At 43.9% G+C, this 288,358-nt stretch overlaps 3 protein-coding genes across 3 annotated transcripts in view; 2 read left to right on the top strand and 1 right to left on the bottom strand.

Annotated features, from left to right (window-relative positions):
• The window catches only part of GTSE1 (G2 and S-phase expressed 1), a 15,345-nt gene extending 15,173 nt beyond the window's left edge, over nucleotides 1-172 (top strand). Inside the window, exon 12 of the mRNA XM_054989015.1 lies at nucleotides 1-172. This exon is cut by the window's left edge and continues 351 nt beyond it. The gene's annotated coding sequence lies outside the window, so the exon portion shown is untranslated.
• Nucleotides 173-7,705: 7,533 nt separating this feature from the next.
• On the top strand, nucleotides 7,706-26,117 carry TRMU (tRNA mitochondrial 2-thiouridylase). Its single transcript, XM_054988569.1, has 11 exons — nucleotides 7,706-7,909; nucleotides 10,918-11,083; nucleotides 13,243-13,349; nucleotides 15,032-15,154; nucleotides 17,634-17,806; nucleotides 18,894-18,947; nucleotides 19,356-19,422; nucleotides 21,724-21,824; nucleotides 23,181-23,325; nucleotides 23,502-23,584; nucleotides 25,840-26,117. Exons 1-11 carry the CDS (start codon nucleotides 7,822-7,824, stop codon nucleotides 25,990-25,992), a joined length of 1,260 nt encoding a protein of 419 aa, XP_054844544.1. The 5' UTR covers nucleotides 7,706-7,821; the 3' UTR covers nucleotides 25,993-26,117.
• Nucleotides 26,118-57,385: 31,268 nt separating this feature from the next.
• Nucleotides 57,386-279,928, bottom strand: CELSR1 (cadherin EGF LAG seven-pass G-type receptor 1). Its single transcript, XM_054988282.1, has 35 exons — nucleotides 275,951-279,928; nucleotides 183,372-184,010; nucleotides 166,914-167,136; nucleotides 162,882-162,997; nucleotides 155,145-155,233; nucleotides 124,727-124,884; nucleotides 122,197-122,360; nucleotides 120,669-120,794; nucleotides 116,077-116,243; nucleotides 112,875-113,060; nucleotides 111,838-111,951; nucleotides 110,865-111,039; nucleotides 108,945-109,086; nucleotides 107,937-108,057; nucleotides 103,289-103,472; nucleotides 101,711-101,812; nucleotides 100,850-100,944; nucleotides 99,170-99,379; nucleotides 96,790-96,973; nucleotides 95,856-95,999; nucleotides 94,149-94,350; nucleotides 93,165-93,332; nucleotides 87,756-87,882; nucleotides 84,097-84,297; nucleotides 79,069-79,243; nucleotides 73,772-73,884; nucleotides 72,594-72,673; nucleotides 70,436-70,562; nucleotides 68,257-68,382; nucleotides 67,334-67,470; nucleotides 66,875-66,978; nucleotides 64,928-65,089; nucleotides 64,202-64,444; nucleotides 62,962-63,226; nucleotides 57,386-61,418 (listed from the first exon to the last, which is right to left on the bottom strand). The coding sequence occupies exons 1-35, from the start codon at nucleotides 279,492-279,494 to the stop codon at nucleotides 61,394-61,396; spliced, it is 9,138 nt and encodes a 3,045-aa protein (XP_054844257.1). The 5' UTR covers nucleotides 279,495-279,928; the 3' UTR covers nucleotides 57,386-61,393.
• Between the last annotated feature and the right edge of the window lie 8,430 nt (nucleotides 279,929-288,358).

Raw genomic sequence — 288,358 nt, 5'->3', positions numbered from 1 at the left:
TTACAACGTAGTAATATATCATGGGGATAAAATAAAGAAATGATTTTTGTAACAATGTTGCATTTTTATACTAAAATCAACATGTTGCTGCAGTAATCTCAGTGCTGGCCTTGAGTTTGTACTTGAGCTCTTTTGCTAGGCTTTCACATGTCTATTAAAGATTTTAAAACTATTTTGGTGCCTATATAAGCACTTTGAATAACTGTTAGTAAACCTCTTCTAGAGCCTTCCAATACAAGGATAGTACAATTTACCCCACATTATGACTGACACAATGCAGGCAAACCTCTCATAATGCAAAGAGGTTTTTTAAAGAAGTATTACAATAGAATGTTAACCACTCATACTAGTTTATAATGTCAGAAAAGTTAAGGATTTATACAGGGAAGTCTATAGAAACACTATATCAAAAGTAGGAAAGAGGCTGAGAAATGCAAGTTTTTGGGAAAAAATCCAAGGATGAACTGTTTTAGAATTGATTTATGTTTCAGTGGACACTTAAGTGATTTATTGAGGGGCAAGTGCCTCCTATAAGTTCAAATAAATATATAAGGGGTGAGCCCTGAGCTAGAGGTTCTGGAGTGGTAGCGTATTTCTGCAGGAGCCAGAAACCTAACTTGCATTACAATAGGAGCTGTGATGGTGATACAGAACGCAGGTTATATGAACATCTTCAGCTTCTGTCGACAGAAACGTATTAGCACATTATTGTATGGCTGCAGGGAACAAAAGAAAGCACCTTTGGTGCAACAAAGCAAATCCGACCCTGTTTACTCAGACAATGGTTAAAATGGCAAAAACAGCCTTGGGCAGCCCATTCCTAAGGTGGGGGAGGGCCAGGAGAGGGCCCAAAAGTGTACAGAGAGCAAACTAAGGCTTGTGTGGGTGTAAATGGCTCTTACGTCGTTATAAACTCCTCTCCGCCAGTGCCTGCTTGAGGTGCTCTGCCGCAGATGGGTTGCCGCCTGTGGGCATGCTTGGAAGCAAGGCGGAGGTGCACGTTCGGCACAAGTTCCTGCACTGGTGCAGGAGGGGGTGGGCTGGGGGGGGGCTGCGAGTTAGTCCACTTCCAAAGCCACTCCAGGCCTGGTAACGCCCCCTGCAGCGGTGGAAAGTTACGCCACAAAAAGAGGTGTAGCCCATAGGCACCCATTGAACGGGAAAACTTGGGCCCCAGTCCCGCCCCATGGCCAGAAGGAGCATAGGATGGGAACTGCCACAGGGGCAGATCAGCGTGCGCTTCTGGGGTGGGTGAGCCTGCCCATGCACCCTACAAAACCTCCACCTGTGTCAGTCAAGACCTTGGGTAGGTGAGCATGTGGCCAGAGGCTCTGCCTGCCAGCCTCCTGCCACGGGAACTTTGTGCGCGAGGCAGGAGAGTGGGTGCTCACAGTGGCGGGCCATGAGTGCACAGGGGGGACTTTGTACTTGCTCGAGGGAAGAATGGCAAAGTTCATAATGTCTGGCGAATGTACAATAACCACCCAAGACCCTTGCAGGTTATCTGACTCTGGAGTCCCAGCTTGGGAAGGAGCGAGGAAGCATTGACAGGTAAGGAGCTGGGGCAGCAGCTAACCCGGCTTGTCAATTCGTGTCGGCTGCCCCCCTCTCCTGACCTCTCCTGACCGCCAGCCTCTGCAGGTGATGCTTGGTGGGGAAGGGGGTGGTGGAGGCAGCCCCTGCCTGCCACAGAGGCCGTTGCCCAGAAAACTACTCTTGACACAGCCAGTTTGGGGGGGGGGCACTGGCTACCCATCTGGGTGCTCTCCCTCAACTGGGGACCGTCTTGGCGGAGGAGGAAGTGTGGTCACGGGTCAGGCGGACTGGGTGTTCTTAACTCCGTTGACTTTTTCCCTCACAGATTAAGATCATCCCAAGGCAGAGCGCTTCCTTGCCAGAGGGTCGTGCATCATCTGGTTACTAGCTGCACCTGTGGGGCTGCCGCTGCTGCTTTCAACTACAGGCATCTTCCCAGATGTTGCAGATTGGGCTTGGCCTCCGCCATGGACCTGGCTGGGTCACTTGCAACACGTGTCTCTTTCCCTTGCAGGCATGTCGCAACTCGGCCAGGAGACCACGGAGCATGTCTGTTTCAGCCAGGAGACCACGGAGCATGTCTGTTTTCTTTCTTGTCTGACATTGACTGTAGCTGCACCCCCTTCCCCAACTCCCTGTTGGAATGTCCTCTCACACATCCCCACAAATCTTTCCCAGCTCAGGGCAGGGATGGATGGGGTGGGCTCTGCTGCCAGGAGGAGCAGGTGTCAAGTGGCACCCCGCCCAGCTTCCCTGCCCCCTCCCTCCCCTCAAATGTAACTTCAGGCAGTGGGGTGGGAATTGCAGATGAGCACTGCATGCGAGGGAAGGAGGAAGTCGCTGCCAGAAGGTGGGGGATGTGGAGTGACATGTTGGGATTTCCGGGCATCCCCCTCCAGGAAGATGGACCCACCTTCCTTTCCGCTGTTTGCAGAAGCAGGGGTGGACTTGGGAAATCTGGCGCGGGGAGTGGCTCCATGTCTGTGGGCGCTTTCCACTCCCCTCGCCTTCCAATCGACCTTCTGGCTTCTCGTTTGGTTTTCAGTGGGCATTCCTGTCACTCATTGAAGAACCTGCCTCCCCCACACCTGCCTCTCTGGAACCTGGGCTCTGATTAGGGTTGTTAGTCTCCAGGTGGTGGCTGGAGAGCTCCTGGCATTATAACTGATCTCCAGGCAACAGAGATCAGTTCCTCTGAAGGAAATGGCTGCTATCAAAGGTAAACTTGCATTTTGCCCCACTGAGGCGCCTCCCCTCCTCAAACCCTGCCCCCTGCAGGCTCCATCCCCCAAATCTTCAGGAATTTCCCAACCTGGACCTGGCAACCTGCTGACCTTCGCTAGACCGCCCCTCGATGAATTGCCCATGCTGCTCGGATTGGCTACCGCCAAATCCATGATACTGCACAATCCTCGTGGCCTAGTCCCCTCCTCTACCTGACCACTGTCTTGGCATGCCGCCCAGTGGCTGGCACGAACCTGTACACCGCATCATGTCTGTGGGCCTCCCTCCTGCCCTCTTCTGTTGCCCTATGGGGCGTTGTGCCTAGGGCTGACAACAGGGCATTTCTGATGGCTCAGTGTCCACGTGCTGGTAGAGCACGTGGATATGTTGCATGCACTGGGTGGTTTGATGCACTGGTCATCCCTGGACCTTGGGTTTGGTTGGGGGGGGGGGCAGCGCGGTCTCTGTGCATGATGAATGCCCAGGAACTGAGGGGGAGGCATGGGGCTTGCTACTGTGACTGCCATTTGGGCATCCAGCCACCCTGTTCTTGCCGTGCCCCCCTGCCTCCTGCACAAGTGTGGCCAGCAATGGCAAAGCCTTCCAGCCCCCATGCCCTGGCCACTCATCCCCCTTCTCCCCATCCCTCCAATGCAGCGGGCGTCACTAGCCTACGGCCACCAAGGACCTTTGGCGTGCCAGATTGGGCTACAGCCACTGGCTTGTGAGCCAGGTCATGCCCACCACCCTTCCTGTCAATTGCCAGCCTCGCCTGGGACAGGAGCCAGGGCTGTCTGCCAGCAACGGTGCTGTGCACCTGTTGCTCCAAAGGTTGTCCCAGATCACGAGCCACCCACTGGCTGCGCATCTCCTCGCCCCTTCTGCAGCTGTTAGCCAGCAGTGGCCCGTGTTAGCTGCAGGCGGCGTAGCCCGCAAATATACTCTGCCCACTATGCTTTTTGACACTCACCTTGAAACTCTGTGCCGCTACCACCTCTACACTTTGCTAGCACAGGAGCTGGCCCAGCGGTGCCGCTGCTCCGCCTCCGCGGCCACACCGGCATCGCGGCCAACCATAGGATTGCACTGGTAGACTTCTTTATAAATCCCATAAATGTTAATAATTCATTTTTGAGTGTTCTCTTTGCTCAGCAGGGTGTCTTGCCCTAATAAAATGCAGCACTGTTGATATGGGTTTATAGTTCTAGTAAAGCTGTTCAATGACATTTATATCTATTAAATAGGAAACTCAATTTTATTCCTAAAATAACAAGAGAAATTCAACTCCAAATGGGAGGAACTAAAATACTTATATTGCTTCTCTGGCTTTAACAGGAAGCAGAAGTTTCGTGGGCAAGTTCCCAAAAGAACCTCAAGAATCTTGAAGTGGAAGGTTTTGTGTGGGATTTCCAAATAGTTTCCCCCTTCTCTTGATTCCTTATGCACCCCTGCTCTGTCACTAATAGCCATTTGTAAAAAGGTTGGTATCTAACATAAAAACAGCAAAAATGAGATGTTCACATAAGGCTAAGTGTTTATAAATTTGTAGGAGGCTTCAAGCTTTATGGTGCAAAGTATTATTTTTCCTACACTAACCAAAATTAAAAGACCCAGGACTCCAGGAGTGCAGAATTTTAAGCAGCTGTGTGCTGGTTACAGGAAAAAATGGGAAAAATTAACCCGTTGAAGTTCCTGAGAGCTTTAGAGTTCTGGAGGTGGGCAGGGTGAGAATTTGGAATCCATCCCACAATTTGTTGTGAACTTGTAGACTATTGTGTACAATTTCTCACTAATGAAACAGCCTTGGCTTGTCCTGTTTATTATCACTACACTTAACATTTATGACATTCTCAGTATTCAAAATACTTCTGATCTATTATAGCTGTCTTTACAACAGCCTTGTAAGGTAGGCCTGGGATAACTGCCCACATTGCCAGTGAAGCACTATAGCTGAGAAAGAGGATAGCTAAGGCTGAATAATGTCTGAGAGGGGATTCTGAACAAAGGATCTTTGGGATGACAGCTTGGCTGTACCAGCTCTCACTACGATTACAACTAAAAACAATGCAAAGTGCGAACAATTCTGAAAGTACCAAAGACTTACTATTTGTGGCCAACTCTAAAGACAATTCAGTTTTAAACAGGCCAGAGGGTAATTGTATGCCCACATCAGCCAAGATGTCAAGCAAGCTCTTCTGGAATGAGAAGCAATGGCCATTGCCCAGGTGTGGTTTTGGAGGTTACACATCCTTGGAACTGTTCCAAACAGCAGTCAAGGCTGGAGATTAATACGGAAGGAGAAGCTCCATCTCACTGCCACATATTGTCTGGTGGGAAATTCTGGAGATGTCCAGAAGCAGAGTTGCCATCCTCAAGGTGGCACCTGGATGTTGGGATTTTAGCAAGTGTCCTATTGATGTTTGTTTAATCATAGTTAGTTAGCATAGGCTCACTTAAGCCTCCAGTGAAAGTTCCCGCCAGAGAAGGGGGAAATATGCTTAACGAAGAGATCTGGGATTCACCATTGGGCAACCAGTTTATTTGGGGGGGGGGGTGGCAATTGACTGGCAACATAAACTAAGCAACACATACTATGGTTTTATTGCTCTTCATTCAGGCTGCAGTTTAGTCTTCTAGTTAAGCATCAAGGGGTATATAGCTATTTCCAATCAATGTACCCTTTCCCCTGTTCTGCAGGAAAAGTATTTTCTAGAGCTAAAACCATAGGAGTCTGCCTACTTATTTCTACAGCACTCAGGGCCTCTGAGAGGAATTTTATGAGGTGGTGCAAAAAAATTTCAGGGCCCCTTATCTACTCCATTAGCCATTTTTTTAAAAAATCCATAATGGTTTAAACATATGGTCAAAACAGGTTTAAAAAATAAGGCTTTGTATTTACTTTAAAATGAGCTTTCCTTGCCTTTTTTTGTGAAAAATTTCTAATGACAGCATCAAAATTAATAGTTCTGGCAATGTTTGATTCAATAAGCCTGGCCAAATCCACAGGACATTCTTGAGACATTGTAGACCTTAAATCAATCAACTTGAGTTTGCTAAATGATCTCTCTGCAGAAGCTACTGTTGCTGGAATTGTTAAAAGAATTCGTAAGCTGACAAACATTTGGAAACAGGTCACCAAACCCCGTGGTGCTGAGTGGTAAGCGGCAGTATTGCAGCCCAAGCTCTGCTCACGACCTGAGTTCGATCCTGGCGGAAGCTGGGGTCAGGTAGCCGGCTCAAGGTTGACTCAGCCTTCCATCCTTCCGAGGTCTGTAAAATGAGTCCCCAGTTTCCTGGGGGTAAAGTGTAGATGACTGGGGAAGGCGATGGCAAACCACCCCGTAACAAGAGTCTGCCAAAAAAAGATCGTGATGCAATGACCCCGCATGGGTCAGTAATGACTCAGTGCTTGCACAGGGGACTACCTTTACCTTTACCAACAAGTCTATTCTACAATACAGCAAGTCGACAATACATCAAGTCTATTCTGTTAATATATTCAACAGATCTAGTGGTTTTAACTGTAATTCCAAAATTTGCCTTATGTACTGAAGTTAAATGCTGCATTTCTGTAAAAAAAAATCATCAAGGCCATCAGGATATTGTCTTGCTAAAAACAACCCTTTTTCTTTTAAGTCACTTTCAGACATGGTGAGGTATTTCCACAAGAAATCGAACTTTTCAGCCAACTGCTTCCTGCTATAACCCTGTCTATAACACAGACTTTCTGAAGTAGGCTTCTGGTGAATCATCTGTGTCATTCATTTCCAGCAAGTCTTTTGGGAATGCTTTAGGCAATGAGATGTGACCATTGGTAACATGAGGTTTTCAAGAGTTTTTTCTTGTTCTAATTCTATAGGTAAATTGAATGGGAATTTTTAAAGGGCGCCCTTAATCCAACTTGGAGGTGTTGTCCCCTTTTTTCATGTTCCTCTCATTCTTTCTTTTCATTTGTTAGCTCCTGATTTGTGAGAATACATTTTCAATGGATGATTTATAAATTCTTCTTTTATATTTAAAGAGGGAAAAATTAATTCCTAATCAGCTCTGATCATTGCCATGTTGCTTTAAAAAATCCTGAGCCCAAACTTAAAAAGTTTTAAAATGAATAAATCAGTGAAAATGCAGCCTAGCCCTAATGTCACTATAGAAATTAAGGGAATTAGAACATACCTTCAATTTAGCTATCCAAAGTCGCTCTTTATAGAGGGATTTATAATGTGCTAATACACCAACCCTCCCACTGCAACAGTGGCCACCAGCCTAAACATTCTGTCTGCCGTGATTTTCTAACTGGCACATGCTGCCCCTAGTGGAAGATGTTGAGAACGCAATGTAGCAACAATGTAAAGGATAAAGCGAGGCTTTGTAGGCCAACAAAGTAAGATAGAAATTCTAGTCTTCATATGCAGACTGCAGGAAACTCCTGGGCCCCCTTTGGCCTCCCCATGGGCCCTGGTGCGATGCACCTGCTGAACCCCCCACCCCCAACCACCAATAGGGCCTGACTACTAATATTAAACCCTGCAACGCTGGCGATCTCGGGGGTCGCTCTAAGTCGACCAGGACTTGAGGGCAGGATTTCATTGTCTATAAATCTGTAGCTGTGTTAGTCTGTAGTCACAAAACAGTCGAGTCCAGTAGCACCTTTAAGACTAATCAGCACAAGCTTTCGAGAACCACAGCTCTCTTCGTCAGATGCATCGAGCTACGGTTCTTGAAAGCTGCTACAATAAAGTTGCTTAGTCTTAAAGGTGCTGCTGGATCCTTTATTTGTTGTCTATAAAAGCAGGCCTGTCAGAGTGTTCAAGAGACAACACTCCAACTTCGGAGTCCTGCCTGAGAGTTGCGTAACGCTGCCTGGAGCTACTCCCTCCCCTCAGCGCAGGGCAATCAACGGGCTGAGGCGGGAGACCCTCCGCAGAGCCCTGCCCGGCGTCCCTCCGGCAGCGAGGAGGCGCCGTCGCCGCTTGCCCTCTGTGAGGTCAGCTCCGCCCCGGCGCGGCCTTGCCGGGCCCTCTCCCTCCGCCGCAGAAGGAAGCGGAGCCGGCCGTGGCGAGCATGCTGGGCGCCGCGGGGCGGCATGTGGTGTGCGCTCTCTCCGGAGGGCTCGACAGCGCGGTGGCGGCGCTGCTGCTGCGGCGCAGAGGTGAGGGGGCGGGAAGCGGTGCCGTCGACGGGCCCCCCTCCGCGGCCCGAAGCGGGCGACGCGGCCTTTCCCGGCCCCTTCACGCCCGAGGCGCGTTCCTTCCCTTCGGGGCATGCTGAGTGACGCGCTCCCGTGCCCTCCGCGCGCTCTCAGAAAGGCAGGCCGCGGCCGCCCCAGGAGGTTGGTCCGGCGGGCCTCCCCGAGCCTGGGCGTCGCTGCTGAGGCCGGAGCCTGTGGGGCCTCCGTCTCGTTTCACCTTTGACGTTGTGGTTGCCAGGGCCAGGCTGGAGAATTCCTGGAGATTTTGGGGGTGGAGCCTGGAAAGGGTGGGGTTTGGGGAGGGGAAGAGCCTCAGTGGGGTATAATGCTGTAGAGCGCAACCTCCAAAGCAACCATTTTCTCCAGGGGAACTGATCTTTGTTCCCTGGAGATCAGTTGTAATTCCGGGAGATTTCCAGCTACCCCCTGGAGGCTGGCAACCCTATTGAACACTCTTAAAATTTTACCCCGGCGTTTCCTCAACTCGAGCCCGCTTTTTCTTCAGGGGCACTGGAGTAGATAACATATTTTGTAACACGTGTATCTAGGGTTGCCAGCCTCCAGGTAGTAGAAGCAAAAAATCGTAACCACTTAACGAAGCAACACCACTTCAATCAATTTCATACCTTATCTCATGACCCTCCTTTTTGGGTTGAGCCTCCAGGTAGTGGCTGGAGATCTCCCGGAATTACAACTGGCCTCCAGTCCACAGAGTTCGGTTCACTTGGAGAAAATGGCTACTTTTGGGGGGTGGACTCTATGGAACTACGCCATGCCAAGGTCCTTTCGCTACCCAAACCCCACTTTCTCCAGATTTCACGCCCCAGATCTCCAGGAATTTCCCAACTTGGAGCAGGCAACCCTATGTATATCTCTATTTGGGAGTGTATAAAAGGGCTTTCTCTTGAAGTAAGAATGCTGAAAATTGCAGTGTAAAAATAACGAGGGGGATCTATCCTGGCGTGGCTTGTCCCGGGGAACCTTGGGGGTTGTAGTTTTATGAGATACATATATGAAAAGGGTTTACTAAAAATCACCTCAGTGTAAAATAATAATGAATGACTACCTCCCTTTAGTGTTTCATTAATTGCTCTATGGAGTGTAAAGGAGGCTTTAGAAAAGAGCAAGACTCCATTAGCACCTACAAGACCAAAATTCGTGGAAGAGTAGGAGCTTTCATGAGGCACAGCTCACTTCTAACTGGTTTCTGAAGAAGTGAGCTGTGAGTCACGAAAGCTTCCACGAGTTTTGTTGTCTTACAGGTGCTAGTGGACTCTTGCTGTTTTCTATTACTACAGACAGACTAACGCGGCCAATCCTATTGAGCTATCTCTAAAGGACACTTTGTTTCAGTAGAGGTGAAGACTGCATTGAGCAGATGTAGCATTGTGGTTGTTGGTGGAGAGTGCCCTCAAGTCATAGCTGACTCGCCCCAGGTAGGGTTTTCATGGCAAGAGGCTAACAGAGGTGGTTTGCCATTGCCTGCCCCTGCAACCCTGTTCTTCGTTGGAGGTCTCCCATCCAATTACTCATCATGACTGACCCTGGTTAGCCTCTGAGATCTGACAGGATCAGGCTCTTCTGCTCTACCTAGGTCAAGGCAGTGTAGTGTAGTGGTTAGGGCACTAGAATAGTGTCTAGGACAGCAGGATTAAGAGCCCACTGGTTATGGAATTACTGCATGACACTGGGCTAGTCATTGTCTCTTGGTCTAACCTACCACACAGGGTTGTTGTGAGGATAAAATGGGGAAGGGAAGCCACCCTGAGCTGGAAGGGAAGGATGGGAGAAAATGTAGTCAATAGGTACTCATTAGATACATGAGTTCACAAGTTCATTAATATAGACGGGGACAGAAGAGACCGTTTTTAAAATCTTAAAATTAGAATCTTACCTGACTTATTTCTGGCAGTGAGTCAATAGAATTTTAAATTTTAATAACAGGCAGAGCAGTAGTGCCTGTTCTGAGAAAAATAAACTGGACATTTCAGCAAAGCTGCCAGACTTAGGGTAACTTCTGCTTTTTTTTCCACAGAATGTATTTTGATGTAGGGTAGTGATAAATATGAGCTTTGTTTATTCAGTGTTTTCTGAAGCACTTCCCACAGTTCACACACAGTTTCTGTGTGTCCAAATTACATGTGGTGAGGTGTGCAAGGCATGGGGCGCATGTATCTGGCCACACACTTTTCAGTGGCTTTACACAATATCATTTACCCGGCTGCCCACAGAAGCAGGTAATGGCAAACCTCCTCTGTTAGTCTCTTGCCATGAAAACCCCATAAGTCAACTATGGCTTGAGGGCAAGGTTTCATTTTCGGGGGATAGGGGAGAGACGTACCCCCCGTCTCATGAAACTTTGCTACTTTGGTGCTGTGTGCAAAGACTCCCATTTTATTGGGGACTGACTGTGTTTATGGGATATATGTGGGAACTGGAATCTGTGTATGATCTCACATTACAATTCTAATAGTATATCGTGGGTTGTGTAGGCTAATTTCTGCTCTCTCTCATCCCACCTCATTGATAATGGAAGGAGGGGAAGAACCCAAACGACAGGCATTTGCAATGTATTGTAATACCAAAGTTGTGTGTAAACAAGTCAGTTTGGAGGGTTTTGGGGGGGCATCATTCAAATGTTGTTTGTGTGGATATGCAATACATTAGTATCTGTATACATCTGAAGTGTTTACTTGGAAATGAGATAAAACAAGTAAGGCTAAATATGAGTATACCGTTTTCCACCCACTACCTTATTTCAGTATGGTTTGTTTTTTCTGGGACTAGGGAGCGATGCTAGTTGTATTATGCATGTGAGGTGTTCCAAAACAGTCAGACCAGGCTCAAGTTTGCAGATTTTTGCACTATTTTTGTAGCGAAATGTTGATCGCTTATCTCATTTGTAAGGACGTTTTTGGTGAGTCTTCACACAGAGTAATTCCTGTTTATTTCACCCGCACCCTTTGCAGGCTACCAAGTGACTGGGGTGTTCATGAAGAACTGGGATGTTATGGATGAAAAGGGAGTTTGTTCAGGTGACAAGGACTGCGAAGATGCCTACAGAGTTTGTCGGATACTAGACATTCCATTTCATCAGGTTTCCTATGTAAAAGAATATTGGAATGAAGTGTTCAGGTACGAGAGTCTTCCCCTACAGTTTGTTAAAATAAAGGATTGCACGACTTTGAACAGGAAAGATGGAATCCCAAAAGCCATCTTGGTGTGCACAAATGCTTCTGTAGGTGCTCTGGGGCTTCCCTCCCTCTTCCAGTTGTAGATCCTAATTCTGTTAGGGGCAGGGCTTTTTTTCAGCTGGAACGCGGTGGAACGGAGTTCTGGCACCTCTTAAAATGGTCACATGGCTGGTGGCCCCACCCCCTGATCTCCAGACAGAGGGGAGTTTAGATTGCCCTCCACGCTGCCAAGCGGCACGGAGGGCAATCTAAACTCCCCTCTGTTTGGATATCAGGGGGCAGGGCCACCGGCCATGTGACCATTTTCGCCGAGGCCGATTTAAACGTTTAAAAACTCCCCCCTTGTTCCAGCTGACCCAAAGTGACATCATTGTGCAGTCCTGAGTTCCACCACTGAATTCCACCACCTCTTTTCCCAGAAAAAAAGCCCTGGTTAGGGGTTGCCCCCCCCCCGTGTTATGGGAGCAGGTGTTGGGCCATTGAAAGGATGTGTGTAGGGGCGAGAGGGTCTCATGGAAGCTCCTTGGCTATAGCAGGCTGGAAGAGTAGTTGCATCACTATTGCAGTAGGAGGCTATAGCAAGCAAAGACGCCTGCCCTAATTTAGCTACATACTCTTACTTGTATAAATAATGTACTTGTAGAAGCCTGACTCTACACAGGAGTGCGTGGCCAGAAATTTAATATAACTTGTGGTGACTAAACTATTAAGCACGAAGGACCCAACAAGTCATTTAGCCCAAATCCCTGCAGCACCGAAATTTTCAATGTTGTGAAAAGAAAACAAATGTGAAAATGTAGTATATGCAGTACTAACTGATCTACTTTAAACTTTATTTATCACTTTAAAAATAACTGTATCGTGTATAACTTAGAAACTCGGTCATCAAATGATCCCTTGATATTTTGTTAGCCATTTGAACAGTATGTATTCCTGTACTGTTAGAGAGGGAATGGCAAGCTGGTTTGCCCTAAGATTTTTGAAAGTGTACCTTTTTGCTAGTGGGCAAATAGGAGCAAACTAAAGCAGAAGTTCAAAATGGAGAACCTGAACACTGTGGCAAACAAAAAGGAATGTTATATTATTGGGCCCGTACAATAGTATATAGACTACAACATATATACCAGTTGGTGAGAGCCAGTTTGGTGTAGTGGTTAAGAGTGCGGGACTCTAATCTGGAGAGCCGGGTTTGATTCCCCACTCCTCCCCTTGAAGCCAGGAGGGTGACCTTGGCTCAGTCACATCTCTCAGAGCTCTCTCAGCCCCACCCACCTCACAGGGTGTTTTGTTGTGGGGATAATAATAACAACACACTTTGTAACCCGCTCTGAGTGGGCATTAAGTTGTCCTGAAGGGCGGTATATAAATCGAATGTTGTTGTTGTTGTTGTTGTTGTTATTATTATTATTATTATTCTGTAGAAACAAAAAGACATTTCTGTTTATAAGCCAGAAATGTCTGAAACAAATGTGTTGTAATTAATATAGTTTTGTAGACCATTTAAAAAGTAAAAGTATTAATGAGAGGGTTTCCCCCCCCCCCCATCACTTTCCCAGTCTCTGTTTTTGCGATATTGGTAAAAAGTCATCGTGTGGTCCCTGATTTTAAGCCATCGGAGTCTCTCTCCACCCCCCACCCCCAGTTACTCTCTAGCAAGTAGAGAAAGCATGTTGGGGAGTACGATCTCGCAGCCTTGTGAAATTTCCTTAGAGGTAAACTCTGGATAGATTTTTTCCTTTACACCAATGAATGAAAATGTGTGGAATTAGGCAGGAATGCATTCACTGCAGATTAGTTGTCCGCAGCAGGCTGGGGCTTTTTTTGGCAAGTGGCTTTCCCCTGTACCGAGAAGCTTGCCTCGCACCTTATTTTGCTATTACTGTTTCTTGCTTACAGAAACAACATCAGTGAAATCCAGTCAGAGAAAATAGCTTGCTCAGCCGCAGTAATTTTGCTCTGATCACAGTGCAATGAATGAAGTATTTACTTTTGTGCAAAATACTTAGGATTTAAGAGAGCCTCCACAGCAAGGTTTAGGCCAAATCCAAACACCCGGCATAATGATCAAATACTCGTAATTTTTCTAACATTTTTTTACAGTTACCTTTTAAAAGAATATGAATTGGGGAGGACCCCTAATCCTGATATCTTATGTAACAAGTACATCAAATTCAACTATTTTCTGCATTATGCTGTGGATAAACTTGGTGAGTTATTTTCAAGCATGGCTTCCCTACAATTTAACAAAGTCTGGTATAGAAATGAGAACATTTTTGAAATTTAAGATTGGGAACAAACAAGTATGAAAGTAATACATTTTGATTTCCTCATTCAGTGTCTGAACTGTTGCAGAGACATCACAAACAGAGCATGGCGTGTTTGTAACAAAAACAAGCCAGGATAATCTTTGGTTTACATGCTTCCTTCCCCTCAAATGTGATGCTAAAGTTGTAGATCATCTGATTACTGCAAAATAGTAAAAAGTCCAGTAGCACTTTTAAGACTAACCAACTTTATTGTAGCTTAAGTTTTCGAGAACCACAGCTCTCTTAATCAGTGCATCTGACGAAGAGTGCTGTGGTTCTCAAAAGCTTATGCTACACTAAAGTTGGTTAGTCTTAAAGATGCTACTGGACTTTTTACCATTTTGCAACTTCAGTCTAACACAACTAACTCCTCTTGATCTAATAACTGCAGTTTGTTGTGACACGTGAATCTTGCAGTTGACCAAACTGCGGTTGCTTTCCAGCCTACTAACAGGGGTTTTAGCCAGAATGTAGCTTTAGAGTCTTGGCTTGCAGGAAAGAGACAAACTACAGTTTGTAAAAGCACGCGATATGGACTGCATGACAAATGATGGTAAGCTCAAAACTAGAAAGTCGTCACTCTTGATACATCACAAGAGAAGAGGTGGGAAAAGAGAGCACTTCTGAGGCTAAAACAAGTCACATTTTGTTTGAATGCAGTCCTTGTGTTTTGAGAAAAATAGGTTAAGGTTTTTAAGGTCAACCTCTTGTCTTTTGGAAGGTCGGTTATCAAAGGAAGAAACACACTGGGTCTCTATTAAAATAATACTTCCCAACTATATCTATCTAGATGTTCAGCCTTTGACTACCGTTTCTAAGCACTGAGCACAGCCGTTCAGAACCCCTAGTAGCCCTCTGGAGGGTTGAGGTCACCTAGTTTGTTTGAGACTTTCCCAGTCTCCGGGTTCGTTCTGGGAGACCTTGCACACAAGTGGTGAGAAATTCAAGACACAGGCTTAAATATAAGTGTTGTTTATTAATACAGGAGAGGGTATGCAAGGTAGGAACCACTCTATAAAACACAAGCAAAAGGCAATAAAGTAACAACAGCTTACCTAATTCTTAGCTAAAACTATCTGACTAGACATGTGAAAGCTTGCTAGCTTGTTTTTCTCTGAAGTAGCTTCAAGTTGCTCATACAAAGTCCAAAACCATGCCAGGCAGTTCTGGTCGTTGTAGGCCTGACATGGAGCAAAGTCTCTCACATGCTGATGGAATAAAGGCAGCAATAAAATGGTCAAATCCAGTGTCCAAGTGAGATCGTGTGGTGCATGTTGCTGAGTGCAGTGAGGAGCCATCTTTTCTAAATTGCCAGCCGATCAGCACTGCCAGGCCTGAGAAAGCAAGGGAGGGCGAGTGGAGCTGAGACTCCCTTCCACCCAAGGACATCTTGGTCTGCAACAACAGGCTGCAGGTGCAATTAATTAAGGGGCCTGCTCATTCCATTCCCAGGGTGGCAAGCCAGAGCTGGGCCTATGAGAACTTACGAGCCTGAACCAAAGTGCTCAGGCTAGGCTTTACCTAGAGAATATCTTTCTGAGATCTTTTGTAATGTGAATTTTTAAAAAATTTTAATGCACCAGGAGCTGATGCAATTGCAACTGGACATTATGCAAGAACTTCCCTGGAAGACGATGAAGTATTCCAGCAAAAGTACATACAGAGGCCACAAGGACTTTTCAGAAATCGATTTGAAGTAAGAAATAGTAAGTGGTCACTTGCTTTTATCTGGGTCTCATATTTAATTGTGCATATTCAGCGATCGGTGGGCTTGTGGAATGAGACTCCACACTGAGAGGCAGTGAACCAGTGAATGCTGTGGGGCCAAGAGATACAACTTCAGGGGAAGGCCGCAGTCACTGTGCCCTGTGGTTGGCCCTCCATAGCAGTGGGTTGGCCACTGAGTGAGATGCTGGACTAGGTGGCCCAATGGTCTGATCCAGCAGAGCTCTTCTTATGTAGCAGCCAGAGTGATAGTCCAGGATGTGGGAGACCGAGGTTCGATTCCCCGCTTTACCATAGAAGCTTGCTGGGTGATCTGGGGCCAGTCCGGTATCCTCAGCCTAACCTACCTCACAGAGTTGTTGTGAGGAAAAAAATGGAGGAGGGGAGAATGATGTAAACTGCTTTGGGTCCCCATTGGTGAGAACGGTGGGGTATAAATGAAGTAAAATAAAATTTAGAATATAGCGGTATTTAGGGTTGCCAGGTGACTGATTTTCACCCAGACAGTCTGGTATTTTCTTGGACTTTCTGGGGAAAATACTGGACATATAAATGTCTGGTAATTTTTGTGCATGGGTAGACCAGGGGGGTGGAGCGGCTGGCCAAGAGACGCAATTGATGTGCTCAGTGGCACCGGGCTGGCTGCTGCTGCATTTGAGTGCGCACAGGTTGGTGGCAGCACTAGCAGGCCCTCGCTAAAGAGAGCAGGACTCCGGATGGTGCACAGTCTCTTCCTCCTCTCCCCTGCTTCCAGGCAGCACAACCAGCTAATCAGCTGCCGCCGCTGGAGAAAGTGCAGGCCCAGGGCCCTTGAGGAGAGCGGGGGCTCACCTTCCACCTCCCTACCTCCTCTCCCCTCTCCCCTGTGCTTCCATCACAGCAAGCCAATCTGCTGTGGAGGGACATGCAGCAAAGGAGGAAAGGCGCTGCCGGCTGAATTTCTGCTGAAGAGTCGAGAGCCACTGCTACCCCCTCCCCCGGATAAGTAGGTGGCAACCCTGAGACAAAAAACCAAAAAAGGGACCAGAATGGTTTCTCCTGGGCAGGGGCGCTCTCTCCTCTTTCCCTGAAGAGGCCCCTGCCCGGTGGCATCGATAGCTGTGGGTGGTGCGATGACATCAGTTCTGGACGTGACGTCGTCATGCCAGGGCCAGGAGGGAGCAGGTGAAGATCTTTCCTCTGGTGACTACCAGCCCCCCCTCCTGTCCAGTAATTTTGCTGAAAACATCTGACAGCTCTAGCGGTATTCAAAGGGAAAGTTGTAGCAGAGCCTCCTTTCCCTTTGAACCTGTTCATCTGCTGAAATCATGGGAAAGCTGTTGGCTCGTGTGGCATGTTGTAGATTTTAATGAGGATGCTTGCCACTTGAAGTGAAGCTGGGTTATTGCTGTATGGATTTTTTGGATTTCTTTTTATGATTCTTTTAACCATATTGCTTTTAGTTACTTCTGTTGTTTTCGTTACAGCCCACGGCCAAAGCAAATCAGCTAAAATGGGCTTGATTATATTATGCATACAGAAAATATTATGTTATAAAGGAGAATCCCAAAAGGATTTTTAATTCTGAAACAATGTTTACGTGTTCTACCATAGGATGAATGAGGTGGCCGCTCAAATGGATTGCAGGCATACTGTTTGGTTGCACAGGACAAAGTCCAGCGAAAGGGCACTGCTGTTATAGCAGCTTTTCCACTGCTGGCTATGTACACATGGATTTAAGTTTGTCACTGAAAATCAGAGCCAACTGCATACATTTCTGTGCTCCCGTCTTGGAGAGCTTGCAAGCACATATACCAGTGAGGGAGGCAGAGCTTTATGTATATGGAGCAGTGGGGCGGATTTACATGTCTGCAAAAAAACGGTGGTTGATGGAATAACAATTTAGTAGCCTTAGTTCTCCTGAGAATTAGAAGACAGAAACAAGTATCCTATTTACTCAAAAGGAAGGTAACCTTGAATGTTAAGACAACTGTCCTAAAAAAAATTATATACCAAAACATGATTTTACTAGACATACCTGTAACTTTTGTACCATTGTAAGATACCCGTCTACTTTTTGTATGGCATACCTGGACCGTAGTTTGTTTGTTGCAAAGACTGTGTGTTATTTCTTTCATTGAACTGGAAAACATGAACCCGTGTAGCTGCCTTTCACTGAGTGAGAGCAGAGGTCTGTCAAGGTCAGTCTGCTCTACTCTCGCTGGCAGCAGCGCTCCAGGGCCTCAGGCCGAAGTCGTTCACATCCTGGTAGTTTGAGCTGGAGATTCTGTGAATTGAACCTGGGCTCTGCTGCATGCCGAACTCATGCTCTGCTGCTGAGCCACGGCTCTTGACTCTTTTCAGGTTTTTCAAAAACGTAGGCGGAAGTCTAATAAACTAAATAAGAAAATCTGTTAAGCCAGGTACTACCCTAACATAGTTTTGCTTCTCTTTTCTTCCCCCTTCTCTTCTTCTATGCAGATATAAAACTTCTTCAGGGAGTTGATCGTTTTAAAGACCAGACATTCTTTCTCAGTCAGATTTCACAAGAAGCTTTGCGGAGAACCATTTTTCCTCTAGGAGAGTTAACCAAGGACTTTGTAAGGAAGATCGCAGCGGAACATCACCTTCATCATGTGCTGCAGAGAAAAGAGGCATGGTAACTCTTACAGCCTGGTCCTTCAGGTGCCCACAGGGTGTCGTTGTTATTGGATGGGTCTTGCATAATACCACTAGGTGCACTGGTTTTTCCCATGTGATACTGGAATTCACATTTCTTATCGTGAACTGTTGATTGCTCCTATTTTAACTAAACTACCCCCTACTGTATCAAAAGACAATGTAGTTCCTTATTTGCTGGCATAGAGAGACCCAAGGATCATGTTGGCTTTGGCCAAATCTCTCTCCACCATATTTTCTTTAAAGAAATAAAGACTCTTTATCCAGTGCTCAAGATCATTGGATCGAAGGAGCTTGAAAGACAGGAAATACCAAACAAAACAAAAGCGTGACACCACACGAGTAGGGTGCAATACCAAACTAGGAAACAATAAATAAATATAGACATTTAAATATTAAATACAAAATGTTATTTTAACTCAGTCAGGGTAGTAAGTTGGCAGTTAAATTGATATGTTTACAAAATATCACATCCAAAGGTGCTGCACCATAAGGATTCAATCACCAGGTAAGTATGAAATTCTAGTAATAAATATCAGTTTCAAAGTCCATGTAATGAAAAGTTTATACTGTTGCAGGTGGAGTCAATGTAGAAGGGGGTGCCCGGTGTTGACTGTGTTGACTGTATTCTGGATGGTGCTTACTATTGATTATTTGTTTGCTACACGACTTCTTAACCACGTGGTGAGGTGGAGGCGCTTTGCCCCTGAGGAGGTCCTTTGTGACAAAACAGCGGAACAAGCCGGTGCTGCGTGTCGGGCGTCGTGGCTCTGCCCTGTGCATCCCCTTCTACATCGACTCCACCTGCAACAGTATAAACTTTTCATTACACGGACTTTGAAACTGATATTTATTGCTAGAATTTCATACTTAGCTGGTGATTGAATCCTTATGGTGTAGCACCTTTGGATGTGATATTTTGTAAATATACCGATTTAACTGCCAACTTACTACCCTGAGTTAAAATAACATTTTGTATTTAATATTTAAATTTCTGTATAAACTTTCAAAATAGCTATAGTTTTTATGCTGTTCAAAGTCTGTATTTTTGTTTTATTTTAGAGTATGGGAATCTGTTTTATTGGAGAAAGGAATTTTGAAAAGTTCATTCTGGAGGTAAGTGGTTACCAGGGCTTTTTTTCAGCAGGAAAGCGGTGGAATGGAGTTCCGGCACCTCTTAAAAATGGTCACTTGGCCGGTGGCCCCGCCCCCTGATCTCCAGACAGAGGGGAGTTTAGATTGCCCTCCATGCCATGTGGGGCATCAGGGGGCGGGGCTCACTGGCCATGTGACCATTTTCGCCGTGGTCTATTTAAACTTTAAAAAACTCCCCCCTTTTTCCAGCTGACCCAAAGTGACGTCATTGTCCGGTCCTGAGTTCCACCACCTCTTTTCCCAGAAAAAAAGCCCTGGTGGTTACTAACGTGCGGCATTTATTGATCTGTCTGGGGAAGGTATGGTTTGTCTTGATTTATCCAGCTGTGGCCTGCCCATTGAATCTTCACGTGTTTCTCTATCTTGTAGTACTTAGAGCCGCGTCCAGGCAACTTTGTTTCCATTGAAGATAACAAGGTGATGGGAACCCACAAGGGTAAGCAGGAGTTTAATTACGTTGCTACCTCTAAGTGTCACTCTTAACTTGGAGAAACAAGCAGCCCTTATTTGAAGAAATCATGCTGCATGTAAAAGATTTGTAAATACGTTTTCCAGCTTCCTGCCCCAGTATTGTATGAACTGGAAGCAGGCATGGCGTGTGCTCCCTTTGTCTGCCTTTCCTGTGCTGTTCCAGCATCCAGTGGACTAGAGCCTCAGCCCCAAGGCTCGTAGAGTTGCCATCCTTGTCGAATGCATCTGGCTGTAGAAGCCTCGCATTAGATAACGAGCTATTATGCCGTTTCATTCTGTTAACCAACCCCTTAAGGTAAACGGTAAAGCAGTATAAATATCAACATGCTTAAGGAAGGAATCTGTTAATGCTGGAAATCAGACCAGACATGTAAAGGGGGGATATTGGGTTTCCAGGAGAGGTGCGGCCTTGGCCTTTGCCCAGGTGGTGTGAAGAGGAGCACCAAGCTCTGCCTTGCATGTCTCTTGGATGCGGAGGAAGCCCTGGGCCCGATCCTGCATACGTAATGCAGAGGAGTTGAGGAAGCTGTGATACTCCTTTTGGGGGGAAGCATTCGGCCTTGACACCTACAACCAAGAGTCAGATCTTTCCTTCCATCAGTACATAGATAAAAGCAGTTCCTGTTCTTCATGTTTTTTGTGATCTTTGGAATATATTGCCGTCAAAGACATAGGAAGGGGCCTGTTTAACGGCAAAAGCCATCCTATGATCACGTTGCTTTTTGGGTGTCTACTGAGTGCTCACAGATTTCAAATGAGTGAGTTTAACATGAAAACAAGGCCTTATCATAAAGTCTCTCTACACAAGACATCTTACAGGGGGATGCTCAAGGGAAACGTCTTGCCCTTGTTCTCCCATTGTGGATACACAAGCACTGCTAGGGAGACAGAATATAAGACCACACAGGAAGCAAGTCCCTTGAGCGTCCCCCTGTAAGATGTCTTGTGTAGAGAGACCCGAAAACTAGGCCTTATTATGAAAACAAGGCCTTACATTGGTTTTAGCAGGGTTGGATCCAGCAATTCCTTTCCAATGCTGGCAGAAGAATTCTTGCTCCGCTGGAGCATGACACTTCACTTAATAGAAGGAAGTTGTTGGATCCAGCCCGTAATACTGATTTTTTTTTTACTGTAGTCCTAATCCATACGAGAGATTGTAAAGCATAATGGCATGGTCCTCGGAATTCACATTTGCCCCGTCTCGGACTCAGCACTTGCTCCCCCCCCCCGCCCCCCGCCCCCCCCAGCATGGGGATCTTGGCCAGCCCTTCAGTGCACTCCTATGCAGAGTTTCTTCAGTCTGTTGAAATTGAGGGGGAGGGGTTAGACTGGAGTAACCCTGCTAGGATTGCACTGTTAGAAGGCTGTGATGCGGATTACTGAGATTATGCGCATGAAGCATTGTGCGCTCTTCAGATGTGATGCATAAAATAAATGACAACGGAAGAAAGTTCTCCTGCGAAACGTTTGGATTTGCTTCAGAATTGGGGTATAAGTTAGGATGTTTAAGATTCACGTATCAGCTTTTTTTACTTTTCAAAGCAAAAAAGTTGGCTTTGACTGTTGTTTTTAGTATATGAGTTTGATCCCTTAGTACAGTTTTGCAGCACAAAAAAAAAAACTCTACTGCAAAATATGCAGTCTGTTATCTGCATCCTTATATCAACGGATAATATATATATATAAAATTACATCAGAATATTGGTAGAATTCTCTTTATAGTGCTCATTAGTGGCTAAGTAATTGAAGCTGCTTTTATAATAATGGAGAATGTTTTGTAGTCTTTGTGAAATCCTCAGAAATCAGCAAAATCTTCAGACTGTCACAGCAGTGTTGCAGAATACGCGCAAGAAGTTTCCGATGTCTCCTGTAATTCTTGGCTGTTGCTTGCTTTTTTTTCAACTGCTCTTATCGATCAAGTACTCATTCAAAGGACTGTGGAAAACCTGCGCACTGTAGGAACTTGCAACACGTTTGGGTCTTTGCAGCCTGCGTGGCTACTAATTGTTGGCATGCACAGAGTTGACAAATGCACTTTTTTTGAAAAAGGGATTTGATCCCCCGTATGTAATAGATACGAGTCAAAGGCTGACTTTTCGAGATGCTTCCTAAATTTTCATGAACGTTTCACTAAAAAGGAGGTGGGGGATTTCAGTTAGTTGTGTGGCTTTCTTTGTGCGATTCCAAAGGGAGGATGCGATTTCTGACGTAACAAGATCTTAAGCAGCATTCTAAATTATCTTTTATTGTTACTTTTCTCTCTTAGGTTGGTTTTTGTACACATTTGGCCAAAGAGCCCGGATAGGAGGCCTCCAGGAGGCATGGTTTGTGGTAGACAAAAACGAAGCCTCTGGGGATGTCTTCGTGGTAAGTGTGCTTGTGCTTGCACTGTTTATGATTCCTGGCAAAAATGTGGTCATTACGGGTCTAAGATTCTTGGCTTTTGTGTACAGAAGAGAAACCAAAGCTACTTAAGTGGGTTGGTGTAAAGAAGTTTTATGCTATCCTGTTTCAACTGGTTTTTGATTAACTGAAAATTGAAGAAAGGATGTTGGCATCAATTACCTAACAGATGGGAAATGCTGAAACTTTCCTTACTCCGAGGCAGTTGAGTTTCATATTGGAAATAGTTGAGATTAGGCTTACATAAACATTTTATTTATTTATTCTGTACAACAACTGTGATCCGGTGCAGAGGTAGTTAGTGCTATACGTCGTTTATTGCCTTAACCCTAGTTTAAAATCCCTAGTTTAAAACCGTTTATTGCCTTAACCCTAGTTTAAAATCGTATAGTGAAACGATGGTTTAGCTCCCCCATACATTCCCTTGTATGGGGAGACTCCAATGGCATCTCTCTGTCCCCTTACAAAAAGAGGGTCTGGAAAGGCCAAGAAACTGCCTTAAAGATGGTATGTTAGGTACATAGTATTATTAAGGCAAACTGATTTAAAAACCACTTGAAACTGTTGCCTCGCATCCTGGTTTGGGGCCAACTGTTAACCATAGATTAGGCATCAGAAGCAGCGATGACTGAATGCTAAGACACACAAACCAGGGTTAAGCATTTTGTCTTCCTGGGGCCAATGACTTCCTTTTCGTTGCTGATTTGCTCCAAGGGGACCACATATATGACCATTCATGCATCTGAACTCTAAAAGGGCAGGAGCCAAAAGATAATTGGTATGAGATCCATGATTGGGCATGGCCTCATGGAATAATCCCAGGCAATTATCTCAAGCTTGTTCATGTTTGTAAAATAGGGATAAAAATCAGATGCCTTGAAAGACACTGAGGACAGATGAGATGAAAGGGGTGAAGCACTTTGTGCAGTCAGTTAAGAATGCTGCATAATTGTGACTTTCATGTGTCCAGGCAGGAGTGCGCCCCGAGAAAAATAGAGTCCCCTCACTCCCCAGAGGAGTGCGCCCCGACCTGATAGAATGGAATAGGTGACCACAACGGGGGAAGTCCTGCTCATTGAACTCCATGGGAGTTTCTCCTTGCCTTAGCAGGCTAAAACATTCTTTTTCACCCAGGCTTTTCAAATATTTTTAAAGAAATCCGTGATCATCTTTCATTTTCGTTTTTACTATTTGCTTGTATGTAAAGGCCTTCACTTGTTTATCTGGCGCTTTACAGTCTTTCTTGTGACCCAGTGCTAGCTTTTGTCCTGCAGTGATACGGCATGCTGAGTTATAAACGTGAAATCGTTGCCCCTTAAGGCCCCCTCTACAGATCATCCGGCACTCTACAGAGATCTCCTGCGCACAAACAGGGTGCACTGGATTGCCGAAGAGCCACCCGCGGAGCTGATTCTGAACAAGATGATGGACTGCAATTTCCGCTTCCAACACCAGATGGAACTAGGTGATAAGGCTTGGTTATTTTCACGTATTGAGAGGTTGTGTCAGGGCAAAGTATTTTTAGTGTACTGCAAAAAAAATTAGAACAAATAATAAAGCATAAAAATGTCGTCAAAGAGTGGTATCTAATTTTGATGGAATATTACAGTTGTTCAACTTCTCTTTTGCTTAATATTTTAGTGCCCTGTACCTTAACTTTAAATCAGGATGGGACTGTGTGGGTGACAACAGCCAAGCCAATAAGGGCCCTTACACCAGGGCAGGTATGTATGGAAATGGCTGTGCCGTGCTTTCCCCCTGTCTTGCTTATAGTCCTCTTGTGCGCTTACGAACGTGGAAGCCAGCTCCGCTCTGAGCCTGCTGGGCCTTTCCCCCTGGCTTTGGATTTCAGCCTGAAGTGTTCAACAGCTTGGGTGCAAACAGTCTGGAGCAGAGAGAACCTTGTCAGAACACATTCGAATCTCCCAGATTAGTTCTATCTGAACATTTATGATCATAATTTTGATTTGCTAATTAAATTGTGCAGAATGAATAGGAAAACCCTGGCATGCACCGTTGCTGTTGTTACTTTCAAAACTTTGAACTTCAGACTGAATTTCACTTTTAGCTCCTAGGAAGCTTCCTTTGGTTGGTAGACAGCTGCTGTCTCTGTCCACGAAGGTTCTCTAAGCATAGGGGTTGTGTTGGGCCACAAGCAAAGGAGAGAGTGTGGAATAGCGAAAGCAACAGTATGATTGGTCTTTCTGACGTGTGGATCTTTGCTGAGTTGAGTGGGGGCTTACTCTCAGGCAGATCTGCAGGATGATGTGGGGAGAATGCGTGATTTGCACTCATTCAACTTCTGATACTCTCCAGGTTTTAAAAACAAGGTTCTTGGCCAACAAAGTCATGAAAGATCCGTGTGTGAGCCTTTGAGCAACTGCTGTCCACATGGGCTGATGTTTGGTTTTTTGTGCACTGCTTTGAGAACTCCCTTGTAAGGGCGGTTAAAGATTTTAAGCCAAGTAAAGACTCTACAACTGCAGCCTTTCCTTGTCTTCTGATTCCCCCTCCCACTCCGGAAGCAAAAAGACGAATTCTGTTGTAGAAAATAACAGAACTTCATAATTAAGAGGGAAATGCTTGCTAAACTATCGTTTTGTTTCATACTGGAGACAGCGCTTACTCGTTTACACCAGTATGGTGTAGTGGGTGTTGTGGTTAGAGTGTCGTGCATCGTGTGTTTTACTAGGACCTGGTGGGCCCGGGTTCTAATCCCTACTCTGCCATGGAAGCTCGCTGGGTGACCTTGGGCCACTCGCAACCTAATCGACCTCACAGGGTTGTTGTAAGGATAAAATGGAAGAGAGGAGAACTATTGTGAGCTGCTTTGGGTCCCCTGTGGGGAGCAAGGCAGGGCACAAATAAAGCAAATAATTAAGTAAAAATGAACGTAAGCTGCTTTGGGTCCCTATTGGGGAGAGAAGTGGGGTATAAATTAAATAAAAATTTAAAAATCCACGCAAGTCCAACTGAAATGGAGAGATTTATGTGTAAATGGTCAGATTCATGATTGCAGTCACGGGACACAAATTTCCCTTTGAAAGCATCGACTTTTTAGAAGAGTCTCTGCAGCTGCAGTTGTAAAAACATTCTCCTGGGAGTAAGCCCCGTTGAATGCAATCACAGGCCCTCCTCCGCAGTTGAGCCTTTTGCTCGCATTTAGCTTGAGTGATGCTTGAGCCTCCATCCCCTAGAAAACGCAAGATGCCTTTGGATCTTGGCACATTTTTAATGAGTGATTTGCAGGGCAAAGTGGGATTGATGCGGTAGGGAGGACTGCTGGGGTGATAAATCAAGAAACCATAGTGTGCCTCTCGTCTGTTGCATGCACATGATTGGGCTTGCCAAACCGGGCAGGTTCCTTGGAGACATGCCCAGCATCCGCATACCCTGGGGTGGGGCAGCTGCTGAGGCCCAGGTTTTCTGGTGGGGACGGCTGCTGCCTCCCCTGCTGCCCACCAGCTTGGTTTGAGTCTTCCCCCCACCTGTACTTTCATCTGCACACACTGCCCAGTACTGCTGTGGGTGTGCAGAGCATGCTCAGCAGTGATACCCTCAGCAGCAGGGCTCCTACCTGCACATGCTGCTTGGCACTGTCAGGGGAGGTTGTGCAAGCACTGGGACTGCTGGCAAATGAATGAGTGTATGGGGGAAAGATTTGTGGGCACTCAGGAAGGTGCAAGCAGAGGAAAGGGGGGCACACAGAAGAAGGGAGGGGGGCCCAAGGCACTCTGGCCATGGCTCACCAAAACAAACTGGCCCTGCCTGGAGAGGCACCCTAGCTGTTTTCCAAATAAAATAAATGAAGTACCAAGTCTAGACTTCAGTCTTTTTTTTTTTGTAGGCCCGTTTTGGAATTATCTAATCCCCCTTTCCCCAGAAACTTTGAACCAACTTCACCTCCAGGTGTGAATGCAACATTCCTTGTGCTTGCAGTCTTTGTGAGTTAAAAGGCTTATTGCCCTTTGTCTTCCAGTTTGCTGTTTTCTACAAAGGCGACGAATGCCTTGGGAGTGGGAAGATTTTGCGATTGGGACCATCACTGTATACGTTGCAGCAAGGCAAGGAAAGGGAAAAGACTACCAGGAGCGCGTCTGCCAATGGGGCCAAAGTAGAGCCAGTCACATGACGACTAGCCTCGCATTCTCTTTGAACGGTGTGGTGTTTTCTCAGGGGTGTGTATGTCTGGACAGTGGTTTTGTGGTCAACTGTGATTAACGAAAGAAAATAAACTATTCTTGACTATTTATATCAGGGAGTAACACAGAAAATATCTTTTCCTATCTTTGAATTGGGTGAATGTGGTACGCCTCCTCAGCTGTGATCCCATAGCGTTTTAAAATGGGATTTATGAGTATAAAATCTAAAAGGAAAAATAGATTTCTTCTAAAAATACTACCTGATCCAGAGCCATGCAAGGCGCTTTCTCCAGCTCCATGGGATTTTTTTATCTTAACCTGCCCACTCCTCTGAAAAACAGCTGACTGACTATATTGTATTGCAAACTCTTCTTGAAACACTATTCTGTCCCAGAAGCCGTTTGTATGCTCTCCTCCCCACATTGGGTATTTGTGTTGGTGTGTGTGCGTGTTCTTTTATGAGCTGTCCAAATCTTGCCCTCTTTGGAACTTGCCACGAGTGTGTGAAACTGTTTGGATGTGTTCAGTGGGCCTTCTTCCTCCATTTGTCCTTCTGACCAGGAGCCTCTTTCCTTTCCCGACCCCTTGCCTGCCACTAGTTTTTCTTTACACTCGGGGGAATTTTACAACTAGTATATGATACGAAAAGGAAGAGAGGATCAGTGGCCCACAAATGGAGGTGGGAGGATGAAATAAAGTAGGGTGGGTGTCGTTCTCATCAAGGCTGGTGTGTTTTCCTCTGTTTTCCTCTCCTCCCCTTCATTCATTGATTTCATGATGTAACCCCATAGGCAATAGAATGGCCAATGTTCCCTTATTTCTCCACTCCTGTTAGTAAGTTTCCTTATTTATCGCTCCCTTTTTAAAGTTGCGCAGTAGGGGAAGAGAAATGCTATCACAGAATTGTTTGCATTGATGCTTCCTGTGACTGTCCTGTAAAATGTAAGGGACTTTAATGTAAAGCCAAACTCTGAGTAAGACCCACGTGCCTGTACAGCCCCTATTCATATGTCCTCTCTGTATAAAATGGGGGAAAGGAAACTCCGAGCAATGCAGGAACATCAAGTCAGAACAAGCTGTCCCAATATGGAGACCACCTAAGTTGATTTTACAGAAGGGCGGGGTTCATCGCAAGGGGTTTCAACAGAAACAAAAACTATTTGATCAGCTTTACCGTAAGAGGCACCTGTTGTGAGCATACTACACAAGATTTTTCAATAAAGACTCCCCCCCCCCTTCCTAGTTCAAGAGAGATTAGCAAACCTCTACCAATGACAATGTTCCTGAATTGTTAAGGGCTTCAGTTAATATGTAATCAGGTTTACATAGTATTTTCCCCTAAGGAATTGTACCTGGCATGAGAGCAGGAATATGTTTCACTTTGAGAGCAGGTTCTGTCCCCTTGCTCCTTAGCAAACCGGGACGGAGGTGAGACACCGTATTTATTTGAATGTAGTACTTGGCTGAACTTTGTAGTTGAAAACCAGTAGAAGGGATCCTGGAAGAGGGAACTCTGCTGATGCCTCCCAAGTGATCTCGTGGCAGTGAGAGGTTCAGTGGAAACCTGTCCTGCCACATAAGTAATTTGCCCAAGGCTTTCGAATGGAAAGCCAGTTCAAATGTTGCAAAAATGGCACAAGTAACACGGGAATTTCTTTTCCTGTCTGTACTTCAATGACCAGTCCTGTTTTTGTACTGAAAGCAGAAAAAATGCTGCTCACTTATTCTTGAGCTCTTTAACATCTGAGATGACAGACTACACATCCTCATAGAAGAGAATTTTGGACCCGTCTGATATGCTTCCAGGTGGGCCGGAGCACCCAGCCTACATTGAATTTACCCTGCCATGTCATAATTTCAGCACTATTCAGGTAGGTTAATGGCCTGGTGGACATAAGAGGCAAATAACAACAACAACAACATTTGATTTATATATCGCCCTTCAGTACAAATTAACGCCCACTCAGAGCAGTTTACAAAGTGTGTTGTTATTAGCCTCACAACAATCACCCTTTGAGGTGGGGCTGAGAGAGAGCTCTGGAAGAGCCGTGACTGACAAGGCCACCCAGCTGGCTTCAAGTGGAGGAGTGGGGAATCAAACCCGGCTCTCCAGATTCGAGTCCTGCCGCTCTTAACCATTACACCACTGCACCAAACTAGCTGCTGGAGTGTCACGTGGCCAAAAATGATGGCCTCAAAGAGCTTCCCCACTGATGAATTCTTCGTCCAGAGGTCAGACGCTGTCGCATTCAGGATATTTTAGGCAGACGAGGTCGGGGTTACAAAACCCTTGGCTCTGAAGCCTCCTACACTGGTAGCCATCGGTTGGCGTCCAGGGGAGACTGTTTCATTCTACTTGCTTCTCTGATACTATCTTTTATTGTCAAGCTGTGCAGAAGCCAGCCTCTCCTGCCTTTATTAACTTCTAGAATTGACTGAGCTCTCTCGGTTGATGAATTAATGCTTAAAAGCTTCCTGTACAGTTTCAGGGTATTATCTTGCTTACAGAAGAATGCTTGTGAAGATACTTCTGACATGAAGGTTCAATGGGAGGGACAGCTGTGCTTATATTAAGGCAAAGCACAGTGTGTTTTGGGAAGCCCAAGGCATTATCTGGTTTGCAAATGTTAGTGTAAGGCTTAACAAGGGGGGCACATCAGTGTGTTTGGCATTACTGTATGGTAGTCAAAATTATAGCCAGGGCTTTTTTTCAGTGGGAAAGTGGGGGAATGGAGTTCCGTCACCTCTTGAGAATGGTCACATGGCCGGTGGCCCCGCCCCCTGATCTCCAGACAGAGGGGAGTTTAGATTGCCCTCCGCGCTGCTGTGCGGAGGGCAATCTAAACTCCCCTCTGGAGATCAGGAGGCGGGGCCACCGGCCATGTGACCATTTTCGCCTAGGGTGATTTAAACTTTAAAAAACTCCCCCCTTGTTCCAGCTGACCAAAAGTGACATCATTGTGCGGTCCTGAGTTCTACCACTGAGTTCCACCACCTCTTTTCCCAGGAAAAAAGCCCTGATTATAGCTATCCATGGTCATGGATTATAACTATACTAAGGGAATGTTTTAATTAGATTGAAATATGAGAAAAAGATCTAATTTCAGTGAGGTTGGTCACTGGCCTGAGCTTGTGGGTTAGAATGTGAATTGAAATCATGGTGTAGGAATGACATTGGTTCTCAACAATCAATTCACGACTGCCCATCAAGTAGGCAAAATTATCACTGAATCCTACCCATCCCCCAAATATGAAGATGTTAAAACAGCATTTTGGCCAAAGCAACTTTATATAGGCATATTTATATGCAGACAACAGCAAAACGGGTTCTCAAAAATGTCAAGTTTTTATTTGAGCCCAATTGGCATTTTGTGGGGAACCCATTTCTCCCTTTGCTGCTCTTTCAGTCTCCCCTTTCCGGAAAGTCCCCTCACTTCCTTAAGCAGATTCAGATCTGAGTTGCAGTTTCTTCATTCCCATGCATGTTCTGGTTCAGTGATACTCAGTGATTTAGGAGTCAAACGTGGGCCTTTGATATGCCACTTGTGGCTTCTCTGAGCACCAAATTATACGTGCCCACCAGCCTAAAGGGAGAAGTGCTGAAACATTGCCATGATGCTAAGTTGGCTGGACATTTTGCATACTTGAAAACCTTACACTTAGTGCAACGACAATTTTGGTGGCCCAAAATGAGGCGTGACGTGTTGCAATGTGTGTCCAATTGCCAAGTGTGCCTGATGGGGAAGAAAGGGAGGGGTACCTCCCGGGTTACCGCAGCCACTAGAAACCCCATCTAGACCATGGGCAACAATTTCTATGGACTTTATTTCTGACCTTCTCCCATCCAAGGGAAAAACTGTGATTCTGGTGGTAGTGGATTTATTTTCAAAACAGGCCCATATCATACCATGTTCCAAAATACTGACGGCCAAAAAGCTGACCGCTTTGTTTATGCAACATGTGGTCAGGCTGCACTCATTTCTGGAGAAGGTGATTTCCGACCGGGAGTCCAGTTTGTGGCCAAGTTCTGGAGGGAATTGTTACAGGTGGCGAGGATAGAGCAAGGTATAAGCTCCGTCCATCACTCTGAGACCGATGGACAAACTGAAAGTTAATCAGGTGTTGGAACAATTTTTAAGATGCTACATTAATTACCAGCAGAATGATTGGGCTGACTTTCTGGTTTTCGCAGAATATTGTTACAATAGCATATACAGCTCCACAGGAGCCTTCCCCTTCATGATGGCTCCAGGGTTTGAGGGAAAAGCCATGCCGGTCATTGGTACCCAAATGTTCCACACCATCTGTGGTCCGAATGTCCCTCAGCCAATCATAAGAAGAGACAGATTCAGAGTCCTCATTTTCTTGCAAGTTGCGTTACAAATGCTACATTAGCTCCTGAGAATAATATTGCATGGCAGTAATAAAGACACATAAAGGTATATAAAATATTCTTATTAAATTTACTTCCCACACAAGAAAAGAGCAAAGTGGGGGAGCTGGCCGAGTGGTGGACTAAATTGACTGACCAGTGGGAAGTGATCAGAAAAACTCTGGCCAAAGCCAAAGAGGACTATAACAAGCAAGCAAATCAGAAACGCTCTGCCCTCCGCAGTCTACAAGCAGGATACTATGTTTACATCTCCACCAAAAACTTGCAGGGGGAGCAACCAAGCATGAAATTGGGGTGGAAATATTTGGGGCCTTTTGAGGTGATATGATCAGTCAATGATGTAACTGTAGAGGGGAAATTGCCCCCAAATTGAAAAATGTTCACCCTGTATTCCATTTCAGCCTCCTGAAGAAAGCCCCACCACCCGATGTGTGGCACCTGGACAGGGGGGGTCCCTTCCCCCATCATTGTGGATGGCCAACCACATTATGAAGTAGAAGATACCTTGGACTCTAAACTGAAACGTGGAGAATTGTTTTATTTGATTCAATGGATCCACTTTAAGAAAAACAATGTAGAAGCTTCTGATGTTAATGCCCCAAAACTGGTGCGTGTCAGGTCCAGTGTATATCTAAACTGTACTGACTCCATTTTCTAATGCTTTTAGTGTTTGAGTGTTTTCTTCCCAGGTGCACCAGTTCCCAGGCAGCATTCCCACCGGAGGAGACTGTTTAGTCTAACACCGTTCCACCAAGCATTGGCCTTGAAGGAGAGCAGCTTCCCAGGACTGAGAGATGTTGTTTTGAGAACTGTGGGGGGAGGCTGATCCGAATGGGTATTGTTACTCTGTACCTTATGCTTGCTCTTCATTGGTAACAATGATCATGTACCATCCTGATTCTCCTATTCAGGACAGTGGACTATAATGGACCTTTTCTGCAGTAAAGTTTCCTTTTCCAAACAATGGACTTGTGTTTGCTTCTAAAGGGAACCCTGTAGTGAGTGCCTTATTTAGCCACAGTCTGACATTTTGTTACCAATCATGTCTGAGTCGGGCCCAGCGGAATCCAAGGTTGTCCCGGACAGGGATCCTTTGTTTGATCCGTATGCGTCTCCCGACAATCAACCTGTGCAACCTGTGCAAGCCCAAGACTCCCAAGAGCTGGGAGCAGCCGGGAACGGAACCGGAGCCTCCACTTCCACCCCGCCTCTCATCGAACTCAGTACTCGGGATGAGACCGAAGCCGACCTCGGGGCAAGGCCGAAAGCGACCGCTCTCCCCTTGATTTCGGTACCCACCCCGTCGGAGTGGGGAGCCAGACCCCGAGAAACCAGAGAGCGTCGGGCAGGTGGACTCCATCCACGAGTTTCGATGGAAGGGCGCCGAAGCCTAGAAACCGTCCCGGAGCTAGACAGCAGCCAACCATGGCGATATTGGAACAGGACGTTCGAGCAGACGGAGGGGGACACGTCTCGCCGCGGCGCCCTGAGTTGGGATTACTCCGAACTTGCTCCGTGGAAAGAGCCAACGGAGGTCCCTGAACAAAGTTGGGAGCAGATACAAGGTCGTACCTATGCGGTAGATACCAGCATCTCGGCCGTGACGGGTATGGCCAAGGGAATTCTAGCCGCGAGATCGCGAGTCGTCCAAGGGGACCCTCCTCCTTGGGGCCCCTTTTCCCCGGTGAGTGCAACGAATGAAGGTTCCATAAGCGAGCAACCGGGGCCAAGTCGAATGCAACAGTTAGAAGCTAAACTGATGGATATGGAAGAAAGTTTGGCTCATGCCATCCATTTAATTTCGGCAATGGGAGCAGGGGAAAGACTGTCTCCTGAAGAGATGGCGATACAGATAGCTACCCTCCAAAGTGTCATCTCCTATCCGGTGGAGGATGTCCAGCAGCGGTCGTCACCTACCGGCGAGGGGGGCACCTACCCTGGCGAATCGGGAGAACAACCCAAGGAACTTCCCGCACAGCAGGAAATTCCACCGAGAAGGGATGACCCGGTTGAGCCACCCGGAGAGACCCCCACCGAACCTCCTAACCAGGGAGGGGATGCGCCGCCAGACGAGACTCCCGTTGAGAGGCCTACGGAAGGGGAAGAAAAGCCAAATGATACACCGGTGATACCCCCTCTTACTTCTCCTATAACGGTCCGGCCGGACCAAGCGGGAGCACACGCGGCTCCATCCGAGGAGGGAGCCCCTCGTCAACCGCGAGACACTGTCCCCGTCGGGCAACCTACGGGAGACGGTCTAACAGCGCCACGAGGCCAGCCGTTGCTTCCCAGATTAACAACGCCCGGAGGGGCAAGCCCGCGCGGCCTTCCACCTGTTCAACCCTCGCCGCTGCGGCCCCTCTCACCTCGACCGCAGTTCATACCGTTGCAGCAGCCCCAGGACCAGCCCGTCTTACCACCCCCGAACCAACCGGGACGGCCTGCACCACTACGACACCTCCAACCCCCTCCTCAGCGGCCGATCTCCATTCAACCACACCAGCCTCCTCCACCTCGACAGCTACCGCCAACGCCTCCCGTGTTACCAGCCAGACCAAGACTGCCGCCTCCTGCTCGCCCGCCACTGCAGCCTCCGGCCCAACCAAGACCAACCCCGGCAGCTCAACCACGGCAACCTCCGCCAGCACCGCCGGTCCAACCTCCGCCCGCACAGCCAGCCCAACCCCAGCCGGCACCGCCGGTTCAACCGCCGCCAGTACAGCCGGCACCGTTGCCCCGACCGAGACTCCAGTTACCTCCTCCCGTGCCTCAGGCGCAACTAAGACTGCCGATGGACTTCTACCCAGCGCCTGCTCCGAGACAAGAACTCCCGATGGGCTGGGTGAAGCTGGAAGCCACCTTCGATGGGGATCCCTCCAAACTGGGATTTTTCTTAGTACAAGTGGTACAGTTTTTCAACCGATGGGGGCACCTTTTCGGCAGTGAGGCCAGCCAAATCGAACATCTTGGATCTCGTTTACAGGGCAAGGCAGCAGATTGGTATGTAGGACTATACAATGTCGGGGCCCCAGAACTCGATACTCTCCAGGGGTTAGTGGATGCTATCCGAGCACAATATGAAGACCCCTTAGAAGAAACCAGGGCCCGAACAGAATTGCAAGCCATCAAACAAGGCAGCATGTCAGCAAGAGACTATGTCACAAAATTCCGGCAATTAGCAGCCAAGTGCCCTAGGTGTGAGGAGTCCACCAAGATTATTCTGTTCAAACAAGGCCTTAACCCGAGACTTTTGGACAGAGCTCTCATGCAAGACAATCCCCCCACGCTGTTAGGGTGGATCCAACTTGTTTGCGAAGTGGAGAATCGCATTTTGGAAGTCCGTTTGGTTGAACAACAACAACAAACGGGACAAAGAAGACCATTGACCTTACAGAGGGGAACACGGGGAGCTAGCTACGCCACCCGTGGAGCGAGAGATGCTAGATGGCAACAAGGGCTGTGTTTGCAATGCGGACAGGCTGGTCACTTTGCAGCACAATGCCCTTACCGGCCTGTGCAAAGACCTCCGCTCCAATTACGGCGTCCAACCCTTGCTCCGTTTCCTACGCTCCAACGCCCGACTCCAGCACCACGAGCAAATAGAGGCCGCGGCGCTTCCCAAAGGCCAGCCTCAGAGAGAGGGCTGGAAGCGGAAGAAGTTATGGAATACGATCCCGCTTCCCCAACCGCAGAAGCCAATCCAGAAAGTCCCCAGTCGGGAAACGAAATGGATCTGTCGTGAAAGGACCCAAACGACAGATCCGCCCTAAGCCCGTCCCTGCACGGAACCGGCCGCCTGGGTCCATCTTATTCATGCCAGTGACTCTAATCAACCCAGAGAGGAAGATGCACATTCGGGTGCAAGCTCTTATTGACTCGGGCTGCTCAAGAGACATCATCGCCCCTGCTCTAGTCAATGGACTAGTCCTACCAACTCGGGATCTACAAAATCCAGTAATCTTTGAGCAAATGGATGGTACCAACATGAATCCTGTAACAACTGAAACCATCCCAGTGATCACAGGCATGGGACAACATTGGGAGAAGAGGTCCTTTGTCATCAGCTCTACTGCCAAGTACCCGTTAATTCTAGGCAGTAAATGGCTATGTGATCACAATCCCTACATAGACTGGGCACAAGGATGTATTACCTTCAGTCATACCAACTGTAAAAATCACCGTTGGAATCAAAACTGGGGCGAAGATCCAACTCATAAAGAAAGGGCCCTTCTCACCCAAGAAGAAGTCAACCAAATACCCGAACCGTACTGGCCTTTTCTAAATGCTTTCTCTGAAGAGGAAGCAGATACTTTACCCCCGCACCGACGAACGGACTGTGCGGTAGAAATTTTACCCGGAGCCTCACTGCCCAAAGGACGACTCTATCCCATGAGTCTCCATGAACGCGAAGTGCTCCGGAAATTCATTGACACCAACCTCCAACGAGGGTTCATCCGCCCAGCCGCTAGCCCCCACGCCGCTCCAGTCCTCTTCGTGAAAAAGAAGGATGGGGGACTTCGACTGTGCACAGATTTCCGAGGCTTGAATGCAGTGTCCACCAACAACGCCTATCCTATACCGCTCATCCGAGACCTTCTCAACGTCGTGGCCCAAGGTAAGATCTTTACGAAATTAGATCTAAAAGATGCTTACTTCCACGTTCGTATCAAGGCAGGGGATGAGTGGAAAACCGCTTTCAATACGCCCCTCGGACAATATGAATACTTAGTTATGCCTTTTGGTTTGACGGGAGCCCCGTCTGTATTCATGTCCATGATAAACGAAGTTCTACACGAATTTCTGTACAAAGGGGTGGTGGTGTACCTTGATGATGTGTTAATTTACTCAGACACCGAGGAAGAACATATTCAAACGGTACGAAGTCTTAGCCACCCTGATGAAGAATAAGCTGCCCATCAAACTGTCCAAATGTGAATTCCATAAAACCGAACTCACTTACCTCGGGTATTGTATCTCCCAAGAAGGTCTGAAAATGGATCCAGCCAAAATACAGGCGATCCAAGACTGGCAGACACCCACCACCCGTAAAGAACTACAATCCTTCCTGGGTTTTGCCAACTTCTATAGAGACTTCATAGCAAATTTCGCCCAAATTACGCTCCCCTTAACAGACTTGCTGAAAACCAAAGATAAAGGGGACCAAGCTAAAAAACCCTCTGCCAAACTGCAATGGACCCCCGATTGCCAAACGGCCTTCGAATGTCTAAAAAAGCAATTTGTAACGGAACCCATCCTCTCCCACCCCAACGAACAATCCCCTTTCATAGTACAGGTCGACGCCAGCGATACGGCGATAGGGGGGGTTTTACTACAGAAGGGGGAGGATGGTAGGTTGCGGCCTTGTGCTTTCTTGTCTAGGAAATTTTCGGAGGCAGAAAGGAATTGGAATGTGTGGGAGAAGGAGGCCTTTGCAGTAAAAGCAGCCCTTACTAACTGGAGACATTGGCTGGAGGGGGCGCGATACCCTTTCGAGGTCTGGACGGATCATAAAAATCTGGAAGCCCTCCGAAGCCCACGCAGACTGAATGCCAAGCAATTGCGATGGGCGGAATTCTTTTCCAAATTCAACTTCACTCTAAATTATCTCCTGGGCAAAACTAACTTTTTGGCGGACGCCCTATCGCACATGCCCCAACATAAGAGCAAACGGGAGGAGACTGTCGACACTGTCTTCTCACCTACGCAACTTGGGGGTGTGGTGACTACTCGCAGTCGTGCCAAGCAGCCCCTCCCGGCCAACCAAGAGTGGAAATCGAAACTTAAAACTGAAGTGGAGAAGGAGGGGGATAGAGCTCCGAGAAACAAACTGACCCAATCCCCACACGGGGATTGGCTAGCTGGGAGCAAGTTTTATGTCCCGGACAGCCTCAGGCTGGAGGTCTTGCAGCGCTGTCATGATGCTCCCACTGCTGGACATTATGGGTATCTGAAAACTTTGCACCTAATCCAAAGACAATTCTGGTGGCCGGGCATGCGCAAAGACATTTCCCAATACGTTAGTTCCTGTCCTGTTTGCCTCAGCGCCAAAACCAGGAAAGGGAAGCCTCCGGGTCTCCTGCAACCATTGGAAACGCCAAACAGACCCTGGGAAGTAATATCCATGGACTTTATCACTGATCTACCTATCTCAAAAGGACATAATTGTATTTTAGTTGTGGTAGATCTGTTCTCCAAACAAGCTCATTTTATCCCCTGTACTGCTATACCCTCCGCTCGAAAACTAGCAGATTTGTTTCTAAAACACATCGTAAAATTACATTCTTTTCCGTCCAAGGTGATTTCGGATCGCGGCGGACAGTTCGTTGCCAACTTCTGGCGGGAGCTTTTGAAAATGTTGAATATTGAACAAGGCATCAGTTCAAGCCACCACCCACAAACCGATGGGCAATCCGAAAAAACAAACCAAATATTAGAACAGTTTCTTCGTTGCTACATCAATTTTCAACAAGATAATTGGGTGGACCTTCTCCCTCTGGCCGAGTTCTCATATAACAACAGTGTACACGCTTCAACGGGGGAGGCCCCCTTCAAAATTGTCTACGGAACTCACTTCAATCCCTTCCCGTTAGACGCACCCCCTCTCCATTCCTCTAAATTGCCAGATGTGTCTTCGTGGTGGGGGGAGGCGGCGCAGCAATGGACTCTTATTAAGAAACACCTTGAAAAAGCCAAACTGGATTACAAAAAATACGCAGACCGCCATCGTGTGGCCGAATGGGAATTACAACCCGGAGATCGTGTGTATATTTCCACAAAAAATCTGAAACTAGCTCAGACAAGCCGCAAACTCGCTCTGAAGTTCTTAGGACCTTTTCCTGTGCGCAAGATAATAAATAAAGTGACTGTTGCTGTAACTTTGCCCAAGAACCTGCGCCATGTGCATGATACGTTCCATGTCAGTCTTCTAAAGAGAGCTCCCACCGACAACAAATGGCATGCCAAAGCTCCACCCATTCCAACTTTAATTGACGACCAAATACACTATGAGGTACAACAAATCTTGGACTCTAAACTCAAACGTAATCAGCTTTTTTACCTCATTCGATGGAAGGACTTTGATTCTGGTTACGATGAATGGGTGAACTCTGCACATGTTCATGCTCCTAGATTAACCAAAGCTTTTCATACTCGCTACCCATATAAACCAGGGGGGGATCTGTTTTAAGGGGGGCAGAATGTCAGGTCCAGTGTATATCTAAACTGTACTGACTCCATTTTCTAATGCTTTTAGTGTTTGAGTGTTTTCTTCCCAGGTGCACCAGTTCCCAGGCAGCATTCCCACCGGAGGAGACTGTTTAGTCTAACACCGTTCCACCAAGCATTGGCCTTGAAGGAGAGCAGCTTCCCAGGACTGAGAGGAGATGTTTTGAGAACTGTGGGGGGAGGCTGATCCGAATGGGTATTGTTACTCTGTACCTTATGCTTGCTCTTCATTGGTAACAATGATCATGTACCATCCTGATTCTCCTATTCAGGACAGTGGACTATAATGGACCTTTTCTGCAGTAAAGTTTCCTTTTCCAAACAATGGACTTGTGTTTGCTTCTAAAGGGAACCCTGTAGTGAGTGCCTTATTTAGCCACAGTCTGACAGTGCGCAGATTTCATAGAACCGATCCAGACAAGCCGGGGCCAGCTCGGTAGGGGCATCTTTGGGAGGGGGAGTACGTCAGATACACCCCAGTATATCTGCCATGTTTGTCTTTTTATAGATCTGTCATGTTTGCCTCTGAGAATATGCAAAGGGAACATGTTTGCTTGCTTGGCTGCTAGCTCCTTATCTTGCAGGTGTCTGGTTGCTTTTTTCCGGCGGCTTGAGAACGTGGCCTTGAAGTTCCAGGTGGGGCCGTATCACCCTCCCTAAAGGACTAGGATTAGCTCATCCTTTCCCTTCCCCCCTCCTCTCTGAGATCCTGGACCTTTTGCGCCAAAACTCTTAATGGACTTTCTCTCCCAGGGGCAGGAACATTTCCTCTTTCCCTCCTCCTGGCAGCCCCCATATCTTTACCTTTTCCTGCTACCTTCTTTCCACCCGCCAACAAACCTAATTTTTAACTGCTCCACACTTGAAGCTATATTTACTGTTTATTTACTTCATTTATACTGTGCCTTTCTCCACAATGGGGACCCAAACCTACATCTCCATTTTATCCTCACGACAGCCCTGCGAGGTAGGTTAGGCTAAGAATGTATAACTGGCCTAAGATCACCCATTCAAATCTGGGTCTCCAGATCCTAGACTGAAACTCTTAACTACTACTACACCGTGGCTTTTGTAAGGGAGGCTTTTAGCAGATAGGCCTGGGTGAGTCATGCAACTCATGGTATCAAGTTGCCTGGTGGTTGCTGCTTGGCCTGGCTCCAGTGAGTCCTCCCTCAAAGGCCAAAACAGCCCTGGGAAGAGCCCTGGCCCCTCCCCTTGCCCTTTACTGACAGAAACCAAGGCTTGCAATACTGTGATGGTTGCTTAGCAACCTCCACAATGGCCGCTGAAAGGGCATTCGGTTTTTAAAGCTACTGGCATGGCTTCTATTGTGCCAGTCTCTTGATTTAAGTATGCACAGAATTAAATATACTGATGTACAAAAACTTGTTTTATGTAACATCCAAAAATATATGTAAAAGACTCATGATTTTCCCACCAGTTAGATGGATCGTATACTCCTTTTTTATTTGGATTTTTTACAAAAAGGCCCTGAAAACGATTCTGTAAGCATGCAGCAAAAAAACCTTAATATGCCTTGAAGACTTTGATAGTGTGCAGAACATATGTAGAACAATGCTGAGGAATGCGATTTACACAGGCAGTGCACGCAAACAAAAATGCAAGGCTTATCTGATTGATGGCATGGTGCATTTTTATCTTGCCCTTCCTCCAACAAGTTCTGGGTAATGTACGGGGTTTCTCCAACATCCTCAAAACATTTCTATGAGGTAGGGTTGGCTGAGAGAGCGCAACTGGCTCAAAGATACCCAGCATGTTTCAAGGCAGAGTACAGATTTAAGCCAATGTCAGCAAGATCCTAGCCTGTCATTCTTTTGACAAGCACCCCACAATGGTTAATGCTGAATATTCTGTCTCATGGCCAAACCAATCGTCAATGTGTCTTGACGGTAGAAAACGTTGGTATAAATTAAATTACTTATGAATAAAAGTAAAAGATTCCTTAAAGCATTAATTAAACGTACCCATGCCAAATTCACGCTGTTCCCACCAATATTTTGCAGAGTTTTGTGGAGTTAATGTAACCCCCCAGGTAGTATCTGTTACTGCTCCCTGGCTGAAGTTCATCCTTGGGAATGAAGTTGCTGTGACCTTGATTAATGAATCTGGAGTTGAGCATTCAGGTTTTCTGTGTTGCCTCTTATTATCCACCATCGGGTCATTTCATAGAAAAAAAACTGCAGGAACTCCTTAGCATAACTCATTAGCATGTGCCACACCCCTTACTATCACCGGAAGTGTGTCATTGGCATAACTGATTTGCATATGCCACACCCCCTGACATCACTGCGGGGAGGTTTTATCTCCCTCCAGAGTGCCCTTTTTCTCCCTCCAGAGGAATACAGATATGTATTCCTAGGGCACTTCTGGAAGATGACAATCAAAAGATGCCAATAACAATCGAAAGATGACAATCAAAAAATAACCTCAGAGGAAAGAAGTCACTACACAGTGTAGTACACACTAAAGAACAACTCTTTCCTTGCAGTGGCAAAGATCAAACTGAGGCAGAGGTCCCATCAGTGGGCTTAGACTGCAGTAACTCTGCTTAAAATTGCACTGTAAGTCTCTTAACGCTACGATCCTCTCTAAGTGGCCACCTTGTGCACTTGCTAGGCCAGCACAGAGCTTTCTAACACAGTTCAGACTTCAACTGCATCTCCTGGGCCAGGGCTGGGGCCGCGCAGCCTTCCAAGGCCGTGGCTGCCAGCTCTGAGCTGGGACAAGTGGTGGGTGTGAGGAAAAGGCTGTGCCGCTGCCTCAACCGGTCTGCAGGCTGGGAGAACGGGCCGCACAGGCCACCCCCCCCCCAGCACGGCCACCCTTCCGCATGCCCCCCCCCCGCCACGTGGCTGCCACCGTAGGAGGTAGTGATGGGGTGGTGGTAGTGCTGTAGCTGAGGAAATTGGTAAATTTAACACATAGCCAATAGTTATGAACAATGGTCTCTCTAATCACTTTCAGCTTGCTTCAAACAGCTTGTCTCTTGCTTAAATTTAACACTGTCTGTTATTCTTAGCTAAATGAATTTATGTAGACCAAGGAAGTTGTTTTAGGACCGAGGAAATTGATTATTAACTAATAAGTGTTATAATATTGTTCTGATTAACTAACATTTAGAAAGATTAAATAAAATCCTTCTTCAAAGTAAAATATAGCTGTGAGGTTGACTCAGCTAGATACTGTTGAAACAGGAAGCTTGTAGCTTGAAAAAGAGGAAGTTACAGCATTGTGTATCTCAGAATAGACTGCTTGAAAGATAAGACTGATGATTTAGGAGAATTTGTCTGAATTTATGCCACACTCAGAAAAGGTCATGTCTGGGGCAATGATCTTGATGATGGAGCTAGATAATGATAAACAAATTATAACCGTTAGCTAGTGAATGACCACCTTCTGTGACGTAACTGTAAGCTGTGCTATATCAGAGAGGTTGCTTCCTTATACTGGAGCTCAGTTCTTTGTGGTGATAGCCACACTGAGCTCTGCCGGCAATAAACATCATTCCTTCCTGAAGATTCTGTTTGGTCTCAATTCTTGGGAACACGAAACCCTGCTACATTTTGGGGGCTCGTTCTTCCGGGATTGAGGGGACCATTGGGGTGCCCCCTTGACCCCCAGTCCGTGGCCGCTGGTTCCAGACTGGTAGTGGACCTGTGGGCGCCCCCTGAGTTTTTCAGGAGCAGGCCCTGCCTTCCTCGGGTGTCAGCGGTGCGCCACTGGGGCGTCAACGACCCGGTGACGGAATCAGGAACGAGTGATCCAGGAAAGTCCCGGGACAAGTAAGTATGGAGTAACTGGGGTTACCGTTTCCTTTTGAAACGAAGAGGGGCTTGATCACCCCCTAGCACGGCCCAAGTAGGGGAGTCGGTGGGACTCTTCCGAACCCGCTGTTGCTGTAGGTACTGGGTTGGAAACTTGTCGTGTGAATGACACGAGTGGAACGCCCTAGGGCGATCGGTGTATTGAATCTCTGAGACGCAGTTCCTGGCTGGGCGACTTCGTCAGGTCGTCAAAGACGAGAAGCGTTTGCGTAGGGACCCCTGAGAAACAGACCCCCTACTGTTTCTTGCTGTTATTTGTTCTCCCTAGTCTGTCTTGTCTTGTCTGGGCTCTGTGTTGATAATGGGAGGTTCATGCTCATCCCCAGAAAATACCCCCCTGGCATTGATGTTGAAACATTTCCAGGAGGTGTATAGAGGATGGGTCCAGTCAGGGGAGAATCCAACCCCTGAGCTGTTGGAAATTTTCTGTACCTTAGAGTGGCCTACATTTGATTTAGGCAGGCCAAAGGAAGGGACTTTTGATGAAACAACTGCCCTAGATGTTTATCACTTTACTCTTAAGTATCATGATGATCAGATTATATATGCACAGTCATGGTTTGATACTTGTTTGAATCCCCCTCCCTGGGTTAAGAACTGGCCGGGGTACCGGGCTAGGAAGAAGGAGGTGCAGCTTATGGCCCTAGGGAAAGGAAGGAGGATGAATCCACAGTCAAGAAGGCGACCACCAAAGGGAGGCATTTATCCTGTGGTGCCAGTAAAGCGAGATACTGCCTGCCCCTCTAGAAGCTAGACTCCAGCCAAAGGCTAAACCTGTTAAACAAACCCAAGAAGAAGAGGTGCCCCCACCACCATATGCTCCCTCACTGCCTAGAGGAGGAGAGAGAGTGGAAGGGCCTGTAGAAGAGCAAGTAGGGGGAGCTGGGGTAGACCAAGAAACCCCTCCAATGCTATCCCTGCCAAAACCAGATCTCAGACACGGAAAGAAGATGCAGAGGCAGAAGATGAGTATAAAGATATCCCAGAGCTAGAAAAAGAAGGGGGAGAGAGCAATGTCTATCCCTTGAAGGAAACTAAAGCCTGTCCCTTAAGAGAGACTATGGACCCTCACTCTGGGACCTTGCACTTAATATATATACCATTTACAACTACTGATCTGTACAATTGGAAGACTCAAACACCTCCATTCTCAGATCAGCCAGAACCGGTGACTACTTTGTTTCAGTCCATAATTAATAGCCATAAACCAACTTGGCAGGACTGTAACCAGCTCCTGATCACGTTCTTCAATACAGAGGAACGCAAACGTATTATACAAGGAGCTAGGAAATACCTAGCAAAGCTAGTGAAAGAAGGGGAGGATGCAGAAACAAAAGGTGAAAGAGGCATTTCCTATGGCAAATCCGAACCGGGATGCCAATGAAGAGGGAGGCATGGCTAAACTAACCAGGTACCAGCAAGCCCTGATGCAAGGGATAAAGGCTGCAGGAAAAAGAAAAATACAAGAGTGTCAACAAGGACCAAATGAGCCTCCTGGTGCTTTTCTAGAAAGGGTCTACCAGACCTACCGTCAATACACTCCCTATGTCCCAGAAGCAGAAGAAAATAGAAGAATGGTTTTGAACACTTTTGTCACCCAAGCAGCAGGGGACATTAGAAGGAAAATACAGAAGCAAGAAGGGTTCCTGGGAATGAATATAGAGCAGCTGCTTGAAATTGCCCATAAAGTTTTTTCTAATTGTGAACAGGAAGCACAAAGAGAGACTGATAGGAAAATGAAAAAGAAGGCAGAATTGCTGGCTGTAGCACCGGCCCAGCAGCCCCAACAGGGACAGTACCCCCCTGGAAGGGGACGTATGGGGGGTACCCTGAGAGAGAGAAGAGGAGGCAAGCAGCCCCTAGATTTTGAAACATGTGCGTGGTGTTTTAAAAGAGGGCACTGGAAAGATGAGTGCAAAGAGAGGCTACAGAGTATCAGGGGATGTGGAAGAGGACGAGATGATAGAAGAAGGAAGAGATGGGACCCCCAGAGCCGAGGGGAAGTCCGAGATGGAATGTATAAAAGATGAGGACCAGCCATGGAAGCAGCATTAAGAGAGAACAAATATGGGTGGCAAATAGACTCTGAATGGGACGAAGAATGGGAGGCATAGGCCAGACTGAGCACCTTCAATCTTGGCCCCCAGGAGCCCATGGTTAAAATTTGCATGGGGAGCCAAAATATTTCTTTCTTAGTGGACACTGGAGCTGAACATTCAGTAGTAACTCAGCCAGTAGTCCCAGTGACAGATAAAACAATCATTGTAAGGGGATTTGTTATGAGGCTACCCAGAAGTTGCTAAAGGTGCTATACAAAGCTGGCTACAAAGTGTCACAGAAGAAAGCACAGCTCTGTCAGCCCCAAGTAAAATATTTGGGATTTGATACATCAGAAGGAATCAGGCCCCTGGGCCATGAATGCAAGGAAGCAGTCTGCTCCATTCCAGAGCCCTCCTCCAGAAGGCGAGTGCGAGAATTTCTGGGGTCTGCAGGGTATTGCCAAATTTGGATTCCCAACTTTGCAGAAACAGCAAAGCCCCTTTATGAAGCTACAAAGGGGGGAGAACGGGATCCTTTTTCTGTGGGGAAAAGAGCAGAAGCAAGCATTCCAGACTCTTAAAGGACAGTTGCTGGAAGCCCCTGCCCTGGGTCTGCCAGACCTTATGAAGCCTTTTTGCTCTTCTGTGTATAAGAGGAATGGCACAGCAGCTGGAGTATTAACCCAGCATCTGGGAAATTGGGAGAGGCCAGTAGCATACCTGTCTAAGCAGTTGGATGCTGTAGCAAAAGGCTGGCCAGCTTGTCTCCGTGCAGTAGCAGCCACAGCAGAGCTAGTCAAAGATTCGCAGAAGCTGACTTTGGGACCGAAGGTCTGTGTTAAAGTCCCACATTCTGTGCTCGCCCTGATGGACTACAGGGAAGAGATTTGTTCACAAATGTATGCATGACCACGTATCAGAGATTGCTGAAAACCCACAAGTGGAGCTAACTGTAATTAGTGCTCTCAACTCAGCATCCTTACTACCAGTAGATGAGGAGAGCCCAACCCTTGATTGTCTCCGAACCACTGATGAAGTTTACTCTAGCCGAAAGGACCTGACTGATGTCCCATGCCAAACCCAGATATTGATTATTTTACTGATGGTAGCAGTTTTGTTGAAAATGGGGTCAGAAAGGCAGGCTATGCAGTGGTAACCTGGACTAAGAATATAGAAGCTAAACCCCTGCCCCCTAATACCTCTGCTCAGAAAACTGAACTTATTGCGTTAACCAGAGCCCTTCAGCTAGCTGAGGGATTGAAAGTTAATATTTGGACTGACTCTAAATGTGCATTTCCGACCCTGCATGCCCATGGAGCTTTGTATAAAGAAAAGGGCCTCATTACTGCTTCAGGGAGAGGAATTAAAAATGGACCTGAAATTTTGCAACTGCTCCAAGCCGTAAATGCCCCACTGAAAGTAGCTGTTATGCACTGCCGTGCCCACTAGAAGCCACTGAGCCCAGTGGTAAAAGGGAACCGTCGGGCAGATGAAGCAGCTAAGGCGGCTGCCAGGGAAGAGTATTTACAGTCGTTGAGTCTTCAGTGCCCTCTCTTCCAAGCCCAGATGTCTGATTAGACTCCAAAGTATTCCCATGAGGAGGAGGACTAAGCTAGTCCTCAGAATACCCAGAGATGTGATGGCTGGCTTCAGTTTCCAGATAGAAGACTCTTTAGGCCAGAATCAATTGCTCATGCAGTAGTAAAAGCTGCCCATGAAGCCACTCATTATGGAAAGTCAGCACTAGCAGAGTTACTAAACAAGGACTTGTACATTGCTAAACTACATGGACTGTGTGCAGCTGTTTCCAGAAGTTGTGTCGTGTGTGCCAGAAACAACCCCCGACAAGGACCAGGTCCACCTCCTGAGTTCCAACCCCCGGGGTCTCTGCCATTTCAGTCACTAGTTGTAGATTTTACTGAATTGCCACGGTACCAAGTATTCCGATACTTGTTAGTGTTTGTTGACTCATATTCTGGGTGAGTAAAAGCATTTCCTTGTAAAACTGAAAAGGCCAAAGAGGTAGTTCGGTGTCTCTTAAAGGAAATTGTAGGACGGTGGGGTCTGCCAGCAGTTATTTGAAAATGTCCCCATTTGAGTTAATGTTTGGTAGGCCACCTCCTATTTTACAAGGTGTTACAGAAAACCCTTGTCAGTTGGGAGATCTGTGACTCAGGGAACAAGTTGTGTCCCTGGGCAAGACTTTGCAGAAAATTCAAAAGTATGTAGGAGAACAATAGCCTTTGCCAGTGTTTAATCCAGTCCATAAGTTTCAGCCAAAAGATGAGATTTGGGTAAAGAACTGGCAAGTAATTCTAATGGGACCTAAATAGAAGGGCCCATACACTGTCCTGTTAGCAACTCCCACTGCTGTAAAGGTAAAAGGCATTGCAGCTTGAGTTCATTGGACTAATATTAAACCTGCTGCCACGCCTTGAGTTTCAGAGATCTGTCCAGACGATGCCCTCCGTCTCTGACTGAAGAAGCTACCCTCTGGATCTCAGCCTACCGGAAAAGGCTGAGATTCACAGGCAACAGTTCCAGGGCCTGATACCTGAGCACTCCAGAAGGCTGTTCAGGTTCTGAAGAAGCTCTGGTCTAGCCACTCCTGGGCTGGCTAGTCTACCCACAGCTGAAGCTTTGATCATCGGTGGACTACAGTAACAGTTAATGTTTTTTTCGTGTTTTCTCCTATACTTTTACTGGTTGTGCAGTTTTCCTGTGTTTTGTTTTCCTTTTCTATTGCTTCTATAAGTTTAGGACAGGTATCCAAGAAATAGTTTGTCCTGACTGTGGCTGTCAGCATTATAATAATACACCTTGTCCTCGTTGTTTCCTGTCTACTGCTCCTGCTCTCCCACTCCAGGAGATGCCACCACAAGAGAGGCATCCTAACATTATATCCAGACTTAATTTCTGATCAATGTCATCATAAGTATCTTGCTGGTGTGTGTTATCTTAAGGGAAAGCTAGTAGAAAAGGCTTTGCTCTTAGTGGGGGTGTGCTCTAACTGAAATTATATTTCTTCCTTATTATATTTCATGCATTATTTGCTTAATACAGTCTACTGTTTCAAAAATTGACAATGTTAGCAACTCCAGTGTCGCCTCTGCCCAGTAAGGGAGCCCCACCTGCGGCCCAATTACTGACACTGTCCCCAGAAAGGGTGCACTTACTTAAAATGCGCAGCTTAGAGTCCTCAGGACCTGATGAGGAGGAGGGGGCGTATTGACCCTAGAGGGAAGATATACTGTTATTGTTCGGCCTCTTCTGCTTCGCTATCAAGGCCGAAAAGGGGGGAAATGTAGCTGAGGAAATTGGTAAATTTAACACATAGCCAATAGTTATGAACAATCACTTGCTTCAAACAGCTTGTCTCTTGCTTAAATTTAACACTGTCTGTTATTCTTAGCTAAATGAATTTATGTAGACCAAGGAAGTTGTTTTAGGACCGAGGAAATTGATTATTAACTAATAAGTGTTATAATATTGTTCTGATTAACTAACATTTAGAAAGATTAAATAAAATCCTTCTTCAAAGTAAAATATAGCTGTGAGGTTGACTCAGCTAGATACTGTTGAAACAGGAAGCTTGTAGCTTGAAAAAGAGGAAGTTACAGCATTGTGTATCTCAGAATAGACTGCTTGAAAGATAAGACTGATGATTTAGGAGAATTTGTCTGAATTTATGCCACACTCAGAAAAGGTCATGTCTGGGGCAATGATCTTGATGATGGAGCTAGATAATGATAAACAAATTATAACCGTTAGCTAGTGAATGACCACCTTCTGTGACGTAACTGTAAGCTGTGCTATATCAGAGAGGTTGCTTCCTTATACTGGAGCTCAGTTCTTTGTGGTGATAGCCACACTGAGCTCTGCCGGCAATAAACATCATTCCTTCCTGAAGATTCTATTTGGTCTCAATTCTTGGGAACACGAAACCCTGCTACAGTGCTGCTGCTGCCTCCACCTGCTGCTAAAGACACAGGCAGCAGGGAGAAAAAGGGATCACGTGGGCAGGGCCAAAACCCATGTGATCTGTTTTCAGATCTACTGGAACGCCGTTCCAGTGCGTTCCCGCCCAAAATGAGCTCTGTCCACCATGCTGGCCTCTGGGATACACTTGAGTTACCTCCTTTCCTTTATGCTGTGCCTTTCTTTGGTTGCCCTTGGAGTCAGCCTGTGTGTGTGTGTGTGTGTGGGGGGGGGTCGCTCTTGGCCACTTCTGCTTTCTTTTGTAATTATTACCTGCTTGGAGGTGGTTTAGCCCCAAAGGGCCAAGCTGCTTCTTGTAAGATCCATCCTTATTTCCTCTGCTCTGTGCAAGAAGTCAAAACTCTGGTTTTGCTTCCATGTTTGGTAAGGGTTGTTGAATTGCAGGAGGGGGCTAATTCCTTTGGCAGGGTGGAAATTTGCACTTGACGATACCCCTCCCCCCAGAGTTGTAGGGAATTTATTTGAATTAACAAAAATATTTAGGCATGTTCAGACAAATTAGTTCAAAGTCTTCTCTCAGTGCTGTTCTCTTTCAAAACCCCTACAGGTGTTAATTCTTGACTGTGTCTTGCTTCTGGATTGATCTAGAGCCAAAACTGATCTCAGTCTTTCACCCGCAGAGGGTGTTCTTTTTATGCATGAGATCCTACAAACGTACTGTTGAAAAGACTCGATAGATGTTCTCGATAGATGCATAGAGATACCATGACTAAGATCACCCATGGATGAGTGAGATTTAAACTATGCCCTCTGTGGCATTGTGGTTATCCTCGCCAGACACCTAAAAACTTTCTCAGAGCTGTTTTTGAATAATTGAATAGCTTCCTGTTTGCTTCTCTTCTTTATCAGCACTTTGTGAAATGTTGCTGCTGACATGGCTGGTGGTATAAGGGTTCGTGTGGCCTGAGTCTTGGGCGTCTTGGGGCCACAAGGGTTGGACCCAACCTAGTTTGATGTAGTGGTTAAGAGTGCTGGGACTCTAATCTGGAGAACCATGTGGCTTTGACATGACACCTGTGGCTCTTCTGAGCACCGTTGCCCAGTGTGTCAGCCATTTCATGAGGCTTGTTTGCGAACAGATAGTGCCCACCGTGAGTCAACTACCACCAAAGGGACTGGAGGATGGGTGAAGCTGCAGGCCCAGTGCTAGGGATAGAAGAAAAGGTCCTGGAAATCATGTGGATGTAGCCATGGCTGTAGTTATATATTTAATGGCTCTATATAACTCTGTGTGTGTTTGGTAGGTGGTGCACAGGGTATGCATGTTATGTGGCTCTTCTGCCTGATAGTAAGTTTGGTGTAGTGGTTAAAAGTGGCAGGACTCTAATCTGGAGAACCGGGTTTGATTCCCCACTCCTCCCCTTGAAGCCGGCTGGGTGACCTTGGGTCAGTCACAGCTCTCTCAGAGCGCTCTCATCCCCACCCACCTCACGGGGTGATTGTCGTGAGGATAATAATAACACACTTTCTAAACCACTCTGAGTGGATGTTAAGTTGTCCTGAAGAGTGGTAGATAAATTGAATGTTGTTGTTGTGATTTTAAGCTAATGAAAAAGTGAAGATGGGCAGCCCCTCAAACCTGGGAGAAAGGGGCTATTGTAAGGAGAAAAACTGGGCGAGCTTGAGCAAGAAGAAAGCTGCCTGGATCCGTCCAACCCAGTGTTTGAAGATTTTAGCCTGTGCCTGCTAGGTTATTTATTTTATTTTTAATTTTACTTCATTTATATCTTGCTTCTCTCCTCAGTGGGGACCTGAAGGGGCTCCCATAGTTCTCTCCAACAACCCTGTGAGGTAGATGGCTGTTGTGGGTTTTCCGGGCTGTATTGCCGTGGTCTTGGCATTGTAGTTCCTGACGTTTCGCCAGCAGCTGTGGCTGGCATCTTCAGAGGTGTAGCACCAAAACCCTGTGAGGTAGGTTAGGCTGGGTGTGTGTGACTGGCCCAAGGTCAAGCTTCCATAGCACAGTGCAGATTTGAACCTGGGCATCTTAGATCCTGGTGTGACGTTGGCCTATCTTGATTCTGAGAACACACAGCATGCGAAGACATTTTTGGTGCGTGGGTAGCTTAGCATAAGTCCACAAACGTTCGGACTGCAAAATGATGGGTCGTCCAGCCACTGACAGCTACCACCGCAGTCAGTGACATGTGACCTCCAGGAGCATACTGCAACCATGACATCAAGAGCTTTGGACATTTAGAAAATGTATAATGACTAAATGTAGAGTTGAGGGGAAAGTTACTAGTGCCCACTGGTCAACCTTGTTTGATAAAGGGAGCTTTGACTCTTGAAACCTCTAGCTCCAGAGGAGTTAGCCATGTTAGTCTGTAGTTGCAAAATAGTAAAGAGTCCAGTAGCACTTTTAAGACTAACCAACTTTATTGTAGGATAAGCTTTCGAGAACCACAGCTCTCTTCGTCAGATGCATCGTCAGATGGTTAAAGGTGCTACTGGACTCTTCTATTTTGAAACCTGTAGAAACCTGGTTGGTCTTTAAGGTGCTGCTGGACTGGAATCTTGCCGTTCTGCTGCAGACCACCACAGCCACCCACTTGAAACGACGGTCATTTTTAGTCCCCGATTATCCTACTCAGCAATGCCATTTTCAGAGTTATGGCAAACAACTGACCTCTGTGTGTTGCATTTCTGCTGAACAGCACACCCTTATGCAGGGGTTTTTTTCTGGGAAAAGAGGTGGCGGAACTCTCAAGAGGGAAATGAGGAAGAAACACGGGATTCTTTGAAATCATATTATTTTCAAGCACTATTGCCGAGTATTTTCAAGAGGTGCCGGAACTCCGTTCCCCCACGTTCCCCCTGAAAAAAAGCCCTGCCCTTATGTAATGTTTGTTTTAAAACCAGCCTTGGGTCTTTAATTCAGCTCCTACTTACGTTACCTTAAAGCTTTACCTAAGGACAGCTCTGTTCACATTCACAACTAATACTTTTTTCTCCACACTCAGAGAGCTTCAGGAGTTCTCTACTTTACACAGGCTTTTTACGTGAAGAACACCTCCCTCCCTCCCTCCCTCCCTCTCTATCTGTCATTAAATTTATAGTCCACTCTCCCCGCAAGCGGGCTCAGAGCGGATAACACCGTATCTTGTGAGATCACAATAAAATCACAATGAAATCAAATTTAAGTATAAAATTCAGTATACATAGACTCTAGGGGGCAGCCCATATTGCTTTAACCCAGCCAATTATCCCATGAGCTGGGAACTGGTAGACAGCATTAAAACATATCAGTGGACACTGGGTTTAGGGTTCGATCCCCCCTCAGCAGAAGACGAGCAGAAGAACCTGCTGCCACCTGAACCTCGGCCATATGCCTGGCATAGGGTTGCCAGCTCCAAGTTGGGAAATTCCTGGAGATCTGGGGGGTGAAACCTGGAGAAAGTGCAGTTTGGGGAGGGAAAGGACCTTGGCATGGCGTAGTTCCATAGAGTCCACCCCCAAAAGTAGCCATTTTCTCCAGGTGAACTGATCTCTATGGCCTGGAGACCAGTTGTAATTCCGGGAGATCTCCAGCCACTACCTGGAGGCTGGCAACCCTAGCCTGGCAGAATATCTGTCTTACAGGCCTGGTGGATCTTGCTGGGCCTAACTTCAACAGGCAGAGTTCCACCAGGAAGGCCCTGGCCCTGGCCCTGGTTGAGGCCAGACAAGCATCCTAGGGGTTAGAATCCCACTGCTAACCCCACCTGTAGCATTTTGTCTGGTTTGGCTTTCGGATTGTATCTCTTCTGTTTAAATGGTATTATAGGAAGGCTTGTTATAGATGGTAGTATGGCCGGACAATCGGCGTGTGGGATGGCTGTGAGGTAAAAAAGGGTCCTTTTTTGCTTAATCAGAAGTAGAATTTATTTATAAGAACACAAGTATAATGGTTGCAGAGTTTTGATAAGCGTCAGAATAGATTCTCATGCTTGGTGGTTTCTAAAAGAGTTACATTCACAGACCCATTCACAAAGACTAATTTTTCCACTCAGATCTTCGCTAACAGCATAAATTCTTTTCTCATACACACAAACCTAGGTCTTTTGGCATTGAGCTTTTTGCAGGTTCTGGACCCATACTGCATCGGTTCCTCTCCAGAGTTCTGCATGCATGGTTAAAATACCTCAATTGAGGGCCAAGCTAGAAGTTTTGCTCTGGGCCATTTTGGGCCCCAAATTGGCCCAAATTGGCCCGTTTAGGCCCAAATTGGCCTGCTGCGAAGCATGGGAGAGCTCTCGGGGTGGCGTGACGATGCCCGTTCTCTGCCTTTTCCCCAGGTAAGCATGGCAGGGGGCAAAAGGTGGGAGTCAGAGTTTCCCTGCCTCCACTGGGGGAATGAAATCCCTATTAAAAACCCGATATTAACCATCAGAAATAAAATACAAAACTTATTTACATGCAACAAAGGTATATTGTGTTCTTGGTGCTTGCAAAAGCCATCTTTTTTTCTCACATTTTTTGAAATTGAAGGCAGCACTTGTGGGTTCTGCCTGCACAGAAAGTATGGTGAAACTTTCCAAACTGTTTTTGTTTAGTTTGCTATTGACTGAACTCCCATGATATGACTGCCTTTGAAATGAAAAAGTTTAATGTAGTTTCTTGCCTTGACCTGGATGGCCGACGCTAGCCCAATCTCGTCAGATCTCAGAAGCTAAGCGGTGTCGGTTCCTGGTTAGGAAGTCCAGAGTCCCTGTGCAGAGGCAGGCAATGGCAAACCACCTCTGCTCATCTCTTGCCTTGAAAACTCCATGAGGTGTTGCCATAAGTTGGCTGCAACTTAAAGGTACTTTCCACCCATGGCGTTTCTTAATGTGACTAGCAAATTGTTCAAGTTCATGTTTGAGACTTGGAGTCTCTGCCAAATTGAGTGGGTGGCAGAATTCCTATCAACCTCAAGCAATCTGGCTGATTCCTGGAGTGATTCTCGCTGGAGCTATTAACAGTAATTTTCTTTGCCAATTTATTACTTTGCTCCTTCACTGATACACTAATTAGCCAATTAAAGTAAATGTTCTAGCGTGTTAATACATGTGGTCATTTTGAGAATAATGAATAGTGAGCCGTTGAGAGGATGGTGTAGATATCCCTGCTGTTTATCAAGACTGGGAAACCCCTGCTTTCCATGTTTCTGGGCTGCCCGGAAGGGAGATCGCTTCAGAATTCAGAATTCTTGCCCAGCCCAGTTTTTCTTTTCCCATGGGCTGATTTTCATTCAGAATGCAAAAAAAAAAGTGACTATCACATGAACTTTAGGGAAAAGGCTTGTAATTGGCCAACCCAGTCTTAGAATATCAACCAAGGCTACCATTGTAACACAGCAGAAAATCCTATAGAAATCTATGGGACTCAACTGCAGTATAAATAGGATTAGAATTGGAGGGCAGTTTATTCCATGATGATACAAAGGCATAGTGCCAGATTCTAAGCAATTCCAAGCTGGTTTATATCACTCTTGCTTCTTCTCATGCTGTAACGTGGCTCTAGAGAAGTATTATATGCCAGAGATTGCAATCTATGCTTTATTCCATGGTTACTGATGCTAATGATTTCACACTTAGGAATGTTTTTTTTCCAATGCAATTAATATAATCTATAGATTCATCATTAAGATCAACGCAACGGTAACTTCTCTATTAAACGCAACTAATCAAAGCAGGACTGTGTCCAGGTCAAATAAATACTTTTAAAAATGAAAACAACTCCATCTTCTACTGACACTATTTGAAACAAGTCTTTCAAAGACCAATCTAGGTTTAAAAATTAGCCGGTGAAATGGTTGAAATAATTTTGTTCCATGCATCCCTCTTGCCTGGGTAGAAAAGATTTTTTCCCCCTGAAAGTGAAAAAATTAGTATGGAGATCTTGACAAATCTCTGCCACATATATTCGGCTTTCTAAATAGACTGTCTGGGAAAGGTTTCCTAACAGGGCTGATGCCAAAACACAGGAAAGCGAGGCCCGTGTCTGCAAGGGCCAAGATGCTTTTCCGCTCTGCTGTTTCCAGTCTCACTTTTGTCTACAGCTTATACACAAGCCACTCACTGCATTTTAATTCTTGCATGAGAAAGAGGGAATGAGATGCTATATAGAACGCCACTCACAGGCTACAAGGGTGGTAACACAAAGCACCTGTATTGGACTGAACAGCGGCATCATGCTCTGATCCTGCAGGAAAGAGAAGAACAGAGTCGCACAGTACCGTAACTATAATGTTTATAACCTGCAAATTCCTTGGCTTTTGACCACATCTGCTTAAGGACAAGCAGAGCAGTGGAGCAAGTTCAGTATCACTTAAGCAGATGGCTACTCAGAGTCTCGGATGAAATTTCTGTTGGAGACGTCGGCAGCACGAGCCAAGTGCTCGGCTGCTTAGCAACTCTTCATGTATTCAGAGAAGCTGAAATCCACTCTACACAAAGCAAGTGGATTTACGCAAGGACATCATTGAACCCTGTACCAATGCATGTAGAACTGAAACTAATGTCAGAGGAAACAATTCTTCCAATTGGAGTTTAATGTCTATTTACATGAAGACATTTAAACTGATGTTCTGTATAAAATATGCTACAATAAAATTGGTGCTACTGGACTCTCTTTGATTTTGCTACTACAGACTAACACGGCTAACTCCTCTGCATTAATAAAAGAAACAGAGCTAGTTGCACACGAAGCTACCTTCTACTGAATCAGTCCATCAAGCCACTTTTTAATGTATGGGTCATTTTTAATTGTCTTAATGTAATTTAATGCTTTTATATTGTAAGACGCCTTCAGCTCCTGTAGGAGGAAAATAGTATCCGATGAAGAGAGCTGTGGTTCTCGAAAGCTTATCCTACAATAAAGTTGGTTAGTCTTAAAGGTGCTACTGGACTCTACTATTTTGCGACTACAGACTAACACGGCTAACTCTTCTGGATCGATGTCGGAGGAAAGGGTGGCTAATAAATGGCAAGAAATAAAGGTCTATATTGTCCGCTCGGACTGGCAGCAGTTCTCCAAGGTTTCAAGCTGAGGGCTTTCATATCACTTACCGCCTGAACCATTTAACTGGAAATTCTGGGGCTTGAATCTGGGACTTTCTGCATGTAAAGCAGAAGCTCAGCCACTGAGCCACAGCCCCTCCTAAGTAACAGAGGCAGGCAGGGCTTTTTTTCAGCTGGAACGTGGTGGAACGGAGTTCCGGCACCTCTTAAAAATGGTCACATGGCCGGTGGCCCCGCCCCCTGATCTCCAGACAGACGGGAGTTGAGATTGCCCTCTGCGTCACTCAGCGGCACGGAGGGCAATCTAAACTCCCCTCTGTCTGGAGATCAGGGGGCGGGGCCACCGGCCATGTGACCATTTTTGCCGAGGGCAATTTAAACTTTAAAAAACTCCCCCCTTGTTCCAGCTGACCCAAAGTGACATCATTGTGCGGTCTTGAGTTCCACCACCTTTTTTCCCGGAAAAAAGCCCTGAGAAGGGGATACCAGTGAGTGTGTGTGTGTGTGTGTGTGTGTGTGTGTGTGGGAGGGGGAATGTTCCTTTCCTCAGCCTGGTCCCTGATTTTCCTGTTCCTAATTAAGCTCCAGGATAGGATTGCCAGGTCCAAGTTGGGAAATTCCTGGAGATTTTGGAGGTGGAGCCTGAAGAGGGTGGGATTTGTGGAGGGGAGGAGCCTCATAATGGCATAATGCCATAGTGCATCCTCCAAAGCAGCCAATTTTTCCAGGGGAACTGATCTCTGTCACCTGGAGATCAGTTGTAATTCTGGGAGATCTCCAGTCACCTCTTGGAGGCTGGCAGCCCTGCTCCAAGGCCACACTAGGCCTTCTAATCACAGTGGGAACAGAACAGTGAGTCATGAAGTCCCAGAGAGGGATATGGGTTCTCCTCCAAAAGGAATTACCCGATTGGCTGAGCACCAGCCTAGTCATGCAAAGGGATGGGGTTTTAACAAGACTGTTAAAACTCTGAAGGAAGAGTTACTATGTCCTTTTCCAGAGGCAAGCAAGGGAAGAGGAGACCCTTGTGGGATAGGCCCACATCAGGCTGACGTGGCTTAGAATCTATGGAAAACTGTAAGCCGTTAAGCTAGGGAACTGGTTTAGTCAGGTTGCATTAACTTACCTGTATTATTTTACAGTTTTTCATTCCCATGTCTGAAATCCTTCCCCACCCTTCTTTTCCCATGCAAGTAATTATGCACATCTTTGCTCCTTCTTCTGTTTTCCAAATTAAAAAAGCCAGGAGAGTGGGAGCTTTCCTAAACCTTTCAGGTAGGCCATCACAGAGAATAGACGTGTACAGGCAGCTGTTGATTTCGTCCGTGTGCAAGGTGGAGCTAGCAGAAGGCCAGTCAGATGAGCGAAGCTGCTGTGATAGAGCATAGGGAGAGAGGCAGACCTGTAGATATGCTGGACCAATGCTGTGAAGAGCTTTGCATGTGATAGCCAATACCTTGAATTAAGCCCAGTAGCCAATGGAGTGACTGCAGAATGGGAGTGATATTCAGGTTCCCCCGAACTCCAGATAATCGCTGAGCTGCAGAGTTCTGCAGCAACTGGAGCCTTCCAGTGAACTCAGAAGGGAGACCTATGTATAGTGCATTACAGTAGTCACACATCTCGATGTTACCATCGCATGAATCCAGGTGGCCAGATCAGCTGTAGCCCACTCTCCCGGCTTTCTGCAAACTATGCAAAACTGAAGGGCTTTTCTTTTAATCAGATAGGAAGGTTGTAATAAAAGGAAGCTGTCTCGAAATGATGCATCGGTAAAAGGATAGGGAGTGACTATAGACTTCACTACTATTGCTGTAAATATGATCCGACTGGGTAGATCCTATGTTGTTTAAAATGCCAATCTTAGAATTGCTTATGCTGTTTCCGTATTTCTTCAACTCGACATTGGATTTCTGCTGGTTTTAAATCTTTGCAAATTGCATTGATATACCCTATTACACGTGTCTTTGAAATTGACTGTACTGACCCATACTGTGTAATCTGCCCCAAGTTTCAATGAAAAAGGCAGACTATAGATAACGTAAATAAATAAATATTTAAGAGACCCTCTGCCATCCCCAGATTGCTCACGTGCAAATGAACTGGGCTGTACGTCTGTGCCAGCTGTCTGTTGAGCTAGGTGGCATGTTTAGGTGAATGAGCAGTATGGGACGGACAGAAGCCGAAGTGGGCCTGTCTGTCTCAGATCTTTCAAGGCCTGGCACCTTCCATGAGCTCTCTGCTCCCAGCAGCTGCTGAGATTCACAGAGAAGGCCTTGTTCTCGGTACTGTATACTCCCAACATGCCCACTAGAGGAGGAGCTACACTTTTTTTGGCGCGTCATAACAGTTGTGGAACGTCCCCCTAAGATAGTTCATGGGAGTCTTTCAGAAGATGCATGAAGATGTCTGTTTGGGCAGGCTTTTGAAAATATTTAACTTCTAAATTATGTTGTACTGGAAAGCTGATTTATTTTTTTTAATATTGGTCTTTGTTGTGCTTCTATTATATATTTATTGTTATATTATCAAGTAGTTCTAAGTTTCCCATTTCTGACGGAAGCTAGATACAATTGTTAACAATAAATACAAATGTTGTTCATCCAAAGTTGAGGGGGGCAGGCTTCCTTAAGAGTGTTGTGGAGGAACCGAGGCAACCCTCCCCTGCCCCAGATCGAGCATGGCCAGCCGGAACCCCTGGTACGGTCTAGAGCCGAGTTGGAATGCAGGTGGAAAGGCAAGACAAAGGTTGCTGTGTGATGTTGCAAACATCACATCTCCCCTACCTGGCCACGTTAGTCCCTACAAGGCACTCTGGCATGGGAGCCCAACTTGATAAAAATATACAATGTTTATCTCAAACCCCACCCCTTTATGGAAATAAATGGTCAAAGCTGAAATACAAATTCAAAACTTTAATTTATTAAGTTCTCCTCTCTTCTGTGCTTCAATTCCAGTGTTCTCCACGTTAATAAATATACGTTTGTTTTTTTAAAAAATCCTCCAGTGTCTATTCTGCCATACATTTAAAAATATTGAAAAAAATAGGTTCTTTTCTCCTTCTGTGGTTAGCACAGTTGACACTCCTGCAGTAAACAGCTGTGATCAAAAACTACATCTCATCAAGGCAAAATATACACACAAATGTAAAACAGTTGCAACATCATTTCACTTGCAACCAAGTGTGATAGGTAGATAATTACACATTCAAAACATTTTTACATCAAATTTCACACAGCATGAAATCAATAATATTTAAAGAGCCAGACTCTTTCTCATCTAAAAGGCATTCTGATAAAAACATTGATTTTTTAAAAGTTAAAAATATTTTATTTTGTTAAAAAAAATCAATTATATTAAATTTCCATTTTAATTTCTTAATGCTGAGTCCCTTGGTTGGATTGTGCCCAAAGATAAACATATTTAAGTTCAATGAATTTGAAGACCGTTATTTAATTAGATGAGAAAACAATGTAATGGAAATGTGTGATTTAAAAGAGTTTGATTTGGCTGGATCATGTCCACTGAGCTGAAGGCTGGTTTTCAACGAAAATTCATGAATCAAAGGCAAGAATATATGACTTCTGAGATTCATAAGAAGGATGCAGTAGGTTATAATACTGTATTTGTTATTGTATGAATTCTGAATAATCAAGACTGTAAACTAATTCCCATCATTTTCTATATACTGTAATTGTACCATTTATTTCTTTTGGAATATTCAGGGCACTTCAAGTCAGTGACCTTGCTTAGCAATCACTGGCTGTGGATAGAGAGAACCAAACAATCCCCACCCCGCTTAATCTCACAATTTATTCCTAAGTAAATGCCAATACTGTAGAGCAGAAAGGCAATGCATGACCAGAGGTTTCAGATTATACTCCTGAGTGTAAGACAAAGGCTTTACTGTATTTAGTTGCCAACAGATATGTACTAATGGTTGTATCAAGTAAACAGTATGCATGTGTGTTTTGTAATTATACAAATTAGTTGAAATGTGATTTGTATTGGTGATTTAAATTGGTCCTTTCCTTTGGTGACTTCAATCATGGTTGAAAATCACACCACCCTGCTTGAGAACATTTTAAAACCTGTGCGGTCTAAGAGAGGAAATTTGCTGCAGGTTTGTATTTTCATTTGATGTAGCAGAACTCCTGGATCCTATTTGGTCTGATTCTGCTTATTCTCACACACAGACTCCTCAAGGAAGACACAGTAGTTCTGCCACTTACACAAATACTATACACCAAGTAAATGCTGTTTAAACTACGCAGGAAAGAACTGATACCAAACATAGCGTTTCACTAACAAAAAAGTCCCATAATCTGCTGGGAATTTCTCTTGCACACAGGTCCACAACAGGAGAAAGGAACCAATGGTCCAAAGTTGGCTGTTGTTATGCCAACATATGACATTTCAGTGACGGCTTCAACCCGGACAGCCCAGGCAAGCCTGATCTTGTCAGATCTCAGAAGCTAAGCTGGGTTGGCCCTGGTTAGTAATTGCATGGAAGACCTCTATTGAAGACCAGGGTTGCAGAGGCAGGCAATGGCAAACCACCTCTGTTAGTCTCTGGTCATGAAAAACCCCACCGGGGGGTGGGGTGTCACCATAAGCCAGCTGTGACTTGACAGACTTCACCACCACCACTTCCAAAACCATCTTTAGGAATTTCCTTGGATTCTCTATCATCATTCCAATCTGTCCTATGGAAAACTCTGAACTCTGGGTTTGGTTTGGGGGATTTTTTGGTGGTGGTGCGGACTCTCGTTCTGGATTATTTTTATTTATTAAGTGGGTCAAATCACTTTTCTTCTTCTGGCCTGGGCAGTCAAGCTGTCTCCTTCACCGCAATTCAGTTGTGGGGGGGCGGGGGAGTCTTAAGCTGAGAGGGGCTTTTTCAAAAGTAGCTATTCAGCATTATGCAACACCGCTTACAAGTGTTCGGAATAATGGGCTGGGTATCACAGATCTGTTTCACTCATAATGGTTACTTCTTCTGGTGCTTTTCCCTGCTGGAAAGAACTTAACATTTCAGCATCCTTAGACTAGTAATATAAGGTTGGCCAACAAGATTCCTTTTGTATTGCAAATTTGGTGTGGAGGGGGAGAGGAGCCAGGGAAGAGAAGGCACAGAAGTTAAAGGATAAGAAATTCCTGAATGAATTTGTGCTTAGGCAAAATTTGGAGCACAGCCTTCCTAGCTTCCATTTGCAGACTTCGTGCTATGCAAGTGTGCCTTAGCGTAATTTTGGTTCATACCAAAGGGGCTTGCTTGCATAGGTGAAATTCCCAATGGACTATGCCCAGAAGATGAAGGACTCGTAGGCAAACCAAAAGGCATCCTCAGCGAAATCAATATTTACATTTCTCAAGCCTCCTTTGTAAACTGCTCATAAATAGAAAGCTAACAGACATCGCCTCTTATTTGGTCCAAACTTTTGTGTTCGCCTGGCAAGAGAAAGATTTCATTTATTTCAAAACCCTATGTATGAATGACTGCTAAACCACTGAGGAGTTTAATTGAAGCATTCCTTAGACTTTTTTCCCTACTCCGCTTTGCCAGAAAGAAAGAAAGAAAGAAAGAAAGAAAGAAAGAAAGAAAGAAAGAAAGAAGCTGAATGTCCACAGAAAATCATCATGTTGGTTGGCAGGAAAGATGAAAGCTAGTGGACAGAGTCCAAAGTTACACAGACTTTAGTTTGACAATTAAATGGCATTGAAATATAATATATAATTTATCGGTAAGAGCAATTTCAAAACCCAGGGAGACAGGGTGTGAACTCCACAGCACAACGAGAACGTCTATATGCAGATCAAGAGTGGGAAAAGCCTTGACTTGCCTTAGAAATCATCAACAGATTTTTTTTTGTTTGGGCTGAGGTTAAAAAAATAGACTTTGTATCCTTGAGATATTTCAAGCTATTCCAACAGATCAATTCTGCTTATGAATGTAGATATCCAAAGTCACACAGTAGCATTTTCTAAAAAGACACTAACTAAGCAGAATTACGCCTTTTCTAGTCCACTGACTTGGATGGACTTCGAAGGCTCTCTCTCTCTGCTTAGGACTGCGTTGTCTGTCACTTATTAGGTTGGGTTTCATGCAGATATTAATTATGCCTTTTGTCTCCTCTCTTTCTCTTAAATGCCAAATTCAAGTACACTTGTGCAATTCTTTTTAATATAAAAAATATCAAAGCTCTTTCACAACTGCTCTCTTGCTATCAATCTTAAGAAAAATCAGCATATACGTGAAATGTACAAAACAACCTTTTTTTTTTAAAAAGAATCACCATACAAAATATATAAAATTATCTACAGCTATATATATATTTATATTTATATACATTTATATCAAAACGATGGTATTTTAAGACAAAGTGTCCACCACAAGTTGGTGCAGAAGCCGGCGAAGGAATGAAAAGGGCACTTGGTGTGATGACGACTTTTTTCTCCTGAGTTCAGCCATGCTGGTGCCATCCAAAACAAAGCCTCATCAAATCTTTAAAACGGGGAGAAGGGTGGGGCTTGCGAAGAACAAGTCATTCATTGGTAAGGACCGGCCCCCCTCCTCAGTCCTTGCAGCACTGCTATGGCTCTGTCCGCTTTTCCAAATGGGAGTCTTCTTCTGTAGCGTGCCCCCCGCCCCATCATTTTTCTCTGCATGTTTTGGCACCAGTTAGGCAGGCACTTGAATGTGCTTGTAAATCAATCCCTCACGCGCCTCCCAGGAAATGGGGAGCACTGCGAGTACGCCAGGATGTGACACTCTCCCCAGATGCGACATCCTTGGCATCCTCATGCCGCAGCAATAAAAGACGTCAACTTGAGAAAGGTCCTGAGCAAGCGACGTCACAACGGAGCAGTCCCCCAAGGTGCAACGGCCGTCGCTATTTCCTGATGATTCAAATTGAAGTTTCGTTACTGCCTCTGTTCGTGAGAAGAAGTAACCGTGCAACTGAGGGTTAAAGGCCACAAATTGCAAGTAAAACTACCGAGGTCATTTTAGTACATTATCATGCAGGGGAACATCCACGCCTTTAACAGCTGAAGTTTCCTACCCATCTTTGTTGCAGTACGAAGGTGCTGAATATTACCGACGAATCATGACCAGAACTGGCATTCAAGGGCCGAGGTGATCATTAAGGACTTGGCTGGAATAGGGAAAGGGTTTTGGCTCCAACCCAGTTAAAGTTAGTGATGACTAAGTTCTAAAAGGGAAGCGCCTGGCCTTAACTGAGCCATTACTGACCTCGTTTATGAGGCTCAATGAGACATTGTGCTGGATTACTTGTGAATGGCTCTCCAGATGTTTTTCTTTAAAAGTAGCCACGAATGGGTTGTGAACCAGGCTGTGGCAGGGATTATTTCAAGCTCTCCACCCCGTCCATATGTAATTAAGTCTTTACTTATGACTAACTTTAGCTACGCAGGAGCCCATAAGGAGCTTTCACATTATATCTGGAATGCATTTCAAGCATTTTTCAGAAAGCCCTCCCTCTCCCCACCCCAAATCAGCAGGACATAAAAAGTGCAGAAAAATGATTCTTGGCCAGCTTTGTAACTTGGGTTGCATCTGCACAGGTGGGGGGAACGGCCCCTTCCCTCTCTCTTCCTGCTTGTCAGTGATGAGCGGACAAGAATCTTACCAGACCTCCACACAGTGCTGTTACTCCCTCCCCGAACTGATCTGTAACTCAGCTGTTTGTTAAAAATAAACCCTGCTAGAGGTGTTTACGGCTGCCATCTTGAACAGGGCGCTAAGCTCCACCCCCTCCACAGGTTGGCTGGGCAGAGGTTTCATACGGCGACTCTGCCTGCAGCCACTGCGCCACTTGCCTTTTAATTCACAGCAAAGGAGGTGGTTCTTTGCGCTGTATTAAAGGGGAAAGCCCCAGGCGCCCCACGAGTCATACTCATAAAGAGCAGAACGTCCCGTGGAAGCTCCCCAGAAAAACAGGGGCAGGTTGTGTTCCATCTGGGGAAAGATTCCCAAGTGGAAACAGCCCTGGTTGCTATCTTTAAAACAAACAAAGGCTACACATAAGTTATGGTCCGAGATGGACAATCAGCTTATGTATGTTTGAAATGACTGGCTCAAGCTAGATTTACTCCATGGAGCAAGCCACACAAATCTTTAAAATGAAAAGGAACAGTGGCTCTTGGGTGGAAGCCAACCTCCGCCTCCTCAGTTACTGCTTTCCTACTTCCTGGCACTCTGCCCTGACAGCATTTGTATCTTACATGCTTCTCTCCCTCAATTTGGAATTTTTCCAGCAGTGCTTCCAGTGGGGGCAGCCTTAAAACTCAAACAGGTTAACTGCAACAAAGCAAGGTCAGAGTTGCAGCAGTGGTGTGGCACAATGGCGTTTTTTGAGCTGCAAGGGCAAAACATAACCTAACAATGAATTCTGCGCAACGTAGGAAAGAAAGGAACAAACATTAGAAACTGGAGAGGGGTAGCGGAACTCACTCAGAATCGGAGGTCTCTGCCGTTACTGTCCCCACATGGACGCTCATGGCCATCCCGTTGATTTGCTCAGAAGGATGATCTCTTCTTGGGTTTTTGATTGTGACTCCGGAATCCGAAGTGCAGCGAACCCCGTTGTTCGTCCCAACAGGAGTCACTTTGGATGAGAGAGTGGTTTGATTATAATCTGACAGTTTTTCCCGTAGCCGATTCTTCATGTTTTTGTCCACTAATGGAGGAGGGTAGGTGACTTTATTTTTCAATATGCCTGCAGTGGAAAGAAAAAAATAAAGTGATGAGGTTTTTTTTAAAGTGGCATTAATTTGATATAATCAGGATAGAAACCAATGCAAAACCCATATTTACTAACATGGCTATTCTAGGTTAAGAGTGGCAGGACTCTAATCTGGAGAACCGGGTTTGATTCCCCACTCCTCTGCTTGAAGCCAGCTGGGTGACCTTGAGTCAGTCCCAGCTTCTAGGAGCTCTCTCAGCCCCACCCACCTCACAGGGTGATTGTCATGAGGATAATAATAACACACTCTGTAAACCACTCTGAGTGGACGTTATTATAAATCGAATATCATTATTATTCAGCAGGGATGACAGGTACTCACTGGGATGTTAGCCCACCTACAGGATGAAGTGGTCTAACTGGGAATGACAACAGTACCCAAGCCCGATCCTTCTCCGCTTTTAGGTGGAGTGAATGAAGTCTGATGGATAAAATCAAAGACTAGCAAGTCACAAGTTTGGGAATCGGGTGGATTCTGCAAAGTGCTTTGAGGCCTAATCATACACTAGGCAGAAGTGACCTTGTTCTTGCCCTTGGGTTTAACTTTCAACAGAGAGCTACACTCCATCACAGCCCCCTCCTATGCTTCCCTAGGGAAAACTCAGTTCCAAATGTGTTTCTCACATCCACCCAAACAACATTTTATGGTGTTCGACTAAAACAGCTATTGCATGAAAGGGCCCTGAGCTAGAGGCCGTTTTCACACTACTAACCTGCTTTTGTAACATTGTGAAACGTTGTGCAAAAAATGCAGAAGATAGCGTCTTCTTGCGAGAGTTTTGTGCGACGTCGCGCAAAACTCTCGCGAGAAGACGCTATCTTCCGTGTTTTTTGCGCGACATTTCGCAACGTTACAGAAGCAGGTTAGTAGTGTGAAAACGGCCAGAGTTTCTCGAGAGCTCGATTTGATGACTCCTCCCCCTTTATTGCGATGCAGCTGCTTGTTACCTTTCCTTTGTTCCGGCTGCTGGTTGTTCTGCTGGGCCAGGGGCTTGTTCTCCTTCTGCTGCCCCTCATTCTCTTTGTCCTGCAGGACTTCACTGCTGTGGTTTGCTTGGCTTTCCCGGTGGAGCTCCACGTTCACTTTGGTTTCCACCTTCAGCTTTTGCTTGGCGCTCGGCTCCTCGCCGTCGCTGGCTGCGATGCCTTCCGACGGCCAATAGGGCTTCACATGGTTGGGAACAGAATCAACTGCTGGACACAACAAAAAGTAAACCAAAGGAGGGGAAAGACATCAGTCTGGACGCTTTGAGAGAATCCTCTACAGCTTCTACTCTCTACTCCTCTACAGCTTCTACATCCTCTACTCTCAGCAGCATTTTCGGACAACCATTGATCACCGAAATGAAACGAACCCAACAGTTTTCAGTCATTCTTGACTCCCAATTCAAACAAAATTGGGCTACAATTGCAAAAGCGCCCTCTACATTAGCAAAAGGTACATTCTTGCTTTTGTCTTGTACATACACTCTTGTCTTAACAAATGGAGAATCTGGAGCTAAAAATCAGGTAGCTGCCTATGACCAACCCTTGGCCAACTTGGCTGTGTTGATCTTTAATCCTACATCTTTTAAGAAGAAGATCATGATATTCTCTGAAGCACATCAACACTATTTGTTATCTTTGAGCTCACATGTGCAGCAAGTACTACGGCTCGGGTTGTTACCCTTTTACCTTTGGGGGTGCTGTGCAGGGGACCTCGGTCATTGTTTTTCCCAGAGTTCCATTTCTTCTCGGTTTCAAGAACATCATCTTCACTGTCTGATGAGTGGGAGGAGGCATATGAGCTGCTGTGTTCGTCAAGGGACAACTCGCTGTCAGAGTCGGAGTCATGCTCTGTGGATGTAAAAAGAGTTTTAACAACGGACACCCTGAATGAATGGTGGAAGGATAATATCAAACAGCACTGTGGACTTCCAGATACTGCACACTGGTGGGTATTTCACTGTATGCACTTTATCCTAAATTTATTTTTAGGATCCAGCACAAAACAAAACTTCAATATCTTTTGTATCTCCTCATGTATTTTTATCCAGTATCTTCTTGCTATCTTACTTGTCTACCACAATTGGCATTTCCAACACTTTTCGCTATAGTCTTTACTAGTTTTTGCACTATCCTTAGGAGTAATATACCATCTAAAAACTTTTTATACCAATTTTCTCTTAACATTTGACAGTCTGTACATTTAGTTTCTTTGGTTCATACATTTTTCCATTGACTCATTGAAATATTTTCACCGAAAGTCTGCATCCATTTAATCATACAATTTTTGACCTGTTCCTATTCTGTTTCATTTTGCAGTAAGATTTTATATACTTTTATACTTATATACTTATATACTTTTCTTGGCTCTCTACAGATTAGATGTTCAAACAATATTTTCTCTCTTAATCATCCTTCTTCCATGGATAGTTGATCTTTAAGTTTAGTCACTAACTGATAATACGTCAACCATGGGATATTCTTTCCCTGAGTTTGGATTTCTTCCCATGTTTTTATTTTTCCTTGCTTGTCCATCATATATTCATAATTAACATAATATATTTTATTTCTTGTAATAATATCATAATAAGAATCTATTGGTGATATCAATGGCAAAATTGGCAGGCTTAAATCTATTTCTACATTGAAACCATATTTTTAATAACCCATGTCTCACAATATGAGGGCCATCCTGTCTTTGAATGGTTTTTAATCCATAAATAATTATAAATTCCTTCCTTGGTATCAATTGTCTCCAATTTTATTTGTCTATTTGGATTAGTTAGCCCTGATGCAAAATGGAGCCCAGAGAGTTCTGCCTGACCTACTCAATGGTACATGCAAATCACCCAAACAGCTGTATTCTTTGACAGCAATGGTCCATCGGCTCTTTCATCTTCCAGGAAATGGGTGTGGTGGTGTTGGAGTGATTTGTATTTTGATTAGAGCCTTTGAAAAAGCCATTGTCGAAACGGGATAGCAGGCTGGCGACACCCGTCAGGCTCTTACAGCCCATTTTTGGATGGTCTCAGCTTTAACCACTGGGCATTGTTGTTGTGTAAAGATATTCCATATGGATATAAACAGTTCTGAAACTTCTAACAAGTATCAACAGCTTTGAAACAGAACAAAGAACAAGATCATATAGGTTTTCATAGCCCAATCTTGGAGATTTTCAGCTGTAACCACTAGGAAATGCGGTCATCTGAGGATACTCCACACAGATATTTATAGTTTTCAAGCTCCACACAGATATTAACAGCTTTGAAATAGAACAAGAACTAAGAATATACAGTTTACAACTCTGGCATTTGGAATTCAAAGTGGACTGGAAGGATTGGACACTGGATGAATATTTATGATTATTTATGAAGGTTTATTAGCTGTATATTTATTGTAGTATATTTATCACATTTGAGCACTTGCACTTTTGTAAGAATTAAAAATATAAAAATTTACAAAATATATTTAACATATAACCTTCGAGGTTTGTAATTTGTTTTGGAGTATTCTTTCTCATGGGCTTTAGAATGATAAAATAAAGCAGAACTTGAAAGAAACATTTATAAATGTATTAAAAAGTGGGGGAGCAAATCCTGCTTGTGGTAGGTAATTCTTACAGGAAATCCTTCTTACCGTTGGATTTTGAGGGCTTCCTGTGGAAGATGGAGGAATCGCCTTCTGCATGACCAGGCCTAGCTTGGCTTGATGAAACGCTCAGCTTCTGGGCAGCTTCATCTCTAAAGAGAAAGAGCTTTCCTGGTCAGTGTATTGATAAGTGAACTAACGCCAGCAACATGTCTGAATTCATAGCATGCTCTGTCAAATTAAATATTCTCCCCGTGGTGTTAGTAGAGCCAGTGCCATAAGCGTACAATCGACAGTTTCTTGAAATGGGCCAGTTCAGCTCCATGAAAATGCCAAACAAGCAAAGATATCGCTGCCCAAAGCCGATCTGGAGAGCTGTGAGGCAAGGACAATTTATGCAAAACTTTATGCAGAAATGACAATGAATGCATTTTGTTGTTGTTGTTTGCCAAAGCCACGTAAAGAGAAAAGCAAGAGCCAGAAAGCCATGCGCCACCACCAGATTACCTGAGGATATAAGCAAGGTAGCTATTGTGACTCTTGGCTGACCTGACGGTGCTTTCTAAGGAAACGGTGGATTCTCCCAGAGTGGTGCGATACATATTTGGCTCCTCTACATACGTATCATTACAGTTCAGGGACCGCTGAAAAGGGGGGGAAAGCATAACAACACACGTTAACCAATAAACCTGCCTCTTTCTTTTAGAAAATACCCAGTAGGCAATTTAAGAGCATAAACTGATTGGAGCTGAGCTTTATGCACAGCATACAACTAAATTATAGCTCTACCATTTCCAACCATGTACAATGTACATTTGTTCGTGATAAGGGGTTACATGACTGAATGCTGCTGTAAAAAAACTTTCTCTCCCTCCCTCCCTCCCTCCTTTCTCTGGGTATTGAATTGATATAAGGGGGGATGGACAACAGAAGTCATTGGGAGTGCTTTGTTTATCCATAACATTTAAATAGTAACCAAAAAGAAGTCTTCTGTATCAAACAGGCCTTCTAGTACAATCTTTGCAGATACTAATGCAAAATGTTTTACGAATCAAATACATTACAAAGAAGTTTTTACATTACAGCGTTTTTTTAAAAGGAGAAAACCCTGAATGCTTCTCTTGATATGTATAGCTAAGAGCAACCATCTACTTTTATTTATTTACTTCTAAAGAAATGACTAAACAAATGGATATTGTTAAAAACTAAATACAAAAATTATTGGATATACGACATACAATTAATATCCCAACTAAAAAAGTGAATGGCTATGGATACAAAGGCCTCAAAAGCTTGCCATGTTATATGTGAAAGCCGATTCTGAGCCGTGGCAAAGATGCCAGATACAATCTGGCATGGGCCAATATGTCAGCAGGCAGCACAATCAGAAGAATGTGGAAGGGAATTCTTTTTGCAATCTGGCTTCTTACGGTTAATAACGTGGCTCTTGTCGCTGTAGAATCATCTGGAAGTGGCTTCTTTCCAGTAAAAGTATTCTTCAAATGTTTCCTGACTTCCTTATTGAAGATACAGTGGAAGAAAAAGATGAACAGCCCCTAGATGTTTTTAAGAAGAGACCAAGAGGAGGGAAGGAAAAGCACAGGATATACGTTTATGGTTTTACATAACGAAAAAAAATAAAGTCTGGGTTTCCTCCCGGATCATGTCTTCCATGCTCTTACAAGGCGGCTTTGTGGCATATGATCAGAACAGACACTACTGACTTATATCCAGGGCTCATTTCGAGGGGGAACACACAGGAATGCAGTTCTAGCAGTTCCCAAAAGAGGTCACATGTCAGGTGGCCCCACCCGCCTGACTCTCGGCCATTTGGGCCCGTTTCGGCCTGGATTGGGGCCTTTGACTTGTGGTGGATCACTCGCCCGCTCAGCAGCGGCCCGATTCTGACCATTTTGGGCCCCTTTGCGGCCATTTTCAGCCCCTTTTTGCCATTTTGTGCCCAATTTCGGCTCTGAATGGCCACGATTGGTTCCAAAACAGCCAGGATAGGTGATGTCAGGGGGTGTGGCATATGCAAATCAGTTATGCTAATGACACACTTCTGCTAATGTCAAGGGGCGTGGCATCTGCTAATGAGTTATGCTAATGCAGCTCTTTTTCTACTAAATGACCCCTGCTTATATTTAACTCTTCCCAGTCTTATTATTCTCCAAGACTGCCATAAGGATTGTGGAGGAAACAGGCACAGGCTGTGCATGGGTGTTTGGGGTTTTGCAGGGACAATAAGGTGGAGTACTATATTTCTTGAAGGAGATGGAATAAGAACAGAAGTAAGAGATAATACACAAATGAGTTGCCTCATGAATTGGGGAGAGGGGAAGAGATGCTGTGCAAGCTCTATTAAAATAAAACCAAAGTATGGTATTACAACGCTCTGTATGTATTTTATTATGTTCCAATTTTCAACAGAGTATTATCATGGTGGCTTATAGAAATAAAACCCCACAAAATAACAGAATGCGTGGGAATAATGCCCAGAGGAATTGCTACCAGTCCCCTTTTGATTGGATTCCATGACTGAAGGAACTGTTTTTCAAGACAGATTCAACAGGCAGGTCCTGAACAACAACACAACAACAAAGTGCTTATTCATGAGCTACTATAATTGAAGGTTTGGGAACCAGCCAAAGGGTGATTTCTATCTTATATTATTTGCTCAGCTGAGGGTTTCCTAGCTTCTGCCATAAATACCAGTTTGTTTCTGGAGGGAATATCTGTAGGAGCAGCTTCTGACAGCTAAACCACCCAGTTCTAGCTTTGTGGATCATTTTAAGTTTCTGATGTGGCTCTCAGATGCTGAGAAAGTTGCCCATTTAAATGGTGCTCAAAGGGTTTACAATGGAAGACACAGGCTAAAGCCCATCATCTCTTGAAAACACCGATGTGAAAACAATTTAGATTTGGAGGAAAGGTTGTTAGAGCGCTTGGCAAGAGACCCACCAGTCCCTTATATTATGCAGCCTTTCTCTTTGCCGAATCGTATTTGCTGTGTGTGTCAGATAAGACACATTTATTGGGGATTGTTACAAGAACATCCCCTTGATGTGAAGAAAAACATCTTTCCAAGAAGAAAAGGGACACTGGTTTGCTGTTTTTAGCTGTGAGCCTTTAAAAAAAAATGCTCTGAACTCAGCATTGCTTCATCGCTTAAATCAGCCGAAAGCATGAGGTGCCCCCGGAACACAAGAAGAGCCCTGCTGGATCCGACCAGTGGTTCATCAAATCCAGCATGCTGTTTTGCACAGCGGCCAATCAGTTTCCCTGAAGGGCCAACAAAGGGCCCTCCAGGGGAACGGGAGATAGTAATAACAACATTCGATTTATATACCGCGCTTCAGGATGACTTAACACCCACTCAGAGCGGTTTACAAAGTATGCCATTGTTATCCCCACAACAAAACACCCTGTGAGGTGGGTGGGGCTGAGAGAGCTCTGAGAGAGCTGTGACTGCCCCAAGGTCACCCAGCTGGCTTCAAGCAGAGGAGTAGAGAATCAAACCCAGTTCTCCAGATTAGAGTCCCGCACTCTTAACCACTACACCAAACTGGCTTCCAGGATATACCGTAAGGACAGACTTTTCTAACTTACCTGTAAACAGCTGAAGATGGCAAACAGGTAGTGAAATGTCATGACGTCACTGTTTACTGCCATCAGCCCCAGTAACCAGGTAGCGCTTATCAGGAGAAGCAGGAGGAAAGCTGTACGCAGTACAGAGCTAGATAAAAACAACACAATCGTTTTTAGTGCTCCGTTTTAAATTGCAGTCCCTGGCGCATGCTCTCTCCCATTCTCAACCCACTCTGGGTTCTAAAAGAACAGAAGGTACGAAATACAAAACTAAATGCTAGCCTTCTCTCATGCCATTGTCACATGACCTTAGCAAAATCTCTTTATTTATCCAGCAAACACCAGTATGTATTGTTCTCATTAGCCTGCTTTAGTCTACAGTTGAACTACGAGAATGAGAGAGAGAGAGACAGAGAGAGAGAAGGTGCCACAACAGCCTTAGGGAGAGTATCAACATGCTGTCTTTGCCTTTCTGTTCCTCCCCATCCTTTCTGTACCAGCACACATCACCAATATTTGCATCCTCACATACAGTTAGTGAATTATAAGCAACTTTACTGTACAGGATCACTCACTGCTTCTACACTAGCCTTTGTCCAAAGGTAATTGAGAAAAATTCCTAGACTGGACAAGAAAAATGGGTTAATGATGCCTTATGGTTCCCCCTGCTTCCTTGTGTCCCAGAGGAATTTTGCTGTCACAGGAAATATAATAGTCAACTCTGGCCAGGAGGCATTTCTTATACTGCTGTACTTTACTGTGACAATACATGAATAACAACGTGCAGCATTGGGGATCACATCGCATAAAGGTGAAACAGGTTACGAAGTTAAGCAGTGACGCTCAACTAGGTTAAGGAAGAAATCCGAACTACTCAGAACTAAGTGCCAAGTTCAGACTTCAGGTAAGTCAATGTGGTGTAGCAGCCAGAGTGACAGACTAGGATCTGGGAGTCCCAGATTCGATTTCCTGCTCTGCCATGGAAGCTTCCTGGGCGACCTTGGGCCAGTCATACACTCTCAGCCTAACCTACCTCGCAGGGTTTGTTGTGAGGAAAAAGGAGGAGAGGAGAATGGTGCAAGCTGCTTTGGGTGCCCATTGAGGAGAAAGGTAGGGCTGGGTTTAAATGAAGTGAAATACAAATAATAACATAGTAACATTTGATTTATATACCGCCCTTCAGGACAACTTAACACCCACTCAGAGTAGTTTACAAAGAAAGCCAGTTTGGTGTGGTGGTTAAGAGCAGCAGGACTCTAATCTGGAGAGCCGGGTTTGATTCCCCACTCCTCCACTTGAAGCCAGCTGGTGACCTTGGGTCAGTCACAGCTCTCTCAGAGCAATCTCAGCCCCACCCACCTCACAGGGTGTTTTGTTGTGGGGATAATAATGACATACTTTGTAAACTGCTCTGAGTGGGCATTAAGTTGTCCTGAAAGGCGGTAAATAAATCGAAAGTTGTTGTTGTTGTTATCATGTGTTATTATTATCCTCACAACAATCGCCCTGTGAGGTGGGTGGGGCTGAGAGAGCTGTGACTTATCCACGGTCACCCAGCTGGCTTCAAGCGGAGGAGTGGGGAATCAATCCCAGCTCTCCAGAGTCCTGCCACTCTTAACTACGATCGATCGATCGATCGATCAAACAAACAAAATGGCTGGCTCCCAGGAAAATGTCCTTAAGAATGCAGTCTAACAATGCAGTCCAACAGCTACACCCTTCTAAACTGAACGACTTCAACGAATTTAGAAGAGTGTAATTCTTCTTAGGATGGCACTGTACATATCCCCCACCAAGCAAAAGTCTGCAGTCTTGCTGTTATCCATTCACAGCTGCAGAGCATAACTTGATGAAAGAAAGGGAAGCAGCTGTGGCTCAGTGGAAGGGACTTTGTTTTGCATGAAGAAGGTCCCAGGTTCAATCCCCAGCATCTCCAGTTAAAAGGACCAGGAAGCTGGTGATGTGAAAGACCTCCGCCTGAGACCCTGGACAGCCATTACCGGTCTGAGCAGACTTGGATGGACCAGGTCAGACTCAGTATAAGGCGGTTCACGTGTGTGCAGCAATCAAGAGTTTTTTTTTAAAAAAGGATAAAAACTGGGACACGGGTGCAGGCTCACTTGGAAGACCACAATCACCGGTCAGTAGAATTTCTTTTCAGCTTGGGCTACAAACTTACATAACTCCCGTTTTTTCCAACGAACGCTGCCTCCGTCTGCATGACGCTTTCACAGCTAGTATGAAGATGACGATGTTGATCTTGAAAGGGGGGGGGGGGAAATATGGATCAAAACAGTAATGTAGATTTAATTTTCTTCTCAGGAGTTCACCAAATTGCCCTCAACCTTGCATAGCTGAGAGCTCCTCTCTCCCCATTACACTTTGGTTCTCTAATTCAAGGCACTTTGGATCAGCTATGAGCTGTCTTGAGGTCCTGCTTTGGCAGCAAAACAAGTTTCCTAAAGTAACCCTAAGGATCAAGCTTAGTGAACGGGCCGAATCGAAAAAGCCAAGAAAACCTGCAGCTGGTACTTACACAAGCCAAGTGTCACGGGGAACAGTTGGGTGTTACTGTCCTAGGAAGAAATGCTTGCAAATGTCACAAAGCAGGATGGAGAATATACTAGTATTCATGTCAGCATATGACCATTTTGCATGTGTGCAGGCAACACTTTTCAGAATGCTTGCAACCACAGAGATTTGACTCCTGGCCAGCAAGAAAACCCCAAATCTGTATTTTCAGCTATCGATGATAAAGACATCACAAAAAGCTTGCTTCATTTTCAGCAACCGCTACCATCATGGAATTTCAAAACTACTAATAATGTGGTTACTGAGATTTCTTATAGCTTTAGGATTAATTATTGATGATAACATGTATATTTGATTTGGGTTAGGAGGAGCCTGCAGAAGGTGAACTTGGAGACTGGCAAACCCTCAGGTTGTAGGACAGTGATAATTTCAGTTCTGCAAACACTATGATGTGTGTCGACCAGGGCTTTTTTTCTGGGAAAAGAGGTGGTGGAACTCAGTGGGTTGCCAGCATGAGAGGCAACTCTTGGCGGGAGGTGGTGCCCCTGGTACCACATGTGCGCGCACAAAGTGCACGCATGCTTCCAAGGCCAATGATGTCACTTTGGATCAGCTGGAACAAGGGGGGAGTTTTTAAAAGTTTAAAGTTTAAGTTTCACTGCCCTTGGTGAAAATAGTCACATGGCCGGTGGCCCCGCCCCCTGATCTTCAGACAGAGGGGAGTTGAGATTGCCCTCCACGCCACTGTGCACAATCTCCGCACAAACTCTGTTCCACCACCTTCCAGCTGAAAAAAAGCCCTCTTGTCAACACTGTAATACTTACAACCACAACAATCACAATGGGTCCAGCGAAGCTCCAGATGAGGGTATCGTGAACAGACAGCCAACAGAAGTCTGGGTTCCCATAGCCCTTTGGATCCAGACCCACGGCAAGACCTGAATGGCAACACAAAAAGGGAGAGAACATCTCTGATGTGTGGAATCCACAAACGACTTTCAAGATTCATATTCCAAATCTCTACAAAGAGCATAGAATAACCATTATGTAAAAGGTATGCCCTTTTCTTCTTACTCAGAAATAATTAACCGTTGGGTACTACGGGAAAGTTTATTAAAACACAGTAATAGAATTTGCTGAAAGATCCTGCTTCCCAAGACTGAATACCTGTTTGTGGAGTTTGCATCAAACTATGGCCAAACATCTGACTCTAATATTAGCTGGCAGAAAATGAACTTCTTTCACTTTCTACAACTTACCTTGTTAATGTTTTACTAAATTAAAAAGGGACCGTTTTTTGCCTTTAGGCACATAGTTCATCTACTATAAAATTCAACAGGAATGAGGTACCTGCCCCAAAGGAGTTTCACCTCAGCCCACAAACCTTTTGACATATGATGCTCTCAACCTCTCCTTTCCTTCAAGAAGCTCTTCAGTCTCTAATAGAGATGGGCACGAAACGAACCACAGAACAACGTTCCATATGGAATGGCCGGTTCATTTGAAGAGAAACACGCCTTCCGTGGGACCGCGTTTTTCCGGAACAAATGAATTTTTCCAGCCATTCTGTGGCTTGTTTGGAGTTTTACAGACCCTGCGCCAGTTTCAGCCCATCGAGGGGGGGGGGGGTCTGTGAAACTGACAGCCCCTTTCTCCTGCTGCCAGAGCTATACTACAAGAGACGAATTACACCAGGACATTCACATGAAGGGAGGTGCAATGTTAGCTGGGAAGATGAGTTTTAAAAGAGATCAGAAGGCTTTGTCAATTTCCCCTCTCTACAGAGCCAGCAAAGCTCTCCTCAAGAGAATCTGTTTATTTCCTCTTCACCTCCTAGAAGGGGAGGTGAAACTGACAGAGCCTTCTGGAGGCAAAGAGGAAATTAACAAACCCTCTGAGCAGTGATCTCCCTGGCTCTGAAGGGAGGGGAAATTAACAAAGCTGTCTGATCTCTTTTAAAACTCAGCTTCCTGGCAAACATTGCGACTCCCTTCACGTGCTTGTCCTCGTGTAATTTGTCTCTTGTGGCTTAGCTCTCAGCTTCTGTGACCTTTTCTCACAATTTTGCAGTGGCATCTCTAAAAGGACCTCAAAGTTCTAAATGTGCCCACAGGCTCAACAAGGGTTAGAGATCCCTGCTTTAGACCATGCCTGGTGCTGTTTACATATGTCTTGGGCTTGTATTAAGGCATCTTCTAATGTTACAAAACAAAGCTGGATCCTGGTAGGATTCCATAGGATGACTATTGTTTTGGGGTAACGTTTGAAAGTGGTAAACAACATGTTTATATGTAAACTACTTAGGGCTTAATAAAGTGAAAAGGCTTAATTAAATACATAAAATGAAAAGCATTTGTCTGAAAACACACAGCAAAGGTGCCGCCAGGAGTCAAAATTGGCCTGTCCTTCTGATCATATCTTCATCTGAAACTTTCAGACTCAATTTTGCTCTTCAAACGGTTAGTTGTCTTCAGGTACACCACAAAGCTACTCAAATTCTGCTGTACCTAACATGTGAAGTGGTCCGTAGCGTGGTTAATATTTCAACTGCTGCGTTAAACCATCATTAGCCACAACAGTATCACAACAAGGACTTACCCGACTGAGATCAACATTGTAAAAGGTCTCTGTGGGAATATTTCTTACAGCGACCCACATATTTCAACAGATGAACCTGAATGACTTGAAATAGGTTCCCATCTACAAGAGGTTGAAAACTGAAGCTGAGCTATCGACTAATGAGAATAAAACCAGTGGAGATAATTTGTGTGATGATTTGGACAATTTCCGTGACAGTTTCTGCATTAGGCACCTCACTGGCTTTTCAAAATGGCTCTAGATCTGTTGTTTGTAACATGTATCTCTATTTCAGGTTTCAGTAGTGATATCTTGCCTTCATGAAGTAATTAAAGTTTCTACTTAAAAGGGCTCTTGAATCTAGATTAAAGACCTCCCTAAAGAAAAAGAGGATGTAAAGACATACAGAAAGTTCTGTTTACTTTTTTGGGTATGAAGTATTCATTTCTGAGAACAGGTAACACAATGTCAGCAAGGGGATACCATACAACCTCACCGATTGTTTCTGACTTTTAGCTATCTGTCACATGGAAGGCATTTCCAGAGAAAAAAAATGGTGGGAAATGAAGGTTTTCGGCTTCAAGACTTCTCAGATATAGCCTCGCTGATTTACACAAACATTATCCCTGCTTGAGACAGAAACTAGATCTCAAAAATATTGTGGGAGGGAAAGGAATATACACTAGAGGAAGGTTGGAAAATTTCACACACTGATAAAAGTGTGACATTTTCTCCCCATTTACATACACTGGCCTGATAATTATAATTTAAAAAGCTAGTGTTGGAATTAGTTTTAAAGCAGGGCTCATTTGGAGGGGAAACGTGCTGGAGCAGCGTTCCTGTAGATCTGAAAAGAGGTCACATGGGTTTTGGCCCTGCCCACATGATTCCTTTTCCTCCCCATTGCCTCCCCTCCAAAGGATGGTAAGCTGTTTCTTTAAATTCATTCTGCTTTATTTTCATTCGTGACTCGTGTGTGTGTGTGTGTGTGTGTGTGTGTGTGAGAGAGAGAGAGAGAGAGAGAGAGAGAGAGAGAGAGAGAGCGAGAGAGCGAGAGAGCAAGCCGGGCTACTGGGCCTGGATCTCCAAAGGAGGGTAAGCTGCTTTAAATTCATTCAGCTGCTTTATTGTCATTCGTGACTAGTGAGTGAGTGAGTGCATCCATACAAATAGGGCTGCTGGGGCTGGCTCTCCAGAGGAGGGTAAGCTGCTTTGAGTTCATTCTGCTTTATTTTCAGGAAATACCTGGAGATTTTTGGAGAAAGGGGCCTGAGGGGTAGGTGGCGCCTTCTGACACACTTCCGGTGATGTCAGGGGGTGTGGCAAATGCTAATGAGATATGCTAATGAGTTCCTGCAGTTCTTTGTCTACGAAATGACCCCCGTTTTAAAGTATTTATCAATCTGCACTAGCTTGAAACCTTTTCTAACGTGAAATAACGGGGGAGGTTGATTTCTCAGTGACCGGAGTTTTACAGCTTTTCCATTCTGGAGTTCTATGACTTTCAGATGCCGCGTGTCCTGATGGACCAGTACAAGCCACAATGAATGTCCGAGGAACATCCACGGCTACATCCATCCATAATCCGGTACTGCTGCACCATAGCGATAATTTGCAACTGAATTCTCCGGTGTGAACAAGCCAAACCACTTGCAATTGATTATTTCATGCTAACACTAACATGTATCTGATGAAAGGAGCTCTGACTCTCAAAAACTCATACCCTGGAAATCTAGTCGGTCTTTAAGGTGTTACTGGACCTGAATCTTACTGCAATAGCCAAACACGGTATGAACGCAGCACCTGTTGATTCCTAAAAGGTCCAAATCTTATCAAACTCAATATGGATGAGAAAATTTGAGCTCTCAACCATATTTCAAATCTTCCAAACTTTGCATATGATCATTCATTTTTAACCCCTCTTCTTGCAAAACTACAACACAAAATGATCTAAGTCTGTGCATCATTAAAAATGCTGTTACTCAAACTACTCAAGTGCACACAAAATCCTTTTGATTCACAAGGTAAATAAAGAGGGGTACTGGGAGCCCCAAAATGTGTGACAAGAACTGCGCTTAGGATGGAGCCAGCACAATGCTCCGCTGAACGGAGAGCCTGGTTGGCCGCTTTTCAATTAAGACTGAAGGTTCTTTTTTTGAATTCCATCGTCGGGGGGTCTCCTTCACTCACTGAAGGGGGAAAATGGTAGAAATATTTGATAGATAGGTTGATAGATGAGAAGCTGGACTTGCTCCGTCTCCCTCTCTTGATGCTTAATAAGCACTTGGGCTTCAGATGCGGTGGTCGCTGTCATGCTTTGCAGTGGGCTGCCGCTGACAGTATGGACCGCTTTCTCCCTCCCTGACTTCCACAAGTTTGTAAATGCTGCTTGGTTCAAAAAGAGTCTTTGGTGAAGCCCTTAGGCCAGTTCAAATGGCTGGCCACAAACTGAGCTGAGCGGTTGTTAAAGTTACTCTTACTCAGGGCTTTTTTTCTGGGAAAAGAGGTGGTGGAACTCAGGGCCGCACGATGACATCACTTTGGGTCAGCTGGAACGAGGGGGGAGTTTTTTAAAGTTTAAATTGCCCTCTGTGAAAATGGTCACATGGCCAGTGGCCCCGCCCCTGATCTCCAGACAGAGGGGAGTTGAGATTGCCCTCCGCACCGCTTGGCGCGGAGGGCAATCTCAACTCCCCTGTCTGGAGATCAGGGGGCGGGGCCACCGGCCATGTGACCATTTTCAAGAGGTGCCGGAACTCCGTTCCACTGCGTTCCTGCTGGAAAAAAGCCCTGCTCTTACTGCAAATCTACCATGTAGGGATATATGCTGACAGATTTCTGATAAATTGTCTTGTAACCACACTTTGTGCAGGGAAAGGCACTCCAGAAGATTTTAAGTAAATAACTCCATCCTTCCAAACAAAGTTAAGCCGACCTAAGTTAGTCTGGGATCTGGTGAAATGTAGTTCTTAGGGCATTTCGGCTCAGAGCTGCAGGACCAGACAGAGGTGCTGACTTAGGTAGTATCTTGGCGTCTATTCCCAAAAGCTCTGTTGGTCTTGGTTCCCGTCACGCAGGCCAAGAAGGCAAAGATTTCAGGCAATTTACAAGGTCAATTGCCCCCCTGATTTTGTTTCGAAATTACATGCATGAGGTCAAAATAGTATTTCAAACAAAAATAAACTTACTGCAGCAACAGCGATTTTTTTAAAAAAGTTATCAATATTAACTTCTTTACTCTTTCAAGTTTTCTGTATTAGAGACTGGCTATGTGCCTGAGAGGATAGCATGCAAAACAAAACTCCAGTAGCACCTTAAAGATTAACGACATTTAAATTTCAGTATGAGCTTCTGTGAGTTACAGCTCACTCGGTCAGATAGATATGTGAAGGAAAATAAGATTTCCCAGGATGGAGATCATCCAGCCCTCTCCCCAAAACTGCAACTCTTATGATGCTTCAAGTCGTAACAATCTGGAATTTGTAGCCTAGAAATACCTCCAGTCTTTTTTGCTTTCTCCTTTGTTGTTGCTTATCCATCCTTACCTGTTATGATGGCAGGAATCCCCCAGCCCATGACATAGTAGAACCGCATGTGTCCAAAATTGATGTTCCTCACTTCAGTCAGCATGCGGTAGATGTGAAGTTGTTCGACGAACATCCAAGCAAAGGTGCTCATGTAGAAGTAGTGCAGAAGTATGGCTATGACCGTGCACACAAACTGGGGACAGGAAAAAAAACCCGAGTCAGTTGAAGCTGCCCCTGCTCAGCTACGAAATGTTCTAGCACTTCATCTAGATTGTGGACAGACGTGAAGCAAAAGAAACACTGCAAGGGCCATGGAACACATCAGGCCCGGCTTTTTGTTTGCTCTGAATGGCAGACCGCCAGGCATTACTGCAGTGCTATGAAACTGTTCCTGAATGGGGGGGGGGCTTAGAATTGTGGGGCTCCCCAGGATACAGCTGCACAGCCTATGACTTACCAAGTTGAGAGTCACGTAGGGTTGCCTGCAAGGAACCCAACAAAATTTCTCATTTGGAGGCCTGTCTGGGATTGCAAACACGGGAGGGCAGGGTTTGCCAAGCATGAGGAAAGAGCCCCACTGGATCCAAGCAAAGGTCTGTCTCAACCAGGATTTAATCCAAAAATTGGCAGTGAGACTTCCCTGCCTCCTGCTGCAGGCAGCTGAGCCCCACGAAATCCTGTTCTTTGGGAAAAGTGCATGTGTGGAAGCAACATAGGGGATTATTATTAAATAGCCTGCCTTTCTCCACAATGGGACCCAAAGTGGCTTCTATCATTCTCCTCTCCTCTGTTTTATCCTCACAACAAGCCTGTGAGGTAAGGTTAGGGTGAGAATGTGCGACTGGCAAAAGGTAAGCTTTTGTGTCAGAGGCTGAATTTGAGCCTGGGGCTCCTAGACCCCCGTCAGACACATGAACCACTACACCACACTGTCTCTGATAGCTCAAGGAGGTTCTTAAGGCCCTTTGTTTTGCAAAGGAGGGTTATGCTCCACCCTCCCTGACAGGGCTGCCTTTCTCCCCAGTGGAACCCAACGTGGCTTATATCGTTCTCCTCTCTTCCATTTTATCCTCACAACAACTTTGCGAGGTAGGTTAGCCTGAGGGTGTGGCTGGCCCATGGTCACCCAGCGAGCTTCCAGCATGGCAGAGTGGGGAGTCAAACCTGGGTCTCCCAGATTCTAGTCCGACATTCTAACGTCTGGCTCTCTATTGTGAGAGAAGGGAATTGAGGGAAATGGTGCAGTCCTACCAGCCTACGTGCCATTCTGCCAGTAGAACTGCACCTTGAGGCTTCCTGGAAGCGTCTGGGAATCTTACAAGAGGCCACAAAGGCCGCGACACCCCCCAGACCTCCTCCTTCCGAAGCTTCTTGCTCTTAGTAAAAAATCCAGTAGCACCTTTAAGACTAACCAACTTTATCGAAGCATAAGCTTTCGAGAACTACAGCTCTCTTCGTCAGATGCACTTGGCATGCCACAATACACGGCTGGTTGGCTGCATTCAAAGTAGCAGCTCTTAAGTTGTAGAGGCCAGCCCTACGGAACCATGCAGCCTGAAACATCAAAGGGCCATGCCAGTCTTCTGTACTAACGGACTGCTAAGAACACATAAATGGATTGGGATTTAAGTTTCCTCGACTAATCAAGATATACACAAAGGAGTTAGGAAGGAACTGAACATAATCTGGAAAACTTGCTCTCTGGGAACTAGGTTTTGGGTGGCCCTGATTTGTTCTTTAAGCAAAGCCAAAAATATACCTCACAAGTTTTTTTTTAAAAAGCTATCCCTCCTGTACTGTAGCACCTTTTTTTTAAATTAAGGCTTCTAAAAATCTTTCTATATAGACCACAACGATGAAAACTACTTAACTTCAGGTATGCAACAAAGAAAACAAATCATTTTTGTCTATCAGTCATCCATGGATGGCTGAAACCTCTCCCTTCCAGAAACTTATCAAAGCACCAACTGTATGTCAAGTCGCTCCACTTTGTCTGCGCTTCCACATTCTTTGACTTTTCATGCTCATCAGTGTGTGACTCCTGGGACAATCCTCATTCCACTTGGAAGGATTAATAACTGCTTGGGAAAAAACACGCACCGTTGACAGGCCCTCCTTGCCCCCGTTTCAGAGAGGGGCCCTCTTCTGTGCCATACGTTACTTATTAAAAGACCCTGAAAAATGGTTCCAAGTCAAAGACCGGGAAGGAGGCTTCTGTTGACTGATCCACTGGGAAGGAAAATGCTGCTGTTCCCTGCTCACAGAAAAGAAGCTCCTTTAAGAAAATCCTTGCAAATGTGAGAAACGGGTCTCATAAAACCTACACAGCCCTTCTGATTGATTTGTTAAAAATGAGGTAAGGACACAATTTTTAAAGGATAGTCAGTTTAAAACATGACCACAGAATCATAGAGTTGGAAGGGGCCATACAGACCATCTAGTCCAACCCCCTGCCCAGTGCAGGATCAGCCTAAAGCATCTCTGACAAGTATTCATCCAGCCTCTTCTTGAAAACTGTCAGCTCACCACCTCCCTAGGCAGCTGATTCCACTTTTGAACTACTCTGACCGTGAAGTTCTTCCTAATATCCAGCTGGTACCTTTCTGCACGTAATTTAAGCCCGTTGCTTTGGGTCCTACCCTCTGCTGCCAACTGGAACAGCTCCCTGCCCTCCCCCAAATGACAGCCTTTCAAATACTTAAAGAGAGCAATCATGTCCCCCCTCAATCTCCTCTTCTCCAAACTAAACATTCCCAAGGCCCTCAGCCTTTCCTCGTAGGGCTCAGTCTCCAGACCCCTGATCATCCTCGTCACTCTCCTCTGCACCCTCTCGATTTTGTCCACATCCTTTTTGAAGTGAGGCCTCCAGAACTGCACACAATACTCCAGGTGTGGCCTGACCAAGGCAGTATAGAGAGGGGCTATGACCTCCTGCGATTTCGACGCTATGGCCCCTTTGATACAACCCAGGATTGAATTGTTGTTTCATGGTTAGACTGAAAGCACACTTTATTTTTCCTATTTAGAGCCTCGAGGTGTTAAACAAAAACTTCTTTACAAGTGAAGTTTGCTGGAAAGAAGCCTCACACCAAAATCTCTCTTTACCAGTGCAAACCTAGCAGGCAGAGGAAGAAGAGCCAGACGCCTTCTCATCGACATACAAGGCTAAAGATCCCATATGCGCATCTGCAGACGAGGCCGTCCTCAGGGGCAGCATCCCCTGCCTGGCTAAATGTCTGAGCAGCCGTGGGTAGGCTTACCATGTGCCCACTTATGGTAGGCAAGCGCCCAGGGACTTGCTCTGTTGCCCACAGCCACTCCAAGCAGTAGTGGGAGAAAAAGAAGAAGCTCCCACCTAGTCACTAGTAGACATGGGCACGAACCAAAAAAAACCCGAACCATGAGGTTTGTGGATTTTCACGAACCAGGAACCACGAACTGGCACGGAACTGGGGCCAGTTATGAACCAGTTTGTGGTTAGTGGGGTTTAAATACCCCTTTCCGGCCGCTTAGTAGTGGCAGGGAAAGGGGTATTTAACAGTTTAAAAGGCTCTTTCCTGCCTTGCAAGTGGCAGGTCCCTTCAAACTATCAGCTGGCAGGAGGCGGAGGGGGGATCCCCCCCTCACTGCCTGCCAGCTGATGGTTTAAAGGGACCTGCCCGTGCATTTTTTTGGGTCATAATTGGATTCGTGTCCATCTCTAGTCACTAGTGCCACAACGAGTAGCTCTAGGAACCTGTCCGGCACCTGGTCAACTGGATTCCTCAGGAGTCAGTCAGTCACGTGGCCAGCTGGCCTCTGGGGCCAGAACAGACTGAACACAGGGCTTGCACCTAGCAGACGGGGTGATCCAGCAATGCAACTCTCTCAAGCATCAGCCTGAACAGGCTGAGAGGCCATCTGGTTGCGCTGTATTTTCTGGCAGGTGTTGGAGCTCAGGAGTTTTGCTTTGGCCATGATCCTGCAAGGAAGCATCCCACTCAGCGTTCTGTCCTGAGTCTGCAGGGAAGTGGCGCACTTTGCACCATCTCTGCCTGGGCCCTTTGCTGCCACCATTCCTGCGGTGCGGAGGGCAGTCCAGAGGGGCTATGGGCTGTGGTTTGTGTCCTGCCTGGTGGGGGAAAAGTGATGATCTCTGAGGCCGGCGGCAAGGACTCACTTGCAGGCCCTGGCAGGGTGGTCCCTGGTGCTGCTGGGGCACAGCTGGCCAGGGCCTCACTTGCAGGCCCTGGCGGAGTGGTCTCTGTCGCTGCTGCCGTGTGGTCAGCTGGGGCCTTTGCAGCACCAGGCCCGTCCTGACCTTGCTGGTCCTCAGACTCTGCCCCTGAGCCCTCCAGGTCCGAGTCATTGGCCTGGTCAGAGGGGGTCATGACAGAACTGCTGGAAACAACCCATAGAGTTTTACCATGAAGTTGTGACGATTCCTAGAGCTACCACTGACATTTCCAAGTTGTACCTGGAAGTGCTGTAGTGATTCCGGCGATGTTGCATGCCTCCAAGTTCCCTGCCCTCCCCCAACCATCCTGCTGGTTACCAGGCTTGGCTTGGCAATCCTAGCCCTGGTTCACTTGGTGGGGTGCAGGGAGGATTCCCACACCCCACCACTGGAGTGCTGCTGAAGCAGGAGGGAGCGCACTCGCTGGACACAGTCAGAAGGGGACCATGGAGCTGCTCAGCTGAACGGCCAGCAGGACCTCCAGGAAGGGCTCCCCTTCCCCTTTTAGAGGTGGGCTTGGGATGCGTCCTTGGACCTGAGTGCATCAGTCACAACGGCTTCTGAATCTGCTCCACGGCAGTGCTGGAGGGCAAGCGTTATCTGGAGGCTCAGGGAAATGGCACCAGTGTGTGCTTCCTTTGTGCCAGTCTGTTTTGGCTTTAAAGCGGAACAAATGCCGGTGCTTCTGTGTTTAGTCTGAACTGCTCTAAGGTGGAACAAGGCCACCCGAGGAGCGGCTGCAGGGCACTTAAAACTTAAAAAACAAAAGGTAAAGCCGGGGGGGGGGGGACACAGCATGTGACGCAAAAGCTGCGGCCGTCAATTTTTACCGGATTATCGGTCTGGTTGATTCCTATCAGGAAGACCAGTTCTGAGAAGAACAGGGCAGCCACCAGATTTTTGTGGATGCTATGCAGGTTGGACCGCAGAGTCCGGATCAGGACCAGGAGAATAAAGGTGAGCAGCAGTGCTGCCAGGGAGATGGAAACGGTGGCGTAGGTGATAATCTTCAGAGGAAGTGCCTCGCCGTTCTGTGGGGCAGAAAAAACAGTTGAGCGCGTGTTTTCTTTATCCTACATTTCTTTACCTCTGCACTCTTTCTTGAAAGGAGCAGGATCAATTTTGTAATCCATCTGAGAAACTGTCCATGCACTGTATGAGAGTACGAACAGCGATGACTCAGCCTTAACAGTATGATAAAAATGCCTCCGAAATAAGCCTTTAAAATGTCATGTACTCTCAACTCACTTGGAGGATTAAAAAGAAAGCATTAAAAAGAAAACCACAATTAAATGGATTTCAAATTACTTAGCGAGTTTTTACTTTTTTCCTCTAGATTTATAACTTCCTGAAACATATCCGTACCAATAGGAAATCATCCTGTGCCAAGAGGAAAACCCTCAAGATTAGTAAACTCAACTAAATCCTTTTGTGATCAAGCCTTTTATAGAGGTTGTAATACAACCTTTAAAAAGACAAGTATAATCCCATGTATTGAAGATCAGACTACCCATAAACACTGTCCACAGACTCTAATAAAAGTCAATCGTCTAGTGCTAACTTAACCTATAATTAGGGCTGTTCATCGTTGCTTTTCCACATGGAAGCTGAGAAGTAATTTGGTGCCTGACCCAAAGTAGATACCTATGGTAGAATTATGACACTTTTAGATTTCATTTAAACCATGTTTCAAGTCCTCATTGTTTGTAAGTTAAGGGAGCAAATCCAAGAGGGGGTGGTCCCAAACAAAATGAAACGAAGCTGAAGAACAGGACCATGTACAAAAGAGTTTAATTTTCTTGCTATCAAAACTCAAATATAAGGCACAACGAAAAGCCAAAATCAATTTTCTTGCTTCCAGAACACAATTGTAAGGCACATAATAAGCCAAAATCAACCGAGGAGTTGTGAAGAATTCCCAAACTCCCGGCTGGAGGTGGCAACGAGTTTGCCGGCTTGGAAATTAGGCCCCGTTTCACACAATGTGCTTTGTCATAAGCCACATGTAAATCAATTATAGTCTGCTATTGCTACTTTTCTCTTTTACATAGAAGCCACATGTAAATCAATTATAGTCTGCTATTGCTACTTTTCTCTTTTACATAGAAGCCACATGTAAATCAATTATAGTCTGCTACTGCTACTTTTCTCTTAAAAGCTTATGTTCCTGAATGATTTTACTTCATGGGGTCGTGTAAGTTAAGGGAACCATCTTGCTCTGCACAGTGCATGCAGAGCACAAGGTGTGGAAGATTTGCAGGTAGGAGAAGCCACGCATGCTCACCCCAATCAACTTACACATGTGACGCATGCAACCGCTGGCATGGCAGGGGCTCTCTCCTATTTGGTTTCCTGCAGCCAGGCCCTCTGCATGCAAACTGCTTGGTGAAGCTGTGTGCCCAGCCATTCCATGTGGCTGTGGTCCGGATGGGATGAAGGAAATGCTAGTCTTCCGTGTCTGATTGGTATCTGGCTCTGGATGGCTCATGCACATTAGCAGACGCTGCAAAGCAGTACGTGCTTGGGCATGGATTAAACTGGCTCACAGTCACTAGTAACCAGCAGTGACAATCAGCTGTTTGTTTCTGCTTGTGGGTTGTTCTATGCACCTACCATTCTGCTACCTCTGATAAGGGAAAGAGATCATCTCAGTTTCCTCTTCATTACAAGCCAGCGACAAGGGAGGAGTTCTCCCAATTTAGAAGCATCAGGGAAATGTATGAAGTGGCTTTGAATCGTGGCTAAACTTGTTTTCAGAACACTCTCTCTCTCTCTCACTCACGCAAACTGGAACTTCTCTACACTGTAGTGAAGGGGGAACCTGATTCCTACTCTAAAGCAACTGCAAATGAGCATAAGGACAGAATAAATTTCTTCAGGGTACTTAGCAGGACTGGCTGCTAAATGATAATCATTTCATTGGGAAGGGGGCAGTCTCAAGCTGGTCCAGTCTTTACCACCTCATTCTCTTTGCAAAGCCATTTTTTAAAACCAGCGGACAAATACTTTGGGTGGCATCAGGAAGCCTTTCGTTTCAAGTCCAATTTCTATTATGGATTTGCCAAGTGGTCTTGGCCAAGACACTGTCTGTCTTCTTCACCTCCCATCTGTAAAATGGCGATAATAATTCACCTAATAGTGAGGCAAACACAATTAAGCTGTAAAATAGCCTGAAATTTAAAACAGAAATGGGAAAGAGCTTTGTTACTCATCTGGTGACGGCAAACAATTCTCTCCATGCCTAATTATACTGCCATCCTATATCTGCGCAGGTGAAATAGACTTAATCACTACAGCCAAGGATGCGGAGAAGCGGGGAGAGCGAAAGGGGGAAATTGACCCAAGAGCTCAGAAGGCCCCAAACACATTGGTTCATCCTGTTTAAGGTCAGCAGACAAGCAAGGCTGCACACATCCAACCCTTCACCTTTGACATTCAGGGCAGCGCTTGGCAGAGTCAGACAGGAAACCTGTTGCTGGAACTTGCTGTGTTGCAGGGCGTTTTTTCAGGGGGAACGCAGGGGAACGGAGTTCCGGAACCTCTTGAAAATGGTCACATGGCCGGTGGCCCCGCCCCCTGATCTCCAGACAGAGAAGAGTTGAGATTGCCCTCCGTGCCGCTTGGCGGTGCGGAGGGCAATCTGAACTCCCCTCTGTCTGGAGATCAGGGGGCGGGGCCATCGGCCATGTGACCATTTTCTCTGAGGGCAACCCACTGAGTTCCACCACCTCTTTTCCCAGAAAAAAAGCCCTGCTCTGTTGTATTTAAAAATCATTAAATACTACATGCTAAATTCTATTTGACTATGAACAGCACCAAAAGTCAAGAGGTTGCACATGGAATATCAACGACCTAAATGTTTTATATAGTTTTAGACTATTAAGCATCATTAAATACTACATATTAAAATATACAAAGCATTTATTATGTTGATATTCCTTGCACTAAAATATGCATGTTATTTACTGACAGAATTTGGGAAGGTGCAGAAGGAGAGGCCCAAAGACTATGCTTTGCTCCCAGTCCAGCTTATAGTTCTACAGCCCTGACTAAACCAGGCTTCACACAGACTTCCACTTAGCCCCAAAAGTCCTCTTGAAGATGAAACCCTGTGTTGGCTTCAGGGTATCTTGGGGGCCAAATTCTGACAAACCAGTGGCTTGGCTTTCAAGGTGAAAGCGAAACACTGATTTTTTAAAGAAGATTTTTATAATTTTTTTTAAACATTCATTTTATGTCCCTTCAGGACAACTTAACATCCACTCAGAACAGTTTACAAAGTGTGTTATTATTATCCCCAGAACAATCACCCTGTGAGGTGGGTGGGGCGGAGAGAGCTCTGAGAGAGCTGTGACTGGCCCAAGGTCACCCAGGTGGCTTCAAGCAGAGGAGAGGGGAATCAAACCCGGTTCTCCAGATTAGAGTCCTGCTGCTCTTAACCACTACCCCAAACTGGCTCTCTGCTTAGAAGGCCAAAATTGTCACTTACTTCACGCTTCGAAATGTCCATCAGCACAGCAAAACTGGTCATGTGGTTGCATTGGCAAACAATATGGTGGTGGTTCCTGGAGAAAAGCTCGCATCCCTTGGAGGACCAGCCTCCTGTGTCTCCGATACTACTCGACAAGAGGTGAAAACAAAGCAAAAAGGTTCACTGCCATTGGTTCTTTCACTGGCAAAGATGTATTGAATTCATTAACTGATTCATTACTGGGTGTTCTTAAATGGCTATTTTTTTCACCACCATCCACTTCTTCCTCCCCTTACTGAGTATCAATACAATTGTTTTGCAAGTCCATGGACAAGATTTACAGTGCAATCCTAAGAAGAATCACTTCAGTCTAAGCCCATTGATTTCAATGAGCTTAGACTGGGAGTAACTCTTTTTAGGATTGCAGTGTTAATGAGGAAATGCTACCGACAAGGTGTAACACAAAATTTAGAGCCTAGAGTTCTTCTCATCCATTCCTTTTTTAAAATTTATTTTTTATTTTTATTGTGGAAAAGTTAAAGGATAGAACAAAAGAAAGAAAGTAAAACATAACAAAAAGACAACTACAAAGGGCCAAGAATGGCCTACGAATCAGTCTATAAAGTAACAACAATAGAAAACATAATAAACATATTATTTATCCATTACAGTTTTTTGCCTACAACACTTCCTCCTATCAATCCTCTTGTGGTCTCATTAGTTTCTTTTTTCTGTCTCTCTTTTTTTTTTTGAAAAATTTTTTATTGGGTTAGGATCATATATTTACACATCACAGTCAATTTTCCCATTTCCCAATTTCTAACCCCCTCCCTTTCCCCCCCTTTTTTGTTGACTTCCAACAGTTTTCCAACCCTTTGTCCCTTTTTCCTTACTCTTTATATATTCCTCTATCTAATCAAATATATATTCTCCTTTTATTCTAAGCAATACTTCTTTAACTATTTTTAATGCTCTGTACCCATAATGGATAAACAATTTATCCCATAATTCCGTTTTCAAATATTTCTGTATAACGTAAACTATATAGACTATATAAACTATATAAGCCATACAATCATATAAATCAACCGACTTAACTTATACTCTATATATTATTCATTCTATCCTCTTCTTTCTGTTTTAATTATATTTGTTTACATTGATATTTTATATATGATATCAATCAATTTGACTCATATATACCTTCATATAAACATATTCAGTTTGGTACATTATACAAAATTAGAAAGAAAATATTATTAGTTAGTCAATCCTTATAGTTAACCCTTATGATTAGTTATTTTCTATCAATATTCTATTTATTATTCTATATATATCAATCTAATAACATAACTGCTTAGAGATTCATTTTTACCTCTTCTCCCCCCCGGTAAAGTCACCCCCCTCTGCATTTTATTATACTTCAATAGTTCTCAAACTGCCACAGTTCTCCTCCCACCTCCCATTTCTTCTCCAAATATTGTTTCAGCTTCTCCCAGTCTGTGTTAAACTGTTCTGGGTCCAGATTTCTCAGTTTTCTTGTCATTTTATCCATTTCTGCCATATACAGCAATTTGTAAATCCAATCTTCAATAGTTGGCACTTCTTGTACTTTCCATTTTTGCGCATACAAAAGTCTAGCTGCAGCCGTCATGTAAAATATCAACGTCCTATGATGGGCTGGAATTCCCTCCATTCCCAGGTTTAGTAGCAGGAGTTCTGGGTTCTTATTTACTTGAAATTGTAAAATCTCACTCATTTCTCTTATTATTTCCCCCCAGTACTGCCTAGCTACCTCACACATCCACCACATATGATAGAGGGAGCCCTCGTGCTTCCTGCATTTCCAGCATTTATTAGAAGTGTTCAAATTCCCTAGCGCAATCTTCTTTGGTGTCATGTACCAACGATAAATCATTTTGTAAATGTTCTCTTTAATATTAGTACATGTCGTTATCTTCATTGTAGTCTTCCACAAGTATTCCCATGCCTCCATTGTTATTTCTTTGTTGAAGTTTATGGCCCATTTCACCATTTGTACTTTAACTATTTCATCCTCAGTATACCATTTCAACAGTACTTGGTATACCTTGGATATTCTTTTCTTGTCCTCTTTAAAAAGGGTCTGCTCTAGTTCCGAATTCTCTGTTCGTATACCTCCCTTTACAGAGTCCGAGTTATATAAATCTCTAATCTGTCTGTACTGGAACCAATCGTAATAAGGTGATAGTTCCTCCTGAGTCTTTATTCTGAGTTTAGATGCTTCAATTCTAGTTATTTTTTCTGTGTCTCTTGATATCTCAGAACCTTATTCTTAAAAATCAAAACCACAAATCATTAATTCATTTTTCTTTGTCTCTTGCAGATAGTCCATAAATTCCAATTTGCCATGAATACAGGAAGTGTTTTATCTCTAATTAACACTGTAACTTTGGCCATCTCAGCTAAGCCCATCACTTCCTCAAGAAGGAGATCATGTCCTAAATCTGAGACCTTGTTAAGGCCGCAGTAGGTGAGTTTCATGAAGCAATTTCTAAAATAGCAAGAAGAAGCTTCTTTAAACCTTGCCTCAACATGACCAATGACCAGATTATATACAGGTAGCTTAAGTAAACTAAGCAACCCATTATTACTACTTTATTAGACTTAGTGCTTCTTTGATCTTCAAGCAATGGCGAATTTTCAGGACTTTCCCCTCTCTTCTGGTTAGAAAACTGTAATGAAAGCCTATTATTATAAGTCTCTCTCATTCTTTGTTATGTGTTTATTTTTATGCCCTTGTATTGACTATAGCTGTGCACAGTTAACACTGGGCATAAGGTTCAGTTTCCGACACCTTCAAATATGTAATTTTGATAAGAGTGCATTAGTTTTTCTCACAGTTCTGCAATAGTCATAAATTTTAGTTTATAGAAACACAGGGCAAGACAGCTAAAATTCTTAGCCCACTGATTACAATGAGAAAAGTTAAGCATGTGTTTAAATTCCGGCCAATGAAAGCAAAAGGGCTTTAAAATGTTTAGCTAAAACCCTTCTTTGGAAGTTCTTTTACTGGTATGCTCACCGCTGCTCACATGCTAGTGAGGCGAATACTAGAAATGGAAAGTTCCTAATCTAGTAGTGCAATCCTAAACAGAGTTATTACAGTAAATTCTTTTAAGTCAGTGGGCTTAGAAAAGTACAATTCTGTTTAGGACAGCACTGCAAAACTGGCCCCAGAAAAGGTTCTACTTGAACCCACTAGAGCGGCGTGGAGGGCAATCTAAACTCCCCTCTGTTTGGAGATCAGGGAGCGGGCCCCCCAGCCATGTGACTATTTTCAAGAGGTTCCCGAACTCAGTTCCACCATGTTCCAGCTGAAAAAAAGCCCGGTCTAAATGGCCAACAAAACAGGTTTATGGAAGGGGTGCTTCTTAATTGCTAGCAGGCCACTGAAAAAGCAGGGCTTGAAGCTCTGGCCCTCCAGCCCTTATTCTATTCTTTCTTTCCAAGAACACTGAGGGCTGCCACTACCACTCCGAGTAGACATTACAGACCTCAACAGACCAATTATCTGATTCGGTGTAAGGCAGTTCCATGTGTTCAAGATCTGTACCCCCTCCCCATAAGAGTGTAACCTGTACATGGTTGCCAATTATGACATACCAGCAGCCTAAATTGGCAACAGGTGTTAGATGTTGTGGTTCTGGTGTGGACGCAACCACAGAAGCATCCGTAATCGAACCCCATGTTAGAGCTGTGCGAACACATGCTTGCGACTACAGCAGCCATATGAATTTTATTCATGCTCTCTTTTTCTTGCAAGTAAATGCTCAGGTAGGGAAGCAGCTATTATTGTTTCCCCATGTAGTTCTAGAAGATGGATGAAAAGAGGTCAGAGATACCAGAGAAACATCCTTCCCACTCAGCAGGGGTCATTTCGTAGAAAAAGAGCGGGAGGAACTCATTAGCGTAACTCATTAGCATATGCCACACCCCTTGCCATCACCGGAAGTGTGTCATTGGCATAACTGATTTGCATATGCCACACCCCCTGACATCACCTATCCTGGCTGTTTTGGACCCAATCCTGGCTATTCAGTGCTGAAATTGGGCCCAAAATGGCAAAAAGGGGCTGAAAATGGCTGAAAAGGGGCCCAAAATGGCCAGGATTGGGCTGCTGCTGAGTGGGAGAGTGATCCACCACCCATCAGAGGCCCAATCTGGGTCGTTTCAGCTCCAGTCCAGGCTGAAACGGGTCCAAAATGGCCGAGAGTCAGGTGGGCGGAGCCACCTGACATGTGACCTCTTTGGGGAACTGCCGGAACTGCGTTCCTGCACATTCCCCTCGAAATGAGCCCTGCCACTCAGAGGCATGTGCTTTCCATTTTTCAGTAATGCAAGTGAAGATAACTAATGGGAACTATGGCAAACTACTAAAAAGATGGACCTGTCCTTCAGCCAGCTTGCTGCTTCTTCAAAACAATGGCTCAAGAACGTGTGTCTGTGTGTGTTTTCACTTTAAATTCAAACAATCTTGGCTTAAAAAGACAATGAGACTTCCTCCTGCCTTTTTTGTAGCCAGTATCTTGAGAAACAAAGGCATAAGAATTCATCTCTTTCTTTTGGTACTATTGGTCTAAAATGCTGGTTAGCCTACCTGTTTTCAACTGAGACCTCCTACTAATTTTTACTTCCGTATTCAGGATTTACTGATGCTTGCTTCATCAGAAAACCGAAGTTCTTATTCCGGGGTTATTAAAACTACATAGGTGTTTGTGCTCCTTATGGAAATGACAGCCCACATAGCTGCCATTACCCCCCTTTTTATTACACAGCTGTAAGAACTAAGCTAAAGATCCACCATTACCATCAATGTTAACATGAAATAGTTCCCAACCAAGACAGCTGGAAGTGAGATCAAGTGGACAAAGGGAGCTTTTTCTTACTTTCCCATAATATTAGAACTCGGGAGCACCTAATAAAATTGCTGGCAAATAGGTTTAGGAATGATAAAAAGGAGTACTTCAACAAATAATTAGGCTGTGGAATTCACTGACGGTGGAGGTAGCGATGGCCATAAGCACAGACAGCTTTAAAAGGGAGTTAAACAGATTCATGGGGAGATGCCCACCAATGGGTACTCCTAGCATGCTGACTGTAGGTGGCAAACCTCTGAATGATTCTGGGAAGCAGCAACTGAGGAGGTCCTATTTGTTAAGTGCCCTATTTGTTAAGCCCTCGAGGGCAACTGGTTGGTTGCTGTGTGAAATAGTATGATGAACTAGATGAAACAGTAGTAGAATCATAGAATCATAGAGTTGGAAGAGACGTCCAGGGTCATCTAGTCCAACCCTCTGCACAATGCAGGAAATTCACACCTACCTCCCCCCCCACACACACACTCCCAGTGACCCCAGTATGTTCTTATAAGAATGTAACACATACGCAATCGAGTGGTTCCAGAACACACAGACGGGCTTTGTCCTCTCCTCGGTTTCCAGCATGGTATGCTCAAGGGTAATGGGATTTTCCAGCAGACTGGGTGAAGATCCCCCTTCTCTATAAACAATGGCGCTGATTATTGGGGTGTTAATGATGGGCCGATTGGGTAATCTGATAGAAGAAAACGAAATGGGAAAAATATGTAAATTAGGATCTGGTTTTGCAAAGTTTTGCCAAGTTTAAGTGAGTATTTGCAATGACCCAAGAGTGGATATGATGCTTAAAAGCTCTAAAGGTCTCCTGCCCATCAACGAAGGACTGTAGCAGTGAAATGACGGCTTGTCTGCTGCCACAAATTGAACACTGCAGGCAGAACATTCATATCAAGTTACACTTGAATGTGGCGTCCTTGCTCTATTTTACCAATGCAATCTTTGCTTCCCAATGCAATGGCATGAGGTTGAAGCTGACGGAGCCTCCTGCTGCAGCCCCTGAGGCCCCCAAATCCTACTCCTAGAGGGTCATGGGTGCTACAGCAACTGCACGGGAGGATGAAACTGGCAAAAACTATCCTTTCCATCTTCTTTTGTCATTGGAAGTGCCATTCCACTCGCAAAAGTTTGGCTAGTGTGCTATTAGGCCAGCAGAACAGCATCTTCCTAGGCAACCCACAATAAATAAGGGTCACCCAGGGCTTTTTTTCAGCTGGAATGCGGGGGAACGGAGTTCCAGAACCTCTTGAAAATGGTCACATGGCTGGTGGCCCCACCCCCTGATCTCCAGACAGAGGGGAGTTGAGATTGCCCTCCGCGCCATGCGGTGCGGAGGGCAATCTCAACTCTCCTCTGTCTGGAGATCAGGGGGTGGGGCCACCAGCCATGTGACCATTTTCTCCGCGGGCAACCCACTGAGTTCCACCACCTCTTTTCCCAGAAAAAAAGCCCTGGGGTAACCCAATGCAAGTTAAAGAAGATAGACAAGTTTTACCTTAAACTCCTTCGATCAGGATCATAGCTCTCAGGCAGAAGCTGTCCCAGTGTTCGGTATATAATCACCACAGCCACAGCATATTGGTTATGTTCCTCCGGGTACCGTCGCTTTCTCTTTGAAAGTGCATTTCTGTTATCTGAAAACACGTCTTCCATCTTAGAAGACAATTTATGCTTGGGCGGTTTCACGGTAGGCCCCACTGAGGAGAGAAATCAATGTCAACTGATACTCCAATACCCAAAGTTTGGATTACTACTCAAAGAGATAAAATTCTAAGGTGGCTAATCCGAGATTTTTTTTAAAAGACTCAGTAAACTTTCTACCACATGACATTTGTAACTTACAGAATTACAGAAAACACTGTCTTTTAATTTCATGTTCTGTAAAAATATACCTGGAGACCCTTTTTCTGAACCACACAAGGACATGCATATTGTGGATATTTTGCTTCTCCAAGACTTTGCCTCTTTCATTTCCAGAGGAGTTAGCTGTGTTAGTCTGTAGTAGCAAAATAGTATAGAGTCTAGTAGCACCTTTAAGACTAACCAATTTTATTGTAGCATAAGCTTTCGAGAACCACAGCTCTCTTTGTCATCATCTGAATCTCCAGTTACAGATTTCTGTTGAATAAGATCTCTTTCCCTGCCTCGTTCTTCCAAAATATTTTTTTTTGTGCTAAAACCGCAAGCTTTGAATTATTTCAGTCCAAAATTAGCTTTGGTGGAATGGCTGAGTTGAGCAAGATGGGCAGAGAAGCAAGAGGAGCATATTCCAATATGGAATACTCATTTAGATGGAAAGACAAGGAAGAGGAAGGGGAAAAGACTGTGGAGTAAGATGGGAGAAGTGGTGCCAAGATAAATGGGTGGGATGGGGGTACACTGCTGTAGGAAGTACCATGAGCTTTTAAACCAGGAAAGGGGAAGGTATACTAGCACCAGCTAATGGTGAGGCATAAACATTTCATATATCAGCAAAATCCATCAGTGTTGTTTTATGGGATACATTACTTCATAAAAAAACATTATATCATCGTAAAAGCCTCCCATTAGAACAAGTGAGATATATAGGGCATTACAGGGATCCCTTGTGTATGGGGGGGGGGGGGGCGGGGCGGGATGTATATGCACATAGACCTGATGATACAGGCTGCACCCTCCATGTGGTCTCCGTCAACAGAGACTATCTGGAGGAAGTGGCGCTGTGCAGTTTTGGCTTTGACCACAATGTTTCCACCCAACTTCTCCTGAAAGGAGTGCCGGCCATTCAATGATAAATAAAGAGGTATACTCAGGAACCTCTTTGGGTGGGGGCAAAGCCAATAAGAATCAAGTCTGCTCCTGTCTTGCATAGCCCCATCTTGAATTCTGTTATTTGGTCATACTAGCTTTTGGAGAATGGCATGGTGCCTCCATTCAGATGTTCACCTGCTCATCTCTCCAGAGCTTACATTGGCCGTTTTCACACAGCTTACCGTCCACGGAACATCGCGCTGAGGTCCCGGAACAACAGCGTCTTCCTGGCACAATTTCGCGCGAGAACAGGAGTTCTCACACAAAATCGTGCCAGGAAGACATTGTTCCGGGACCTCGGCGTGATGTCCCATGGCCAGTAAGCAGTGTGAAAACGGCCATTATCTTTTTCATATTGAATTCTGAGAACTTTTATTAGACGCTTCCAAAAGCACCAAGACTAGCATTCTACCTTTTCTATCAGAAGCTCTGAATAAAGTCTCAGGAAACAAAATGGACGACTCCAGATCTCTGGGATAATCTTCTTTAATCGCATCAAACCGCGGCACTTTAGCTCCCGTAAAATTAGACTTTTCAAAGATGTCAACAGCAATAACTAGAACAAAAGAGAGTTTGCCGTAATATGCATTGCGAGTTCATTGCTGGCAGACAGAATCCAAACCTGAGGAGGACACTTAGTAAATTTAATTATTAGATATTCACACTATAAGGTTACTGAAAAGAAATCAGGAATTAGGGCTACAAGACATTAAGAACATATATTTCAGTATCAAATAAAGGTATGGTCAGGCCTATTCAAATGCATATTACAGGAAGCCCTTTCTAAAAATACGGCTGCCATAACTTGTACTTCCAGATGAATGCAGAACTGAGGCAGAGGAGGGGGCTGTCTGTCCAGGGGTCTCAATCCCATCCAGAAAGTTGGATGTGAGTCTGGCATATATATCTTAAGACAGCTGTAAAAGCAGCACTAGAAAAACAAAAAACAAAAGCCGTCTTCTCGAACTCAGAGAAGATATGAGCCCCAAGCATTTTTACCTAATTCGGTACACAAATTCAAGACATTTTGGTGCCCGAAGCAGTCAACTCTCAATCATGCAAACCCCGAAGAGCTCGCCTACAGTACAATCCAAAGCAGAGTCACACCCTTTAGATGGGTGTGACTCTGCCTAGGACTGTAGGTGAGCACTTTGGGTTTTGCTGCTCCTGGGGGGACAGCATTTTAAGGGCTACTTTGGGCTGCAGTGGGAGGGGAGAATAGAGAAAGCTGCACTCCTTCTGCCTATGGAAATGCTCTGGTGGACGCAAGCCCCATTTCTGGTGTTCTGAGGTCCTCCGTACTTAACACGTGCTAGAAAAAAAGAGATGACAAGGCAGCAACTTACTCATGTTTGTGGCCACAATAATGAAAGGAGTCATGTAGGTGTTTCTCATGTTCTTTGCCACATTGCGAAAATACTCCTCGTAGTGTTTCAAGAGGTGTGCGGTGCCCCCCTCTGTCCTCTGGATGTGTTCCCAATGTTCTCTAGTGCCTGGATCCAGAAGAGCGCTGCCTGCTTTTATGATATTCTGGAAAGGAAAATATATGCTGCTCACAAAACAGAAAAGCTGGACTAGCTGCCAAAAGGAATGAAAAAATATTGCAGACCACACCTTACTGTTAACTTGCTTAAAAGAAAATTAAATTGCCTCAGTTAAGATTGGTCCGTTTTATTTTAAGCATTTCACCTCAGCTGAGATCAGAGATGACTTACGAGATTCGTTAAGCTGTGTGCGCGCGTCTGGCCCAAAGTTACCCAGCAAGTGGCCATGGCAGAGCAGGGTCTCCCAGATCCAAGTCTACTACTTAGCAATTTAGGAGGATGAATCAAACTAAGTCACAGTGAATCTGAAGAGTATCCTTAGGACTGATTCATATGATAAAAAGTCCTTTTGATCTCCACAAAGTATTTGTATCGCCATTGCACTAGGAGTTCTGTGCCTCTCAGGCATGCAGGCAGCCAATTCTAAATGGGACCATGGAGTACACAGAGAAGGTACTTTTGTAGACACCCCCCCCCCCACACACATTTTGACATCTTAAATGGCCCTGGGGAGTCGCAATTCATGTGCATTTCCATAGTATAGTCTTGTTGTTACTGTCGCGTGGATCCAGGTGGCCAGATTGGCTGTGTCAAGGTAGGAGGCCATCTTCAGGGCTAAATGAAGATGGAAGAAAGCATTTCTCGTAGTTGCATTTACTTGCTTCTCCACCTAGGCTCTTAACCGAGTCAGCAAACTTCAAGTGGAGCCCATCGAAAGCAGGATGCACAATGTGTTCAAGACCTCAGCTTTCCCAATCAGCATTATCTGTAAGGCAACTTACATGTAATGATGGCTACATATTAAGTTTCCCAACAGAGCAAGTAATGACTCCACGGATCCAATTTAAGTTGGGAAAATGGGGGATTGAGGAGGGGCTGAAGCCCATCTTCTATATGTACTGCTGTCCCACTCAAAATTGGCTCCCACACTCCTGGGAAGCATGTGATCCCAATTCCTTGGGGTGGCCATGAGGATTCTGAATTGACCAAGAAGTTCGGTTGCATGCTACAATGTCGGCAATTGGCAACCATGCTAAGATCATTAAAACAGCCAATTTCATGTATGCAGGGATAGATTTACTCAGTATTATTTTAGTCCTTTATTTATTTTGAGAGCCAGTTTGGTGTAGTGGTTAAGAGCACGGGACTGTAATCTGGAGAGCCAGGTTGGATTCCCCACTCCTCCACTTGAAGCCAGCTGGGTGACCTTGGGCTAGTTACAGCTCTCTGGAGCTCTCTCAGCCCCACCAACCTCACAGGGTAATTGTTGTGGGGCTAATAATAACATACTTTGTAAACCACTCTGAGTGGGCATTAAGTTGTCCTGAAGGGCGGTATATAAATCGAATGTTATTATTATTGCTATTTTATTCAGAGATTTTATAGTGCTTTGTTGTACATCTTAGAAAGAAACTGTGCCTTCTGGGCTTTATTAAAAGCCTCTCTTCGTTTTTATAATAACAGCAACAACACCATGTTCCAATATCGTATATTCACAAGTTTGTTTTCTTTCACTGCTCTGCATTTATACCCCAAAGATAAGGGCCGATTCCAGACGGCCCTCCCCATCCCGAAACGTCGCGCGTCGTCACGCGGAAAACGCGAAATATTGCAAAACTCGCGTGAGAAAATATCGCGCAAAACTTGTGCGAGAAAACACGATATTTTGCGTTTTCCGCACGACGACGTGTGACGTTTTGGGATGGGGAGGGCCATCTGGAATCGGCCAAGATTTACAGTGTAATCCTAAACAGAGTTACTCCAGTCTAAGCTCATTGAAATCAATGGGCTTAGACTGGAGTAACTTTCCTTAGAATTCCACTGTTAGCTCTGCTGTTTTGTACTCCTTTCACGTCCACAAAGCTGCAACAAAGATTAATTTTTAAAAGCTCCCCTCCTCCCTACACAAATACAAACAAATTGTAGGCTGTGTTAAGAACTTGTGATGGCTTTTTCTTTTTTTAAAGATCTTCAGCGTTATTTTCAAGTGAACTATTTTGCAGAAGATTCTCTGCTTTTGTATATGGTGGTTATTTGGGGTATTGCTCAACGCAGCCACCCGGCACATCTCTCCTCTACAGCTGATACACAACAGTGTCTTTGGCGTGAAGGTTCACTTTCTCGATTGTAGGGTCAGCAATGGCTGTCCAGTTTTCCTCAGTATCTGCTAATGATCCGTTACCTCGTGGAACTCCACGTCCCTTGTCGCAGCCAGATCGAACCCCGTCTGCTGGCTCTCGTACTGCAGCACCCGGATCATCATCTGGTAGGCCGTTCGCACGTCGTTCCCGTAGAAGGAGCTTGTGTGGTTAGTGGCGTTCTGAAGCCCCCTGGCAATCTGCACAGACTTGTCACCGTCCATGCTGGTCTCGTTGCGGAGCAGCTTTTCATTCTGATGCAAGCAAATAAACAGATTCCAACTTAAGAAATAAACAGTATTCCTTCTTTCTTCACTTTACAGAAACAGAATTCATATTGAAGGTCTCCATGCAGCAGAGTGGGGGAAGAGACACAGATTGTGCATGCGCTGTTTGTACTAAGAGCATGATTTGAGGAGGGCGAGGTTACATGAGAGTAGGGCTTTTTTCAGCTGGAATGTGGTGGAACGGAGTTCCGGAACCTCTTGAAAATGGTCACATGGCTGGTGGCCCCAGGGGGCGGGCTACCAGCCATGTGACCATTTTCTCCGAGGGCAATCCAGTGAGTTCCACCACCTCTTTTCCCAGAAAAAAAGCCCTGCATGAGAGCCTAAGATTTGTTCCTGTGCCTTACAGTGTATAGTGCCTACACGCTGGCAGACCGTATGAGCCAGTGCTTAGTGGCCTTATCTGCACCTATGCAAGCAATCAATTCAAAGCTTAGCTTTCTCACAGGGAAATTCTAGTGCCTCTGTTAATGGAATTCAGGATCTAGGCCTATGTTGTTGGGCAGAATGAGTATTTCTTATTGAGCTCCATTCTGACCTCTGCAAATAATAACAATAGTAACTGCACTTATATACCACTCTTCTAGACAGATTAGTGCTCCACTCAAAGTGATGAACAAAGTTATTATTATCCCCACAATACAGCTGGGGCTGAGAGGAGTGGCTTACCCAAGGCCACTTACTGAATTCATGGCAGCAGCGGGATTCAAAAAAAGGAAAAATGATGGGGGGAAAAGCTTAATCCAAAGGTTAAAGAAATCCAAATCACAGGGCCAAATATTAAAATCACTAAATGTTTATACACACACACATCTATAGACATATATTTATGTTTTGCATTTAGTAACTTTAATATTTGACCCTGTGATTTGGATCTCTTTAATCTTCTTGGTTCTTAATTCAGTAGTGGGACTTAAACTAGCAGAGTGCTGATTCGCATCCCAACCAGTTAACCGCTATACTACAGCAGCATTTATCTATCTATTCAGCTATTTATCTTTCCATCCATCTGTTCATCTATTGCACTTTTATTCTGGCTTTCCCCCAAGGAGCTCAGCATAGAATACATCATTCTCCTTCCCCTATTTTATCCTCACAACAACTCCTGACTGGCCCAAGGTCGCCCAGCAAGCCTCCACGGCAGAGCGGGGATTTGAACCTGGCTCTCTCAGATTCTAGTCTGATACTCTAATCCTCATTAAGTCGTCTGGGGTGACGGCACTGGGCAGAATCTACAATGGTCAGAGGAACACTGGGAAAGTTACAGAGTTAACTTTCTTCTTTGTCAGGTATGTTCATTGCCACATACAGAAACTAAGTGAGCAATCTTTATCTGCTCAGCGCAGGAGAGGACAACGATTCTGCATTAAGCAGTGGTAGGCACAACACATACAAGCCAATCAAGGTTTCCTCTTTTGCAAAGCAGCCGGTTCTTACCATTATTTTAAGGTCCACAAAGCCGACGGTGGTGCAGTTAAAAAGCTCAGGGGGGAGCCAGCCTTTCTCACTGTTACAGTGGCGAACAGCATTCCCTTTGAACAAAAATTAGTTAGCAAGATAAGCAATTGTGGTTTACTGTACATGCTTGGTTAGACAGTTAGGTTTATAGCTTCATGTTACAATAAAGGGGGGGCGGCGGAAATCATTCTGATTCTCCAATGCATCAGGAATGTTTTAGACAGATGTTCTAAAGCAGAACTGCTTGTCTGTCTATTCCTTACCATTTTAGTTATATTACTCATAGCCCTGTAGATCAAACTGTGCAATCCTTAGATGAGCTACACCCTTCTAAGCCCATCTCTGCTTAACCTTGTAAAATCAGGTAATAATGCAACAGATTCAAAGTAAGAGACTATTTCGGCTGTGTTTTCACAGAAGGGTTTGGAGTTCCTTTTTCTATACTACAACAGCACATGAACTATTGTGTTTTTCACATTCTGCCTTCCATGAGGTTGGATCCAACCAGCTTTTCTACTGTTGAAAGGAGGAGGATGTGTTCCCCTTTGCCCACCAAAAGGGCCGTGCTGGAGATCCCAGGACCTTCATGGACCAAAGGTATGCAGGACAGGGGCTCCAGTAAGGAGGAGAATGAGCTGAGATTGAATGAAAAAACCTGCCTGCATCCAACCTAGGATTCTAAATGTTATTACTTCATCTAGATTAAACCTTCATCCTGTGGTTGTCAGGTTCTTATTTTCAGGCTCTGATAATACATACATCTTCTGGGTGTAACTAAACGTTCGAAATCTCGTTTCACGCTGAGCTTCATGATAAAACATTTAATGTTCTGATACTTACCCGTTGATCCTTTGGGACACGGCACTGCGGCAGGCTGCCCAAATTTGGTCTGAGGCCACCAAATGCCAGCCTCAAATGCTTTGGGACATCCACTGTAAACCACTGTATGAGGTGGAAGGCAACAGAGAAGGAATTTCCCCTCAGTTAAGATAAAAATCACCAAGGTCATTCTCCTAGTGGGCAGAAACGCTGCTGCTTTGCTCAGAACAAGGCTCGCTGTGTTACAATGCGAAAAGTATCAAAGTACCTTTGGACTTATAAAAAAAACCTGAACAAAGCATTTCCATAGCATCTATAACGAAATCAGTGTAAAAACAACCAAGAACAGTATCTTCTCAGATGTCATAATCCCATTCAGATATCCTTAAACAGATAATCTCCTCTAATTTGACTCTCAAGACAGTATTTTCAGAGAAGAACAGCCTACTGTATTATATGAAGAATGATTACTTCTCGAGTGCATGGAACCAAACAATAGAAGAAAAACTGAATATCATAAAATGCTTAGTGGATGTCATCGTTGCCCTAAAATGGTCTTCAGCTTGTAAATCCGCCAAAAAATTATGAAGATTGATGAGAACAGCAGTATTTTCAGAGCTAGGAGGGTTTGCTCCTCCCTCTATATGGGGATTCTGCCAAGTTTTATAATCCTGCTCTATCTGTTTAGCTAAATATAGATGAACAATTATGCTCCTAAATATAGACGAACAATTAAGTTCGCAAGATTAAGAGTGAAATTCTAAACAGAGTTACTCCAGCCTAAGCCTACTGAAATCGGGCTTAGACTGGAATAATTCTTTTTAGGATTGCACTGTAAATACACTACCCTCTGCATTTTCTGAAGGACGCATACTGGGCGTACCTTTCTCAGGTAAATACTGTGGCTGTGGCTTGGGTGCCACTGAATCTGTAAGTCATGTTTTATTTGAATGTCCTTGGTATGACAAGGCAGGGCAGAAATGGATTAAACCCTTGATATTACAATGGGCAGAGTCTACAGTTGACATTTTAATTCCTAAATTACTAGTAGAACCAAGAATAGAAAATTTACTTATTTTAGCTAGATTTTTAGTTCAGGCCATGAGAATTTAGGCAACTCACAGGAAGTCAGCTTTTCTGTATATAGCTTCTTTTTTGAGCCTAAATTCTTCCCTTCTTCCTCATATTCCTAGTCACGTTTGATAAATAGTACTTAAACCCAGGCCTTTTTTCAGCTGGAATGTGGTGGAACGGAGTTCCGGCACCTCTTGAAGATGGTCACATGTCTGGTGGCTCCGCCCCCTGATCTCCAGACAGAGGGGGGTTTAGATTGCCCTCCGCACCACTCAGCTCAATCTAAACCCCCCCTCTGTCTGGAGATTAGGGGGTGGGGCCACCGGCCATATGACCATTTTCGCAGAGGGCGATTTAAACTTTAAAAAACTCCCCCCTTGTTCCAGCTGAACAAAAGTGACGTCATTGTAAGGTCTTGGAGTTCCATCACTGAGTTCCACTACCTCTTTTCCCAGAAAAAAAAAGCCCTGCTTAAAACCTATAGGTCAGTGGACTGAAGGAAGGAAGGACAACTGGCAGCAGTACCTTCGCAGCCATGAACGGTCACTTCAGCAAAGGGATTATCGCAGCGATTGCATTGCCGTCCAATCACTCCTGGCTTACAGGGACACTGCCCTGTTTCCGTGTCACAGGTGCGAGTGTGGGAACCAGAAGGGAAACAGTCACACGGGTAACAGGAGTCACTGCTTAGTGGCCTGTAATGGTTTGTCTGGAAAAAGAAAGAGACCGTCACAGACCCGTGCGAGTGAAGAACATAAGCAGTGATAAGAACGTGTGTTTCAGGATGCTTTATACGGAAAGAACGCTTAGAACAGGAATCGCTGGCAGAGAATGATTTATTTAATTACTTCATTTATTTCTATTAGAGCTGGACCTAAACGTTTTCATAATTTCAGACATACAAGTTTAGAGGCTGCAAGGAATTGCAGGAGAGGAAATCCCATCCCCGGTATTTACCCCTTCCAGCAGACTATCACCTTTCATAGGCATTAGTTTCCCCTCTTTCATCTTTCCCTCCAATTCTCATCCTCCTGGAAAATATCCAGTCATCAGAGACCTTTAGTGATACGAAATTTCAGAAATCTTGAAGACACAGGACCTGCTCCCCCACCTCCAGACCTCCCCAACTGCTCTGGAAAAGTTAGGAAAAATTGAAATAGAACCTGTCCAAAATGATTTTTAAATATATATTTTAAGAATTGTATTTACTTTACTTATTCCCTCCCTTTCTTGGCAGGGAATGTAGGGGGCCCAAGGTGGCTCCCATCATTCTCTTCTCCTCAACAACCCTATGAGGTAGGTCAGGCTGAGAGTACGTGCCTGGCTCCCAATCGCCCTGCAAGCTTCTATGGGAGCAGGGGAATTGTAACGTGCGTCGCTCAGATCCTAGTCTGACACTCTAACCATTATACCGTACCAGCATAAAATGCATCAGTTGTGACTTACAAAACATACTGAAGTGTATCCTATGGCATGGTCACAAGCAAAGTTGCAAATACGCCCAATATAAAATCAAGGGGCAGAGAGCTGCCTTAGCAAAACTAGGTTGCACTTACTTCTAACCAGGGGTCATTTCGTAGAAAAAGAGCGGCAGGAACTCATTAGCATAACTTATTAGCATGTGCCACGCCCCTTGGCATCACCAGAAGTGTGTCATTGGTGTAACTGATTTGCATATGCTACACAACCCTGACCTCACCTACCCTGGCTGTTTTGGACCTAATCCTGGCCATTCAGGGCTGAAATTGGGCCCAAAATGGCAAAAAGGGGCTGGAAATGGCTGAAAAGGGGCCCAAAATGGTCAGAATTGGGCCGCTGCTGAGCGGGAGAGTGATCCACCACCCGTAAGAGGCTCAATCCGGGCCGTTTTGGGACCAATCCAGACCAAAATGGGCCCCAAATGGCCAAAACTCAGGTGGGCGGGGCCACCTGACATGTGACCTCTTTGGAGAACTACCAGAACTGCGTTCCTGCGCATTCCCCCTCAAAATGAGCCCTGCTTCTGACTGTTGTTTGCTGAGTGGTCTTCTATGAAGGTGCATATGGGAATTGTGCACGTGCAGGCCTGCCACGGATGTTCCAAAAGGTCCTAGAGCAAAAGATGCTCACCCATCCTTTTTGCACTCCTCCCCTCATGCACACACCTATAAAAGGGCGGGTGAATGGCTCCCTCCCTCAGTTCTAATGACCGCCACTGGAGAAGGCTGAAAAGCTCACGGAGGAGTGGGAGGGAAGGACGGGTGCCTGGACAGAAGACCACTCAATGAACAACAGTTATAGGCAAGTGCAACCTTGTTTTGTCATCGTGGCTTCTGTGCAGTCTATGCAGGAGATTTAGCAAGCTGACTTACCCAGTAGGCGGGTGTACAGCTCTTCAGTTAAGAAGACTCTTCAGGACAGCTCTACTCACTGCTGTCTCTCCTCTGGAGTCAACATCGCTGGCATGATGTTTGATTAATGTTGAAGGTGTTGGCCAGGTGCCCAGTTCACAGATGTCAACTAGCACACTATCTTGCTTGAAAGCTGTAGACTGGTCTCGTGCGAAGTGTGCCTGGAGCTGCAGCAAGTACGGCTGCTGGGACTGGGCATAGCAGATTTTGATGAGCCATACAATCCCACTTCAAAATGGTTTGAGAAAAGAGTTCGTGTCCTTTTCAGGGGCCCCTGAATGCTATAAACAGACCGAGACCTTCGCGGAAAGAAGCTGTTATGTCCCAATAAAAAGATAGTGCGCACTTGACGTCCAGTGTGTGGAGTAGTCTTTCCTTACTGTCTTAGAGAGACAGGAAAAACACTGGCATAATATCCTGATTAAGGTGGAAAGTGGAAACTGCCTTAACCAGAAAGGACTGGGTTGAAGGATGACCGCATCAGGGAAAAAATTAAGAAATGGAAGAGCGGGGTGGGGGTGGGGGGTTAGATCTGAAGGCTTGCAGTTCTCTCACCCTTCTGATGGATATGAAAAAAGCCATTTTGGCAAAGAGAAAATGAAGAGGACATGTGGCTACGGGTTCAAATGGCTTTTGTACAAGGGCTGAAACAACTAAGAAGAGGATCCATTGGGGGAGTGGGAGAAAAAGCTGAGGGGTACAGACTGGCCAAACTTTTAAGGAATGCTTTACACTCTAGCAAAAGAGGGATTTTCCTTCCATGGGGGTCATGACAGGCAGAGATGGACGCCAAATGGACCCTGATGGAGGAGTTAGCTAGGCGTTGGTTCTTAAGCTGTACCAAACAGAGAAGGATTGAAATTAGAGGGCATGTACAGAGGTCAACCTTGGTGTCTTAAGCCCAAACTGAAAACCTGGCCCACTTTGAATGATTTTCTTGTGGAAGGTTTCCTCACCTCTACACGAATCTTTTGGACTGGAGAGGGAAAGGTCAGTTGGGAGAAGCCAAACTGTGAGCTGGAGAGAAGAGATGTTGGGCTGCCACTGGACTTCTGGATGGAGAAGGTCTGGGACTGGAGGTAAGACGCATGTCCTGCCTTGGGCCATCTGGAAGAGTGTGGTGAACTAAGCTTGCCTTGTCCAGTAAGGTGGTATTATTATTGCTGAGGACAGATCCCTCATCATTTTGCTGAAAGTGAGGGTGAGAAGAGGTAGGAAAGGAAAGCCATGAAAGAGATCATCTTTCCACAGGATCTGGAACGCGTCTCCAGAGGAAGATTTCCCATTACCTACTTTTGAGCAGAAAAGAGGGCATTTCTTGTTGGATGGGGTGACAAAAAGGTCTACAGATGGGGCACCCCAGGAGGAAAATATGGGGTGGAGGAATTTCACTTGTACGGACCATTTGTAATTCTGTTGGAGGAAGCAGCTCAGAGCATCTGCTAGGATGTTGTGCCTTCTCAATATGTGGATGGCACATAATTGCGCTTGGTGGAGAATTGCCCACTCCCATAAGAGGGAGGCTTCTCAGCACAGGGCTAGGGAAACGGTACTCCTTAGTCTGTTCAAATAATGCACAGCTGTTGTATTGTCTGTGCAAAGTTGAACGTTCTTACCCTGGACAAGGGGAAGCAGGCCTTTAGTGCATGGGGGGGGCACATACAAAAAATGGGTGAGCATCTCACCCCTCTAGGAGCTTCTGGAATGTCCATGGAAGGCCTGTGCATGCGCACTTCCCATGTGGGACTGCAGAAAAGCCACAATGACAAAACGTATCTTGTTTTTTTGCTATCTAAGCGGGGGTGGCCTCTTGAAAACAGAAAACATAAATTTTGTAATAAAGAGAAGAAAGCTCATTATATGGTTAAAAAACAGTCTCCTATAGGGAGCAATTCTCAATAGGTCTATTCAAGAGTATGTCTTATTTTATTCAACAGAGCTTACTCCCAGGGAAGTGTTCTTAAGATTGCAGCTTCGTTTGTTTTAGGACTAGCAGCAGCATGTTTGGAGAGTTAAGCTTTAGAACACTGAAAGTACTAAGCCATTCAGTGTGGAATCACCATAAAAACAATAGCAGAACTGGTCATATTTAAACAATAAATATATGTCTGAAAATGTGTTGTACATGTCTACATGTCATGGGAATTACCATCAAAAGCTGCAGATTGTCTTACATCACAGCCTTCATACTACACATTCTCAGTGGGTAAAACCTTGTCTTAAAAATCACTTCACTCGTTTCAGAGGAGAAAATACTTCATAGTAGGGGTTTCCTCCCCAAATTTCCAATTCTTCCATTGGAAAAATTGAAATAAAATCCATAGGGCCCCTCAATACCCCCGAGTGTTGTCCCACCTGTTGGTCTGCAGGTGGCCTGGGCTGCAATCCTAACAATGCTTTCCTGGTAGCAAGCTCCATTGAATAAAATGGGACTTACTTCTGAACAGACTTGCCTATGGTTGTTCCCCTTGCTTGCTTCTTTCCTTACAGGCACAGGAGATGGCCATATAGCAAGGCTGATGTACAGATTCACAAAGTAGCCCTGGCCACTGATTAAGAGTATTACATTTCCTTTCCAGGTCTGATACATTTCTACGGCAAAGCGTTGTGTACACATAGCAGGAAGCTGCAACAGGCTCCACCCCCCGGCCCGGAGTGTATCGATGATATAAAAAACCCATCAATGATACAAAAGACGCCTGTAGTTTGCTACAGCTTTCCTACAAGGCAATGAACTTTGGCACAACATGGTTTGCGATGTACAAATATATCTTGTTCCTTACTTTACACCGACACTCTCCATTGGTCTTATTGCAGTCAGGATCAAATCCTTTACTGATCTCACAGTTACACGGGCCACATATAGGATTTCCCCACCAACCTCTGGGACAAGGCAAATCAATTCTGCAAAGGAAGGAGGAGGAAACAAGAGGAATCTCTTTAAGCTTTTCTTTAGAAATATAGAGAAATGCTTTTTCTTCTCTTACTCTGAAGCCATGCAATTTCACCTTTTGTAAATATCCAAATCTCACTGAAACAGATGCAGGCAACAAAGTGGTGATGTTGCTGAGCCGTTCCCATGATACCTGAATGCATTACTTGTGTTAAATTAAGGTTATTTATTTATGCATAATGCCCTGACCTGGATAGCCCAGGTGAGCCTGATCTCATCAGATCTCAGAAGCTAAGCAGGGTTGGCCTTGGTCAGTAATTGGATGGGAGACCTCCAATATGACCAGATCTGCAGAGGCAGCCAATGGAAAACCACCTCTCTTAGTCTCTTGCCATAAAACCCCGATAAGTCAACTATGACTATGATTTGAGGGCATTCTCCACCTCCACATCTATGCATTTGATCACTAGATTAGATCCCACACATCATTTCCACTGATGGAAGGGATCTCCAATGCTGGAGTGGACTCTCTTATCCTTCCCTTTCCCAGTGTGGACCTCAAATACTCCTCTTATGCTGCTCGTGGGGGACTGGGGAGGGGGAACTGGCAACTCCCCTCCCCATTCTGCAAGCTGAAATACTCCACAGTTTCCTGCACAGTATTTAAATATTATTATAATTGTTACTAATTATAAATTAAATACAATTACCAATGTATACCCTGACATTTTAAAATGGTTGTCTAAGGACATGGTACAAAAGAAATAAAAGTAGAAGATAAAAAAAAATGCAGAACTAAGTTTCACAGGGGGGGGGGGAGAGTTTCCTAAGGCAGCTACTTATACCACAGAACTTTATACTAACAAAAGGAAACAGGGAATCAAAAATGTTTGCTTACTTGCTTTCACAGTACTGGCCATAATAGCTTTGCCCACATTCACAGGTGTATCCATGAGAAGAACTTGGTTTATGCATGCAAGTGGAAACATGCTCACAGGGGTTTAGGCTGCACACGTCAACGCAGTCTGTCCCAAAGTACCCTGGGGAGACAAGGTTATAGACATGCAACAGCCACTGTATAATTTGTGATTTGTGCTTCTCAGGAAGCCAATCTATTTTAAGTGTACACATTAATTACACCTCTGGTGCTATCAGTCAATTTTCTTGTGCTTACAAGACATCTTCAAATGCAACATTTGAAACGGCTGAAAGTCTATATTTTTTCAATACTTTGGGTGTCACTATTTTTATTTTGTCCTTGAGATGTGTATTATAAACTACTACTTTTCTTCGCATCTTTGAAAAATGGCAGAACAACATGCTTCCCTCCATGCCTCTAATATTTCAAAACAGAAGAAACAATTCAAAATGTGATTTATTTAATCTGGCTTTAAACTTGATAGAAATTAAACTACACGAGGACACCTAGGAGACAAAATTTTAAAGGTGCCATATTCCTTTTATTGCAATCACAGAGTGAATTCTGTGACTGTTTCTGACTCCTGCAAATTTTCTGACTTATATAAGTTCTGCAATTTTTTAATTTGGTGAACCCTCACCATTCTGCCACCTAAAACATTAATAAATATAAGGGAATTACACAAATCTGTTTTTCCAAAAAAAATTTTGTTTGGGAATTTGCCTTTTCTTTTGATAGATGTAATTCCCACCCTCATGCCTCTGAAAAGCTGGTGTATACAAAGCCCATGTTCTCATTTACTGATGAGGAAGGCAGTGACCTGATATCCAAGCTTAGTTTGCTTAGTTTATTTATTTATTTAAAGCATTTATTAGCTGCCTTTCCTCCAAAGGCGTTCAAGGCAGTTTACAGTATGAAATATAAACAACATAAATGTATTTTTAAAAATTAAAACAGAGTTAAAATACACTAAAAAACTGTTCCAAATGCTTGAACAATATTCCTTTACATTATGGATTCAAACTCTTTAAACCATCAATTAATTATCAATTGTGACAAAGGTGAGCCCAACCATCCACAACTGTTGGCTTCATGACAATTGGCATCTATCTCTAAATGAGAGAGGGGTTCCTCTCAGTATCAGTCTTGTTTATCAGCACCCACTTTTCCTCTTTATTCAGATGTATGCTAGATGTTTCCTTTTGTTCTTCATTCGATCCACGCTCTTTTCTTAATTTCCCCAACATACTGTGGTTTTTTAGAAGCAGTCATTGCAGTTGTGTTTGAAAATAAGAGAGAGATGAAAGATACCATTCTAGACACTGATGGGTGCCTATCGCTTGATCTTAGGGCCAAAATACACATTACGTTTGAACCACAACGAACTGTGACAATTTTAAGGGTGGTTCGTTGGATTAGTTTTTCGGTTCGTCACTGCAGACAGCCTGGCGCTGATTAATCAGTTTCCTAGGCAACGGGGGGTGGGTGGGGTGCGCTTTCTGTAGACCTTCTGCTGACCCGGAAGTGACATATTCATGAACCAAAAAAACTGGTATGCGAACTGGGCAATTTCATGCCAGTTCATGGTTCTAGAAACACGACGAGCCACGAACCACAATGAACTGCTGTTTTCCTGGTTTGTGCTCATCTCTAGGGCAAACAGCTCCTTCCCTGGGAGCCATCCAGGAGGGCAGCCTAAAGTACATCCTTCCCCCTCACAGCATTTGAAGCTGTCACATATCAAATATAACATGTATTTTGGCCCTTAGTTCCACATGATTGTGGGCAAGAGTTTTCTGCAAACCCTTCTTAAATCCTCTAAATACTGATGCTCTCAGAGAATTTTGGAACCCACAGGTACCTTATTATGGTGGCTACTTTGCTTCCAACCATTATTACCTGGATCACAGACACAGGAATAGCTGTCCCAGTCATCACTACAATAGCTGTGCAGGGGGCAAGGGTTCAAATCACAGGGATTGTCCAGCTCACAGCCCTCCTTGACATTAATGTTGCCAGCCTGATGCATGTTCAGCGTAGCTACGTTTGTAGACGTCTCCCCCATTCTCACTCCCTGAAAAGGAGGGAAGAGGCAGTAATGGTGAAACTATTGTTTGTGTCTCAAGATATCGTGGTGCAACCAGGGCTGGCCCGCCCATTGAGGCCAGCCCGGCAGCCGCCTCAGGGCAGTAAGGCGCTGGAGGGGGCACCGGCCTGGGGGCAGGGGCGCGCGCCACGGAGCTGCAGCCACCGCTGGCCAGGAGCGTGTGCTGGTGGCAGCAGCATGGGGCAGCTGAGCGGGCAGCCTCCCGTTCAGTTGCTCTGCAGGCCAGGCGCAGCCGGCGGCCAGGGCGGCTGGCTGTGCCTGGCCCACAGAGCAACTGAACAGGAGGGCTGGAAGGCCCCCCATGCGTGCACCCAGCCCTGCATGATGACATCACATGCAGTGATGTCATCACGCAGTTCTGCGTGCATGTGCACAGAGGCAGCCCTTGAGCTGACTCAGGTCCCAGCGACGCTGGAGCCAGCCCTGGAACTGCAGCTCCGTATTCACACCAAAAACCAAGTCAGTCAATGAGAATGGAAAAATTGGAAGACGAACTTCAAAAAACCTAGTTGTAACAATCTGCAAACAGAAAACTGGATACAACTCAAAGTAATTTTGACTGAAATCAATGACACACACATACATGCGTAAAATTAATCACCATTAATTTAAATGCAATTGTGCCAATTACACCCAATCTATTTAAACAGGCAATGTTCAAAGTTAAATTATTCCAGAATTATTGCCTCCCTCTCCTCTAATCAGGCTGTTGAGAAAAGGAGAACATCTCAGACGCCTAAGCGATTACTCATTTTCAGTTTTCACCTGCAGGCAGCCATAGAAACCATGTTGCACTGAGACTTGATCTTCCGAGACGCCTCCCACAACGATGCTTTTCATTTTCAGTCCTGGCAACTGATTTCCAATCTGTACAGTACTCTAAAAAAAAAAGAACAGATCAGAAGGTGGCTTTCCTAAAAATGCTCAGTGATGTTATTGCATTTGATTAAAGCAGAAATATATAATCAAGAATAAATCTAAAGCAGCAAAAGAATGCGAAGATATTCCACTTTGTGTTTCTGATAAAGAAGCATTTCCAAAGGCCTCTGAATGGAACTAAGTTTTCCTATGGTAACTAATGTACAACGGACTCTGTGGATTCTGGAAAGCCTTCATAATCTACTTTACTAAAACAATGACAACTGAATAGCCCATTGTGCATTACTGGAGAAAAACGGTATTCTTGCTCCACTAGATATACAGACTGGATCTCATCTAGATTTCCACAGCGGTTATATGATTTTCACTGACTCCCCACAACAGCAGACCTCCGATTTCCCCCCAACCTATTCCTGTGTGTGTGTGTGTGTGTGTGTGTGTGTGTGTGTGTGTGTGTGTGTGTGTGTGTGTGTGTGTGTGTGTGTGTGTGTGTGTGTGTGTGTGTGTGTGTGTGTGTGTGTGTGTGTGTGTGTGTGTGTGTGTGTGTGTGTGTGTGTGTGTGTGTGTGTGTGTGTGTGTGTGTGTGTGTGTGTGTGTGTGTGTGTGTGTGTGTGTGTGTGTGTGTGCTATCTTCCATTCCCCAGGAACAGCACTACAGAATGTATTTCGGGCCACTGCAGGAGGGAGGAACTGGTGAAAATTATGCCTGCCCCTTGTGCTCATGGAAATCTAGGTGCGATCCAAGCCATGGGCAAGCTACTCCACAAATCTTTTGAGAAAAGCAAACTAGAAATAAATATGGAAAGAACTTGGCCTTTATCTGGCCCACAGCTGCGCTGCCATGTGGTGTTACTGGATCCTGCCCTTTCTGGACTTATTTTTATGCCTTCAACAAAATGGGAAGGTTACAGATGTCACCTCACCTGATACATCCCATAGTCCAATGACACAACAGCCAGGTACTTAATGTCTTTCCCATCTTTTGAACTCTTCAGCTCTATTAGCAAGTGATGCCATTCTCCATCACTGATTCGGGACTGAGTCATTTTCAAACTTGCCACCTGAGTCAGTCCATCGTAGACTTCAAATACCACATAATTGTTCAGTATCTGTAGAAAGCAAACAAAACCTTCGTTCACTGCTGAAAAAAATTATTATATTTTAATTTCTTGTAGTGTATAAACAAACATGCCCGTTTTCTGTATAGGTTTTGTGCCTATTGAACTGTAACACCTTCAAAGGAATTTCCCAGAATCTTTTGCCTTGAATGTACATATTCTGCCCTCCCTCTGAATTCTGTCCTTTCCCGTCAGAAACATCTGGGTTGCTAATTGTGGCAAACTGACTGATTTAATTACCCAAGATTATAATATGTAATTACATCTGCCCGTGAAGATGTTTTTCTTAGACCTATATATATATAACAACAGCAACAACAACTGCACTTATATACTGCAGTTCTAGACAGATTGGTGCCTCACTCAAGAGCGGTGAACAAAATTAAGAGTTGTTATTATCTCCACAATGCAGTTGGGGAGCTTGGGCTGAGAGGAGTGGCTGAATATAGACTATTGTCTAGAAATAATTTCACAGCACAAGTAGTTGTGGTATTACTTTATTCTTCCTCGCTTAAGGAGAGTTCTGACTGACTCATGACCATTGTCATTGCAACTGGTTATTTTCATTTGAGCACATGCCTTTGACAGTCTCTGAGCCAAGCAACAAGTGACGAATGACACTTGCCTGGCAAGTGAACAGACTCACGTGTATTCCTCCCTGTTCACTTGCCATTCATTTGCTCTCCACTTGATCGAGTGCAAGTGAATGGCAAGTGAACAGGGAGGAATACACGTGAGTCTGTTCACTTGCCAGGCAAGTGTCATTCGTCACTTGTAGCTTGGCTCTCTGTTTGGGAAAAGAGCTTCTTACTATCTGTAATGAATCATGTAATTCCGAGTCTGTAACCTGTAAGACAGAAATCCTGATTCCCATTTACTATTTAGAGAGAATTAGAGAGGTAAATGGTTACAATATTACTTTGAGTTTATTTGGATAAACATGGTGGACTGGGTTGAACCCGGTTCTCGGGTACCTGCCAATTCCTTCTTGGTTATCAAGGAAGAGACAGGATTAGAAATAAAATCTGTCTTGTTCTGAATGGTAAAAATTAACCAATAATAGTTTGAATGCGACAGGCATCCGGGTAGTTTGAATCCCAACATCTCTGTCTATTTAACAAGCTAGACTAATGTACATTTGTACAACATTTTCTTGCAACCAATAGTGAAAATTCCTAGCAATAAAATCTTTTTTGTGGTGTAAACAATATAGCCCAACCACTGTTCCTGATATTCTAAGTGTTATCTATGAGTAAATTACTTGGATTTGGGAAAGGGCCATTCCAAAACTGGTGCTAACAAACCTGAGAGAGAACTTTTTAAGGTACTATGCAGGGCTTTTTTTCAGCGGGAACGCGGTGGAAGAGTTCCAGAATCTCTTGAAAATGGTCACATGGTTGGTGGCCCCGCCCCCTGATCTCCAGACAGAGGGGAGTTTAGATTGTCCTCTGTGCCAAGTGGCACGGAGGGCAATCTAAACTCCCCTCTGTCTGGAGATCAGGGGATGGGGCCACCAGCCATGTGACCATTTTCGCTGAGGGCGATTTAAACTTTAAAAAACTCCCCCCTTGTTCCAGCTGACCCAAAGTGACGTCATTGGCCCTGGGAGCATGCGTGCCCTTTGCGTGCGCACATGTGGTACCAGGGGCACCACCTCCCACCAAGAATTGCCCCCTGTGCTGGCAACCCACTGAGTTCCACCACCTCTTTTCCCAGAAAGCCCTGGTACTGTGTCAATGGTAAGTCATCCCTTATAAATTAGCCTCTGTATTATAGAATACCATTAGATTTTTGCTGGAGATGTGGCTCTTTACCAGCTCATTTATTCTATATATTCTATACATATTCTAGAATTCAGCATTTTGGGCATAAAATTGTTTGGTTAATGTAATGTTGTGCTGCACAGGAATCATGTTTTTCCAATGTGATAGTATTGGGCTACTCAAGAGAATCTGTTACTGATTCATATGTAGAATTAGTAATAAATTTATTTACTGCAGCTAAAACAATAATTACTGTGGGCTGGAAAAAGTTAGAATTCTCATTAATGAGCAATTGATTTAATTGTATCTTGAAAATTGATTTATTAACAAAACTGTCGTATTATTAGTGAACATGAAATAATTTTTGCTATTCATTTTGTTGAATGTTGGAGTATTTTTATGTCCATCCGTCCATCCTTCCTTCCTTCCTTTCTCTTTATTCTACTTACCTATAAGTCTTAAGTAGTAAATAAGAATATGAGGAAGAAAGGAAGAATTCAAGCCAGAGAAAGTTAGTACAGAAACTACAAAAAGGCTGATTTCTTTATAAGTTGCCCAAATTCTCATGGCCTGAATTAAAAATTTGGCTAAAAATAGTATATTTTCCACTCTTGAGTCTGTTAGCAATTTAGGGACTAAAATATCTGGTGTAAACTCTGTCCAGTGTAATGTCAGGGCTTTGATCCATTTCTGTCTCGCCTTGTTGCACCAGGGACATTCAAACTAAACAAGCGTTACAGATTTGTTAACACCCAGACTGCATCTGCAATATCTATTTGAGAAAGGAATGATACAATAAGAGATGGAATTTATGCTAATGCTTTCTTTGCAATGCTGTAATTCATATTTGATGTTTTAAAAAAAATCTTCATGAATAAGTGCTTAGCGCTGATTTTATGCAACTTGTGCAATAGACTCTGATATGGACTCTTTTCACTGATTTCTTCTGAACAGCAAACACTACAGTCAGATAAACCATAGCCTAGATATTGTCTGCATAGTAATTTCACCAAAGTATCTCTGTATGGACCTTGTCCCTCCCAGTTTATCCCCCTCCATGTGTAAATAATTCAAATGAATTAAGTTTAGATGTTTTAAAAATCAGAATATTACCTTACCATACAAAGTCTTTGAGCTAATGCTCAAAATCTACAATTGTTTAATGCCACATATTTGCGTTAGGGGTGTCTTTTGCTATTGGAGGAAATTTTCTGGTTGTGCTGTATTAATGACTATATCGGCACCTGAATGTTGATCTTGGACGATGTTCCGGCCTTTGCTTGCATCAACATGCCATTCACCTTCCGAGTTCTGAACATGAGGCCAATGTACCACGGCACAGAAATAGTGATATCAAGATCATGCCAGAAGACAATGCTCTCCCCTGTGAAACGCTGAGGGAAAGGCATTGCTGCAACAAACAGAAAAGGGAGGGGCGGGGGTAACAAAAAGCTTTAAAACATTAACCAACAACAAAAAGAATGATTTGTGTGTCATTCTTGGTTGAGCTGATAAAGAATGCAAACATAAATTCTCACAAGATAGCAACCTGAAGAATGTGCTCAATGGGCAGGGGGCTTATCAAAGCTGTATGGCTTTTTGCCTGGAAGAATAGAAAGCATACGAAAAGGGAGGCTCCTCTGGAAAGCAGCCGTAAACAAGAAACAGGAGGGGGATACAACCAACCACAAATCTCTTCACAATCTGCTAAAGTGCTCAGGGCAAACAGTGAATACATACACACTATAAATCCTCATACAATCTTCATAGTTCACTAAATAAATAACAATAAACTACAAGGCAATAAACATTTTAATAGTCCTTCCCAGGGCCTTTTTTCTGGGAAAAGAGGTGGTGGAACTCAGTGGTGGACCTCAGGACCGCCCAATGACATCACTTTGGGTCAGCTGGAACAAGGGGGGAGTTTTTTAAAGTTTAAATCACCCTCGGTGAAAATGGTCACATGGCCAGTGGCCCCACCCCCTGATCTCCAGACAGAGGGGAGTTTAGATTGCCTTTACTGTCTGGAGTTTAGATTGCCTTTATCTGTCTGGAGATCAGGGGGCGGGGCCACCAACCATGTGACCATTTTCAAGAGGTGCCGAAACTCCGTTCTACCGTGTTCCAGCTGAAAAAAAGCCCTGGTCCTTCCAGGAATTTCAATCACTGCCCAATGAGAATAGTCTGTCTTCTTAACTATATCTCTTGTAGAGCCGTCAGGATAAGGTCTTAAAGTGACATATGCAGAGGAATTGTGGACAAGACCGGTAAGTACATTGGGTTCAAAATCCTCGTTCACATCCTCTTTTTCTGTTTATCTCCTGATGGGTTGGATACTGCATCCCAGGCGGGCGAACCCCCTAAGAGCCCAACAGGGAAGCCAGCTCACTCAACCTGTTTTGTCAATTCCATTTTTTCAAGGGCAGTACCAGTGTATATATATATCCCAGATCCAATGGTCTCACACTCACGACTCTCCAGCAAAAAATGGTGTAACAACCAAGGATAGAAAATCAGGCAAATATTCTTAAGGGGAGAGGCTGGTCATTGGACCGCCAACTCTACTGCATAAAATGTTGATCCTCAAGCCCTTTTTCAAGACACCAAAACCAATACCCAGTCGCAAAGGACCGGCTTATCTATTACTTTGCAAAGAAAATTCCAGTCCTGTACTGAGTCTTAGGTGAGCACGCACAGCTTCTGCTCACCTCAAAAGGAAATTAATGAGTGAACTAGTATTGTGTCACATTTACTAACATCATGACTCAGGATACAGATACCTGTTATTTCTGAGGACAGACCAGTTACATGGGAGAGGGACTGTGTCCAAATAAATGCTGTAGCGCTGGGCTAATGAGTACTTTCCCCTCACATTAAAGGTGTGCATGGCCCCAACTTATCTCTGCTTGGAAAGTAAGGAGTCAACATTACATGCAACTGATATTTTGGATTTTATAATAAAGACTAACAGTGCAATCCTAAGCAGAGTTACTCCAGTTTAAGCCCATTGATTTCAATAGGCTTAGACTGGAGTAACTCTGCTTAGGATTTCACTGTAAATCACCCAACTAATACAGGATAAATGTACCAACCAGCACCAAAATTCTTATTTAGAGCACTACCAATTACAACTCCCAAACTGAGATAACAAGATGGCAGAGGGAATTAAATAAATTTTTCTGGGCCTATAAAAAAACGAGAATAAAATTTTCCCAGATGTGCAGAACTGCTTCTGAAGGAGGGCTAGATTTACCTGACTTGGGGCTATATTATGAAGCTGCTATATTGGCAGGTATAGTGGGGGATTCTGCATGATTGATTTTGATCAGACTTTCTGAGCAGTCATGCTGCAGTGGAGTCGTATGAATCCACCGCTCCCCGATTCTACATTAAGGCTTTTGTTTCGCATTGACATTTCATTTCATCATGCTCAAAGTCCATTGTGCGGAACTTGCCAGTATAAAAATCTCCCACACCTCCCCTTTTCTGTTGCAGCCCCCCTGAAATACTTCTCCAAGGGGTTAAGGACCCTCAGAAACAGGGGGGGAGGAGTGGGGAATCTTTGATGGGAGAGAAATAAGCAAAATTGCTCTCTCTTCCTTCCCAAACAATGCTATTCTGCCAGCATAACTGCTCTCCATCAGTGGAGTTCTAGATATTCCCCATGCTTAAGATTTTCCAAACAACATGTTACATTTTGGTGGTCCTTCAGCCATCCAAGGCAAGCCGTCCACACATACCATGTATTCCAACCTATCAAAAGTTAGATAAAAGCTATTTTTGTGTGGCTTGAGGTGAGCTGCTAAAAAAAGGCTTTTATAAGGCACCTGGTAGATCCATACTGACCTCGGTTAAATCGTGAGTATATGTAGTTCTTAAGTTAAGTTGAACAGTTCACACCATCCTTCTGTCATAATTGCTACAAATCCTCTTACTGACGTTACCTGTTTCCCTTTATGCAACAGTATGCTTCACAGATATGTTACAGGAAATAAGTAATTGATTTGAGTCCTCCAACTGGGTTTTTTTTAATGAATTTTTTTTGGCAGGAAAAGGAGTTACACTATACAGGAATACAGAGCTATATGTTTGTCCTGATTGAATGTATGGGAAAAGACTGCAAGGGGACTAATAACTGGCTATTTAACCCAAGTTAAAAAAAGTTCTGATTCAACTCAGGCCTACATATTAACATGCTATAAAAGTTATTTGCCAAGTTCATTAGTTTTATAAGAAGAAATCTAAGGTTCTGCTTTCAGTGGTATAAGGATTTCTTTCTAACATATCGACTGCATTCTAAGTCATTTTGACCATGTGCACATGTGAAAAGCAGACCTGTTATTATTTGCAAAGCTTTGTTTCCAAGAGCATGAATGACAGCAGACCTACCATACACGCACCATCGTTTCAGAGAGATACTCCATCCTCCCATTTCAACACAAGTCTCTCTCTTTAAAGATTAGTATACGATAAAGGTTTGCAGTCTGTGTTGTGGGGAACCTTCTTTGGACTGGATCTTCTGTTGGCACTGGGAACTTTTGTATTTTTAAATATATAGCATACACAGCATCTAGTGACACTGGCATGTTATAAACAAGAATGGTTATTTTTATTACTAATCTCCTGCAATGGGAAACTGGAGGAGACTAATGGTGAAATCTTAAGCAGAGTCACTCCAGTCTAAGTCCATTGATTTCAGTGGGCCTAGACTGGAGTAACTCTGCTTAGGATTTCACTGTAACGGTTCAAGCAGGAGTGCACACAGTGCACTGGAGTTCTGTGGAAGGCATGCAGGGATTTCTTCTAGAGGAGTTAACACAGGCAGAAAGTTTGAAAACCACTGACTTATTATAAGATACTATTAAGCAGGATAATTAATGATCATGACCATGATGATTAATTTGATTTCTAGCCTGCCCGCCCTGCGAACAGGCTCACGGTGGGTTTCAACAGAGTATAAATACATTTAAAATCACAATAAAATCACAACAATAATAAAATCACTGCCCAGAGCCCCTGAGGATGGGCGGTTTATAAATTGAAATAATAGTAATAGTAATAATAATAATAGTAGTAGTAGTAGTAGTAGTAAAATACAGTTACCAAGATGGCAGTCCATATCATCCACCCCTGCCGACAGTGCATGGGGGGGGGGGAAGGGAGGGAACAACCATTCTGGTCAGGTTGACTCATGGGGGGGGCAAGATTATACAGCCATCCCTTTCCATGGGATGCCTATGAACTGTCTTTAAGAGTACTTTATGCAGATTTGTCACTTTAACCATTCATTTATGCACACAATGATAAAGCTGCCCAAAGATTTTACTTTCAATTAAAGCCTAGATCTTCAGTGTGGATTGAGAATTAACAAGATGTTGACAAGTTATTCACAAGAAATAATTTGGAACAGGACGGCGTGACTTTATGGATATGCCTCAAAACTGCACCTATTAATACGATTCTTGAGCCACATAAGCTAGTAAGTCTGAATTCAAGGCAACTTCTTTTCCTGAAGTAAATGAGAATGGATCGTTTTAAAGTGTGATGCTCTAGCTAAACTTTTATTTCTGTGCTTGGCATTCATTACCCTATTAGAGCTGAGCACTGCCAGGACATCCAGATCTGGTGGGGGAGCAGATGATTTCTTTCTTTTTTAAAATCCCTTTTATTGTCCTAAGTCAGTTGCAAAAAGAGGTCTTTATAAGGCACCCGGTAGTCTGCAATGCAAGGCAGGTGTGACATGTGTCACCATGGAGCTGCCCTGTAACAGTTGCAGCTGGCTCATATATTATGGGATATTTTTCTCACTAAGCAGAACAGCGGTGAAAAAGCTTACCTTGCTCACAGTTTTTCCCACCATACCGCAGGGGGCATTCACAAGAGTAGGTATTCCATTTGTTCACACAGACGCCCCCATTCTGACACCAGTTGGTGGTGCAATATTTCTTCTGAGCGGCACAGCCTGGAACATCACCAGAAACGATTTAGCCTTAAATTGTTCTGTTCTTCTATGCAAACCCCTCATTTTCCCCCATGCCAAATGCATGCTGCAGCTTATCTCACTGTTAAGCTTCTGAAAGACTGCACTTCTGCCCTGCCAGCAGTAACAGCAAAGAAGTCCTTGATTGCAATCCAGGGATTGCAATCCTAACTGCTTGACCATCCAGTTTTGAAACTTGAAGGGGTTCTTAAAAGCAGACTTTTATATAACATGAGCAAGAGCATGCAAGCAAAGATCATGGCTAGACTCACAACTGGTGAGTTGCAATCTAGACTTGCACTAGGAGTTCTGTAACCAGAGAACCCAGGGTTTTTAAAATCTTAATTATATAGCAGTCCAATTTGGATTGTGACTGTGGTGGGAAAGGAGGGAGAGTTTAAGACTCCCCCCCCCCCCGCTGTTCTTTTGATCTGAAACAGCCCCTGGGGGTATTTACTCTCAGGGGTAAAATGCAACATTTTAAAACCCCTCTCCCTTTGCACCACAGAATCATAGGGTTGGAAGGGACCTCCAGGATCATCTAGTCCAACCTCTTGCACAATGCAGGAAATTCACAACTACCCCCGCACCCCACCCCGAGTGACCCCTGCTCCATGCCCAGAAGATGGCAAAACACTGTCAGGATCCCTAGCTGAACTGGCCTGGGGAAAATTGCCACCTGACCCCAAGGTGGCGATCGGCCTTACCCTGGGCATGTAAGAAGGGGCCACGAGAACTAAGCACTGATGTGGCCCTTCCTGCCCTCCCTCTCATGATCTGCCATGATCCCTATCTGTTGCATGCCTAATAACAGAGTTTTTAAAAATCAATGGGCGCTCTGGACATGGAATTTTCAGTACATGCCAGGTTTGGCCCTTTGACAAAAGCGCTCAGAAGCCTGAATCCCACTGTTAACACATATGAACTGCATTGCGGCATGACACCCCGAAAGCTTCTTTTCAATGAGGAATGCTTGTGCAGAATGTGGACATGTCTTAAGTGCCATTTTATCTTTAGATAACTGAAATTGCATCACAATAAACAATTGATGAATTGTAGCTTTTGAAACCTATTCACTGCTTGGCCTTTAGTGGGCAAAAATACCTGTGCATTAGCTGCTAAAACTACCAAACATAGTTCCTCCCACAGAAACACCATTAATTACTGTGGGAGCTGCACCAGGCTCCCCTCAGGCTACACTAGAAATGAACAGAGCCTATGCAGGAAAGGCTGGGAGAGAATGTCTCCCAATATATATATATACAACTGAAGTATGTATTAATTTGCATATGACAACTCCTGAAGCCATTTTATTTCCTAGGAAAATATAGGTCTCATTGCATTTAATTCTCACTGAGAGTAGACATTCTGCAGAATTATGTACCTGCAAGAGTGCCATTATTGGCTATGTAGCTGGCCATGTCAACTGGTTTGCTGTCAATGGAGAGGTTCCTCATGCAGCCGACAAACTGTCTGTTGTGCACAGGAAAATCTTCAGGCAAGTTTGGAACTCCTCCAAGGAGCAGAGGGCCAGTTAGATCCAAAGACCTAAAGGAAGAGGAAATCCAGTGTCATTTGTGTCAGGAAATCCCCCCCCCCCCACAAACCCTTTTAATTAAAGAAACCAGTTTAACAATAAGTTCCTGCTTTTCAGGATCAGAACAAGAAACAAAATAAAGTGCGACAGGATCAGACTGAGGGTTCATCAACTCTAGCATCATTTTTCAACAGATGCCTCTAAGGAGCTTGCAAGTAAGCAGGGAGGTAGCAACCTTTCTCTCTTGTCTGTAGCCAGAAACTAGAATTCATACTGCCTCAACCCGGAAGTCCAGATTACTTACCATAGCTAGCAGCTGTTTATAGATCTATACTCTTTTGTTTTTTAACGCACTTATAGCATCTGTTTAAGCCAGTGTGCACTCCGACCTGCATAGCCCAGGTGAGACCGATCTTATCAGACCTTAGAAGCTAAGCAGGGTCGGCCTTGGTTAGTAATTGGATGGGAGACCTCCAACGAAGACCAGGGTCGAAGAGACAGGCAATGGCAAACCACCTCTGTTAGTCTCTGGCCATGAAAACCCCACCAGGGGTCGCCATAAGTCAACTCTGACTTGAGGGCACTCTCCACCGCCAAGCCAGTGTGCAATACTATGGAAGTGAATTCTATAAGTTAACTATGCATTGTGTGCAATAGTGCCTGTTCTTATGGTTGTTAGGTGATCCTGAGGATGAGTGAGCAAGAGTTCCTTTATAATTTTAGATTGTAAGATCCTCTGGATCATATTCCTTTGTAAACTAAAAAGCCCCAAACACTCATCGAGAAGATGCCCCACGCCCCATTTTGGTGACTCTTTACTCAGTCGTCTGAAACGGCAAAAGGTGCAATGTGCATACTAAGATTCTCTTGCTCTGCCTTTGGCCTTCTTGATGCTCTGTGGAAAGTGAAAACAGGGCTGCTGCTGGAGCAACGGGCCTTTTGTCAAACCCCTGACCTCACCACTCTGTGAAGCCAGCCCAAACTACCTGCCCAGGCTGTTCGAGTGGCACAAATGCCACTCCGTCTCTTGAGGGGAAGGAAGAATAAAATAAACAAGCAGGTAAGCAAACAGGGTTAAAGGGGGGAGTGAGAAGCTTGGCAAAAGAGGGGCTGATTTTATGGGGAATGGAATGGGATCTTTAAGGATGGGTTATTTATTTATTAGATTTATATCCCGCCCTCCCCGCAAACAGGCTCAGGGCAGGTCACAGTATCATAAATATCAATACATCTAAAAATCCATAAAACAGTAATAAAATATTATAAAATACAGTATAAAAATAATAAATACAGTCCACAAGGACCTCCAAGATGTGGCTCTCAACTGTAGCTTGGAGGTCTTGAAAGATCGGAGTTTTGCATGGTACAGGATTTACTCCAATACAAGATTAGGTACTTTCCAGGTATGGCATTAAAAATTATTAGAAAATTTTGGGACTGTGTATAGTTTTTTTTAGGGGGATCATCTTATATCCAGGGTCACCTTCTTTTTGAATGAATACGGTATTTATTCTTAAATGTTTGTGCTCTGTTGCTCCAGCTTGGCTTTCCTCTTTAACCTCTCTTCGTACTTGTCCTAGAGCCCTGCATTCTTCTGATATCAATCTTTTGGTAAGAACAAAGATTACATCTGTTCTCTTAAGCCTCCACCCAGTGAATCTGTCTGGCTCTTTTCTTTGGAACTCACTGCCCTAAGATACGTTCAGGATTCAGCCCATCTTCCTCTTTAAGAAGTGCCTTGAGACACAGGTATGTTCATGTCTCTTCCCATTAACTGAAATAATTTAATCCAGCTGTTTCATCCTCGGTATCTTTCCTTTACCATCTCCCATTTAATTATGTGTTGTTCATTTAGACTATAAACCTGGGCAAAGGGGTCTATTTTTTTTTAAAAAAATAATCTTTTAAATTCAAGATGTATATCCTGTGCAGCCCTGGATGGTTTTATCTTTGGGTGCTTAAGAAAAAAAGTGTGGGTGTAATGTGCCATCAAGTCACAGCTGACACGGCAACCCTTCATGGGGTTTTTAAGACAAGAGACAAACAGAGGTTTGCCATTCATTGCCTGCAACCCTGGACTTCCTTGGTGGTCTCTTATCCAAGTACTAACCAGGGCCAATTCTGCTTAGCTTCTAACACCTGATGAGATAGGGCTAAGCCTGGACCATCCAGGTCAGAGCAGAAAGTCAGTATTGTTGATTATTATCTTATAATTAATTTGACTTCAACGCACAAACACAAACTCTTGAAGGGGCGTTAGGCTGACCCATACTAAGAGCACCCAGGGGAGTAGAAGGAAGGGCTTGATTGGTATCTGCTGCATATCAAAGTCTAATCACAGGTAAGGAATTACAAAACAACAACACCCTTGTCTTACTTTTTAGAGCCAGTCTGTGTTCCCTGAGCAGCGCAGGAATAATTTCCAATAAGGGTCCCAAAACGCACGGCCACGGCTGTGTCACATTCATCCACGGTCACGACGGCCACTTTCTCCCCTGAAGGTCCATGAGGAATGCCTAGTCTTCCTATGTTGGGCTTCCAGAGCAAAGACAAAACAAAATGGAACAACCCAACCATAAGGCCACGCTTTTCCAAAATACTCTGTGTAGCACTGGAGGGAACTGCATAAAAGTAAATGTATTGTCCGGTGTGGTGTGGTGTAGTGGTTAGAGGGTTGGAGTAGAATCTGGGAGGCCCAGGTACCTTCCAATCCCCACTTGGCCATGGAAGCTCAATGGGTGTGACTTTGGGTCAGTAATACATTCTCAGCTTAGCCTACCTCACAGGGTTACGAGTATAAAGTACAGGAGGGAAAGACTCAAACGGCTAAGCAAATATTAAAATGTTATAATCAATATCAAAATGAAGAAACATCTCAGCAAAGTCTAAAACAGCATTTAAAATGCAAAAACATTTTTTGCGATGGATATAACTCCTCGCTGCTTCAGAACCACACGGAACTGTGACACCGTGGGAGAACAAACATTTCCAAATAAACTCCAATTATTGATTGTGGCAATATTCCAGATGAAAAATCCCGGCTGTGGTCTGCAAGAGAGCCGCCTCTCAGATACTGCTCCAAAACTGCTTTAGTCAACTCTGCTACTGAGAGGACAACAGGAGTTCTGGCCACAAGGAGGGGCAGTTCAGCCAAAAGGCAGCCAGAAGCGGCTGGCTCACCAGCGCAAAACCATGTGCTCAGAGGAAAACCCAACCACGTTCTGCGAGTTTCAAAAAATAAGTCACAGGAATAGCAGGAAGCTGATGCATTATTGCATTTTTATTAGAAACGTCTGTTAAAACTATAATTAGGGGGGGAAAGCCACATTGTATTGGAATTTGCTTAAGGATGAGGCCATGTGCCAGATCAGTACTGGTGATAAAAGGAGGCAAGAACAGGCAGGTGCAGAATATGGGGAAAACATTTTGGAACTGTGGCAACGTATTTTTCACTCACTTTAGAAGGTTAGAGAATCTCTATGAATGTTCTATGAGAACCCGATTGGAAGGCTTTGTCAATTTCCCCTCTCTACACAGCCAGGAAAGATGGCTCCTCAGATGGTTTATTTCCTCTTTGCCTCCTAGAAGGGGAGATGAAACTGACAGAGCCTTGGAGAGGCGAAGAGGAAATTAACAAACCCTCTGTAGAGAGGAGAAATTGACAGAGTCTTCTGACTGTCTTTTAAAACTCCGCTTCCCGGCTAACGTGATTCCCTTCACGTATGCATCCTCATTGTAATTCATCTCTTGTAGTTTAGTTCTCAGAATGCAAGAATGTTAAAACTGCTAAGTATCCTGCTTGCTTTACTTCCATTGCTAAGGGAAAACAGTGGAATTACTCGTGTTCAAATGCATTCAGGTGGATTTTAGTCCAGAGGCACTTTAAAGACCAACAAGATGTTCAGGATATAAGCTTTCGAGAGTCAAAGCTCCCTTTTTTAGATACCTTCTTCAGGAGCTTTGACCCTCAAAAGCTTATACTCTGAACATCTTGTTGGTCTCTAAGGTGCCCCTTGACTAAAATCCTACTGTTCTATTGCAGACCAACAAGGCTACCTACCTGAAATCATGTATTCAGATATTGTTCATATATGAAAGAGTGTTCTGAGTCAGTAGTAATTTCTGCACAATTTCTTTGCTATTCATTTATTTTATCCCAGCAATCAGTTACTGTATTTTACATATATAATTCTGAGGAAAAGATTAAGCCAACATCAATATGTAAGGCCTGAATATGGAATTACCATAGTTTATTATTGTATTTATATTTTGTATAGAGATTTTTAGAAAGCTGTTTCCTGGTACCAAACCATCTCCTTTGAAGTAAGTTTTCATGTTCTCCTCAAGTCTCATGAAATAATTTCTTCAAGGTAGCACAAAGACATACAAAAAGATCCCTTCAAGTAGAAAACTAGAATTTCAAAGAGAACACCAAGATATTCACTTGCATCTACTTTTCTATCTGCAGGTTTTTTTTTTTTAAGTGTAGAGTGGTGTAGCATTTTGCTCCCTTTATGAGATGTATATATTGCTGCCTCCCTGACTTAGTTAGAGTTCCCAAAAGTTTTTTGCTGCCACCAAAGGCAGTTGACTTAGCCCTCAGTTTGCAGTATAGGAAAGCTTTGTTAAAGTTGGTGGAAAAACAGACTGGACAGTGCATGGGGGATAGCTTAGGGTTGCCAGTTCCAATTTGGGAAATTCCTCGAGTTTTGGGGCATGAAACCAGGGTGGGGTAGGCTTTGAGGAAGGGAGTGGCCTTAGTGGAGTATAATACCATAGGGACCACCTTCCAAAGCAGTTATTTTCTCCCGGGGAACTGATCTCTGTGGCCTGGAGATAAATTGTAATTCCAGAAGATCTCCAGTACCACCTGGAGGATGGCAGCTGTGAGGTAAAAGAGGATCCTTTATACTAGATGAAACAAACATTATACTTAAACAAAAGTAAAGTTTATTTATAAGTACATATGTGTAATGGTTTCAGCGTAATTCATAAGTGTATTGGTTTCAGAATAGATCATAAACATAATGGCTTCAAGATAGGTACAGATCTCCAACCATTCTAAAAGGAATCAGCTACAAGGACTTATTTCCCGTCAATTGTCACTTAGGCGAATAATATCCACAAAGAAAAGAACACATAGACTTCCCTCAGATTACAGCACCTCACTCCTTCTCCTTATTTCCCCAGAAAAGCTCTTGACAATATTTAAACAATAAACTCTAAAACCTTGCCGCTCACTCTGTATCCTAGGGTACAGCTAAGATCTAAACACAGCACGCTTCACTCATCCAGCCCCCCCCTCTTGCTTTAGAGGCCTGCATTTTTAACCACAGTAAACATACATTTGGACTCCACCTTAATTAGTAGAAATAAAACAAAGTATTTACATGGCAAAACATTACAAATAGCGTTCAATTAGTTATACAATTCCCCTTGCCCTCTACTAGGACTGCCAGGTCCCCCAGGTCTCAAATTGGGGGACGGAGGGGGCCAATGGGAGTACTTACTGAGCACTCCAGAACACTTCTGCATTGCTCTGGAAATGTCATTTACGGAACAATGTGGAAGTGACAGGTTGTGTCATGGGCCAGTTCGGTAATAATCAGCCTCCAATCTACTGTTGGAGGCCAATCTTTACCAAATCGCCCCCTAGCACGACTCCATGCTTCTGTGTCGTGTCGGGAATGATGTCATTCCTGGTGTGACATGGAAGCATTCCGGAGTGCACAGGAGCCATTTCCATACCTTTCTCCCCTACCAGCCAGGTGAGAGGTGCCCAGGGGGTGGGGGTGGGGAACGGGGGATCCCCGACCCCCACCGGGAGAATGGGGATCCCTACCCCCCACCCCCAACAGCAGTTGGAAGTGGTAATGCCAAGATGTATATAGTTGTTCTGCTGTTTGAGAGAACTACAATGCAAAAATCCGAAGAAGAATCAGGAGTAAATGAACCTCTAAGGAAATGTTAATAACTATTTAATTGTAAAGTGACTATGTGCTCATGCAAAGTGCCAAGACAATATAAATATAATATCAATTTATATGAATTAATATGAGCACATAGTCACTTTACAAGTAAATATTTATTAACGTTTTCATAGAGGTTCATTTACTCCTGATTGTTCTTTGGATTTTTGCATTGCTAGAGTCAGGGGAGCCTTCCTTGTGGTGTTTGAGAGAACTAGGCCTCAGCTAAGTCTCCTGTTCCCCAGATTCCATTAGGGCTGCCAGCTCCCTATACCCTCCCACCGGGAGGGGGGGAGAGAGAACCTGGCACTTACCTCGTGCCAGCAGTGAGGTCTTCTTCACACACACATGCTGTGGCACATGCACAGTGACATCCCCGGAAGTGATGTTGTCGCGCCGGCCACAGGAGTGCTCCTGCACTCTGTGTGGAGCCAATTCAGCCTGTTTGGGGCCCAAATGAAGCGCAGGAACACTCCCATGGCCAGTGTAACATCACTTCTGGGGGTGATGTTGTCGTGCCCCTTGGGAACATGCGCATGGTGCGTGTTCCTGGGGTGTCTGCCAGTGGCAGGCAACCTCTGAGAGCTTGCCACCTTCTGCTGACCAGTGGTGGGTCAGTGGGCAAGGAGGTAAACCCCTGGGAGTTTGTCTGCCACCAGCAGGTACTTGGAAACTCTAGATTCCATGAGTAATGTAACATAGGATATATTTAAGAACATATGAAATTACAGAATAAAAATGGGAGGTGCGGAGGGCAATCTCAACTTCCCTCAATCTGGAGATCAGGGGGTGGGGCCACCAGCCATGTGACCATTTTCAAGAGGTTCCGGAACTCCGTTCCACTACGTTCCAGCTGAAAAAAAGCCCTGTTTATTTAAAATTTATTTTATTTTGTTAGGGACTCTCATTTTACGTCCTTGCAACTTGTTGTATTATTAGCTGCCTTGAGTCTAAAGAGATAAATGTTCTAAAATAATACAACAAGTTGCAAGGACATAAAATGAGAGTCCCTAACAAAATAAAAACACTAAGATTGAACACAGAATAGATTAAAAATGCAGCCAAATCTAACAAACGTTTAACGTTCAGCAGCTGCAAGAAGACACTGAAAGTCTTGCATGCTTTCCTTAACACAGTCAGCGGAGGCATCCTCCGCACGCACTCTGGCAGGACTGAACCTATCAATCAGAAACTCCCAAACATATCTGTCGTTGTACAGATAATCCTAAGAGAGGGCACCACAAGGAGGAGGCTGTCTGCAGAATGTAACTGGTTTGACAGCCAGTTTGGTGTGGTGGTTAAGAGCGGCAGGACTCTAATCTGGAGAACCGGGTTTGATTCCCCACTCCTCCACTTGAAGCCAGCTGGGTGACCTTGGGTCAGGCACAGCTCTCTCAGAGCTCTCTCAGCTTCACCCACCTCACAGGGTGATTGTTGTGAGGCTAATAACAGCATACTTTGTAAACCGCTCTGAGTGGGCGTTAAGTTGTTCTGAAGGACGGTACATAAATATTATTATTATGTTTGAAAAACGGTTTCTTGCATTACATTTGATATTTAGGTACAGGGCCTGAGTACAAAATGTAGGTTGCAATGAATGCATGCACTTTCCTTTAACAACAACAAGATACATGGATGCTGCAACGGGGAAAGAATCAGCCCCTTTTCCTTGTATGCTAAAGGAGAAGAACGTATCAAGCGTATTCAGCTTTCACAATATACACACTTCAAGCCTTTTTTGTGCTGGGGAATCTGCAGCTGGATTCAAAATATAGTGCAAGACGCTGTCCTTTGAACGGAGGGATACTTTAAACTCAAAGATGCTTAGAGTTGCATAACATGGTCAGTGGTGGAGGTATGGTGGTTTAATTTTAACTTGCCCTCTGTTCTAGAGAGCCGTGATCTGATGATGGTTTTCATAGCCCATTTGTAAAAAAAACCCTAAACCTGTTCATTTTCCCAGGCATACCCTTTTAAACCCTAGGTTTCTTGAAAGCGATCATTCATTAGCTGGAAACACACAGTCGCTTTGCATTCATGAGCGTTCAGTGTTATACAGATGCATTTACCAGCATGACTGCTATTGTTACTTAGTGGAAATTATTTAACGAAGTCCCCTGCTTGCGGTGCTGAAAACATACTCCTTGATGCTTTCCCACATACTGTTAACGTGCAAAGAGATTCTAATTTAGGCTTCAAAGACCACATACATTTGAAAAGGCAGATCTTTTAAAAGGAGGAAGGGGTAGGTTGCAATTGCAAAGAAGTGAATTCCTAAGAATTGCCCTGGAAAAGCTCAATATTTTTTTTAAAAAATCATTTAATAAAGGAAAGCAAGAATTGCTAGCTGACAGTTTGTGGGCAGGATGAGGAAGCAGCCAAGGCTCGCTTCAACCAGTTTCTGCAAAAATCGAGAAAGCTCAGCTGCTCCTTCTTCTCTCTTAAAATCCTTTCACTCTTCTCCAAACCTTGGCACTTGTAGAGGAGTGCTCTCCCTTCCACAATCACTGTGCTAAGATAGTGATTGAAAACAGCACATGCATACTTGACAGTACACACATATTTTACACAATTATGACAGAAAGCACATGGTTGTCACTATGAGTACACATAGCAAGTACACAGCCAATCTATACATTTGAAAACACATGTCCCTTGAAAGCATGGACATATATAACTTTTGTGGATCATTTGATGTTTTACTTTCTACTTCTGCAAAGGTCGCTCTTCAGAGGGTTTGTTAATTTCACCTCTCTTCGGAGCTTGCAAAGATCGCCCCTCAGAGGTTTTGTTAATTTCCTCTTTGCCTGCCCAAGGCTCTGTCAATTATTAATAAATCCTCTAAGGAACAATCTTTGCCAGCTCTGTAGAGAGGTGAAATTAACAAACCCGCTAAGGAGCTATCTTTGCCGGCTCTGTAGAGAGAGGGGAAATTCAAACTATGCTTCCTGGCTCACATTGCGTCTCCCTTCACTTGAGCGTCCTCGTGTAATTCATCTTGTATAGTTTAGCTCTGAGCAAGGGTCATTTTGTAGAAAAAGAGCTGGAGGAACTCATCAGCATAACTCATCATTAGCATAACTCAATAGCATATGTCACGCCCCTTGCCATCACCAGAAGTGTGTCATTAGCATAACTGATTTGCATATGCCACACCCCCTGACATCACCTATTCTGGCTGTTTTGGACCCAATCCTGGCCATTCAGGGTCGAAATTGGGCCCAAAATGGCCAAAAGGGGCTGAAAATGGCCAAAAGGGGGCCCAAAATGGTCAAGCCTGGGCCGCTGCTGAGTGGGAGAGTGATCCACCACCTGTCAGAGGCCTGAACCGGGCCGTTTCGGCCCTAATCCAGGCTGAAACGGGCCCAAAATGGCCAAGAGTCAGGTGGGCGCAGCCACCTGACATGTGACCTCTTTGGGGAACTGCCGGAACTGTGTTCCAGTGTGTTCCCCCTTGAAATGAGCCCTGGCTCTGAGAGGGGGAAAAGCCATCCTACTCAGAGTTGGCTGTCCAACAGAAGCACAGATTCTTCCTCACAGGACATCATGGATTGATTTAAAGCTGTGATAGCTGTGAGCTGAAAGGATTATGAGAATGAACCTGTAAAGTGTGAAAAAACTTCTGGGGGGGGGGAGAGACCCATAAACCATAACCTGCTTTGCTTCTGGTTTTATAAGAAAAATATGTCATACCCTGATAAACACAAACACAATTCTTAGATTGTAAACATACTACAAATATGTATCTTCAAAATCCGAGGGATGTAGCTACAGCCGACACTGTATTATCTTTTGATCTCCAGATCTCATCTGTATGGTGTTTACCATGAACCTATCTGTATCTTTCATAAAGAGTGTTAAGTCATCCTGAGGGGCGGTATATAAATCGAATGTTATTACTATTATTATTAAGATGGTGACTGTGGAGTGTATACAGATGTCTAATACTTTAACTCTAGATACTATACTACCATATCTGTTCATTGCCATCACACAGTGGTCGCGCAGATGCAGCAGTTGAGATTTGCCATACGTTATTGGTACAGCAAATCTCAAGCATGGACTAGTAATAATAGTCCATGCTTGAGTCCATGCTATAGATAATACTCAGCCGAACAAGGTAGATAGGCACACAGAAGCCACCTTCTGTGCACACAGCCAGTGTGCATGCAGACATGCACCTTCACCCATGAGGCAATGCTCATCTGCCTCCCACCTCAATGGGTGTCTGTGTCTCTTGATACATATGAGGATGGCCAGGGCTTTTTTTCTGGGAAAAGAGGTGGTGGAACTCAGTGGGTTTCCCTCAGAGAAAATGGTCACATGGCTGGTGCCCCCCCCCCGATCTCCAGACAGAGGGGAGTTTAGATTGCCCTCCATGTTGCTCGGCTGCGCGGAGGATAATCTCAACTCCCCTCTGTCTGGAGATCGGGGGGGGGGGGGGGCACCAGCTATGCGACCATTTTCAAGAGGTTCCGGAACTCCGTTCCCCCGCGTTCCCCCTGAAAAAAAGCCCTGAGGATGGCTATCCTTATCTCTGGGGCCACTAGTCGGTAGGCACGATTAGTTGTCCACAATTAGAAATGGATGAGGGCCAGACTAAATAAATTACACTAAAGACAGACAATATATGCTCCATAAATGACTGTGGATTATGATCTTTAAGGGATCAGACCTCTGTCTAGCAAGTATGCTTTAACGCAATACCTGTTTTAATTGGACAAATGTCAGGAGGCAGATATGCAATAATTTCAAAAATGCAAATAATATTACAATTGCAGTTACCTTGTATCCATAAACTGCATTCCTGAAGTTTATGAAATGCTTACTTTCAACAAGACATGCAAGACTGCAAGTACTTTCAGGATTACAGATTGGGTCCAGGCTAAATTTTCAGTGGCAGAATGGAAATGACCTTCCACCCGCCTCCCACTGATCCCCATGAAATGCTGTTCCAGGGGGCAAAGAGACCCTGAGAAATAATGGGGGGGGGGGGAAATCTCCAGCTAATTTAGTCTAGATTTAATTTAGTCTAGAAACCCAGTTTGGTGTAGTGGTTAAGAGTGGTGGGACTCTAATCTGGAAAAGTGGTTTTGACTCCCTACTCCTCCACTTGAAGCCGTCTGGGTGACCTTGGATCAGTCACAGCTCTCTGAGCTCTCTCAGCCCTACCCACCTCACAGGGTGATTGTTATGAGGATAATAATAACATACTTTATAAACCGCTCTGAGTGGACGTTAAGTTGTCCTGAAGGGTGGTATATAAATTGAATGTTGTTGTTATTATTCGATCCCAACCCAGCTTTATTGTCTTCTTTGGGGTTGTTAAAGTAAACACATCCCAAAAGCAATGATTTGAAAACACAAGTGAATATCTTTGAAAATGAGACAAAACAAGTGCATTATGTTTGGCATAAACCAGCCCAGCCTTCTGAGATGACATATTGTGAACATTTTACTAATTTGCTACACATACATACACACACACACACACACACACACACAAACCACACACAGATGCACACCAGCTCAGACACTCAGACATAAACACATCCTGTCAAAAATGAAGTTGCCAAATTTGGCTGAAATCCTGCATATACTTAGGCTACAATGCTCAGTGACTTCATTGGGATTTAAGCACCCTGTGTGAAGGCTCCTGTGTGCGGGATCTCTTACATCTTTGTATTTTATCAAAGTCCCTCAGACATCCAGACTGACTGAAGTACTTGTTTTAAAAGCCAATTAAAATAGAAAGAAATGGGATCAACATTAAAAACAAGTCCACATTTTTGTGTGCAAGTTGTGCAGCTTGGGGGGATGGGTGGGGACATTCATACGCAGCGGATCATTTATTCACTGTTTCATGCGGTTAAAGGTCAAAGAAAATCTGTTTCCTACGGACTTTACACAGTATTTTCATTTCACCAATTTGTAAAGCCAGGGGAAAAATTACTAGCTGGAACTACAATTAAAAAGGATCATATTCCTAGAGGATCTAGGGTTTTTTTCCCTTTCTCACTTGTAGCAATTAAATGAACTACCAGTAGAGACCCCAGAAACAAAAGGTGCCCTTTAAATTTCAGTACATTCAGTCACAAAGTTAGCTTTAGAAATCCCTTTCATTAACCAGCTAGTTGGAGCCCCCAACAATCTAATACATGAAAAGGGAGAAAGCTGTCAGATTCACAGGTCATACTTCCTTGCTTCAGCAGGCAAAACTCTCGTTAACCGATATGTTTCTCAACTGATCACAGCTATTAAGAGTCAAACCTGGGTGAAAATTAAACAAACTGGAAAAAACAAATAAAGCTGCAGGAATTGGAGAAGGTGTGACATTTGCAACCGAAGGGAAGAAGTTGACAAATGATGCTTTAATTCCTTCAAGCGTGGGTTTGTAGGACTCATGGATTTGAGCAAATAGGCAACTGGAAATCGAAAGCTATTTGGGAGAAAGCCAGTAATGTTAAACTCTCATTTTTGTTAAGGGGTCAGTTTCCACAGGGAGGGGAGAATGGAGAAGCATATTTAAGAGAAGACAGCAAGAAGAAAAGCAGACCTTTCACATACTCTAGGATTCATATTTAAGGCTCGCCATTGGCCAAAATGAATGAGATGTACAAACACTTTGATTCCTTCAATGCGTCTCATCAGTTTCTTTTGCACGCCTAAATGAGCCTAGAAAATACCATTTCCTTTCTTTCCCCAGGGAAGCCCAGGACTTAATTTTTTAAAGCTAATCATCACTGAGGATAGCTCAAGAGAAACCTGTTAAGTTTGGGATAGTCAGCTCTTTATAACCCCAGTGTACTCACACACACCACTTTCTATCTAATACACTTGCAGAGCAGAAACCTTCCAAATCCTCTAACTTCAATCTGATGTTTAGGATCGCACTGTTATCCCACCCTTTCTCAGGAGATACTCGCTATAACCTTCTCTTTTTGTACCCCCATCACAATTTTGAGATATACTAAACAGTCTTAAGCTCATTCAGTAAAGGCCATGGCTATGATTTGAACCCAAAATATTTGCATTCCAACACAATATCCTGTTCATTGCTGCAGAATCGCTCCTCAAGGTTTGTACAAATATCTGTTACCTTACAATGTTAGATACTATTTAGCTTTGGGCAGGGCTAACAATATAAAAAGATGGCTGTTAGAGTAGAATTGCCTTGGGACTTTGCTACTAAAGCAACTACTTCACAATGCTTCATGGTAAGACCAGTTTATAAATTAGTAAAATGAGCAAGTTTCATTGAAGACCACTTATCTTCAGGGTGATAGTTATCTTGTGGGGTTCCACAGGGCACAATCTTGTCCACCACACAATTCAATGCTTATGTAAAATCTTTAGGAGAAATCATTCGTAGCTATGGAACTGAATGTCATCAATATAACAACAACAACATTCGATTTATATCCTGCCCTTCAGGACAACTTAACACCCACTCAGAGCGGTTTACAAAGTGTGTTATTGTTATCTTCTCAACAATCACCCTGAGAGGTAGGTGGGACTGAGAAAGCTCTGAGAGAGCTGTGACTGACCCAAGGTCACCCAGCTGGCTTCAAGCAGAGGAGTGGGGAATCAAACCTGGCTCTCCAGATTAGATTACACTGCCTTGAGTCCCAGTGAGAAAGGCAGACCACAAATAAAACAAATATTGTTCAAATATATTCCAGTGTAAAGCAAGATTTTGTTCTTTAAAATGATTCTCATTCACATCATTGCCTACTTGAAGAAGAGCCAATTTACAAAATTGTGGCCTGGGTTACCCAGTCACATTACACCTGCCACTGGCTAAGTGTATATTATGTACAAATAACGTTTTGTGTGGCCAAGATGACACCTGACTGCTTTGTCCATGGCTTGATTTCAGTTCTGGTTAAGGGGTATGAAAAAGATTACCTTATCATGGCTGAAAACCCATTTCGTCGCATAACATGGTAAAGAGATATGTGACATGGCAAAGCTGGGAGACATCAAGACGGGTAGCCATGTTAGTCTGTAGCAGCAGAAAAGAGCAAGAGTCCAGTAGCAGCTATAAGACTAACGAAATTTGTGGTAGGGTATGAGCTTTCGTGAGTCACAGCTCACTTCTTTAGATTTGAAGAAGTGAGCTGTGACTCACGAAAGCTCATACCCTACCACAAATTTTGTTAGTCTTATAGCTGCTACTGGACTCTTGCTTTTTTCAACTGTGAGACAATGTCCATTGCAGTATGTTCTGAATTCAATGTCTGGCCAAGGATGATGCAGTGTTATGTGAATCTGTCACATCTTCAGAGTTTAATATCTTTTCTGTCTGTCCTTTTAATTGCACACAGTGGCTTTGCCTTTCATGTCTGGAGAGTTCTGCCATGACCTCCTACGTGTTGTTGCTAACAAAGATTAAATAATTACAAAACACTATCTTCCAGTTTTCTTTTCCTTTCTCTTCCACAGACAGATGTGAAATTCCTTAAAGAGCTTCTGTGTAAATCAGCGGGTTTCTGAAGCTTATGGTGTGATTAAGTGCAGATAAAGATGCACTCTAGGTTCTGGGAGTGAATTCCTCAGGTGCCAGCTAAATGGCGGTTAGGAACACTGTGCCACGCTAAATCCTTTCCCTCGTTAAACGGATTATGGGAAAATGCCAACCGTTGCTAAAATAGTTTTGAATAAATAGGAGAGAGAGAAAACAAAACAAAACAAAAAATGACACAACATTCCAAACTACTGCTAAAAGCCTGCTGCCAAAGAACTGGCTGGCTAGCCAAAACAGACAACCACTGGCAAGATTTCCCTTCAGTTCAATTCCTAAAATGCAGCAGCTGTGACTAGGAATGAAGCCCTGGAACTCTGTAACTAACCCTGGGTCGCTTGCCCATCCTCCCCATGGGCTTGAATTAAAAATATGTTTGTTTTTTAACCATCATTTGTTTAACAAACCATTGTTTGTTTTTAAACTGTTGGGCTGGACCTAGACTCAAGTTTCTGCTAAAGGAAGGGGTGAGGTAATTTCTCCCAGTTCCCTCTCCCAGCTGCAGACCCCCAATTTGCCCCTCATATTATTGCTGAGGGTTCTGTTTTGCCCAAAAACAGAATTTTGGGGCTATAATGGGATAGAGGAAGGAGGAATGTTCTGTTCCAGGGACAAACATTCGTATTCTGGATCCAACCATGGTTAGGTTGTTGGGGGTTTTCCGGGCTGTATTGCCGTGGTCTTGGCATTGTAGTTCCTGACGTTTCGCCAGCAGCTGTGGCTGGCATCTTCAGAGGTGCTACACCTCTGAAGATGCCAGCCACAGCTGCTGGCGAAACGTCAGGAACTACAATGCCAAGACCACGGCAATACAGCCCGGAAAACCCCCAACAACCATCGTTCTCCGGCCGTGAAAGCCTTCGACAATACAACCATGGTTAGTTTGTGAAAACAGGATTTGGCTCACAGTTACTCAGGCCCTGGTTTTCCTCAGCAAATACTGGTTTCGTCACTTCTGCCCTGGCCAGGCCTCTCTGTAGCCAGGGAGCACATGAGCAGGAAAAAGCCAGGTTCGTCACATGCATATATATGACAGCACAGTTAGGAATAACTTCAGTTAATAAATAAACCAGTGTCAGGTCCTGACTCCTCATTCATCGTCTTGTTTAATAATGTGATTGGATCACCGTATTTTTCAGTGGCATGGATCTCATGATTGGAGTTTAGGTTCATAACCATTATCCAGATGTCTGCAACTTGGGTTCAATAGGGGGCACTGGCATTTTAGTGCAATCATAATCCTTCCCTCCTAAGAAGGTAGATTGCAAATGTCTGCACAGGCCCTATGAAACAACTGGGTACCTTTATCCTAGGTACCTTTACTATAAAACTTCACACCAAAATGGCCTTCAAAAACCACCACCCAAGCCCAAAACTCACAGAAAAATCTAACATTGAAACTTTAAACTGGTTGAACTGTTCTTCTTCCTCCCAGTAAACCCTGAGAACTGAATTTCTCCAAAGGGACAAGACATCTCACTCAGGGCACAATTAGAATAGACAACGGTCCTGGGGACAGGCCTGGAACACCACTAGGGTTGCCAGGTTGAGAAATTCCTGGAGATTTGGGGGGTGGAACCTGGAGACAGCTGGGGTCGAGGAGGGGAAGGGCCTCAGCATGGAATAATGCTATAGAGTCCACCCTCCAAAGCAGCCAGGGGAACTGATCTTTGTCACCTGGAGATCAGTTGTAATTCCGGGAGATCTCCAGCCACTGCCTGGAGGCTGGCAACCCTGAACACTGAAATGATTTTACCTCAGGAATTCTCTTGTTTTAAAAATGCTATGGGGGCCTGATCCTTCTTGGGACTCTGGCATGGGGGAAGGAAGGGCTTCTGTCTCCCGCCAGTGCTATTTTTCAAGACCCCCCCCGGGGTATTTAGGTTCTTGAAAAACAATGCAAGGGGGGAGCCCCTCCCCCACACCACTGTCCTGACTAGGATACACACACACACCCCTAGCATTTTAAAAGCAAGAGAACTCCTGAGGTAACATGGCTGCATCACCCCCCAAGTTATCCACAGGGATGTTGCATAGTCTTGTTATACCATGAGCTACTAAACTCAGGATCTGTGCAGGTTACTATAGTAACAAAGCTGTTATAAAATTTATGTAATGTGGCACAATGTTGATCTGAATGAGGGGGCCTGTTAGGCTGGCTGCTAAGAAACACGGGCACAAACAGGTACTTCTTTGAACAGAAGATTCCAGATTAGACCACACTGGACTGTAAATACAATTCAAGATTTTAACTGTGACACATCCACCCCCACAGGTTTTAATTTCTCAGAAGCAATTATTGCTCTGATTGTGTTGCAAGAGACCAAGTAGGCAACTCTCTGAGCATGCTGTCCCTTTGCGACTCAAGTTCTTTTCAAATATCTTGGAAGATTCATATTCATCTGAATTAGCGCACCATAATTCACACTCCATAACTTCATTTAGAATTGTACTGAAAATTTTAACTGTAACAATACTGCCATCCCAGCCAGGGGCTTTAGCCCCTTAGGCTGGTGGCAGCCATTTGCCTCCCTGGCTGGAGGGAGTCGGGGGTTGACAGCCCTGCTTATTGGGCTTTGCTGTGGGGGGCGGAGCTTCCAGGCAGTAGGCTGCCGCTCCGCCCTCTCACAGATCAGTCTTGCCTCGTGCTTGGCCCACCCTCCTCACCCTATTTCAGTGCGGGACTAGCCGGTCGCTAGTTTACGGGACCAGGTAGGAATTTTTTGTCTCCTTGCCCTGATTGGCCTTGGGTTAGGAGTTTTTTCGCCTACCTCGCACTGGTAAGGGGTGTAGTTTGTAGTTTGTAATGTAGGGGTGGACCTTATTTGCTGCCATGGGTGCAGGATTTAGTTAGGGTTTTATCTGTGGCGGGCCGGTGAGCACCCTTGGCACCTCCCCATTGGTGGGGAACAGGGGTCTTTCAGGAGCGGCAGGCTGCCGTTCGGCCCAGCTGCGAGGTCAGACGCCCTTGGGTGGGGAACCCCTGGACAAGCCGTCTCCCCCCGCTGCCGTGCGGCCGGGTGGGGGAGCTCTCCAGGGGCAATACACTCCGCCTGGCCAGGACGGGTTGCAGCCATTCATGGGATGGATCGCACCCGGTGGCAGCGGGTGCTCGCCCAGACAGGTCAGGGCGGGGTCCCAGTGATTGACCCCAGGGCCTGACCTGTACCGCTAGTTAGGCCCCTTGCCGTAATGGTTGTTTTGCTGTTTCATTTAATAAAGCGGCCCGTTTTACCCAAACCTTTGTGTCTGACTCTCATTCCAACTAGGGGGGCAAGGCATTGTTCTCTATTTCCAATTTTCAGTAACTCTATCAACAATCCATTATCTAAAACTGTATTTAAACTGGCTTCAGCTCCTTGAAAATTGGAGCTCCATTCTGTACTACAAAGGATGAACTCTCATCATCACAGTTATTTACAGTTCAATCCTTAACAGAGTTAAATCCTTTCAAGCCAACTGAAGCACTCATTGAGCTTAGAAAATTGCAACTTTCCTTAGGGTTTCATTGTTAGAGTATTATTATTTTTCCATGGGTACAAAATCAGTGTGGGGTGGCCTTTTAATAAATGACAGAAGATCAGGGGAAGAAAGATTTTAAAAGTTCCTTTTCAGTTGCTCCATCCCCTGCTCCCCAAGTTCCTTTTAACATGAAAGTAGAAGAAAATGTAACATGTAGTTTGAGCCTGATGCTAATCAATCAATCAATCAATCAATCAATCAATCAATCAATCAATCAATCAATCAATCTATCTATCTATCTATCTATCTATCTATCTATCTATCTATCTATCTATCTATCTATCTATCTATCTATCTATCTATCTATCTATCTATCTATCTAATTTATAGTCCACCTTTCTCACTGAGACTCAAGGCGGATTACACAGGACGAGCTTAGTATAATCAGTATAATGTACATTTCCATACAGTATATCAATACATTTCCATACAGTATCAAGGACATTTCCATACAGTGTCAAGGACATTTCCAAAACACTGCCATAGCGTAAATAGATACAAGTTTTAAAAGACATAGTGTTAGCAAGAATCCAATACAAGCAGAAAAAAATACTGGAACAGAACATAATCATTTTTAGGATTAACAGTAGACAACATAAAGCACAGGTAGTACATAGATAGTACATAGTACAGCTATCTGAAATCCCGATTTTAAATTCCTTTCTGAACCCTCCAGGCTGTACAGAAACCAGGTGTGGGATCTTAAGAAGGACATTAGGTACACGTTAACAGCGCAGTCATGGATTGTCTCGATTGAGAGAGCAATTTGAAGGAACTCTAAGAATACTACTCAGTAGTGGGCAGGGCTGTTTTGGCACCTCGGAAGACACCGGGGGGCGGGAAGAACAGAAAACCCAGTCTACCCTTAGTTCCCAATGTAAGGAGCCAGCTTAGTTTGTACTAGAAGTTTTCAGAAACTAAAAAGTCTCATGGAGTATAATAGCAACCCCAAAATGTCGTGTTTAATTGCTTATGCTGTTCCATTGTGATATACTATTCCATTGTTTACTGAATGTTCCAGAGCCTGACGATATACACTTAACACTGTGTAATCCGCTTTGAGTCTCAGTGTGAAAAGAGGAGTATAAATAATTTTAATAAACAAATAAATAAATAATACTAGATTGTTCGTTGTTGACAATGGGAATCGTGTAGCACAAAGTCATTAAACAAGACCAGTAGGCTTGGTCTTACTACTAACCTGTCAGGATTTGGCACAAAAGTAGGATATAAATGTGAGGGGTCGGACAAAGAGGTTCCAGTGTGTCGGTGTAAGTGAAATCTCATCTTTTTGATGACGGGTCTGAAATAACAGTTGTGATCACAAAATAAGGCCCATTTGAATTAATTTGTGGTAAGAATTATTTGAAGTTACGAGTATAGAGCAACCTAAAACCTTACAGGAATTTTTCCTTTCTTTTATCTGTATCTGTTGTACAGTTCAAGGAGAACTAAAAATTGTGAGTAGGGTTGCCAACTCCAAGGTAGGGAAATTCCTGGAGCTTTGGGTGTGGACCCTGGAGAGGGCAAGGTTTAGGGAGGGGAGGGATCTCAGTGGAGTATAATGCCCTAAAGTCTACCCTCTAAAGCCCCCATTTTCTCCAGGAGAGCTGATCTCTGTCAGCTAGAGTCCGCTGTAATTCCCTAACTCAGCTGTGGAACCGGGGCAGATCCCCCCCCCCCAAAAGCACAGTTTCACTAATGCAGCAAACATCATTCAAAATCTCTCCTGAGACTATTTATATAGTTGACTGGCTGGCATATCATTAACACAGACAAAACCACGCAGAGGCACTTGGGTGTGAGAATAAATTAAATGCATTAGGTACGGTGGGCCGATACATTCACTTCCTAGTTGCATCATTTGAGATGTGTTTGTGCTCTGTTTAACTGAAGAGCTCCTTGCAAATTCTTGAAAGCAAAGGCAATAGTTGTATTGTCGAAGGCTTTCATGGCCGGAGAACGATGGTTGTTGTGGGTTTGTGACACTGAGAGATCTCTGTCTTTTGGTGCTACACCTCTGAAGATGCCAGCCACAGCTGCTGGCGAAACGTCAGGAACTACAATGCCAAGACCACGGCAATACAGCCCGGAAAACCCACAACAACCAAAGGCAATGGTTTTTCACAAATATTCTTAAGAAAGTCCCCCTCCCCAACAACTTAAAATTTCAAACTTTGTCAAATTCTTGGGATTTTTGCTTGTTACAAACCTCCTTGTTCAAAAGTGATGGAAACAATGGGGAAGAGAGGTGTCCTACAGTTGTTTCACAGAAAGTTGACTTCTTTTTCTGCTGGCAGCCTTCCAACTCAATTACAACTCGTCCTCTCATCATACAGAACATATCCTTCTATTAGTTCTACTACTGCAGGCCCTGTAATAGCCACATAGGACGGAGGCCATCCTCCTGGCGTCCAGATCAGGACCAAGCAAGAAAGAAACTTGCAAACAACTTGGAAATATAGACTACTGGAATCTTTGACTCTCGTTTCTTTTAATGAGCTTTGGTTACCAATCTGGAAACTTTGCAGGTCCATCACGTGGTCTCTGCTTTGCTGGCATTCACCAAGATCCACAGACATGCATATCGTAACAGATGCAGCTCTACAAAATCTTGCTCATATAGCTGGCTCTCCCACCCCAACACTATAGTTGATTATGTTCAATAAAGCAAGCAATCTTCAAATGATTGCCATATTGCCAACAGAGCTGATTTTCTGGTCAAACTAGGATTTTGGCCTTTTTCTGCTGTTTCACCGCCTACCACAATGCAGCATCTTATCATGAGTTTACATACTAAGGGAAAAGAAATCAGGTGTCGCTAGTAAAAATGTCAGCGCCCTTCCATAAATAAGTTTGAAAAGATGTATTTAAGCAACACACCTCAAAGATTCCAGAGTCTCCACCTGCAAATCACTCGTGACAGTTCTAATATCTTTTCCCCCTGCAGACAGACATAACATATAGAGAAAGCCTGCTGTGCAGCGAATGGAACATGCCTTTATAACAGATAAACACACCTGCTCCACCCTTCTTTTGCTTATTTGGGTAGTATATGGTTGTTTTCCACTTCGTTCTACTTTGGTTAATGAAAATTAGAAAAATTTCCTACAGCTGAGTGCCTGAGACAAGAAGCTTCCCTTCTTAGGTACCCTTAGTTAATTTTTCCTAGATGAAGCAGAACAAAGAAGTGGCAGAGATAAGACTGGAAGGACCAGCGGTAGGACCAGTGCATGATGGGTTGGTATGCTTGCCATGACATGGATGTTTGTTCGACTTTGAAGATGGCTGGCAGAGCATCCGAAGAATGCTTTTTGAGCCCCCTAATATTTACACCTGTTTCTTATTAAATATGATGCTTTTAAGGTATTTACATATAGACCAATTGCACAAAGATGCTTAAAAACACTAGACTTTCAGGCAAAACAGCGTCCTGCTTTTTATACTCACAAAGGCAAAAACAAGGGCTGTGGGGAGGGGGTCAAAAATAATAGTACAGAGTGGGCTGTAAATAACTGCATTATTGATCCCCTAACCAGTCGTCTCCAATCTTTCCGGACCTGGAAGCCACTGAGCTGCAAGTATATGACAGAGAGCAACATGACACACCACCTTGCTGCCCTGCTGTTCATCTCAGCACGCATTCAAAGAGAATCTAGTACCATGGCACTCGGTATCTACGCAACAGGTCCTTCCAAAATGTAGCACACACAAAAAAAAGAAAGAAAGAAAAGAGAGAGATAAAAGAAAAGAAAAAAGAGAAGAAACGAAGGCCATTTGATAGGAGCTCATGACTGAGCAAGAGGGATATGGCGACCCACCAAAGAGTGTCGAACCTTGGAGTGAAGACCACTGTTGTAAATTTCACTGGAACCGTTTGCACTGACTCCATGAAGCCCTGGTGAGTATCAAAGGGTAAACAGGCAATCACCAGCACCAGCACATCTCTGATCCACTGGTAGCCAGTCTGGTTTCAAGGTCATCCAGGGACACTAATGCAACGCCAATAGCAGTGTTGGGGTACCAAAATCAGGGGGCCCCCCAAACTAAATCCTGGCTAATGTCAAAGTTCTGTTTTTCTTGATATACTGTAACCTTTCATATTGTGCCAGAGCAATGTAGTTATCTTCCGTTGATCTCACCAAAGAACATTATGAAAAATTCAAAGTAGGTTTTAAATATAGGTACACAAACAGAGTCAAATTGCAGCACTGGGCTAGAAGGAATCACACTCCAATATGGAAAATTGTATCGACAAATCTTCTAACAGTTTGAAATAACATATTTGCAAACTGATATGCACATCTGGGGGACCCGTCACCTTTGTAAACAGTTATTTTACTTTTTCACAAGAAGATTTCAAAAATGGTTCATTTTCAGCCCATTCACTCGTCAGGAAACTCAACAAAACTGTCTACTGTGCAAAGACAGTTGGGCTGCCATTATTAAAATCCCCATCTACATTTTGCACTGAAGCAGATGTTATTTTCAAACACAGTCTTGTTACAATAATCTTCTCCCGACGTTACCATTTATGCAGATAATCCCTTTCAATCCTTTAATGAATTGTTTTTGAAGCCATGGGGATTTAGTGTCTTGGATTCTATTTCTCTTGCTGACCGTGGCTGTTATTAGTAACCATTGCATCACAAATGGAGGAAATAATTCCATATAGAACTTCCTCAATTGGTCCTTAAACATTGATTATGCTCATACTTTTGGAATAAAAAATATTATTATTATTTTGATTTAAATATTCTCCTCAGTGCCCTTCTGATGTTACAGTAATTAAGTGGGACCTATTTATGGAGGTTGTTTAATCTGTAGCATCTAAAACTCTAACACCATGCTTGGGGTGACACGATACCATCCCCCCCCCCCAAGAACTCTGTGCGGTAAGTTAGGCCAAGAAAGAGTAACTTGTCCAAGATCGCCAGATAAGCGTAATGACTTGATTTGTATCCTAGTCTCCCCAGTCCAGTCCCAACAATCTAACCACCACACCAACTGGTTGTGGATAAAGGGTACCCCAATGTGCTAATATTGCCATATCTCACGTTCTCCAATAATCTTGGTAAATATCTAAATTTTAAAGACACCAGGAAGCAAGTCCCATTGCATTCAGTGGGTTCCATTTCTTCTGAGTAAAATCATGCCGTCAGATCTTAACAGTCAATCACATTTCGAAGCATTAAGAAAAAGAGATTGTGATTCACGAACAATCTTTTTCTTAGGAGAGAGAGAGTGGTACACTGATGTCTTTTGCCCAGACTGAACTGTGTTCTTTAAAAGCATTTTTGAACCCTCATCGCTAAATGCATAGATCCTGCAACAATGAAAATTAAAAAGTCTATTGACTATTTCTATTTAAAAAAAGACAACATACTACGGGAAAATTGGTCATCTAATCTCTATGGAATGAAAGCTGTTTTAGGCTCCATGCCTATCGATCAATTTTCAAAAAAGTAAAGCCGTCTCACATACCCCACACAAAGAGCACAACTATTAATAACTCTAGGATCAAAACTAGTTTGCACACTCTGTGATTACAATCTCAGCTATTCAGTTGGAGTTTATTTCTAATGTTGGGCAGCTTAGTTTTCTAGAGGACGACAGGGAAACAGAGAGAGATTAGTCTAAGGTGGGGTTAATGATCATTTCAGATTATAGAGTAACTGTGGCCACATAACAGGTGAACTGCTATCATCACACAAAACCTGTTTTCCATGAGGAAATGAGATAATTTATTTTTCAGCAGCAGCAGTACTCGTCGGGACTCCAGGGAGCATGCACATGTTTACTGGAGATTGTGGAGGTGCAGCAATATTTCTTTAAAGTTTATTCAAAACAAACTGCCCAAATAGTCTGTCAAGGACTGCCTGGCGTATCTACCAATGGCAAAAAGGGTTGAAAATTCTATTGAACCTCACACAACATGTTAGGACTAAAAAGGCTGTTCTAATTTCCCCAAGGATATGCCATTTTTAGTATTTATTTAAATTTCCCATACAAACGGCATGTTCAAATTAATTTTGGCTAAAGCTTCACTTTGCATTTTAAAGAAAGATAACTCAGTTAATTGATGAAAGATAAGACAATTCACTGCAAAGAGAATTTGGAAACACTTCAAAGATCTTAATTTCCAAAACATCTGCTCTACAAAAGCATTCAACTCCATTTTTCTTCTAAGATTCTTTGCAGGTGGGGTAATAATTTAAAGATTCCTATGGAACCATGAAACTTTACAATACTCTCTTTTTCTGTGGAAAATTTACTTTCTTTCAAGATTTGTTTTTTCAGAAAATTAATACCAAGGAATGGATGCTTATGGGTCTTGAGATGGTTAGAAGAAAGGCGGTCATATAAATATTTTAAATAAATTGCATAAATGAACAGATAAAGCCATTGCCAATACAATACTAAATAAGCTTAGCAGTTTCAAAGTTACAATTAATGTTTTCAGGTGATTAGTCCTAGGAACTGAGGGAAAGAGTACGCTTAACTGAGTTCCAAATCAGGGCGAGGTGGGGGAGATAAAAGCACAAATAATCCAAATGTTAAAAAGGTAAGTTATAAATTCATCCAAACGATTGTATGTGTCAGATGAAAGACAATGCTAAAATCCTTACTTTAATGTCTTGCCTCAGGTGGTAGAAGGGATATTGTAATCACCAATCTGATATGGAACTAACAAATAATGCAAGTGATGTCATAGAGAGAGACAAGTGAAGCCGGTGACTTCCATGGAAAAGAGGTAAGTTCTGTTGAAACATATAAGCACACACCATGTCCACAGAATTCCATGCACTGTTCTTCAGGTGTGCTAAACTGAGAATGCCAACTGTTTTCAGTGCCTTTTAAAAATATAGACTTTATTCCAATAAAAATAATTTCCACATAAATCTTTGGATTTGTTTGACTATAACACTTGCTTGGAGGTTCTAGCAGGGGAGCGCAGCTATCGTATACCCTTGACCGAAGAACGGTACACTCCTTCTATCTGGGATGGTCGTCCTCTTCCACCGAGCGTGCAGCTTCGGGAGGGACGCACATGGAATGGTGAGGGAGGAAGGGGACACCCGCCTAGCCAGCCAGATCAGCCGAATCAACCCTGGCGATCAATGGGGTGACAGATGTCGCAGCCAGATCGCCCTCACATCCAAGTCACAGTAAAGTTGCTAAATCAGACCACACTGTTCTTAGGGGATTGGGAAAATGTCCTAATCCAGAAACACCCCCATCACTGATAGCAAATTAGCCTCAACTTCTGTCTGAAAAGTAGAGAAGTTTAAGGATGTTTGATATACTCATTTGTAGTTGGTCTATTACGTGGTATCATAGAATTCTAGAATTGAAAAGGGCCTTACAGACAATCTAGTTCAAGTAGTTATTATGTGGAAAGTAGTACAGAGAAGAAGGCAGTGAGACTGGTGTCGTCCATCTGACAAAGACTGGCAAATATTTGTCTTGGGAAAGTCTCGGCAGAAAGAAGCAGAACCCTGTCCAGTTGGCTTAAGTTATAAGAAGTATAGAAGAATTAGAGAATAAAAGAAAATAGATACTGGAAGGTCTATGGATGGCCACCTACCTCTCTGGCCAGTATTAACAGTGCAACTCTAAATATAGTTCCACTCTTGTAAGTCCACTGAAGTCAATAGGTTTACAAATGTGCAACTCTGTCTAGGACTGCCCTGCAAATAGGCTAGCTTTAATGTAGCAGAACTACAAAGAGACGCTCACTGCAGCAGCTGTTTTTTTGCACATCAGGCTACAGGTACATGCAAATATGTTTAGGGACAAAACCCCAGAAAAGATGGTTCAAAGCGGTTGCCAGCATCAACCGAATGACACAGTAACAAATCATTTTAGCAGACTAAAAAGGAGATATTTGTGGAGCACAGTTTGAACCGCTAAGATAAAATCTTTGTTTACGATGAACTGAAGTTAGAAAGGAAAGAGAGGGCTTTGGAAATAACAGAGAGCTAAAATGCACTGAAAAGATAACCTCCATTTCCAAACGAGCACTCCATATGTAATTTAAGTGGAGCAATATATTTGGATTACTCTGACATGTCTTAGTTGCTGTATCAAGTTTAGACATAACGTCTCATTTATCTTGGCACAATCTATAATCCCCAAATTATCTATGTCTCAGCAAAATGCTCGTGGTGACTTTTAAAAAATCTTTAAACCTCCTTAAGCTAAGATCTTGCAAACCAACTGCTTCCAAATACATATCAGTTGGGGCAAATGCCCTGGCTTCATGTCTTACAGTTCAATCCTAAGAAGAATTACTCCCGTTTAAGACCATTGATTTCAATGGGCTTAGACTGGAGTAACTCTTTTTAGGACTGCACTGTTTGTCACACTGGGGAAGCCTAAGGGAGAGAAAAAGGCTACAGGTCAGATGGACTTCATACCCAAGAGTTTATTGCGCAATCTTACATAGAGTTGGCAATCTCCAGGTGGGAAATGGAGATCTCCAGGAATTACAGCTGTTCTCCATGCTACCAAGATCAGTCCCCCTGAAGAAAATGGCTTCTTTGGAGGTGGACTCTACAGCAATATATCTCACTGAGATTCTTACCCCGCCCTCCCCAGGTTCCACCACCAAATCTCCAGGAACATCCCTAGCAGAAGCTTAAAGTGAGATGCTACACATGCCTTCCCATTACATTTAGGAAAGTCCTTGAAGGTTCTGGCTGCAGATGGAAGGCCTGTTTTTAGTTACTGACAAAGCCCTCTATTGCTCTTCTCCTGCCAGCACTTACAGGATAGGCCATGTATTCTGCTCTCTTAGTGAAAACTTCCTGTTGAAGTATATCTAGAGATGCCAGTCCCCTGCCAGGGGCGGAGGATCCCCCACACCCACCCCTGCTTACCTGGCTGGCGGGGGGGGGGGGGGAGAACAAGGTGTGGCACACTCCTGGGTGGCGGGGTGTGCTCCCAGGCACTACAGCAGCTGGATTTGGCCCGATTTGGGCCCAGACCCAAATTGGCTCAGATTCAGGCTGAATCAGGCTCAATTCAGCCCCCTGGGGAGAGGGGGAGTGCTCCCAGGGTGGCCCGTGACCCACGCGATTAAATCTCTTCCAGGAAAAGGAGAAGGTAGGAGCTGCCGGCGGGGGGGGGGGGGGAATCAGGGGACCTGGCAACCCTAGGCACATCTAGGGATGCCAACTCTGGATAAGGAAATTCCTGGAGTTTGGGGGGAGGAACCTGGGGAAAGCAGGGTTTGGAAAGGGGAGGGACCTTGGCGGATAAATGCCATAGAATCCACCCTCCAAAGCAGCCATTTTCTCCAGGGGAACTGATCTCTGTCATCTGGCGATCCCTTGTAATTCCAGGAGACCCCCAGATCCCTCCTGAAGATCACTGATCACTAAAAACATTAATCCACTCTCAACACTACAGACCAACCTGTCTGCAGAACAAGTCATGCTGCATCCTGGGGCTGGTTGTAACCATGGTTCCATGGCTTGATGGTTTAAAACCAATATCTGGGCCTGCTCACTCACTCCCTCTCACCATTCTCATGTTTTTAATTTTTTTTTAAAAAAGTGTGTTATGATTATCCTCATGACCATCACCCTGTGAGGTGGGTGGGGCTAAGAGAGCTCTGAGAGAGCTGTGACTGACCCAAGGTCACCCAGCTGGCTTCAAGTGGAGGAGTGGGGAATCGTCTCTGGGACAGCCCAAAGATGAGGTACCACCACCAGAAAGGTCCTATCTTTGCTCACCATCTGTTTCACCTTTACAAGTAAGCCAAGTAAGGGCTTACAAGTAAGCTAACTAAGGGCACAGAGAGAAAGGTTTGAGAAGTGTGTCTTAGCTTATGGGCTCGACTAACAGAAATCACACTGTGCATGAGGAAGGAGGTGGAAGCAGCTGAGCCCCGTGGCTCTTTTCTGATCTTCAGATCGTTGTTTGGAAGATCATCTGGACCAAGGCTGATCCTACTCGTCCCAGCATCCCTTCTCAAACCAGCAGAGCTCAGAGAGAAACGAACTGGGTTTTTAAAAGAGATGTATAAGTGACTAGTTCTCTGTCTTTAAAAAAACTGCAAGATGTTTTTCTAGCCGACGTTCAAATGTTATGCAGGTAGAATGTGTCTATCATCTCTTGAACAAACAGCAAGGAATCATGAAAATGAGACAAAGGTTTATTTTTAACCGGTGTGTGGGATCGCTTTTCCTTTTAAAGAATATCCCAGAGCTGTCTCAACTGCTTATCTTTTGGCAGCTGCTTAGAATTCTAAACCAACAACCATACTATGAAATCCAGACTTTAGCAGATACCTTTTCCTTTCCCAGGCTCCTTGGCCAATGAGGAGTGATAACTTCAGCAAAAAAACCTCCAACAGCTATAGATTACTCTATCATGTGTCATTTTTATCAGCCTTTTATATCAAAGCTACTTTCTGTAATAACACATAAAACAGAGCATGCTACAGATGGTAAGAAAAGAAAATCTATCACTGTCCAAACATATACACTAAAAAGCTGCAGTTACAGGCTTCCCTGTGGTACAGTTCTGAGTTAAACAAAATAAAAGTGAAATAAAAACACATGCAAAGATGAAATGATTTTACCAAAAACGAGGAAGATTGTCAAAGTGTCTGGAGGCCTCACCTTGGTCCTAAACCTCCTTATTACATTTACAATGCCACTCAAGGAAGGAAGAAACGGGATTAAAAAAACCTTTGCTAAAAACACTATCCTTTTTTATTTATCAACCTCTATTTTTTCTAAATACTATCTAAATACACTTTACAATGTTTGTAACATTTTCACATTTATAATCTGCTCTTTCAGTCTACTGATACCTGGAGAAGCTAATAATGAAAATTCCGTAAAATACAAGAAATATCCCCCCAAATGAGATCATATACAGTTCTGTTGTTTTTCCAAAAGGGTGCCAGTAATAATATATATATGGTTGCATTGATTTCCACCAATTCCACACACTCCCACTGGTGAGGAGCACCACCCAAAAAAGCCCTGGAAATATATCATCTTGACACCATAGCAGCAACAGAATCATCACAACAAACAATTAGCAGCAAGTTGCTAAAATCCAATGAAAACCAAACTGTACCATAATTAAGAGAAGGCATGCAGACAAGCTACAAATCACTACAACACAGCCCTAACAAAATTAATGAAAGGCCTTCATAAGAGGCTTGGGCCAGCTTTTGGTTGTCTCTAAACTCCATTACGATGAAAAGCAACTCTACATAAACTACATTATAATAATCTAACCTAGCTAAATCAAACATCTCAAGGAAAGAGCCACAACTGGTGCTTCGGACAGAGAAGGCCAAAGTCATTACATGCCGCAGAGATCTTTCATCCTCAGTGTAACAAGACCTCAATCTATCTTTCGTCCTCAATGTAACAAGACCTCATTTAGGGAGGAATATAGACTTTTTCCAGTATTACTGAGCGACAGCACCTCATCTGGATTCTCTATGCCCATGAGCAGCAATTAGTTTCCATGTGGGACTGCTTTATTGAGGGCCAAAGCACGTACTTCTCCCACCCTAGGGTTGCAAGTCCCCTGCTCCCACCCTCCACCCCTGCTTACCTGGCCAGTGGCCGATTCGGGCCCAAATTGGCCCAGATTGGGCCTGAATCGGGTCGCTACGGTGCGCGAGAGTGTGCCTGCGCTCCATGGTGGACCAATGTGGGCCGATTTGGGCCCAAATTGGGCCGGATCAGCCACTGTGAAGTGGGGGAGCACTCCCAGACTCTGCAGTAGCCCAATCCGGGCCAATCCAGGCCCAAATCAGGCTGATTCAGGCCTGAATCGGGCCAGATCAAGCCACTGCAGAGTGCAGGAGTGCTCCCAGATCCAGCCCCCAGTGGAATGTGGGAGTGCTCCGGGGGGGGGGGGGCGCTGCAGCCTGTGTGATGATGTCACTTCCCAGAAGTGAGGTCATCACATGGGCCCAGGAGTGCGAACACTCAAAGCGCGCGTGCGACTGTCGACTGAGAAGGTAGATGCCGGGTTCTCCACCTCCCACTGGGAGGACAGAGGGACCTGGCAACCCTACCCCACCCCCAGTGGGGGTGACCACGCTTGTTGTTATGACTGCCACTCATTCCACCCACACATCTTTTGTCCTTAAGCAGGCAAAAGGGAAGTATGCTTCAATGGGCTGAATTGTATAGCTCCTTAAAAATGGAACGTTCTACACTATGAGCAGTAATCTGAAATACATGAACAGGTGGAAGATGTTAAATTATATGTCTAAGCAAAAAGACCCAATTATTTTTAGAAATGGAAATTATTTGTAAATTACTTCATTTTTAAATGCCTAAATTAAAGCGACACAACTCAATTTCTGGACAATATTTATGTATAGATTCAAACTATATTTCTGGACATTTCTAAATTAACTGCAGTAGAACGTGCTAGAAATAAACTCAAAGAAAAAGAATTTTGATGGATCTTCAAGGTAAGTTTATTTTCAGAAAAGCAAGCCAAATAGACCAACTGAAGTGAAATACATGGTTTATTGCTTCTATAAATCTACCTTGAGTCTTAGAGAGAAAGGTGGGCAATAAATGAATAAATATCTAAAATTAAAAAAACTCCCCTAGCTTAATCATTTTTCACAGCTGGAGGGCTTTTGATATATGCACAGAGCTCCCCCCACTCACAAGGACTTTTCTGTTTGTTTTAAGGGAGAAGGCAAATCTGTGGATACACTACTTTGAAGTGAAGATGGAACCTTGCTAGTGTTCTTGTTCTGAACCGAGATGAATTAGAATCTTCCAAGGCTTTACACAGTCATCAGTACAGCGGAGCATTCCGGAGGACAACCATGGCAACCTCACTGCATAAGACTTGGAATTTCATTTTCTACAGCGCAAAGAGAGCGATCCAGACACAGTCATCTGTCTCTTCTGACACTCTATTGCTCTTCCAAAAGGCAACAATGGTTGATCATATCCAAACCAGAAACTGTCATACTTGCTATATCCTTTGGACAAACATACATCTACAATATTAATCTATAGACCCAGACAGCATTTAGACATCACAATATTTATGAACTGTGGATTGATCAAATCCCAGTTAGTTGTGACATCAGATGTTGGATTTCAAACTACAGTTTGTTCATTAACCACAGTTTTAAAGTAATCCCCTGAATGTACAAATTACCGTCTGTTGAGCAGCTGTGTCTCTTCTTGCCAGCTGGACACACACAGAAGGCAGTGTATGTTCCCTGCTGGGAAGCAGCAAAAGGCAGACAAACCAGGGGCTTGTCACTCAGTCTCACCCTTTCCCACATAACTGGAACCTGCAAGTCCTATGATCTCCAATACAGCCTTTTTAGGGGAGGGGGGGGGGTTCAAGGGGACCCTCTTTTTCCCTTTTCACCCATGAAAAAGCTGGTTGGATCCAACCTAGAATTCACACACAAATCAGGATTTGTAACTTACGTCTGGTAAATTTAGAAGAATTTGCTGCACAGACTGCAATTCGAATAAACCACGATTTACCGAATTATTGATGTAAATTTTAATGCCACCTAACCAGGAACCAGCCCGGATGGCTTACAATGTAAAAATAATAAAAACAAAACAATAAAAGATATTAATTAAAATACAGCATTAAAACCCAGCCCAACATAAAAAGAGACCATAAAAACAGATCCCAGGCAGCTTAAAACAACCATTTCTGGCCTAAACCAGTGTTAAAAAATCAACCCCTAAAAACATGAGAGATCAGAAATGTTTTGGCTTGGCACCTAAAGAAAGCAATGTAGGTATCAAGCAAGCCTTGAGGGAGAAAGGCATTCCATAAGCAAGGTGCCACTACTGGAAATGCTGTGTCTCTGGTTGCCACTTACCTCAGCTCTGAAAGTGGGAGCTCAGAAAGCAGGGCTTTGAGGCAGATCTTAACTGGAGGTCTCAACAATATAAGATGAGGAGCTCTTGTAAAGTAGGAATGCAGCCCTAGTGTGGCTCACATCAGCAGACTTATTTATTCATTTAAGATATCTGAATCCTGCCCTCTCAGTCACAGATGTCCAAAGTGGGTTTCAAAGAGATAACCCAATACAATGATAAAAATAAACTAATGGACCATCACAAGTGAGAAGTGTTGGGAAACTTCAGTTGGTGCAGAATGCTGCAGCCAGGGTTTTGACTGCAATGGACTGTAGGGATCGTATCACTCCAGTCCTGGCCCATCTACACTGGCTCCCAATTTGTTTCTGGGTGCAATTTAAGGTGCTGGCCTTTAAAGCCATACGGTTCAGGGCCAACATAACCGACTCCCTTATGGACGCACGTGACTACTGCAGTCATCTTTGGAGGCCCTGCTGCAGGTGTAGCCGCCTTCTTGGTAGTAACACAAAAACTCTGCAGCTGTTTTCCCAAGGAGATCCGTTTGTCCCCTTCTGTTGCCATCTTCCAACAGAAGCTGAAGACTTTTTTGTTTGGTTTGGTATTCCCTCAATGATCTCTCCTTCCTGCCCAATCTCTAATTCTTGTTTTTTGTTTCATGTGTATTTTAGCTCTGGTTTTAGCTGCTTTAATGATATTTTGGGTGGTTTTAATGGTTTTAAAATGTTATTTTATTGTGTCTGTTTTAATCTGTTAGCTGCCTTGGTGGCTCTTGTGAGGGAAGAAAAGAGCAATATAAATTTTGGAAAATAAATAAAATAAAAGGTCAAAAGTCAAATAGCATAATGATAGGTTTGGTATCCCATTTTAATTAAGGCCATTCCAACATTTGAAGAATATCAGTAAAACGTCTTATCTTACCTTGTTATAGTACTGCACTTGTACAGAGTGCCACAGTCCGTCGCTAACCCCTCCTGGAACGAATGGCGAAACAGTTGTAGTTGTTTCTCCTGAAAATTAACATTCAGAAGAAGAAAAAGAGTCACCTAAAAGGTATGCATTTTCATTTATGTGATTAACATTTAGAGGGAAATGAAACATCTTCCTCACATGCTTTTCTTTCACTTTTCTTCCAAGGAGCTTAGGGTAGAACACCTTTCCATGTTTGATTCTTACAATAAACCTATACAGTTTGAGAAAGGACAGATCTACTCCCATGTGATCTGCATGGCCCAGGCTAGCCTGATCTTGTCAGATTTCAGAAGCTAAGCAGGGTCAGTCATGGGCTGATTCGGCACACGTTGGATAATGCACTTTCAATGCACTTTATCAATCGTTTGAGGTGAATTTTTTGTTCCGCACACAAAGTTGGGGTTTGCACAAAGTTGGGGTTTGCTACACAGAAGTAGGCAATGGCTCTCTCTGTGATCTTAATTCCCTGGCAGGAACATATAGGAGAAGACGGTCCTTCAGATATCCCGGATCCAAGCCACGCAGGCCTTTAAAGGGCAAAACCAACACCCTGGATTGTGCTCAGGAGCAGATTGGTAGCTGGTGTAACTGCTGCAATAGATTAGCATCCTATATGTCTAATGCATCTTAGTGCTGAAGCAGTTGGAAGCCTCAAACCTTAGCAAAAATAAGAGTAAAACATTTCCCCGACAAAATGAGAAAGCAAATGTTCGTGGCAAACGACGACAGTGAAAACAGTTGTTACCCAGGCAAAGAACAAGCCTTTTTGCGGCTTCGTCTTGCAAACCAGAATCTTTCAGGGCTGTCAGATAAGGCATAAAAGAACAAAGAAAACATTTTTCTTCCCAGAAAATTGCAGAAGTCCTAACCGTTCAACTAACAACACTGCTTCCTGTCTTTCCCATTCAATGCTGTTTAAAGATTGGATTTGATCAAGCCGAGGGTGTCAGATTAGTTACACAGACCAGTACAACCAGCCTGGTAACTTATTCACTGCTGTTCTGAAGTTATAACAAAACAAATATCTACCGCAAAAAGTACATAAGAGCCTGTCAGGCTGAACAGGCTGGGTGGACTACTCGGAAAAAAGTTCCCATCACAGAAGAATAAGAGCAGGAACCAATGAAGCAAAAACAAATAAAAAATTATGAACAATTCAGCAGGTATTATGCCAGGTATTATGCCATTATATATGTCTGCCTATGTTCATACCAACCGTTACTACACTTAAATACACACACCTGCACGGGTCATACAGAAAGGTGTTACACGCAAATATCAGCTCCTCTTTAAAGAAGATATCTTAATTTCTGCACTGTTTGTGTGAATGTGCTGCCCAGCAAAGAAAATATATAGTTACTTATACTGCAGGACACCTGAAACTGTATTTTGCGAACTGACCACTATATATATAGTTTTTCATTCCGTTAATTATGCCTATTTATTTTACAACCTTTGATATTCAATCACGAAGAACTTCCTCATTTTGCCTACGTTGACCCTTCAAAACTCTCAATAACTGCTTGGCTGTCAAAATTCTCCTGAACCCTGAAGCTCTTCAAGTCAGTCCCTGCTCAAATGCAGACCAGTGACACATTCAACAGTCAGATCATGTTGTGTCATCGGGAGCCTATATTATAGATTTTACTAAAAGAGAAAGGAACAAAAACATAGTGGCTCTTCTTCAGCTCTAGTCAGTCCCTTAATTAACTGCATAAAATAATCAGAGGGCCCTGACCTAGATAGCCCAGGCCAGCCTGATCGCATCAGATCTCAGAAGCTAAGCAGGGCTAGCCTTAGTCAGCAATTCTATGGGAGACCTCCAAGGAAGACCAGGGTCGCAGAGACAGGCAACGGCAACCACCTCTGTTAATCTTTTGCCATGAAAACCTCACCAGGAGTTGCCCTAAGAATTTCTCTACACGAGACATCTGACATGGGGATGCTCAAGTGTAAGGAGACGCAATGTTAGCTGGGAGGTGTAGTTTAAAAAAGCAGAGCTGCGAAGATCGCTCCTCTGAGGATTTGCTAATTTCATCTTTGCCTCCCCAAAGGGGAGGTGAAATTGACAGAGCCTTACTGGAGGCAAAGATGAAATTAACAAACCCTCTGAGGAGCGGTTTTAACTGATTCTGTCTGTTTAAACTACCCTCCTGTAAAGAGGTGAAATTGACAGAGCCTTTGTCTCTGGCTTTTTAAACTATGCTTCCCGGCTAACATTGCATCTCCCTACACTTGAGCGTGCTCGTGTAAGATGTCTCGTGTAGAGAGACTCTAAGTCAGGTATGACATGTCAGCACTCTCCACCACCACCACCAATTAATGGCGTGTGCGCGAACACACACACACACACACACACACACCCTTATCCTGAATCAAATCATTGAGTTCTCAAGGCTAGCATTGCTTACTCTGACTGGCAGCAAGGAAGGCTTCCGGTAGAGTTCTTTCACACCATCCGACTGCTACCTAATTCTTTTTAAATGGAGATGCTGAGGACTGAACCCAGCACCTTCTGCACTTAAAGCAGATGCTCTACCCTGAGCCACTGGCAACATGAAAGAAGAAACTGTTTTCTCTTGCTGGAATGGAGCGCTTGATTCTCAGTAGCCTTGGCTCTTTTCAAAGAGAGATACGGATACGATTTTTTTGTAAAGCAAACCTATGCTCCAAAACATGCAGACAGCTTGAGATTACACAAGCACATTGCTTTCCTTTGTGTTCCCTGGACTGAAAAACTTTTCTGCCAACAGTTTCTGGCTAGACAGAAATAAAAACAAATCAAACAGCCTTCCTCTTGCATCACGGTTTCTCCTTCCCAATAAAACTTCTTGTAGAGATAAAAAATGCTGAAGGGTAACAGACATCAACACATACGTGATAGTATCTAGATGGAAATCAGTTCTGGCTACTATATATTATAGGTTGACTTCCAATTAGCAAGTATAGAAAATGTTGCTTTCGGCCAAACGCTTTGCATCTAATTAAATCTCTTGCAAGAAAGTGCAAGCAAGTTAATTTGAGGGCCTGAGTCTTTGCTTTCTAAAGTTCATGTGACTCACCCCGCAATGCACGGCTTAGTCACATCAAATAGTTGCGTTTAATGGTGTGAAATAGTCCTGCCCGCGCTTATTAAAACCAAAGAGTTTATTTATTTAAAACATTTCCATGGCCGCCTTTCTACCCAAACAGGGTCCCCCAGGCTGTCAACATCGAAACATTTAAAACACTTCAACGTTAAAAAAGCATTTACAATATAAAGTATATATAAAATGAATAATTCACCAAAACATATAAACACACAAACACACGTAACAACACAGGCAGGGAGGAGGGCCAATAACAGTTATTGGGGGTATGCCAAATGAAACAAAAAAGGTGTGTAGGCTCATATGGGAGAAGACGGTTCTCCATTGATGCTTGCGCCAAGCCATATAAGGCTTTAAAGCACCTTGAATTGAGCTGAGAAGCAAACTGGAAGCTAGTGTAGATGGAACCAGACTGGACTAATTTGGTCTTTCTGTACCAACTGTAGCTTCTGATCAGCCTTCAAGAGCAGCCCCACACTGAGCACACGGCAGTACTCTAATCTAGATGTTACCAGGTTATACCCCACAGTGTCAAGATCTTTCCTGCCCAGGAATGGCTGTAGCTAGCTCATCAGCCACAGCTGGTAAACGGTACTCCTTGCCACTGCTGCCCAGGTCCAATAGTTCAGACTGGACTAACAGCTAGAAGATTGCCCTGTAAGTCTTTTAGTTCCACTAAAATCAGTAGACAGGATCAAGTAACTTTGGGCATATCTATGATGCACCCTCCCAACATAACTGATCCAACAAGCCACCCCTTGACCACACATCTAGTAAACCAAAAAACTGGTTGTCATCCACGATTAACACGGGGCCATGGCCAATAAATCATATTTAAAACACCTGTTTTGCTGCAGACCCAGCTGAAAGAAAAAACAGCCCTCTTCAACAGGAAGAGCCACATCAAAAATATAATGGAGGAGGCATATTTTGGCAGCATGCTGTTAACACAGTTTGCATACTTCTATGTAACAAGAGAATCTACGGGATGATTACTATACTTGTTGGACTTCCTCAGTATTCCTGTTTTGAAACTGAAACTCAAATAGAAAAAAAGCACACTCACAAAAGGCAGGTTGGGAACAGGTTAATTTGGGCTCTCACTCGCATTGCTGTCGCCTGTTCTTTGGCAATCACTTGCCATTAAATTCCTCTACTGCTGAACCTGTTGTTTTGGAATGCGATCGTTATGTTCTTTAGGTATCTGCTGCTTTTTAAGTAGTAGTTTTTATGGATTATCGTCAGTGTTACAAGAACAGTATTTTTTTTTACTGTCAGCTGCCTTTCATATGCTGCTTGGATGGAAGAGTGGAAGAGCAGTACAGCACATGTACAAATTAAAAATACACCAGTATGTCTGCCACAGAACCTCCGCATCTCGTATGGGATTTTGGAACGTGATCTATAGTGTGTATTCTGCTACTGGGGACATTAGCCAGGCCCGCTGGACTTCATCACCTCTGTCCATAAAAATGAGCCCTAAGACACCCCAATATCCCATGAGGATGTGCACTGCAAGAAAAAAATTAGTCACAGCAGGCAAGTTGTCTCAGGGAAGTTTGTCTGCCTTTATGTAACTTCTCATCGAGGAATCCCTAAGAAGATTCCAAAGAAATCCACGGTATCCTAAAATACAATTTGGAAACCACTGCTCTACCTGAAAAGCAACAAACTGCATCAGTCGGATATTTATTGACTTGGACGGGGGAGAATGTAACCTGTACTCATTTTCCTTAGGGCTGAACTCCATATACAGGAAAACTAAATTGCAGGACTCAAGGTTTACTTTACTGTTGGCTTCCCCTCTGGAATTAGATGCTTCTTTAAAAGCTTTCTAATTGATATGCTATTACGTCTTTATCTACAGGTCTTTTTTCTGGGAAAAGAGGTGGTGGAATTCAGTGGGTTGCCAGCACAGGGGGCAACTCTTGGCGGGAGGTGGTGCCCCTGGTACCACATGTGAGCGCGCAAAGTGCACGCATGCTCCCAAGGCCAATGATGTCACTTTGGGTCAGCTGGAACAAGGGGGGAGTTTTTAAAAGTTTAAATCACCCTTGGTGAAAATGGTCACATGGCTGGTAGCCCCACCCCCTGATCTCCAGACAGAGGCACAGAGGGCAATCTAAACTCCCCTCTGTCTGGAGATCAGGGGGTGGGGCCACCAGCCATGTGACCATTTTCAAGAGATTCCGGAACTCCATTCCACCGTGTTCAAGCTGAAAAAAAGCCCTGCTTATCTATAACTATTAAAAGGTAAAGGTAGTCCCTTGTGCAAGCACTGAGTCATTACATAACTATTAGTGCTATTATAATGGCATTTAAAATCTGACACTTGCTGCTTCACGTTTTGACGACAACTAGCACCTTGGAAGATACAAAAATTGAAAGACTGAGTGACTACAAAAATAGATTAGCTACATCAGCTTTGGAGGTAAAGTATTAAGAAGGGAACAAAATGTTGCCCCCCCCATCCCCCTCAAGAGGCTGGGCACAGGGTTGGGGGTTTCAGGATGCCACTTAAAGGAGAGAGTCCCTGTAGATGTGTCTTTTGAATTGGCCCATGGGAATCAGGCAGGAGATGGCTGAAAATGGGGCTGTGGGCCCACCTCCAGCCTCTTTACTTGATGAAGCACCCCCCCCCAAACACACATACACCCATCCAGTACAGTGGACTGAAATATGGCTGCCTTTGGGGGGCAAGTTGGGTTTTTTATTTTAGTTTTTTTATTTATGAATTTGATTGGCTTTGACTCAGATTTACCCCCCACCTACTTCACTCCGCGTGTGTGTGTTGTTGTTAGGCCCCTACTTGGGTCAGCAGCCTTGGTAGAACTCCTTAGTCACATTAGCGACTGCAGTTAAACTAAAGCATTACTTGTGTTGACCACCTTGAGGCATCTATTTTCAGGGTGAAGGGGAAGGTTATCAGACAAGGATCTCAGGACTAATGTGGCTAACGAGACTTGGGACAGGATCATTCCCCCCCCCCCCCCCCACCCGGACTGCCATGATCCATGACACAAAGATCTTGTGGCTAATCTGTCAGGTTCTCCTCATGCAAATGCTCGGAAAGGAAAGGACTGAATAGTCCAGAAAATTGCTTAGACACATGGAGCCAGAGTGGACCCACCCAGATAATCCGGGATACTTATGCAGAGGAGGCCTGATTCTTCTGCCTCTCCATGGATTGTACCTGCCACTATATTTTAGTTGTGTCATTAGTTACTGCCCGTAGCAGATCCTACTGCTTTTAATGAAGTCGTGGCCTGGGTCAAGTCTCTTCATCCCACGCCTGTCTGCGATGCTGTCTTCAACTTCCAAACATTTAAATAACAAAACTGTTTGTTGAACAACTGAAGCATGAAACTTACAGAATCTCAGGTCTTTGTACTTCCCGTGCCAAGCACTGATCTGACATTCAGCATTACTGTCAGTTTCGGGATTCTGTTCTTTGGATTATTTATTCACTATTTGGGAATTCAACTAAAGTTCTCAAATAGTAACAGGCCTACTTTGGGTTGCCTTTTCTATTTTCAAGGACTGCGTGAATAGTCTTATACTTACTGCTCTTGGTTGATATAAGACAAGATCTGTCCCTGCAAAATACTTGGCCTTGTGCTTCGTATTAAGGACATGAACGGCTCCTTTGATGTATAAAGAAAGTTGAGCGCATTCAGTATTCTGTAAAACTGAACACTTGAATCTCTGTACTGTGATAACGGACACTTCAACGTAACAGATCTTTGACAACGGATTATGTATGTGGATAAATTTATTATATTTGCTTAATTTCAATCCTGCTGTCCCTGCGAGAAGCTCAGAGCAGTTTACAGGGTCCTTCCTCCTGCCCATCTCACAACAATCCTGATAAAATGGACAGAAACTCGGTGGAAGATATTAACAGGTAATGTCTAAATTAAAGCAGCAACAGGTAGCTACCATTTGTGATGTGTGTGTGTGTTATGTGCCGTCAAGTTGCCTCTGACTTATGGCGATCCTATGAACGAAAGACCTCTAAAACATCCTATCATTAACAGACTTGCTCAGATCCTGCAAACTGGAGGGCGTGGCTTCTTTTATTGCCATCTCGTTTTAGGTCTTCCTCTTTTCCTACTGCCTTCCACTTTCCCAAGCATCATTGGCTTTTCCAGAGAATCTTGTCTTCTAATGACGTGACCAAAGTCCTTGTGATGAATACACTGATAGTTATAATTTGATGTCATATGAAGGAAATCAATAATGAAGAGGAAAAGTTGATAAATATCCCCATGCCCCATATTTAAAAGGCAAGACTGGTTAATTCCCAAGTAGATAGCCAAAAGAGAATCCACAAAGTGTCATAACGGGTTGCTGTAAAAAAAAAAAAACCCTCAGCAAAACTACTGCCATAAAGCAATAAAAATAATTAACATAAGCAACAAAAGAGATGAGAGCTGAATGAATAAATTTTAGAATACATGAAATCTATGCAAATAGCCCAAGTGTGGTAACTGCACAAAGTCACGGATGGATTTTCAAAATACAGGGAGAGCCACTCTCTCTGCATGGCGAGTCACTGTTCAGTTTCAGAAGGCTGCATGGACCAACAATGGCTTACCTGCAGAGAACGTCAGCTGGATCTGCTCTTCAATGATCTCCAGGGCAATAAAATCATGCTTCTCGTTAAAACGCCCATTGTAGAGAAGCAAAGCATTTCTGTCCTGGGTTGCAAACCTACAACAGTTTGGAAAGAACAATTTTAACATAAGTTGTGGAAGGACTGTCAGTAATTCCGTTAATACAGAATGTATTTGTAGCTGGAATAATGGACTATTTTTCTTGCCATGTTATTATCTGTTACCTGTCACTGTGGTTCCTTTCATAGAGACACACGGCGTCCCTCTAAGGGACTGCTTTTTCAGGGAGCTGTGGACCATCTTTGTGTCCCAAACACTACACTTCTTCTACCCATAAGAATAGCAAACCAGCGTGGTGTAGTGGTTAGAGCGTCAGACTAGGCGCTAGCAGAACCAGGTTCGAATCTCCACTTTGCTGTGGAAGCTCACTGGGTGACCTTGGGCCAGCCAAACACTCTCAGCCTCACTTACCTCTCACTGCTGCTGAGTAGGGATAAAACACTGAAGAATGATGTAAGCCACCTGGGTCCCCGTTGGGGGAAAGGTGGCGTATAAATAAAGTAAAAAAATGTATATGAGAGAATATAAACTCAGACGTGCTCAGGGACACTGCTAGGGTCAGAACGAAATGCTCTCTGTCCCTGGCGACCTCAAGCGACTGGAATCAAACCTATTCCTATCTGCAAGGGCCCCTTCTGGGCCCTCTTTCCTGAATTCCCTGAGTTTATACATGCAGGAGATGGAGGTTATAGAAAGTTTAAGTGGTAGGATGGACAGAAACTGTACAGGTGGTAGATTCCAACTCTGAATGATCCTTTGCATTAAAAAAAAAAACTTCATGCAAACAGAAAACGAGCACAAAAGGCAGAAGCCCTCCATCCCATTATGCTGGGATTTTCTACTTGCTGGGAATTTTTAACACAGGATAGCCGGCCAATGGGATTCTTCAACTTTAGCTGAAGCATATGGAGATGTTTAACTAAGCACTGGAGCATAAACCTAAAGGCATTCTACGGGCCAAGTGCCATGGATAAGAGAGAGAGATTGTGAGGGGAGGAATATTGAGGGAAACAATTCAGAGGAACAAACATAACTATAAAATCAGCGATTTAAGAATACACAGGGCTTTTTTTCAGCGGGAACGCGATGGAATGGAGTTCCAGCACCTCTTAAAAATGGTCACATGGCCAGTGGCCCCACCCCCTGATCTCCAGGCAGAGGGGAGTTTAGATTGCCCTCTGCGCTGCCGAGCGGTGCAGAGGGCAATCTAAACTCCCCTCTGTCTGGAGATCAGGGGGTGGGGCCACTGGCTATTTGACCATTTTCGCAGAGGGCAATTTAAACTTTAAAAAACTCCCCCCTTGTTCCAGCTGACCCAAAGTGACATCATTGTGAGGTCCTGAGTTCCACCACCTCTTTTCCCAGAAAAAAAGCCCTGAGAATACATATGGAAGATTGCATCTTTAACTACATTGCATTATATTAGTTCTACTGGTACAGTGCTCTGCTATAATGCCAAGAAGTTCCTCCCATACAATTATTGAGATGTTTATGGAATTGACAGGAATTCAGTGTATTTGGAGAACCTTTAAGCTATGTGCAGAGTGCAAACATGGGTAAAAGTATTTAAGGGGTAAACATGGAAGTTTTAAGTGGTAAGCAAGTTATATAATTAAAGGTGATGTCAGCTTACATCACTGACCTACTGAGAAGAAGAATGTCCTAATCAGAAGAAGAATGTCCTAATCTTCAAAAAGAGTATAAAAGGGGTCCATTTTTGAAGGTAAATAATCCATTTGGATCGAGGGTGGAACGCTGAATTCTACTTCCAAAGTTCCAAAGAGTTTATTGTCTATAGCCATCGGCCGTCACAATTTACCAAACATCAACTAATAAACAGTTAACTCCGTTATCACAGTTTGTAAAGGTTAATTAAAATTAATTAAAACAGTACAGTATGCCAAACTATCCCAGGAATCACGAAACAGCCTCATTCAGTACCACCTTAGATCTTATCTTTTTGGCTGCGAGTGCAAACTAAGAGACTCTGTAGAACACATGATTATCAGTGTCAGATAACCAAAACACAATCTTCTTGATTTCAGAATATATGAATTCTACTTCTGCAAAGGTCTATCTTTGGGTCTGGCAAACCAATCTTAAAATCCTCTAGAACTGATTGTAAAAACTGTTCACAAGAGAAATGATCTGTGGAAAGGGTTAAGAAATCTAGAACAGGTAGCATAATGCAGCTGTGTTGATACTGTAACTTAATATCCCCCAATATGCAGTTTTGCTGTGATTTTAAATAAACACCTTAATTGTATCATGTGTTAGAATGCTTTCCAATAACTAGAGAAGATTCCAGTGTGTGACAAAGCTTGCAAGTTCTCTTAGACTGACACAGCCACGGTGTCAGGGACAAGTGACTAGCAGTTAAGCTCAATTTACAACATATAGTGGCCTCTGTCACACTACTGCAGTGGCCGTCAAGCTTTCCAGAGCCAACATCTATCTTTAGCCTCCAGGCAGTAGCATAGGACCTGCACATGACAGGAAATCATGTGACAGGAAGAGAGGAAACACCAGGAATCTCACCAGGCCCAAGGCCAAAGACAGCAAACCAAGGCTGGGGGGAAAGCAACACAAGCTGAAGCACCAGGAGGTATACCCCAGCGAAGAACGAGCAATGGGTTAGAGCCATGGAGGAATCCTCTCCACTTCTGGGCGACCTTCATTTACAATCCTGCTAATGCCTCACTTGTTTGTGCACATGAAAAGAAAGAAGGAGGCGCCCTCTCTGCACGTATGCATGGCAGGTCTTCCAAAAAGAAGCAGAAAAATTAGAGTGGCTCTATAAGGGCTCACGCAGGAAGGGCCCAGTCCTCTTGATATCATGGGGATATACTTCTGAGAATGTACATGTAGGATGGCAACCACATACTTGGTAATAGCCTGACTCTACAGACCAGCTGCTGTAGCTAAAGACCTTCCTTGATGGCTCTGCTCTTTTTGCCATACAACTCATCCTGTTGTTGCAGGGCTTTTTTTCAGTGGGAAAGCGGTGGAACGGAGTTCCGGAACCACTTGAAAATGGCCACATGGTCGGTGGCCCCGCCCCCTGATCTCCAGACAGAGGGCGCGGAGGGCAATCTCAACTCCCCTCTGTCTGGAGATCAGGGGGCGGGGCCACCGGCCATGTGACCATTTTCTCCGAGGGCAACCCACTGAGTTCCACCACCTCTTTTCCCAGAAAAAAAGCCCTGGAGACATGTTATTTGGATGGTGCTCTGTGAAACTAGAATTCTGAAGATTTTTCTTTAAAAAGGTATGCAGATCGGTTGGCACAAGAGAGAGACAGAGAGAAGCCATATTGGTGTGATCATCAGTTTGGGAGTAGGCGGAATGCAGCTCACAAGTCATCTAAAAATATGACAGAAGTTTCACAGGGGAATTAAAAATTGGCATGTGATGAATAAGCAAAGGACTGTCTCTTCTCTCTCTCCTTTTGCCTGAGCTGTTTTTTAGCATCTGCTTTTCCAGCTCTGGCATACAGCATGTATAACCTAAAGACTAGAAATGTTTGTGAGCTGGTGACATGGTTGGTGGGAACAGAAGTTATTTTAAAAATATAGCTGCATCCATATGGGTGGGCTTTGCTAGGCAAGAGAGTCTGTACTGAATAATGACATACAAGGCATTCTGAGGGTGCAGGAGGGCTCCCCAGACATGCATGTTGCAAGCAAACCTGCACCTAGCCCCAATTTTAATAATCCCAAAAGAAACATTCCCCATCAGTACAGAATCAGTGTAAAATCCAGGGGCAGGTGCATTTCAAAATTCAACAGAGGGTGCAAAACACTTTGGTGATATAATGCAAACACTTTAGCATGTAAAGTCAAGCTCTGCCCCTGATTAAAGCCGCTTTGTGGTTTTACTGGTAATGCAAAGAGTAGCTGGTTACTAACAGTAGCTGATAACTTCATGTAACCTTAGAAAGGGAATAAGCGTACTTGAGAGAGACAGTGAAATGGAAGCGTTGCCGTAACCCCTTGAAGGTAACGAAGGACTGGGGAGGAAAACTTCTTGTGGTCATCTCGCAGTAAGGCTTCTCGTATTCTCCTGGGGGGCACTCACACATGAAACCTCCTATGAGCAGATTAACACAGGTGCCTCCGTTCTTGCATACTCCCGGAGTGCAGCGACCAGAGCGAGAATTCACTTCGCAGGAATCTCCTAGAAGAGAAAAAGAGAGAAGACTGACTTTAAGGCATTGTGTGGTTTTAAGAATTCCAAAGCAAAGTGCAGAAACTGGGGAGGAGGATGAATTCCACTGAAAGGGACTTTTTATCATTTGAAACTGGCTAGTTAGTTAAATTGAATTCAACCCTAAAAGCTGACAATCTTACTCACTTTCTGAAAGTCCCCCTTGTGTTCTCTCCTGCACAAGGTCCAGCATTTTGTGAAACATTTCATGCACATGAAAGAAATTTGACACAGTTGACGAGAAAAGAACTTAAATGGCGTGAGGAAGCTCAGAGCACAAAATACATTTAAGTTGCCGACAAGGGTTGTTAGAGCATCATCAGAACCACTAAGGGTTTCCACCTACATTACAATCAAAGCATCCAATTGACCCGATCCTGTAAGCAACAAAAATTCAAGCCACTATGTTTCTACCCGTGAAAATGAATCACGGAAAAATGCAAACTGAGTCACTGTGAATAGCACAGGCCTATAAACGGAGTTAGCTATGAGCCTGCGTCCACTAAAATGCCACATACTAAATGATACAAATCAAGACTTCTGCTGGACATTTCAGGGCTTGATGGAATCCATTTGACCAACAGGACACCGGCATGAACGTATCGAAGTACTTCAAAACAATGACACAAATAAACCCATCATTCACTCCCATGTTTATGAGCAGAAATGCAATCACAAAAAATGGCCCATTCTTGAAAGAAAATTTTTAATAACCACTACAGTGAACACTATAAATTTCATACATTTCATTAAGACTGTCAAATGGACAAAACTGTGTGCTCGCCGTACCTTGTTCCCTCATCCCCTGTTTGGAATAAGGGCCACTTCTGCACAAAAGGCTTCTGTTTCAGAAATCTGGGTCTGCAGATTTTAAAAAATCTGTGCAACAGAAGTAGCCCTATATAAGACAGATGTGTTGGGAAGATATTTGTCTCCTGCATGAAGATGATGGGCATATGCAGGGCTTTTTTTCAGGGGGAATGCGGGGGAACGGAGTTCCGGAACCTCTTGAAAATGGTCACATGGCTGGTGGCCCCGCCCTCTGATCTCCAGACAGAGGGGAGTTGAGATTGCCCTCCGCGCCATGTGGCGTGGAGGGCAATCTCAACTCCCCTCTGTCTGGAGATCAGGGGGCGGGGCCACCAGCCATGTGACCATTTTCTCCAAGGGCAACCCACTGAGTTCCACGACCTCTTTTCTCAGAAAAAAAGCCCTGGGCATGTGAGTGCAACAGAGGAAGACCCACAGAAGGATACCAGACTTCATTTGCTCCAGAGGGCCTCTTTACACATCCCATTATACTGGGACATTAACCTCTTGACTCGACTGATACTAGGATTTGTTTACACCTGCAAGTTGTGAATGTGATTCAGAAGAAATCTGTCTGGTTATCTCAGAAACTCTTGACCTTTTTTTTTTTCCTTCACCCAAAGCCAAGTGATCTTGTAAACAATACCAAGATGGTTATCTCTGGGATACAGAAGAGGGCAGAGTGCTGATGAGTTTGCTAGAGGTGAACAGTGGCCACTAGAAGGCAGAAAACAGTTAGTGCGTGGCTAAAAAAGTTTGGGAATCCTAGGCAGTATAGACCAAAAGTGTTAAACTTGGGTTAATAATCCTGAGAGAATCTCTGAATCCACGATTATGTGAACAAGTACTCTTTCATTAAAATTATAATTACAAGAATTGTAATAAAAAAGATTCTATCTAGGTACTTTTTTTCTTTTTTCTTTATTTGTTATAGAATCTATAAGCCACTTCTCCAAACTCCTGCTCTCAGTACCATAAAATCATAACATCATAAATTATCAATACAAAAACCAAACAAATCATTAAAAGCAACTAGGGACATTAAAACAGCATAAAGCAACTGCTAAGCAGTCAAAAAAATCTGTAAAACAAATGATATGCAACTGCCTAAATTGCCATGCAAAATGTTTCTGAGCCTATAAAAAAACTGCACAACCTTAACTGTACTAAGTTAATTAGTATCATCCCTGTTACTTACAGTGCCCAACCGAAAACCACATACTAGCCACAATAGTATTTCACAATGCCAACCTTGCTTGTAAATAAGTTACCAAGATATGCAGGCTTATCGAGTTTAAATTGTTCAATACTATGACTAGATATCTGTGTAGTTATTTTATTTGAGTTATATAGTTAAGTTATATAGTACTTTCTGTACTTCAGGGACAAGGGACAAAAGCACCCTTTCTACCGCACGTGCGGTGACGCCAGTCCCGGAAGTGCTGTCATCACGCACCTGCGTGATGATGTCACTTCCGTGAGTGATGTCATCACGCACGCTGAGGCACACGTGACAAGTTGAAAAAAGAGAAAAAAAGGTAGGGTGGGTGCCAGGATCCCAGTCCCCCGCTGGGGGACACGAGGGACCTGGCAACTCTAGTCTCAAATATTATTCTAATATTTTTAAAATATTGTGATTTTTGTACTCTGTACTTTGATCATCCTTGTAGCATGCAGCTTTGTATTCATTCTTCTTGTCCCCTTTGTTCCTTTTTTCCTATATCCCCTTTTCTGTTTTAATAAAATAAAATACTACTTAAAAAAATTAAAAAATAATGTTGGGATTAGGAGATATTTAAGGCACATCTGCTAAGGGAAAAAATCATGCCTTCTTCAGTATGTAAAAAATACAAACACATTCCCAAGATTATAGACTTAATTTTCATTGTTTACAAAAGGCTGCCCAGTGCCCTTAATCCATGGTGTCAACAGACACTTTACAAAAAGCATTCATTCAAACTGTTTTTTCAAAGGATTCGCACACCCTTTATAGAAATAAGCACAACCACTTTTATCCGGGTGATAGCGAAAACATTCTCATAACCAAAAACTTTGATAAATGAAAATGTGGTATATACAAAATTATTATCAACAGTCAGGGGAACGTGCGGTGGATCTGGACAGAGAGGAAGAAGCAACAGCAGATGTGTTAAGCCTCATTGAAAACATTTTAATCCCGAGTTTGGTTATCCACGCTGCTGCAGCCTCCTCACAAAAAGAGAATTAGCTCGCCACCAGCCAAGAATGTAATGGGATGATGCCTTCTTTAATTCCACTCTGGCAGTCTGTGTATGATCCTCTACTAGCAACTGTTTCACACACTACACTTTTCTCTCTAATTACTCAAAGGCCAGAAAACTAAGCAGCGGCTCAGTTCAAACATCACCTGGAGCTGTGGATTAACTAAACAAACTATGGTTAGTGTGACTGTCCTAACGCAAGCCATAGTTATGCTTAGTTAGGGTCCATCAAACCAGCATTTGAAGTCCTCCAAAGCTATAGAGAGAAGACAATGAAAACTGCATTTGTCCTGGTAAACCAGAATTTGAGTGATGGTCTGTGTCTGTATCTGTTTTACAAACTGACCATAAGTGAAATAAACTACAGTAGCATGTGTTGTCTGAGCTGAGCTACTCTCTCCTTCAATGACCAAAATGCAAATAAATACTCCACTAATATCATCTAATGGGACAGTGGCATGGTATAGCTCACTCTCATCAGATCTTGGAAGCTAAGCAGGATCATTCCTTGACCAATACTTGGATGGGAGACCACTGAGAAAAACTGGAGTTATCCTGTAGAGGAAAGCAATGGCACGTCCGCTCCTTTTACTTGCCTTGAAAATCTCCTGATGAGAGTTGCCGTAAATTGGTTGCAATAAATTGACAGCACGCTCATACATAATACCATCTGTGGTGGTGAGAGCCCTCAAATTGACTTATGATGACCCCAGTGGAGTTTTCATAGCGAAAGACTAACAGAGGTGGATTGCCACTGCCTGCGTCTCCAACCCTGGTCTTTGCTGGAGGTCTCCCATCCAATTACTAACCAAGCCCGACCCTGCTTATCTTCTGAGATCTGATGAGATCAGGCTCACCTGGAATTCCTGGAGTGATGATGACCTCTCAGATCTGATATACAGTCCAGACACATGCTGGCATATTTTATCTTCCTCCACCGAAAAGACCCAGACCTCCAAGCGGAGCAATCTGATTACAAACCTTAGGCAAATCAAGTGAGAGCATACATGGGGGCATGGAGAGGGGGACATGGCCTTCTCCCCCCTCTATCTCCCCTCCACTAGGCCGTGAGTGGAGCTGAGTAGGACAAAGTCCTAGGGCTAAAAATCGTATGTATAAACAAACAAAATTCTAATTGTCTTGATATTCCTGGCTACCTGCCACATACTGGAGTTCAATTGCTGACATTTTCAATAGCTGTTAAATCCAGACACAGTAACTCTATGCATATATGAAAATGCCTTTGAACAGCATCCTTCTTAACAGATAACAGTGCAGAAAGAGGCTTAAAATCTGCACTTTAAAAAAAAAACACCTCGTGCATTTTAGCTATGCAGTGCAGAAAAGAAATTCTGAGGAGTTTTATTTATTTGGTAGCCTATTCCATTATTAATATTTAGTAGTACTGAGAGAGGACAAACAGGAATTGATTCTTAGTACAGACACTTTAAAACCCTTTCTCCTCTCTCCCTCAAAGACCCTTCTGCTGCCTCTCTACACTTGTCTCTGGGTTACCAACTCCAGCTGGAGAAATTCCTGGAGATTTGAGTGTGAGCGAGAGTTGAGGTTTGGGGAGGGGAGGGGAGAGAGCTCAGCAAGGTATAATGCCATACAGTTCAGCCGCCAAAGCAGCCATTTTTTCTAAGGGAACAGATTTGTTTAGCCTGAAGAACAGTTGTAATCTAGAGAGATATCCAAGCCGTAACTGGAGGTTGGTAACCCTCCTTGCTCTTCAGTGTTCTGCAACCATTTCAGCCCTGCAGAAATTTGACACTACTCCACAAGAGTCACATTTGACTCAAGATGTGGTTTCTTTATGTAGAGCTTTGAAATGTAGGCTGTTGGACAGAGCGAGGCAACTACTTAATTTACATGGTGTGAGGAACCTATTTACCTGTTCTGTTCACTGTAACCTTGGTGGGTTGCGGCACATGAGGGCTGGTTGTTTTGAGCTGGCAAAGAAGGAGCAGAAGGAGCCTTTTCGAAGGCTCCGTCTCCAAGCAACTGCTATGCTGCTGAAAAGAGCTCAGCTGAAGAAGCCACAGGCAGCTATGAGAAAAGCAAATTCTACTGAGCTCTCATTCAGGACCTTCCTGCTCAGCATGTTTCTTTTGGTGCTGGCCTCTCTTCACTGAAGTCGCTTTGCAGACCAAGAGGCCCCGCACACCATCTCTTTAAATTGGACCTGATTGCTTCTGGCACCACCTCTCCTACCTCCAATCACTTCTGGAGATTCAGCTGGCCCTGAAATCTTCTCTTTAGACTGGTGGCCCGCTGCTCAGAGTAAGGAACTGTGATGTGCTACCAAATCCTGCAAGAAGACAGTGGCCCCAAGACAGCAGCTACAGGGCAACCCTGGACATTAGCTGAAAAGTGCACTGTATCTCTACACGATACTTCTTACCTGTGCTTTTTTTCTGGGGGGATGCAGGGGTACGCGTACCCCTAAACATTTTGTGAATCTAACGGGAGAAAGTAAAAAAAATTAAATGTTGGAATTCCCGCTAAACTAACTCCAAACGTATTATGGATATTTATGTGATTTGTTAAGTTTTATGTAGTGTATGTTGGCAACAAAGATGTTTAGTTATATTTAAACTCACTAGGAGTGCTGTTCGTCTTACAAAAAATGGAACGTCTTTGAGCACTGAACATGCCACCGAGATCGCTGGCATAATCGGTGATCGTTAGGGTTCAGACAAATACAAACAAGTCTTCTCTAAGCCACTTGGAGATCTGGTAGTTGGAATCTAGCACGGTGATTGGTCAGTCTTGTTGCTACCCCCAATGGCGGTGACCAATTTGTGTATTTGTGTACGTTTTGCGCAAAGAGTGCAAAGAGTTTGTCTATACCGAAACTCTTTGGTTGTGCACACGTGTCACTATAGAGGGGCTTGGTTGACATATTGATACCCATAATTCTCATCACCGACAGTCTTCTGACATCATTTCCTTTCACGGTGTTTCCTGAGTCTCAGATGGAAGCAGATGCAGAGAAGTTAGCCGTGTTAGTCTGTGTTTGACCAGTCTCTGTATCAGGCATCTGACGAAGAGAACTTGATTCTCGAAAGCTTATGCTAAAATAAAATTGGTTAGTCTTAAAGGTGCTACTGGACTCTTTCAGATGGAAGCAAGTGTTTAATCTGTGAAGTAGTGTGGTGTGAGGTAATGCATGTTCTTGGTAATTTTGTCCATTGACTGCATTTATTTTTTCCGATTTGAACTATAAAATGGTGATTTTCTTGAGTTAAACTGAGAGTATCCCTAAACTTTTTTTTTAGAAAAAAAGCACTGCTTCTTACGCTAGGACACTCAAGTGAAGGGAGATGCAATGTTAGCCAGGACGTGTTCTTTAAAAAGGCAGAACGGAAGGCTCTGTCAATTTCCCCTCTCTACAGGAGGCTAGTTTAAAAAGGCAGCAGGCAGAGACGCACCTCAGAGGGTTTGTTAATTAGATGAAATCTCACTGAGGAGGCTGGCCTAGGTCAGACTCGATTGCCCATGAATATCTGGGAGCTCTGGACCTTTCTCTGGTCCCACTTTGGAACATCTGGAGAACCCAAGACCAGTCAGCCAGGGCCAAAGGACTCCTCCACTATCTTGGTACTGCAGGGAACTCTGTACATGATCTGAGGAACCTGCTACAACCTAGGTAAAGTATTTAGCTGGATTAGCTCAACATTATTGTTTTATTTGTGAGACTGTGCCATGTGATAGTGTGTTCCTTTCTGTATTTTGTTCTCCTTCCCACCCTTTTTTCAATCCATCCACCTTTCCCCTTTTTTTCTATAATATTCCATAAGGGCATTTTTGGCTTCCTTGGTAGAATACATTTCTTGGGGATATTTCTCTGAATCTCTTCACCACATGACAGACAATTGGGAACTACTGAGTTGTCTATAAGGTATTTTCCAGGGTTTCCACCCTGTTACTTGGTTATTCTGCAAGGACTGGGCTGGAAGTCTAGATGTTCTCAGGAGATCCCGGAGTAATGACTACCAGGATGATTTCCAGGGAAATCTTGTCTAAGGTTGGTCCCAGCAAGAAAAGCCACTTCCCCCCTTGCCTAACTGTAACAAGGCCCTGTAGCATTACTAACAAAATGTGTATTATTTGAACACTGGAAGAGAGTAAAAGAAATTAAGATGAGACCCTAAACTGCTGCTTATATAGCCTATAAGTAAACCCAGCTCAGTTCCCATCCCACTCCCACAGCTATGGTTTTGTCATCCATGTTCATTTGATTCTGTAAAAAATCCTCCTTAACTTCAAACCATCCACTAAAATGCATAACCATGGACATTTTCCAAACAGGAGTTACTTTGCTTGTACAAGGATGGAGTCACCTGTATGATCAAGGTGACACCCTGAGGTTCTGGGCTGGGCGTGGGGGGGGTGAAGAAAAGAGGATTTAGCGATTACACTGATGCTAAGTATATCACTTTCATTTACAAAGCTTCCTTAATGCTAGCACTTGAAAATGCTTTTGTAACATCAGGAATCCCGTCAAACCGTTTTAAAGCTAATTAAGAAAGAAGGAACAAGAATGTCGAATCTCCAGACTGGTTTTCTAAAGAGACAACTCAGGGACTTTGATCTGCGGAAATGTTTCCACAGGCCAAAAAAAAAAAAAGTGCCAGATGCAAAGGGGGGCGGGAATATTCAAGGTTTCAGATTATGAGCTCACACTCTGCTTGGGGGTCAACTGATGCCGTATTCTGAAGACAGCAGAAGCATTCAGTGAACAGGGGCCTCTCTGTACCCGTAACAGCTGGGAAAGAAGGGAACTGTATCACACACTGATTCATCAGAGGCAGTGCACCCTCAGGTGAACAGCAAGTGGAGGTTAGCCAGAACTGATTTCAAAAACTACGCACAGCCTCCTAATACATGACAAAGTAATGTTAACCTGGGAGGCAATTTCTAGCACTTAGTCCCAGGGGAAACAAATCAAGAAATACCCTGCTGTAATCTAAATAGGAGTAAAGCATGGCACGAGTCAGAATGACTATGTTCTATAAACCTAACCAACCTGATTCTATGGTTAACTGTCATCCGGTGCTTTGCCTGCAGCTAGCTGGAAGTCTTTAAACTCAGCAAGCTAATGAACTGAAATGAACTGTGGAACTTGAAAGACTAACAGCATATTATTTCCTCTTAAATTTTCAGGAGAAGTGTTCCAAGTTGATGCCAGAATAAGATTTTGTTCATCTTTAATGTGCCACTCGATTCTTTTTTACTTTTGGAGCAACAGACTAATATAGGCTGATTCCGCACACCTTAAATAATGCACTTTCAATGCACTTTATCAATCGTTTGAGGCGGATTTTTTGTTCCACACACTAAAAAATCCATTCCAAATGATCTATTAAGAGGATTGGAAGTGCATTATCCAACGTGTGCGGAATCACTCATAGTTGCCTCTCTGGAACCACTGAATTATGACCCTGTTGGGTTTGACATAAAAAGCCCAAACCAGTTTGGGCTCTAAACAACATAGGGCCATGTTATACACAATCACGTGTATTACTCACATTAGCTGCTGCTTCTAGGGGTGCTCAGCTTTGGAGGGGTTAATTTGAAGCAAAGAAGCCGCAGGGGCAGCTTATCACTTATCACTGCTTATCACTTTCCCACTGCAAATCCTCCACCCACCTCTTCTGACCTTGCCTACCTCCCACCTGGGTTAGGGTTGCAAGGGAAAGCACCTTGAGTCCTTGGTACACGCCCCCTGCTCACATCACGCCGAGCATTGTGCTGCCCTCTCTTTACAGGGCTCCCAAGGAACATGTCAAGGCACAGTTGTCTCATGCCACTGGGAGAACTGTACACTTCATGTCGGACATCTGGACCTGCTCTCAGTGGCAGCATGTGTACTTCTTACTTACTACACACTAGAGCAACCCAGTGATCTTCAGGGTGGTGGTGGGACAACCACAGGCAGGCAGGGCCAGATGAGAGACCACTGGGCTGACTACTGAAAAACTTTGCTCCATGTCAAGATTCTTGACAAGGCACTCATGACAGAGAACATGGCCATAGAGAGGGAATAAGTGGACTGGGTAGGTCACGCAGGCGTCATCACATGGGAGTGCTGCTGCAGTCCACACCAGGCCGATTCGGCCTCAATCTGGCCCGATTTGGGGCTGAATCGGGCTGCTGCAGCGTGGCCCAGGAGCGCGCCATGCAGCCCATAAATGCAGTCTGGGAGGTGCGTTCTCCCCTGCAGGCTAAGTAAGCGAGGGTGGGGGTGGAGGGTGGGAGCGAGGGATCCCCCGCCCCCAGCGGGGGACTGGCAAAGCTAGTATCTGAACTGCCAATCAAATGCAGGTACATAGAAATGTTTTCTATTTGCAACAGGTGGGAGGAAAGTTTGATACTACCCAGCACAACAACTTGAAACGTAACTTGATCGTCTGCTGAAACAAACTGCCCTGGAATCATTCACTGTTGCATTGCTGTGGAGGAAATTTTTCAACAGTATACAACTTTGCTAATGTAACATGCTCTGCAATCACCAGAATAAATATTTCAGGCATGATTTCAGCAGCTTTATTTCTCACACTATCACAGAAACAAAATGAAAGAAGCCCTCAAATCATTCCCAAGCTTGTATAAAAGACAAGATTGTCACACACACAGCTAGAAGGTAAATTCACATGACTAGTCTGTGGAAGGCTGTTAATTCCTTGGCTGCGTCATACGAGTCCAAACCACAATTGTACATACCACTGTGCAATCCACATAAGAAAGGTTTTGCAACAGCATACAAAATTGCCATTTGTTTTGTGACGATCAATTCAAACACACAGTTCTCATGTGACCCGTCGTAAGCCTCCTTCTGCTGCAGCAAGCAGAACTTTAATTTCACCCCACGAAACGGGAAAGTGTGTATGCAGAGTGATTTGTGGAGAAACAGGTGCTGTTCTTTGCAGCTCTTAAAGGGGAAAGAAAGGTTTCCAGGTTGACAGCTGGCAAGCCTAACTTGAACAAAATCCAAGTAATATATTTTACTGGGTTGATCTAATAAAAGGTGTAACATAGATTTATTCTTGTTTGGGGATTTTTGCAGGAACCTATCTGGCTGTATACCCTGACCTGGATAGCCCAGGTGAGCCTGATCTCATCAGATCTCATGAAGCTAAGCAGGGTCGGCCTTGGTTAGTAATTGTATGGGAGGCCTCCAACGAAGACCGGGGTTGCAGAGGCAGGCAATGGCAAACCACCTCTGTTAGAGCCAAGCTACAAGTGATGCCTGACACAGGTTGGACACTTGTCAGCTTCCCTCAAGTTTTGATGAGAAATGTAGGCGTCCTGGTCTTGCAGCTTGGCTCTCCGACTGCTGTCCAATGGACTTTTCAACTGTCACTTGTCCAACATTCCGCCAAGCTGCCTACATTTCCCATCAAAACTTGAGGGAAGCTGGCAAGTGTCCAACTTGTGTCAGGCGTCACTTGTAGTTTGGCTCTTAGTTTCTTGCCATGAAAACCCCACCAGGGGGTCACCATAAGTCAGCTAGACTTGAGGGCACTCTCCACCACATATGGCTGTATAACTTTTTCTACTCTAACCTGTGATCAAACTAATTTCAGGAGAGAATTCTAACCTTACACAAAAGTGTGAAAATACAGCAGCAAAATTAAATCCCAGTAGCACCTTAAAAACCAACAACTTTCTCCAGGGTATAAGCTTTTTGTGAGTCAATGCTCACTTTATCAGATACAGGTATTTGACAAGGTGAGCTTTACCTCAGAAAAGCTTAAACCCTGGAAAATACTGTTGGTGTTTAAGGTGCTACTGGATTTGAATTTTGTTTTACAATACTACAAACTAACACAACCACTCACTTGAAACTATACAGAAGCATAAATCTAGGCAGCTCAATACAGAGAGGCACAATAATCTTTTGGGAATATAAGGGAGATCAAATGTTTTCATATTTTCCCTTGCTTCCTTCAAACACTGTCTTAGTCTGGTAAAATGAGGTTTGTAGATGTAAGGTAGTCAACCAATTTTTGTTTGTTGGCTTGGCTGTTCCGGACCCGATTTAAACCCACAAATATTATGTCTCCTGATCACTCACCTCCTTATATCGCAGGAAATACTGTCTACTCCAAACCCTCATAATTAGCAAGCGTTCCTATTTCAAGAATAGCTCATAAAAGCTCTGTGTACTTTACTGTTTGAAACAGAAGACTCTCGAAGACAGAGAAACTTTCATCATGTATAAATTACCTACAAATAAATGTAGAGCTTCAAAGTACAGGGAGAGGGATGAAAACAGGGGGAAAAGAAGTTTCTTTATTAAGATGTAATTGCTCTCTGGAGGAAATATAGGTGTTTTCAGATAGATGTGTATCTGCATAATAATCTAAGCATCAAGTTCACTACACCTTAACAAAGGGATGAAAGATTTTGTACTGCTTTCCTGTAATGGTTTTTGTGAGCATGCATCTTAGAATTAAAAGTCAAATGTTAGAGGTTCCGGAACAAACTTGATTCCTACTTCAAGGAGATGATTTAAAGTTTTAACTCCATGGTACGATTAAGGTGGGAAAAGTGTATGAAGGTTCCAACGCACGGCATCACTCTGAGTTCCCTGAATTGCTCAGCTTTCAATATATGCCCATCCAGGGGTCATTTCATAGAAAAAGATCTATAACTCATTAGCATAACTCATTCGCATATGCCATGCCCCTTGACATCGCAGGAAGTGTGTCATTGGCATAACTGATTTGCATCACCTATCCTGGCTGTTTTGGACACAATCCTGGCCATTCAGGGCCGAAATTGGGCCCAAAACGGCAAAAAGGGGCTGAAAATGGCCAAAAAGGAGCTCATAATGGTCAGGATCAGGTTGTTGCTGAGCGGGAGAGTGATCCACCACCCATCAGAGGCCTGATCCGGGCCATTTCCGCCCCAGTCCAGGCTGAAACAGGCCCAAAATGGCTGAGAGTCAGATGGGTGGGGGCCACCTGTCATGTGACCTCTTCAGGGAACTGCCGGAACTGCGTTCCTGCGCGTTCCCCCTCAAAATGAGCCCTGTGCCCATCAAAGATGAATACGCTACAATGACGTCTGCATTCTTCAAAGACAGGGGCTTTCAAATGCCAGCATTTTAAAAAAAGAAGCTGCTGTGACACTGGTCCACTCCGTGGCCTTGTGTCGGCTATGGCTATGCTGTGGCTGTCGTGCACATTCTGTGGACTCAACTGTGGCCATAGCTGTTAACCAGACTGAGCGCTACTATGCTAGGAGCTTCTTGTCTACCAAAAAATGTGGCTAAGCAAGAGTTAAATGAAAGTTGGAGGCATGAATTAACTTCACCTTTTCAGAGGTAATAACTATTCCCTGGGAACCACCTGCTCACAAACTGTCACTTTTATTACTCTCAACCCTTACTGAGTTGGAAGAAAGAAAGAGCCTCAGGACAGTTTTCTAGGCTGAAGAGTGAACTGAGCCCCTGGGATGTTGATTTTCACCTATGTTCTCCGCACCAGACTACAGATCAATTCACAATTCACACATAAGATTATCTGCAATGCATACAGCAGTGTACACACCTTCAAGTGTGAAATGAAGACATACGTTCACAGAAGACACAAACAAGGAAGCTGCAACCCATTAGATTCCCCAGTGTGAGTCCACAACACATCGCTCCAAGTCTGCTTACAAAGCACCTCTGCTTTCATACTTTGTGGTATTTACTCCTGCAAACACCAATGCCAACTAACTTATGCTACTCAAAACCTATATTTAATTGATTTATTTACAACATCTATATCCAGCCTTTCTGCCTCGTCAGTTAACTGATATTATCTGCATGACATAATGCACTGCCTGATCAACACGTACATAGGGACTTCCTCATTCTTTTTCAATGCTGAGCAGGAGTTCTAGAAAATTCTATCTGACTGTGTCAGAAATTCAGTTGACCAGCTCCAGGGATACTTGAGGCGTGGGGTAGTGGGATAGTGCATACTACAATCCTTCCCCCACCACTCAGCTTCATATGTTTATCCAATTTAGTGTCGTGGTTAAGAGTGGCAGGACTCTAATCTGGAGAGCCAGGTTTGATTCCCCACTCCTCTGCTTGAAGCCAGCTGGGTGACCTTGGGTCAGTCACAGCTCTCTCAGAGCTCTCTCAGCCCCCCCCCCCTCGCCTCACAAGGTGATTGTTGTGGGATAATAACAACATACTTTATAAACCACTCTGAATGGGTGTTAAGTTGACCTGAAGGGTGGCGATATATAAATTGAATGTTGTTGTTATTATTATCCACTCCGCTGTATAGTACACAGAATCTGTGCAGAAGAGCATGGAGGGCACTGATGGAGCCCAAAGTCAGACTCAAACTCTCCCCTCCTCGAACTGAGCGCCCTCATATTTAGCTGACTGAACAGCATTTCCCAAACCTGCGTAAACCTGAAATAAACACAGTGTGTTCCTAGTTCCCACACAAGGATAGCCTCAAGGGGAATGTTGGGAAAGGAAAGCACAAGCCTCAGGCTTGCTTTTGATCTCCCTATGGGTAGAATCCAGGAGCACAGGCTTGTCTGAACAGGCCCTTCGTAGGGATTAGAGCCAGTTTTATATCTATCTATACTGTCAACTGCTTCTAAGGGTAACGCTTCCCACCTCCATTTTAACTACTGCTGCTCTTAGTGGTGTGTCTGCTTTTGCTGACACTGTTTGGCTCTAGTTTTTTTTTATTCTCATATACAGCCACCAGAAACTTGGGTTTATGAGTTAGCAGATAAATAACCAAAATAAATACTTTTTAAATTATTGGGTTTTTTTATTAAAAGAACTTAGTATTTTGGTAAGAATTGGCTATGGAATCGTTTGCTGCAGCCCAGGGCTTCCCTGCGGATACCTCTGGAATTCTAACATAGGGTGGTGGAAAACGGCTGCTGTAGAAAGTGAAACCAACTCCAACATGGCCGCTGTATAGGGATGCCAGGTTCTCACCAGTGGTGGGCAAACTCCCGGCAGTTTGCTCTTGATGCCTGCTGATCACTGGTAGGAGGTAGAAAGCCACCCAGCGATTGCCTGCAACCAACCTGGGCAAGTGTACAAGTGGACGCACTCGCAGGGTACAGTAACGTTACTTCTTGAAGTGATATCACCTCGTTGGCCGCGGGAGCGTTCCCATGCTTCACGGGGACCTATTTTAGCCCCCAAAAGGGTGAATCTGAAAGAACTGGCCCCGTGCAAAGGGCAGGAGTGCTTCCATAGCCAGCACAATAACATCATTTCAGGAAGTCACATCTTCAAGGAGCGCCAGGAGAGTGCATGCATGTGAAGTGCATGTGCAAAGAGAATACTAAAGGTGAGTAATGAGGCCCGCCACCCTCCCACCGGGAAACTATAGGGATCTGGCAGCCCTACTGCTGCTGCAGAGGATGAGAAACATACTGAAAGGAAGCCCAACTGCAGGAGAGAAAAGGGATAATTAAAAATATACAAGGAAACAGAAGTCTGAGAGAATAAAACACTGTGGTAGCCGCTGAAACTACATTGGGGACCCCTGCTGTAGCCCCTTAGCTACTGAAATTTACTGTTAATTTATTTTAATTTATTTTTCAATTTCAAAATTCAATTTTCTCTTCAGTAAGCAAGTCTCTACTATATGGTGCCAAACACCTAAGCCACATACCAGTGATTCCCCAGTGTAGTACCCGGGGACGCCATGAAACCCACCAATATGTTTGCTAGAGTCCACTTGAGTCTTGGAGATAAAATCTTGACTAGAACCAGGGGGGGGGGGACCAGGGAGCTTCCGTTCACTCCCTCCCAAGTGGCTGAATAACTGAAATGTGAGCTCATCCCAGGCAGACGTCTCCCACAGACTTTCTTACTTCTGGCTTGGAAGCCTCTCCCTGTGCCCATACAGGGACCAATTGTTGTGTTTTAATAATTGCTTTGCAAGTTAATACACTGTTAAAATTTGGAAGCGAGTCCCATTAGGGAGAACGTAGTCTGTTGCTAGGCAGATTAGGCCCTCTAGACCTGATGGGAGAGGAAGGAAAAAGAGAACTATGTAAAAGAAATTAAAGCAGGGCCGGTTAACAGAAGAATAAAACCTCTTGTTAAGTATACGGCCTGACATTGTTTCCTTGCCTGCGTTAAGCTGCAAAAGCAATATCTCCTCTTTTTTAGGAAACTGAAACCAAATAGTATTTCTTCCCCAAAATTAAGAACCGTCCCCAGCTTTCTTCTGCCTCTTAAAGGTAAGAGGTACTTCAGATGAGTTTAGAAAGCATCACTTTTGTGTCTGCAGGTAACCTTCATTCAGAAGCAGCCTCCATTGTAGGATGATGCTTAACTTAAAAGCTTTCGATATGCTGTGGAATCTCCCGACATTGTCGGATTGGCCACGCCCCATGGCTGCCATTTTATGACTGAGCCTGCCCCCCTGCAGCTATTTCACAACATTACTCAGGGCCCTTTTTCAACATTGCAAAAGTACCCACAAACTTTTTAAAGGACCCTTTTCTGTGAATAGCACTACAAAGTCAGTGTGAACTTTTCACTAGCTTGTATCATAATATGATGACACATCTCAGCTATGCATGAGGAAGTGCCAACCAAAAACGTCGAGTCATATTTCGCTCTGGTTTATTGAACTGCCATACTTATCGAATTTGCCATGATTATTAAATTTACTATGTAACTTTACATATATTGCAGTCCTGCTACCACAGAACCTCTAACTGCAAATAATAACAACAAATATACCGTCCTTCAGGATGACTTAACACCCACTCAGAGCGGTTTACAAAGTGTGTTATTATTATCCCCACAACAAAACACTCTGTGAGGTGGGTGGGCTTGAGAGAGCACTGAGAAGCTGTGACTGACCCAAGGTCACCCAACTGGCTTCAAGTGGAGGAGTGGGGAATCAAACTCGGCTCTCCAGATTAATGTCCCGCGCTCTTAACCACTACACCAAATGCAGGACCTTTTGCACACAAAACTGGTGCAGCTACACACGCTCCCATTTATATTTGTTCAATATTTCTTTATATTTATGGTTAAGTTTATATGTGGCCTTTTGATTCACCAAGTATCCAACACTGAGAAAGAAAATACTGACTTCTTTTGGTTTACAGATAAATGATTCATTACGTAAAACAAATATAAGAACATACCTGTGTAGTCTTCATAACATTCGCAAGTGTAGCCTCCCTCTCGGCTTCTGCAAAGGCCATTGTTTCCGCAAGGATTGGAGTAGCAGAGGTCAATCTCCGTTTCACAATAGTCACCCGTAAACCCTGGAGGACACCGACACCTCAAGCCATTGATAGGGTGTATCGGTCGGAACAAGACAGTGTTCGAACTGATGAAGGGGGCAGAACTGTCAAACTTGAGTACCGACACACACTTCATGTAGTTTTCGCAAGGCTCCCGGAGACAAATATTGTCATCAAAAGGCAGTACCCTTTGGGTTGAAATGAGCGTCAAGAGTGTCCTGTTGAGGTATATCTGCTCCTGGAGGTCCTCAGAGGGGAAGAATTTGTTTCGAATGCCACCAGGAAGCAAGGCGGAGAACGTCACATTCAGAATATTGGAGCTGACGTCTGTGTCATTTTGAATGTTGAAGACAAAAATGCCCTCTTTGGTTGTCGACAGCACGGTGGCCACACCTTCAACAAAGAGAGCAAGCAGAGGAGACAGAAACTTCTCTTGAGACATGTTTTCTAGCCGTACCGTGATACTGTTGGTCAGCATGTCGTCTGTGATGATGGTCACTCGCAAGGTGCAAAACGCTGTAACACTGTGGATACCATCTGGAAGGAGAAAGAGAATAATCAGAGACTTTTTCCAGAAACGTCTTCTCAGGTGCTTCTATGCACTATGGTGATTGGATGTTCTCTAAGACAGGCATGACACATCACCGCAGGTGCTAGTGCAATAAATGGTATACCAGCTAACTTTACAAAAATAAACAATGGCTGCACAGGGCTGGAAAGAGCACATAAACTAAAACAGCATTACCTGGTTCCCCTAGCAGCAGTTATCCTATCACATTCCACTCAAAAAGCAAAGCTGTGAACAGGTCCTGACAGCTTTGAGATAGGTAGGATCAGGGCTTTTTTTCTGGGAAAAGAGTTGGTGGAACTCAGTGGGTTGCCCTTGGAGAAAATGGTCACATGGCTGGTGGCCCCGCCCCCTGATCTCCAGATAGAGGAGAGTTGAGATTGCCCTCCGCGCCACTCAGAGGCGCGTAGGGCAATCTAAACTCCCCTCTGTCTGGAGATCAGGGGGCGGGGCCACCAGCCATGTGACCATTTTCAAGAGGCTCCGGAACTCCGTTCCGCCGCATTCCAGCTGAAAAAAAGCCCTGGGTAGGATCAAGGAAGGAAGTAATTAGTAATTCACAGCTCATGCCGTGGAACCGTTACCTTCTTTAGAGCAACATCCAAATTATCTACATAAGTCTCAAACTCAAGGCACTAAAACTGTACTCAGCCAGGAGGGATTCCAGAAATTTTATACAAGTCATGGGGGAAAAAATACAATCTGGTTTCTATTCCACATACTTTAAAAAGTTACATTAAGTTTCAACACTTCCAATCCCACAATAATCAGAAACCTGATCTACAGAACTGCTACAAGTCATGTATCCTAGAATCTCAAAACCCAGCAAAAATTGAAACTTGATTTTTGAGATCAATTTTATTATCTAATAGTTCTCTTCCTTTCTTTGTTAACCTGCAAGCGATATGACCAAGACATACAAATGTATAGGAAATTGCAACGTATTAGGTAAATGGGGATTTAGTGCCAAACTAGATGAGAAGGGCATCCTTGAATTAGTCCCGGGCATGCACTGCTATTTTAAAGTGTGAGTTCCCACCCATGAACTCCTTTAAACTGTGCCAGAGAGGCCCAGTTTTGATCAGGAACACCTTGGTGTGTGTAGGGGGTGGAGAGCTCCTTCCTTCCCCTGCACTGTTTTTCTGAGTGGAAATGGTGCCTGCTGGGTGTGTGGAAAAAGAAAGCCCTTCTTGTGCTATTTTGAGTATGAAAAACAGCAGAGGGAAAGGCAGAACCCCCTCCACCTGACCTGCAGTGATCCCAACCAGAATTGCCCCCCACCCATGGTGGAATTTAACTCACTCTTAAAAGTGGGAACTCATTATTTAAAATGGCGGCCACCATCGCACTGAGTTTGGCCCTGAGACAGCACTCCTAAAATAATCCAATCAGAACCCTAGTCTGGTCTATTCAATGGGCTTTACTCCCAGGGAAATGTTCTTAGGAGTCCTGTTAATCTCTAAAAGGTCAAAGAAAAGACATTTGAGGTTCTACTTTTTCTAACACCCCTTTCTCCATCAGTGACTTAATTTTCCTGTATCCTCAGAAATGTAACTGGCACTTCATCACTCATAAAGTAACTGACATTTTTTCCTTGGAAGTCTCAATGTTTTTGGTGAACCTAATTTTGCTTAGGAAAATATCAACACCTTGTATAGTACATGAAAGTAGGTAAATTCTAATGAAAACGCTAGTTATAGCTTTTACAGACCAAATAGCCAATTTTTTATACTGCTCTTATAAAAATATAACTTACAAATTATTAAAAAATTACCTTAGATACTGAATAAAATAATGTACCCAGTTTCTGTTAACATATTTTTTTACTTTACCCATATAATAGTTATGCAGCAAAACACTTTAAAAATCCGAACTCTTCAGACATGGAACTGTAAGATCTCCATAAACACCTTAAAAGGCCAGTATAAAAGGTAGAGGTGTCACTGTAGTGATCAGTTTGGATATACATTCCAAGAACTGACTTAGGAGTTAATCAGTAGAGGGTATTTGCATCCTTTACCATCAATCATTCTGAAACCTGATTATCAAGCAGAACAGAGAGGAAAATACTTAAAAGCATTCAACATCAGAGGCAGACTGCAACAAACAGGAGTATCAAACAGTTTGTGCTCTTTGCTGAATTGCCTCCTGGCTTGCACTCTCCCCCCACTGACCCCCCTGCTCACATTTTGTATCCAAAACAAAAGCCTTTAAAAGGCATTGACACCCACACCTACGTTTTCATCCAAAAGCAATAACCTTTAAAAGGTCATCACCAATTAGCACCAAATGAGATAGGCGGGCTTTTTTAATTGAAAAAGATTCCCTCCCATGAATAACTTACGAAAACAAGTAACTTTGCTAATTTTTTTTTAAAAAAGCAAGGTCCTTTGTCATCTCATTTAGTAAACTGTGCTGAGACGTTGGTGTGGATTCGATTCTAGGTACTGCACGTAGAGAGAAGTTTGTGGAAACAAACTTTCCACGTCCACCCTTCTTGCTGCAGCCATCTGTCTTCTCTAATAAGTACAGCTCTGGGAAGAAGGGAGTCAGCGGACCCCTGGGAACAGAATGGGAGCCTGCATTTGTGGGGGGGGGGGGAATTGGTGGAAAATTGTTGCTAGATGAAGAGCAAGCACAACAAGAATTACACAGTGCAGTCGTAAGCAAAGTGATACTCTTCTAAAACCACTGACTTGAAGGGACTTGGAAGGTATAACTCTGCTTAGGATCGCACAGTTAAGCTCCAATATACCATATTTAGGCTTCACAGTGGATTATATCACAAGTAGCTCAATGAAGGTAAAAATGGTATCACTAGACTGAACTGTAATTCCATGATGAAGGACTGCTTCAGCCGATTGAACCAATTACCCACTGCATTCGACTTTTTAGTAACTGCCATAAACCGCCAGCCCCCCCCCCACCAAATGAAATTTGAAATTTATATACACCTGAACTAAAGTTTTTTATAAATGTACTTGAATGCCTCAAAAGATAAATAATGATGGAATTCCAGATATAAGTATCGATGATGAAGAAAAGATTAACTGAACATTCAAGTTCTATCTAAGTTGTATAACTAGCAATCATGCAAATAAAACATACTGTGAGCAGTTATGGTAAGTAAATTTATTTGCTTAGACTTCAAAGTATTGATGATGATGATGATGATGATGATGATGATTGTGGAGAAACGCCATTCTGTTTGTGGAGTTAACTTTCCATGGGCTGCAGAGGGGAGGGGCCAGTTCTGGAGTAGAACGTGGTTGGAGGGAGAGCGAGTCAGTTGGTGGAGGGGAGTTGGAAAGTGACAGTTGGTGGCTGGACAGTGGAGGGAGAGATGGCTCTGAGGGGAGATGTAGATCTAGTGTAACCCCAGGTATCAAAGTATCGGGCCTGCCCTACACTACATTTAATTAGGGCATGAGTATAGAGAAACAGAGGGAGATAGAGTAGGAGTTTCTGTTTATGCTTTATTATTCCTTCCATTCACTGTATATTTGCCTGTGTATAGTTAGAAGTTAAATAAATGGTTTTTGGAATTTATGAAGGCCTGTGTATAGTTAGAAGTTAAATAAATGATTTTTGGAATTTATGAAGGAAGAAAGCTCTTCTGTTCCACATAGTCCCCCAACTGCTTGGGCCCACTAGCAGAGGAGGGAGGTTAGGGGGCTGTCCCGCCTAACCAAGACCCCATACAGGGCCAGTGGTGGCAGCAAATACTCGGAGACAGGAAAGGGAGACAGCCCCTCCAGGTGCTGGGCTAGGCAAGGGAGGGGTAGGCAGAGTGGGGTCTACCAGTGGGAGGAAAGGCCCCATTACGCCACAATGATGATGATGATGATGATGATGATGATGATGATGATGATGATGATGATGATGATGATGATGATGATGACAGTACCCAACATACTGTTGGTACTCAGTAAAGTAAAATAGTAGCTGCTAGGGTGTTTTTTTTTATTTACAAGACTAGTCAATCTGCCTCATTTTCAGCTTTAATATCTTTGCATCTTTTTCAGGCCCTCTTTGATGTATTTCCAATGCACAGATTAAAAACAAAGACACATAGCATGATCTTTAAACCTCCACCCTAATGAAATCCCTGCTAATAAGGACTGCAATCCAAATTCATTAGGAATTGATTACAACTTCTCACTGACATTGGTAGAAAGAAGATTGCAGTCCACACACCACTGATGTCAACAGTAGAATTTCTGTTGTTTTTAAAAAATGCGGATTCTGCACAAAATCTTTGAAAAGCGTAAACTGTGTGTTTCAGTGCAATGGAAATACAGGATGCATCTTGTTACAGTGAATGAACTCAAAGACAGAGTGAACAGAGACTCTGGAAGTGAAGAGCATGAGCTAAGTAGTCGTGCTTAGTGCGCAAAACCTGACATTGAGATACAAGTCCGAAGCTGGCTCCTGGTTCCCAGTACCGTATTCAACGAAGTGCTTGTTTAAGTCTGCTGTTTGGAACACAATGTATTCTTATGGCGCCTCTCACATAACTATGAGGAAGAAAAGGTACTGAACAAAGAGCCCTTTTTCCGTTGGAAAAGCACAATGATATACATCAGACGGTATGTATTCTAAAAGGACCAAAATGCTATCAACTGTGAGAGAAGCCACTGGAGTCCAGAAACTGTCATAATCAATATCAACTGTCACAATATATAAGACAGCTTTCCCAGCATTCTCAGCATCTGTTCTGACACAGTTAATAAATCACCACAAAAGCACCGTATCAGACACCAAAGCTTTGTCATCCAGAGGAGCGCACAAAAGGAAATCAGGCATGAATGCAAACAGCTATGGCTTTTCTGAAATACATGATATCCGCTGAAAATAACTTTATTTAATCCAACCCACAATAATGTGGGTTTTTCCCCTGACCTCAAAAATTACAATGTTGAACATTTTAAATGAGGGTTCTTCTGAAACAGACAGTACAATCTTAAACAGTTACACTGAAGTCAACAGAATGAGAAGGGTGTCGCTCTGTTTAGGATTGCGCTGGAAAAACAATCATATAGTTTGGTGGACGGTTAGTCTGTGACTAATTGCTACAGGAATTTGTTCACTGAAGGAGGAAATACATGCACGAGAAAGAGAAAGTTCATTAAAATGAGGAAGGACATATCTCGGACCCGGACACTTATGAAAGTACAACTTGCCCTGTTCCGAAGACCTCGAGGAATAAGAACAAAGAAGAAAGGACAAAGAAGCAATGAGCTAATACAGTCCTGTCCTAACAATTGTTGTGGCAACATTCTTCCTTTGATGGGTCACCAACCTCTGCCCAGAGTTAGGCATGATGTTATGAATGGACTCCACTGATGTTAGTGGCAGTACTGCAAACATTTAGCTCTGGCTTAGGTGACTGTGATCAAATATATAAAGTGAAAAAAGACATTCAGGTTTTAACAAATCCTACTTAAACAGGGAAATTAATTATAACCAAATATTGGATCTGAAGGAAAAATTCTAGTCTCTGTGTATCTTAATAAATAATATAATTTCTTTATGTTTACAAAACTTTTATACTATTGATATAGGTATTAAATGCTATTTAATATTGCTGAAATATGTACTCAATACTATTTTATTCTGTTTTGTTTAGTTTATTCAAGCTTAACAGCCTATAGGCCATACACTAAAACAAAATTTAAGAATTAAAAATAACAGTAAAACAAAAGTTTGTGATTTTATTCTGTTGGGATATGTATTTAATACTATTTTAGTGTACTGATACATGTATTTATTTTATACTACTGACAGTGCAATCCTAAACAGAATTACTCCAGTCTAAGCCCATTGAAATCAATGGGCTTAGACTGGAGTAACTCTGCTTAGGATTGCACTGCGAGACATGTACTCAATACTATTTATACTACTGAGATAAGAATGCAATACTAAACAACTGAAATATGTGCTCAATGTTATTTTATTCTACTGAGATATGTACTCAATACAATTTTATACTACTAAGATACATCGATACAATTTTATACTACTAAGATACGTACTCAGTACTATTGAGATATGTCAGTAACCTCATGACAGTTAGTTGCACAGGCCAATTCAGTTGGGGCACTTGAATTTAAACCCACTTAATCTTACTGATGTCAATGACTCTGAACTTCCTTTCATTTACTACCCAGATTGGTTCATTCTTGGTGGCGCCCCAGTTTTATGGAATCTGAAAATATGCGTAGAGCTCCCATGTCTGCCTCCTTACAGAAAAGATGTAAGGATATCTTGTTTAGGTGACCAACTGACAGATAATTAATGTGTATGGTGTAATGTTTACAGGACTGGAGACTGTTTAACTGACTGTTGTTTTTTAGCTGGTTGTTCCTCTCTGGTCAGGTTTTTGGAAACCACCTTGACTCAGTGTATCTTGTTTCGGTAAGGGGGGAGGGCCATGGCTCAGGGACAGAGTATCTGCTCTGCATGCGGAAGTCCCCGGCTTCAAGCTTCACCATCTTCTGCTAAAAGGATACGGTGGGAGGTGACGTGAAAGGCCTCTCCCTGGGATCCTGGAAAGCTGCTGCCAGCCAGTCGACAATATCAACCTTGACTGACTCACAGCGTAAGGCAGCTTCATGTCTGCAGTTCATCTGCATTGCTGTGAAGTGCTGGGCACAAATGTTTTAGTAAATAATGATATTGACATGAATCCGTCAAAGAAAAACATGGCACTCCGCTTGGGAATACCATGAACTGCACTGGGAAGATCCCCTGCACTATAGTCTCTGATATGAATGCGAGCTGCATTCATATATTTATTTCAATGGTGTCGGAGGAAGGCAATTTCACATTTATTACAAAAGAAAACCTGAATCTTCAGATCCAGGAAACATGAACATTCCTAAAAGACAAAATCATGAAACCAGTAGATGAATGTAACTGGGGAAATGCTGTCAAGTAAAAATTAACATCAAGGGCTCTGCACCTTCTGCTCTGTTTAGGCAAGTCACAGAAACACCTTTCTTATTCTAACACTCTTACTAGCACTTGCTGAGAATCTTTCATGGATGTACTTCTAAAAGATGAGTCATCTTTATCTTTAGTGATTACGACCTGAATACTGCAAAGGCAGAAGCGAGAGGCAAATATCTGGGATTTTCTGGAGTTCCTACTTAGGAGATATCACCCTTTGTGGGGAACCTGAATAATGTCACCAAATTAAGAGTATGACCTCAGTTAGGAGAAAGTATGGGAAACAAACAGTACTTCCTAAGCTGTAAAATAAAGGGCAAGAGACAGTTTCCATGCCCTAGAACAGGCAAATATGCGCCAAATAAAGAATCACTCTCCTGTCTATTCCCTGAATGTCACACAAGTATTTTAATTTTGCATTGTTGTGATTTATTCAAATAGTCAAGCCACTTCACCAATGGAATGTTGTTTAAAGATGTGTTGAATGTGCAATCAGTCTAGAAGAGTACAGGATATTCTGCTTCTTTACTCACCTTACAGAGCTACAGTAAGTAGGGGTGTGCACGGGGAAAAACTTTAGTTTTCCCGCTTTGGGTTTACCCAAAGCAGGAAAATTGCTTTGGTATGCTCCGTAAAAATTCGGAGCATACCGAAGTGAGGGGGGAAGCTGTATCCCAGTCCCCTCACCCCCACTTAATTCCCCATCCTCTCCCCACTTAGTCCCCCCGTCCTCCCCACCCCCACCCCACCCCACTTACCTAGCCGTGGACCTAAGGAAGACCAGCTGGGTGGCGGGGAAGGCCAGGATTGGTGCTTCCGCGGCCCACGCCACCTCCTCTGCCAATGCAGCGGCCAGCTGGGTGGTGGGGAAGGCTGGAGCTGGCACCTCCGCCGCCTGCAACGCATCCTCCGCCGACGAGGCAGCCAGTTGGGTGGCAGGGAAGGCCAGAACCGGTGCCTCTGCCTCCCGTACTGCCTCCTCCACCACCGCAGTGGCCAGCTGGGCAGCAGGGAATGCTGGAACCAGTGTTTCCGTGGCCCACGCCGCCGCCTCCGTTGTCGCCAGGAAGGCACAGGTAAGCGGGGTGGTGGGAGGGAGCTCTTTAAACTTCAACTGGTCTGTGGGGGACATTCCCCTGCGGGCCAGTTGAAGCCTGGAAAAGCCCCCAAAGCTTCCTGAAGCTACCTGAATCGCTTCGTGAACCTTTGATTTGGGGTTTCCAATTTGGAACCCCCGAATCTTTACAGATCAGGTCCAATTCGGGCATTTTCCCCAAATTGGATACTTGAAGTGCACACCCCTAAAAGTAAGCATCCTTTCTGAGTTTGCAGTCATGCTCTCAGATGTAATGTTGGAAACACCTAGACTGATTGTTCTGGTTGACTTCAACGTTCGTTCTGAGTGATCGACATCTGGCCCAACACAGGACTTTATAGGTTGCCTGACATCCTAGGCCTCTCTCAAATAGTGACAGGCCCCACACATAAAAGAGGCCACACATAAAAGAGGCCACACCTTCCAAATACTAACTCTATTGAGGCTGCAGTAGGAGGTTGGAGCATGAAGCTCCTCAAAGCTATTGACAACATTGCTCCACACCAACCTCTCTGACCCTTGGGACAGAAGTCAGCCCTGCATTTTACCATGGAACTGGGTGATGTAAAAAGGGCTGGAAGACTTCTAGAAAGATGCTAGCGGAAAATCCACGCTGAAACTGAAAGAACATGCCACAGAGCTCACTGGAAGACCTATGAAGTGGCAATGGGAGCAGCAAAGAAACATTATTTTTCTGCAACCGTTCCATCAGCTAGTTCATGACCATCCCACCTGTTCAAGGTATCACGACATCTTCTAACCCCTAAATCTGAATCTTTACAGTCTCAAGAACAGACAGCTGTGATACCTTTGCAAAGTTTTTTGCTGATAAAATCGCACAAATACACTCTGATCTGGATGCTAGCCATAATATATCTGAGGGGAAAGAAATGCTTCATACACTGCTATAAGGATGAGCCTACTGGGTAGTTTCTATGTTGCTTAATATGTCAATCTTATAATTGCTTATGCTCTTTTTTAGCATTTCTTTAACTCTATTAGATTAGATTCTTGTCAGTTTGCATTTGTATTTATATACCCTATTATATAGTTTATTGAAATGTGTTTGAGACTGTACTGACTCACACTCTATAATCTCCCTTGAGTGTCAGTGAGAAAGGCAGACTACAAAAATAAAATAAAAATGAATAAAATAAATTCTGCATGACAAAAGCTTCCTGAATCCCATTTTCATTGCCAAATGCAAGATAATTGCTTACAATCATAAGCTTAAGGGTTTACGCTTTCGAGAGTCAAAGCTACCTTCTTCATCTGAAAATCCTGTTGGTCTCTGAAGTGCTATTGGACTCAAACCCTGCTATTCTACTGCAGACCAATATCGAACTGTCTCTCAAACCAACTTTTCTAGATGTTTTCCGCCTTATAAGCAATAAGACACCCCCCCCCCAATTTAACATGCTAAAAAAAGTATCAACACCTTAAAATATAACATCATAATAACATTTGATTTATATACCACCCTTCCGGACAACTTAACACCCACTCAGAGTGGTTTACGAAGCGTGTTATTATTATCCCCACAACAATCACCCTGTGAGGTGAGTGGGGCTGAGAGAGCTCTGAGAAGCTGTGACTGACCCAAGGTCGCCCTGCTGACTTCAAGCAGAGGAGTGAGGAATCAAACTCGGTTCTCCAGGTTACAGTCCTGCCGTTCTTAACCACTACACCAATCTGGCTTAACCTTAAGCATGTACAGGAGACTTTTTATCGGGGATACCTCAAACATCCCCCCTCAACCTCTGATAACCAACAGCTTGATAATTATAGCTTTGAAATGGGGGGAATGGATGGATCCTGATGAAATACAGCTTTGTGGCTGACAAAATGGGTAACTGAATTATTGCCCACTTTCTCTCAATGCACACTAATTCATATACAGCTTTCACCACAACAAACCGCATTACGGCTCCCAGTCCTCATAAAATTGAGGCAACAATTCAGCATATTTTGCAACCCCAGCCGCTCCTAAAGCATGCCCTCATAAAGACAAAAGGCTTGCTCCCTCCACCTCATTCCTTTTCTTCTCCTCAGATACACGGAGCTTGTAAGGAGCCGCATTCCAAGGCTGCTGTGCTATCGCAGCTGTTGTCCGGCATGAACAGTTCCTCAGCGCATCACCCCCTTCAGCCTCTGTCAGTCATGGTTTACAGCTTTTCCCTCCTGCCGACCTGTCACGAAGTTGCCTCCTTGCTCAGTCCAACAGGTTTCCTCACTGGAGTGTTAAACAAGGCTTTGAAACCTCTGGGCTTTATCCCAGCTCTGCCCTCTGTTCCAGCCACTGACCTTTGACCTGCAATTACTTCAGGGATGCCTGGAGTCTCCTATGCCAGACCAATCTCTATAGCATGTGGTTTGTAGAACCAAGGACATTTCTCCCCCTAAAATAACTAATAATGCCGGTTACCATGACACTCAGAAAGTGTCGTGCAGTACAGCATCTTTCTCGCCATCAAGCTATTTACTGCTTTTAAACTTCGTGCCTTCATGGTAGTCCACTGAGATCACCAATTGTTGGAAATTCCTTTTTTCCTTCGAGGCATTTTTGAGGGGGAGATCTAACGTGGATGAGGAATTCGGGACATCGTTTGTCTCGGAGGGAGTCAGAAGAAAAACTGCACTGTATCATTTTGGTGTGCTTGACTCACTTACTGAACCTCTGAATGGTCATTTTCTCTAAGGGCTAAGCCACAAGTGACGCTTGACACTAGTTGGACACTTGTCAGCTCCCCTCAAGTGTTGATGGGAAATGTAGGCATCCTGGTCTTGCAGCTTGGCTCTCCGACTGCTGTCCAATGGACTTTTCAACTGTCACTTGTTCAACATTCCGCCAAGCTGCCTACATTTCCCATCAAAACGTGAGGGAAGTTGACCAAGTGTCCAGCTAGTGTCAAGCGTCACTGGTGGCTTAGCTCTGAGTTAGATTATAAAACCAGTTTACAAAAGCAAGGATATCTGTAGATCTCTCTTCACCTTCCTGTCAGAATGTTGTGTGAACTGAATAGTATGAATTGAGCTGCCTAAGACTGCTTCTTATAGCTGCTGCAGGTGCTGCCTGCATGGAAAGGTAATCTCTTGGTGCTTCAAGCTGTATAATACTATCCATCAATTGATAATGCTCAGGTGTAACTATGGGATATGAAATGACCTTTCAATGACATGAGTTTGAAACAGCTTTAATCAGGGCTTTTTCTGGGAAAAGAGGTGGTGGAACTCAGTGGGTTGCCCTTGGAGAAAATGGTCACATGGCTGGTGGCCCCGCCCCCGATCTCCAGACAGAGGGGAGTTGAGATTGCCCTCCACGCTGCTGGAGTGGCGCGGAGGGCAATCTAAACTCCCCTCTGTCTGGAGATCAGGGGGCGGAGCCACCAGCCATGTGATCATTTTCAAGCGGTGCCAGAACTCCGTGCCACCGTGTTCTAGCTGAAAAAAAGCCCTGGCTTTAATATTCCTTACAGGCTCAAATAAGTTGCCTGGTACCTATCAAAACAAGGCAAAGTAAAGGTTCAGTGTTCACATAATTAAATATATAATCTTTAATGTATAATTAAGTATATGAATGGATCAATTTGTGCAGATACAAATTATTCCCATCTCCAAGATTTGCAAAAGAACAGAACCGCTTTCTTAATTCTGATTATAAATTCTAAATATGTTTAAGACAGTCCTTAAACATATTTATTATCTCTCTGTGTGTGTTTCAAGATCCCAAAGTAAACTGATAAATCATTTCTCTACCCCCTCAGTAGAACCAATTCACACATGCCGATAAGTATTCTGAAAGATTCAACTACGCTTTCCATCTCTAGAATGATTGCCTGTTTCAGGTCTTTGAATTAAAACCTTTTGAATCTGGCTTTGAAATCCAAATCCCATGCCTTAGGGACTCTCATTAAACAAGCAAGCAAGAACAACTTGAATGCCTGAAAAGCCATCTACTCTTCGTACATTTTTTGAAAAATGACTCTTCTGTTTTCCAGTTTTCTAAAACCATCTGCTAGATCCTTTTATTTCTCTGGTGGTTCGATGCCTTTACAGTGACCACCCCAGTAATTCAGAATGGAGTATACCATTTCCCCAGCTTTCCTCTATTTTTCGGCAAGCAAGGGGCATGTACGGCAAGGTTAGAGCTGACCTCTAGACATTAGCCAGAGCTCCCATGTATTAATCAGTTGGTTTGTTGTTGTAATCCACAGCTACTAACCTGCAAGCAGTTCAGAAGGTTGGTCCAAATCAAAACAATAAAGGCATGATGCAATAATAAGAGTTTTTCTCAGTACTCCAGTTAGGTGAGTAGAGCTTGTGAATGTACTGCACAGACAAAGGCTGATCAACACAGAACTCTTGCTCCGTTTTGTGTCCCAAACAGCAGATGTTCTTGGGGGGGGGGGGGTTCCATACATCTTCATACACTTGTCACAGGATTGACAGCTCAGGGTTGGGAAATTCCTGGAGATTTAGTTGTGGAGCCTAGAAAGGGCAGAGTCTGGGGAAGTGAAGGTATCATGCAGTTAAGGTTGTCAGTCCCCCGCTGGGGGCGGGGGATCCCCTGCTCTCACCCTGCATTCCTCGTCCCCGCTTACTTAACCTGCGGGGAAGGAACGTGCCTCCCAGAGTGAACTCCTGGGCCCACGGGCTCAAATCAGCCCAAACGGCCCTGATCAGGCCCGAATCAGGCCACTGCAGAGCGCAGCAGCGTTCCCGTGCTCCACAGCGGCCCAATCTGACCAAATTGGCCCAATCCAGACCTGATCTGGGCCCCAGCAGAGTGTGGGAGTGCTCCCAAAGTGGCCATGGCCCATGCGATGATGTCACTTCTTGGAAGTGATGTCATCATGCAGGACAGGAACAACCAGTGAAGAGAAGGTAAGTGCCAGGCCTCCCACCTCCTGCCTGGGGGGTAGGGGGCCTGGCAACCCTAAATGCAGTAGAGTCCACCCTGAAGCTGCCATTTTGGGGGCAGGGGGAGGAATTGATCTTTGTAGTCTGGAGATGAGTTGTAATTTCGGGAGATCTCCAGCCCCCACCTAGAGATTTCAAACCGAAGGCTCCTCCAGTAACCAGAACCAAACTACTCAGTGGACAAACCACAACTGGAAGATGCACATGAATCAATTTATAATATTAACAATATATTAAAGTGCAAAGTGACTAGTGTTCGAGAATAAATATGCTATAAATAATTATGAATAAGTATTGTTAATACTGTAATCAATAAGAAGCCATATGAAGAAAGTCTATTAATTCTCTGTACACATTGCTCTGTTAATAAATCCACAGGTAAGTCCTTAAATATGTATATTCTCAAGACACTTTCATTCATCCAAGGACGAATGCAGCAGACCTTTCATGTTCAATGAGGTAGGAGTTCCACAGATAAGTACACCATATATCCAATATATCACTGATTCTCTTCTTTATCTTTACAGGTGGAGTCCAGGTGGTAAGGAAGGGGACCTGAAGGACCCTATAGCCCAATAAGTGGTCGGCTAGATATTTCAACTTGTTTCATGCAGAAGACATCATCAGGGGCTGATAATCCACCAATAAACAACAGTCCTTTTATAATACACTCTCAAAGCATTTTCTTTTGCCGTTTCCAAACAACACGGCTAACGCATGGGGAAGCCCCATGCAGACTCTCCACTGCTACTGCAAATGGGTCTACAATCAGAGCAAAATGGGTAACTGGCCCTTGGCAGAAGCAGCTCAGGCCTAATATAAAGATTTTCTCTATATCTCCAGCTTTCAGGCTGTCATCCTTTATTTATGTTTGTGTATTAGCATCACTTGCAAACTGCTCTAATAATGTTCACATGGGTGATTAAACTAGATCCTCCTGCATTCTTTATTTAATCTGCATTGATTTGCATTTAATTAACCTGCATTCTTTATTTAATCCTGCCTGGAGAATATTAGTAATTTTCTTATACATTGGACAACAATTATTACAAACAAGCGGGGGACTAGGGTTGCCAGATGGCTTCTTCCCAAAAACCAGACGGAGGTCCTGGAACGTTCTTTTTTTATGCCTTTGCACACACACAAAGCACACGCACACTCCCAGCCCTGTCATGACATCGCTTCTGGGAGTGCCATCAGCGCTAAAGTGCAGGAGGCTGGGCTTCCCCGGTGCCCTGGAGGCCGGGTGGACGAGTGGGCCAGCTATTCCCCAGGTGCACAGGAGGCTGGGGGCGAGTGGGCCAGCCACTTCTCCAGCGTCCAGGAGGCCGGGCAGGCAAGAGGGCTAGCCACTTCCCTGGCATGGAAGAGGGCTAGCTGGCTGGTTGGCCATTTCCTGGTGCAGGAGGCTGGGCAGCCAACTCGCAGGCAGGTGTCCGGTATTTCAACGCTCTTTTTCCTGGACAGTCCAACAAAAAACTGGACTGTGGGGGAAAACTGGACACACCTGACAACCCTACAGGGGACCCCCAAGTACTTGCTGGGGCATCTAACTTCCATCCCCACTATTTCCTCTTTCCCTTCCCCGAAAGCCCCCATAGTGTCTCCCCTATTCCTGCTTCCTTCTTTCTTTCCCACCCACCAGCCATCTTTTGTATGCCTCCATCTTCAGCTTTCCCTCCTTCCCTATCCCTGCACTTGAAAATCCAGATTATTTAATGCATGTAAACAAAATAAACCAATTTCACCCTCATCTACCTTCTTTCATCATTTTCATAGCTTTTTCATAGCATTATATCAACCTACCATTCATACCATTATATCAACTTACCATTGTAACGATACATGCAGCAGATTTTCTGAATTCCCAGCTTTCATTTTAAAAAATCTAAGTCTCTAGCCCCTTCCATTGCAGAGATATAAAGAAAAAGGCATATCCCTGCAAGGGGATGGTCTAGAGACTTTAAAAAACAACAACAACTAGAAGCTAGGAATTCAGAGAATCCACTGCAGATATTGTTACAATTGTTGTTCAATATAACACTATGAAAATGATGATTTTTAAAAAAGAAAAGAAAACCAGGAGGGGGAAGATGGGGGGAAAGTGGTTTGATGATGAACACGCAATAATCAAAAAGTGAGATGGAAGTAGGTGGGAGTGGGCAGGACAAAGGAATCCAAAGCTTCCAGGAAAAGTTCGGGGTAAAAGTGGTCTCAAAAGAACTGGGGGGAAAAATGGGGAAAACCAAAAAATCCACAGCAGCTATTTTTCTCTCTCTACTGCAGATAGTTTTTCTGTTTAAAAAAGACAGAGATTTAATAGTGTTGCATCAATATACCATCATACCAAAATATGCATCAGGTTCTCTGAGTTTCCGTCTTTCATTTAAAAAGTCGCCAACCCCTTTCCTTGCTTATATACAAAAAAGCGTATCTCCACACACCCAATGATCTAGAGAGTTACTTTTAAAAAAAATGAAAGCTGGAAATTCAGAGAATCTGACACATATTTTAGTATAATGGTATATTGAAAGGATGCTGTTAAATTGGCACTTTAAAAACGGCCAAGAAAACCTGCTGTGCGGAAGCCCTGCCACCGCTGTACTCTATTAGCAACTGAAGCCGCAATAGAGAAACTACACAAGCCCGTCCACTCACACGTATCAGGGATTTTAGCTACTGGCCACTAACTGCATTGGGTTTTGATCTACAGGCTCTCCTCGTTACATTGTTCTTCTCTAGATTATTGTTATTATTAATAATAATAATAACATTTGATTTATATGCCACCCTTCAGGACAACTTAATGCCCACTCAGAGCGGTTTACAAAGTATGTTATTATTATCCCCACAATAGTCACCCTGTGAGGTGGGTGGGGCTGTGAGAGCTCCAGAGAACTGTGACTAGCCCAAGGTCACCCAGCTGGCTTCAAGTGGAGGAGTGGGGAATCAAACCCGGCTCTCCAGATTAGAATCCCGCGATCTTAACCACTACACCAAACGGGCTTGGATTTATGGCTTCGATCCAGACAGCATTTCAGTGGGCTCAAGGTAAATATTACCAGTTTTTTCAGCACTCAACTCAAAAAGATTGCCTAGGATAAGCAAGGGCCAGTTTTTGCGGTCATTGGACTTGTGCATTTCTATTTACACAATTGAGATCAGAAAGCATTTCATTCATGTTTCCAGGACTGAGTGACACAAAATATTAAAGAAAGGAAAGATCAACTCTTAATACTCCATTACTCTTAATTTCTCTTCTTAAAGAAAGCCTCTGCATAACTAATCAGAGATGTTCAAGTAAACACCATATAGCACTTCTAATTAATGTCTGCTTTTGCAAAACCCAGTTTCCTTGCTAATCCCTTCATGTTTAGCTGCTAGCTCTTCCAAAGAGGGCAGGGCGACAGATGCACATTTGGAGAGGAAAACCCTGGCCTTCTCGTTGTGACAAAATGCCCCTGGAATGGAAGCCAACACACTGCCCATACGCAACCGTGTCTGGCAAACTGAGGAAAAGAGACAACAGGGATTTGAAATAATATAAAACAGAATGACTGTTTGTTGGGTGCATTCTGCTATTTTTCAGAAGGATTCTGACCCAGACAAGACACCATAATGAGGGAGCAGTAGTGGGAGGGAGAGAAAAACTCTATTGCTCTGCTATTGTTTTTGTACATTCTGCACAAAGGCAGAAGGCTAAATGGTCTGTAAAAATTCCTATTTCTATAAAACATCAGAATAAAAGGAAAGTGGAAATGGTATAGAAAATAAACTTTAAAGACGTTCCGTACAATTTAATCTTTGTATTGTATTTTATAACTGTTGTGCCTCACTCTGAGCCCGCTTGTGGGAAGGGCGGGTTAGAAATGTAATAAATAACAATAATAACAACAACATTTGTAGGCCGTTCCACTCTCCCAGGGGGAAGTATGTATTTATTTTTCTCCCAACAATAAACATGTGATTTAAACACGCACGCACGCACGCACACACACACACACACACACACACACACACACACATTTTTATCATATTCTCAAATGCAGAAATCTTCTGGACATTTTAACTTGGATCTTCCGACACGGATAAAGTTTCCCAATACTATCAAGGTTTACTTTTTCTTCCCCAAATGGCCATATGAATTATGCTCATACAACAGGCAAATTTATTTGGGCTAAATTTTGTGTCTTATTGCCCAGCCCAATCGAGTAGCCATATGCAAACCTGGCTTACAAGATCCTTCACACACATCAGTATGTGTGTATAAGAAAGAGACAATGTGAACATTGAAACTAGCAGGAAATATTTTACAGGGGCTGTTGAAACAACGATCAATCAAGTGATATCACTATAGAAACTTTTCCCGAGATATCCAGAACGCAGAAAATTGACAACAGAATTGTACTCTACTTTCTTGTCATGTGACAAGCAAAGAATGTGACAATTGGAATGATATATGACCCGGTAAGGGAATGTATCTTCCATTGTTTCCAACATATAGAAACTATTTATCTGAGCAGAAAGGGATTCAGAAAGAATTCTTAAGTTCCTTGTGGACCAAAGAAAAGGAACTGAAATAGGGTTGGTGCATCTGACCTTCCCTGAGGTTCTTTTTCTGGAAATGGGAAGGATGAACGCTGAAGGAAATGCTGTAAAGAAGAAGTGATGGGTTTAGTTTCAGGAATAGCAGTTGATACTTGCTCTAACAAAGAAACTTGGAACATATTTATTTAATAAGAGAACCCATCAAGGTCTCCATTCAATACCCACCTATGCTACCTCCTACTTACTCATTTAAACACCCCCCCCCCAAAAAAAAACCCCACAGAATTCAGAAACGATTGACACAGCAGGATTAGCAAGCTTAATGCAATTTAATTACCAGCTGTTCTTGCTTCCAAATGAACATGGTCACTGGGAAAATGGGGAAAGGAAGTGAGGGCTGGATGTTACTCTTGTCTTTGTATTTCCTATTTCTGTTCGCTATTTTGGGTCATATTTTGGATAATCTGCTGGCCAATATTTTCCCTACCTTACTATCTATACAAACACAAAAAGTCCAGTTCAATACTTCGTGGGGAGGGGGGCCCGGTATTGTGACATTACCAAAATAAGTAGCACTGTATATGGATGCTTGCAACGCGATAGTCACCACAGAGGAGTGTGAGAGACACCTGCATACATAGAAGTCCCCTTTCTTCTGCCTCTTGCCATGGCAGTTATTTATCTGGGAATTAGTGGTGTTAGTCATATACAACCCGAAACAAATTCTCTCCCAATTTGTAAAAGCCTCCCTGCCTGGTCACTTGCAAGTAAATGATACTAACCATACTCAACTAGCACTTCCGCTATTAATAAGTCAGTAAAGTTCTTCAGAGAAGACTTAAAGTTCCTTTGATGCTACCCAAAATAACCGACATTCATGTCCTAAGCACAATATACAATGTAGACAAAACACACACACACACACACTTTGACTTCCTGGGGTTTTTCTTGAGTTTGCCTGCTTGGCATTCTTACAGAAACACCCTGAGTAAAACTAAGTTCTACAAGAGGTTTTCTATTTCCTCCAAGATGCTGAAAAACATTTTCTATATATATATAAAGGCAAGTGCCCTGACTGATTCATCAACGCCCAGCCCAAACCTAGAAACATGAATTTTGGGGAGAAATTCCTTTCATGATTTAAACACCCACTAAGAAGAGATTTTAAGAAATTCGCCCCCTAAGGGGGTCAAAAGGGGTCAAAACGTGTTTTCCGAAAGGGATACAGCTTCCCCGTGTGGCCGGCAGGCTCACTGCCAGCTCAGCCACTCTTCCCTGATTGGGCCAAGTCATTTGCATATGCTGGATGATTGGGGCTCACAACATTCCACACCTCATCCCCCCACCCCACCCCAGACAGCTGGAACACAGAGGTCATTTGCATATGCGGCCTAGTAGATCCTCACCCCCCACATTCTAAACAATATGCAGTTGCTATTGTGAGTCACTGAATGTGTCCTGAGGTCAAATGCATCTCCCAGTCTTTCCCCTAAAAGTTCACTAGGGTTGCCAACTCAAAAAAAACAAACATAAACCAAAAAATGTTACATACCCGTAAGTATTATAACTGGAGCTAAAGTAGTTAAATACCATAGCGAAGCATGGGTATCAAGCTAGTATGCCTATAAACATCCTGACTGATAGCAGTGAAACAAAATACACTTTTTTGCATTTTACTAGTCTTGTTTATCAACTTTATGACTGGAGCAAGTAATAAAAACTAATATACACAATTCTCGTAAAACCAAATACAAAGTAATTCATTCCATTCAAATTGCCTCATCTTTTCAAGACAAAACTGCCTTAGAGACTAAATAAACAAACTGCTACCACGTCTAAAAATTTTAAAATTAAGATTTTTATTTAGAAAAATAAAAGCGTTTTCGAACAGAATGTATTCTAAAATTCCTATATCAGATCATGCATTTTAAAAGCTGCAGCTGAATTGGGGAAATGGTGTATTTAATTCAAGCCATGTTTTAAATACGTTATTACCCAAGTTTTTGTAATTCATGTCACAGCATTAACTTTTCTATCCAAAAATTATTTTATTTATTTTTATTTATTTTCAATTTCTATTCCGCCCTCCTCGCATCAGTTTTACATATGGTTTACAGGTTTAAGGACATTGTGTGGTAGCCCAAACATTTTTTTTAAAGTGTGATCTATATATAATCTCACTCTCTCTTTCCCCCTCTCACACACAAACATTTGCGCGGGATTAAATGCAAGTATTTCCAGTTCTTGGGCCCTGCCTTGCAAAAACAGTAACTTCAAGCAAGGAAGTGTTGAAAATACCATGGAGAGGACCACACCTATTTGATTCTGTCACCATGTCTACCTTAATTTATAGCTCATTGTAGCAAGCTACACTCAAGTATGTGGGTTTGGTTCACAAAGAAAATACACAGAAATTTTCAAACTGCAAACTTTTTACTGAGACACAGTAAAAAGCTAGAGGCATTCTTCCTTGGGATGTCTCCCCAGAAAGCGCAGCTCTGCCCACCCCTCCAAAGTACAAAATTATTCAGAAACATTAATGGAATTGCCTCTAACATGCAGGACAAAAATGGGCATTAAGAATACAATCCTAAACAGAGTTACTCCAGTCTAAGCCCATTTATTTCAATGGTCTTAGACTGGTGTAACTCTTCTTAGGACTGCACTGAAAGATTCTGAGAATCTGTCTTATAGGTGATTTCAGAAATAAAGCAAGTTATTTACAGTGAGTTGGATCCAGAGACCGGAGAGAAAAGTGCAGCACAGACTGTGGAATGGGGCTTTCCCACCTCTCTCCCTCTCACTGTAGCCCAAGCCAGGGTGGATAAAAATCAATGATTTTTTTAAAAAAATCAAAAAAATCGGATTTTTTTTATTTAAATTGGATTTTTTAAAAATAAAATGCTTTTTGAGGAAAATATATTACCATCCATCATGAAATAAAGATTAGTTTTTAATTATGTAGAATAAGGCTGTATATGTTTAATGTTTTTGGTAAATAAATTCCATTAATCCATTCACAATGTCATGCTCTTCCAGAGGTTTTTGTAAGATTATTGGGCAGTTTCTCTGCCTACAAGATATTATCACAGATGCTTGGTTTTGCAGTTCTCAAAACTGAATTTGTGTCAGCTCAGCAGAGATCACATGCCTCTTCTTCACAGCAAAAATGTTATAACATGAACAGAGTTGAGAAAAAGACCTTAATCCTATTGTTCTACAAACCTATGAAGACAGAATCAACCCCTCCAGTGCTAAGTTTCAAGAAGTTCAGTGAATAGAAACAATATCTTTCTGATTGTTTGGAGTGGAATAGATCTGCACAAGAAGAAACTAAGTGTGAGGAGGGAGGGGCAAGCAGTACAAAATGAAAGTGAAACTTTTTGAGCACAATACTGCACAAGTCTTTGGATCTTTTGTGTGTATGACCTGAGGTTTATCACATTCTTTCCTTGGAGGAAAAAACCTATAATGGCAGCAGGCCGTAAAAGAGACCCAGTTTGGGAATACTTTAATGAAGTTCCTTTACCTATCGGTAAGGCAGGCATCTACTTGCATATTAAAGTTATACCAGCAAGAATTAGTCTTTATATAGAAAACTGTGATTTAAATCAAGCCTTAATGACTAGTGATTTAACTCGTGATTTAAATCATGATTTAAATCAGTTTGATTTAAATCAAATCCACCCTGGCCCAAGCTCCCCCCGCCCTTTTGTTCCTGGGGGTCCAAGATGCTCAAGAACAGCATGGAGTGTGAAATGGGAAGAAGAGAGAATCAACCCCTTCCTCCACTAATGGAAGTGTTGTTCCACTCGTGTGTTATGTCTTTGGATCCAACTTGTTATTATAGCAAAATATCTAAATAATAGACCCAAGAAGTAGACATGTTACTTGACTGCTGCCAAATCAGAGCCCTGCCAACACCTGGCTAGCAAATCTGTTGTAGTAAATGTGTCTGTGAGCTGGTGCCCGCATCATCAGACGCAGATAACTGCAACACTCCTGAAAGTAGCCTTCTGTCAGCAAAAGAATTTCAAAGGAAATTCCAGTATGACGTTTTTGAGCTGGAAGTCCCGTGCAGATTTGACACTGTCAGATGAAAGGGGTAAGGCTGGCTCACTAAGGAAAGTTAATCGTGCCTCTTTAGATGTTTATGTACCCAATTGCTTTGGTAATTTATCCCCAGCTGGAAGTGGCCACACCAGCACACTAACCCTCTTGATTTCTTTACTCTCTTGACTGTATCTTAGAGCTAAGCTACAAGAGACAAATTATACAACGACGCGCATGTGAAGGGAGTCGCAATGGTAGCCAGGAAGCTGAGTTTTTAAAGAGACCGGAAGGCTTTCTCAATTTCTCCTCTCTACAAAGCCAGCAAAGTTTGCTCCTCAGGTTTGCTAATTTCCTCTTTGTCTCCAGAAGGCTCTGTCAGTTTCACCTCCCCTTCTAGGAGGCAAAGAGGAAATAAACCCTCTGAGGAGCATCTGTAGAGAGCGAAAATTGACAGTGCCTACCGATCTCTTTTAAAACTCAGCTTCCCAGCTAACATTGCAACTCCCTTCTCATGAGCATCCTTGTGTAATTCATCTCTCTTATTTTAGCTCTTATTCTCATTTGTGCTTTGCACACTAATATAATACTTCTTTCTAGCTCCACTTTCTAAACCATCCCCCTTTTCTGACTTTGGATCCAACCCTCTACTTCACATAGATGTGTCTGCCAACTGACAGCAACATGCTCTACTCGGTCTCAGAAAAGTATCAGCCACAATTAGTGAATCTTTAAGGTGCCTCAAGACTCTTCTGTGTGTCATTTCTAATATGTTTCTGGACATCCCTTCTATGGAAAATTATTATTCCTTACCATTTAAAGAAGAACATATGAAACATGAAGAACACTTACCAAACCCAAATCCTGACTTTAGTTAGAGACAACAAAGCTGCACTGATTTTCAGCCTTTTGGAGAGAGGAGGGTGGAGCCACCTTTGGAGACTTGAATAATGGAGCTTGCCATCCAAGGACCAAGCTACAAATTATGAATGACACTTGAACGGCAAGTGAACAGACTCTTATGTATTCCTCCCTGTTCACTTGCGCTCCACTTGTGCTCCACTCAATCACAAAGGGCCAAGCTACAAGTGACGAATGACACTTGCCTGGCAAGTGAACAGACTCGTGTATATTCCTCCCTGTTCACTTGCCGTTCAAGTGTCATTCGCCACTTGTGGCTTGGCCCCAAGATCTTACACCGCTGGGCAAGTGATGGGTTTGGTTCTATTCACTGATTACCACTTAGGCTACTGCCATTAGGGCTGCCAGGCCTCCTGCCAAGGGCATCCCTTGATGCCTGTTGCCACTCTGAATGGTGGCAGGAAAAAAATTATTTTAAATCACCATTGCCTGCATCATGACTTCACTCTCCCCACTGTGAGGCAGATTTTCCCACCAAAATTCAGTTTCTCTTCTTTGACTGAGCTGCCCCAAGGAGCATATTTAATATTTGTAGTTGAGAAAGTTTGTCTGTCCCACCCTGATTCGCAGATATAATTCTGGCTTTTAGCCAAACCCAGGAACTTGATGGGGAAAAGCAGGAGTCCTCTTCCTTTTGTATTTGGAGACTGCTGAACATTCAAAAAGAAATAATTTGATTTAACAGGCACAGACTGAATAACAGCAATGGGGGATTAAAATGCATTGGTAAAATTTTGTTGGTATTACATAATACACTTTGTGTAAAAGGCAAAATAGTATCCTTGAAGCTTATCCTACTATATAAAAGGCAAACCGTGTTGCCAATGACTCATTTCTTATCCCCACACATGCACAGTACGCTGTGCATGCATAGTGCATGGGGATAAGAAGCGAGGGGGGCAAAATGGTTTTCCTCTCCGCTGCCACCGGTCAGCGTGGCAGCGGGAAGGTCAGGCCCTGCAGCCACTGTGTGGCAGAGCTGCCCAGCAAGCATGGGCAAGGGGAAGTGATGGTGCCCGCCACTCAGCTGGGCAGGGAGAAGGCGGGCAAACCGCTAATTTCTCCCTGCCCAGCTGATCTGCAGGCAACGGGGTGGGGGGTAGCAGAGCCCGCCTGCCTGCCCAGTGCTCAGCTGGGCAGGGAGAAAGCGGGGTGAACACCACAGGCAATGGGGGGCAATCTGCCTGCCTTCAACCAGGCAGTGCTCTCCCCACCCACCCGCTGCCCAAAGTAGGCAGCTGCCAGGTGCAGAACCCAGCTTCCCGCCTCTCCTCAACCTGGCAATGCTCTCCCCACCCACCAGCAGCCCAAACGGGGTGGCTGCCAGGTGCAGAGCCCCACTGCCTGTCTCCCTTCAACCCAGCTGTGCTCTCCCCGCCTGCCAGCCACCCAAATGTGGCAGCTGCCAATCACAGATCCCCATTGCCTACCTCCCATCAATCTGGCAGCACTCTCCCCACCTGCCAGCTGTCCAAACCCAGCGGCTGCCAGGCGCAGAGCCCCACTGCCTGCCTCCCATCAACCCACCAGCACACTCCCCTCCCGCCAGCTGCCCAAACCCGGCAGCTGCCAGGTGCACAACCCTGCTGCCTGCTCCCCCCCCCCCAGCAGCACTCTCCCCGCCCACCAGCATGCTGGATTCAGTCGAATCTGGTGGCTGGCAGGCGCACGAGCGCACCAGACTGCCTCCCCCCCATCGCTCCCCGCCACTCCAGCTGCCCGATTCCAGCCCCGAGTGAACTGAGGCCAGGTTATCCTCCCATCCCTTTGTGGGGCTGGTAGACCCGGCTCCATTCCCTCAGAGACCACGTCTACCTCCCCTTCCTTGGCTGGTACTGCATACCTGGCCTCTGGTCCTGTGGAGGGAGTGAGGCAGCTAGGTCTACTTCCCATTCCTTTACAGGGCCAGTAGGCCTGGCCTCCATTACCTCAGGGGCCAGAATGGGCCACTGCTGGGCACAGGAACCCACTAGAGCACCTCGCACCACCCCCCTGGTAGCATTCCCCGCCTGCAACAGCCCGGGCAGCAGCTTGTTCTGACCACAACAGGGCTGGAACGGGCCGCTGCCAGGAGCAGGAGCCTGCCAGGGTGTCTGCTGCCGCCCCCGTGGTGGCGTTCCCCGCCTGCAGTAGCCTGATCTGGTGCCAACGGGGCCGGAATGGGCTGTTGCCAGGTGCAGAAGTCTGCTAGGGCGCCTGCTGCCGCCTTCCCCGGTGGCACTCCCCACCTGCAGCCCCAGCCAATCATTTGCCATATGTCTTATGCTCCAATGCAGGTGAGACACAAATTCCCACAGTCTGGGCCACCTGGAGCTTTTATGTCTTGGGCTGGCCCTCCGTACCTTGGGAAGACTAAGACTTCCGGCATTGGCACTGACACATACCACACATTCTCTATATTTGCTGCTTCATGAGCTGTAAGATTTAGTTCTAATCTCTTCTACAAGGTATCTGCCAACACACACTCAGAACCACCAGGGCTCTGACCTTTAAAAACTGTCCTTTAGTTTTGAGACATTATTTACAGTCCCTATCATCTTTATTTACATACTAATTCCATTATCAACAGCAACTCTCAGACCCAGACACTGTTTTACCACAACTTTCCAAGGTCAGTTTATCATTGAACATACTGGAATCCTTGCAAAGGAGGGGGTTCTACGCGTCCAGCCTCTGCACATTGTGGTCCCAATCCAAGCTGGACTGGCACGTGCCTGGGAAGTGCAGCACTCTAGAACACGCCTCTCCGCCTGACCTGCCAATGTCTCTGGGCAAATCATAATATATTGAGGCCCCAAGTTTTCAGCAGAAAGTTTTCAGCTTACACAAATCATCATCATGAAGGGCCTGAATTGAAAGCACTGAACACGGGCTACTGGGGCCTGATCTTACCACCCCCATTTCAAACATTTTAAAAATATTACACTTCGCGCTGGTTCTGTACTTTCAAATCTCAGTTATTCTTCTATTTTTGCAATCATGAGACAATGCCTTTCTTGGGAGAGGTAGGTGGGTGGGGATGAATCAAGTGAAGAAATTTATAACAATCTATATATTTTAAAGAGACAAGACAAAGAAACAAAAAAGCTCTGGAGAATGCAGTCTAGAACCATCCATATTTCCGCTTAAATTCAGGTCAATTTCTTAAAACTGTAATGGAAAAATACCCCAATGTTTCTTCCTCTGCCTTTTAAAATAAACTAAGGGTGGAGGAGCGGAGGAAGAGCTGCGCTTTGCTTCTGATGAGCGAAGCATGGATGAAATAGTTACTTTGGGCTGCTGTATTGAATATCCGATGAATGAAAACGTACAAGTGACCGCTAAGCATTGGCAGGAAGGGGAAGGCAAGACAGCTGCCAGAATTCTACAGATCCCGCAAAATGGAATAAAATATGCAAATCTCAAATTCTACAGAAATGTTTTCTTTTTCTACTTCCAACATAAAGAGCTGGGAATCCTGTGAAAACCGGGGGCCAAGCTACAAGTGACAAATGACACTTGAACGGCAAGTGAACAGACTCACGCGTATTCCTCCCTGTTCACTTGCACTACGTGATCAAGTGGAGTGCAAGCGGAGCGCAAGCGAACAGGGAGGAATACACGTGAGTCTGTTCACTTGCCGTTCAAGTGTCACTCGTCACTTGTAGCTTGCCCCTGAGAGGGTTGAAGGTCAGGACAGACAGACAGGCACTGAGAGTTGGCCTGACTGAAGAATCACAGGAATCTAACTAGTCACCTCTCAAGGATTTTCTTTGTGCTTCGGGCAAAAATTACCTACACATTTTCAGGATTTTCCTTTAAACCCCCGAGGCCTAGAAACATGAATGAAAGCTGAGATTGTCAGCATTCTATGTATACACATTACTAGACTTCCCTACCTAGGCCAGACGCAAAACCAAAAGACAACTCAAAACAAACAAAAAACCCTTCCTGCAACAAATTCGCAACACAAAATGGACTGTCCTTTCACCAGCCTTTTTACAAAGCAGGCACAGTACTGAGGACTACTGTTCTCCACAATGGGTTTTGTCACAATACTGAGAAACAGTCTTCTTAAACAAAACTGGCCTGGGTGGTTAAATAGTAGTTAAAATATTAATGACTGACTAATCCAGTAAAATATTTGAGAAGTAAACTGAGTATATTCCCCGCACCACCAAAAGAAGAAAAAAGAAAAACAAAAGTCAAGCAAATCCAGTTCCATAAGAAGAAAGTAAGTAAAAGCTCCTTATTTTATTCCAATATTTAAAAGCCCACATGTGCGTACATGCAAGCGCTGAACTGACATTTCAAATGATATTTTCATAGCAGGTAAAGCTGGGAAAGTACTGAAGTTTGGCCATGAAAGAAGTCTACACAGCAGACTATGTCTCAACACTGCTTTCAACTGCCTTTCATAAGCAATTGTTTTTCAACACACACACAAATACACACACACACAAACACACACACACACACACACAGGGCTCTATATATCCCTCCCTCTCAAGTAAGCGTCAAGAATTTTATCACCAGTGAAAGATTTAGGAGCTTGGCTTTGCATTTCATAGCAAATACCAGATACGTTTCTTTCTGTCTTTCTTTTTTGAAAACCTGGACGGTGCCCAAGTGATCTCACAGTTTTCTTCTCTCCCCATACTAACCTGCTCACTCATCTGGCAACCTACACGAATTGATCTTGATCTAACGTTTTTATCTGACCCCTAAATTAAGGCATAAAGGAAAAATTGCTTTTATAAGCCTCCAGCTTAGGGGAGAGAGAAAAAAAGCAGGACCGTTATCGAGCCCAACAATCTTACAAGGAAGTAACTAGATTTGTTGGCTCATATTTGGTTTTAAAAGACTCTAAGAGCTTATCTTGGAGGCCGAAAAGATCATGTGAAAGGCAGGCTACATTTCCTATTTATTGGGGGTGGGGGAGGAGATATTCCAGGCTTAAACGAGAATGCAACAAACTGCATTTCAAACAGTGGACCAGAGAATAAAGAAATATAAAATCTGGAATGCAGTCCTAAACATACTTTCTAGCATCTCACTGAGCTGAACAGACTCATGTATTGGATCAGGATTGAGCGGCACATGATGAAGGATTTGATGTGTTAAGATTAAAGAAGAGAACTTCCCATTCCCTCCCCATCCTCCTGGAAAAGGAGAATTCCATTTTGTCAAAGAGCAGGTCAAGGAGAAAGGACAAGACCTCCAGACAAACAGGAGCAGCGACCCAGGGGTCATTTCACAGAAAAAGAGCGGGAGGAACTCATTAGCATAACTCATCAGCATATGCCACGCCCCTTGACATCACCAGAAGTGTATCATTAGCATAACTTATTTGCATATGCCACACCCCCTGACATAACCTATCCTGGCTGTTTTGGACCCAATCCTGGCCACTCAGGACTGAAATTGGGCCCAAAATGGCAAAAAGGGGCTGAAAATGGTCGAAAAGGGGCCCAAAATGGTCAGGATCGGGCCACTGCTCAGTGGGAGCGTAATCCACCACCCATCAGAGGTCCGATCTGGGCCATTCTGGCCCCAATCCAGGATGAAACAGGTCCCAAATGGCCGAGAGTCAGGTGGGCGGGGCCACCTGACATGTGACCTCTTTGGGGAACTGCCAGAACTGTGTTCCTGCGCGTTCCCCCTCGAAATGAACCCTGGATATACGTACCATCTGTTAGCAATGACTAGTAAATGCTGGCAAAGTTGATTGTGATCCTGAGGCTTATCCCTAGATGATGATGGAGAGTGCCCTCAAGTCATAGCTGACTTATGGCGACCCCCCCCCCCCCGGTGTGGTTTTCATGGCAAGAGACTAACACAGGTGGTTTGCCATCGCCTGCCTTTGCAACCCAGATCTTTGTTGGAGGTCTCCCATCCAATTACTAACCAAGGCCAACCCTGCTTAGTTTCTGAGATCTGGTGAGATGGATATGCCATACTATAGACAGAGGCTGTCTGCTTAAATCGGTGGTGTAGCAGGAAAAGAGGGGGAGGAGGGCACACAGGTCCTCAGGTGAACAGCCAGTGTGCATACCTCCGAACTTGGCTATCACCAGTGATTGTCAGATTTGAGGTTCAGGGCAGGGTCCGGATGCAAAACAAGCATAGACATGGAACCGCTAGAGTCCTCCAATACACACACACAATTTCCAGTTCGATTAGGGAACTCCGCTGATCTCTGCCTGTTCTGCTTGCTGGTGGGTGAGGCTCGCCACAACTGGTGATGCGAGGTAAATGTGGGAACGGCATGGTCCTGCACTGCTGAGGCCGCATCCATGCCGTTCCTCAGCAACAGCAGCAACAGGAGCACGGGTCACTGGACATGAAATGATGTATGACAAAGGATTCAAAGGACTGCCCTTGCAAATGACGTGTTTTCCCATCCCCTGGAGCAGAAGGCCAATGATCTGGGCTGGGGGGGGGGGTAGGAATGATGTCGTAATGACATCAGGATAGGATGTGGGCAGGCTGAACTGGGCATTATGGAGGAGAAACTTGATACAGAGCTATATTTCTTTAACAGCAGTCCTGTATTCTTTGCAGCACGTAATCTGAGCTTTACAGGAGCCCATCACACAAACTGCTGTTTACATTCAGTGTGTGTCTGTGTTCAGAGTGATTTCTTGGCTCCGACAAGCAAGCTGCACTGGAACCTGCCAGCAGGGGAACATTAGGCAGGAAGCCGGACTGCCTGCACAGATATGTTCATTGTGCATGTGGAATGTGGATTAATACCTCAGGAGTTCCAGAGGTATTTTCATTGTGTTTAACAATTTTGAGAAATCTGAGCTCTAAATCTCTGGTTTGAACTTTTATCGTGGCCCCTTCCAAATAACAGGTGAGGTCCCCCTGCCCATACAGTGACATCTCTTGCTGTGACTAACTGGCCAGTTGCCACAATACTTCTCCTCTAGAGAGGAAGTAAATTCATCACTGTCTTCCACATGACCTCTTCACATTAGCTGTTAAAGGCCAAGGATCGAATTTTGAACAGAAGCTGTGCCTTATGTTGCTATCCTGTGGTTCGTCACATAATTTGTAAAGTTTGCTCAGGACTTACATCAGCAAAGTTTAAACTTCATACACTTTAAAGCATTTCTTCTTCTTCTTCTTCTTCTTCTTCTTCTTCTTCTTCTTCTTCTTCTTCTTCTTCTTCTTCTTCTTCTTCTTCTTCTTCTTTGGGTCTTGTGCATTGTACCGCGGAAAAAGTTCTCTTAATAACCTGCCCCTGCAATATTTCATTGTATAAAACTGCTCTAGTATTCTGTAAGTTTTGCGTGACTTAAAACAATGCACACAAAATGTGCACCTGTCAGGCAGTTGAAAGCTCTAGAGAGAGACCAACATCATAGAGCTCAGTTCCAATATTAGTCAAGCTGTTTGGTTAGCACTTTTCACAGCTCCTTTGTTACACCATGTTCTTAATCAACATATATTACTTGTTAACTATTCACTTTGATAGCAACAGAAAATAATCTTTCACCTGTGTTTATTTAAGGGGGGGGGAGTGGAATAGTTATCTATGAGTTCTAAAATACTGCTGAAGTTTTTTAGAGAGGAGGATTGTGAGTTTGTTTCTTTTCTGGCCTCCCCTATATTGAAAGAATGACCAACTGTCTCTTGAATGAGAGAAGGGTACTTCTAGCTCTTGGATTATCAAGACAGAAGGGATTTTTATGCTTACTTAGATAAGCTCCGAGAGCTGAAACAGATCGTGAATCCCTGCCCATTTGTGAAAAGTTGACTATGCGTGTACGTAGCCAGTAATTTAGATCTGAGCCTTGTGGCTTGGGAAGAAGGGATTTAAATCCTCAAGCCCTGGTTGATTCGGCTAATCAAACCCAGTGCCTGGAGGTGGGGGTTCCCCTTCCCCCGGACTTACAGCAGCAGGTCCAGCCAACGGCTAAAGTGGGGACAACCTGGAGAGCGAGCCCCCTCCAGGCTCCGATCACCCCAAGGCGGAGTCTGACACCCAGTTTTATTAACAGTTATAAGTTTTAAATGCGTCCTTGTTCCTTTTAAAGACTCTTCCTTTAAAATGCTAAAAACAGTATGGGAAGCCCTCTGCTTCAGGTATCCAGGTTCCGGATCCTGGCTGGCTGTAGTGGAAAGCACGGTGGGGCGTCCTGCACACTGCCTTGAGTAGTGGAGCACAAGCCATGAACCTGCACTCCTAGGAACCTGGATGGAGTCAGGGAAGATGGAGTATGCTGAGTGGCCTTCTGCAGTGGCTGAATGGCAAGTGAGAAAAGAGGGAGTGAGACCAAGAACTAGTTTCAAAGACCCTCCACATAGCCCGCCCTGCACAAATGGAGAGCAAGACTGTGTCCTCCTCAGTACTGGCAATAACACATACGGTTGGATCCAGTGGGAAGTCAGAAAATGTACCTGCCTCAGTTCTGTTTGTACGAGCAGGAACGCAATGGCTGCCTCAACACATGATGCTTTAATGCATATTTTTAATGAATCGAATATGCACAGATGGAGCAAAGGGGGAACACATATGTGATTTAACTAAATTTCATTTTGAAAGATCAAAAAGAGTCCAGTAGCACCTTTAAGACTAACCAACTTTATTGTAGCATAAGCTTTCAAGAATCACAGTTCTCTTCGTCAGATGCATGCATCTGACGAAGAGAACTGTGATTCTTGAAAGCTTATGCTACAATAAAGTTGGTTAGTCTTAAAGGTGCTACTGGACTCTTTTTGATTTTGCTACTACAGACTAACACGGCTAACTCCTCTGCATCATTTTGAAATAGTATCTGAAGAAATACTTTGTGCTACCTCTTGAGCATGTGGGAAAAGATAGTGGGGATACAATCAGTGAGAGCAGACAGCAAGGAGTCACTTCTGGGGAAGACACTGGAAGTAACATCAGGTAATGCTAGGAATTGACAGAAGCTCTATGGCTTTACCAAAGAGTTTTTGGTGATTCCTAGAGTTAAAGGTGCTACTGGACTCTTTTTGATTTTGCTACTACAGACTAACACGGCTAACTCCTCTGGATCTAGAGTTACTTGATGTCACTTCCAGGACATGTATCATGGCCTGTTGGACTAAAGACTAAAAAATAAATTGAGCTTTTGGCTGTTATAGGGAAGAGCCTCCTCCATCAGATGCGTGCTGAAATGTGAATAAGGATGAGAAGTACAAAGTTTGGTTTACATGCTGGCTTGGCTGGGCTCTTGAATTCTCTAGTCTCCCTTTTCCCTCATGGAGCATTGCAATTTCCTTCCTCCAAGATAAACCAGAGGCTGCCATTACATCTGAATCAGCAAGTTCTAGCTTCTGCTTGCCTTGCAAACCAGAATTGAAACCACAGTTAAATTGCATGAATTTATAATAACAATACCTTTATAAATCAGGAAGTTTACTGATTTTTTCTAAACACCCCCCAAATTACCTTGGGGGTTTCTTTTACTTTAGTTGTCTCTCATAGTGAGAGTATGCGTCTGTGTGTGTGTACCTGTGCATTGATGTACGCTGGCACTGTTAGTTAATTAGAGAAAATTAAATCTAATTCTTGCTCCCCAGCCATGTTTGTTGATTTGGAATACAAACTGCATTCATGATATTTGAAAAACTGGACTGGGATACTAAACAGTGAAATTTTTCATGTTAGTTTTAAAACCTCACATTATGAAACATGGCTATTTCAGGGTGCGGGCATGTGTTTTACAACTATTCCTTTAAAAAAAAATCTATTTATGTAGAAAGTAGTACGCTGCCGTTTTCTGCCAAAACGACCCTTCCTGATTATCCAACCATGCTGGAGAACAAAGGAAAGTGAACTTAGTAAGTTTGGCAAATAGGTTTTCTGGCCATCACCACTGGAATTTACAGAATAATTAACAGAACTTTGAATAAGTCCGCTTGCATAATTACAGTTTACATCATTATGGCTATGCCATTGTGCGAAAAGGGCTAAATGTGGCATGCTGTCCAGAAATCTGTCTTCTGTGATCAAACAGTAAGTTCCCAGAGGAAATACCTATGGGTTGTTAACATTATTTTGTGGCTTAGCTTGCCTTTCCCTGTAGCAAAGACAACAGGCATGACAAAGTCAAAGATATACGTGACAGAAGTTCTTTGGGCAATTGTAATAAATCTGTACATCAAATAGTCAAGAGCCAGTCCTTGTGTGGATAAAAATATCCATAACAGGGACAGTCACAGCTAGAATTTAAGGTTCTGCAAAGTTTGGGAAATCCTCAGGTCTGTAAAAAAGAAAGTAAGCGAGAAAGTAAAAAAGAACGAATAGAACTGCTTACTACACAAATTCTCCCCTCCCTTACTTTTGTTCTAACCACGATACAGCATTATGGCTGCACCAGTAGTAACCACAGGCAACAGTAGCCATGCTCCCTCTTGAAAACCTGCTTCATTCCTTGATTTCAACTTGTAGTTAAGATGTTTTCAGATAAGAAACCAAAGCACAAGTACAATGGTACAGCTGAATAAGCTTAACTCAGCTCCCATGATATATTTGGCCATAGTACGTCATCAACATTTTCTGCAGTTCTGTTGAGCACAGAACATATTATAAGGCTTAGAGAAAGTTAATATTTTGCTAAGGCTGCATGGTTCAGAGGGTGGAAACTTGGCTCAGTGGGAACTGGGTTCAAATCCGTCCTCTGCTATTGATCTCAAGCCTGGTACCGCAGCCTAATTAACCGACAAAACATTTATGGAGATGAAGTAGGACAACTCCACAGACACTGCAGTGGGATATAGGAAGGAAACCAGATGTGATAAGTAACAAAGCAGCCTTGCAAATACGTCCACAAAAAGTGCTGCGCCAATATGAATTTTTAGTCATCCATGCAATCTGTGGCCTAAATTAGTTTTCTAAAAACTTTACATAACCCAATCACCTGAAGGCAATTTTTACTCATCCACAGGACACCAGGTGAGAGGCTATTTCTAAGCCTGATTTTAAAAAATAAGGCTATTGAAACAATACTCTCTGCATGCATTTAAGCTCTTCAAGAGAGCAGGGGCAGTGGGTCCATGGCAGAATATCTGCTTGGTATGCAAAAGGTTCCAGGTTTAATAACAACAACAACATTGGATTTATAGACTGCCCTTCAGGACACCTTAACACTCACTCAGAGTGTTATTATGATCCCCACAACAATCACCCTGTGAGGTGGGTGGGGCTGAGAGAGCTCTGGAAGAGCTGTGACTGACAAGGTCACCCAGCTGGCTTCAAGCGGAGGAGTGGGGAATCAAGCCCAGCTCTCCAGATTAGAGTCCTGCTGTTCTTAACCACTACACCAAACTGGCTCTCCTGGCAACTCCTGTTAAAAGTATCAGCTGGTAGATTATGCGAGAGACCTCTTCTCAAGACCGCAGAGATCCCCTGCCAGGCTCAGCAGATTATCCTGACTGGGACAGACCAGTGGTGTGATTCAGCTTCTTGTGTTCATGTGTACTTCAAGTAGCTTTCCAATAATTTCTAAACAGAATCAAAGTTACTCCTGCTTATTTGTATTGTCATCACAACAGCTGCTTGACTGCAACAAAAGTAGAATAACTTCAGTGCAGGAATCTGAGCCAATGGCTACCTCATAAACCCATTCAAATATGGCATTTCCCTGTCCCAGACTCCATATAGTTGGGGAAAGAAAAGCCAAATGCAACATGTCAGAGCCCCTGTGGATAATATGGCTTTAGCTCTTTGCAGCCCACTGACCAACTTCCCTCCCACTAAGGGCCAAGCTACGAGTGACGAATGACACTTGAACGGCAATTGAACAGACTCTCACGTGTATTCCTCCCGGATCACTTGCGCGTAGTGATCAAGTGGACCGCAAGTGAACAGGGAGGAATACATGTGAGTCTGTTCACTTGCCATTCAAGTGTCATTCGTCACTTGTAGCTTGGCTCTAAGTCAACAGAGAAGGAATCTTCCCCTCCAGTTAAACAGGTGCAGATGACACAAAAGCATTGCAGCAGCAATCCAGAAGATTTGTTGCCACACACCATTAAAGAATGTCACTTTACTTAAGCCACAACTGAAAGAGATATTTTGCAAATTCAGAAAAAGAGACCAGCTAATTTTAGAAGTTTGTATATTGAGGACTTAATACAATATGCCAACTGTTGAATAAAAAGGAAAGAAAGAAATCTGCACACATTTGCACTTAAAATGGTTTCATGCAGTCAACAAGCTCTGGCCAGGATAGCCCAAGTGAGCCGGATCTTGTTAGATCCCAGAAGCTAAGCAGAATCAGCCTTGGTTAGCAGTTGGATGGGAGACCTCCGACACAGACTAGGGATGATAATAATTTGACTCTTAATCTAAATGATTCTCTCTCCTTTCCCTCTAAAACACATTTCCTCAAATCTTAGTCTTCAAACGCGCAAATCATCAATTTATTTCTCTCTGTTTCTTGTAAAAGGTCAGTAAGGGGCTTCCAGGTAATAATATATTTGTCCAATGACTTTTCCCTAATCAGAGATGTAAGTTTAGCCATCTCTCTTTCTGATAATCAAAGGGGACCTTCTCCTTCGTTTTTTACAACTAACTGGCTGGATTCAACCCAGTATCTCTTTTTTCTTGACCAGCCAACAAGGAAATAGAAAATTAGTGCCACTGTTTCAGAAAGCAATATGGCTGAAGAAAACTACCTTAAACTTTCAGATTTTTAGGTGATGCCAAATTTTGGCTGTACAAGTAATTAAGATTTTTCTAGTCAACAGTTTTAAACCCATTGGATAACTTCCCCCGCCTACAGAAATGCAGACCAGACAATGTTTTCAGTTAAGGCTCAGCATGCCAAGAGCTTCTTCATAATTTATTTTTAAGTATATGCCTAAAAAGATTGTGTATGTCTAAAAATGCAACATATGACTGTAACAAACACATGCTTACAAACATATCTATTGTACATGTATACTCAACAGGAAGCCCGAGTTGGCTCCAGCTCTTTGCTCATTGTAGGTTTGACCACAGACTTGAAACTGCCTGCAGTACTGGATGAAATGTCCCCTAGTCTACAATCTTCTCAAAAACTATTTTGCTTTCAAGAAGATTATAACGTAACAGGAGGATAAAAACCAACTGATTCAGTCTGTATTTGAGACTCTTCCCTGAATAGGTGGACTATAAACAGTTTGAACAATCAAGCAAATCAATAAAAGTATCAATTTATGGAATTTTATGACGAGCACTTGGTGCGCCCCGCCCCTTGGCGAATTTGAGGATTATTTCAGGTTTATATCCATCGTGGCATGAATATCCTCTGTTTACTAAACTGCTTTCAAAACATTTCTTGGATAATTTCCACCAATGTCAAAACTGTGCTTAATTGCCTGAAACACTGGTGATTTCAGCATTAAACAGAAAAAACAATAGAACAATCTCCTTGTCTCAATCTGGAGGCAAGTAAGCCTGACTTCATATGGGCAAATATCCAAGAAAAAGAGAAAATGTTTTGATTTTCCACCATGCACATTTCAGATATAGTCCACCAGTTCTCTTCAGTGGTAACCCACAAACTAGTTAACCTGATATTTACATCAGCAATATTCAATTTCATTTTTTTTTAAAAAAGCTCATTATAATCAACTTGAATTTGCTTATTAAAAGAACTCAATTTATGCAACGTCTGGACATTACATGAGCTTGACTCTCACTCGAGCCAGGACTGCCTCCAAGTCTTTGGTACTCGACCAAACAAAAATTGAAATTATCTCAGCATTAATGTTCCTTATGTATTTTTAGTTCCATCTGTCAGGCTTTGCCATCTCTTAATGGAAAATGTGCAGCAGATGGGACACAGAAAATGGAGCACATTTGACTCCCGGGGTGAATTTACCATTCTGAAAATGAACAGATTTGACACAGAGTAGTTGCTTAAACATCCACACGGGGAACAATACCTATGAAATGACTCAAGCAGGGGCGACACTTCACAGCATCATACTATTCGCTTTTTTTGAGTTTATTTTACTGTTGTGCTGTGCATGAAAAGGAAAAATATACAGTGCTTCCCTTGAACACTGGATGAAACAGGGAAGGCCCTGCTCACGTGATGCTCCGTTTGCTTTGGAGCCTCATACAAGTTTGGGTTGAGTGACTGTTATGAGCTTGTGTGTATGAAGGAAATGGTTGTCAGCAGGGCTTTTTTTCAGGGGGAACGCGGGGGAACGGAGTTCCGGAACCTCTTGAAAATGGTCACATGGCTGGTTGCCCCGCCCCCTGATCTCCAGGCAGAGGGGAGTTTAGATTGCCCTGTGCACTGCTGAGCGGTGCCGAGGGCAATCTAAACTCCCCTCCGTCTGGAGATCAGGGGGCAGGGCTACCAGCCATGTGACCATTTTCTCCAAGGGCAACCCACTGAGTTCCACTACCTCTTTTCCCAGAAAAAAGCCCTGGTCGTCAGCTTCTTTTGCTGTTCATGGCATCTTTTGCTATTTTGATATATTATGGCCGTTTCCACACGTCCTAAAAATAGTGTAACACTCCCTGAACACTGGTGGCTTTTCCGCACGATTTCTGACATCACCGTTTACAAAATGGATGCGGGCAGTTTTTATTCCGTTTTTGCCACAAAAACGCAATCAATACTGCCTGCATCTGTTTTGTAAATGGTGATGTCAACAATCGTGCAGAAAAGCTGCCACCATTCAGTGAGTATGGCGCTATTTTTAGGAACTGTCGAAACTGTCTATATCTGGGGAGGGGGTTGTATTATTGGCTGCTAGATAGCAGGGAAAATCTCTTTGAGACGATGCCATCTTTTTTTCAGGGACTGTCCACCACCTCATTGTAACTTACTACTGCATCACGCTCCCCCGCCCCCGCTTCTCCACAGTATATAGTTGGGATGTGTGGGCATGTTGCTGTTTCATTTCTGATCAGCACTCAGCACTCCATCTCGAATCTGTAGACTTCTGACCTGGCTGTAGGAGGTAAATATTTTAGATACCATTTTTTTCCTATTTGGCATAATTCTTCATCATAAATTTTTCACTGGGATGGATTTGACACTATTTCGCTGTGTACTTTAGATTTATGGGCAAAGAAACAACTCTCATCTGGATGTATTGCCCTTATCGCATTTTATGCTTTCAATGAATTTACTCCATGCTGTTTTACATTAAATCTTTGTGTGAGTAATTTTATTTATCATAAACATAGTAATTTTATATTTTTAATTGGTCTTGTTTCCCACAAAATATCCATTATATATATTCTTTCCTCTCTCTCTCCCCTCCCCCCATTCTAGCTCTATTTTGTGCTGGGCCATCTATTTTTGATTTATTAATTATATTAATGGAGTTCTGTTTATGAGATACATATACCATTGAAGAAGGCCCCTGGGCCAATAGGTGTCTAGCTTTTTATTCTGTACATATAGAGATTAACAGTGAAATCCTAAACAGACTTACTCCAGTCTAAGCCTATTGATTTAGTAAACGTACTAATATACCTGGATATGTGTGGTTTTACTGTGTGTATCTGGCTTTGGGAGCAGTGAAGAACATTTCATTTAACATCTCTCGGTCTCCAACTTTGGTGATGATCATGCATATGATGCCAACGTAGCCTTCAACTTCTCCAGGGAGCTCTTCTTCATCAAGATGTGGCAAAAGGAAAAGATGTGGATTGTGTATGAGTTGCTGGGACCAGAATTGGACTTCCTTAAATGCACCATGAGGTTTCCTTTCATGTGATCAAAGTCCAAGTTTTTAGTACTTTATGTTGAACCAAGTTGTGGATGTTTTAAAATCAAACGTGTGTACTTTCAACTAATGTATTAAATTATGTACACTGGTGTTTTTAATCAATTCTCTAACATTTTTAGTTAAACTTGATTTTTACTTTTGTACCAGTCTTTTAGTTTACCCCTCTAACTGTTCTGAGCTCCGATATTAAACACACCTGATGTCAGATCCACGTGAAATTGCTTTATATTGCTTTAGATCCTGGGCCTATCAAGGAACTGTCTACTCTGATTGGCAGCAGTTCCCCAGGGCCTTAGGGAGAAGTCTTTTAGATCATCTACAACCTGGTTATTGTAAGTGGAGATGCCAGGAACCAAACCTGACACCTTCTGCATGTAAAGCAAAAACAAAGCCCCCTTGCTAATGACTAGCAAAACAGAGTGGATGCACAGCCAAGGGATAAGAAGGCAATTACCCAATTTATACTATTAGTCAAAAAGCATTATTATAATCAATAACCAACTTTTTAAAGTGACTAAGTGCAAAGTAATAAATTGACAATACGTTCAGTTTCTCTTACAGTACATTGATAATCTATAGGTGAACCTTAAAAGGTAACGGCAAGCGGCCAAGCATAACAGTAATAATAGCTGTAGTACATTTACAAACATATACTCAAAGTGAGGTACAGGTACATCTGAGTTTACCACAAGGTAACCAGGGAAACCGTAAAGTCCGAAATGGTTCAGTAATAATCTTTATAATTTCTTTTATAGATGGCAACCTTCCAAGGGCTGTGGACCCAACAAGGAACCGGTCATCAAGACGCTTGTTTCCGAGGAGCTTGCCTCATCAGGGGTCAAACAGACCTTGCCATCAAAGAACCAAGCTGACCTGTAGCTATTCTCAAGCAGCAGCCGGGCGCACCCTTTCCTGGCCAAGTGCGATTCTCTGCCACTGAGCCACAGCCCCTCCCTCATAGCAAAAGGAGAAAATTGGATCATCTATAGAGAGCATTTTAATGGATTCTTAAAGTGTGTCAATTTAATCCTTCTCTTTTGGAGATAATAGCATCCAGGTGACCAGATATGGAAATTTTACCACCAAGGGTTTTTTTTGTTTCATGTCTCAAATGACCAACAAAATTATGTGCGAACAGGTAGGCAAATAAAGCTTGTAGAGTTGCTTGAAAGGTTCAAGCATCTTTCTGAGATCAGCGCCACTCTGATGTGGTCTTGGAGAGGAGCCTTGGAGATTATTTTGAAATATTAACCACTTCTTGGACCACAAAAGATGCTGGTAGGTATTCATTTCCATCTGCCTCCAGAGAGCAAGCTGTAATTTCTGCTACATCTTACAAGCTGTTACTGAGACCCAGTAATGCAAGGACTAAATGAAACTTAACCAGTTAAAAAGAGTTGCCTAGAGAACAATATTTATATAGCATCTTGCCAGACAGCAGACCTGCTTTTCCTAAGGGTGAAGTACCAAACACTCACAAAACTATTTTTTTTCTCTGAAATGTGAAAGCTACTTTATAGGTTACAAGAAAGAAAATAAAAGCTGAAACCTATAGGTCTTAATGCCAACTGGGAATAGACCTTAGCTAAATACATTAAAAGCCTTGAAGTATAGGTGCAGAAATCTGCGCCAACTACTTGTAATCGGATGCCTCAACCTAGTCAGAACTATCCCTGGCAGCTATTTTGTAATTTATTGCCGTGTGGATTTTTATTTTATTACAAACCTTTTAAAATCCTATCAGGCTCAAATATGTCTTGCAAGTCTCATCCTGAATCATTTGAAAGGGGGAAAAAAAGGGAAACTGGATTTTGAATTAAGGCTAAACTGTGCGATGCTTATACTGGCTAGCACCAATATGAGCAAGTGATGCCAGCAATGCCTGAGAGATTAATCACTGGGACAAACAACATGTACCACGCCAAATGCATTGACTGATTGTTTTACACATACACACACATGTATGTTCACTGCCATATGTATTTTTTGGCTCCTCAGCTTCCTCTGCAAGAAGCTTCCTTCCATGAGCACAAACCACATCCTACCCATAGACACCATACGCAGATGGATAACATCTAATCAGATCGTGCCATACTCAAGATCCAGACTCTTTTGATTTACACCATTTTCAAAGTGGATAGAATAATCCTAAAAGGCAATAAGCTTTTCCCCCCAAGTGCTGTGTAGTGACTCACAGAGAACGTAGGCATATTCTATTTGTCCACAAATTCATGGAGTGAATAACCAGGAGCTTTTGAGCTTCTCCAAGTAGCAATTTTGGGTTTGGAGGCTCTCCCACTTCCCTTCCCCTCTAGTTATAACAAGTAAGATTCCACATCTGCTAAAGCAAGGGATAGTAGAAGGCTGAGGACGCCGATGGATTCACTGCAGGAAGATGCCACACCCCAGTACTGATGGGCTTCCATTCTCCCACCGCCCACCCCTTCAACACCCGTTGCCAGTTATCTAGGTATACAACAACCCTGTTTTTGGCCTTTGGTGTCTCCTCTTGATTATAGTTATCTTGATGCCTTGGGTACACATAATCATTCTCGTCTTAGATTACAAGCCCAATGTGATGTTATTTAGTTAAATTACAGGCATGTGTGTTTCCTCTGAACGCAAGACACGTATGCTATCTCCCAGCTGAAAACTCTCTTCAGGAATCAATGGAGGCTTCTAAAAACTCGAGATTATTTCTTTCCTCATCATTTCTCAAGGAAAAGGTGATATAAGAAAAGATTATTTGTCTTAATGCATTGGAGCTGACTTTGGGGCACTTAGCTGGGATCTCACAGTAAATAAAATTTAGGTTGCAGTCCACCCTTGTAAATAAGTCCCACACCAAACTTATTAAAACTTACTTATTTCCTCTTGTGGTTTAATCAGAAGCAGAGTTTGAAGATGTTATTACACAGTTTCTAAAAAAGGGGTCAATAAAAAAACATCTTTGGGGAGTTCTATTTTCAATTCAGTCTTCCAAAAATACTGGAAATATACATGAGCTTCCACTCACAAAAGTTTGTGAGTCCAACAATCACAGTCCAGCAGGAGAGCACATAGTTTGAAAATGCCTATGGTCCCTCCCAGGTCCTATCCTTGCCTAGCATCTCTAGGTCATGGGAAGAGTGACAGAGCAGGCACTTTGCATATGCAATGTCCCAGGTTCAGCTCTGGCACTGGGAAAGACTTTTCTTTGGAGACTCTGGAAGACTGCTGCCAATTAAGAGTAGGAACTATTAAGCAATACAGAGTCCACTTTCTTCAGTTAACACAGTGGGAAGGAATGCTGCACGAAATCTCACAGCACTGAAGTCAGTAAACTGACTCAGACCCGGTGCATGCAGGTACAAATACCCTTGCGAATGAAACACAGGTTAGAATCTTGTTCCTAGTTAGTCATGCATAATTCTCACTGAAGTAAATGGAACTTCCCAGTCCACATGGCAGGGTTATTCTTCCCCCCCACCTCCAAAAAAGAATAGTTAAGATTTGCTTTTTAAAAGTACTGTGTGTTCAAGACAATACTCCAAATCCTATACAACAGGGGTATTCTGTACTCTTGAGGACTGGGCAACATAATAACCCACCTTCGTAACAGACTAGCATGTGTATGAAGTTGCTTCCAACCTATGGAATCCCTATGCATGTATGACCTCCAAAATGTCCTATCATTAACAGCCTTGCTCAGATCTTGCAAAATGAAGACCACAGCTTCCTTTATTAAGTCAAGCCATCTCACTTGGGGTCTTCATCTTTTCCCACAGCCTTCCACCTTTCCTAGCATTATTGTCTTTTCCAATGAGTCTTTTCTCCTCTTGTGCCACGTGTGGGAGGGTGGGGGTGCCCAGTACTTACTGGGATTCAATCTTGGCATGTGTGCTCCAGGCCAGATTGCAATGATGTCACTTTCAGAAGTGATATCATTGCACTGACCTTCAGAGTGCTCCTGTACTTCACACTCTTTGCGGGCAAAACTGGCCCAGAGTGAAGCTCAGGAGCAGTCCTGCGGTCAGCACAAGGACATCACTCCTGGAAGTAATGTCATCGTGCTTGGCCAGGAGAGTGAGCGCCACACGTTTGCCCAGGTTGCCTGCCTATCAGCGGTGGGTGATCGCCAGGCAGCTTGCCACCTCCCAACACAGGGACAAACCGCCAGGAGTTTGCCCACCACTGCTAGGCACCTAACAAGCTCTATAATAAAACTGAATTATGCTGCAATATGGACTTAATAGGAATGGAGCACATGAACTTAGGCAGCATGAGATCACAGATGCTACAGAGATTAGGGCAAGAGGTAGGCTAATAAATGTGTTTTCTGACAGATTCTCTGAAGAGCAGATATACCTTTTAGCTTTCCAGAGTGCCCAAAAGATAGCCAAATACTCACAGGGGAGACTCTACATGGGTTATCTGCTCAGGGTTCAATGCTGTTAGGAAGCACATTTTTTCCCTCCCGCTTCTCGATAGCATCGTTGGTACATTTGTGCGCTCCCAGGGTTTCTCTGGTTTTTCTCCTATCTTTCTCAAACCTGCTTTGCTCCAAAGTACGACTGAAAATTATTCTCCCACAACAATTCCTGTGCCTTAGGTCAGGAACATTCTGGTAATTTCTCATACTATAAACACTTGACGTAAACAGCACAGACTGAAGGCAGGTCAGGGCATTCTTTATGTTTATTGTGCAGCCCACAGCCCAAACTCTAGCTATCTTATTAAGAAATAAGCCAAGTAGCAAGCATACAAAGCAAACAACAGCTTGATGGTCTTTTCTTTGGTGAAGAAAACAAAGAAGGCACCTTAAAACTGTAGCTACAGCCTTCCAATGCTGATCGTTTCTACCGATCAGTTCCTTCTGGTCAATGTGCACCTTACATACAACACATGCATTGGGATCAAGTACATTTGTCGTTCTTCATTTGGGACATCTGCCTCTTCTCCAAAGTCTGCATTTTTGCAGGATTCTCTATACCTAGAGCCCTGCACTTATACACCCCAACAATAGAATCCATACGCTTTGTTTTGTGGTATATAGCTCATACTGGGCAGAATGAGCTGCTGTTGCACAGTGGCTAAGTAGTTCGGCTGCAAATCAGCACTCCACTGGTTTGAATCCCACTACTGCCATGAGCTCAGTAGGTGGCCTTGGGTAAACTACTCCTCTCAGCCAGCTGTATTGTGGGGATAATACAGGGTTAGGGTTAGCGGTATATAAGTGCAGTTGTTGTTGTTGTTATTAGTGCCAATACTAATATGATATCTAGGACGCAAATACCAGCAGTGAGATCACCAAAGGGGATGGGGTGAGTTGGCAGGATCCCAGTTTGGCACCATATATTGGATCAAACAGATAGATCCAAACTCTAGAGCTCTTCATACAGCATATGCAGTAAAATGTGTGCCATGCAATGAATAGAGAAAAACTGGTACAACTCATGTATGTTCATGGATGTATGTTCCCATTCAAAATTCATTTCTAGGGTAACATGCAAATAACATAACAAGTGAAGTACCCATATGAAACAGCAGCGCACTGACTCTAGAGCTCCATGAAACGACTAACTGAGAGATGCATGAACTGACTCTTCCACTCCGGTTGTCTTGGGAGGCCTTGCTTCAGTTCCCCCTGCCATCTGAGGTGAGATGGGTGGCAACTCGAGAAAGGGCCTTCTCGGTTGTGGCACAAAAAATTTTGGATCTCCCAGCCATGGGAGATTTGTCTCCATCTATTGTTGTCTTCCATTAGCAGCTGACGACTTTTTGCTTTGTTTGGCATACCACTAAGAACTGTTACTGGCCATCTTCCCTGGTTTAGGCATTATGTACGTTTATATGTTTCTATTGAATTATTGTATATATACTTAATTTTATACGTTTTTAATGTTGAAAAGTTTTAATGTTTTGATTGCTGCCCTGGGGACAGTATCAGGATGGAAAGGTAGCATTGAAATGATTCAAATAAACAAACAAACAAACAAACAAACAAACAAACAAATGTGGCAAGACTTTTTATGATGTTCATACTTTTGTAATACAGGGTACTTGTTTTGTCAGAGCATGGATTTGTATCTCCTTGTTTTTATATTTATGAATTAAAATATTTATCTCCCCTAAAAGTTATGATCTCTGAATCCAAACGCTCCGACTATTCACCTAAGTGAAGCTGCATTCTATTCAAATCACCAACTTACAAACACTTGTAAATTATAAATCTTATAAATTTACACCAGGCCTCCCAAAATGGCACCGATGGGCACCACAGCACGCACGACGCTTCACCTGGGGCCTGCGAAATGTTTTTAGAAAGTGGGCATGGTTTCTGATTGGCTGTGGAAATTTTTAAATGTTGCTGTCACAACAGCAGCTATCACAGCACAAGGATTGTCCCTGTGTGACAGAAGGTAATATGAGTGTATGGAAATACATATTTTAAAACAATATGTTCATTTTATAAGGCATCCTGTTAAACAGAGTTTCTTTCTGGAATGTTGAAGAGTAACTGTTAGAGATCTGCATGACCTCAACTCCCCGACTTTTTGTGATGGGCTCCAATTTCTGCAGTATCCATTTTTTTAAGTTGTGTCCACTGACCCATGCCAGGATTCCCAAGGTGCCTGTGGACTCAAAAAGACTGGGGACCCCTGATTTACACACCTGCTTGGGCGATTTGCATATATCAACTTAGTAACTCTTACAATAAAACCTGTAAGTTTTGTCAGTATTTTTATTACAAAAAGGAAGATGAAGTAAGAGAAACTTTGGGTTATTACGGCCACACAGCAGTTGAGAAGGCCCTTGAATCAGGCATTTCTCAGTCCAAGGCTCACTTTTGATTGCACCCTACTCTATAATCTGAAGTGTGTGTGTGTGTGTGTGTGTGTGTGTGTGTGAGAGAGAGAGAGAGAGAGAGAGAGAGAGAGAGAGAGAGAGAGAGAGAGAGAGAGAGAGAGAGAGAGAGAGATATTTCAAACTCAGGGTATTTGATATGTTAATTACGCTGGGGCCTAGATAGTTCATATCAGTGCTGAAGATCATTCAACTGGCATCAATGAGAACTTAGGTATTATGCTGGTATTATGTTTCTGTTGACTGAAATAGTAAAAGGCAGAGAATTTAACATCCATACGCTTTCTATGTTTGCTCCAAGATTCCACATTTGCTTCAAGATTCCTGCTCCCAGGTCAAACAAATATTCCAAATACACAGTGACAATTCTCACTGTAGCTGCGATAAAAAGTATCTGAGTCAAATTTCAAAAGGACTGCACACTTTTTAAAAGAGAGAATTCATGCTCTCTTAGTCATTCCAGAAAAGAGATGTACACACTTCCAAGAGAATGAGCCTCTGTTTCAACTAACTTGTATCAGATAACCTTCTACATCTCAGCTATTAGAATTTTGGTTTTTTTCTCCCCCTTAGAGCTGCGAAAATCCCTGCATAGCCTTCCAGAATGGTCAAAGATCACATTTACAAGTGTAGCACAGTTCTCTGGTTTCCACAGCAACAAGGGGAGTCCTCTGAAAGACTTGGGTCTTCTAAGCTTAGCCGTTCTGCCAGTCAGCCTGTTTATGAGTAACTAAGGGGAACAATGATATTCACTGAACACTTGTTCAAATTACCACATGCCAGACAGGCTAAGGGAACAAGAGTATAAAAGAGAGAAGAATGAAACCAGTGCACAGTGACTGGCAAAGGTGGAAAAGAAACCCGCTCATTTTAACAGCTAATGGAAGGCTATTCTGGAAGGCTATGCACCTTTAGCTTGTGGAAATTATAATATAAATATTGTATGGACTAGCTTGATACCCGTGCTTGGCTGCAGTATTTAACTACTTTAAATCCAGTTATAATACTTATGGACATGTAACATTTTGGGGGGGGGGGTTAGTTGGTTTTGTAGTAGGGAGTGGGACAATAGCCCCCCTTTGGGACAAAGTAGAGGCCATCCGAGATTGGGAACCTCCTAAGACTAAGCGTCAAGTGAGAGCGTTTCTGGGACTCGCTGGATACTACAGAAGATTTGTTCCTAACTTTGGGGCTGTTGCAGAACCACTCTCTTCGCTCACCAGAAAGAGACTGCCGGACAAAGTAGAGGGGACACCAGCCTGTCAGACTGCATTTGAGGGGTTGAAGCAGGCATTGGTGTCTATGCCAGTCTCAAGAGCCCTGGATTTCTCTAAAAGATTCTTCGTAGCTACAGATGCCTCTGACCAAGGAATCGGTGGAGTGCTGCTACAAGACTGGGAAGGGACTAAACACCCGGTAGCCTACCGTAGCCAAAAACACATCCCAGGACGGGACAACGTAGTGGCTGACTCCCTATCCAGGAAGGATGACGGAGGCTGAAGAGACTATATCCTCTTCAGTAACGATATTGTTAGGTTCCATAGGTTATATGTTTGTTTTGATGTTGACACACCGTTTATTGAGTTGGCAGACATGATACCCTCTTTTGGGGAGATTCGGCTCCAGTTCCCCCTTCTTCGGAAGAGGGGTCCTCCGCGTCGAATCTGAGGAGGGGGAGGTGTAACGAAATGGTTGCCAGGGGTGAAATGAGTGCCAGCTGCTGTTAATCTGTCTTTAAAGAAAGGGGAGGAAATGTTCCCCATGAGGTCTGATGGGCTGTGGTGCCAGGGAGAGGCCTGCAGGAGTCTTGGTGTGGGACGCCCTTCTTCCTGGACTACAACTCCCAGCTGCCCCAGGCCAAGAAAGTGCGGGAAAAATAAGGGGTGGAGCCTGAATAGAGATTCCCAGCCGATCCTGAGGAGAAGAGGGAGTCACCTTCTTGGTTGAAGAAGGACAGGCTCCTGCTGCTGGGTGAAACCCGGTTGCCTAGGCCCTACATGTGGAGGGCCTGGGAGGCAGCAGAAAGGAAATAAAGGGGGAACCTTCCCTGAGACCACCACTCCCTTAAGGTAGAGTAGGGAACAGTGTGGTAGGGAAAGCAGACAGTGGTTCTCTTCAGTTTGATTTTCTGCCCTATGAGTTCTGAACAGGGGGGTCTACCCCTATGTGTTGTGCCTTTACCTGCTTTGTATATAGTGCTCTGTATATAGCTATTAAATTATACTTTTTGAATACAAGGAACCTTGTGGTGCTCTGACTACGTAACCTCCCCCACTTGGCACGCTACAAGAAGGGAGGGAGCCCAGGAGAAACTGATCAGGCCAGATCTTGGTGGGTTGCCAATTCAGGGCCCAACCAAAGATTGGGTAATTCACTTCCCAGTAAGGAAATTCAGCCAGAGGGGTCTCACTGCCCCTCAGTCAGGCGGTGTACAAATCAGTGAGTGGTGGCAGCGACGAAGAGTGTGAACCACGCCCACCAGGGACGGTGGGAGGCAGATAGTGGGGCTAGTAGGCCATTGACGGCGGCTCAGTTGCCCGGACTGAGAGCCAGCGCTCGTTCCGCCACAGCAAAGTTTAACAGTATATTGACTTTTATATAAAATCCCTATTCAGGAGTCTTGTGCCGTCTTTCTTCAACTGTCTGCTGTTTCCTTTACCTGATTTTTACCTCAGAACACAGAGTTCCACAGCTGACCAATGGGGGGGGGGGGGTTCAAACAGGCAGGAGCCTGCCAGCCACACAGGAAAGCCAGGCCCACATGGAGATTGGCAGCCTTAGTGAACTTTGAGGGGAAGACTGGGAGGTGCATTTGGCCTCAGGACACATTCAATTATTCCCAATAGCAACTGCATACTATTTAGAATGTGGGGAGTGAGGACCAATCACGCTGCATACACAAATGACCTCTGTGTTCCAACTGTCTCTGGGAGGGGGATGATGGGTGTAATGTTGTGAGACCCAATCAGCCCACATATGCAAATGACCTTGAAAGGCTGGCCCAATCAGGAAAGAGTGGCTGAGGTGGCAGTGGGCAGGGGCGCAAGCACACAGCAGCCTGACAGATACAAAGGAAGCTGTATCCCTTTGGGAAAACACATTTTACCCCTTTTTACCCCATTAGGGAGTGAATTTCTTAAAATCCCTTCTTAGGGGGTATTTACATCATGAAAGGAATGTTCTCCCCAAATTTTATGTTTCTAGATCCAGGAGTTTGGGCTGGGTGTTGATGAGTCAGTCAGGACACTTGTCTTTTTATATATATAGATTCGTTTCCATGCCTCTCTATGAGATCCTCCCAATAGATTCTGTGTTAGCTCTTGACATTTCTCATGTGGGCGAAACAGTGAAATAGTGAGCCGTGTTTACAAGGCACTCAATTCAGATCTGATGTGGGAATCTGTCAATTCTGGATCAGGGGTGAAAACGAAAAGAAAACCAAACTAAATATTTTGTTTGTGCCAGTTCCAAAAGCTTAATAATAAAATTACTGCCATATATCAGGCATCTGTATTTGAGCAAACCTATTTATTGATTTGACACACACACCATTTTTGTATTATGAGTCAGATAAGCAATGTCGCTAATACATCCAAAACAACGAAAACTACAGCTTCATATCTCAACAGAAGTCAGCCAACCAAACAAACAACACATATGCACAACAGGTATGGGACAGACAAAAAGAAGCACTTCTTCACTTAACAATTAAATCATGGAATTCACTGCCAGCAGAGCTAATGATGGCCGCGTGCACAGATGGCTTTAAAAGGGAGATTCATAGAGGAGAGGTCAACCAGTCATGGTGCCGTAATACCAGTGCTGGGAGGCAGTAGGGAGGAAGGCCTCTATGCCCTATTCGTTGGTCCTCCAGGGCAATTAGTTTGCTGTTGTGTGAACCAGTATGTTGGACTAGATGGGCCACAGGTCTGATTCAGCAGGGCTCTTTTTGTGTTCTGAACAGGAAGTAACACTGAAAATAACTCGTGTAGTGACTTATAGTGCCAGTACACTTTTAGGATGATGATTCAGTGTCTTTCTACACGATACTCCTTGGTGCGTGTTCCTCAAGTGTAGGAGACGCAATGTTAGCCAGGAAGTGTAGTTTAAAAAGACAGAGCCAGCAGAGAGTGCTCCTCAGAGGATTTGTCAATTTCATCTTTGCCTCTCCAAAAGGTCTGTCATTTTCACCTCTCCAGTCTAAAACTGTGTGGGATCACAACCAGAGGACAGCAAGGAATGGAAATGGGCTGGAGCTGCCTTCCAGAGCTGAGCTTGGACCTAGAGAGGTTCTAGTGGGCTGAAGTTTCCTTTCTGGCATTTCACAGCCCCTTCACACAGCTCCAGTAAAAAGCAAAGCCTTTGCCCTGCCACCAGTTGTGTCTTTTCAAACTACCCTTCCCAGCTAACATTGCATCTCCTGACACATGTTCTTCATGTGTCAGATGTCTTGTGTAGAGAAACTCTTAGTTTAGTGGTTTCATGATGTCCCCAGATCTACTGAGCTGCAATCGTGTGACATCACAGTGACATCAGAAGAAGAGACGCTTCAGAGTTATGACTTCTCCAGTGTCAAGGGCAGGAGACCTAGGAGACCATGGCCATGAAAAGTGGGGATAGGAGAAACAAGCCGAGCTCCTGAAGATATACTCAAATACAGAACAAACTAAAGATCGGAGCCAAGGAGGAAAGCTCTCCATCACCGATCCGCATCATTTGGCTGACCTTCTCCTCTTTTCTTGCAAAGAAAAGCAGGAGCTGTATGGCACCCTTAGCGGCCCAACAGAAGAGCCAAGTCGACCAACTGTCTAATTAGCTACATGATTCAAACAGATCAATGGAATTTCCTCATGAACAAGGATTGATGCAAATCATTTTCTGCTGTCTATGTTTAAGAACTAGATGCAACAAAACTGATTTGGGAATTTACAGAGAAGTGCCTGAGCCTGTGGCTCCCATTTTATTCCCTTGCGCGAAATAGATTCATGAACATACTTGCCTATGAAACCGGTGTGGGCTGGGTTGCAAGCCCTTGCGACATAAACCTGAACAACTAACCAAAGCAGACAACAGCACTACAGTTCATTACCGAGATTCTCATCCTCGGAATCTTTCGACCTTTTTAGACCAGTCCACCCAGCTGAACACAGTCCACTAGCTAGGTGTTTTGGTCTGGGAGGGGCCTGAATCCCCTCTCCCTATTATAGAGTCTAGAAGACAGCAGAAACTGTATGCTTCTCAAGGCTGGTGAGCGGCAGTCATCTTGCCGAGTCACAAGTAGTGCAGACTTGCACTAGGATTTTATTCCAAAGACTGAAAACCATTTCACGCACTACAGAAAAACCATATATTAACATCTCAGCAAGCAATCAACGTTTACGTTTTCCTGTGGGGGCAGCTATAAGTTTTTCATTTGGCCTGTCTGCACAAGGGTATGGAGATAAACTGCTCCAGGGCTCTATAAGGCTCAGAGTCTCCATCTCGGTTCATATTGCCCAAAGGTATGGCCTTTCTTCACCTTTGATCCTTAAGGCTTACAGAATCAAACAGAAGGAGCATGCTTGCCTATCTAGTGACTTGGCATTCGTGGCTATTAATGAATTTATTGCCCTGACCTTGGTAGCCCAAGCAAAGCTGATCTAGCAAGATCTCATAGGTGAAGCAGGATCAGCCTTAGCGCCAAGCTACAAGTGACTCCTGACACAGGTTGGACACTTGTCAGCTTCCCTCAAGTGTTGATAGGAAACGTAGGCATCCTGGTCTTGCAGCTTGGCTCTCCAACTGCTGTCCAGTGGACTTTTCAACTGTCACTTGTCCAACGTTCCACCAAGCTGCCTACATTTCCCATCAAAACTTGAGGGAAGTTGACAAATGTCCAACCTGTGTCATTCGTCACTTGTAGTTTGGCCCTTAGTAATCACATGGGAGGTCTCCACAGAAGACCAAGTTTGCAGTGGCAAGCACCTCTGTTAATCTCTTGCCTTGAAAACACCAGCAGGGGTCAGTTTAAGTCAGCTTTGACTTAATGGCACTTTCCACCACCAATGAATTTAATCATCATTAAACGCTATATACTAAACTAAACAATACATTTATCATGCCAATATTCCATGTGTTTAAATATGCTATGTAATCTAGTGACAGAATTTAGGGCTGGGGATGCAGGAAGAGGATCCCAAGACTTTGTTTTGCTCTTGTCCGTGAGTTACTTCCCTGCAGCCCTGTGAATTTATGCTTGATGCTGAACTGGCCAGCTGCAGTTCCTCATCATGCATGTTGTTTTTCAGTGTGTGTGTGTGTGGGGGGGGGGGAGTTAGCTCAATTGCCTCACACACTGCTAGATTTACCATGCACCGCTGGTACTATAAATCGTGAAAAAGCCCGAAGCAACAACCAAGTGAAATTTCCCAAGCTGTGCTTTTCAAGTTTGACTGCATCTATTCTCTACAGAGAGGCTCCCTCTGTAACTCTAGGGAACCAAGCTGTGATCCATGCCCAGACCCAAAAATCTGAGCTTTGCAGACCAGAGAAAAGGAACCTTCATTCTCATTAAGACATTTCTTGTTGAAAAGTGATTAAAATAAGCATTGATATACAAACCCTACTCCGGAGAGCTATTGTCTTGCAAGTGACAGAAATCTGCATTTAGACAATGAAACCGGCTCTTCAATTTAAAGGGTCCCTTCCTTTCAAAAGGCCATTTCAAAGGTGCATCTTGCAGCCCACTTTTCTTGAGGGATGACTAAGGGTAGGTTTGAGTCACCATGACAACCCTTTTCTCCCACCAACACTTTTTTCTAGCCCAGACAGTTTTTTCTTCGGAAAAGGCATGTTGCTAGATGATGCCAAAACTGTGTTCCAGCATTTACGACGAGAAGAAAACCTAGGACAGTTACCATTTTGACAATGTCCAATTCCTGGGCAAAGTGGGAATTTCTGGGTTACTGCTGACCCAGTAAATTCCACTTTATAAAAATGAAGAAATCGCCGTTTTTAATAATGGAATCTGAGTTAAGCAAAAAAAAAATTACAAGCAAAACTCTCTTTCCTCAAATGATATCAGTATCACAGATATCAGAAAATAAATTAAAGGCAGAGGGACAAGAAGATGTGCTTCTTTGATCAGGAAGCAAGAGAATCCACGCCAAAGAATCCTTTAATCTTGATAGAAGTTCTGTAACCAACCCATTATTATTTCTGTCTGTCAAGCTAAACATTTATACTTCAAGTTCCATCAAATGCAATGGAATTACTTTTAAGTATGCTTAAAAAACACAACTTCTGATATAAATCTGTACAACACTAAAAATGTCATTGCCAATATTCCCCTTTTTAAATTGACACCTTCTCTTAGCAATCATCTACCAGACAGGTTGTCTTTTCTCACAAGAAGTATATTGCTTGATCTCTATAGAACTGGGGGACATTTTGGTCCAAGTGTTTTGACATCCTCCAAGACTAGAGGTCCAACGAGTTTCACCTTTCATAATGCACCAAGCAAATCAGTAGTTGAAGATAAATAGTTCTTTAAAGAGAGCCGAGAGTGGTTTGATAGACACACTATTGTTCTCACTTGTTTCTATTGACTCGCTATTCTCTCTAGTCACTAGATTTTCGACGTTTTCAAAGAAGTACAAAACCTGAAAAACCTGCAAGGAGATCCCACAGGCAATGATAGCTGTGTGTCTTTCTGCAGCCACAATTCATAACAGAGAACAAAAAGTGCTTTTGCCTCACTATTAACTACTGTACCTGTGGAAATGTCTAAGTTTTCAAATTAATCCCTCAGATCAGATTTTGTGTCTATCTAATGCATAGTTATCCTGGCTTTCTTCCAAGGGTCATATGTGGTTCTCACTTCCCTATTTTATCCTCGAAACAAACCATCCTAAACTATATTAATAAAATTGTTCAGTCTATTGATCTTGTACCCGCTCCCTAATTAATTATCAGGAAATGCAAGAGACACTGTTGGATGGAGGAATTTTAGAGCTGCCAAGCACCCGGTACGGGCAGGTGTTCCCCTGCCATGAGCTCTCATTGCCCATTATCACTTAGGGAAAAGAAGTACCATTACCAGCACGATGATGTCACTTCCAGGAAAAACCCAGAGGTGACAGCAGATAGGTCTAGGAATTGTCAGAAACTCTATCGCCAGAAAACCTAGGGAAACTCTATGGCTTGACCTGGTAACCCTAGGGGATTTGAATAAGGTGCTGCCATGAATCAGTCATAGGTAAAACGGGTTATTTAAAAGTCTTTGAGATGAATATATGTTTTGGCCTTGTTAACCAAGACCTGGACCCTGTTATGCCGTTGGAGCATTAGAAACAGCAAATGGCCACCTAGTCCAAACTCCTGTGATGCAAGGGGTGTTTCATTTCTATAAAAAGAGATACCAGGGCTCAAGTACATTTGGATGAGAAGCAATACCCGCCGGAATACCCTCCCTCTAATTTTTGACATGGGCAGACACTTGGTTGCTAATTCAATGCATCTGCTCGGAGCCACTTCAATTTATTCTCACTTCGTCTGTATTCCGGGGCTGCCACCTGGCCTGGGGAAAAGATGTCAGGGCTGAATTCTGCTGAACCCCGGCTGAAGCTGAATCCGGAGAAGGCAGAGGTCAGGAAGGCTGACACTTCTGGAGGCAAAGGATTCACGTGCTTTAGACAGAGTGGAGTTGACATTGTGGAACAGGTTAAGAGATTGGGGGTACTCATGGACCAAGCCCTGATGTTTGAAAAGCAGGTTGGTGCAGAAGCCAGAAGTGCTTTCTGTTGCCTGCGTCTGGTTCACCAACTCTCTCCTTTCTCAGACTCAGCTACGCGAATCCATGTTGGTAACTTTGCAGCTGGACTATTAAAACATAGTCGAGATGGAGCTGCCCTTGAAGACAACCCAGAATCTACAATTAATTCAGAACAGGGTGGATAAAAATCAATGATTGTTTTAAAAAAAATCAAAAAAATCGGATTTTTTTGATTAATCGATTTTTTTTATTTAAATCGGATTTTTTTAATAAAATGCTTTTTGAGGAAAATATATTACCATCCAAAGGTTATTCCATCATGAAATAAAGATTAGTTTTGAATTATGTAGAATAAGGCTGTATATGTTTAATTTTTTGGGTAAATAAATTCCATTAATCCATTCACAATGTCATGCTCTTCTAGAGGTTTTTGTAAGATTATTGGGCAGTTTCTCTGCCTACAAGATATTATCATAGATGCTTGGTTTTGCAGTTCTCAAAACTGAATTTGTGTCAGCTCAGCAGAGATCACATGCCTCTTCTTCACAGCAAAAATGTTATAACATGAACAGAGTTGAGAAAAAGACCTTAATCCTATTGTTCTACAAACCTATGAAGACAGAATCAACCCCTCCAGTGCTAAGTTTCAAGAAGTTCAGTGAATAGAAACAATATTTTTCTGATTGTTTGGAGTCGAATAGATCTGCACAAGAAGAAACTAAGTGTGAGGAGGGAGGGGCAAGCAGTACAAAATGAAAGTGAAACTTTTTGAGCACAATACTGCACAAGTCTTTGGATCTTTTGTGTGTATGACCTGAGGTTTATCACATTCTTTCCTTGGAGGAAAAAACCTATAATGGCAGCAGGCCGTAAAAGAGACCCAGTTTGGGAATACTTTAATGAAGTTCCTTTACCTGCCGGTAAGGCAGGCATCTACTTGCATATTAAAGTTATACCAGCAAGAATTAGTCTTTATGTAGAAAACTATGATTTAAATCAAGCCTTAATGACTAGTGATTTAAATCAGTTTGATTTAAATCAAGTCCACCCTGTTTCAGAATATGGCGAACCAATAATTGCCACTGAGAAGTAGCTTCTGGTTTGTTTCTGAGTTCAGTCCAAAATGCCATTTCTATCCTTTAAAGACCTTCATGGCTTAAAGACCACATAGCTGATCATCTCTCCCCATATATCCCCGTGCACCAATTAATAGTCTCTAACTGCCACATTCTACTTGTCCACTCAACTTCAGGTTAATACCTACCATAGCCCAGTCTTTTCCAACAGTGGTTCCCAGCTCACAGGACATACTCTTGAAGAGATGATGGGGGCAACAGACTTAGAAATTTTTAGAAGGCGCTGAGGATATTTTATTTATACGAGCTTTTAACAGGGTTTGAGCATTTTCCTGGGTGGTGTTAATGGGGTATGTAGGTTTTAAATTGGAATTGTACACTGCCTTGAGCCACAAAGTATAGGAAAGTTACACATATTTTCAATAATAAATCTGGAGATAGGTCTGTCTGTCCACCATCCTATCCATGGACAAATGGAAATAAAAAAAGCATCTATCCTAATGGTTTTCCTTAATTACTAGAAGTGCACATTTTATTGCAAACTTAGTATCATACCACTGTGGCACTGATTCTGTTTTCCATCTTCATACACTACTACAAGCACACAGAATACAGATGTTCAGTATCTTTTGGTAATGATCAGGGCTTTTTTTCAGCTGGAACGCGGTGGAACAGAGTTCCGGCACCTCTTGAAAATGGTCACATGGCCGGTGGCCCCGCCCCCTGATCTCCAGACAGAGGGGAGTTTAGACTGCCCTCCATGCCGAGCGGCCTTGTTCCAGCTGACCCAAAGTGACGTTATTGTGCAGTCCTGAGTTCCACCACCTCTTTTCCCAGAAAAAAAGCCCAGGTAAAGATTAGTCGCTCTCATAAGAAATTCTATTATTCCTTTAGTTTTATCAAAGTGTAACTATTAAAATGCCCCTTAAACCACCACCTTGAGGAAACAGTTAAAAAGAGTACAACTTTGTAGGTGGAATTGTCCAGGAATGTTGCCACTTTAACTGTATCAGTTGTTGTAAAGTAAAGAGCCTGGAAAATGTCATTGGGGTATTATAAAAAAGATTATACACGAGAGACATTAATGAGAATGTTTCCATCTTCCAGAAAGGGAGGATAGTCCTATAATTACACTTGCAGATATTCATATCAAATAGAAAAGGAATTTAATGTCATTAAAGAACAAAAAGAACAAACCAAAATTCTGGATGGCCTTGGATGCCATGTTCTATATAACAAGGAAGGCAAATTTCTTTCCTAAAAGCTAGTCTCTGAGTAGAACGCCCAATAACGCTGTGAGAGCACATAAGGCAACTGTACAAAACTAGTATTGTTATCAGTTCTTGAGCCTACAATGTGAGGATTAGCAAAGCATTTCTAAGTACCCTGAGAGTAAAGATATTATTTCTTTAGTTAATTTAGAGGTTGCATTCTGTTTAACCAGCCCTAGCAGTTTCACTACAGTAAAAAAGCGGAGTAGAAGATATTGTAAATCCAACAAATTGGACTATAAGATGTGTACAAAAAAAAAATTCCTACAAATCCCCCAGGAGACCCAAAGGTTCTCCTGAAGAGGAAAATTTTATCATCGGTGGCACCAAAAGACCACTTTGTGAGTTCTCTTGGAAAGACACACATACGTGCAAGCTCTGTACAATGAAGTACGAACTGTGTATACATGTCATGGGAGAGACTATTGGTTGCGGTTCCTTGCCAGTGTGTGTGTTTTTAGAAAATGCACTCTATGTGTGAACTAACCTTTTGCTTGGGGTGGGGGATGGGTAGGATATCTATCAAAATCAGTTCCGGTTCAGATTCCAAAGCCCTTTTACACGTGTTGCCAATCCAGAACTCAAAGAAGTTCAGCTATGACCATAATCATGTAACAAGTCCCCAAAATCGCACGTTACATTATCTTAAGAGAAAACCATCTTGCCTTTGATTGTGTGCATTCTCCTCCTCTGCCCCTAGCAATATCAACTTTACAATCAGCCCGTGAAGATCACTGTGGAATTAATACCACCACCACCACCCCACGCCGCATGGCTTGGTAAAGCATGGGGACTCAGAACTCGTATCAGAAAAGCATGTGATATATCTGTGGGACCGCCTCTCACCATATATGTCCGGGGGGGGGGGGGTCCAAACAGCCGATAAAAACTTGCTGGTGGCCCTGTCCCCAGGGAGGCTCACCTGGCTGTGACCAGAGCCAGGGCCCTTCTGGTCCAGGCACCAGCCTGTCCACTGAAACCTGGGCCCAACAAGATGTACCATCTTTTTGTTGGGCCTGTTAAGACAGAGAAGCATATGCCTGAGGCTGGGCTGTAGGTGGGCCTTCTATCTGGTCTCCTATTGGGGAGGGGGGGTTAGTGTAACCCCACCCCAGTTTTTCTACTGGTAGAACCACTGCTGTTCTTCACCTCCCACCCCATAGAAGTGTTTTATTGGGGCTGGGTCACCATCTAGAGTTGTTTCTATGTCTGAATTGTATGCCTATTTATGGTCTCAATGTAAAATTTAATAATGATGTTTTCCACCCTGAGCCCATTCGCGGGGAGGGCAGACTATAAGTTAAATCAATCAATCACTATTTGGACCCCAGCATTTCAAAATATCAAGGAGGAGATATGCTACGTATCTGAATATTCTCACACTTCAAAAACTTGCTGCTTTGAAAAACTCACGAGTTACAGAAAAGCATTCTAACCTAGCAGTCTCTTTGATGTGAAATGTGTTATATATTTATCACTTTGGGAGACAGCTCAAGCGTCTGTCTCTCACCTGTACTCTGAAATAACTGAAGAGGGCCCACCACATTTCCCCTCCTCAGGGCTTTTTTTCAGCGGGAACGCGGTGGAACGGAGTTCTGGTACCTCTTAAAAATGGTCACATGGCCGGTGGCCCCGCCCCCTGATCTCCAGACAGAGGGGAGTTTAGATTCTCCGCCACGCTGAGCGGCACAGAGGGCAATCTATACTCCCCTCTGTCTGGAGATCAGGGGGCGGGGCCACCAGCCATGTGACCATTTTCTCCGAGGGCAATTTAAACTTTAAAAAACTCCCCCCTTGTTCCAGCTGACCCAAAGTGACGTCATTGTGCGGTCTTGAGTTCCACCACCTCTTTTCCCAGAAAAAAAGCCCTGCCCCTCCTGAATATATAGCTCGGCTCTTAGTTTTCAAAACTGCATGTACTACATTCAGGAAGCCAACGCCAGCTTAACACTGATATTCAAAGCATTCCCAGATCCATACTTTTTTCAGTTGCAAATACTTGGGATGAGGGATGCGTGTTTGCAAACTTTGTTTCTTTGAGCTATAAGTCTGCTCGGAAAATATTTCTTCAGAGCATCTGCAGCTGTCCCTAATTCAATGACAAATACCATCCTCAGAATACACCTGGGGAAAAAAAAATACAAAGAGAAAACATGAGGAGTGAAGAGCTGAGAGACGATCAGAGCTGAAATTACAACATCTTATCAGTTCTCCATTTTCGCTAACACCAGTTATCTTTACTGGCTCTTAACCTCTGCCATTTTCTTATCAGCGTTTTCATCCCAAGAAGCCATTTTTACTTCAATCAGCTCAGTTCGTCGGGAGAATACTCTTCATTATTATTTGTACAGCTCAGGTAATGAATCAAGTAGCTTACCATTACAAGTTGCACACATACGGCTTTCGCACCTCGAAAAGCTACACTGAATCACCTGACAGGCCCAGGACACATCACAAATTGAAGCAAATCCGCTGTACCACTCAGGGATCGATTTTTTAATAGGAAATGCCAGCAAAAGGTGCCATGCTTATTCATTTTGTTTTGTTGATTTATTTATGTTATTTATAGTCCTCCTTTCTCATTGAGACCCAAGGAGGATTACAGTGTAAATCAATCCAATCCAATAAACAGCGCAATAGGATTTGGACTACAGAAATGTAAAACAGAGCGGAAGCAAAGCATGAACCTTAATATGACATGTTAAACATGATGCAGAAATGACACAGTATGATCATACGGCAACAGACAGTATGTATTATATACAGTAGTACAATCCACAGTTCCTATCCCTTTACCAAAGCATCTTTCTGAAAATTTCATTACAGTATGGCCCTGTTACCTGAGCACAATGTATGACAGAAATGTATTACTGAAACAAATCTGATGAACAAAAACCGACACGGATTTCACCAGATTGGTGGAGGGGAGTACCTTCATAACAGGAAGTATGAGGGGTGAGAATCACACAAAATGTCATCCCTGGCTACTTAAATTATGACTTGAACTACTTGAGGACTTCATTTAAAATACTAGCATGAGGGTAACAACATACTACACAGGAAATCCATTACTAAATCTCGCAATCTTTTACTGAAATGCAGTTACAAGTGGAGCTGAGATTTTTCCCCCCAAAATGGCACATCCTACACGGCTTTTTCATACATAAGGGCGGAGGGGAGGAACAGTTTCCTATATTAACCAGAGCCAGTTCCTATCACCACTCCCTAGGTGCTGATATCAAATTCTCAACCTTTCACAGCTTTCTTTCAATTGATCCACTATGGATCTCTGTGCGTGTTTTTCGGTCCCAAGGACCAAAATGGACATGACTACAGGAGTTCCTTGTATGATCTCCCAAGTAAATAGGCAGTATACAGGACCCTCATTTGGATAAGGATCTGTATATTTACCCCCAGAGGCAAATATTTGTTTATTATTTTTGTTATTTATAGTCTAGCTTTCTCATTAAGGCTCAAGGCAGATTATACGAAGTAAGACATCTGATAAGCTGAATAATAGCTGCTCTATAGGGATGCTTTAGTCAGAAGGACAATTCAGGGGGCAGGGTGTAAATCCCCCCTCCCCCTCTCCAAAGACCCAATTCAAATCAGGATGCTGCAGACCTGCTCTTTAAAAGAGAAAAACACTTCAGGGATAATATGCTCAAGTCCCAGCATTTCATCTGCTTCAGCCCTTGGTAATGAATCCAACTATTAAGCAAGCCACTGTCTCTCCAAGCCTCCACCCTTGCTCCTTATCTGTACTATGAGATAGAAATCTTGTCCTCCCTTATTACCAAGACAATGTCTGTGAAACACTTTGATCAGTTAAGGACAGTTCCAACTTTTACTGCTACTACTACACACCAGGGGCCTGCAAGGACGAACATGACAGTGGAAATCTCATCCCCCCCCCCCCCGCCCCACTGTTTTATTTCTTTTTCTGCCTCCTCAAACCTCTCATTGCGTCATTCCCTCCACCCAACATCTCCTCAGAAGCTTCTACATCTTTACAATGCTCTTAGTGCAACTGTGTATGCAGTTATTTGGGGAGGGGAGGTTTAACGCCCCCCAAACAAACACCCACACCCACACATACCCACATCTTACTTGGATTTTTCACCAAACATGGTATAGAAGATGGTTGTTGTGGATTTTGGGATCTGCTGTATTGTTTGAAACTACTTTGACAGTGCAAATCCTAAGCAAAGTTATCCCCTTCCAATCCCATTGACTTCAATGAAACAGTGTAGTCCTTTTTAGGACTGCACCGTAAACTTATACAACAATGGTGGAAAAAGAGATGACTACCTAGTTTTCAAAATTCAAAATTCATAAGCATAAGCACAATTTCAACAGGAAAGAGGAGACTTTAAGAATGAACAGAGCATGGTTTCCAGTCCTGAAAAACACCAGGCTAACAAAATACTCTAGCCCTCCAGAGAAGATTAGCATATCAAGCACCAATCCATATGCAAAAGAACCTCCTCAGGATACAGTGAAGTCTCCCGCCATTAGCATTCTACACCCTGGGAAACTCTTACAAGATGACTCAGCCCAACCCCACCCCTCCTGAGTAGATATAAATTACCTGCCAACATCTTTTCCACACTATGACACTGAGAGATCTCTGTCTTTTGGTGCTACACCTCTGAAGATGCCAGCCACAGCTGCTGGCGAAACGTCAGGAACTACAATGCCAAGACCACGGCTATACAGCCCGGAAAATCCACAACAACCATCGTTCTCCAGCCGTGAAAGCCTTCGACAATATATGGTGTAGAAGAATCTTATAGAGGTATTTTTTGATCCACACAGTAGGATCAAATTCAGAATTAGATATATGATTATTCTACTACTGTTGTTGTTGCTATAATGGTAGTACTTGTCAGCAGGGCTTTTTTTCAGCTGGAACGCGGTGGAACGGAGTTTCGGCACCTCTTGAAAATGGTCACATGGCTGGTGGCCCCGCCCCCTGATCTCCAGAGAGGGGAGTTTAGATTGCCCTCCGTGCTGCTGGAGTGGCACGGAGGGCAATCTAAACTCCCCTCTGACTGGAGATCAGGAGGCGGGGCCACCAGCCATGTGACCATTTTCGCCGAGGGAAATTTAAACTTTAAAAAACTCCCCTTGTTCCAGCTGATCCAAAGTGACGTCATTGTGTGGTCCTGGGAGTGTGCGCACACTTTACGCACGCGCATGTGGTACCAGGGGCACTACCTCCTGCCAAGAGTTGCCCCCTGTTCTGACAACCCACAGAGTTCCACCACCTTGTTTCCCAGAAAAAAAGCCCTGCTTCTCAGTAAAAAAATCTGTAATATAAATATACTTCTTAGAATCACAAAACTAAGAACTGCCTCAGTGGATCCTCTCTTACGACAAGTTACTGAAGCATCCTCCAAAAAGACATGTTCAACCTATTTTCGAATCACCAACACAATGCACCTTCACCAGCCATTTGTTCCAGTGCTGAACGTCTTTGACCATGAAGTTGTTAATTTCTCACAGCTTTTACAGGAATAGGAATCCCCTCTGATAAGCAGGAGATTGTTGCTTCTTTCAGTGGAAGCAGCTGCACTGACGTTTTTGCTGTCGCTGGGAAGATATCTTTTGCCTAAAATGCTGAGAGGCATCCTGTACTTTGAGATTTGTTTTCTGTACAGTTTTAATTACTGATGTAGAAAGGAGCCTGGTCAGGACACAAGCCTAACAAAGAATTAGTATAGTTTCATTTAATTAAAGCAGACTTTTCTTTAGAGCTCTGGGTAAAAAGCAGCCCTTGTTTATCAAGAAATAAAGCCGACAGCCCCTTGGCAAAGCCTGGAGCAATCTGAGCTACCCGCTTCTTTCCCTGTAGTGCATTTCACTCAGTCCTGACAACAGTCAAGAATTCTCCTGTAATCTTCCCTGTCAAGTTTTTAAATGCTTGGTGAATAATTCATCGTTTGATCACGGTTGAAGGAAACTGCAGCAGCAAGACTTTCTCCCAGTCCTACACAGAGAACCAACACATTCTTGAGAATATTACATGAAAAACGGGCGTCAAGTTTGACAGGCAGGGAGAGGGAAAGAACCTCAGTCCTACCCCTTGGTTCCACTGCAGCAACACTTTAGACCCAAGAACTGTAAGATCAGAAGGAAGAGACATCCCCTTGTTTCCAGAGTAGCAGGATGCTGTAGGACTTCTGGCTGTGACCTTTCTTCTCAGAAAATGAGCCAGACATGACTTGGTCATCACATGGAAACATGAAGAGGACTTAAACCGAATCACACCGTCAGTTCATCAAGGCCAGTACTAGCTACAGACCGGCAGCAGCTCCCTGGGGTCTCAGGAAGGGGTCTTTCCAATCTTCTTCTACGCGATCCTTTTAACTGGAGATGGCGCGGACTGAGAACCTGCAGCCGCATGGATGTCTTCACAAGTGAACTGTACTTCATTTTCGCCCCCAAAATTAACCTCAAAAAAACTTTTTGGATATATATACTTTGGACTTGAGTCACATTGTTAGGGGTGAAGTTTTGTTTAGGGTATGTTTCTGCATCAAGCATTCTCGTTATAAAATGGTAATTATTGTTTTCCGGTATTGTGATACGGAGCTTTAAGTGCTGTTGTATTTTTGAATAATTTCTTATGACTTTCCAAATACTTTAACTCTTTTTGTATTTATTTATAAATTGTACATATATTTTTGACAGATGTTTTTTGCATTTATTATTTCGTTAGGTTACCACTGTGGTGTGGATACATATATCCTTGTCTGTTCTGACATTTCTTTAGGCCATGGGTCCAAACACTAGATAATTCAGGTCCAAGCAGACGATGGCGGTGGCTTCAAGGCAGTAATCCTCCGCACGATACCTACGGTTCCCATTAGTATGTTTTCTGGTGCTTTGCCTGATTCTCCCCCAAAGTGAACAGCCAGTCCTGGGTTACTTCTGCCTCAGTGTGGACTAGCACATGCTTCAGAAGACCTCAGGAGACAACACCTTAGGGTCTGAAGGGGATGCCCAGCCAGAAAGGCTGCTCCCATCATAGGAGGGTGCTTAGCTTGAACCTCCTGACATTTTGTGATCGTTCAAGGCAATCATACTGTGACTGGCTCCACTTTGGGGCAGCATTTTGTGCAGGGACCCACTACCTGTCCCAAAATTGCAGAAGTGCCTACAGGCTTAAGAAGGTGGGAAACCTCTGCTTCACAAGTATAACCCAGCCTAGCGAGTCTTGTGAGCCTAACCTTTTATAAACAGGCCCAGCGGTCGGAAGCGGGGAAACATCCACGAAGCAGCATGCCTGATCTGACAACTTAAACAACTTAACTCTTCCCCACCAGAAGCTCTCCAAACCAGCCCTCTCTATTTCAGACCTTCGTTTCTACTTGCCCTGCACCCTCTGTGAATCGTGCCTTGCTCTGAACTCTGCTACATGGAATGTTTCCAACTTCCAGGTCAAGCCTGGAGATCTCCCAGAATTAAAACCGATCTCCAAACTAGAGATCAGTTCCTGTGGAGAAAATGGCTGCTTCGGAAGGTGGACTCCATAGCATTATTCCCCCCCCCCCGAGGTCTCCCCCTTCCCCAAACCCCACCCTCCCCAAGATGCACCCAAAAATCTTGAGGAATTTTCCAACTCAGAGTTGGCAACTGTAGTTAAATTCTATTTTTCACCATTTCCGAGCTTGCAGACTTCTTGCTAACATCCAGGGGTTCCTATCCTCATCTATGGTCTGGAATAGAAATTTTCTTGTGCCAAATCATGTAAATGTCCCCATTAGATTAAGGAGCCCAGTAAGGAAAAGACGAAGCTGGCCATGTGTGTTAGTTCACACACACCAGCCATGTGTGTTAGTTCACACTGAACGAACACACTGGCAATTCTTACCAATTTCAGTTGGTCTCATTTTATTTTAGTATTTTAGGATCTGAGCCAAAGGTTTTTAAGTTCAGCCACAAAATTCTAATACGTTTGTGCATGTTCAAATATTCTGAGGCTATCACCTCAGGCTGAACAATTAAACACCTAGCTTTCATGCTTGCGTGTACACACACACACACAAAGAGAGAGAGACCGACCTCAGCCCTTACAGCAGTATACATTTCATGCAAGTTTTCCCTCTCTTCCTGCGAGAGTTTTTACCATTCTGATCACAATTTATGATGCTCGGGCTTCAGCTGCTTTTGTACGAAGAGTTACACATTTGCGGTGAATTTACCAAGCTTAAGTTGCCAGACACGCACCGAGTTTAATCAGAAAAACAGCATAAACCCACTGCAATCTGTAGCAGTGGAAACAAATGATCTCCAGTGAGGAAATCTGCCAAGAAAGGTCTTTTCATTATTTACCTGCCAGCACTGCACACCCCATTCCTTTTGAAAATAAAAGAAGGAAGTTTACTCTTTGGCTAATATCAATACCACCAATAGAATGAGCTGTTAACTCATAATACAGGAATTCCAAGTGCACCTGAAAACAACTCCTTTGACAAGAAATGACTTCTTCTAAAAGTCTCATTTAATCTCCGCTGTATTTAATGAAGGTTTTCCCCCAGTGTAACTACAGGAGCCTGATAGCCTTTTCTAACTGTCTGATTTATTATAAGAAAAAAGTTGCAAACTATTAGTAACCAGGATGCAAATCACCTATCAGTTGTCCCTAACTGTGAAGAACAAGATCCAGACAACAGGGTCAGCTGTAGCTACCACTAAACTTGGGGGAAATCCCAGGTCTGTACAGGGGGAAAAAATCTAAAATTGTGCTTTAAAAAAACCCCAAAGCCTTGGGAAGCTCTTCCCCCCAGACATGTTACCTACACATGTGCATGTTAAAAAAAAAAAGTTGCAAAGAATAGCAGATTTGTACAGCATGTTTCCCAACTGTGCATCATCTTATCTTTCCAGTTAGTTAGCTAACTTTCCAGTGAGTTAACTATAGAGATTTCTCTAAATCTTGGGCACATGAAGAGATTCCATGCACCTTCTACACATTTTATCCCACCATGATGTTCCACTGGAGCTTTTCAGAAGTAATCAACTTTGCAGAGAACTGCAGGGCGGGAGTGTGCTGCTTGAAGGACCCAAGGGCTGTGTGGATCTTCACTATGATTTTACTTCAAGAAGTCATAGGCTGAAAAACTGGTAATTAATTCACCCTCCCAAAGACTTTATTCTTAAAGGGCAACTGAAGAACCTTAGCTGGCTTGCAATCTATTTGACTACAGACGTCTGTCATTATTTCTGCCGTTTATTTTTAAGTTCAATGTTGCATGTATCTCCTTCAGACTTAAAATGAACAAAAAGGGTCCCTACGTTTTAAGAATATAAATCGGGTTTTTCTTCCTTCCGAGATAACCATCTTGATACAGAATCCAACTGATGAAAAGAACTGATGAAGGAATTAACCTTGCTGCAGGTTGTCAAGGGCAATGATTATGCTTGACCTCAGCTGGCTACGGTGTAGGTAAATGTACCTCTATCTGTCCAGCATTCATTAGACTTCCAATCCCAGACAGGAATCTGGATAAAAGAGCAGATATCCTCCAAAATGACAGACAAGGCTTTAACAGATGTGTGTTAGTTCTCCCCGGCATTTCCATGTGATGAAGGAAACCTGAGATGAGTTTGGGGCGTGCATGCAAGGTGTCCGATTATCCACACCAAAATATCCCTTCCTCCTTAAGGTCACATTTTTGATGTCAGATTTGTGCCCACTTATTCTCTTGTGCAGACTGGCCAGTGTGTCCTATGTAGACAGCAAAAATGGACTGATGGCCGAAGATAACAGGTCTGAATACCAAATACGAATTTGGTATTCGTATTAAAAAACGTATTAAAAATGACAACATTTTGAAACTTCGGGACAACATTTAAACCGCACCCCCATGATACTATGTTGCTGATCTAAAAGTTAGTATTCTTCAACCAGTGTAGAAATAGTGAAACGGTATTTATCAAAAAATTTGATCTCAATCAGAAACGTGGATTTCTTTTCAATTACAGATGTTACTTTATCGCAGAACAGTTAGAAAAACAATATTAAAAAGAGTCCAGTAGCACCTTTAAGACTAACCAACCTTATTGTAGCGTAAGCTTTCGAGAATCACAGTTCTCTTCGTCAGATGCATTTGACGAAGAGAACTGTGATTCTCGAAAGCTTATGCTACAATAAAGTTGGTCAGTCTTAAAGGTGCTACTGGACTCTTTTTGATTTTGCTACTACAGACTAACACGGCTAACGCCTCTGGATCTAAAAACAGTATTAACACCAGTATCTTTTGCTGTGAATGAATCACTGCCCTTCCTGAATATATTTCAGTTATGCACAGAAATGTTACAGTCAGTGCATTTCATATATTTCACAGTCTTCTGGCCCCCAGGTTTATAATTTTTTCTTTGTACAAGCATATAAGTATCTAAGGACAATGTTTCATACATCTGATGAAATGGACTCTTATCCACAAAAGCGTATGTCACAAGAAATCTACAATACTTTCCTACAAAAACATTTGCTGGTTTTATTGCCACAAAAGACAAGTTTATTCTCTAGACCTTTTAACCTATACAATCGCACCAGAAAGTGAACAGGGGCTGCTTCCACACACATAGGATAATCCACCTTCAATACTCTTTAGTGAATGTTTGAAACTGATTTTCCATGTGTGGAACAAAAAATCCACTTCCAAAGGATTGTGAAAGTGCATTGAAAGCGCATTATTCAACGTGTGTGGAAATGGCCAGGATGTAGTCAGCTTTCTTAACTTGCACATTATATAAGAAACTAACAGTGCGCTTCTCTGCAGAGTAACTCTAATCGAAACCCACTGATTTCAGTGAGCTTAGACTGGAGTAACTCTGCGCAGGATTACACAGTAGATCATTAATGTTACCCACAATTCAAGAGATTTTAAAAAACAGTTTTCCTTCTTACGTTGCATGAAACCAGGAGGCTGCTATCCGATAAAACATTCTCTCTCACACAAACTGTTTAGCAATGAATTGTTTTTTGGAACTGCATACACTATACTGAGTATTTAGCACACTTGCCTAGAAGTAAACACCTGTAGGTTGAGTATTTAGCATCCTCTCTGCCTAGAGGGAAACAGCTGTAGATTAAGGAGAACAGTTTTAAACGTTTTAAGCCATCAGTTTTCACAAAAATACAATGTTACATAGAGGGAAGAAAAAATAATTTTTAAAAAATTGTGTCACACTGCTTCCATGCATGCAAGCTGGATTGCTAGTTATCTACAGGATCTGTCAGTTCTCATTTACAGTGAGGAAATGTATACTTCAAGTCAACAGGAATGATGTTCCAAGTTGATGAAAATGAAACAAAAAGTGTAAATGTTCGTGACATAAAGACTTCCAAAACTGGAGAGGTCCAGATTTCAAAATACTTTTTTCATTTAAAATGCACACACACAATGTTTCGTAATTTCATGCCACTTCAGAAACAAGTAGTCTATATCATTCCAAATGATGCATGCTTAAGAAATACAGAAAATAAAAAGAGCTACAGAATCCAAGAATGTGCTTGCCAGCTGTATCGCAAAGAAAATGTTTTCAGCTCCCTCTAAAATCACACAGCACTCATAAAGAGTCTTAAAATGAAACTCTTTAAAATGAAACTGGATAATAGGCAGTAACTGTCAGTGAACACAGTGGGGTTTGTTTCTGAATAGATACGTTCAGGACTGCACTGCTAGAATTGTAGAGTTCAAAGAGCCATCTAGCCCAACTCCATGCTCAATGCAGGAAATCTAAAGCTACAGCAACCCGGATAGATGGTTATCTGGCCTCTGCCTTAAGACCTCCAGTAAGGAAGAACCTATCCCTTATACTATCATGCAACGTTCCACTGGGATCTCAATCTCCTTTCTTCCCAACATGGAACAGCACAACTGCGAGCTAAACTACAGGAGACAAATTACACAAGGATGCTCATGTGAAGGTAGTTGCAATGTTAGCCGGGAAGCTGAGTTTTAAAAGACAGATTGGAAGGCTTTGTCAATTTCCCCTCTCTAAAGAGCCAGCAAAGATTTCTCCTCAAAGGGTTTGTTAATTTCCTCTTCCCCTCTGAAGGCTCTGTCAGTTTCACCTCCCCTTCTAGGAGACAAAGAAGAAATAAAAACCCTCTGAGGAGCTATCTTTGCTGTTCCGTAGAGAGGGGAAATTGACAGAGCCTTCCAATCTGTCTTTTAAAACTCAGCTCCCCGGCTAACATTGCGACTCCCTTTATGTGAGCGTCCTCATGTCATTTATCTCTTGTAGTTTAGCTCTGAACTGCATTCTGCTGATGGAGAACACTGGCCTATTGAAGCTAGCATTGTCTCCGGACTGGCAGAAGATCCTCAAGATCTCAGGAGGCAGGGCTGGCAACAGCCCCCCAAACACTTGGGGGCACCATATCTGGAAGGACATCACACGGATAAGTTCTCAGTCTTGCTCAGGGCTTTTTTCCATCTGGAACATGGTGGAACGGAGTTCTGGAACTTCTTGAAAATGGTCACATGGCTGGTGGCCCCGCCCCCTGATCTCCAGACAGAGGGCAATCTCAACTCCCCTTTGTCTGGAGATGAGGGGGCGGGGCCACCAGCCATGTGACCATTTTCTCCAAGGGCAACCCACTGAGTTCCACCACCTCTTTTCCCAGAAAAAAAGCCCTGGTCTTGCTCATTTTCCTTGAAAAGGAAGTTCTCACTGAATTCCAGAAGAATCAGAAGGGAGCCCACTGTTGAAGAGTAAGAGATCTGTGGCTGTTCTAGAAATCCTAGGCCAAAAACACCAGGAGGAATACAAAGGCAGAGGTTCCATTTTCACTTTCCCAGACCCAGAATCATCTCCTATGTTTGGTGGGCCCCAGCCAAGAGATCTCTGATGGGCCTCCTTCCATTTTTATGAAATAAACATGAACGTAGACACAGGAAGAACAGTGGCAGCAGCTGCTCCTTGTCAGGTCTTGCCAGGTAAATTCCTCAAGCACTTCACTGCATTACTCAGGTGTATGAGTTAAAGTTACTTTATTAAATAAGAATACCAGTATCAAGATGGTCAGACAGGATCATTGGCTGAAGTGACTCAAGGTAGCAAAGCAAGGTTAATTACAGGACAAAGTCCACGCCCCCCAGTGGGAAAGTCCGTTAGGATTTTGGCGTGCTGAGCCAAGGAAGAGGGGAGGAGGGAAAGGATGAGCTCTGCTCAGTCTCTTAGGAGGTTGGGGCTGTCTCTGCTGGAATTTCAAGGCCATGTTCTCAGGCCAGCCAGGAAATGATAACCAAAACACCTGCAAGATAAGCAGCTAGCAACCAGGCAGCAAAACAGGTTCCCTCTGCATGTTCTCAGAGGTCCACTACACACTGCAGCCAGAAATCCATAACCCATGGCAGATATGCTGGAGGCGTATCTGACACTCCCTCTCCTCCTTGCTGGCTCCCCACTTTCGTATCTCTCAAGCATCAATGAGGTCATGGGCAGGACTGCCAACTCCAGCTTAGAAAATTCCTGGTTTGGGAGGTGGTGCTTGAGAAGGGTGGAGTTTGGGGAGGGGAGTAGGGTTACAAACAGCGAGTTTGAAAATTCCTGCAGATTGGGAGGTAGAGCCTGTGGAAGACAGTGTTTGAAAAAGGGAGGAACTTTAGCAGGGAATAATGTATATTGCCATAGTGTCTACCCTCCAAAGCAGCCATTTTCTCCAATGGAACTGATCTCTGTAGTTGTAATCCTAGGAGAACACCAGAGCCCACTTGGGGCTGGCAACCCTAACATGATAGAGGCAAGCCAAGTGACAGAGTACAGTGGTGTAAGAGCCAAGCTACAAGTGACGCCTGACACAGGTTGGACACTTGTCAGCTTCCCTCAAGTTTTGATGGGAAATGTAGGTGTCCTGGTCTTACAGCTTGGCTCTCCATTTAACTGAAGTTTACAGAACCCCCCCCCCCCGCATACACACACCCAGCGGAGGGGAAGGGGGGTGCCCGGTGAGAGTCTGACGCCTGCACTCCCTTCCCAACCACGTGTTCTCCCTCCCATAGACTGCCGCTCTGTAAACTTCGATTAAATGGAGAGCCAAGCTGCAAGACCAAAATGCCTACATTTCCCATCAAAACTTGAGGGAAGCTGACAAGTGTCCAACCCATGTCAGGCGTCACTTGTAGCTTGGCTCTAAGAGTGTCAACCTAGGATCTAGAAGACCCAGGTTCGGATTTCTATTTTACTACGATGGCCACTGGGTGACTTTGGAACAATCTCTCTCTCTCAGTTTAATCCACCTCATAGGGTTGTTGTAAAGATAAAACGAAGAAAGGGAGAACTATGTAGGTTGCCTGGAGGAAACATGGGATGAAAAAGCAACAAAAAACCACCACGCGGCCACATCGGCCACTGATGCTTTGTGTGCTCCGGTATCTGCAGACTCATGAATCAGCAGAAGTCTCTTTTCCTGTTCAGGCAACCACCAGGGTTTGCCTGCAAGATTCCTTTGCTCAAAAGGCCGCAGTGGACAGTTATCTGAGGGAGCTGACAGTTAATTTGTATGGAGTCTTTTGCTTGAGTTTGCATTGCAAATTACAGACCTGGTGTCAGGGAACTGACTTGTTGTTTCTGGAGAGGATCGGCTTGAATCATCAACTTGGTTAGAAATTATCCCAGAGAGGTTACTGTGGAATAAAATGTGGTTAATCTTTACAGCACCACAAGAGTTCTGTTTAGTTCTGCTGTGCAGGTTGACATACAACATTTCTTCAGAGTTTCATCTGAATTTAAGGATGTCCCAGCTATAGGCAGTGCAGATTATGGCCATTTTCACATGTCTTACTGGCCACGCAAAACTCCCAGAATGACGGCATCTTCCTGGAACGATTTCTCATCATGACTCCAGTTTATGGCGCAATTCGGGAGTTTTGCACGATTTTGCGTGGCCGGTAAGACGTGAAAATGGCCTGTGTTTCTAGCTGAAGAGCTGTGTTTAAGTTTAGCCATTCTTTCCTGTCCCATTACGAATCGTGTACCACAACCTTGGAACCTGGTTTCAACATGTCTAAAGTAATAAGAAAAGAGTGCCTCTGAACATGTGCAAGATTGCCTTTCCCCTCTCGAACGATAAGACCAGCCAAACCCTCCTACATTGGCCATGAGACAGAAAACCTCCCTCGCCCTCCTCCCCACGCACATCCCACAAAGACTAAACTATTCTCTGGGCAACCGCACTAACGTTTCTGCTTCTTGTCCAAAGGACTCCAGAGATACAGGTTTTGTAGGAGTCTCAGGGAATCTCCCAGACACTGTTTGTTGATGCACGCTCGCTTCCAACATAGGTCTGTGCAAAATATTCCCTCAATACATCCGATTGTGCCTCCGTGATTTAATTATTACTTAAGGAGCAACACGTTCTTCAAAGAAGGTGGACAAAAAGGACTCGATTAGGGCAATTCAATTTCTTGAAGCAGTCCAAACCATGCCACCAGGGATCCTTTAACGAGAGATATTAGGGATTGGGCCTGAAACCTTATGCATGCCCAGCCTGGGCGCTGCCATGGAATCACAGGTCCACTCCGGCTATAGATCTGGAATTACTAGTGCTCCTTTTAAAATATCTTAAACACAGTTACAACACGCAATAGAACACATCAGAATGTTTTCCCCTGGCAAGGGGGCATTATGAAGATGGTAACAACATAACTAAAGAAAGATGCAAAAACTATAGTTTATTTGGTCTCAAAAGACTCAATTAAATATGACAGGGTATCAGAGCTGAGAACTATTTATTGGAAAGAAGTATTATGAATAGGGTTGTACCAATGCCCTATATAAATAGCTTGGAGAATCCTGATTATAGAAGAGCTTTTACCCTATTAAGATATGATGTCTTACCCTCTGCTGTCCTGGAAGGCAAATATAAGAAGACACCTTATGAAAAATGTTTGTGCCCATGTGGAGATGGGAGTGTCGAGTCCCTATTACATGTTTTCTTTGAGTGTAAAATATATGATCATATTAGGGAAATATATATCAAACCTATAATTGATGATCTTCCGGGGAAAGAGAGAAAAAACTATATTACAATCATGTTAGCAGACAGGAATAGGGAAATGACACTCCAAGTGGCAAAATATGGCTGGATGGTCATTAATAGGAGGAAATCCTGGCTTAGTGTGCAGAATCCTAGACAAGTATTGTTATCATTTGATAATATAAGGTAATTTGAATTTTAGGTATTTATATTATGTAAATTTTAGTAACCTACAATTTTAATGATTGCCTGGATATTTTAAGTTTATATTGTTGCCAAATATGCTTTTAGGACTGATTAATTTTATAAGTAAATTTTTAAAGGTGGTAACTTGTGGAAATATGTACCTTTTAAATATTTATTTTTAAATGGTGTGTGTCTTGCTGATGTGCAATCGTGTAATTTTTAATTGATTTTGAGAATGTGATGGCCTCTGGCTAATAAACTTTGCTGTTGCTGTAAATATGATAGGGTGTGGATTAAAATAAAGAGTTTTAAAAACGAAGGCTATGCCGGAGAGGACACAGAGAACATAGTTTTCTTCCTGTTCTTCAATTATTAACTATCTCGCCTTCCCAAACCAATCAAATTACCCTACAGCTTTAATGAAGCCCATTTTCCAAAGCAGCTATCAGGTTATATTCCCAAGTAATGCAATAATCTCCAGGGGTCAGACTGTGGCGCAGGGTGGCAGTTAAGGCAGGAAATAAGGCGAGGAAGACGCATTCCTTATTACGGGCCTGTATTCCTAGCGGGCAGGCACTAAATTGCTGCTCTGTGCCAAATTCCACGTACGATGAAATGCACACAACACTCCCAAAAGTTGTCTGCACTTACAGAGTGTGGCCGAAGGACTCTGTGTGCTTTTATTGAGTATGTGTACATTTAAAACTGCCCACTGCTTTGCATCAGCTGGTGTTAAGAAAAGTTACATGTAACAATGGCCAGTGGCACAACGCTTTTTAAATGGGAAACACCACTAGGGATGCTGTGTGCCCAGCCCTGTATTAAGGAAGTGATTTTAACTGAAGGGTCAAAAACCAGCGTGGCTTAGTGGTTAGAATGTTGGACTGGGGTCTGGGAGGCCCAGGTTCGAATCCCCACTCTGCCATGGAAGTTCGCTGGGTGACCTTGGGCCAGTCACATTCTCTCAGCCTAGCCTACCTCAAAGGGTTGTTGGGAGGATAAATGATGTGAGCCTTTTTGGGTCTCCATTGGGGAGAAAGGTGAGATATAAATAAAGTAATAAATAAATAAATAGTCCCATATTAGAGATATAATTACAGACCATAAGCTACAATCCAACACAAACAACACAGAATCTTACTCAAGTCTACACAATGGGACTTATTCCCAGGAAAGTATTCACGGGACTGCATTGAGTTTTGTGTAATCGAACTGTGCACTGGACTGCATATTCAGTTTTATCGCTCAGGAAGACATGATTCTTCTCAGGTGTCAATGCGATGTCTTCAGTAAAAATCTGGGCCAACAACTCATTACATAGCTATGATCCTCAAGAACTGTTGCCGTACAGTTACACAGGACATAGATCCAGAGGACATAGGACATAGATCCAAACCAACTTTATTGTAGCATAAGCTTTCGAGAGCCACAGCTCTCTTCATCAGATGCATGCCAAGATTTCAATGAATATTATCCTGGCGTAGTCCAGAAGTCCCAGAAAACCATGACTAAATAAAGCTGATTACAGTTAGCGTGATTGTCTGAATGCGGTCACTCTAATCACTTTGCTGAGCTGAAGCCCATCAAGCCAAGATCTGAAACCATGATTTGAAGGGGCTTATAAACTAGTTAGTGTCATCTAAGATTTTACGTGACACATGAATGCAGACATTTTGGCTTAATCTTGGCTTGTTTCTCAGACCCACCCTCTTCAGCTACAGGCAGAAGACTATGAAACCAATATTTTTCAAGACAAATCAGAATTCAAGTGGTTGTCTATAAGCCAAATTAACTATCAAGTAAATCATGGTTTTATACCATCTCAACTCAGACAGCATATCTTACTGGTTTACTGTCAAAACACCAATTTGTACAAGCTTGCCAAAATACTAAGAGAAGCAACGTAACTATTCTGCACCAGTAGCATGGCAAAATAGATTACAGCTTCATCTACGTAAGTTATGCTATCTTGTAAGGAAACTTGTTTACCGACATCCATTGCAATGTTCATTCTGGCTATGGATGCAATAATAATTAAGCCCAGGGCAAGATTTTAAAAAATCAAATACAGTCAGAAACCTGTCATTTAATTCCCTGCCCTACACTCCCCCCCCCCCGCCCCCGTCCCCAGCCTTGACTTGGATCTTTTGACAGCTTCAATCTGCCAATGTAGACAGGACACCAAGAACAAGAGAGTCATTCACACCACATTCGAGGCAGGTGACACTATCTCTGTCAAAAGAATTACCGTAGCAAACAAAAAGACAACAGCGAAACCACAGCAAAAGAATTTGGACTATTTTATCGCGTCTCGCAGAAGGGTTCTTGCATCGCTGATCTAGCAGCCAGGCACAAACTCTTGGGAGTCAACTGTGAATCAATATTCAGTCCAAACAACCCAGACTAAGAGGTGAGCATACATTTAAGGCAATTATACTTAACCTCATGTGACTGCGTCATACTAAAGAAAATCCAACTGAATAACTACCCTGAGCCGAGTATCAAAGGCCTCTGCTCTTCCTGCTCCCATTTTTTTAACCATCCATGTTTATAGTCATGTGATTCAGCTGTAAAATAGGTATAGATCAACAGTGAGCCTTTGGAAGAAGGAGCAGAACTGCATGCTGAAAGCCCTCCAGGGTTGGCAACTTCTGTTCTAACCCTGTCGGGATCCAGCAGTCTAAGAGCGGGACCACAAGTGACGCCTGACACAGGTTGGACACTTGTCAGCTTCCCTCAAGTTTTGATGGGAAATGTAGGCATCCTGGTCTTGCAGCTTGGCTCTCCGACTGCTGTCCAATGGACTTTCCAACTGTCACTTGTCCAACATTCCGCCAAGCTGCCTACATTTCCCATCAAAACTTGAGGGAAGCTGGCAAGTGTCCAACCTGTGTCAGGAGTCACTTGTGGTCCCACTCTCAGTGACAGAGGCTAACAAAAGCAGGTTGTTAAATGGGGTACATAAAAGAATATATCTTCAGCTGTCAAGGGAGGAGGAGGAAGATAATAACGGGATTCAAAAGATAAGTCTTTAGGCTCCTGTGGCTGTCAAGTAAGCAGAAGGCATCGCACAAGTTCAACAACCTTTCTGTCTCTTCCTTCTCAGGGTTTCTCCAGAATGGTCAATTTAGGCTCTACTTTTTAGTCTTCCAGTAACACTTCTTTGCTCCCTTTTAAGAATCCCCCCAGGTGCTTTTCCGGCTCTCAGATGCCTTCTTTTAGGCTACAGTTCTTGTTCATTCCTTCCTTTCCTCTCTCTCTTACTCCCTAAGGAAGGGGAACAGTGTAGGTCACAGGAAAGAATAAGGGGCTGTACACAAAGAGCTTCCAAATTATTATTTACCGAAAGGCATTTGTGGGGTCTGAACTAAGCCACTAAAATAGTCCAGCGACAAGCCATTCCAACCAGCTCCTCTGCAAAGGTTCCATGACTTAGACTAGGCCAGCAGCTGCGGCAAAAGGTGCAGTTAGGCTCCCCCATTGCCTCCTCCTGGGCTGCCACCCGCTGGGTCAGAACAGAGCTGCCCCTATGCAGAGATCTCTCCATTCAGATCTGCCGGAGGATGACAAGAACGGGTCCACCTGCCTTCTCTTCCTGTGCTGCCACTGACTGAGCCCAAGCTCTGCAGCTGGCCAAAGGCAACACATGCGAAGGTGATGGGTGAGCCTAACGTCCTTTGTCTCTGCTGCAGCTAAACCCTGGAGGCCAAGAGCAACACAACCAAAGCTCTGGCACTGCTGGAGCTCACTTGCTTTTGGCTTCCAATGGACTTCCAGTCAGTCCTTGTCACTGGTCCCACCCAGCCCTGAGCCTTTCCTAGATTTAGAAGCACCGTTCATGCCTCTGGTAAGCTCCCAAGCATAAATCACACTGAAAACAATGGAATACACACATCAGCTGGTGCAGGCACCACAGCCACACAGAAAGACACGTGGCATTGTGAAATCAAAATCATTCTGGAAATCAAAATAACCAGGTAAGAAGAATCACTGGTTCACGATGTAAGTTCAGATACCATGCCTTACACTAGAAAGGCCGTCTGACTCAGGCCCCCAGAAGAATCTTGGTTTACAACTTAATGGTCTGAACGTTCAATACCACAAGTGTATGCAAGCAGTATTTCTGTATAATGTTCAAGGCTATGCTTTTTTATATAAAAAAATGCACACGCTGAGAACTTGGAGCCACTTTGGACTTTTGGGGATGACTCATAACAGTGACTAAACTCTTCAAGTTAGTGCCAGCATGAAGATTGACATGTGCAGAGGTCAATCTTGCACTAAAATGGTTTTGTAGCAACGGGACACAATTGAACATGTTCAAGAGAATCCCAGGAGCTGAAACAGGACAATGAAATCAAGTGCAGAAGATAATTTTACAGCTAGATGCCCGAATGATATTCTGATTAAATGTTTCTACATAAACCTGTCTGGTTAGAAGACTGGAACTTGCTCTACCACAGAATCCCACCAGGTAACTCTGCGCCCACCTCAAGTTCTCAGCCCATATTATTCTTCCCTCCTCCACTTCATCCTCACAAGAACAACCTACCTCACAAGGTTGTTCCTGAGAGGATAAAGCAGAGGAGGGAAGAAAAACGTGAAAAGCCACTTTGGATCCCGATCTGGGAGAAAAGTAGGATGTCAATTTTTAAAGACATAATAAAAATAAGCTCTCCCATTTTATCTGATAAGCAGTGTTAACTCTAGCAAATCTACTTAAGAATCCTACCTGGGATTATTCAATGGGACTTTCTTCCAAGGAAGTGTTCTTAGAATTGCAATGAAAATGTTGTCGCTTCTGTATTTCACTCCCCAATTACAGATTACGGTTATTCAACTTGAAGCACTATCATTAATAAATTCTCAGACTTCCAAAAGCATTAATGACACTGAGGCTTATCCCTTCTATACACACTTAGTGGACTGATTTAAGTAACAAAGCAACAGCATTAGGGTTGCCAGTCTCCAGGTGGTAACAAACAAGAAAAATCAAGACCACCTAACAACAAACCACTTCAACACAATCTTATATAAACATTCATATAATTATGACAGGACCCTCCTGCATTTGTTAGTACATTTGTGTATTCGTGGACTTATTGTTTGCAGTCTCCAGGTGGTGGCTGGAGATCTCCCGGAATTACAACTGATCTCCAGCCAACAGAGATCAGTTCCCCTGGAAAAAAATGGCTGTTTTGGAAGGTGGACTCTATGGCGTTACACCCTGCTGAGGCCCCTCACCTCCCAACTCCATCCACTCCAAGCTGCACCCCCCAAATCTCCAGGAATTTCCTAACCTGGAGCTGGCAACCCTAAACAACATTTCTTCATTTATTATAAGGCCATTTGTCTTATTTGTAAAAATATATATATTTATCATATATATGAACAATGATGTTAGAAATCAGAACTGCACTCCATAGGAGTAAGATTTTTCATCATCAAACCATGAAATAAATGAACAAAAAGGTATAAGCTTCTATTCCCATGTAAAAGAGGGCTTAAGAAAGCAAACAAGTTATCTGCCAAATGGCAGGGTCACCACACACAATTAAAGTATGTTGTCAATCGCTTAAGAGAGACAACAATTTCTGAGCTATGCTCCATTTGTAGCAAACAGGTTTTCTAAAAGCTTAAGACGCGCTAGTGCTAAATGTTCACTTTCGGAATGTGTTGCGCCATGTATTTAAGCCCTGGCCTTATAATGCTTGTGTGCCTATGTGTTAGTCATGTTTTTTGCAGGACAGCTCCACTTTAGTCAGCACTGACAAAAGATCTGAGGCATGCTTGCTAAATGCATCAGCGCCAGGTACCAACAGGAGAATTGTTGGAAAAGATGTATTCCAAGAAACAAGCAGTGACAAGAAAGCAAATTAACCAGAAGGCCAATCACTCTGATGAGAAGGATTGGCAGTGGGTGAAAAGTTGTTCCTTTCTTGTTTTTTAAGCAGTTTGGTAGACTTGATACCACGACTCTGTAACAGAGCCAAAAAAGACTGAATAAGGCGTAACAAGAGCATATCTATTTTCTTGCTACAAAACTACTTGCAATATATTACATCAGGAAGAAAACTAATTCTAACAAGGAATAGACTCGTCTCTGGATGACCACCCTGAAATGTGGTACTGAGTTCCTACTGTAAGATTTAGCTTAGACAGACAGTGCAGAATAACCAACAGCAATTCAAGATGCGTAAGGCAGTTTGCTGGGAAATCTATTTCTTCACTTATCGCAGACATTTTCCACACGCGTTATCAGCCTCAGGGTTAGATGATGTTGGGATGTCTCTTTTTTTCCTGCTTCCCCGAAGTATCTTGGTGCATTTGTGCACCTCCCAAGTTTCCCCTGATTTTTCTCGTATTTTTCCCAAACCTGTTTGCTGTGAAATTCTGGAAAAGATCACAACAAAGCCTGGACGGCTGCCATGGGGATAGAAAAGTTTGGATTTTCCCAGCCCCACCCACATGGTACCATGTCCCCTGACACTGTCCTCAAGACAGACACACTCCCCTCCCCCAGGTACTGGGGACTTGTTTTTTTAAACCAGCTACTGAATATTCTTATAACATTATAGCTACATATGTATCAAGTTCTCTGAATTCCCAGTTTTTATAGAAAAAAGTGTCTCTAGCATCTTTCCTTGCAGAGATATGCCTTTCCTCTTATATGTCTGCAATGAAAATGGCTAGACAACTGTTTAAAAATTAAGGTTAGGAATTCAGAGAAACTGAAACAACAGAGAACAATATAACAATATTCAGCTGCTGAATTATAGAACTGAAAAGCCTCGGTGGCGGAGAGGCAGGGTGGCCACTGCTGGTGGACTGGGGCAGGAATACTAAAGAAGAACCAGCAACTGCAGTAGAAATGGGGAAACCACACAAACCTGTCTATAATGCCGGGGATTTCATTTAAACTGTGGGTTTTGAAACCCTGCAACATAAAATCAGAGATAAATGGCAGGAGTCCTTTTGCAGCAACACAACAGAAGGCTGTTGAAAAGATTGCAAGCAAATTCAGGTATAACCAGTTTGTATGTTAAATGAATCCAATAAAAATCCAAACATATAAGTAACGCAGCACAGAATGACTTATGCTAGTACTCGCCAATGTGAATCAATGAGAGCAGAGTTAAACCACAAATGAAATGAACTTGCCTGGAACATTTTCAGACCTGCCTGAAGCCCATTCGAAACAATGGGAGCGAAGCCACAAAAACTGTTAGCTAGTACTCTAGGTAAGGCTAAAGTAGGAGCACAAACCCATGTTGGCACCTACTAGATGAGAAACTAGCACAGGATAGTAGCCTTGCTTCAAAAAGGCAATGGCTGAATTGAAGAGAGAGGCAATCTGACGCAATAGCATGAAACATCATGCTACATCCACCATAAGACACTCATGGACTTTCTAAGTGGTCTGCTCTGAGTGGCAGCTGCTCTCCAGGGCCGTAGGGCTTTCCCCATCCCAGCCCTTTTAATGAGAGAAACCTAAGATAGGTTGAAGAGGGTCACCATACAAGATAGGTTGAAGAGGGTCACCATACAAGATAGGTTGAAGAGGGTCACCATACAAAACATGTGCTCTGTCACTGAACAATAGTTCCTCTGCTGTAGCAAGAAGCAGAGGTGTCTGCCCTTGCTCCAGCTAATGTGTCCTAGAATTATTATATATTTATATCACATAGCTTTCCATCTACTCTCTCTTACTCAATTTACAGTGCAATCCTAAACAGATCCAGAGGAGTTAGCCACGTTAATCTGAAGTTGCAGAACAGCAGAGAGTCCAGTAGCACCTTTAAGACTAACCAACTTTATTGTACCATAAGCTTTTGAGAACCACAGCTCTCTTCATCAAATACATCTGACGAAGAGAACTGTGGTTCTCGAAAGCTTATGCTACAATAAAGCTGGTTAGTCTTAAAGGTGCTACTGGATTCTCTCCTATCCTAAACAGAGTTACTGCAGTCTAAGCCCATTGAAATCAATGGGCTTTGAGTGGAGTAACTCCGCTTAGGATTGCACTGTTAGTACCCATCTGCCAGTGCAAGTAGACAACAACCATCTAAGTGGCAAATTTTCGTGACATTATTGTAGACCTTGATGGGTTCCCTTTAGTCCTGCTTCTGAAATATTTTGGACAACCCGAGTCAAATTGCTGCTCAAACAACTATCTGACCCGGAGCAATCTATCATGCCTTCCCTAGCAGCGCTGAAAAGCGTTTGGCTCTACATCACTCGCTTTGTACGTGATAAGGATTATCTGTTTACGTGCCAGCAATGAGAGATCTATCAGGCCTTTCACTTTTCACATCACTGCCGTTCGGTGCTTGCCTTTTATAAGCGACAAAACTAGCAGAGGGCCGTAGCTTTACAGTGTTAAGTGTTGAAAGAGCCAACACTTTGTTCTCTTTTCCTAGAATCCGAAGTTGGCCAGCTCCTCTCAGAGCATCCTTAAAACATCACTATCTTTTTTGCAACGCTGATCAAATGCTACTCTACTATTTTTTAGGAGAAATAAGAAAAGATATTTTTTTAAAAATTGAGAGTTTAACCAGAAAGAAGTTTTCTTTCCCAAAAAGTGTTGAGCTGATTAAAAATCCCAAGAAGCAAAAAAAAAAAAGGACAGGTGGCTGGATCCAGCTGGCCTTTTCACTTTCGTCCAACAAAAAAGTGATGCTGGGGTCATGGGACCTCAGCAGATAGAGAAAAGTCATCTGGGATGGGAGCTGCAGTCGAGGCGGCAATTAGGGGGACGCTGAGTAGAAAAGCTGGGATGAGCCAACCCGTATGTTTCCTTCCACAAAGAACATGGAAGAAAAAATTCAGTTCTGTGATCCAAACAGCACTGCACAGGTTGAAATGTAAAGTTAAAAATCCAGTCCAGGGACTGTTTGTTGGCATCACTAGTTTTCTCTATTTGGAAGGAAGCCGCATGGAATGCAGCGAGACGTCCATCCAAGAAAACGTTCTGAGGTCTGGGCTGCATTGTGACCAAGAAACAAAAAGGTGGGGCGTTACACTGATAACATGAGCATAGTTCGTCAGTTCTATGGGACAAGGAGATGGTGGGGGGCTGTGCGCAGCAATGTAGAAAGGTTTCCACCCCACATATGTAAGTATCGTCTATTTATCTATAGCTGTCAGGGCTATTGTGCTCCAAATCAATCTTGGTAAGAGAGATATGAAGCATGGACCAGCTCCAGGTTTGTGCATGGAATATGTGCCTTCTTTTAAATTTTGCATGATAGATTTGCCTTCATTTAAATTTTGCTAACATTATTTGAATATTTAAACTATTTATTTAAATGTGAATTGGGAAATTTTCTGTTTTTCCCAGAAAGCCCCCATCACTGGCTGTGAGGAATCACTGGGTTGGGGGAGAGGGGAGATATATTGGGAGAGCTCTCTCTAAAATTCAAGAGCACAGGACTGCTGAACTAGGGAACTTTCTTTCTACCTAGCCCTGAACTTCTGTAGTCTAGTAGGGCAGTAGTCTGTGCGATTGCCCCTAAAAAACGGTTCAGGAAAGGGATATTTTTGCCTCTCCTCTCATGCTGCACAGGGGAGTTTGGAGAGGGGGGGAGGCTGGAGGGAGACACATTCCCCAACTGTGATCTCTCACTGCAGTATACTTAAAGTAGGTTGGGAAATTCCTGGAGATTTGAGGGTGAACAACAAAGAAGAAAAGGGGCTGGGGGGGAGAGCCCCCACAAACTCAATCCAAACAAGCAGGGGGGAAATAGAGGAGTCAAACTACATTCTAAAATTTAAAATATATCCCAAGAAGTTATTTATTATGGATGTGCACAAGATATAGGTTAAAAACAAGTTAAAAACGTAAGGCCTGAACGGCAGGCATATGTTAAAAATTGCTAAAACATTCTCCATACACAGGTGACGATACAGTTCAAAGACCAACACAAAGACAGACCAGACGTGTTTTGGCCATAAGGCCTTCCTCAGGGGTCAAACACACCCACACATTCAGAAACCATCTCTTGTATTGAGTGGTATAATACAAATGTTGCTGCCGACCAAGGACTGCACTCACACAATGATCTTCATTTGATATTGTATTCTGAGGCGTGGTTTCCAATGTATTCGCGTGCGTTTCATCAATCTGCAGTTGAAATTTCAAGACATAAAGCATCGGGAGCATTTCTATATTGGTTTCTGTCACCTGTCATTTAGGCCCTATGTTTTAAACTTGTTTTTAACCTATATTTTGTGCACATCCATAATAAATGTAAATAATTTTACATTTTAGGTTGATGTGGGGGGAAGCCTAAGGGGGGTAGAGTTTAGAGAGGAGAGGCAGCTCCTAAGGGATGGATGCCATAGAGTTCACCCTCTAAAGCGGCCATTTTCTCCAGGAGAAGTGATCTCTATCGTCTGGAGATCAGTCGTAATTCTGGGAGAACTCCAGTCCTCACCTGAATGTTGGCAACCTTGGGCTAGGGGACAGTTTTACTGAGGAAAAATTGGTTTTTATTTATTTGTTTTTAGTTGTTTTACTGAGCTGTTGGTTTAACTTTTTTTGTTTGTTTCATTCCTATTTCCCCCCCTGTTAGCCAGGTGCCTTGAGCTAGCATCTGAAAAGAGAAGATATAAATCTGCAAAATAAATTAATTAAAGGTTGGCAACCTAAGTATATTATAAACTTCTGTCACCCTGGGGAGGCCTTTAACTAGAGAAGCACGGTTCCTCCTACCTCGATCAAGTCCAGCACTTGGGACTTGAGGGGAGAATTAAGGCTTGGGGAACGTGTATCTCCTGATGCACATCCCCTTAAATTTAGTTTTCAGCTTCCAGTATAGTCTTAGCTGCTATGGGATCGATTCAGCCAATTTTCTCCCCTGATGTTCTTTTTCCCCTCCCATCTGATCATGTTTACCTGCCCTCAACATTCCATGCTGAGCCCTCAACAGGATAAGGCAGGGCTGCCAACTCCAGGTTAAAGAAAGTCCTGGAGATTTTGGGGGTGGAGCTGGGGAACGATGAGGTTTGGAAAGAGCCTCTGTGGCTATAGTGTCACAGAGTCCACCCTCCAATACAACCATTTTCTTCAGGGGAACTGATCTGGTGATCAGTTGTAATACTAGGAGATCTCCAGGCCTCACCTGGACATTGGCAACACTGGGTTAGGGGATTTTTTGTGGGGGTTTTTCTTTTCTTTTTAAATTTAACAACAAATAGGGAGTGAAGAAAATCCTGTCCTCTATGGTGGCTCTTATTCACTGGTAAGGCACAGGTTTGCTATTGGAAGGGGTGATATAAACTTCTATGAGAACCAAGTAAGCCGGAGACAGAAACAGAAAACACAGAACATTCGGTTATACAATAGTACAATACAGCACAAAAAAGAGGCCTCTCTTTAAAACTGTAGGAAGTTTGGGACATTTATCAGCACTCATTATAATTATCTACAAATTATTGAAAGATAAGAAATCTTGTCAAATGCAAACAGTGCAGATCAGCTCCGTTCTGCACAAAGTTATTTGCACAAGGAGCGGCGTTATTGCTATCCATCAAACTACTACTGTTAATCTATAGGTCTGAAACCATTATCTGCTTTTACCTGTTTAGTCTAATAAAGGATTGTCCTCTTAGCAAAGTGGAAGACATGCATTAATCGGTTTTCCTAATAAAACTGAAAAAAACCCTCTAGTCCAGCTTCTTGCAATACCATACTCCCAACAAATACCGTGCAACAATGAAAGCATCATCAGCCAGGGGAAAGCAACCTGTGTGGGGCAATGACTACCATATCCTTAATGTCTGCAACTTATTTCTGATGGGGGGGGGGGAATAAAAGCCAAGGTTCTTGAAGATCTCAAGTTGCTCATCTTTAATAACAGCCGACATTAAAAAAGTCAAGAGCCTGATGATTATGTTGGGGAAAGTCACAATTGTTATCTGTCCTGTTTTTGTCCCGCTTTTCCTCCACTAAGCTCAGGGTGGAAAACATTTTGCCCTCACAACAGCCCTGTGAAGTAGGTCAAGCTGAGAGAAAGTGACTGGACCAAGGTCACCCACATAGCCATCCTAGGGCCATAGCCATCTCCAGGGCCATCTAGTCCAACCCCCTGCACAATGCAGGGAATTCACAACTACCTCCCCCCCTCCTCACACCTCCACACACACCGCAGTGACCCCTGCTCCATGCCCAGAAGATGGCAAAAGATGGTCTATTGAGAATCCTAGGCTTACTGCTAGGAAAGGGTACTAAGCACTGATGTTACCCTTCCTGCCCTCCCTCTCCTGATCTACCTAGGCTCACAGAATTAGCACTGCTGTCCAACGGCCATCTAGCCTCTGCTTAAAACCTCCAAAGAAGGAGAGCCCACCACTTTCTCAACTTTTGAAGTCTCAGATTATTCTTAGATTAATACTTGTACAGCCAAAGAAATCCATCACATCCTCAAATTTTGTATTTGTTTCCGAAAATTTTGCTACACATGGAGAGTACATAATTTATCCAACTATCATATCCGAACAGGTTATGCATGAACAGAGTAAATTATATCATGCATTCGAAAGTGCTGGATAATCTGATAATTGGATGGCCTGCGGGGATATCATGGCAACAGTTTTCCTCACTTATGGAATTTATTTCCCTAGCGGCGGGGATGAGGCTACTGAACAGTTCATGCCTTAATCCTCTTTTTGTTGACACCCGAAGCTAGACCGTTTTTTCCTGAGCAACTCGGTAACAGTGAAATACAGAAACAAGTTGCTGCAAAATGAGGCAGAAAGATCAGTCACAGAAGAACTGGTTACGCTGCATAACTCTGACCAAGAGAGATTTTAGCAACACCTGCATGGGACCTGAGCCGACACCTGTAATGGAAGCGTGGCCACTTAAGTAAACTTGCACTTCTTCCCAGGCACAGAATACACGCTCATTTATGACATCTGGTTATATTAGACACGTCTGTGATAACCAGTTCCTGGAGACGGTGGTGACGGGAAGATTTAAGGAGCCTCATCACAGTAAGATAGATCAACGGTCCCTGAAGCCCATTCCTTCCAGTTCTCCCTATATCAGGAAGGGCCCTTCCCACGCACACTACATAAAATCCTTCAACCTTTGTTCTTAAAGTTGTAACATATGTGTTCTATTAACCAGTGCATATGAAGAATGGTTAGGGTTACCAGCCTCCAGGTGGTGGCTGGAGATCTCCTGGAATTACAACTAGTCTCCAGGCCACAAAGATAAGTTCACCTGGAGAAAATGACTACTTTTGGGGTGGACTCTATGGAATTATGCCATGCCAAGGTCCTTTCCCTCCCCAAACCCCACTTTCTCCAGGTTTCTCCAGGTTTCACCCCCCAGATCTCCAGGAATTTCCCAACATGGAGCTGGCAACCCTAAGAACGGTATACAACTAGAGACAGACTAAGGACCCGAGAGCTTCAGACAGAGAAATAGGTGGCTGGCAAGGGGGTTGGGAATCAAGACGTGGATGTCTGCATAGAAGGAGAAGAATTTACCATAAAAAGGAAGCAAAGGAGCACGCAGTTAGCAAGAGAATCAAGGCTGGAGAAGGCGGCTTTGGCCCAGTGGCAGAACACTGGTTTTGCACACAGAAGGCCCCAGGGTCAACCTCTGCCATCTCCAGGTGAAAGATCAGACAGTAGGTAACACGGAAGGCACTCACTTGAAATGACAGAAAGCCACTGCCGGTCAGAATAGGCAATACTGCGCTTCAAAGGACAATGGTCTCACTCTGTCTAAGGCAGGCTAGTCTGTTTAAATAGGTCACTGAGGTCAAGGACTCCAAAATATTCCTAGCTACTCAAACTGGTAAAAGAATCTGGAAAACAAGGAGAGGCACTCTCAGAAAAGGACTCAACCTCCAACACAAAAGAGTCTCATGATCACACACGCATTTGGAGGAACATGAGTCATACAACATCAGGTCTTCCCAGCACTACAGCACAAAAAGCGTTGTGTAGGGATCCCAGGCCCCTCAGTGGGGGGTCGCCTGCTCCCACCCTCCGCTCCTGCCACTACTCACCTGGCTGGTGGGAGGGGGGAAGCTGCGGGAATAGGCCTCCCAGGCACGCTCCCGGGGCGGAGCAACAATGTCACTCCCAGGAGTGATTTCATTGCGCCACCCTAGAAGCATTCCCAGGCTTCTCTGAGGGCCTAGTTGAGCCCCACAGAGGCCAAAATTGGCCTGCTGCAAAACACTAGAGCACTCCCGGTCCCTCCCATGCTTCACAGCCAGTCCATCTGGGATCCAAATCAGACCTGCTGAGAAGAGCAGGAGTGCTCCTGCCCATGTGTGATGATGTCACTTCCTGGAAGTGATGCCATTGCACCGCCCCAGGTGTCACCAAAGGTAAGTGCAGGTCCCTCCCCTCTTGCTGGGAGGGTAAGGGGACCTGGCAACCCTAGTTGGGTGGGCTAATGCAATCTGCCCTGGCCTATCTGGCAGCCTGGCATGTAAGTGCGCAAAACGTTACCTGATGCCCAAGCCAGTATGGTTTGAGTGACAGACTAGGATCTGGGCAACCCAATTCAATTCCCTGGTCTGCCATGGAAGCTTGCTGGGCGACCTTGGGCCAGTCGCATACTCTCAGCCTAGCCTACCTCACAGGGCTGTTGTGAGGAAAAATGGAGAAGAATACGTAAGCCAATTTGGGTTGGAGAAAGGAGAGGTAAAATTTTTAAAAATTATCAGCCCACACATATTTATAGTAGCCTACCAGCCCACTCATTCCTAAAGCCCCCCCTTCATAACATATCCAAAAGACTTCTTCAAACAGAGCAATGATCGTAGGGCCTTCCCTATCATCCACTGTTCTTTGAGTAGCTTTTATTACGAATGTATCATTATAGCAGATTATGCCACGGCTCGTGGTAACTTGCGATCATCTTCATTCAGCGTGATGAACTATAACCCTGCAATTCAGCTGCACTTGCTTTCATGGCAACAGAGGGAGTTTTTAGACCAGTTCTTTTTTTAAGCACCTATTTTACATTAGGAAAGTGTTTAATTTCTCACAAGATTTTGGTAAGTGATATGTGTGGATCTCTTTCTTATGAAGCAAGGAAAGAAAATGCAATTAATTTTACGGGGATGCCATAACGGTCAGAGCTTTGCTCCACTTTCAGTTTTTGGGATCTGAAACTCCATGTTTTTTCTTAGAAATATGGGGCTGGAGTCTAGGACTCTGTTATGTTAATAATGGAGACTTCTTGCAATGCAGGCAGTGTTTTCCACCACAGCAAGGCTCCTTGAACGAACGGATCAAATCCTGAGGTTTTTTACAGGTGATTTTGAGATGTCTCCTAATGGTTCCTTCTTTCAGCTATCCAGAGTGAGAATCATGCTCACGAAAGGATTTAAAATAAGATGGACCAATCTTTGTATGTTCTATGCATAATTCAAAAGGCATAAAAGAAGATCAGATGGCAATATTATGTTTAACATTTCATTTTATCACTCCCAGTAACATTTCCCAAAACTTTTGTGTATCGATTACCTCTAATTTCGGTCCACAGCTGCCCGGTCTCTCTTACCTAATGATTATTCACAGTCCTTGAAATCAAGGGCCACCGAGCAAAACACGGCAATAAAACAATACCTCAAATACCTTTGTAATTATCCTTTAAAAGTTACTTTAACTTCACCTCTACATGTTTTTCTAAACATTTTCCTTATAAATTGTCTACATTTTAATCACCGCAATAATTCTAGGCATACATAGCTCTTTTTGTAATGAAACATTTTAAGTACTTCTCTACCTTCTTAGTACTGGGCAAGTTTCAGCTTAACAAAGCTTCAGATCTAATAGCCAATGAAAGCCTCATTCATTTTATTAAGCCTATTTGGTTTCAGCATTATCTCATGTGTTTGATGCTGTTGCCAAAACCTAAAAATCATTCCATTCCCCCCACCACCACCTTTACAACTCACTAATTGGGTTAAAATTAAGTTTATGCTGAAGTTTAACATTTTCTAGCAATATTCACTTGACTGCTAACGTGTAGAGTGGCGTAATAAGCAGCTGCGGTAACCACCCAATGGCCCAAGATTTGCCCCGTAAGTGTTTAAACACGCACAATGCTCAATACGTGATTTTACTGATACAATCACATGATTATTGTGAGGATATTAGAAAGGCGTTGATACACTTGGTAGATGATCTTATGATTTTTCTAATCAAGAAGACTGATGTGTAATACTTGCACACATGTGAGTATTTCACATACAGTACAATCCTAAGCAGAGTTAAACCCTTCTGACTTCAATGGATTTAGAGGGGCGTAACTCTGTTTAGGATTGCACTGAAAAACCTATTTCCACTATGAAATTATAATGAGGCCTTTTTCCCCAGCACACATACACACAGCAAATAATTCTTGCAGTTGTTATGGATGAAAATAGGTTGCAAATGACCTCTTGGGGGGGAAGACTTTCCATGTCATATTTGAAGCAGACTTGACTTTATTTTGCCTGGTTGTTTCATCTTCATGTCAACAAATTGAGTCTGTGAGCACCATCCAAAAGAAGTTAGGCACACTGGAATCAGTAAGTCTTTAGCACACAAATCTGATTATCCAGCCATGCTTATAAACTCTTTGGACTTCAACATACCTAGCTTTCTTTGGATGGTGGTATGCACTCAAGACACTCTTCTCAAGGTTCATCGACTGAAGTCTGTAGAATTATTGCACTGAGGAGACAACGCTTACAAGCCATCTCTCCCTGTGCTTTACTGCCCTACTTAGTACTGCCTGAAATCTGTTAGTTATCTTCTGACATGAGATAAGGTGTTGCTGTCCCTTATCAGATCAATCCAATTGAAGATGACCACAAACATCATGCAAGCCGGGACAAGCCCAACGAATCAAAACAACGGGTATATTATCTCTGGAAGTTTTTAAACAAAGTGGAAGTAGCAATTACACGCTAACCACAATTACCCGCTGCTAAAGTTCTGCATGAAATCCAAGTCGGTTGTCAAATGAAAAATGGTAATAACTTCAGTCATGGATGCTGGCACCACTTTCTCTGGCCCTGCAAATACGGACGAGGATCACTTGTTTCCACTGTGACGTGCCTTTGATCTGTAGCCATCCACTTTCAAAGCCTTACAACCTGATTAGCTGCCGAGAAAAATCAGGCTAATTTGTGAACTTTTACTACACAAACTGGCCACGGAGGAACCACCTTCTAAAACATTATTACAGATGCTGAGGCTGCTTCTCACAAAAGTGAAAAGGCTACCAAGAGTGAAAAGCATCACTAACAAGATATCACAGTCACAATGGACCTGAAAAGGTCAACAGGAGTCGCAGCTGCTGAAGAGGCCTGCAATAAAGACGGCAGACGGAGCCCACAGAAGGCACGCCACTGCATTATTGATGCCCAGTATGAGCTATACTTAAAAGGGATTTTTTTAAAAAAACAAAAACCCTTCAATTTACCAAGAAGTCCAGTATAACAAGCAAGGTGTTTCCCAGGATGGGTTTTACAGGTTATTCAAAATACTGAATTGTAGAATTAGCCGTCAGTAACAATTTGAAACTAGTCAACATTGAATCAAAGCCACTGAAACGTCTACGGACAAAGCACTTTGTTAAGGCAATAAATATTCGCCAGCCCTAGAATACGAGCAATCTTAAGGATCTGTTTGTGAGAGAGCAAGTCCCCACTGAATACCATGGAATTTATTTCTGAACAGATGAGTTTAGGATTGCTCCTTTGGGTACTCAGCAAACCCTGTCCTGTTTGTTTCTGCTTTTAATAATATCTATCCCTGGCTGAGATTTGCTCCTTTGACTTTTTTTTTTTACTGTTTGATTTGTTTGTTGCTTTTTAATTCTATTTGTAATATTTTATGGATCTGCATGCTGCCTTTAGCATAAAGGTAAGAAAAATGCCAAAGACCTGCCCTTACTCAATCAAACCAGAAGTGTATTTACAGAGCAGTTCTATACAGAATTACACAGATCTAAACCCCCTGGAATCAACAGGCTTAGACAAGAGTAAGAGCCAAGCTACAAGTGACGCCTTACACAGGTTGGACACTTGTCAGCGTACCTCAAGTTTTGATGGGAAATGTAGGCGTCCTGGTTTTACAGCTTGGCTCTCCGTTACAGCTGCAAGACCAGGACGCCTACATTTCCCATCAAAACTTGAGGGAAGCTGACAAGTGTCCAACCTGTGTCAGGCGTCACTTGTAGCTTGGCTCTAACTTCACATAGGCAGCTACTGGTAAGTCTATCACACTGTCCCCACCGAGGCAAGAGTATTCTTGAAAAGTTCACAAGCAGAGCGCAAAGAGGACACTCATCATCAGCCCTTGGTAATCAGAGGTATGCTATTCTTGAATAGACGCCAGGCAACTACGGATAACTTTTTATTTACACTAGTATTTATTAGCTAACTTATTAAACAGCACTTAAATCCAACCAGTGAGAACCATTACAAATAATTTCAGTCTATATTTCCAGACTGATCCAGTGCTAGAAGAATCAGAATTAAAAGCATCTGACGTTACAGATGCTGCTGCAATAACTTTTCCAAGGCACAATCCAGCAAAGTGAAGAGCACTGATTACAACAGAAGAGTGTTAAGCGCATGAAATCTAACGTCCAAAAAAAGGTGTTTTAACTTTCATCCCCTTAGAACGTTCAATGTCTTGTCCTCTACTTTGGACCCAACTCGATTCTTGCACGTGCTGGTGTATTCCTAATGACCTCATTAATTCTGTAAATCCATTTAGGTTCATTTCTGTTTAGAATGTATTCTTTTAATCACCAAGCAGCGTGCTATGGAATTTCGCCTTGGAAGTATTATCCTTTTACTACGATGTGTCTAGAAAAAATATCAACAGATGTTCAAAAGGTAAAAATCCTAAGCAGAGTGACTTCCTACTATGCCCATTAACTTCAATGATTTTAGAAGGGTCTAACATTGTTTAGGATTGCACTGTAATCCTGCCAGTGGTTTCATGCTTATAATTTAGTTTACTGATATTATTAGTAATACTAACCGTATGCATGAACTTTTACAAATTTGGGAGCTAAATTGCTCAGAGTACAAAAGTAATTTGTTTCAGTTGTACACGTTTTGCAGATCTCTGTGCTACATATCAGCAACACAAACAAAGCTATCTATGCTTGTGTTGGTCCCAATTTAGGGATTTCACTTTTGACAGGAAAATCAGAGAAACTTCCTCTTTCCGTTAATTTTTTTCAGCCTGGCCTTGAAAGCTACGGCCAGCTTTGAAAACTCCAACTCATTAACTGCAAAGGACATTCTCAACTATCAAATAATTTAAGACTTCCACAGCTACCAAGCAGTAAGGGAGGAAGAAGGCTAATTTCTCTTTATACAAAATGTTTCTGTGGATCACAACTTGGTTAAATTCCATTGTAGGGTTCATGCCAGAGCAAAGCAGAGTTTCCATGGCTCCCTTCCAAAAAATTTGTACAAAGCAAATCATCATTTCAGGAAATTAAAAACCAGTTTGCAGAGTACACGTCTGCAGACACCAATAAAAGAGGTCAGTTACAAAATTCTCACCCACCATCATCGATTGTCACTAGAATCAAATACGTTTGCTTACCTGAAACGGAGACTTCCATGATGGCTTCCAAAGGTCTGTTGTTGTCCAGATCTCGGCTCAGCTTGAGTTCACCCGTAGCAGAGTCTAAAAGCAGCAGGTTTAACTCATTGCCCTTCACAAAAGTGTAGTTGAGTTTGTCAGACACGTCAGGATCATGGGCAGGGATCTTACCGATCACTCCAGAAGGGAAACTATTGGATTTGTTAGTGACATAATTGTTGAAAAGGATTTGGAAGTCTTGTAGCACAGGGGCGTTGTCGTTCTGATCCAGGAGTCGTATGTGCACAGTGGCTCGACTAACAAGAGGGGCTGAGGTCGCTTGCACCACAATTACGTATTCGGTCTGGCTCTCGTAATCCAGATCCATGAGGGCCGTGAGGTCTCCATTAAGGAGGTCAAGCTGAAAGACCTCTGGGATGTTCCCCTCCACAATCTGATACATGATTTGGGCATTTGTTCCCTCATCTGGGTCTATGGCACTGATACGGGTCACAATGGAACCAACGGGGCTGTTTTCCTTCACAAAGATGTCAAACTCATCGCGCTCAAAAACTGGTGGGTTATCGTTGATATCTAGCACCGTAACCTGGATATCCACAGAGGCTTTGAGGGGCGGGATGCCCCTGTCCACAGCAAAAGCCCTCAAGCTGTAAACAGCCACGTTTTCACGATCCAGTTTACGCAGCGTCCGTATCACCCCTGACGTGGCCTCGATGTAAAAATCTCCATCACCATCATCGCCACCCTGGAAGGTATAAAGGAGGCGGCCATTTTGGCCCGAGTCACGATCGGTAGCAGACACCTGCAGGACACTAGTGGAGAGTGGCACATCCTCAAAAACAGCACCCTGGTAACGGTCACGAAGGAAACGGGGTGTGTTGTCATTGGCGTCCAGGATAAGGATCTCCACATAGGTGGTATCAGATTTCTGCGGGATTCCGTTATCGTGGGCTGTGATGGCCAAAGTGTAAGCGGCTTGGTCCTCGTAGTCTAACTCCATCAAAGTGGTGACGGTGCCTGTGTCAGGGTCAATGCGGAACTGAGGGATATTGTCCTCCAAAACGTACGTGATCCTAGCATTCTCCCCAGTATCCTCATCGGTGGCGCTGATAGTTACAATGGATGTGCCAATGGGCTTGTCTTCGCTAACGCTCACTGTGTAATGGGAACTCTGGAAAACCGGCCGGTGCGTGTTGGCATCTGTCACATTGATGAAGACCTGCACGGTGTCAAAGAGAGTTCCATCTGAAGCAGTCACCGTCAAGACATACTGCCTCTCTTGTTTGTAATCCAAGGGCAAAGATAGGGTGATCAGCCCGCCAGCACTCTGACTAGTGATAGCAAAGCGGTTCCTTGTGTTGCCACTCGTGATCTGGTATGTCACTACGCTGTTGACATCTCTGTCCACTGCTGTCAGAGTCAAGACACTGCTGCCCACTGCTGCATCTTCATTAAGCCTGAGCTGATAAACTTTCTCCGTGAATGTAGGGCTGTTATCGTTGACATCGAGAACGGTGATAGACACGCTGGCCGAGGAACTCATGACAGGTACTCCCTGGTCTCTAGCCTCCACACCAAAGTGGTAGCTCTCCACAGTCTCCCGGTCAAGCTCAGTTGATACTGTAATCCACCCGGTACTATTGTTGATCTGGAAGGGAAAATTGGTGCCTCCGCTTGGGGACACCGGAGCAGAAGGATGAGATGGTTCAATGAGTTTGTATTCCAAGCGGGCATTGTCCCCGGAGTCAGCATCTACTGCCTGAATGTGTAATACCGAGTATCCCGGCGGGACATTCTCCAGTACTGTGGCTTGAAAAGGGGTGCTTACAAAGATAGGGGCGTTATCATTGACATCCAACACTTGAATGGACACCATCCCGCTAGAATTGATTTGCGGAGGTCTTCCGCCATCCTGGGCTTTGATTCTCAAGTTATACTCTCTAATGGTCTCATAGTCCAAGGGGTTGATCAAGTCAATAGAGCCAGAGAAAGAATGGATGTAGAACTGGCCTTTGAGATTCCCACTCACAATACTATAGTGCACCTGGGCGTTGCCGCCCCGGTCTCGGTCCGTGGCCTGCACCTGCAGAACCTGGCTGTTTATTGCTGTATCCTCTGGGATCTGTACCAAGTAGCGCTTCTCGCTGAACTGTGGAGAATTGTCATTTTCATCTTCCACTATGATATGTACTGTGACTGTGGCACTGTGAGGGGCTGGGTCTTTGCCCTGGTCATTGGCTTCTACTACAAGATGGTATTCAGAGACCTCCTCTCGGTCCACAGGGGCACAAGTCCTCACAACACCAGAGTGCGGGTCAATCTCAAAAATTCCCTCCCCGGCCCGAGGCTCCAGGATACGATAGAGCAAGTTAGCGTTGTCTGGGGCATCCTCATCTGTGGCACGAATAGTCAGCACCTCATAACCCACTTCAAGATTCTCTCGGATGGTTTCTCGGTACTCGGGTTGTTCAAACACCGGGCCGTGATCGTTGGTGTCACTCACAGTCACCGTCAGGAAGGTGATGGCCGACCGATGCCGTGGGGCGCCATGGTCCGTCGCGGTGACTTGCAGCACGTGGGTGTCCTTGGTCTCCCGGTCCAGACTACGTGTGGTGACCACTACGCCCGTCGCGGAGTCAATGGAAAAGTAGTCATCGGACCGCCGGTCAAAGAACGCCTCCATGGAATACGCCAGCCGACCTGCCTCCCCCTCATCGGGGTCGTGGGCTTCCAGCGTGATGACCGTGGTGCCGGAAGGCTGGTTCTCGGCGATGGAGACCTGATAATTGGGCAGCTTGAACTGGGGTGGGTTGTTCACGCTCCTCAACCTCCTGGCACCCCGAGGCCGGGCCTCATGCCCGACCTCGGACGGGGCATCTCTGTTTCTTCCCACCGTCAGCCTCTCCGGCCCCTCTTCTCCAGCCCCGGCCCCGAGGTCTACCAGGATGTCCCCCTTGGTCCTCCTCAGGTGACAAAGCAGCTGCAGGTGCTTCCCCGCCGCGGGCCGCGGGCCCCCTTCCGCCCCTTCCCCGCAGGCCCAGGGGAGGCCGTCGGGGCAGCGACACTGAGGGAAGCTGGTCAGGGCCGTGAGGGCGGCGAGCAGACGCCTGCCCTCGCTGTGGAGGGCGGCTGGCGGGCCGGCGGGGAGGAGGGCCAGGCGAGGCGGAGTCCGGCCGCGGGCCGCGCTGGGGCAGCCGGGGCCGCGCAGGTAGGCCGCCAGGCGCAGCGAGAGGAGGGCGCCGCCGGCGGAGGGCAGCAGGCGCAAGCGGAGCGGCAGCGGGTTGCGCGCCACGGCGGCGCAGGCCAGGGGGGCGCCGGTCCTCCGCAGAAGCCCGTCCCGCGTCACCTCGACGGCGTCCCTCAGCGGGCGGGCCGTCCGAGTGCGGTCCAGCGCGTAGCTCCAGCCGGGCCCCAGCGAGAGGTCCAGCAGCGGGGCGCCGGGCCCGGGGCCGCCCCCAGTCCCGCCGGCGGAGAGGCGCAGCTCCCAGCCCGCGGCCGGCCCCGCCAGCGCCAGCAGCCCCGCCAGCAGCCAGGCGGCCAGCATCTCCGAGGCTCCCGAGGCCCGCGGGCGCCCCAGTCCATCCACCCGCCGGCGCGGCTCATCCGGCCTCGTCCATGGGCGCGCGCCGCTGCCCCGCGAGGCTCCGAGCGCCCGCTTGCCGCGCGTCGCGTCGCCCACCTGGCGGCGGCTCCGAAGGGGGCTTCAAGATGGCTCCGGCTGCCGGCCACGACCTGCCGCTCGGTCACCCTCGACGGCCGGGCGCGCGTCCTCCGCCCGTCCTCGCGGCCGGCGGGCTCCCCCCTCGCCTCGAGCCTGCCGGGGCCACGGCGCCTCCCCTCCGGCGGCCGGCCGAGCGTCTTGCGCGCCGCGAGCGCCTGGCCGGCCCGAACTTTCGCCGCGCGCCTTCCTCGGCGGCTCCGTCGGGCGCCTCGCGGGAAGCTCCGGGGAGACCGCCGACCCGTCGCTGGCCGCGGCCGCTGCCCCAGGCGGACTTGCCCGTTTGCCTGCCTGACTGCCTGCTTGCCTGCCTGGCGCACGCGGGGCAGCCGCAACCTGCGAGCGACGGGGCGCGGGCGAGGGGGCCGGCGGAGCCGCTGGGAATCGCCCAGCCGGCGAGAGGCGGGCCCGGGGCGGCCGGCCGGGACTGCTCCGCCGAGGCGGCTCTGGAGCGCTCTCTCCCGGGCCTGCGGCGCAAGTGCGGCCGCTCGCTTGCGCCGGGCCGAGTCCTTGCGCCGGGCCCGAAAGTGGGGACTCCGCCTGACGGGCTGCCACCTCCAGGTTGGAGAATTCCTGGAGCTTTGGGGGTGGGGTCTAGAGAGGGAGGAGTTTGGGGTGGGGAGGGAGCTCTGCGGGGCATAATGCCGTAGAGTCCACCTCCAAAGCAGCCATTCTCTCCAGGGGAATTGATCTCTGTGGCCTGGAAATCAGTAGTAATTCCAGGAGATCTCCAGCCACCACCTGGAGGCTGGCAACCCAATTGGGAGGGGGAGACATAAGACGTCTTACAGGAGATGCTCAGGTGAAAGATCTTACACTTGTTCTCCCCTTGTGGATACAGAATACACTTGAATATAACACCACACAGAATACTCACACTTGAGTGTCCCTGTGTAAGATGTCTGCTGCAACCCAAATAAACAGGCGCCTAGAGGCATTTTAAAGTTGTTGCTCTCTCCCGCCCCCGCCCTGAAGAAGCTTTCCTGGACAACTGCTTCAGATGCAGTGTAATGAATCCTCGCAGGCAGATATTGTATGTAGGCTGTGTGTATGGGGGGAGGGATCAACCATCCATCCATAAGGTTGACAACTTCCAGGCAGGGCCTGGAGATCTAGAATTACGACTGATCTCCAGAGTATAGAGATCAGCTCCCCTGGAGAAAATGGCTGCTTTAGAAGGTGGACTGTGTGGCGTTGTATCCTACTGAGGTTCCTCTTCAGGCTCCACCCCCAAATCTTCAGGAATTTCCCAATCTGGAGTTGGCAGCCCTACCACTGCATCTGAAAAAGTGGGCCCTGGTCCGCAAAAGGAGATGCTAGAATAATACTTTGCTAGTTTTTACATTGCCTATGTTAGGGAGGAAAATAGAGTTTCCAGGTGCCCTTAGAAAAGACACCCACCAACGAGTGTTGGAGGAACACGTCAGGCTGATCTGCATATGCCCCCCTCCCAATGTTCAGCCTGCAAGTAAGACACACACTTCCTCCACTCCTCTTTTGCCTCTGGGTTGGAATTCCAGAGGCCAGATTGAGCCCAGAGGCCTCCAGCGGCTGACACCTAGTAAAAACATCACATCTGACGTAGGGGGTTGCGTATGTGTGGTTCCCTGAGTGACATTGTGGCAGAGAGCTATAGCCAAGAGCTGCTGTGAGCAAAACTGAAGCAGGTAGCTACCTTAGATCTGATACTGTGTGCAATAGGAAGCACTTCCTTAACCCTTCGTTTTATTAAAAGATGCTTTATTGCCAGGGCCAAACATGCATGCACCTCAAAAGAAAATGGGAAAGAGATCCCAGAGGAGAAGGAATGGGAACAAGGGATAAAGATTCACTAGCCAAAGAGATACCCAGGTGCCCCCTATTCTGCCAGTCTCTCGTCACTGTCTACTGTTGGTTTAGTGGCCGAAGCTTACAAAACCTTTGTACTTCCACCTCCTTCTGACCATTTTTGATTTCTGCAGCCCTAATCCTATTACTTTGCTTCTTGGATATCCCTTCCTGTCAATTGTATTCACTCACACTCCGTAATCTGCATTGAGCCTTGGTGTGAAAGGCAGACTATAAATCGCATAAATAAATAAATCCATCATCCCAGAATTTGCTAAGAACTCAATACAATCGTGATTTTCTCCACATCTTCTGATTGCTGTGATGCATCGAGACATCACACGACGACGCCATGGTCCAGGCTGTGGCAGTTCTGTGCTCTGGCGCAACTTGTAGTGTTTTATGTTGGTCGAATTCAACCTGCTGTTCCAGTTGATTTTGGAGCTGCACCTGTTCCCTGTGCCTCTAGTGGCCTCTAGTGGCACAGAACTCAAAATGGACTCCACTTAAGTATATCTGGGAGAAGGAGATGAACCCGAAATTTTGGGAAGATCTTAAGGCGGAAGGTATAACTAGAGTGAAGGACATGTACAATGGTCAAGGGGATTTGTTACCACTTCAGGAATTGAATCAAAAATTGGGGGAAAGATATTGGTTAAATCTAATGGGGTTACACCAGTTAATTAAACAAGACAAATATAAAGAAGCTATTAAAAGGGAAGACAATAATATAGAACACGCATTATATGTGGATGAAATAAAGAAAGGGCTGGCAGGGAAAATTTACCTTGAATTGGTGAGGGATAAGGAGTTTATGTTTAGAACTCTAAAAAATAAATGGAATAAAGAAAAACAAATAACTTCTGAGGAGGTTAATAAGTTAATGGTAAATTTGAAGGCAATTAAGCTAGAAAAGTATAGAGAACTTGAAAGGAAGATTATTATGAAGTGGTATAGAACTCCTGCCCAATTGGCATACATGCTTAAAGGGATGAAACCTAACTGCTGGCATTGCAATGCAAAAGAAGGGTGGTACTCCCACCTATGGTGGGAGTGTCCAAAGGTCATAGATTTCTGGGACAAGGTACGGGGGAAAATAGCATTGGTATGTAAGGTCAACCTCAATATAGATGTAGATCTAATATTCATGGGTGTATTGGGAAACACTAGAATTGAGAAACAAAACCAGGATATTTTCAAAGCAATGATACTAGCTGCACATGCAGTGATTGCATACGGTTGGAAGGAGAAGTTAAAATGGACCTTAGAAAGATGGAATGATTACTTGTATGAATATATTCAATCGGATATGTTGGAATGTTTAAAAAAAGATAAGGCATGGGATGGAAAAATGGAGGAGATAAAAGAGAAATGGACTGCATATTTTCAATGGGTATATAATGGAGAAGCCAATACAACTATATTTGGAAAATTGGAAAAATGTGCTCATGGCTTAAAATTTAATTTGTAGTTATAGGATGGTCACCTTGCGGGGGGGAGGGTTACAAAAGGGGTAAAAGATGTATCATAGGAGAACTGGGACTGTATTGAAATGTAATAATAAGTGATGCATCAATAAAAAAAAAATAGTGGCCTCTAGTGGCAATAGGGAGAGTTGCAGCTGCACAGTCTTCAAGCCAGATGCATGACAATTGAATTATGGACATGCTCTGCAGAGCCTCATGCCTTAGTTAACAGATAAAGCTTCATTATGGTGTCTTCTGCAGTCGAGAGAATCAAACTGTTTGAAGTTATAACTTGAGTTACATATAACTCAAGATAATCCCATTGACACGGAATTAAATTTCATTTAGATCAGTAGCATTTAAATGGATGTCCTGTTGAAATCACACAAATATAAGCGAACCGTTAATCACAGGGCAGTAGGACAATTTAAGAGCCCCGTGGCACAGAGTGGTAAGCGGCAGTACTGCAGCCCCAGCTCTGCTCATGACCTGAGTTCGATCCCGGCAGAAGCCGGGTTCAGATAACCAGCTCAAGGTTGACTCAGCCTTCCATCCTTCCGAGGCTGGTAGAATGAGTACCCGGTTTCCTGGGGGTAAAGTGTAGATGACTGGGGAAGGCAATGGCAAACCACCCCGTAACAAAAAGTCCATCAAGAAAATGTCGTAATGCGACATCCCCCATGGGTCAGTAATGACTCGGTGCTTGCGCAGGGGACTACCTTTACCTTTTTAAAGGACAATTTAGAGTAAACCTACATAGAAACAGGCTTTAAGGATCTCCACTTTCAACAGATTGTGCACACAGTCTATAATATTATCCAGGGCACATTTACTCCTAAATAAATTCTACTGCGTTTAATGGAAAGAGCAAGAGTCCAGTAGCACCTATAAGACTAACAAAATTTGTGGTAGGTTATGAGCGTTCGTGAGTCACACAACTCACTTCTTCGGATACCTGCTGCAGGCACTCTTTGTGTCATCTTTTTCATTGACCGCGTTCAGGGAGAAACACACTTTGGGAATTAATAACTTCAGCCTTCATTTGTATGAGGAAAAGAACTCAAATCTTATCTTTAGCAGTCACTCAGCCTGATCCTCCCCTTGGTTTATATTGTTTGAAAGCCAAAAGGAGGTTTTCCAGTGGCTGGCAGCCCTTACATGAAGCAATTTTGAAGGCGATATTATGGCAGCGCATCAAGCTGCATTTTACCTACAAAGAAACAAGTTACGACTCTTCGGCTGTACATTTGATTTAGCCAATTGCTTTGCCGCTGCTTTGAAAAATGGAACAGGCGAGCATTGCCATTGGCTGTTAGGAACTTGTTTATGCCTTTTAGCCTGATGACACACTTGTAGAATTTTCCCCCAGGACCTCCACTCCACCCTTAATTAGTAAGCATTACCTGTGAATTTTCTCCACTCGGAACATGCAGGTCTTTTCACCCCTAGATTTTTTTTTTTAATGTACAAGTGGAAACATGCCTTGGAATATAAACATTAATTAAACACACTCTTAATTGTCCCTTCTGGGGAAGAATGATAGATTCATGCTCTGGACAGATTCGTTAAATACATAGTAAATGACCTTAAAAGGGAATGCTTGTGGTGGTGATGGAGAGTGCCATCAAAGCATAGTTGACTTACGGTGAGCCATGGTGGGGTTCTCATGGCAAGAGACTAACAGAGGTGGTTTGCCATTGCCTGCCTCTACAAGAGGTCTCCCATCCAGTTACTAACCAAGGCTGACTCTGCTTATTGCCTTCTGAGGTCTGAAGAAATCAGGCTTGTCTGGGCTTTCTAGGTCAGGGCAAAAGGGAATGCTTAAAACGCCCATATTTATCTGCAGGGCTCATTTCGAGGGGGAACGCACAGGAATGCAGTTCCAGCAGTTCCTTAAAGAGGTCACATGTCAGGTGGCCCCACCCACCTGACTCTCGGCCATTTTGGGCCCATTTCAGCCTGGATTGGGGCCGAAACAGCCCGGATCGGGCCTCTGACGGGTGGTGGATCACTCTCCCACTCAGCAGCGGCCGGATCCTGACCATTTTGGGCCCCTTTTCAGCCATTTTCAGCCCCTTTTTGCCATTTTGGGCCCAATTTCAGCCGTGAATGGCCAGGATTGGGTCCAAAACAGCCAGAATAGGTTATGTCAGGGGGTGGGGCATATGCAAATCAGTTATGCTAATGACACACATCCAGTGGTGGCAAGGGGCGTGACATATGCTAATGAGTTATGCTAATGCGTTCCTCCAGCTCTTTTTCTACGAAATGACCCTTGTTTATCTGTAAGTGCTTTTTTGTGTCTGGTTTCTAGTAATACTTAAGTCATAGCCGCACAATTCAACTCCATTTCGCTGATGTTTGGATCTCTCAAATGGATTAATAATGAATTTTTAGATCACTCACGCAACTCAGGACTTTCTCTCCAAACTTAGGACTTACACTGATAGCAGTGATAATTCGCCATGGACACAGTTTCATCTAGAATTGATTTTCCTAACTCCTCCTAGCTAAGCATATATCACCCTTGTATTCTTAACATCTGGATCCTAAATGATGTGTGCAACTCAGAGAAGTGGCTCAGTTTCTTGGCAAAGTGTGTTTTGAACCTAGGCCCAATTTAATTCCCTAAACTACCAAGTCCAAATGTAGCACTGGCAACACTGCCCCAGATGTGTTTCCTGATGTTTGTTTCCTTCTTCCACAAAATATTACTTCTCCAAAGCAAGCCCTTCTCTGGTTCACCTCATCGGAGCAGGAGGTGCTTTAGAAGAGCCCAAGAGGCATCGCCTTTGGGTATGCAAGAAGCACTTTTCCAGAAACTGCTGCCTCTATCTTGGGAGAGCACTGAGAGACATCTGACATGGGAAGAACACGTGTCGGGAGATGCAACGGTAGTCGGGAAGGGTAATTTAAAAAGATAGAGCAGGCAGCAGGGCAAAGGCTTTGCTATACACTAGAGCTGTGTGAAGGGGCTGTGAAATGCCAAAAGGGAAACTTCAGACCATTATAACCTCTCCAGATCCAAGCCTGGCTCTGGAAGTTAGCTCCAGCCCATTTCCATTCCTTGCTGCCCTCTGTTCCCACACAGTTTTAGACTGGAGAGGTGAAATTGACAGAGCCTTCCAGGAGGTGAAGATGAAATTAATTAACCCTCTGAGGAGTGATCTCTGCCACCTCTTTCTTTTTAAACTACCCTTCCTGGCTAACATTGCATCTTGCTATCCTTGATGAACACGTGCCAAGGTTTCTTGTGTAGAGAGTCTCTTAATTTCCCAACATTTTTGTGATAGGCTGCAACCCCCATGGCAGCCATTCTGTGGAAGTACCCACTCACTCCTTGTTCTCAAAATTCCCAAAGCGCCATAGTATGGATGGCATTCCCCCGCTGGGAGCAGGGAATTGTTGGAGAGATCCAAAAGATCTTTCAGCCTAATTTACCTGACAAAGTTGGAGAAAATGAAAGAGGGGAGAACAATGTATCTTACCCTTCTTCCAAGGAACTCAGAACAACACATACAGTTCTTGCTTTCTTAATTTCATCCTCATAATAACTCTGTATAAGATAGTTTAGACTGAAATGACTAAAATTTCATGGCTGAGCAAGGATTTGAAATGGTCTCTCCACTGTTCTGACCACTACATAGCATCCAGCGGCCTTCTCGTCCCTTCCAACTCTGTGGCAGGAAGAGTGAGGAAAAGAGGGTTTTACTGAGCGGATCCCATCAGTTCACTGAGCAAAGTTTACTAATTTATTTATTTATGTCTTAAAATATTTACACCCCATCTTTCATTTTTGCTCAAGTTTGAGGTCTTCCACCAGTCTAAGGAGCGGGAATAAGGATCATATCACAATATGCTCTAGTCAGGGCTTTTTTTCTGGGAAAAGAGGTGGTGGAACTCAGTGGGTTGCCCTCAGAGAAAATGGCCACATGGCTGGTGGCCCCGCCCCCTGATCTCCAGACAGAGGGGAGTTTAGATTGCCCTCTGTGCTGCTCGGCGGTGCGGAGGTCAATCTCAACTCCCCTCTGTCTGGAGATCAGGGGGCGGGGCCACCAGCCATGTGACCATTTTCAAGAGGTTCCGGAACTCCGTTCCCCCGCGTTCCCCCTGAAAAAAAGCCCTGGCTCTAGTTATACATGTGTATTCTAGTGAACTTTGTATGAACGTCAACGTAGTTTGTTAGCAGGTTGTATAATACAGGTTGTATTATACAACCTGTATAATATTGGTTGCTTGTTAGCAGGTTGTATAATACCGGTTGTATCATATGTGTTAGCAGGTTGTATAATATGTGTTCCCTTTCTCTTTTGACAACCAACTAAAGGTAGATTTTGTCCAAGGTAGATTAATTATTCGTTAATCACTGGAATCAACCACTAATTATCTGCTCATTTAATTCTTTTGACAACTTTAAAGATTTATAGAGTTTATCAAGCAGGTGCACCATAACATCACGCTTGGCTTGAGTAGAATCTCACATGATTATAAATCTGAAGAATCAGCTAAATCTAAGACCAATCATATGTTTACGTCGTTGTCACATGTGAAAGAGGTGTCTTTATAGATAGCACTAAGTTGTGTGTGTTATGTGCCGTCAAGTAGCCGTCAACCAATCACAACCCTATGAATGAAAGACCTCCAAAACATCCCATCATTAACAGACTTGCTCAGATCCTGCAAACTGGAGGATGTGGCTTCTTTTATTGCCATCTCGTTTTAGGTCTTCCTCTTTTTCTACTGCCTTCCACTTTTCCTAGCATTATTGACTTTTCCAGAGAATCTTGTCTTCTTATGATGAGACCAAAGTATGATAGCTTCAAAATGACAAAACTGAGGCTATCGTACTTTGGTAGCACTAAGTTAATTAGATCTCATCTAGATAAGTTAGGATCTTGTCAAAGGAGATCTCATGAGTAAGATTTAGGTGAGAAATATTTATATAATAATAATAATAACAACAACAACATTCGATTTGTACACCGCACTTCAGGACAACTTAATGCCCACTCAGAGCCGTTTACAAAGTATGCTATTATCCTCACAACAATCACGCTGTGAGGTGGGTGAGGCTGAGAGAGCTTTGGAAGAGCTGTGACTGGCACAAGGTCACTCAGCTGGCTTCAAGTGGAGGAGTGGGGAACCAAACCCGGGGAATCTGTATGAGTGTTTGTTGAAAATCCAGTGCATTTCATAGTAAGACTGAGTACGATCTGATTTCATAGATTTTATTGAGAAATGTTAAGAAATGTACTTTTAATTGCATGCATATGTTAATCAATTAATACACCTCTATATTTTACTATCTTGCTTTATTCAAAATTAGAGTTTATTTCAATAAAGAAGAAAGATTAAACTCTGTAAAAGAACTCTCTGTGTACCTTGATGGAAAGGATT

This window comes from Eublepharis macularius, chromosome 9, assembly GCF_028583425.1.
Source record: "Eublepharis macularius isolate TG4126 chromosome 9, MPM_Emac_v1.0, whole genome shotgun sequence".
Lineage (NCBI taxonomy): Eukaryota > Metazoa > Chordata > Lepidosauria > Squamata > Eublepharidae > Eublepharis > Eublepharis macularius.
This window is presented reverse-complemented; position numbering and strand designations above follow the sequence as displayed.

Coding starts and splice junctions, on each gene's coding strand:
- TRMU (XM_054988569.1), top strand. CDS start 7,822: ATGCTGGGCGCCGCGGGGCGGCATGTGGTGTGCGCTCTCTCCGGAGGG. Junction 15,155..17,633: donor TCGATTTGAAGTAAGAAATA/GTAAGTGGTCAC, acceptor TCTTCTATGCAG/ATATAAAACTTCTTCAGGGA. Junction 18,948..19,355: donor TTGAAAAGTTCATTCTGGAG/GTAAGTGGTTAC, acceptor TCTATCTTGTAG/TACTTAGAGCCGCGTCCAGG.
- CELSR1 (XM_054988282.1), bottom strand. CDS start 279,494: ATGCTGGCCGCCTGGCTGCTGGCGGGGCTGCTGGCGCTGGCGGGGCCG. Junction 79,244..84,096: donor TCAACCAGACCGATAATCCG/GTAAAAATTGAC, acceptor TCCTGTCCCCAG/TTTGTGTGCACGGTCATAGC. Junction 73,885..79,068: donor GATTCCTGCCATCATAACAG/GTAAGGATGGAT, acceptor GTTGCCATTCAG/GTCTTGCCGTGGGTCTGGAT.